Source organism: Electrophorus electricus, chromosome 10 (assembly GCF_041902795.1).
Source record: "Electrophorus electricus isolate QZ-2024a chromosome 10, ASM4190279v1, whole genome shotgun sequence".
Lineage (NCBI taxonomy): Eukaryota > Metazoa > Chordata > Actinopteri > Gymnotiformes > Gymnotidae > Electrophorus > Electrophorus electricus.
This window is the reverse complement of record NC_137506.1, coordinates 14,589,468-14,833,260: the sequence shown is the minus strand read 5'-3', so window position 1 is coordinate 14,833,260 and position 243,793 is coordinate 14,589,468. Positions and strand designations below refer to the sequence as shown.

At 39.8% G+C, this 243,793-nt stretch overlaps 1 protein-coding gene, 1 non-coding gene and 4 pseudogenes across 3 annotated transcripts; 1 reads left to right on the top strand and 5 right to left on the bottom strand.

Moving 5' to 3' along the window:
• Positions 1-12,554: 12,554 nt before the first annotated feature.
• LOC145659413 (eukaryotic translation initiation factor 4 gamma 3-like) lies at positions 12,555-137,015 on the bottom strand (annotated as a pseudogene).
• Positions 137,016-137,730: 715 nt separating this feature from the next.
• LOC118242345 (eukaryotic translation initiation factor 4 gamma 3-like) lies at positions 137,731-156,621 on the bottom strand (annotated as a pseudogene).
• An 11,195-nt stretch (positions 156,622-167,816) lies between these two features.
• Positions 167,817-170,441, bottom strand: LOC145659411 (eukaryotic translation initiation factor 4 gamma 3-like; annotated as a pseudogene).
• Positions 170,442-187,270: 16,829 nt separating this feature from the next.
• On the top strand, positions 187,271-187,343 carry trnaf-gaa (transfer RNA phenylalanine (anticodon GAA)). Its single transcript has one exon. It is a non-coding gene; the product is annotated as a tRNA-Phe (tRNA).
• Positions 187,344-200,514: 13,171 nt separating this feature from the next.
• On the bottom strand, positions 200,515-203,748 carry LOC145659494 (eukaryotic translation initiation factor 4 gamma 3-like). Of its 2 annotated transcripts, XM_081722278.1 has the most exons (5): positions 203,635-203,748; positions 202,490-202,594; positions 202,162-202,397; positions 202,007-202,053; positions 200,515-200,557 (listed from the first exon to the last, which is right to left on the bottom strand). In XM_081722278.1, exons 1-4 carry the CDS (start codon positions 203,743-203,745, stop codon positions 202,044-202,046), a joined length of 462 nt encoding a protein of 153 aa, XP_081578404.1. In that variant the 5' UTR covers positions 203,746-203,748; the 3' UTR covers positions 200,515-200,557; positions 202,007-202,043. The 2 variants fall into 2 exon arrangements, with proteins under 2 accessions (XP_081578404.1, XP_081578403.1); XM_081722277.1 differs by lacking the exons at positions 200,515-200,557; positions 202,007-202,053 and having other exon boundaries at positions 202,125-202,397.
• Positions 203,746-204,741, bottom strand: LOC145659410 (eukaryotic translation initiation factor 4 gamma 3-like; annotated as a pseudogene).
• Positions 204,742-243,793: the final 39,052 nt, after the last annotated feature.

The following is a 243,793-nucleotide window of genomic DNA, read 5'->3' as shown; positions in this document are numbered from 1 at the left end:
CCATTTTATGCATCATCTCTACTTTTCTGTTTATTTGTCTGGAATTGGTATTTTCATAGCGTCCCATTCTTAATGTCATGGTAACCAGAATGAAGTCATTTTAATAACATTCTATGTACCATGTAAGCATAATCTTTTCTCTGCAATATGAAACATTAATTTTTGTTAGGTGTACAGGTAGCAGTCTAAGCAGTCACAATGACAGCAAGCTTTTAGAGTGTGTGGCAGCAGTTGTCTGGGCTGTTATGAATAGGAGAACTTAATTGTTGGTTAAGAGCTTAATTAATTGGTATCTGTTCCCTCAGAGAGGCTGGATTTCCCAGTTTAAGTTGGGAGTGGAGAAATTGCAGGCTGTTCTTATGGAGGAAGAACAGGATGGAATCCAGCAGACAAGTGAAGCGGCCCTGAAAAAGAAGATGGATAAAAACCTGTCGAACATTCTGAAAAGGATCGAAAAAGCAGAGGAAAAAGTCAGAGAAAAGGAGAGAAAGGCAATAGAAAAAGAGAAGCGAATGGAAATTAAAGAACGTAAGAAACTGGAAAAGGAATGGAAGGAAAGACGGGAGCACCGGGAGAGGGTGATGAGACTGTTCGCAATGTTGGAGGAGATAAATCAGAAACAGTTGCTGAAGCAGCAAGCCAAAGAGCAAAGAAAATCAGCCAAGGAGGCTGAAAAACGCCAGAAGGAGCTGAAAAAAGCCCAAGAACGTAAGGAGAAGGAAGAGATGAGAAAGGAAAAGAATGGGAGGAAAGGAAGAGGATGTTTGCAGCAATTGTGGTTCACTATGAATAGAAGATGAGGATAATAGACTGAACAACACACAATCATGATAAAAAAATATTACAAACGTAAAGATAAAACACTGGATAATAAAATCATACAACATAAAAACCGATAAAACAGTGTAAAATATTAACAGTGAAATAAAAGTTGTAAGAGGGATAAAACAAGACTTACATTTGTTATTAAAAAAAGGTTTATGGTCCTGCCTGACCGGTCTATGGATTTCACAGTGGTAAAGTCATTTTCTGAATACACACCATATTATTGTAAATTAGCTGAAATAGCTCAATTGGGAGAGCATTAGACTGAAGATCTAAAGGTCCTGGGTTCAACCCTCTGTTTTGGCATCTGTACTTAAAAGAATTCATCATTGAATAGTTTTACTTTTTTAAGTATAATTCATAAACCTTTACATTGCGTTCCTGAAAAATGAATGAGATATTCCCCTTTTTTACGTTAGGGTTAGATGTCATTGAGTAATTGCGCGCTGTACTTTGAATTCCGTGAACGTAAACTTTTGTGGAAGTCGCGCTGCCTTACGAAATGTTTCCTCACTGCACAGAGAGGCACTTGAACAGTGGCTTCTGCACAAATGCTTTTGAAATGTAGTTCATTACTTATCTGCTCGCCAAACAACTGGACAAGAAAAGGGTAGGTGTATATGTCCACAGTCCTTCCCAAATCCTCTGTGTGAACACTGATATACAGTATATATTTCTCACTTTGGGAGCACTGAACATCTTCCAGACATGTTTGTTCTTTTCCAAAATCTATTTCCTGTTGAGGTAATAACATTTATAAAAGGCTTTGAAGCTCTTTGTAACAGGTGCAGAGTGGTGCAAGACTGTGTTTGAAAGCAAAAAATGAATAATGTTTCTGGGATATCTTAAGGTCAGAGACCTTTTTGATTCTGAACGTGCAGAACAGAGGTTCTGATGGAGGGGGTTTCAAGGCTTCTGTACAAGTCTAAGGAAGAGTACGCTGAACTGTTCCTGTGAGAAATAACTTCAATAGTGTTGCAAAAGATCTAAGTTTTTAATAGACTTGAAAGCCTCTTTGAGAGTTCTGTGGCTAAACAAGGTTTATTATCTTACCACGGGGTGATACTGACCAGCAACATCATCTTGCAGGTGTTTGGTGGTGTGAGTTGAGATCATCTTTGTTTAAAAAAAAGGAAAATCTTCCAAAGGGATATAATGGTGTCAAGCTTCAATTTGCATATATTGAATAATGTATGTTTGAACATTGTGGTGGAGATTTCAAACACTAGTATGTAAAGAAGGTGGGGCAATTACATAATCAGTTCTGAAAACTGTATAAAAAATGTGTGTTCTTTGTGATATGTTGAAACTAACTCTACCAATGTCTAAATTTGGGCCCCCCTTACTAAGGTTACATCTTAAAGACCAGCAGTATGGCCTTAGACAAAGACAGAAATAGATGCTTGGTGAGTCATAATAAATCATTTTAATGATCAAATATACTGCAGATGGGATGAAAATCTTAATTCAATTAAATTTCATTGATCTGTCAAATATATTACAGATGGGATGAAAATCCCAATTCAATTAGATTTTATTGGTTTGTCAAATATACTGTCAAATATAATGCATTTGGGATGGTAAATATGCCATATGTGGGATGGTGTCAAATTCAAGTATATTTGAATTATGACAAATATAATGCACGTGGGATTGAAAATATACCAATCGTGGGATGGTGTCAAGAAAAGTTGTGAGGAGAGCCCTATTTAAAGAAGTTATATTTGTTGTAAAATACTTTATGTACGTATGTTGTTACCTGTAAACTTGTGTGTTGTGTGTTTAAACTTGTTCACTTGTGTTTGTATACATTTTCTACATTTTACATGTGTATTTGAATGTGTTTGATAAATGGTTTCCAAAGTTTATTAATATATTATGTCCTTTTTCCAGTCATGTACACAAAGTCCGGTATGCATCCAAATGTAATCAAGAGATATCTGTTGGGAGCTGAATATCTCCAGCTCGTACAATGCAATGTTTCTTCTTTGTGTCAAATGAACTTAACAATTCAAACATCCATATCTGGCCTTGTTTCTTGCCAACATACTGGTGTTTGGACCTATGGGATTACATGTCTGTTGCCTTCAATAGCTCAGTTGGTAGAGTGGAGGACTGTAGAAGTTAAACTGTTATCCTTAGTCTGTCAGTTAAAATCTGACTCAAAGGAAGTTTGTTTTTTCACATACAAGCTTCTGTTTTAATTGAGCAAAAACAAAGACCTTTCCCTGACCAGGAATTGAGCACAAGTCGCAGTGGTAAGAGTGTTGAATCCTAGCCACTCACCCACCAGCAATAAAGCTCTGATGCTTCTGACAAACAATTTTCAAACTCTGTATTCCTAGTATACTGACGATGTTTGTATGCATACTGGACTTGGGATGCATGAGCATTAGAAGGTCATAAAGCAAGGTATTCATATTTCTTTTTGTTCCACATAAAAATTAAGTTTGAAAGAGAATCCTAGCCACTAGCTCACCAGGGATAAAGGTGACAGTTTCCTCTGACATGAACATGAGCTACATTCATTGGTAACATTTCGATCAAAACCAGGCAAAAGTACTTAGTCACTAGCTGAAATAGCTCAGCTGGGTGAGTGTTAGATTGAATATCAAAAGACTCCTGGTTCAGTCCTGGGTTTTGGTAGCTGTGCAAGACCAAGCTCCTCATCAAATTGTCCTCTTTTTAAGAATATTTCATAAACTTTTACATTCCTTTACAAAAAAAGGAATACGACTTTACTGTTTTTACGCTATCATTAGAAGTCATAGTGTAATAGTGCTCTAGACTTTGAATTCAGTGATCCTACTTAAACTTTAGTGGAATTTGCACTTCCTTATGATATGTTTCCTCACTGCACAGAGAGCCATTTGAACAGTGGCTTCTGTATAAACGCTTTTGAAATGTTTTTCATTAGTTGTCTACTGGCCAAACAGCTGGACAAGGGAAGGGTAGGCGTCAGCTTGCATGTATGCTTGTGTTGGTATCCTGGTTCACACACTCCCTGTGTTTTCATGGAATGGGGCCTACCTCAGCTTCCTTTGGCTCATGGATGGGCTTTGTCCTACCAAAACAGATGATACAAAGGCCACAACAGGAACAACAGACTTAAGAAGGGACACATGAAATGACCTCAAAACACGCAAGGGAGCAGGTAAGTTGAGTTGATATGTGACTTCATTAATGTGCTTGGTAATTTCATATGGACCGATATACTTGGGACCTAACCTGCGACATGACCCCTGCTTGCGGAAGTCCTGTGTAGAGAGCTACACTCTGTCACCAGGTTGGTATATCGGGTTCTCCCCTCTGTGCCTGTTTGCAATTTCCTTATACATTTAGAGAGCTCATACAATACACTGATGTGTTTCCTCCCATAGCCTTTCGCTCCGCTGCATCCACTCATCCACAGCGGGATAACCAGCTGATATGGAAGTCCATGGGACATTTGAGGCTGATAACCTAAAATACATTAAAAAGGATTCAAGCCACTGGATGAACTAGTAAGGTCATTTCTGCCAATAAGAGGAACTTGGACCGGTCTGATGGATTGTTCATATAAAAACAATGTAGGAATTGGCCATTTGACTGTGGATGTAAAACTAATAGGTACCCCGATTTGTTCAATACAGGGAGCCCAAACTCGAGATGTGAATTGATGTCCCCAATATGATCATATGTCCTCTGGGATTCCAAATATATGGAACACCTGGTTAAACAAGGCTTCCACAGTTTGGAAGGCTGTAGGCATACTCGGAAACACAATGAACCACACACCCCTGGAGAATCCATCAACTACAGTGAGGACAGTAGTGTTCCCTTCGGAACAAGGGAGGTCAGTAACGCAATCTAAGGTGATGTGAGACCAAGGACTTTCTGGTACAGGAAGAGGCATGAGCTTTCCTGTGGGTAGGGTCTTAGGCATCTTGCTTTGACTGCAAATTGAACATACTTATGAATATCGCTCATCATAGCCCTGAACCAGCGAGGAATGAGCCCACTTCAACAGATGGTCACAGCACAAGGTAGGTACATAATGTTTTCCTGACGGACATTCCGTTGGGATGACTGTGTCTTGTATGGCTTGTTTATTTCATCATCTATTTTATATACACTTGTCTATTTAATCAACTATTTCCCATCGTATAGATGACAGGTGTATCCAGCTAGGAAGCATAGCTTCCTTTTTGCTAGATTCCTCTTCTGTCTCCTCCAGGAAAATGCGGGATAAGGCATCAGCTTTTCTATTGCGGGTCCCGGGACAATATAATCTTAAAATTAAACCTTGAAAAGAACAAAGACCAATGGGCTTGATTGATGTGGGTTCATTTGTTTAGCTGCATGCATGTTTTCCAAATTTCTATGGTCGGTGATAACTAAAAAGGGATGATTAGCCCCCTCTAGCCAATGCCTCCACTCTTCTAAGACCAGTTTATTGGCAAAAAGTTCACGTTCTCCTATTCCATAGTTATGCTCTGCCATTGATCATTTACGGGAGAAATAAGCCACTGGGTGTAACTTGGACTTGTCGTATCGTTGTGAAAGTACAGCTCCTACCCCGATGTTAGCAGCATCAGCTTCCACGACAAATGGAATGGAAGGATCAGGATGTCGAAGTATTCTAGCTGTGGTTAAAGCTTCTTTCAGTTTCCTGAATGCTTGATCAGCCTCCTGATTCCAAAGTAGCTTGGTTATTGCTCCTTTCAGGAGGGCTGTGAGAGGAGCTGCAATGCTGCAATGCTGCTAAAATTCCATAAAATTCAAATTCCATATGAAGCGTCGGTAAAAGTTTGCAAATCCCAAGAATCTCCGGAGTTTTTTAACTATAACAGGAATGGGCCACTGGAAGATGGCTTTGATCTTCTTATCATCCATAGTGATTTCACCATGGCTGATCACGTATCCTAGAAAAGTTATAGTTGGAAGGTGGAACTCACATTTCTCTCCCTTTACATATAATCCTTTATCCAGAAGAGCCTTCAGTACTGCTCATACATGTTATACATGGATTTCAATGTCAGGGGGATAGATGAGGATGTCATCAATATAACCAATAACGGATTTTCCAATGTATTCACAAAGGATATAATCGACGAAGGCCTGAAAGACAAATGGAGCCACACCGAGACCGTACAACATGACTTTGTACTCATAGTGACTTCTGGTGGTAATAAAGGTGGTTTTCCATTCATCACCTTTCTTTATCCTTATAAAATTATAAGAGCTACGGAGGTCTAATTTAGTGAAGATCTTGACCTCTCGTAATTATTCTAGAGTGACGGGAATAAGAGGTAGTGGGTATGCATCTTTCTTCGATATTTGATTGAGATTTCAGTAATCAATACAGGGGTGAAGACCTCCATCTTTCTTCTTCACAAAGAAGAAGCCAGATGCCAGGGGGGAAGTGGATGGCTGAATAAAGCCTTGGCTCAGTGCTTCATCTATATATTCTTCCATGTTCTCATCTTCTTCTTGGGAGAGAGGGTAAATATGAGCCTTGGGGAATACGGCTCCCTCCAGGAGCTCAATAAAAGAGTCATAAGGACAGTTATAAGGACTCTTACTAAAGACCATAGAGAGATCTTGGTATTCTGGAGGGAGGGAAAAGGTTTGGTCATCAGCAGGACTATCTATAGTGCTGAAACATAACTGAACAACAGGTAATGTCAAACAATTCCTCATACATTGAGATGACATACATTTCCTTTTGGGGCCATGATATGCATGGGTTATGTTGTTCTAGCCAAGGTAGACCTAAAATGACTGGAAATGATGAGGCTTCTATGACCTGAAATGAGATGAGTTCTGAATGGAGTGCCCTTGTGGTGATTCATCCAGAGCAGCCAGGTGAAGTGTCTTATGTAATGGTTCTACTGGAATGCCGATTCCTGTACAAGATGGGTGTGTATGAAGGTACCCTCGGCTCCTGAATCAGCTAAGGCTGTAAACATAGAGAATGCTGTATGCAGCCCAACACAGACAGCTAACCAAAACAAGCCATTGAGGTAATAAAATGATATTGTAAGCACAAAAGTATGGATGGTCCAGAATAATCTGGTTTCATGCAGGAAAGGCCTCTGTAGGCTTCAGTGTAAATCTTCAGGCCTCTTTGACAGGCTTCTAGTGGCCGCAGTCAAAGGGAGAGCCTGGATTCAAGGCTGGGACATCCTGATCAAGCACTGAAAGAGATAATATCGACATCACCGGAAGAACATATATGGGCATCTGGTGATATAGAATAGAGCAGAAAGAAATAGAAGTAGTTCAGGGTGAACATAATGGTACCAAGATCCATTTGGTGTAAGTATTGAATAATGTTTGGTTTGGAGAGCAATAGAGGAACCTGGAGAAGTATTATGAAAAAATAAAAATGGTTAAGGGTCCTTGAAGAAAATGTATAAAATGTGTGCCCACTTGAGACTGTTAGACATTCTCTGGACAATGTCTCGTTTGTAACATTGAGCTCAGAATAAAGACGGGACCAGCTATTCTCTTCAATTAATTCCAGAGTCTGCATCTTTATTTCTATTTAGTGTGTACTGAGTAAACGGTCATGAATTTAGGAAGATCTAGGAATGACACTATCATCTTTCTTGGGGGCAAGATCACTAGCTTGTTTTGTAATGTGGGTTGCATGCTTCTTGTATGGTTCAGTGATGAGGCTCGGTGAGTGTGACCTCCCATCCCCCCACCAACTCTATAGGCTTCAAAAATTTGGTTGTGTAGCACGAAATCTTATTATCGAGGTACATGTCTTTGGAGGCGTTGCACGGTAGAGTCACGTAGAATCCGTTCTCTTCCATGGTGACCGGATTATAATTTCAATTTGGTTTTAGCACCCCCTTTTAATCTTTTACAACGTTAAGGACATCCTCCACCGGAATCCAGAAATAAAAATCAAGCAAATCTTTTTTCTGTTCCTAGTTTTTTCAGATAAAATCTTTTCTATTTTAAAGGCTTTGTCTTTTCCCACTATAATCTTTTGCAGCTCCTGCTCATAAAAGGTCCCATGTATATTTTCCCCGTCGAAATCCCGTAATTTGTATATGGGAGGGTGGCCGGAAGGAGCCTCGGCCTGGCACCAACCCTTACAGGTATATTTTACAGAGGATATTATTATTCACAAATAATCTTTCTGGTGCAATTTGTTCAGGAGTGACCCAGGCCAAAACAATAAACAAAACCCACACTAATGAAAAAGAATACACCCTAAATAAACCTAACAAACAAAAGAAACATACAACAGACCTTCCTAACTTACTGACACACAAACAGAGGCAAATCCCACACCCAACAAAAATGGCAGTCACTCCCTTTCACCAGTATCCAACACCAAAGTACCAAACAAACAATATTTACGCTCTTTATACACATCTAACACTAATTATTGCATTGAGTTCTGTTTAGATGACTTTTGATTTTATATTAACACATCTACTGTTATCTATTTACCTTTTCCTTTTGTCATTATATGTCTTTTTTTTTAGCCTTTGGGCAATTCGTCTCTTCTCAATGTGTTTTATTTTCTGTGTGCAGAGAGAAGGGGTAAGAAGATACATACAGAGGTCTGGACTAGCTGTGCTGTCAAAGGTAAGGGGAAATGAAATAAATACATGTTCCAAAATGTTTTTTCAATTGTTTAGTAACCAACATTGTAAATTTTAACATTTATGATCAGCCACAGCAGTGATCAGTGGTAGCTCAGTGATTGAGGTACTTGACTTATAGTCAGAAGCTTACCAGTTCCAGCCCTACTGCTGCCAAGTTGCCACTGTTGGTTCCCTGCGCAAGGCCCTTAACCCTCAATTGCTCAAGATATACTCACTCGTAAGTCACTTTGGATATAAGTATCAGGTAAATGTATGATTGTGTTTTTTATAATCTTGTCGACATAAATGTCATATTCAACCAGAATATGTAAAACACACTGTCAAAATGTGTTTATAAAAATACGTTTCAGTTTTAATTAATTTCTATAACTTCATGTCACTGATGTTGATATGGTTGTTTGCTAAGACAACAATGGCCACAAGATGGAGACAAAGAGCTTCCCTAGTAATCAATGAAAACAGGCATACCCTGTAACTGTATGCTATACTATTCTTTTATTTTATATTTTTCCATGATGTCCACTTACAATGTTTGCATGGCTTATATTCCAAAAATAATCATAATCTATTTTACAGAAATATTTTCCAACCTGTTTATCTTGTAGAATTAAATAGGACATGTATTACATTACGAATAAAGAATTCTGCGCTGCATACACTTAGTCATCGATAATATAACTTGCAGTTATATAACTTCTAGTGAAAATCCTTGAAGCAGTCAACACCATCATCTGAGCGAGCTCCATTTAACCCTCTGAGGTTAAACAAAGAATTGCAGCTAAATGTGTGAACGTTATCACACGTGTCAGTTCATAACAAGTTAAGCTTCATAATAGGTCACGAAGTGAAGAAAATTCATACCTAAGCATTATTTTTGTTTGATGTGTTTATTGATGTATTTGGGTATAACCAGGTCATTTGCCTGTTTTTATGTATTGATCTTTATTGCTCCAAAAAACTACTCACGTCTTCCAATGTTCTTGATCCCCACTTCTAAGAAATAGTAAATGGACTAATACTAGTTGTGGAGAAGTATAAGACTAAACAGCCATGAACTAATTCCACACGAGGGGAGTCATCACTGGAAAGGTGTCCTGCTGCGAGACGTGCAGTGGTCCCTGTCCTGCGAACACAGAGAGACACAGAGGCAAGATACCAGTTAAAAAGGTTTTGAGAAAGTACATCCTTCACTGACAAGATTCTGTTGTTTAAATGTAAATGGATCTGTGACTTGAACAGGTCTGCTCCTTCTGTCAGCCAATATAGAAACAGCTCACTGCACTAAAATAAGTACACAAGGTGTAATGAACTTGCTATGAGAATAATCTCAGTAAGTAATTCAAAAATGTTTTCTTTGTTCTCTTATTGTTAGTGTTTGTGTTTGCTCTTTCAAAACACTACTGCACTCATTCCTCACACTAAAACATGAACCTGGTGTTGTTTACACAGTGACTTGGTGTAAGGCATCTGATCCATGATTTCCCCCTGGGGTCACAGGTCTCGTTTGTCGCCTTTTTTTCAGGTTAAAATAAGGTTTATGAAACATATTGAATTTATTTGTGGAATAGTCACAAAGTATTGCACCACATTTCTCATGCACAATTTGAACACAATGGGATTGACTCATTTTTCTGTTTTTAAATACCTTTTCATATGTCAGAGGGGCTCTATTGGCAAAAATGTCCTATAATTGCCATGCTAGCTCACAGTCCATAAATCGGTACTCATGTCAAGTTTCATAAGAATTACTCAAAGAAGTTTAAATTTTTTTCAGCTGTTTTCAATGAATCAGTACACCTTGGAAGGATTGATAGGTATGTAGGGGCAATACTCCGTACAAATATCAACTTGTTTCAGTCTCAACATTTTGATACCAAATTTGTGAAGATTGGAGAAAGGTCCTACGACTAGTGTGTTACAGTTAATCAGCAACATAAAAAGCAGTAGGATATTTAAATTCAAAGTAATTTCTACAAGAATCAACATTATAGCAGTCCACTGAAGCCAGTTCTATGATTAGCCAATTACCTGAAAAACATTAGCCAATGTTTGAGTCATCCTTAAGAATCCTCCAGCTTGCTTACAGAAGCAGTATGCAAAATTTCATCTTGATCAGAAGAGCAATTGTTGAGAAACAGTTATCTGCATATTATAATGCCCCATATTGACAAAACTGCTACATTTGGTAAGCTACCTCAAAGTCAATACTGGTATAAGTCTTTTAAATTTCATGAAATCTGATCATGTCCTTCAGGAGTTACAGCTAGTTAAAGTTAAAGTTAAAGCCTGACCTTTGTACTACTACATTGTACTACTAATATTAGCCTGGAATAGGGCAGCTGTATTTTTTATGTCAGGTTTTTGCTTAAATAATTATTGAGATTCAGACTCTTGCAAATATTTTGACACCAATTTCACTCAGATTGTGTGAAAATCCTAGGACTGGTTTGAAATTAGCAAAAAATAAACAAACAAACAAAAAAACTGAAATCTAATGGGCAGCGCCTATCTGAATTCAGGAGAAACCAAGGAAGAATAAAATAAAAATAAATAATAATATTTCTATATTCACCTCTGCCTCTTGTTTTGAACATCTGCAAATGTTACATTTAGTTTTGTCTGCAGTTCATAAAGGAAAAAGCAAAAATAAATTAGTGTCTGAATGTTTGTTACTTTGTCACACAGTTTTATTATTGTTTTGAATTACTGTATTGTCTTTTAGCACACATTGGCAAATGTGTCCATCCTCCTGTCAATTGTCCTTGGACTTGTCCTCGGCCTCGCACAGCCAGGTGAAAAAGGCTGTCATGGATTTGAGGGCCACACCTTCGCCTCTTGTTGTCCTTGAACAGCAGCTGCTGGTGCACCTTCCTCTGCTCCTCCTGCTCCTCAAATTTGGCCTCCTTGTGGATCTGCTCAATGGTCTTGGGCCCCTGGTCAGCTCGCCATGACACCCAGTTATGCTAGAAAAACAAAATCAGCAGATGCATACTTTTGCATCACCATGTGCTGGAATGGCAAACACAAACACACAAACACAGGCAGAGTCTCTAACCAGTCGCAGGTCGATGACGTCCTGGAGCAGGAACCGAATGTGTGAGGAAGCCCTCCTCTCCTTCACTGTCCTTTCTATATAACTAAAGTAGTGATTCATTTGTGGCTGAGAGAGAAAGAAAGAGAGAGAGAGAGAGAGAGAGAGAGAGAGAGAGAGAGAGAGAAAGAAAGAAAGAAAGAAAGAAAGAAAGAGAGAGAGAGAGGAGTGTGTAAGAGAAATGTTGACAAATTTCAGGTATTCTTCACCTTTCGATTCGATCAGGTCTGCTCTCAGCTAAACTCATGTCGCAAGACGTTTATGACTCTTATGTAAACCCTGCTGCCTTGCACGTTGGTCAGTGCTGTAAAGCAGTTCACTGCCACTGTGGCTGTAGCTGTGCTGTAATCAGCTGCACTTGGCTTTGGGGAATCCAGTGTGCAGCAGCAGGACGCAGAAAACGTGGAGGAGGCTGTGAGAGCACGCTCCCATGGGCCTGGACAAAACCTTCTAACAGCTGACCAGTTCTGAATAAAAGCCTTTCATTTTGTCAGCTGCAGTAGGAGCAGAGCTAACAACCACACTAACAAATTCACTAAACAACATGAACTTTGACACTTTTAAAATCATTGCCAAGGCCTAATAATACACTGATATCAGCACAGCATGCTAGTCGCACTATAGATGATGATCTTAATTTGTTGGCTACCCTGTAGTCAGAGTGCAGGCAACAGGCAAGCAACAGAAAACACTGATGGCAAAACTTTTATAGACAACATTTAAACATGCTTGTTTTTTGGTTAAAAGCATGCATGGAAATGTAAAAACATTTTTTTAAAATACAATAAAAAAGACCAGGACAATAACTGTCACACTAGATGGTGACTGAACTGTCAACATTACAACTGCTGTTCCTACCAGAGACAAAATGGACAGTCAAGATACAATATTCAAAACATCTTCATTCAGTTTTGTTGTGTAAAGTACTTGCTGTGAAAAACGCATCATGGACAAAATCCGGAAAAACGTGCACACTCGCGGCACTGCACACTAGCACTCATCTACGCATGCACCGTAAACCTTTACATGACATATTAAAGATAAACCGATGCAAGTGCTGAGCATGTGCTGAGAATATTAAATCAACCCAGACCAGGACCGCGGCCTGCTTACCCTGGCCTTCTCCAAGTCCAGGTCTTTGCCGATGGCTGTGAGGAGGTGGCACAGACGCTCCAGGCTCTCCTCGTTGTGGTTCATGAATAACTTGACCACGCAGTCGTGCATGATGGCTTCTGACAGCATGCGCAGCTTGAACAGCTCCCCGATCAACTTGATGTTGCCGATGGACCTCCTGTGGGCCTTGTCCTTCGCCTCCTCCAGATCCTGCTTCAGCCTCTCCCGCTCACTGGCCTTGCAAGGAGTAACCAGAACAAAGACAAAAGCAAGAAACAACACGCTTGGACCCGATAACGACCTGGCCGCCTCCTAGCACTGCTGCTGATTTCAGTCCCCTTTCTCGTGATCTGTGGGTTGGTGAGTCGGGTAAACTAGACAGGAGCGGTGCTTACTGAAGTGGTCGCTTCCAGCTGGTGTCGCAGCTTCTCCAAAACATCATTGTTGGCCATTGTCCTTCTCAAACTCCTTCTGACAGCGGTTCAGCAGCAGCTTTTGGAAACTCACAGTGCTGGTGGGCTTGTCTGCAATGGGTACTTTTAACTACACAGGAAAGACATGTAGGAGAAACACTTGGGTATAAGACAGTGTTGAGAGTTCTGTTACTACACAGAAGCTGATTAAAGCTCCATGTCAATTTAGAGTGGTTCGAACAGAATTCACTTCTGTGTGGCATTTGTTTTTGTATGGAACTTCAGCAGCAATGTATGGGAACATGTTACTCACCTTAGCCAGACAGCTGCACATATTGCCATAGGCCATAGAGAAGCTGGGCTCATCGATGGCTTTTTCAAAAACCAGGTCAACGACACCTTTGAGGCGCTCCTCCGTGTCGATGGTGAGGTCCATCACCTGCTTCATCAGCTGGTTAAACATCTGCGGTGTCAGTTTGTTCAGGATACTGCGCACCTTCTGGAAAAGCTCCTGGAGAGGAAAACAGACTACTGACTAAGCTTTCCATTACAAAGATCCCAATCTTTTGTTAAATTCAGCAGTTCTTCCACATAATGACTAACTCCTCACTTTCACCAAATTTTTACTCTGCCATTTGGAACTTCGTCATGAACAAAAATCACTCAGCTTTACTATGTAGACTGAAAAAGGCATCATACATCAATCACAATTTCCGAGAAGTGTAGCACTGGCAGCAAACAGTTTATCAAATCTTATCAACTAAAACCCCTCATGTGCTCCAAATTCAAATTAAAAGAAAACCCATTAGAACTACCTATAAGAATTTCAGATTTAATCAACATATAACTCCTACAAAAAAACAATAAATACATAATAACCAAATCTGATCCAATAATAATCCTACCGACCAGACAATGCAATGAAGATCTGTCAATCTCTCCCAATGCTGAATTGCACACAAATTTGCAAGAATATTTTTAACACAACCACTGGCCACTAACCTAAAATATATACAAGATCATCCACAGAATACGCTACTGTTCACACAAAACACAGTAGATAACTATATGCATGCCATAATGCACAGTACACCCATAAAACATTTTTGGCAGGAAGCTGCCAACCTTTTATCACACTCTCTAAATATCCCTCGGCCCTCATCTCCAGCAGTGTCTGCTAGGAGACATGTCAGCAATCACTGGGACAGAAAAGGTCTCCACAGCATACAACATTAATCCAAGAAAACTATACTTGCGAACTGACAAACAAAAAAGTACCATTACTCACTAGAGAAACTTACTACTGAATTGCAATGGAAAAAGTTTTATGCATGCATCAAAAACAAAACTACTCTTTTTTAACTCAGTCTGAACACCTCACTTCAATAATCTACAATACTCTTTCACCAAAATCAACATCACAATCAACACAAGGAACAACAAGCACACAAGATCTGGCCCTCAGTATCATCACACCCCCTGTTTACACTAGAAACCAATGTCCCCCTGCATAGCTACATTCGTGCACACTCCCCACACACCCACCCAATTAAACAATGACCCCAATTCTTGAAGAGCATATTTCGAAAAAAAAATTAAGTAGCTTTCAAGCCCACCATAACAGGATGTGACTCTGAAATCTGAAAACAGGGTACGGCGGAGTGAGGTGCTGAGCTGAGTTTTCTGGGTCTCGGGGTTCTGTGTGTTCTCCCTTTTCATGCCAGGCTTCCAAGCATTATTGGCCTTCTTCAGCTGCACCTCGTTGTTCATGGAAACGTTGCTGATGATCTTGCGGGGAGGTGTTTGATCTAGAAAAGAACAGAGTCAAGTCAAAGTCCATCAGCCCCTCTCCATGGAATGGTTTTAAAGGTCCCCTAAGGCCAATGTTTTAGCAGGCTTACCTTGTCCAGTACCACATCAGAGATGTAAGGAAGCCCCTCTGGCTTCTGCATGCAGGCAGGCATGAACTCGAAGGCCAACAGGAAGTCTCTATCATACTGCCTCTTCCCATCCTTCAGCTCTGGCTCTGCATGCAGAGAGGGGTACAGTGAGCACCTGGAGAGAGGAATCACCTCTCTGTCAGGACACTGGGCCTGCCCCACAGGAGTGTCCTCTTTTGGCTTCTTCCAGGTGTTGGGTAAACTAATAGCTGTAAAACATAACAAATCAGTCTGGTGTCTTTTTAGTGTCCTAACATAGCATGTCTTGCATGTGGTTATTTACCTTGACTCAAGCTTTGCCTAAGATTGGGCTGTAAGATGGGCTCCACTTTATCCTCCAGCAAGACCTCTGGCTCCTTCCCAGTCTCTTTCAGCTCTGCCCCAGTGAAGGCTCCACAGGCCAGGCCTGCCTCTATAACAGCCTGGCCTGGGAGAGTGAGGCCTGAAGGAGCAGCAGTGCTGGAAGGCAATGAGGGCGTCAGCATGCCTGTGGCAACTGCCTCTCCGGCTGCTGGAATTGCAGCCTTCGCCGGACAGTAGGCCTCCAGGGCCAGGCCGGCGGGGCTGGGCTCTGAGATGGGAGCATGTGGCCGAGGAGGGCTGGGGGCAGGCTGTAGCTGGGAGGTGTGGCTGGGCTGGAAGCCCGGATCACTGCAGGGAGGAGTGGGATTTCTTTCGGCCAGCCCGTTGACAGCCTTGAGCACCTGAATTGGAGAGATAGGCAGTGCTGAGGGGCATGCTGGGCCTCCAGTTTCTCTGGCTCTGGAGAGATGGCTGGCTCAGGCTTTGGTGAAGCGCTGCGGGGGTCTGTCCCCTCTGCTGCTAACAAATGCTTGGAGGGGCCAGGAGCTGGAGCTGAGGCTACATTGGGGGCTGGTTCTAGGCCAGAGGGAGGAAGCTCTGATTTCTCAGGGGGATAAGAGTCTGGGGTGGGGGCAGGAGTGGGAGCTGGAGCTGGGACAGGTCCATGTGCAGAGACAGGGGCAGGAGCAAAAGCAGGACTGCCGGGCTATCGTCTCTGCACAGGAGGCTCGACTGGCTGTAGCGCTGGTGATGAAGACTTCAGCATTGCACACTCAAGCTTTGGCTTGTCATCTACAGCCAATCACAGATGAGGGTTGGGAAAGTTGAACCACCAAAAAGGGGGAAAAAAATTTAAATAAAATAAAAAAATCAGTGGAGTCAAAAGCAAACCATCCACAAAAACTAGTACTAGTTTCATAAGCAAGTTCATGCATGTGCTAGCTAGCCCTAAACCAGCTGTGTGTGTGTGTGATGTGTAGTTAGAGGGTTGAAAGGGACAGTGAGGCCTGACCTGGTTTCAAGTCCACGGGAGCAGGAAGGACCTGAGCACTGTCCACGTTATACATCACATTACCTTGCTCTGCTACCTGGCTGTTCAGCTGCTAGGATTTGAGGTAGAAAATGTGAGGATAATGAGGGTGTGGACATAAAAACTAGCAAAAGGCAGAAAAGATGGAGAGAGAGAGAGAGAGAGAGAGAGAAATACTGCACACACATGCAGAAGAAGGAGAATGGCAACGAGCGTGGGGGGGTGAGAACAGCACAGCACAGCACAGCATAATTAGAGAACTGAGTAGAAAAAGAGGCAAAGAGAGAGAGAGAGGAAATGAGAAAGCACAAGAGGGCAAAAGATCCAGCCGCAAAGGCACAAAATGTGACAAGCATGGGGTGGTTAAATAAATGGGCAGGGGAAATAGAGAAAGAGAGGAATGAGGAACACTTAACTTTTAGGGAAAGAGGACACAAAGTAAGTGCAACAACGCAGTAGTGAGTGTTCCCTTTAAAGAGAGGCCTTTCCTCAGAGAAGCTGAGGTGCTCAGGTTTTGGCTGAATCGTTCTTACAGGGCCTTTACGTGGGCTGTCTGTGTAGAGGGAACACGAGGGAAGAGCAGGAGGATTCGAGTGGCTGTGAGGGAGAACTAAGATGGAGGCAGATGAAAGAATAGGCACGGCAAGTCGGAACATCAAAACACATCTGAGAAGCCTTCTTAAATCAGAACAGCCACAATCACACAAGCTACTGGAACAAGTCAAATATGACGGAGGAGGGTCAACGGTGCGAGCGAATCAATGAAGGAGGAAGAGAGAAAGGCTGGAAATCAAACTACACCATCAGCTTTTGTTGCTGATTGTATGATGCTTTTAATAGGACAAGACAATGAAAGCCAGCCAAACAACCAAACAACCAGCTCAGAGCTTATTATGAGGGAGGACTACATGAGAGAGTACTTTGACCTGTGGAGTGGATCATGCGAGGCAGCGGCCTGCAGCCGATCAGGGGCTCGGGCTGCGGGACTGAATGGCTTACCTGTGGAGCAGTAGGGGTAGTGCAGGGACGTCCCACTGGTGGGCTTGTGTTCTGGCTAACGCCTACTCCTGACATGATCTCCTCTGTGATATCCTTGCCATCCTGGTTAGGGTCTCGGATACGGATCTTAGCGAACAGCAAGTTATTTGCATCTATTAAGTCAATCCACGATTAAATTAATTTCACCTCTGAAGCAGGGGGAATACTCACTGTTTTCTTTTCCCTCTTAGTGGGTGGAGGCTGCTGAGCTGTATGCACTATTATGGATGGAGATTGGGTGTATATGGTCTGGCCAGGATAGTATGAAGGCCCTGCCACTAGTGGTGACCAAAAAAAAGCACTGGTTTCAGTTAGAGAGCAAACGACAAACCAGTTTTAGCCAGCAGGAATACCTAGAAGAAAGGTCTCTTTATCGGTGAGAGCAAGCATGTGTGTTTCCGAGGTGGGGGTAAGGAAAGGGAAGTCCAAACTCACTATATGCTAGTGGGCAGTCTGCAGGAAAGAGCCCAGGGTAGAATGTAGTGGGTCCTGTGGGCTGGATGGAGTACTGCTGGGGATGTCCCACGTAGGGAAGGCCACTGTGGCGATACTGAGAATGAAACAGAACAGCAGAGGTAAAGGGCCTAGCACCAGACATGGCCATTCATATAGGACACTCCTAAAGGAAATATTCAAAGCAGCAAACAAACAAAAAATACAAAAAAATCTACTTTTTACACTGGAAAAAAAAACTAAACTAGAACTTCTCATTTCTGCTTCCAAGATAAAACATATTTTTATCTACACATTTTAGGAGCAGTTTATTTATTGCTGGCCAACCTGTTTATAGACAGATTTTCAACCCATTTGCTACACTGTGTACATATTTGCACAGGCGCTTTTCTCTGCTCTGGGTACCTGGGGCACGTACTACTGGAGTACGTAGTACTGGGCGGTCTGGGATGAGGTGAAGGGCATGGGCGTCATGAACATCATGATGGGCTGGCCGGACACAGGTCGAATGGAAGGGCTGTTACCTGGAATGGCAGGCTGGGCTGTCTGCATCTGAGGGCTCTAGAAAAGCTGAGAGAGGAGAGGAGTGCAGAGTGAGGGTCACAGAGCAGCGTGGCGTATGCCGCAGCAGCCGGCTCAGACGCTCGGCTCGAAGTGAAGACTTTAGTTAAGAGTTGAGTCGTGGACTCTACAGCAGTTGTACTGGGAATGTTGAGGAGATATATACATTAAAAAAAAAAAAGTTTAAAATTTTCAAGGGATTTTGAATGTCCTATTAGGCTAGGCATGCAAGATACGAGAAGAAAACCTTTCAAGAGTCTGTTTCACATGCATGGCACTAATACAAGAGTGACTGAACTAGCATGAAAAATTAAATAATTAAAAGAAATGACGGATGCAGCTAATTAGCCATGATTACAGGAGAGGGGATATATATGTAATAGACAACTAATCTTGAATGTAAATTTGAACTGATAACCTGAGTCTATCAATGCCAATGCTGACAAAATATCATGACATGAGCTAGAATTCAGAATGTGACAAACCCCCATCCCAGTTGGCTTTGATGCTCAGAATGGGAACACAGTGAGGGAATTCCTTCTACATGAGAAACAGTAAAATCAGCCTAAGAGGTGATTCTCACATACTGTCTCCCACCGAGCTGTTGCCATCTTAACATTTTCGGGAGATAAAATCCTCCCTCCAGCAATTATGCAGGCAGGCAGAAATGAACCTTTGTATGGGCTCCTGGGTAATGTCCAAAACAGATTATTAAAAAGCACTGGTGTCCAAAGGAAATAAAGAGAAACAGACTAAAAAAGACTAAACATAAAAGACTAAACATAGGTGCTGGCGTCCTCCGAACTGGGGAGCAGAGTGGAGTGCAGGTGCACCACTGAGCTACTGGAATGTCTTTCAATGCATTTTTTGAAGACTGCAAAATTACCTGAATGGATCTGAATCCTCCCTTGAATCCTCCCTTGAGAGAGAAGCGAGTGGAAGAACGCACTAATGGGTGTGGAGGGTCAGAGAGACTGCAACACACTCACATACACTGGCAGACACGATTTAAACAAATCTAGATTTCGGAACAGTTGTTTTTTTTTTTTTTTAATGACGGAATTGAACAATGTTGTCACAGTGGAATTGTGAGTTCAGAGGCAGAGCAAATGTGTTCCACTAACCTTCCTGGCCCTTTAAGTGCACTACTGCAGATAGACTGAAAACAAATTTCACATAAATAAAAATACACTGTAACACTTGAAAACATAAACACAGACAAGCACTGAATGAGTGGTAAAGGGCATTAAAGTCTAAGTATTACATGGAGATCACCATTCACATTTTCAATTCTTTCCTTTGACCAAACAACTCACATCAACAGCCAAGGCACTGCACTGGCTTTCTAAAAGGAGATGGCAGATGGCACTATAAATTAGCTTCACTCAAAAATGGGAGAAAACAAGGAATGCAGCATGTTATGCGCTCGTGTACATAGTTCGGTCACACATCTCTGCTATGGTCTTCCAACGTACACTGCCCTTGATATGAGGCAATATGGCCACCTACTGTAAGCTCAACCTTGGGTCACGATATCATGCAGAGCCTTCATAATACCCTATGCTTCTGTGCATGTGCTAGTCAGATTCAAGCTTAAATATCGTCTCTCTCAGCTAGCACAGCCCGGCCTCGCCTGTCTACAAAACGTCCAAGAGGTCTCCGTTACACTAGACAAATGTTGCTGTTTTGTATTCACAGAGAACATTTATCCAAGTATGGGAGACAGGAATCCATCTGCCTCTGAGATTGATGTGTGAGTTGGGGAGCGGAGTACAGTGGCTAGAAGGCTAAACTTGGCGATGTTTTACCATAGGCACACAGTGGAGCATGCAGCATACAGTGGGAGGTGCTGCGCTGCGGCGGCGGACATTAGCTGCTGGTGGGCAGGACGAGAGAGCAAACTGGGGGTGGAGGAGGGTGGGGGGAGCCAGGCAGAGACTGTGGGGGCAGGATGCGTGCAGATGCATGTCACATGCTGCAGGAAGCTGGACCATGTTGCTGACAAGTTCATTTAATCTTTTGAAGCCAACTTACAGCACATGCATGTCTGTGTTGTATCTGGGCTTGGTGTGGTAGGGTCAAGGAAGATTTATTTTTAGCTGAAGATGTCTATCAATAGCAACACACTTCCCTCTAGCTGCAGATAACCATATTTACTGCTAAACTTTGGCTGACATCTCAAGTGAGGCGCACTTCATACAGAATGAATACAAGTGTTAATTTACTGTCTTGTGCAGTTTAATACAACAAGCTCATGGTTCATTGCAGGTGGAGCCACCGTCCTTGTTGATTGAAAACCTTAAGAAGCAGAAGCAACAGTCCTATTCCAAGCTAGAGAAAAAAGGCACAGGACTCTCACACAGCAGACTCTGAAATGGAGGATCTCTCACATTAAGGTATGGCTATGCAGCCTTGACATTTTACCTCCAGACATTCTTGTGTGGTTCCTAGAGTTTTCCCACATTCCAGTAATTTTCTCAAGTACACTTTAAATAGAAAATAAAGATATAGACGCAGTAATTAATTGAAGAGAATAGCCGGTGTCATCTTTATTCTGAGCTCAGTGTTGCATACAGACGAGGCATTGTCCAGAGAATGTCTAACAGTCTCAGGTGGGTTCAATCTTTATACATTTTCATCAAATTACAAAACCATTTTTTATTAAAATTGTATCTTTAGGCGGTATCCTGGCCTCAATCCCGGACTTAACACAGAGGCCATATTTGGTCATTCTCACTTCCTGCTTACTTCCGAAGCCTAATTGGGTCTTTTACAATTCCTGCCATCATATTATTACATTAATAATTTCATTTTATTACCTCACTTGAGTACACCTCTGGCTGGACATTGAACCACTTGGTTGTAATCCTAAATGAATCATGAATGATGCAATCAAAGGATCACTGCTTGAAGCCAAGCAAAAAAGTTTGATTTTGCACATTCACAGACATGACGAACCAGCAGGAGGAGCCAAGACTCATGTGAACTGTGTGGGAAAGTAGACTTTGCACATACTGTAGAACAAAACCGCTTTGATGAAGTTGTAAGCAAAGAGGTATTAAGAACTTAAGTCTGTGTAAATCCTGATAAGCAATTGTAGTTCAGAAGTGTTTGAATATCTGTATTGTTTGTTTGTATTTTCACAGGCCAAAAACAAGTACTGATTAGCAAGATTTACTACCTCCCAGTACACCATTTCTTTTTACTGCCTGAGTAGATGTTGATGGAAGTCAAAAGGCCAACAGAAGCAACAGCCATCTGGTGGTTGCTTCCAGACTACCAGATCAGCTTGATATTCTCTATTGCCTCTCTCTGGCAGAAGACCCACCAGGTCATTCCACATTTGCATAGTTTTGGTGATGCTGTTTGCTTTGGCTTCAGTGTCACTTTGGTGGGCTTCTTTGGGTGGGATGACTCCCCCGCTGAGAGTGTGCGGGCTGTTGTGGAGAGAGGATGTGTCTCCAGAGTCACATCCAGACCCACATATGGCCACCGCAACCAGAAAAGCACAGGTGAGGAAGGCAAGGCTTCTGAGAGCTACCAGCCAAGCAGGTGTGGACAGAAAAGAGGTGCTCTGTAGCAAAGGAAAGGAAGCTGATTGCTTGGTATGTAAAAGGATAGAAACCTGGAAGCTGGTGTGGATAGTATGAAACCCACCAAAAACGAAAACAACAGCTTCATTTGGAAAAAAAAACAAACAAACAAAAAAACCCGCAAAATGCAGCAAGAGAAAACAGGTCTTTGCTTATCTTAGATAAATCAATGTTTGAGATAATCAATGCTTAAAAAAGCATGGTAGCCAGGAACAAAAAAGTAACCAAAAGTATTCAAGGTGAAATGTGCAGTGTATTGGCTCAGTCATTTCAACTGTTCCCCAATTTTTTATATCAATTTTCATCTCTGACAAGGAAGATGTGGAGGGGAACCTAGGAGCCTGTTGGACAGGGTAATGAACTGGATTGCAGGCTCAAACACTGTGGGTTATATGCACTTGAAGGACAGTGTTCACTACCAGTTCCGTGTACGTCCTTTTTTTCTAGCGTCACTTTGTATCAACCGGGAAGGAGCAACTGTCATTCACACCCAACAGGAATGCAGCGAGTTGTGACCGTGAGAATTCTTGGCTATGGAATCGCCTAAAAGTATCTTAAGCACTTCAGCACCATTCTAAGACAACCACTGACAATAATTACTCACCTTAATGAATGCTTTGTCCGCATCTTGGCTGCATCTGAGCTGGTGGTTGAAAAGCAGGGCCGGCAGCTGTCGGTTCTGGTGATTGATGTCATACTGCTCAGCGGTCTGACAGGCCCACACAACTCGTAGGTCTGTTCAAGGTGGCGCTTGTACACCTCGATTTCCATTGTAATTGTCCTGTACAACCATTAAAAATTTGACAGAAGTTAAAAAACAGCAGAACGGTTTGTTACAACTGGAAAAATAAATAAATAAGAAAATATTGTTTGTTGTTGTACATGAAAGTCAGTGAGCCATGAGGAAAAACCCTCCTGTCCAAAGTTCTGATCAGCAGTTATGACCTACTAACACTGCAATCAAAATGCATGGGCAAAAGATGCATTACTGAAAAAACACTCTGCAGATCTGGAATTCATGTCACCACAGTCAAAGTTGAAGGTATTGTTCGGTGAAAAGAAAACAAATGCATCAAAGTTTGCGTTATACTCAGTAAGAACTCAGTAGAGGAAGAAAATGCAAAATAGTAAGAGACCTCTGTGCATGAGTCAGTGGCTCAGTAGTTTATTTTTCATAAATATTCCTGCTTTTGATTTTAAAAAGCCATTTCGTCGTTACAAACATCACGGTTATATTTTGGAAGTTATTTGCAGTTCCATGCTAAACTAAAGCCAGTACAGGGCTTAGCATGGCAGGCCTAGTGAGTCTAAGTGGATATCCTAACTATGAAGCTTCTTCAGTGTTTTTTAATAAATGCCATGAAATGTAGCCTAAAATTAATTTGTATCCTAAAATTCATGAAATAATTTTTTAAATAAAATATGTCCGTGAAATTAACTGACGTTCTTGTGAAATTAGTAGAGTCCTATTATAAGCGCCTTCTATTGCACACGGTATTATGACGTCACAATGTTGCCATGTGTCCTCACTATTCGGCTACAAATAGGTAGAAATAGATACGGTCATTTAACTAGACGACATACAAAGCTTTGAAACAATTTGTAACGTGTCCAAGTTGAGACAGGAACGTTCATTGACGGTGAGTATACATAAATTAATATTAGCTAATTATGCTCGTAAATTTCTTATATTATTCAATACCTGGGGGTATATTTACTGTCACATCTTAGGAAATACAAGGTAAACACAATTTCAAGATGTCATTTTTGCTCTCACAATAAGGGCCAGTTTGTGAAAGAGACTAGCACTATACAAGAGGGAAAGGCCTGCGGCTAGATAACTTGGTCATAGTCTAATTTTAATTCTCTAGCTATCCAGCTAGCTAACATTAGCCAGACTGTCATTGCAAAGATAGGCAAGTTGACCATATATAAATAAGTGTGGTTTGTGTGAATATAATTCGATTGATTTGTGTATTTCACTGTCGGCGGGTTTTGTTTTCCTCTATAGTCTGTAATCTGGTAGGAAATAGCGGACTATCTTGCCAAAGTGAGTATCGGTAACAATTTTGCTTAGTAACAGCGCAAGTTACTTAGCAACGGTCATTACACGTTTTAAATAGGCGCGTGCGTCGCTACTGGTCTTGGTGCAACAGGCGTAAACTTGTCTATGAAAATGATCTTTTAGCTTCTACCAGTTTAGCAATTAATCCCAATTGGTGCAACTGATCCATGGAGACAAGAATTCAGAGCGGGTGTCCAATCAGTTCTGGCGCCCCTCAAGTTCACGTCCCTTTAAGACATCAAAACCTCGGGCAAGCGCGTTTACTGAAAAGAAAACAACTCCGACTGAAACAAGTTTATGAAAGGTGTTATGGACACACTGCTTAAGTCTGTCATCGGCGTTGAACAACACAAGGAGTATCGGCACCGTGTCGCTCCCAATCCCCGGACATCTAACGACACATGCCCTTTATTACCTTGATTCATGTTCGTATATAAAGCCTCTTGTTTGGTATTCCATTTGCGAAGTTTCGTTTGGTACAGCGAGCGCGTTTGATCCCTGTTCGTACGGTTCCTGCCTTTTGGCCTATCGTGTTTTGGATTGTTTTATCTAGTCTTTATTCTGCCCAATAAAGCACTAAATGTGTAGTTGCGTGCGACTCCCGTCTTGCCCACTTCTCCAAACTAAAACTATGGTTTTATTTATATATATATATATATATATTTGTAGTAAAATTATTTTCTATTTATTTTGATTGAACCATAATTCAAGAAACGTCAGTTGTACTGCGTTTATTAGCGTGACAACATATCAGCACGAACGTGTTCTGATTGTCATTAAAAGCATAATAGGATTATAGACCAAAACAACACATTAATCGAATTATTTTTAATAAATGAAGCAAAAACAAACTTGTGAAAGAAATACAAATATTTTGTTAATACACTTTCAAGAAGTTGTGGGGACAAAATCATGTATTTCACAAAGTGGTGAGGACAGTGTAAATTGCATCTATGGTTTAGGGCAAATGTAGGGCAATTATTGGCAATTGTCTCGGGTATTTCCAATGCTGTGTCTCATGAGCTGAAAACTAACATTGTTGTTTACCATGTTCCACAGGTTTTAAACTGACGGGATTTTTGTCAAAACAGAATGCATGCTTTTAAGGTTAGTAGCAGAAAGTTCACACCTTTTTAGATACAATTTACATGCTGGACACCCTCCTATAGAGCTTGGTATCAGAGGTCAAAGCACATTACTGTTTTGCAGGAGGATACTGAAACCAACAATATAGATGTTGGCACCATTCCCCCTCATCGCAGTTTGAGTTGCCCCTTGTTCCACATGGGACACCACAAGGCTGCGGATGAGGCAAAGCCAGGAGAGTGGCTGAGTAAGATGAGGGAGGAGCAGCAGACTCTGAAGAAGGAGAGAGATGTGGCAACATCTCCTGCAGATGTGAGTAAATGTATGATAAGATATTTTCATACAGAAGCCATTTTATGCATCATCTCTACTTTTCTGTTTATTTGTCTGGAATTGGTATTTTCATAGCGTCCCATTCTTAATGTCATGGTAACCAGAATGAAGTCATTTTAATAACATTCTATGTACCATGTAAGCATAATCTTTTCTCTGCAATATGAAACATTAATTTTTGTTAGGTGTACAGGTAGCAGTCTAAGCAGTCACAATGACAGCAAGCTTTTAGAGTGTGTGGCAGCAGTTGTCTGGGCTGTTATGAATAGGAGAACTTAATTGTTGGTTAAGAGCTTAATTAATTGGTATCTGTTCCCTCAGAGAGGCTGGATTTCCCAGTTTAAGTTGGGAGTGGAGAAATTGCAGGCTGTTCTTATGGAGGAAGAACAGGATGGAATCCAGCAGACAAGTGAAGCGGCCCTGAAAAAGAAGATGGATAAAAACCTGTCGAACATTCTGAAAAAGATCGAAAAAGCAGAGGAAAAAGTCAGAGAAAAGGAGAGAAAGGCAATAGAAAAAGAGAAGCGAATGGAAATTAAAGAACGTAAGAAACTGGAAAAGGAATGGAAGGAAAGACGGGAGCACCGGGAGAGGGTGATGAGACTGTTCGCAATGTTGGAGGAGATGAATCAGAAACAGTTGCTGAAGCAGCAAGCCAAAGAGCAAAGAAAATCAGCCAAGGAGGCAGAAAAACGCCAGAAGGAGCTGAAAAAAGCCCAAGAACGTAAGGAGAAGGAAGAGATGAGAAAGGAAAAGAATGGGAGGAAAGGAAGAGGATGTTTGCAGCAATTGTGGTTCACTATGAATAGAAGATGAGGATAATAGACTGAACAACACACAATCATGATAAAAAAATATTACAAACGTAAAGATAAAACACTGGATAATAAAATCATACAACATAAAAACCGATAAAACAGTGTAAAATATAAACAGTGAAATAAAAGTTGTAAGAGGGATAAAACAAGACTTACATTTGTTATTAAAAAAAGGTTTATGGTCCTGCCTGACCGGTCTATGGATTTCACAGTGGTAAAGTCATTTTCTAAATACACACCATATTATTGTAAATTAGCTGAAATAGCTCAATTGGGAGAGCATTACACTGAAGATCTAAAGGTCCTGGGTTCAACCCTCTGTTTTGGCATCTGTACTTAAAAGAATTCATCATTGAATAGTTTTACTTTTTTAAGTATAATTCATAAACCTTTACATTGCGTTCCTGAAAAATGAATGAGATATTCCCCTTTTTTACGTTATGGTTAGATGTCATTGTGTAATTGCGCGCTGTACTTTGAATTCCGTGAACTTAAACTTTTGTGGAAGTGGTGCTGCCTTACGAAATGTTTCCTCACTGCACAGAGAGGCACTTGAACAGTGGCTTCTGCACAAATGCTTTTGAAATGTAGTTCATTACTTATCTGCTCGCCAAACAACTGGACAAGAAAAGGGTAGGTGTATATGTCCACAGTCCTTCCCAAATCCTCTGTGTGAACACTGATATACAGTATATATTTCTCACTTTGGGAGCACTGAACATCTTCCAGACATGTTTGTTCTTTTCCAAAATCTATTTCCTGTTGAGGTAATAACATTTATAAAAGGCTTTGAAGCTCTTTGTAACAGGTGCAGAGTGGTGCAAGACTGTGTTTGAAAGCAAAAAATGAATAATGTTTCTGGGATATCTTAAGGTCAGAGACCTTTTTGATTCTGAACGTGCAGAACAGAGGCTCTGATGGAGGGGGTTTCAAGGCTTCTGTACAAGTCTAAGGAAGAGTACGCTGAACTGTTCCTGTGAGAAATAACTTCAATAGTGTTGCAAAATATCCAAGTTTTTAATAGACTTGAAAGCCTCTTTGAGAGTTCTGTGGCTAAACAAGGTTTATTATCTTACCACGGGGTGATACTGACCAGCAACATCATCTTGCAGGTGTTTGGTGGTGTGAGTTGAGATCATCTTTGTTTAAAAAAAAGGAAAATCTTCCAAAGGGATATAATGGTGTCAAGCTTCAATTTGCATATATTGAATAATGTATGTTTGAACATTGTGGTGGAGATTTCAAACACTAGTATGTAAAGAAGGTGGGGCAATTATATAATCAGTTCTGAAAACTGTATAAAAAATGTGTGTTCTTTGTGTGATTGTTCGACATATTCCAGACTATGCTTCGTTTGTAACATTGAGCTCAGAATAAACATGGGACTGACTATTCTCTTCAATTAATTCTGAGTCTGCGTGTTTATTTTCTAATTAAAGTGTACTTAATAAAATTACTGGAATGTGGGGAAAATCTATGAACCACACGGTATAATTCCCCACCGAGTACATTATTTATTTTATATATGACATGCCTTATGTGAACGGGGCAGAGTTTAATGCCAAACCTCATAGCAGTTTTTCTGTTGCTATGGAGAAAGGTCAAATGAGAACAACCTGCTGGGGATTTCCTAAAAGTAACGTGCATTTTTGACCTGCAATAATGTGGATTTATTTTTCATAAATATTGCTGCTTTTGATTTTAACAAGCCATTTCGTCGTTACAAACATCACGGTTATATGTCGGAAGTTATTTGCAGTTCCATGCTAAACTAAAGCCAGTACAGGGATTAGCATGGCAGGCCTAGTGAGTCTAAGTGGCTATCCTAACTATGAAGCTTCTTCAGTGTTATTTAATAAATGCCATGAAATGTAGCCTAAAATTAATTTGTATCCTAAAATTCATGAAATAATTTTTTTATAAAACAGGTCCGTGAAATTAACTGACGTTCTTGTGAAATTAGTAGAGTCCTATTATAAGCGCCTTCCATTGCACACGGTATTATGACGTCACAATGTTGCCATGTGTCCTCACTATTCGGCTACAAATAGGTAGAAATAGATACGGTCATTTAACTAGACGACATACAAAGCTTTGAAACAATTTGTAACGTGTCCAAGTTGAGACAGGAACGTTCATTGACGGTGAGTATACATAAATTAATATTAGCTAATTATGCTCGTAAATTTCTTATATTATTCAATACCTGGGGGTATATTTACTGTCACATCTTAGGAAATACAAGGTAAACACAATTTCAAGATGTCATTTTTGCTCTCACAATAAGGGCCAGTTTGTGAAAGAGACTAGCACTATACAAGAGGGAAAGGCCTGCGGCTAGATAACTTGGTCATAGTCTAATTTTAATTCTCTAGCTATCCAGCTAGCTAACATTAGCCAGACTGTCATTGCAAAGATAGGCAAGTTGACCATATATAAATAAGTGTGGTTTGTGTGAATATAATTCGATTGATTTATGTATTTCACTGTCGGCGGGTTTTGTTTTCCTCTATAGTCTGTAATCTGGTAGGAAATAGCGGACTATCTTGCCAAAGTGAGTATCGGTAACAATTTTGCTTAGTAACAGCGCAAGTTACTTAGCAACGGTCATTACACGTTTTAAATAGGCGCGTGCGTCGCTACTGGTCTTGGTGCAACAGGCGTAAACTTGTCTATGAAAATGATCTTTTAGCTTCTACCAGTTTAGCAATTAATCCCAATTGGTGCAACTGATCCATGGAGACAAGAATTCAGAGCGGGTGTCCAATCAGTTCTGGCGCCCCTCAAGTTCACGTCCCTTTAAGACATCAAAACCTCGGGCAAGCGCGTTTACTGAAAAGAAAACAACTCCGACTGAAACAAGTTTATGAAAGGTGTTACGGACACACTGCTTAAGTCTGTCATCGGCGTTGAACAACACAAGGAGTATCGGCACCGTGTCGCTCCCAATCCCCGGACATCTAATGACACCTGCCCTTTATTACCTTGATTCATGTTCGTATATAAAGCCTCTTGTTTGGTATTCCATTTGCGAAGTTTCGTTTGGTACAGCGAGCGCGTTTGATCCCTGTTCGTACGGTTCCTGCCTTTTGGCCTATCGTGTTTTGGATTGTTTTATCTAGTCTTTATTCTGCCCAATAAAGCACTAAATGTGTAGTTGCGTGCGACTTTCGTCTTGCCCACTTCTCCAAAGTAAAACTATGTTTTTATATATATATATATATATTTGTAGTAAAATTATTTTCTATTTATTTTGATTGAACCATAATTCAAGAAACATCAGTTGTACCGCGTTTATTAACGTGACAACATATCAGCACGAACGTGTTCTGATTGTCATTAAAAGCATAATAGGATTATAGACCAAAACAACACATTAATCGAATTATTTTTAATAAATGAAGCAAAAACAAACTTGTGAAAGAAATACAAATATTTTGTTAATACACTTTCAAGAAGTTGTGGGGACAAAATCATGTATTTCACAAAGTGGTGAGGACAGTGTAAATTGCATCTATGGTTTAGGGCAAATGTAGGGCAATTATTGGCAATTGTCTCGGGTATTTCCAATGCTGTGTCTCATGAGCTGAAAACTAACATTGTTGTTTACCATGTTCCACAGGTTTTAAACTGACGGGATTTTTGTCAAAACAGAATGCATGCTTTTAAGGTTAGTAGCAGAAAGTTCACACCTTTTTAGATACAATTTACATGCTGGACACCCTCCTATAGAGCTTGGTATCAGAGGTCAAAGCACATTACTGTTTTGCAGGAGGATACTGAAACCAAAAATATAGATGTTGGCACCATTCCCCCTCATCGCAGTTTGAGTTGCCCCTTGTTCCACATGGGACACCACAAGGCTGCGGATGAGGCAAAGCCAGGAGAGTGGCTGAGTAAGATGAGGGAAGAGCAGCAGACTCTGAAGAAGGAGAGAGATGTGGCAACATCTCCTGCAGATGTGAGTAAATGTATGATAAGATATTTTCATACAGAAGCCATTTTATGCATCATCTCTACTTTTCTGTTTATTTGTCTGGAATTGGTATTTTCATAGCGTCCCATTCTTAATGTCATGGTAACCAGAATGAAGTCATTTTAATAACATTCTATGTACCATGTAAGCATAATCTTTTCTCTGCAATATGAAACATTAATTTTTGTTAGGTGTACAGGTAGCAGTCTAAGCAGTCACAATGACAGCAAGCTTTTAGAGTGTGTGGCAGCAGTTGTCTGGGCTGTTATGAATAGGAGAACTTAATTGTTGGTTAAGAGCTTAATTAATTGGTATCTGTTCCCTCAGAGAGGCTGGATTTCCCAGTTTAAGTTGGGAGTGGAGAAATTGCAGGCTGTTCTTATGGAGGAAGAACAGGATGGAATCCAGCAGACAAGTGAAGCGGCCCTGAAAAAGAAGATGGATAAAAACCTGTCGAACATTCTGAAAAAGATCGAAAAAGCAGAGGAAAAAGTCAGAGAAAAGGAGAGAAAGGCAATAGAAAAAGAGAAGCGAATGGAAATTAAAGAACGTAAGAAACTGGAAAAGGAATGGAAGGAAAGACGGGAGCACCGGGAGAGGGTGATGAGACTGTTCGCAATGTTGGAGGAGATGAATCAGAAACAGTTGCTGAAGCAGCAAGCCAAAGAGCAAAGAAAATCAGCCAAGGAGGCAGAAAAACGCCAGAAGGAGCTGAAAAAAGCCCAAGAACGTAAGGAGAAGGAAGAGATGAGAAAGGAAAAGAATGGGAGGAAAGGAAGAGGATGTTTGCAGCAATTGTGGTTCACTATGAATAGAAGATGAGGATAATAGACTGAACAACACACAATCATGATAAAAAAATATTACAAACGTAAAGATAAAACACTGGATAATAAAATCATACAACATAAAAACCGATAAAACAGTGTAAAATATAAACAGTGAAATAAAAGTTGTAAGAGGGATAAAACAAGACTTACATTTGTTATTAAAAAAAGGTTTATGGTCCTGCCTGACCGGTCTATGGATTTCACAGTGGTAAAGTCATTTTCTGAATACACACCATATTATTGTAAATTAGCTGAAATAGCTCAATTGGGAGAGCATTAGACTGAAGATCTACAGGTCCTGGGTTCAACCCTCTGTTTTGGCATCTGTACTTAAAAGAATTCATCATTGAATTCTGCATCAGATGGCGCCGGTGAGGTCGGCTGCCGTCACGACTGCTCCGTCCACACCTGGCACTTTTTTCGCTCTTTTCGCTATCTTTTTCGTTCTTTTCGCTCTTCCCGCTACCCCTGACTTCTCCGCAGCCCTTCTCTACACACCACGGCACGTATCTCGTACAGCAGAGATGCCCTTATTTCTCTTAATCTACATAGCACTCACCTCAAGCCGTCTGTAACCCCGGACCCAAGATGGCCGACGGAGATCCTGAGGGAAAACAGAAGACGCGGCGCGAGGAAAAGGCCGCGAGGGAAGCGAGCCGGCGTCAGGAACAGGCTGAGGGCTCGGGCACACCGAGCTCCCTTACCCAGCATCCTGCTAGCCAACGTCCAGTCTCTGGATAACAAGCTCGACGACCTCCGGGCCAGGATAAAGTTCCAGAGGGACATTCGGGATTGCAATCTCCTCTGCTTCACCGAGTCGTGGCTGAACCCAGCGGTACCAAACCACGCTATCCAGCCGGCCGAGTTCTTCTCGGTTCACCGCATGGACAGGACGGCAGATTCGGGGAAGTCGAGAGGCGGCGGAGTGTGTGTGATGGTAAACAACAGCTGGTGCAACAATGCCAATGTTGTTACTCTCGCCTGCTCCTGCTCACCCAACCTGGAGCTGCTCGCCCTCAAACTTCGTCCTTTCTACCTTCCTCGGGAGTTCACTTCGGTCATCATCAACACCGTGTACATCCCACCTCAGGCTAACATGGACACTGCACTGTGGGAACTTCATGAGGCTCTCACACAGTTTCAGGCACAGCACCGGGACGCTGCACTTATTGTGGTTGGGGATTTCAACAGCGCTAACCTCAAGCGTGCGGTGCCCAACCTTTACCAGCACGTAACCTTCCCCACCAGGGGAAATAGGACACTAGATCACTGCTACACCCCATACAAGGACAGCTACAAGGCACTAGCTCATCCACCGTTTGGTAAATCGGACCACGCCGCCATCTTCCTCCTACCAAAATATAAACAACGGCTGAAACGGGAAGCTCCGGTTCAGAGGGAGGTTGCGCGCTGGACAGACCAATCGGTGGCCGCTCTGCAGGACGCTCTGGATGACGCGGACTGGGACATGTTCCGGCGCAGCACTGATGATGTCAGCGAGTTTACGGAGGCAGTAGTAGGATTTATTGGGAAACTGGTGGACGACACGATCCCAAGAATCACCATCAAGAAGTTTTCCAACCAGAAGCCCTGGGTGGACAGAACCATCCGCGAGGCTCTGAACTCTCGAACTGCTGCCTACAATGCGGGGATCATCAGCGGGAACATGGACGAGTACAAGTCTGCAGCATACGGAGTGCGCAGGGCGGTGAGGGAGGCGAAGCGGCGCTACGGGAAGAAACTAGAGACACAGTTCCAGCAGAGTGGCTCTAGATCCCTGTGGCAGGGACTACGGATGATCACGGACTACAGGAGCCCACCCTCTGGGCTGATGAGTGCGGATGAGTCTCTGGCGAACGAGCTGAATACATTCTTTGCTCGCTTCGAGGCTACATCTAGCAGCGCTAATGCTAGCAGCACAAATGCTAACGGCGCTAGTGCTAACAGCGCCAATGCTAACGGTGCTGGTGCAAGTGGCACTATCGGCGCAGCCGGTGGCACATGCGCGGGGCCCACCATAGAGCAGCGCCCTCTCATCATCACGGAGAGTGACGTGAGGAGAGTGTTTAAAAGGATGAATACCAGGAAGGCGATGGGACCAGACGGTATCTGCGGGAGGGTCCTCAAAGCCTGCGCAGATCAGCTAGCCCCGGTATTCACCGACATCTTCAATCTCTCCCTGACGCTCGGTATTGTCCCGTCCAGCTTCAAGCGGTCCACCATCGTCCCCGTCCCGAAGAAACCTCGACCCTCCGACCTCAATGACTACCGCCCTGTCGCCCTCACATCAGTCGTGATGAAGTGCTTTGAAAAGCTAGTTAGAGACTTCATCACATCTTCACTGCCAGCCTCCACGGACCCACTGCAGTTTGCATACCGCCACAACCGCTCCACTGACGATGCGATTGCACATCTGCTCCACACTACACTGACTCACCTGGACGAAGGGAGGGGAAATTATGTTAAAATGCTATTTGTCGACTACAGTTCAGCATTTAACACTATCATTCCCTCCCTACTCACTACTAAGTTGGGAGATCTAGGACTGCATACATCCCTGTGCGACTGGATCTCCAACTTCCTAACAGACAGACCACAATCAGTACGGGTGGGCAACTGCGCCTCATCCACCCTCACCCTCAGCACTGGAGCTCCTCAGGGTTGTGTCCTAAGCCCCCTGCTCTACTCACTGTACACCTACGACTGCACAGCCACTTCCAGCTCTAACACCATTGTCAAGTTTGCTGATGACACCGTTGTCGTGGGTCTGATCTCGGACAATGACGAGAGGGCCTACCTGGAGGAGATTAAACACCTGGAAAACTGGTGCCAGGAAAATAATCTCCTCCTAAACGTCAGTAAGACAAAGGAGCTGATCGTGGATTGCAGCAAGAAGCAGGAGCGGCACTACCAACCTGTGAGGATCAGTGGAACCACGGTGGAGAGAGTAGATAGTTTCAGGTACCTTGGTGTTCACATCTCGCAGGACCTGTCCTGGTCCCGCCATACCAGCTCCCTGGCAAAGAAGGCTCGTCAGCGTCTTTACCACCTCAGACGCCTAAGGGACTTCAGACTGCCCTCCAAGGTACTGCGGAACTTCTACACCTGCACTATCGAGAGCATCCTCACGGGGAACATCACAGTCTGGTTTGGGAATAGCACCAAGCAGGACAGACAAGCACTCCAAAGGGTAGTGCGTTCAGCAGAGCGCATCACTCACTCGGAACTTCCTGACCTGCAGACCACCTACTACAAGCGGTGCCAAACCAAGGCCAGGAAAATTGTGAAGGACCCCACCCATCCCAACAATAGACTGTTCTCTCTGTTGAGGTCAGGGAGGCGCTTCCGCTCCCTGAAGGCCAAGACAGAGAGGCTGAAGAGGAGCTTCTTCCCACAGGCCATTCGGGCCCTGAATCAGGGAAACTGATAAACTGTGGGGACCACCACCACCACCACGTAACATGACTGTTACGTAACATGACTGTATATCTGTATATCTGTATATCTGTACCACCACGTAACATGACTGTATATCTGTACATCTGTATATATAGATTTAGATTTATACTCAATTAACCTGTTACAACAACTGTAGATATGGTACTATACAATGGATCTGTACATTCTGTAGGTTGTGTAGATAAATACTCAACCATATAGATTGTACATTGTGTATATAATCATAATATACATATATTGTACATACATTGTTAATATATTTTTGTACATACATAGAATATATATTTATCTGTATATATATATTTTTTTCTCTATGCACCCCTGGTTCTCTTCCTCAGTTTGGACAGAGCACTCTCCACCATTTCACTGCGTGTTGTACTGTGTATGACTATGTATGTGACAAATAAACCAAACTTGAAACTTGAAACTTGAAACTTGAATAGTTTTACTTTTTTAAGTATAATTCATAAACCTTTACATTGCGTTCCTGAAAAATGAATGAGATATTCCCTTTTTTATGTTATGGTTAGATGTCATTGTGTAATTGCGCGCTGTACTTTGAATTCCGTGAACTTAAACTTTTGTGGAAGTGGCGCTGCCTTACGAAATGTTTCCTCACTGCACAGAGAGGCACTTGAACAGTGGCTTCTGCACAAATGCTTTTGAAATGTAGTTCATTACTTATCTGCTCGCCAAACAACTGGACAAGAAAAGGGTAGGTGTATATGTCCACAGTCCTTCCCAAATCCTCTGTGTGAACACTGATATACAGTATATATTTCTCACTTTGGGAGCACTGAACATCTTCCAGACATGTTTGTTCTTTTCCAAAATCTATTTCCTGTTGAGGTAATAACATTTATAAAAGGCTTTGAAGCTCTTTGTAACAGGTGCAGAGTGGTGCAAGACTGTGTTTGAAAGCAAAAAATGAATAATGTTTCTGGGATATCTTAAGGTCAGAGACCTTTTTGATTCTGAACGTGCAGAACAGAGGCTCTGATGGAGGGGGTTTCAAGGCTTCTGTACAAGTCTAAGGAAGAGTACGCTGAACTGTTCCTGTGAGAAATAACTTCAATAGTGTTGCAAAAGATCTAAGTTTTTAATAGACTTGAAAGCCTCTTTGAGAGTTCTGTGGCTAAACAAGGTTTATTATCTTACCACGGGGTGATACTGACCAGCAACATCATCTTGCAGGTGTTTGGTGGTGTGAGTTGAGATCATCTTTGTTTAAAAAAAAGGAAAATCTTCCAAAGGGATATAATGGTGTCAAGCTTCAATTTGCATATATTGAATAATGTATGTTTGAACATTGTGGTGGAGATTTCAAACACTAGTATGTAAAGAAGGTGGGGCAATTACATAATCAGTTCTGAAAACTGTATAAAAAATGTGTGTTCTTTGTGTGATTGTTCGACATATTCCAGACTATGCTTCGTTTGTAACATTGAGCTCAGAATAAACATGGGACTGACTATTCTCTTCAATTAATTCTGAGACTGCGTCTTTATTTTCTAATTAAAGTGTACTTAATAAAATTACTGGAATGTGGGGAAAATCTATGAACCACACGGTATAATTCCCCACCGAGTACATTATTTATTTTATATATGACATGCCTTATGTGAACGGGGCAGAGTTTAATGCCAAACCTCATAGCAGTTTTTCTGTTGCTATGGAGAAAGGTCAAATGAGAACAACCTGCTGGGGATTTCCTAAAAGTAACGTGCATTTTTGACCTGCAATAATGTGGATTTATTTTTCATAAATATTGCTGCTTTTGATTTTAAAAAGCCATTTCGTCGTTACAAACATCACGGTTATATGTCGGAAGTTATTTGCAGTTCCATGCTAAACTAAAGCCAGTACAGGGATTAGCATGGCAGGCCTAGTGAGTCTAAGTGGCTATCCTAACTATGAAGCTTCTTCAGTGTTATTTAATAAATGCCATGAAATGTAGCCTAAAATTAATTTGTATCCTAAAATTCATGAAATAATTTTTTTATAAAACAGGTCCGTGAAATTAACTGATGTTCTTGTGAAATTAGTAGAGTCCTATTATAAGCGCCTTCCATTGCACACGGTATTATGACGTCACAATGCTGCCATGTGTCCTCACTATTCGGCTACAAATAGGTAGAAATAGATACGGTCATTTAACTAGACGACATACAAAGCTTTGAAACAATTTGTAACGTGTCCAAGTTGAGACAGGAACGTTCATTGACGGTGAGTATACATAAATTAATATTAGCTAATTATGCTCGTAAATTTCTTATATTATTCAATACCTGGGGGTATATTTACTGTCACATCTTAGGAAATACAAGGTAAACACAATTTCAAGATGTCATTTTTGCTCTCACAATAAGGGCCAGTTTGTGAAAGAGACTAGCACTATACAAGAGGGAAAGGCCTGCGGCTAGATAACTTGGTCATAGTCTAATTTTAATTCTCTAGCTATCCAGCTAGCTAACATTAGCCAGACTGTCATTGCAAAGATAGGCAAGTTGACCATATATAAATAAGTGTGGTTTGTGTGAATATAATTCGATTGATTTATGTATTTCACTGTCGGCGGGTTTTGTTTTCCTCTATAGTCTGTAATCTGGTAGGAAATAGCGGACTATCTTGCCAAAGTGAGTATCGGTAACAATTTTGCTTAGTAACAGCGCAAGTTACTTAGCAACGGTCATTACACGTTTTAAATAGGCGCGTGCGTCGCTACTGGTCTTGGTGCAACAGGCGTAAACTTGTCTATGAAAATGATCTTTTAGCTTCTACCAGTTTAGCAATTAATCCCAATTGGTGCAACTGATCCATGGAGACAAGAATTCAGAGCGGGTGTCCAATCAGTTCTGGCGCCCCTCAAGTTCACGTCCCTTTAAGACATCAAAACCTCGGGCAAGCGCGTTTACTGAAAAGAAAAGAACTCCGACTGAAACAAGTTTATGAAAGGTGTTATGGACACACTGCTTAAGTCTGTCATCGGCGTTGAACAACACAAAGGAGTATCGGCACCGTGTCGCTCCCAATCCCCGGACATCTAACGACACCTGCCCTTTATTACCTTGATTCATGTTCGTATATAAAGCCTCTTGTTTGGTATTCCATTTGCGAAGTTTCGTTTGGTACAGCGAGCGCGTTTGATCCCTGTTCGTACGGTTCCTGCCTTTTGGCCTATCGTGTTTTGGATTGTTTTATCTAGTCTTTATTCTGCCCAATAAAGCACTAAATGTGTAGTTGCGTGCGACTCCCGTCTTGCCCACTTCTCCAAACTAAAACTATGGTTTTATATATATATATATATATATATATATATATATATATATATATATATATATATATATATATATATATATATATTTGTAGTAAAATTATTTTCCATTTATTTTGATTGAACCATAATTCAAGAAACGTCAGTTGTACTGCGTTTATTAGCGTGACAACATATCAGCACGAACGTGTTCTGATTGTCATTAAAAGCATAATAGGATTATAGACCAAAACAACACATTAATCGAATTATTTTTAATAAATGAAGCAAAAACAAACTTGTGAAAGAAATACAAATATTTTGTTAATACACTTTCAAGAAGTTGTGGGGACAAAATCATGTATTTCACAAAGTGGTGAGGACAGTGTAAATTGCATCTATGGTTTAGGGCAAATGTAGGGCAATTATTGGCAATTGTCTCGGGTATTTCCAATGCTGTGTCTCATGAGCTGAAAACTAACATTGTTGTTTACCATGTTCCACAGGTTTTAAACTGACGGGATTTTTGTCAAAACAGAATGCATGCTTTTAAGGTTAGTAGCAGAAAGTTCACACCTTTTTAGATACAATTTACATGCTGGACACCCTCCTATAGAGCTTGGTATCAGAGGTCAAAGCACATTACTGTTTTGCAGGAGGATACTGAAACCAACAATATAGATGTTGGCACCATTCCCCCTCATCGCAGTTTGAGTTGCCCCTTGTTCCACATGGGACACCACAAGGCTGCGGATGAGGCAAAGCCAGGAGAGTGGCTGAGTAAGATGAGGGAGGAGCAGCAGACTCTGAAGAAGGAGAGAGATGTGGCAACATCTCCTGCAGATGTGAGTAAATGTATGATAAGATATTTTCATACAGAAGCCATTTTATGCATCATCTCTACTTTTCTGTTTATTTGTCTGGAATTGGTATTTTCATAGCGTCCCATTCTTAATGTCATGGTAACCAGAATGAAGTCATTTTAATAACATTCTATGTACCATGTAAGCATAATCTTTTCTCTGCAATATGAAACATTAATTTTTGTTAGGTGTACAGGTAGCAGTCTAAGCAGTCACAATGACAGCAAGCTTTTAGAGTGTGTGGCAGCAGTTGTCTGGGCTGTTATGAATAGGAGAACTTAATTGTTGGTTAAGAGCTTAATTAATTGGTATCTGTTCCCTCAGAGAGGCTGGATTTCCCAGTTTAAGTTGGGAGTGGAGAAATTGCAGGCTGTTCTTATGGAGGAAGAACAGGATGGAATCCAGCAGACAAGTGAAGCGGCCCTGAAAAAGAAGATGGATAAAAACCTGTCGAACATTCTGAAAAAGATCGAAAAAGCAGAGGAAAAAGTCAGAGAAAAGGAGAGAAAGGCAATAGAAAAAGAGAAGCGAATGGAAATTAAAGAACGTAAGAAACTGGAAAAGGAATGGAAGGAAAGACGGGAGCACCAGGAGAGGGTGATGAGACTGTTCGCAATGTTGGAGGAGATGAATCAGAAACAGTTGAGAAGCAGCAAGCCAAAGAGCAAAGAAAATCAGCCAAGAAGGCAGAAAAACGCCAGAAGGAGCTGAAAAAAGCCCAAGAACGTAAGGAGAAGGAAGAGATGAGAAAGGAAAAGAATGGGAGGAAAGGAAGAGGATGTTTGCAGCAATTGTGGTTCACTATGAATAGAAGATGAGGATAATAGACTGAACAACACACAATCATGATAAAAAAATATTACAAACGTAAAGATAAAACACTGGATAATAAAATCATACAACATAAAAACCGATAAAACAGTGTAAAATATAAACAGTGAAATAAAAGTTGTAAGAGGGATAAAACAAGACTTACATTTGTTATTAAAAAAAGGTTTATGGTCCTGCCTGACCGGTCTATGGATTTCACAGTGGTAAAGTCATTTTCTGAATACACACCATATTATTGTAAATTAGCTGAAATAGCTCAATTGGGAGAGCATTAGACTGAAGATCTAAAGGTCCTGGGTTCAACCCTCTGTTTTGGCATCTGTACTTAAAAGAATTCATCATTGAATAGTTTTACTTTTTTAAGTATAATTCATAAACCTTTACATTGCGTTCCTGAAAAATGAATGAGATATTCCCCTTTTTTACGTTATGGTTAGATGTCATTGAGTAATTGCGCGCTGTACTTTGAATTCCGTGAACTTAAACTTTTGTGGAAGTCGCGCTGCCTTACGAAATGTTTCCTCACTGCACAGAGAGGCACTTGAACAGTGGCTTCTGCACAAATGCTTTTGAAATGTAGTTCATTACTTATCTGCTCGCCAAACAACTGGACAAGAAAAGGGTAGGTGTATATGTCCACAGTCCTTCCCAAATCCTCTGTGTGAACACTGATATACAGTATATATTTCTCACTTTGGGAGCACTGAACATCTTCCAGACATGTTTGTTCTTTTCCAAAATCTATTTCCTGTTGAGGTAATAACATTTATAAAAGGCTTTGAAGCTCTTTGTAACAGGTGCAGAGTGGTGCAAGACTGTGTTTGAAAGCAAAAAATGAATAATGTTTCTGGGATATCTTAAGGTCAGAGACCTTTTTGATTCTGAACGTGCAGAACAGAGGCTCTGATGGAGGGGGTTTCAAGGCTTCTGTACAAGTCTAAGGAAGAGTACGCTGAACTGTTCCTGTGAGAAATAACTTCAATAGTGTTGCAAAAGATCTAAGTTTTTAATAGACTTGAAAGCCTCTTTGAGAGTTCTGTGGCTAAACAAGGTTTATTATCTTACCACGGGGTGATACTGACCAGCAACATCATCTTGCAGGTGTTTGGTGGTGTGAGTTGAGATCATCTTTGTTTAAAAAAAAGGAAAATCTTCCAAAGGGATATAATGGTGTCAAGCTTCAATTTGCATATATTGAATAATGTATGTTTGAACATTGTGGTGGAGATTTCAAACACTAGTATGTAAAGAAGGTGGGGCAATTACATAATCAGTTCTGAAAACTGTATAAAAAATGTGTGTTCTTTGTGTGATTGTTCGACATATTCCAGACTATGCTTCGTTTGTAACATTGAGCTCAGAATAAACATGGGACTGACTATTCTCTTCAATTAATTCTGAGTCTGCGTCTTTATTTTCTAATTAAAGTGTACTTAATAAAATTACTGGAATGTGGGGAAAATCTATGAACCACACGGTATAATTCCCCACTGAGTACATTATTTATTTTATATATGACATGCCTTATGTGAACGGGGCAGAGTTTAATGCCAAACCTCATAGCAGTTTTTCTGTTGCTATGGAGAAAGGTCAAATGAGAACAACCTGCTGGGGATTTCCTAAAAGTAACGTGCATTTTTGACCTGCAATAATGTGGATTTATTTTTCATAAATATTGCTGCTTTTGATTTTAAAAAGCCATTTCGTCGTTACAAACATCACGGTTATATGTCGGAAGTTATTTGCAGTTCCATGCTAAACTAAAGCCAGTACAGGGATTAGCATGGCAGGCCTAGTGAGTCTAAGTGGCTATCCTAACTATGAAGCTTCTTCAGTGTTATTTAATAAATGCCATGAAATGTAGCCTAAAATTAATTTGTATCCTAAAATTCATGAAATAATTTTTTTATAAAACAGGTCCGTGAAATTAACTGACGTTCTTGTGAAATTAGTAGAGTCCTATTATAAGCGCCTTCCATTGCACACGGTATTATGACGTCACAATGTTGCCATGTGTCCTCACTATTCGGCTACAAATAGGTAGAAATAGATACGGTCATTTAACTAGACGACATACGAAGCTTTGAAACAATTTGTAACGTGTCCAAGTTGAGACAGGAACGTTCATTGACGGTGAGTATACATAAATTAATATTAGCTAATTATGCTCGTAAATTTCTTATATTATTCAATACCTGGGGGTATATTTACTGTCACATCTTAGGAAATACAAGGTAAACACAATTTCAAGATGTCATTTTTGCTCTCACAATAAGGGCCAGTTTGTGAAAGAGACTAGCACTATACAAGAGGGAGAGGCCTGCGGCTAGATAATTTGGTCATAGTCTAATTTTAATTCTCTAGCTATCCAGCTAGCTAACATTAGCCAGACTGTCATTGCAAAGATAGGCAAGTTGACCATATATAAATAAGTGTGGTTTGTGTGAATATAATTCGATTGATTTATGTATTTCACTGTCGGCGGGTTTTGTTTTCCTCTATAGTCTGTAATCTGGTAGGAAATAGCGGACTATCTTGCCAAAGTGAGTATCGGTAACAATTTTGCTTAGTAACAGCACAAGTTACTTAGCAACGGTCATTACACGTTTTAAATAGGCGCGTGCGTCGCTACTGGTCTTGGTGCAACAGGCGTAAACTTGTCTATGAAAATGATCTTTTAGCTTCTACCAGTTTAGCAATTAATCCCAATTGGTGCAACTGATCCATGGAGACAAGAATTCAGAGCGGGTGTCCAATCAGTTCTGGCGCCCCTCAAGTTCACGTCCCTTTAAGACATCAAAACCTCGGGCAAGCGCGTTTACTGAAAAGAAAAGAACTCCGACTGAAACAAGTTTATGAAAGGTGTTATGGACACACTGCTTAAGTCTGTCATCGGCGTTGAACAACACAAGGAGTATCGGCACCGTGTCGCTCCCAATCCCCGGACATCTAACGACACCTGCCCTTTATTACCTTGATTCATGTTCGTATATAAAGCCTCTTGTTTGGTATTCCATTTGCGAAGTTTCGTTTGGTACAGCGAGCGCGTTTGATCCCTGTTCGTACGGTTCCTGCCTTTTGGCCTATCGTGTTTTGGATTGTTTTATCTAGTCTTTATTCTGCCCAATAAAGCACTAAATGTGTAGTTGCGTGCGACTTTCGTCTTGCCCACTTCTCCAAAGTAAAACTATGTTTATATATATATATATATATATATATATATATATATATATATATATATATATATATATATATATATATATATATATTTGTAGTAAAATTATTTTCTATTTATTTTGATTGAACCATAATTCAAGAAACATCAGTTGTACCGCGTTTATTAACGTGACAACATATCAGCACGAACGTGTTCTGATTGTCATTAAAAGCATAATAGGATTATAGACCAAAACAACACATTAATCGAATTATTTTTAATAAATGAAGCAAAAACAAACTTGTGAAAGAAATACAAATATTTTGTTAATACACTTTCAAGAAGTTGTGGGGACAAAATCATGTATTTCACAAAGTGGTGAGGACAGTGTAAATTGCATCTATGGTTTAGGGCAAATGTAGGGCAATTATTGGCAATTGTCTCAGGTATTTCCAATGCTGTGTCTCATGAGCTGAAAACTAACATTGTTGTTTACCATGTTCCACAGGTTTTAAACTGACGGGATTTTTGTCAAAACAGAATGCATGCTTTTAAGGTTAGTAGCAGAAAGTTCACACCTTTTTAGATACAATTTACATGCTGGACACCCTCCTATAGAGCTTGGTATCAGAGGTCAAAGCACATTACTGTTTTGCAGGAGGATACTGAAACCAACAATATAGATGTTGGCACCATTCCCCCTCATCGCAGTTTGAGTTGCCCCTTGTTCCACATGGGACACCACAAGGCTGCGGATGAGGCAAAGCCAGGAGAGTGGCTGAGTAAGATGAGGGAGGAGCAGCAGACTCTGAAGAAGGAGAGAGATGTGGCAACATCTCCTGCAGATGTGAGTAAATGTATGATAAGATATTTTCATACAGAAGCCATTTTATGCATCATCTCTACTTTTCTGTTTATTTGTCTGGAATTGGTATTTTCATAGCGTCCCATTCTTAATGTCATGGTAACCAGAATGAAGTCATTTTAATAACATTCTATGTACCATGTAAGCATAATCTTTTCTCTGCAATATGAAACATTAATTTTTGTTAGGTGTACAGGTAGCAGTCTAAGCAGTCACAATGACAGCAAGCTTTTAGAGTGTGTGGCAGCAGTTGTCTGGGCTGTTATGAATAGGAGAACTTAATTGTTGGTTAAGAGCTTAATTAATTGGTATCTGTTCCCTCAGAGAGGCTGGATTTCCCAGTTTAAGTTGGGAGTGGAGAAATTGCAGGCTGTTCTTATGGAGGAAGAACAGGATGGAATCCAGCAGACAAGTGAAGCGGCCCTGAAAAAGAAGATGGATAAAAACCTGTCGAACATTCTGAAAAAGATCGAAAAAGCAGAGGAAAAAGTCAGAGAAAAGGAGAGAAAGGCAATAGAAAAAGAGAAGCGAATGGAAATTAAAGAACGTAAGAAACTGGAAAAGGAATGGAAGGAAAGACGGGAGCACCGGGAGAGGGTGATGAGACTGTTCGCAATGTTGGAGGAGATGAATCAGAAACAGTTGCTGAAGCAGCAAGCCAAAGAGCAAAGAAAATCAGCCAAGGAGGCAGAAAAACGCCAGAAGGAGCTGAAAAAAGCCCAAGAACGTAAGGAGAAGGAAGAGATGAGAAAGGAAAAGAATGGGAGGAAAGGAAGAGGATGTTTGCAGCAATTGTGGTTCACTATGAATAGAAGATGAGGATAATAGACTGAACAACACACAATCATGATAAAAAAATATTACAAACGTAAAGATAAAACACTGGATAATAAAATCATACAACATAAAAACCGATAAAACAGTGTAAAATATAAACAGTGAAATAAAAGTTGTAAGAGGGATAAAACAAGACTTACATTTGTTATTAAAAAAAGGTTTATGGTCCTGCCTGACCGGTCTATGGATTTCACAGTGGTAAAGTCATTTTCTGAATACACACCATATTATTGTAAATTAGCTGAAATAGCTCAATTGGGAGAGCATTAGACTGAAGATCTACAGGTCCTGGGTTCAACCCTCTGTTTTGGCATCTGTACTTAAAAGAATTCATCATTGAATAGTTTTACTTTTTTAAGTATAATTCATAAACCTTTACATCGCGTTCCTGAAAAATGAATGAGATATTCCCCTTTTTTACGTTATGGTTAGATGTCATTGAGTAATTGCGCGCTGTACTTTGAATTCCGTGAACTTAAACTTTTGTGGAAGTCGCGCTGCCTTACGAAATGTTTCCTCACTGCACAGAGAGGCACTTGAACAGTGGCTTCTGCACAAATGCTTTTGAAATGTAGTTCATTACTTATCTGCTCGCCAAACAACTGGACAAGAAAAGGGTAGGTGTATATGTCCACAGTCCTTCCCAAATCCTCTGTGTGAACACTGATATACAGTATATATTTCTCACTTTGGGAGCACTGAACATCTTCCAGACATGTTTGTTCTTTTCCAAAATCTATTTCCTGTTGAGGTAATAACATTTATAAAAGGCTTTGAAGCTCTTTGTAACAGGTGCAGAGTGGTGCAAGACTGTGTTTGAAAGCAAAAAATGAATAATGTTTCTGGGATATCTTAAGGTCAGAGACCTTTTTGATTCTGAACGTGCAGAACAGAGGCTCTGATGGAGGGGGTTTCAAGGCTTCTGTACAAGTCTAAGGAAGAGTACGCTGAACTGTTCCTGTGAGAAATAACTTCAATAGTGTTGCAAAAGATCTAAGTTTTTAATAGACTTGAAAGCCTCTTTGAGAGTTCTGTGGCTAAACAAGGTTTATTATCTTACCACGGGGTGATACTGACCAGCAACATCATCTTGCAGGTGTTTGGTGGTGTGAGTTGAGATCATCTTTGTTTAAAAAAAAGGAAAATCTTCCAAAGGGATATAATGGTGTCAAGCTTCAATTTGCATATATTGAATAATGTATGTTTGAACATTGTGGTGGAGATTTCAAACACTAGTATGTAAAGAAGGTGGGGCAATTACATAATCAGTTCTGAAAACTGTATAAAAAATGTGTGTTCTTTGTGTGATTGTTCGACATATTCCAGACTATGCTTCGTTTGTAACATTGAGCTCAGAATAAACATGGGACTGACTATTCTCTTCAATTAATTCTGAGTCTGCGTCTTTATTTTCTAATTAAAGTGTACTTAATAAAATTACTGGAATGTGGGGAAAATCTATGAACCACACGGTATAATTCCCCACCGAGTACATTATTTATTTTATATATGACATGCCTTATGTGAACGGGGCAGAGTTTAATGCCAAACCTCATAGCAGTTTTTCTGTTGCTATGGAGAAAGGTCAAATGAGAACAACCTGCTGGGGATTTCCTAAAAGTAACGTGCATTTTTGACCTGCAATAATGTGGATTTATTTTTCATAAATATTGCTGCTTTTGATTTTAAAAAGCCATTTCGTCGTTACAAACATCACGGTTATATGTCGGAAGTTATTTGCAGTTCCATGCTAAACTAAAGCCAGTACAGGGATTAGCATGGCAGGCCTAGTGAGTCTAAGTGGCTATCCTAACTATGAAGCTTCTTCAGTGTTATTTAATAAATGCCATGAAATGTAGCCTAAAATTAATTTGTATCCTAAAATTCATGAAATAATTTTTTTATAAAACAGGTCCGTGAAATTAACTGACGTTCTTGTGAAATTAGTAGAGTCCTATTATAAGCGCCTTCCATTGCACACGGTATTATGACGTCACAATGTTGCCATGTGTCCTCACTATTCGGCTACAAATAGGTAGAAATAGATACGGTCATTTAACTAGACGACATACAAAGCTTTGAAACAATTTGTAACGTGTCCAAGTTGAGACAGGAACGTTCATTGACGGTGAGTATACATAAATTAATATTAGCTAATTATGCTCGTAAATTTCTTATATTATTCAATACCTGGGGGTATATTTACTGTCACATCTTAGGAAATACAAGGTAAACACAATTTCAAGATGTCATTTTTGCTCTCACAATAAGGGCCAGTTTGTGAAAGAGACTAGCACTATACAAGAGGGAAAGGCCTGCGGCTAGATAACTTGGTCATAGTCTAATTTTAATTCTCTAGCTATCCAGCTAGCTAACATTAGCCAGACTGTCATTGCAAAGATAGGCAAGTTGACCATATATAAATAAGTGTGGTTTGTGTGAATATAATTCGATTGATTTATGTATTTCACTGTCGGCGGGTTTTGTTTTCCTCTATAGTCTGTAATCTGGTAGGAAATAGCGGACTATCTTGCCAAAGTGAGTATCGGTAACAATTTTGCTTAGTAACAGCGCAAGTTACTTAGCAACGGTCATTACACGTTTTAAATAGGCGCGTGCGTCGCTACTGGTCTTGGTGCAACAGGCGTAAACTTGTCTATGAAAATGATCTTTTAGCTTCTACCAGTTTAGCAATTAATCCCAATTGGTGCAACTGATCCATGGAGACAAGAATTCAGAGCGGGTGTCCAATCAGTTCTGGCGCCACGTCCCTTTAAGACATCAAAACCTCGGGCAAGCGCGTTTACTGAAAAGAAAACAACTCCGACTGAAACAAGTTTATGAAAGGTGTTATGGACACACTGCTTAAGTCTGTCATCGGCGTTGAACAACACAAGGAGTATCGGCACCGTGTCGCTCCCAATCCCCTGACATCTAACGACACCTGCCCTTTATTACCTTGATTCATGTTCGTATATAAAGCCTCTTGTTTGGTATTCCATTTGCGAAGTTTCGTTTGGTACAGCGAGCGCGTTTGATCCCTGTTCGTACGGTTCCTGCCTTTTGGCCTATCGTGTTTTGGATTGTTTTATCTAGTCTTTATTCTGCCCAATAAAGCACTAAATGTGTAGTTGCGTGCGACTCCCGTCTTGCCCACTTCTCCAAACTAAAACTATGGTTTTATTTATATATATATATATATATATATATATATATATATTTGTAGTAAAATTATTTTCTATTTATTTTGATTGAACCATAATTCAAGAAACGTCAGTTGTACTGCGTTTATTAGCGTGACAACATATCAGCACGAACGTGTTCTGATTGTCATTAAAAGCATAATAGGATTATAGACCAAAACAACACATTAATCGAATTATTTTTAATAAATGAAGCAAAAACAAACTTGTGAAAGAAATACAAATATTTTTAAATACACTTTCAAGAAGTTGTGGGGACAAAATCATGTATTTCACAAAGTGGTGAGGACAGTGTAAATTGCATCTATGGTTTAGGGCAAATGTAGGGCAATTATTGGCAATTGTCTCGGGTATTTCCAATGCTGTGTCTCATGAGCTGAAAACTAACATTGTTGTTTACCATGTTCCACAGGTTTTAAACTGACGGGATTTTTGTCAAAACAGAATGCATGCTTTTAAGGTTAGTAGCAGAAAGTTCACACCTTTTTAGATACAATTTACATGCTGGACACCCTCCTATAGAGCTTGGTATCAGAGGTCAAAGCACATTACTGTTTTGCAGGAGGATACTGAAACCAACAATATAGATGTTGGCACCATTCCCCCTCATCGCAGTTTGAGTTGCCCCTTGTTCCACATGGGACACCACAAGGCTGCGGATGAGGCAAAGCCAGGAGAGTGGCTGAGTAAGATGAGGGAGGAGCAGCAGACTCTGAAGAAGGAGAGAGATGTGGCAACATCTCCTGCAGATGTGAGTAAATGTATGATAAGATATTTTCATACAGAAGCCATTTTATGCATCATCTCTACTTTTCTGTTTATTTGTCTGGAATTGGTATTTTCATAGCGTCCCATTCTTAATGTCATGGTAACCAGAATGAAGTCATTTTAATAACATTCTATGTACCATGTAAGCATAATCTTTTCTCTGCAATATGAAACATTAATTTTTGTTAGGTGTACAGGTAGCAGTCTAAGCAGTCACAATGACAGCAAGCTTTTAGAGTGTGTGGCAGCAGTTGTCTGGGCTGTTATGAATAGGAGAACTTAATTGTTGGTTAAGAGCTTAATTATTTGGTATCTGTTCCCTCAGAGAGGCTGGATTTCCCAGTTTAAGTTGGGAGTGGAGAAATTGCAGGCAGTTCTTATGGAGGAAGAACAGGATGGAATCCAGCAGACAAGTGAAGCGGCCCTGAAAAAGAAGATGGATAAAAACCTGTCGAACATTCTGAAAAAGATCGAAAAAGCAGAGGAAAAAGTCAGAGAAAAGGAGAGAAAGGCAATAGAAAAAGAGAAGCGAATGGAAATTAAAGAACGTAAGAAACTGGAAAAGGAATGGAAGGAAAGACGGGAGCACCGGGAGAGGGTGATGAGACTGTTCGCAATGTTGGAGGAGATGAATCAGAAACAGTTGCTGAAGCAGCAAGCCAAAGAGCAAAGAAAATCAGCCAAGGAGGCAGAAAAACGCCAGAAGGAGCTGAAAAAAGCCCAAGAACGTAAGGAGAAGGAAGAGATGAGAAAGGAAAAGAATGGGAGGAAAGGAAGAGGATGTTTGCAGCAATTGTGGTTCACTATGAATAGAAGATGAGGATAATAGACTGAACAACACACAATCATGATAAAAAAATATTACAAACGTAAAGATAAAACACTGGATAATAAAATCATACAACATAAAAACCGATAAAACAGTGTAAAATATAAACAGTGAAATAAAAGTTGTAAGAGGGATAAAACAAGACTTACATTTGTTATTAAAAAAAGGTTTATGGTCCTGCCTGACCGGTCTATGGATTTCACAGTGGTAAAGTCATTTTCTGAATACACACCATATTATTGTAAATTAGCTGAAATAGCTCAATTGGGAGAGCATTAGACTGAAGATCTAAAGGTCCTGGGTTCAACCCTCTGTTTTGGCATCTGTACTTAAAAGAATTCATCATTGAATAGTTTTACTTTTTTAAGTATAATTCATAAACCTTTACATCGCGTTCCTGAAAAATGAATGAGATATTCCCCTTTTTTACGTTATGGTTAGATGTCATTGTGTAATTGCGCGCTGTACTTTGAATTCCGTGAACTTAAACTTTTGTGGAAGTCGCGCTGCCTTACGAAATGTTTCCTCACTGCACAGAGAGGCACTTGAACAGTGGCTTCTGCACAAATGCTTTTGAAATGTAGTTCATTACTTATCTGCTCGCCAAACAACTGGACAAGAAAAGGGTAGGTGTATATGTCCACAGTCCTTCCCAAATCCTCTGTGTGAACACTGATATACAGTATATATTTCTCACTTTGGGAGCACTGAACATCTTCCAGACATGTTTGTTCTTTTCCAAAATCTATTTCCTGTTGAGGTAATAACATTTATAAAAGGCTTTGAAGCTCTTTGTAACAGGTGCAGAGTGGTGCAAGACTGTGTTTGAAAGCAAAAAATGAATAATGTTTCTGGGATATCTTAAGGTCAGAGACCTTTTTGATTCTGAACGTGCAGAACAGAGGCTCTGATGGAGGGGGTTTCAAGGCTTCTGTACAAGTCTAAGGAAGAGTACGCTGAACTGTTCCTGTGAGAAATAACTTCAATAGTGTTGCAAAAGATCTAAGTTTTTAATAGACTTGAAAGCCTCTTTGAGAGTTCTGTGGCTAAACAAGGTTTATTATCTTACCACGGGGTGATACTGACCAGCAACATCATCTTGCAGGTGTTTGGTGGTGTGAGTTGAGATCATCTTTGTTTAAAAAAAAGGAAAATCTTCCAAAGGGATATAATGGTGTCAAGCTTCAATTTGCATATATTGAATAATGTATGTTTGAACATTGTGGTGGAGATTTCAAACACTAGTATGTAAAGAAGGTGGGGCAATTACATAATCAGTTCTGAAAACTGTATAAAAAATGTGTGTTCTTTGTGTGATTGTTCGACATATTCCAGACTATGCTTCGTTTGTAACATTGAGCTCAGAATAAACATGGGACTGACTATTCTCTTCAATTAATTCTGAGTCTGCGTCTTTATTTTCTAATTAAAGTGTACTTAATAAAATTACTGGAATGTGGGGAAAATCTATGAACCACACGGTATAATTCCCCACCGAGTACATTATTTATTTTATATATGACATGCCTTATGTGAACGGGGCAGAGTTTAATGCCAAACCTCATAGCAGTTTTTCTGTTGCTATGGAGGAAGGTCAAATGAGAACAACCTGCTGGGGATTTCCTAAAAGTAACGTGCATTTTTGACCTGCAATAATGTGGATTTATTTTTCATAAATATTGCTGCTTTTGATTTTAAAAAGCCATTTCGTCGTTACAAACATCACGGTTATATGTCGGAAGTTATTTGCAGTTCCATGCTAAACTAAAGCCAGTACAGGGATTAGCATGGCAGGCCTAGTGAGTCTAAGTGGCTATCCTAACTATGAAGCTTCTTCAGTGTTATTTAATAAATGCCATGAAATGTAGCCTAAAATTAATTTGTATCCTAAAATTCATGAAATAATTTTTTTTATAAAACAGGTCCGTGAAATTAACTGACGTTCTTGTGAAATTAGTAGAGTACTATTATAAGCGCCTTCCATTGCACACGGTATTATGACGTCACAATGTTGCCATGTGTCCTCACTATTCGGCTACAAATAGGTAGAAATAGATACGGTCATTTAACTAGACGACATACAAAGCTTTGAAACAATTTGTAACGTGTCCAAGTTGAGACAGGAACGTTCATTGACGGTGAGTATACATAAATTAATATTAGCTAATTATGCTCGTAAATTTCTTATATTATTCAATACCTGGGGGTATATTTACTGTCACATCTTAGGAAATACAAGGTAAACACAATTTCAAGATGTCATTTTTGCTCTCACAATAAGGGCCAGTTTGTGAAAGAGACTAGCACTATACAAGAGGGAAAGGCCTGCGGCTAGATAACTTGGTCATAGTCTAATTTTAATTCTCTAGCTATCCAGCTAGCTAACATTAGCCAGACTGTCATTGCAAAGATAGGCAAGTTGACCATATATAAATAAGTGTGGTTTGTGTGAATATAATTCGATTGATTTATGTATTTCACTGTCGGCGGGTTTTGTTTTCCTCTATAGTCTGTAATCTGGTAGGAAATAGCGGACTATCTTGCCAAAGAGAGTATCGGTAACAATTTTGCTTAGTAACAGCGCAAGTTACTTAGCAACGGTCATTACACGTTTTAAATAGGCGCGTGCGTCGCTACTGGTCTTGGTGCAACAGGCGTAAACTTGTCTATGAAAATGATCTTTTAGCTTCTACCAGTTTAGCAATTAATCCCAATTGGTGCAACTGATCCATGGAGACAAGAATTCAGAGCGGGTGTCCAATCAGTTCTGGCGCCCCTCAAGTTCACGTCCCTTTAAGACATCAAAACCTCGGGCAAGCGCGTTTACTGAAAAGAAAAGAACTCCGACTGAAACAAGTTTATGAAAGGTGTTATGGACACACTGCTTAAGTCTGTCATCGGCGTTGAACAACACAAGGAGTATCGGCACCGTGTCGCTCCCAATCCCCGGACATCTAACGACACCTGCCCTTTATTACCTTGATTCATGTTCGTATATAAAGCCTCTTGTTTGGTATTCCATTTGCGAAGTTTCGTTTGGTACAGCGAGCGCGTTTGATCCCTGTTCGTACGGTTCCTGCCTTTTGGCCTATCGTGTTTTGGATTGTTTTATCTAGTCTTTATTCTGCCCAATAAAGCACTAAATGTGTAGTTGCGTGCGACTTTCGTCTTGCCCACTTCTCCAAAGTAAAACTATGTTTTTATATATATATATATATATATATATATATATATATATATATATATATATTTGTAGTAAAATTATTTTCTATTTATTTTGATTGAACCATAATTCAAGAAACGTCAGTTGTACCGCGTTTATTAACGTGACAACATATCAGCACGAACGTGTTCTGATTGTCATTAAAAGCATAATAGGATTATAGACCAAAACAACACATTAATCGAATTATTTTTAATAAATGAAGCAAAAACAAACTTGTGAAAGAAATACAAATATTTTGTTAATACACTTTCAAGAAGTTGTGGGGACAAAATCATGTATTTCACAAAGTGGTGAGGACAGTGTAAATTGCATCTATGGTTTAGGGCAAATGTAGGGCAATTATTGGCAATTGTCTCGGGTATTTCCAATGCTGTGTCTCATGAGCTGAAAACTAACATTGTTGTTTACCATGTTCCACAGGTTTTAAACTGACGGGATTTTTGTCAAAACAGAATGCATGCTTTTAAGGTTAGTAGCAGAAAGTTCACACCTTTTTAGATACAATTTACATGCTGGACACCCTCCTATAGAGCTTGATATCAGAGGTCAAAGCACATTACTGTTTTGCAGGAGGATACTGAAACCAACAATATAGATGTTGGCACCATTCCCCCTCATCGCAGTTTGAGTTGCCCCTTGTTCCACATGGGACACCACAAGGCTGCGGATGAGGCAAAGCCAGGAGAGTGGCTGAGTAAGATGAGGGAGGAGCAGCAGACTCTGAAGAAGGAGAGAGATGTGGCAACATCTCCTGCAGATGTGAGTAAATGTATGATAAGATATTTTCATACAGAAGCCATTTTATGCATCATCTCTACTTTTCTGTTTATTTGTCTGGAATTGGTATTTTCATAGCGTCCCATTCTTAATGTCATGGTAACCAGAATGAAGTCATTTTAATAACATTCTATGTACCATGTAAGCATAATCTTTTCTCTGCAATATGAAACATTAATTTTTGTTAGGTGTACAGGTAGCAGTCTAAGCAGTCACAATGACAGCAAGCTTTTAGAGTGTGTGGCAGCAGTTGTCTGGGCTGTTATGAATAGGAGAACTTAATTGTTGGTTAAGAGCTTAATTAATTGGTATCTGTTCCCTCAGAGAGGCTGGATTTCCCAGTTTAAGTTGGGAGTGGAGAAATTGCAGGCTGTTCTTATGGAGGAAGAACAGGATGGAATCCAGCAGACAAGTGAAGCGGCCCTGAAAAAGAAGATGGATAAAAACCTGTCGAACATTCTGAAAAAGATCGAAAAAGCAGAGGAAAAAGTCAGAGAAAAGGAGAGAAAGGCAATAGAAAAAGAGAAGCGAATGGAAATTAAAGAACGTAAGAAACTGGAAAAGGAATGGAAGGAAAGACGGGAGCACCGGGAGAGGGTGATGAGACTGTTCGCAATGTTGGAGGAGATGAATCAGAAACAGTTGCTGAAGCAGCAAGCCAAAGAGCAAAGAAAATCAGCCAAGGAGGCAGAAAAACGCCAGAAGGAGCTGAAAAAAGCCCAAGAACGTAAGGAGAAGGAAGAGATGAGAAAGGAAAAGAATGGGAGGAAAGGAAGAGGATGTTTGCAGCAATTGTGGTTCACTATGAATAGAAGATGAGGATAATAGACTGAACAACACACAATCATGATAAAAAAATATTACAAACGTAAAGATAAAACACTGGATAATAAAATCATACAACATAAAAACCGATAAAACAGTGTAAAATATAAACAGTGAAATAAAAGTTGTAAGAGGGATAAAACAAGACTTACATTTGTTATTAAAAAAAGGTTTATGGTCCTGCCTGACCGGTCTATGGATTTCACAGTGGTAAAGTCATTTTCTGAATACACACCATATTATTGTAAATTAGCTGAAATAGCTCAATTGGGAGAGCATTAGACTGAAGATCTACAGGTCCTGGGTTCAACCCTCTGTTTTGGCATCTGTACTTAAAAGAATTCATCATTGAATAGTTTTACTTTTTTAAGTATAATTCATAAACCTTTACATTGCGTTCCTGAAAAATGAATGAGATATTCCCCTTTTTTACGTTATGGTTAGATGTCATTGTGTAATTGCGCGCTGTACTTTGAATTCCGTGAACTTAAACTTTTGTGGAAGTCGCGCTGCCTTACGAAATGTTTCCTCACTGCACAGAGAGGCACTTGAACAGTGGCTTCTGCACAAATGCTTTTGAAATGTAGTTCATTACTTATCTGCTCGCCAAACAACTGGACAAGAAAAGGGTAGGTGTATATGTCCACAGTCCTTCCCAAATCCTCTGTGTGAACACTGATATACAGTATATATTTCTCACTTTGGGAGCACTGAACATCTTCCAGACATGTTTGTTCTTTTCCAAAATCTATTTCCTGTTGAGGTAATAACATTTATAAAAGGCTTTGAAGCTCTTTGTAACAGGTGCAGAGTGGTGCAAGACTGTGTTTGAAAGCAAAAAATGAATAATGTTTCTGGGATATCTTAAGGTCAGAGACCTTTTTGATTCTGAACGTGCAGAACAGAGGCTCTGATGGAGGGGGTTTCAAGGCTTCTGTACAAGTCTAAGGAAGAGTACGCTGAACTGTTCCTGTGAGAAATAACTTCAATAGTGTTGCAAAAGATCTAAGTTTTTAATAGACTTGAAAGCCTCTTTGAGAGTTCTGTGGCTAAACAAGGTTTATTATCTTACCACGGGGTGATACTGACCAGCAACATCATCTTGCAGGTGTTTGGTGGTGTGAGTTGAGATCATCTTTGTTTAAAAAAAAGGAAAATCTTCCAAAGGGATATAATGGTGTCAAGCTTCAATTTGCATATATTGAATAATGTATGTTTGAACATTGTGGTGGAGATTTCAAACACTAGTATGTAAAGAAGGTGGGGCAATTACATAATCAGTTCTGAAAACTGTATAAAAAATGTGTGTTCTTTGTGTGATTGTTCGACATATTCCAGACTATGCTTCGTTTGTAACATTGAGCTCAGAATAAACATGGGACTGACTATTCTCTTCAATTAATTCTGAGTCTGCGTCTTTATTTTCTAATTAAAGTGTACTTAATAAAATTACTGGAATGTGGGGAAAATCTATGAACCACACGGTATAATTCCCCACCGAGTACATTATTTATTTTATATATGACATGCCTTATGTGAACGGGGCAGAGTTTAATGCCAAACCTCATAGCAGTTTTTCTGTTGCTATGGAGAAAGGTCAAATGAGAACAACCTGCTGGGGATTTCCTAAAAGTAACGTGCATTTTTGACCTGCAATAATGTGGATTTATTTTTCATAAATATTCCTGCTTTTGATTTTAAAAAGCCATTTCGTCGTTACAAACATCACGGTTATATTTCGGAAGTTATTTGCAGTTCCATGCTAAACTAAAGCCAGTACAGGGATTAGCATGGCAGGCCTAGTGAGTCTAAGTGGCTATCCTAACTATGAAGCTTCTTCAGTGTTATTTAATAAATGCCATGAAATGTAGCCTAAAATTAATTTGTATCCTAAAATTCATGAAATAATTTTTTTATAAAACAGGTCCGTGAAATTAACTGACGTTCTTGTGAAATTAGTAGAGTCCTATTATAAGCGCCTTCCATTGCACACGGTATTATGACGTCACAATGTTGCCATGTGTCCTCACTATTCGGCTACAAATAGGTAGAAATAGATACGGTCATTTAACTAGACGACATACAAAGCTTTGAAACAATTTGTAACGTGTCCAAGTTGAGACAGGAACGTTCATTGACGGTGAGTATACATAAATTAATATTAGCTAATTATGCTCGTAAATTTCTTATATTATTCAATACCTGGGGGTATATTTACTGTCACATCTTAGGAAATACAAGGTAAACACAATTTCAAGATGTCATTTTTGCTCTCACAATAAGGGCCAGTTTGTGAAAGAGACTAGCACTATACAAGAGGGAAAGGCCTGCGGCTAGATAACTTGGTCATAGTCTAATTTTAATTCTCTAGCTATCCAGCTAGCTAACATTAGCCAGACTGTCATTGCAAAGATAGGCAAGTTGACCATATATAAATAAGTGTGGTTTGTGTGAATATAATTCGATTGATTTATGTATTTCACTGTCGGCGGGTTTTGTTTTCCTCTATAGTCTGTAATCTGGTAGGAAATAGCGGACTATCTTGCCAAAGTGAGTATCGGTAACAATTTTGCTTAGTAACAGCGCAAGTTACTTAGCAACGGTCATTACACGTTTTAAATAGGCGCGTGCGTCGCTACTGGTCTTGGTGCAACAGGCGTAAACTTGTCTATGAAAATGATCTTTTAGCTTCTACCAGTTTAGCAATTAATCCCAATTGGTGCAACTGATCCATGGAGACAAGAATTCAGAGCGGGTGTCCAATCAGTTCTGGCGCCCCTCAAGTTCACGTCCCTTTAAGACATCAAAACCTCGGGCAAGCGCGTTTACTGAAAAGAAAACAACTCCGACTGAAACAAGTTTATGAAAGGTGTTACGGACACACTGCTTAAGTCTGTCATCGGCGTTGAACAACACAAGGAGTATCGGCACCGTGTCGCTCCCAATCCCCGGACATCTAATGACACCTGCCCTTTATTACCTTGATTCATGTTCGTATATAAAGCCTCTTGTTTGGTATTCCATTTGCGAAGTTTCGTTTGGTACAGCGAGCGCGTTTGATCCCTGTTCGTACGGTTCCTGCCTTTTGGCCTATCGTGTTTTGGATTGTTTTATCTAGTCTTTATTCTGCCCAATAAAGCACTAAATGTGTAGTTGCGTGCGACTTTCGTCTTGCCCACTTCTCCAAAGTAAAACTATGTTTTTATATATATATATATATATTTGTAGTAAAATTATTTTCTATTTATTTTGATTGAACCATAATTCAAGAAACATCAGTTGTACCGCGTTTATTAACGTGACAACATATCAGCACGAACGTGTTCTGATTGTCATTAAAAGCATAATAGGATTATAGACCAAAACAACACATTAATCGAATTATTTTTAATAAATGAAGCAAAAACAAACTTGTGAAAGAAATACAAATATTTTGTTAATACACTTTCAAGAAGTTGTGGGGACAAAATCATGTATTTCACAAAGTGGTGAGGACAGTGTAAATTGCATCTATGGTTTAGGGCAAATGTAGGGCAATTATTGGCAATTGTCTCGGGTATTTCCAATGCTGTGTCTCATGAGCTGAAAACTAACATTGTTGTTTACCATGTTCCACAGGTTTTAAACTGACGGGATTTTTGTCAAAACAGAATGCATGCTTTTAAGGTTAGTAGCAGAAAGTTCACACCTTTTTAGATACAATTTACATGCTGGACACCCTCCTATAGAGCTTGGTATCAGAGGTCAAAGCACATTACTGTTTTGCAGGAGGATACTGAAACCAAAAATATAGATGTTGGCACCATTCCCCCTCATCGCAGTTTGAGTTGCCCCTTGTTCCACATGGGACACCACAAGGCTGCGGATGAGGCAAAGCCAGGAGAGTGGCTGAGTAAGATGAGGGAAGAGCAGCAGACTCTGAAGAAGGAGAGAGATGTGGCAACATCTCCTGCAGATGTGAGTAAATGTATGATAAGATATTTTCATACAGAAGCCATTTTATGCATCATCTCTACTTTTCTGTTTATTTGTCTGGAATTGGTATTTTCATAGCGTCCCATTCTTAATGTCATGGTAACCAGAATGAAGTCATTTTAATAACATTCTATGTACCATGTAAGCATAATCTTTTCTCTGCAATATGAAACATTAATTTTTGTTAGGTGTACAGGTAGCAGTCTAAGCAGTCACAATGACAGCAAGCTTTTAGAGTGTGTGGCAGCAGTTGTCTGGGCTGTTATGAATAGGAGAACTTAATTGTTGGTTAAGAGCTTAATTAATTGGTATCTGTTCCCTCAGAGAGGCTGGATTTCCCAGTTTAAGTTGGGAGTGGAGAAATTGCAGGCTGTTCTTATGGAGGAAGAACAGGATGGAATCCAGCAGACAAGTGAAGCGGCCCTGAAAAAGAAGATGGATAAAAACCTGTCGAACATTCTGAAAAAGATCGAAAAAGCAGAGGAAAAAGTCAGAGAAAAGGAGAGAAAGGCAATAGAAAAAGAGAAGCGAATGGAAATTAAAGAACGTAAGAAAGTGGAAAAGGAATGGAAGGAAAGACGGGAGCACCGGGAGAGGGTGATGAGACTGTTCGCAATGTTGGAGGAGATGAATCAGAAACAGTTGCTGAAGCAGCAAGCCAAAGAGCAAAGAAAATCAGCCAAGGAGGCAGAAAAACGCCAGAAGGAGCTGAAAAAAGCCCAAGAACGTAAGGAGAAGGAAGAGATGAGAAAGGAAAAGAATGGGAGGAAAGGAAGAGGATGTTTGCAGCAATTGTGGTTCACTATGAATAGAAGATGAGGATAATAGACTGAACAACACACAATCATGATAAAAAAATATTACAAACGTAAAGATAAAACACTGGATAATAAAATCATACAACATAAAAACCGATAAAACAGTGTAAAATATAAACAGTGAAATAAAAGTTGTAAGAGGGATAAAACAAGACTTACATTTGTTATTAAAAAAAGGTTTATGGTCCTGCCTGACCGGTCTATGGATTTCACAGTGGTAAAGTCATTTTCTGAATACACACCATATTATTGTAAATTAGCTGAAATAGCTCAATTGGGAGAGCATTAGACTGAAGATCTACAGGTCCTGGGTTCAACCCTCTGTTTTGGCATCTGTACTTAAAAGAATTCATCATTGAATTCTGCATCAGATGGCGCCGGTGAGGTCGGCTGCCGTCACGACTGCTCCGTCCACACCTGGCACTTTTTTCGCTCTTTTCGCTATCTTTTTCGTTCTTTTCGCTCTTCCCGCTACCCCTGACTTCTCCGCAGCCCTTCTCTACACACTACGGCACGTATCTCGTACAGCAGAGATGCCCTTATTTCTCTTAATCTACATAGCACTCACCTCAAGCCGTCTGTAACCCCGGACCCAAGATGGCCGACGGAGATCCTGAGGGAAAACAGAAGACGCGGCGCGAGGAAAAGGCCGCGAGGGAAGCGAGCCGGCGTCAGGAACAGGCTGAGGGCTCGGGCACACCGAGCTCCCTTACCCAGCATCCTGCTAGCCAACGTCCAGTCTCTGGATAACAAGCTCGACGACCTCCGGGCCAGGATAAAGTTCCAGAGGGACATTCGGGATTGCAATCTCCTCTGCTTCACCGAGTCGTGGCTGAACCCAGCGGTACCAAACCACGCTATCCAGCCGGCCGAGTTCTTCTCGGTTCACCGCATGGACAGGACGGCAGATTCGGGGAAGTCGAGAGGCGGCGGAGTGTGTGTGATGGTAAACAACAGCTGGTGCAACAATGCCAATGTTGTTACTCTCGCCTGCTCCTGCTCACCCAACCTGGAGCTGCTCGCCCTCAAACTTCGTCCTTTCTACCTTCCTCGGGAGTTCACTTCGGTCATCATCAACACCGTGTACATCCCACCTCAGGCTAACATGGACACTGCACTGTGGGAACTTCATGAGGCTCTCACACAGTTTCAGGCACAGCACCGGGACGCTGCACTTATTGTGGTTGGGGATTTCAACAGCGCTAACCTCAAGCGTGCGGTGCCCAACCTTTACCAGCACGTAACCTTCCCCACCAGGGGAAATAGGACACTAGATCACTGCTACACCCCATACAAGGACAGCTACAAGGCACTAGCTCATCCACCGTTTGGTAAATCGGACCACGCCGCCATCTTCCTCCTACCAAAATATAAACAACGGCTGAAACGGGAAGCTCCGGTTCAGAGGGAGGTTGCGCGCTGGACAGACCAATCGGTGGCCGCTCTGCAGGACGCTCTGGATGACGCGGACTGGGACATGTTCCGGCGCAGCACTGATGATGTCAGCGAGTTTACGGAGGCAGTAGTAGGATTTATTGGGAAACTGGTGGACGACACGATCCCAAGAATCACCATCAAGAAGTTTTCCAACCAGAAGCCCTGGGTGGACAGAACCATCCGCGAGGCTCTGAACTCTCGAACTGCTGCCTACAATGCGGGGATCATCAGCGGGAACATGGACGAGTACAAGTCTGCAGCATACGGAGTGCGCAGGGCGGTGAGGGAGGCGAAGCGGCGCTACGGGAAGAAACTAGAGACACAGTTCCAGCAGAGTGGCTCTAGATCCCTGTGGCAGGGACTACGGATGATCACGGACTACAGGAGCCCACCCTCTGGGCTGATGAGTGCGGATGAGTCTCTGGCGAACGAGCTGAATACATTCTTTGCTCGCTTCGAGGCTACATCTAGCAGCGCTAATGCTAGCAGCACAAATGCTAACGGCGCTAGTGCTAACAGCGCCAATGCTAACGGTGCTGGTGCAAGTGGCACTATCGGCGCAGCCGGTGGCACATGCGCGGGGCCCACCATAGAGCAGCGCCCTCTCATCATCACGGAGAGTGACGTGAGGAGAGTGTTTAAAAGGATGAATACCAGGAAGGCGATGGGACCAGACGGTATCTGCGGGAGGGTCCTCAAAGCCTGCGCAGATCAGCTAGCCCCGGTATTCACCGACATCTTCAATCTCTCCCTGACGCTCGGTATTGTCCCGTCCAGCTTCAAGCGGTCCACCATCGTCCCCGTCCCGAAGAAACCTCGACCCTCCGACCTCAATGACTACCGCCCTGTCGCCCTCACATCAGTCGTGATGAAGTGCTTTGAAAAGCTAGTTAGAGACTTCATCACATCTTCACTGCCAGCCTCCACGGACCCACTGCAGTTTGCATACCGCCACAACCGCTCCACTGACGATGCGATTGCACATCTGCTCCACACTACACTGACTCACCTGGACGAAGGGAGGGGAAATTATGTTAAAATGCTATTTGTCGACTACAGTTCAGCATTTAACACTATCATTCCCTCCCTACTCACTACTAAGTTGGGAGATCTAGGACTGCATACATCCCTGTGCGACTGGATCTCCAACTTCCTAACAGACAGACCACAATCAGTACGGGTGGGCAACTGCGCCTCATCCACCCTCACCCTCAGCACTGGAGCTCCTCAGGGTTGTGTCCTAAGCCCCCTGCTCTACTCACTGTACACCTACGACTGCACAGCCACTTCCAGCTCTAACACCATTGTCAAGTTTGCTGATGACACCGTTGTCGTGGGTCTGATCTCGGACAATGACGAGAGGGCCTACCTGGAGGAGATTAAACACCTGGAAAACTGGTGCCAGGAAAATAATCTCCTCCTAAACGTCAGTAAGACAAAGGAGCTGATCGTGGATTGCAGCAAGAAGCAGGAGCGGCACTACCAACCTGTGAGGATCAGTGGAACCACGGTGGAGAGAGTAGATAGTTTCAGGTACCTTGGTGTTCACATCTCGCAGGACCTGTCCTGGTCCCGCCATACCAGCTCCCTGGCAAAGAAGGCTCGTCAGCGTCTTTACCACCTCAGACGCCTAAGGGACTTCAGACTGCCCTCCAAGGTACTGCGGAACTTCTACACCTGCACTATCGAGAGCATCCTCACGGGGAACATCACAGTCTGGTTTGGGAATAGCACCAAGCAGGACAGACAAGCACTCCAAAGGGTAGTGCGTTCAGCAGAGCGCATCACTCACTCGGAACTTCCTGACCTGCAGACCACCTACTACAAGCGGTGCCAAACCAAGGCCAGGAAAATTGTGAAGGACCCCACCCATCCCAACAATAGACTGTTCTCTCTGTTGAGGTCAGGGAGGCGCTTCCGCTCCCTGAAGGCCAAGACAGAGAGGCTGAAGAGGAGCTTCTTCCCACAGGCCATTCGGGCCCTGAATCAGGGAAACTGATAAACTGTGGGGACCACCACCACCACCACGTAACATGACTGTTACGTAACATGACTGTATATCTGTATATCTGTACCACCACGTAACATGACTGTATATCTGTACATCTGTATATATAGATTTAGATTTATACTCAATTAACCTGTTACAACAACTGTAGATATGGTACTATACAATGGATCTGTACATTCTGTAGGTTGTGTAGATAAATACTCAACCATATAGATTGTACATTGTGTATATAATCATAATATACATATATTGTACATACATTGTTAATATATTTTTGTACATACATAGAATATATATTTATCTGTATATATATATTTTTTTCTCTATGCACCCCTGGTTCTCTTCCTCAGTTTGGACAGAGCACTCTCCACCATTTCACTGCGTGTTGTACTGTGTATGACTATGTATGTGACAAATAAACCAAACTTGAAACTTGAAACTTGAAACTTGAATAGTTTTACTTTTTTAAGTATAATTCATAAACCTTTACATTGCGTTCCTGAAAAATGAATGAGATATTCCCCTTTTTTATGTTATGGTTAGATGTCATTGTGTAATTGCGCGCTGTACTTTGAATTCCGTGAACTTAAACTTTTGTGGAAGTGGCGCTGCCTTACGAAATGTTTCCTCACTGCACAGAGAGGCACTTGAACAGTGGCTTCTGCACAAATGCTTTTGAAATGTAGTTCATTACTTATCTGCTCGCCAAACAACTGGACAAGAAAAGGGTAGGTGTATATGTCCACAGTCCTTCCCAAATCCTCTGTGTGAACACTGATATACAGTATATATTTCTCACTTTGGGAGCACTGAACATCTTCCAGACATGTTTGTTCTTTTCCAAAATCTATTTCCTGTTGAGGTAATAACATTTATAAAAGGCTTTGAAGCTCTTTGTAACAGGTGCAGAGTGGTGCAAGACTGTGTTTGAAAGCAAAAAATGAATAATGTTTCTGGGATATCTTAAGGTCAGAGACCTTTTTGATTCTGAACGTGCAGAACAGAGGCTCTGATGGAGGGGGTTTCAAGGCTTCTGTACAAGTCTAAGGAAGAGTACGCTGAACTGTTCCTGTGAGAAATAACTTCAATAGTGTTGCAAAAGATCTAAGTTTTTAATAGACTTGAAAGCCTCTTTGAGAGTTCTGTGGCTAAACAAGGTTTATTATCTTACCACGGGGTGATACTGACCAGCAACATCATCTTGCAGGTGTTTGGTGGTGTGAGTTGAGATCATCTTTGTTTAAAAAAAAGGAAAATCTTCCAAAGGGATATAATGGTGTCAAGCTTCAATTTGCATATATTGAATAATGTATGTTTGAACATTGTGGTGGAGATTTCAAACACTAGTATGTAAAGAAGGTGGGGCAATTACATAATCAGTTCTGAAAACTGTATAAAAAATGTGTGTTCTTTGTGTGATTGTTCGACATATTCCAGACTATGCTTCGTTTGTAACATTGAGCTCAGAATAAACATGGGACTGACTATTCTCTTCAATTAATTCTGAGACTGCGTCTTTATTTTCTAATTAAAGTGTACTTAATAAAATTACTGGAATGTGGGGAAAATCTATGAACCACACGGTATAATTCCCCACCGAGTACATTATTTATTTTATATATGACATGCCTTATGTGAACGGGGCAGAGTTTAATGCCAAACCTCATAGCAGTTTTTCTGTTGCTATGGAGAAAGGTCAAATGAGAACAACCTGCTGGGGATTTCCTAAAAGTAACGTGCATTTTTGACCTGCAATAATGTGGATTTATTTTTCATAAATATTGCTGCTTTTGATTTTAAAAAGCCATTTCGTCGTTACAAACATCACGGTTATATGTCGGAAGTTATTTGCAGTTCCATGCTAAACTAAAGCCAGTACAGGGATTAGCATGGCAGGCCTAGTGAGTCTAAGTGGCTATCCTAACTATGAAGCTTCTTCAGTGTTATTTAATAAATGCCATGAAATGTAGCCTAAAATTAATTTGTATCCTAAAATTCATGAAATAATTTTTTTATAAAACAGGTCCGTGAAATTAACTGATGTTCTTGTGAAATTAGTAGAGTCCTATTATAAGCGCCTTCCATTGCACACGGTATTATGACGTCACAATGCTGCCATGTGTCCTCACTATTCGGCTACAAATAGGTAGAAATAGATACGGTCATTTAACTAGACGACATACAAAGCTTTGAAACAATTTGTAACGTGTCCAAGTTGAGACAGGAACGTTCATTGACGGTGAGTATACATAAATTAATATTAGCTAATTATGCTCGTAAATTTCTTATATTATTCAATACCTGGGGGTATATTTACTGTCACATCTTAGGAAATACAAGGTAAACACAATTTCAAGATGTCATTTTTGCTCTCACAATAAGGGCCAGTTTGTGAAAGAGACTAGCACTATACAAGAGGGAAAGGCCTGCGGCTAGATAACTTGGTCATAGTCTAATTTTAATTCTCTAGCTATCCAGCTAGCTAACATTAGCCAGACTGTCATTGCAAAGATAGGCAAGTTGACCATATATAAATAAGTGTGGTTTGTGTGAATATAATTCGATTGATTTATGTATTTCACTGTCGGCGGGTTTTGTTTTCCTCTATAGTCTGTAATCTGGTAGGAAATAGCGGACTATCTTGCCAAAGTGAGTATCGGTAACAATTTTGCTTAGTAACAGCGCAAGTTACTTAGCAACGGTCATTACACGTTTTAAATAGGCGCGTGCGTCGCTACTGGTCTTGGTGCAACAGGCGTAAACTTGTCTATGAAAATGATCTTTTAGCTTCTACCAGTTTAGCAATTAATCCCAATTGGTGCAACTGATCCATGGAGACAAGAATTCAGAGCGGGTGTCCAATCAGTTCTGGCGCCCCTCAAGTTCACGTCCCTTTAAGACATCAAAACCTCGGGCAAGCGCGTTTACTGAAAAGAAAAGAACTCCGACTGAAACAAGTTTATGAAAGGTGTTATGGACACACTGCTTAAGTCTGTCATCGGCGTTGAACAACACAAAGGAGTATCGGCACCGTGTCGCTCCCAATCCCCGGACATCTAACGACACCTGCCCTTTATTACCTTGATTCATGTTCGTATATAAAGCCTCTTGTTTGGTATTCCATTTGCGAAGTTTCGTTTGGTACAGCGAGCGCGTTTGATCCCTGTTCGTACGGTTCCTGCCTTTTGGCCTATCGTGTTTTGGATTGTTTTATCTAGTCTTTATTCTGCCCAATAAAGCACTAAATGTGTAGTTGCGTGCGACTTTCGTCTTGCCCACTTCTCCAAAGTAAAACTATGTTTTTATATATATATATATATATTTGTAGTAAAATTATTTTCCATTTATTTTGATTGAACCATAATTCAAGAAACGTCAGTTGTACTGCGTTTATTAGCGTGACAACATATCAGCACGAACGTGTTCTGATTGTCATTAAAAGCATAATAGGATTATAGACCAAAACAACACATTAATCGAATTATTTTTAATAAATGAAGCAAAAACAAACTTGTGAAAGAAATACAAATATTTTGTTAATACACTTTCAAGAAGTTGTGGGGACAAAATCATGTATTTCACAAAGTGGTGAGGACAGTGTAAATTGCATCTATGGTTTAGGGCAAATGTAGGGCAATTATTGGCAATTGTCTCGGGTATTTCCAATGCTGTGTCTCATGAGCTGAAAACTAACATTGTTGTTTACCATGTTCCACAGGTTTTAAACTGACGGGATTTTTGTCAAAACAGAATGCATGCTTTTAAGGTTAGTAGCAGAAAGTTCACACCTTTTTAGATACAATTTACATGCTGGACACCCTCCTATAGAGCTTGGTATCAGAGGTCAAAGCACATTACTGTTTTGCAGGAGGATACTGAAACCAACAATATAGATGTTGGCACCATTCCCCCTCATCGCAGTTTGAGTTGCCCCTTGTTCCACATGGGACACCACAAGGCTGCGGATGAGGCAAAGCCAGGAGAGTGGCTGAGTAAGATGAGGGAGGAGCAGCAGACTCTGAAGAAGGAGAGAGATGTGGCAACATCTCCTGCAGATGTGAGTAAATGTATGATAAGATATTTTCATACAGAAGCCATTTTATGCATCATCTCTACTTTTCTGTTTATTTGTCTGGAATTGGTATTTTCATAGCGTCCCATTCTTAATGTCATGGTAACCAGAATGAAGTCATTTTAATAACATTCTATGTACCATGTAAGCATAATCTTTTCTCTGCAATATGAAACATTAATTTTTGTTAGGTGTACAGGTAGCAGTCTAAGCAGTCACAATGACAGCAAGCTTTTAGAGTGTGTGGCAGCAGTTGTCTGGGCTGTTATGAATAGGAGAACTTAATTGTTGGTTAAGAGCTTAATTAATTGGTATCTGTTCCCTCAGAGAGGCTGGATTTCCCAGTTTAAGTTGGGAGTGGAGAAATTGCAGGCTGTTCTTATGGAGGAAGAACAGGATGGAATCCAGCAGACAAGTGAAGCGGCCCTGAAAAAGAAGATGGATAAAAACCTGTCGAACATTCTGAAAAAGATCGAAAAAGCAGAGGAAAAAGTCAGAGAAAAGGAGAGAAAGGCAATAGAAAAAGAGAAGCGAATGGAAATTAAAGAACGTAAGAAACTGGAAAAGGAATGGAAGGAAAGACGGGAGCACCAGGAGAGGGTGATGAGACTGTTCGCAATGTTGGAGGAGATGAATCAGAAACAGTTGAGAAGCAGCAAGCCAAAGAGCAAAGAAAATCAGCCAAGAAGGCAGAAAAACGCCAGAAGGAGCTGAAAAAAGCCCAAGAACGTAAGGAGAAGGAAGAGATGAGAAAGGAAAAGAATGGGAGGAAAGGAAGAGGATGTTTGCAGCAATTGTGGTTCACTATGAATAGAAGATGAGGATAATAGACTGAACAACACACAATCATGATAAAAAAATATTACAAACGTAAAGATAAAACACTGGATAATAAAATCATACAACATAAAAACCGATAAAACAGTGTAAAATATAAACAGTGAAATAAAAGTTGTAAGAGGGATAAAACAAGACTTACATTTGTTATTAAAAAAAGGTTTATGGTCCTGCCTGACCGGTCTATGGATTTCACAGTGGTAAAGTCATTTTCTGAATACACACCATATTATTGTAAATTAGCTGAAATAGCTCAATTGGGAGAGCATTAGACTGAAGATCTAAAGGTCCTGGGTTCAACCCTCTGTTTTGGCATCTGTACTTAAAAGAATTCATCATTGAATAGTTTTACTTTTTTAAGTATAATTCATAAACCTTTACATTGCGTTCCTGAAAAATGAATGAGATATTCCCCTTTTTTACGTTATGGTTAGATGTCATTGAGTAATTGCGCGCTGTACTTTGAATTCCGTGAACTTAAACTTTTGTGGAAGTCGCGCTGCCTTACGAAATGTTTCCTCACTGCACAGAGAGGCACTTGAACAGTGGCTTCTGCACAAATGCTTTTGAAATGTAGTTCATTACTTATCTGCTCGCCAAACAACTGGACAAGAAAAGGGTAGGTGTATATGTCCACAGTCCTTCCCAAATCCTCTGTGTGAACACTGATATACAGTATATATTTCTCACTTTGGGAGCACTGAACATCTTCCAGACATGTTTGTTCTTTTCCAAAATCTATTTCCTGTTGAGGTAATAACATTTATAAAAGGCTTTGAAGCTCTTTGTAACAGGTGCAGAGTGGTGCAAGACTGTGTTTGAAAGCAAAAAATGAATAATGTTTCTGGGATATCTTAAGGTCAGAGACCTTTTTGATTCTGAACGTGCAGAACAGAGGCTCTGATGGAGGGGGTTTCAAGGCTTCTGTACAAGTCTAAGGAAGAGTACGCTGAACTGTTCCTGTGAGAAATAACTTCAATAGTGTTGCAAAAGATCTAAGTTTTTAATAGACTTGAAAGCCTCTTTGAGAGTTCTGTGGCTAAACAAGGTTTATTATCTTACCACGGGGTGATACTGACCAGCAACATCATCTTGCAGGTGTTTGGTGGTGTGAGTTGAGATCATCTTTGTTTAAAAAAAAGGAAAATCTTCCAAAGGGATATAATGGTGTCAAGCTTCAATTTGCATATATTGAATAATGTATGTTTGAACATTGTGGTGGAGATTTCAAACACTAGTATGTAAAGAAGGTGGGGCAATTACATAATCAGTTCTGAAAACTGTATAAAAAATGTGTGTTCTTTGTGTGATTGTTCGACATATTCCAGACTATGCTTCGTTTGTAACATTGAGCTCAGAATAAACATGGGACTGACTATTCTCTTCAATTAATTCTGAGTCTGCGTCTTTATTTTCTAATTAAAGTGTACTTAATAAAATTACTGGAATGTGGGGAAAATCTATGAACCACACGGTATAATTCCCCACTGAGTACATTATTTATTTTATATATGACATGCCTTATGTGAACGGGGCAGAGTTTAATGCCAAACCTCATAGCAGTTTTTCTGTTGCTATGGAGAAAGGTCAAATGAGAACAACCTGCTGGGGATTTCCTAAAAGTAACGTGCATTTTTGACCTGCAATAATGTGGATTTATTTTTCATAAATATTGCTGCTTTTGATTTTAAAAAGCCATTTCGTCGTTACAAACATCACGGTTATATGTCGGAAGTTATTTGCAGTTCCATGCTAAACTAAAGCCAGTACAGGGATTAGCATGGCAGGCCTAGTGAGTCTAAGTGGCTATCCTAACTATGAAGCTTCTTCAGTGTTATTTAATAAATGCCATGAAATGTAGCCTAAAATTAATTTGTATCCTAAAATTCATGAAATAATTTTTTTATAAAACAGGTCCGTGAAATTAACTGACGTTCTTGTGAAATTAGTAGAGTCCTATTATAAGCGCCTTCCATTGCACACGGTATTATGACGTCACAATGTTGCCATGTGTCCTCACTATTCGGCTACAAATAGGTAGAAATAGATACGGTCATTTAACTAGACGACATACGAAGCTTTGAAACAATTTGTAACGTGTCCAAGTTGAGACAGGAACGTTCATTGACGGTGAGTATACATAAATTAATATTAGCTAATTATGCTCGTAAATTTCTTATATTATTCAATACCTGGGGGTATATTTACTGTCACATCTTAGGAAATACAAGGTAAACACAATTTCAAGATGTCATTTTTGCTCTCACAATAAGGGCCAGTTTGTGAAAGAGACTAGCACTATACAAGAGGGAGAGGCCTGCGGCTAGATAATTTGGTCATAGTCTAATTTTAATTCTCTAGCTATCCAGCTAGCTAACATTAGCCAGACTGTCATTGCAAAGATAGGCAAGTTGACCATATATAAATAAGTGTGGTTTGTGTGAATATAATTCGATTGATTTATGTATTTCACTGTCGGCGGGTTTTGTTTTCCTCTATAGTCTGTAATCTGGTAGGAAATAGCGGACTATCTTGCCAAAGTGAGTATCGGTAACAATTTTGCTTAGTAACAGCACAAGTTACTTAGCAACGGTCATTACACGTTTTAAATAGGCGCGTGCGTCGCTACTGGTCTTGGTGCAACAGGCGTAAACTTGTCTATGAAAATGATCTTTTAGCTTCTACCAGTTTAGCAATTAATCCCAATTGGTGCAACTGATCCATGGAGACAAGAATTCAGAGCGGGTGTCCAATCAGTTCTGGCGCCCCTCAAGTTCACGTCCCTTTAAGACATCAAAACCTCGGGGAAGCGCGTTTACTGAAAAGAAAAGAACTCCGACTGAAACAAGTTTATGAAAGGTGTTATGGACACACTGCTTAAGTCTGTCATCGGCGTTGAACAACACAAGGAGTATCGGCACCGTGTCGCTCCCAATCCCCGGACATCTAACGACACCTGCCCTTTATTACCTTGATTCATGTTCGTATATAAAGCCTCTTGTTTGGTATTCCATTTGCGAAGTTTCGTTTGGTACAGCGAGCGCGTTTGATCCCTGTTCGTACGGTTCCTGCCTTTTGGCCTATCGTGTTTTGGATTGTTTTATCTAGTCTTTATTCTGCCCAATAAAGCACTAAATGTGTAGTTGCGTGCGACTTTCGTCTTGCCCACTTCTCCAAAGTAAAACTATGTTTATATATATATATATATATATATATATATATATATATATATATATATATATATATATATATATATATTTGTAGTAAAGTTATTTTCTATTTATTTTGATTGAACCATAATTCAAGAAACATCAGTTGTACCGCATTTATTAACGTGACAACATATCAGCACGAACGTGTTCTGATTGTCATTAAAAGCATAATAGGATTATAGACCAAAACAACACATTAATCGAATTATTTTTAATAAATGAAGCAAAAACAAACTTGTGAAAGAAATACAAATATTTTGTTAATACACTTTCAAGAAGTTGTGGGGACAAAATCATGTATTTCACAAAGTGGTGAGGACAGTGTAAATTGCATCTATGGTTTAGGGCAAATGTAGGGCAATTATTGGCAATTGTCTCGGGTATTTCCAATGCTGTGTCTCATGAGCTGAAAACTAACATTGTTGTTTACCATGTTCCACAGGTTTTAAACTGACGGGATTTTTGTCAAAACAGAATGCATGCTTTTAAGGTTAGTAGCAGAAAGTTCACACCTTTTTAGATACAATTTACATGCTGGACACCCTCCTATAGAGCTTGGTATCAGAGGTCAAAGCACATTACTGTTTTGCAGGAGGATACTGAAACCAACAATATAGATGTTGGCACCATTCCCCCTCATCGCAGTTTGAGTTGCCCCTTGTTCCACATGGGACACCACAAGGCTGCGGATGAGGCAAAGCCAGGAGAGTGGCTGAGTAAGATGAGGGAGGAGCAGCAGACTCTGAAGAAGGAGAGAGATGTGGCAACATCTCCTGCAGATGTGAGTAAATGTATGATAAGATATTTTCATACAGAAGCCATTTTATGCATCATCTCTACTTTTCTGTTTATTTGTCTGGAATTGGTATTTTCATAGCGTCCCATTCTTAATGTCATGGTAACCAGAATGAAGTCATTTTAATAACATTCTATGTACCATGTAAGCATAATCTTTTCTCTGCAATATGAAACATTAATTTTTGTTAGGTGTACAGGTAGCAGTCTAAGCAGTCACAATGACAGCAAGCTTTTAGAGTGTGTGGCAGCAGTTGTCTGGGCTGTTATGAATAGGAGAACTTAATTGTTGGTTAAGAGCTTAATTATTTGGTATCTGTTCCCTCAGAGAGGCTGGATTTCCCAGTTTAAGTTGGGAGTGGAGAAATTGCAGGCAGTTCTTATGGAGGAAGAACAGGATGGAATCCAGCAGACAAGTGAAGCGGCCCTGAAAAAGAAGATGGATAAAAACCTGTCGAACATTCTGAAAAAGATCGAAAAAGCAGAGGAAAAAGTCAGAGAAAAGGAGAGAAAGGCAATAGAAAAAGAGAAGCGAATGGAAATTAAAGAACGTAAGAAACTGGAAAAGGAATGGAAGGAAAGACGGGAGCACCGGGAGAGGGTGATGAGACTGTTCGCAATGTTGGAGGAGATGAATCAGAAACAGTTGCTGAAGCAGCAAGCCAAAGAGCAAAGAAAATCAGCCAAGGAGGCAGAAAAACGCCAGAAGGAGCTGAAAAAAGCCCAAGAACGTAAGGAGAAGGAAGAGATGAGAAAGGAAAAGAATGGGAGGAAAGGAAGAGGATGTTTGCAGCAATTGTGGTTCACTATGAATAGAAGATGAGGATAATAGACTGAACAACACACAATCATGATAAAAAAATATTACAAACGTAAAGATAAAACACTGGATAATAAAATCATACAACATAAAAACCGATAAAACAGTGTAAAATATAAACAGTGAAATAAAAGTTGTAAGAGGGATAAAACAAGACTTACATTTGTTATTAAAAAAAGGTTTATGGTCCTGCCTGACCGGTCTATGGATTTCACAGTGGTAAAGTCATTTTCTGAATACACACCATATTATTGTAAATTAGCTGAAATAGCTCAATTGGGAGAGCATTAGACTGAAGATCTACAGGTCCTGGGTTCAACCCTCTGTTTTGGCATCTGTACTTAAAAGAATTCATCATTGAATAGTTTTACTTTTTTAAGTATAATTCATAAACCTTTACATCGCGTTCCTGAAAAATGAATGAGATATTCCCCTTTTTTACGTTATGGTTAGATGTCATTGAGTAATTGCGCGCTGTACTTTGAATTCCGTGAACTTAAACTTTTGTGGAAGTCGCGCTGCCTTACGAAATGTTTCCTCACTGCACAGAGAGGCACTTGAACAGTGGCTTCTGCACAAATGCTTTTGAAATGTAGTTCATTACTTATCTGCTCGCCAAACAACTGGACAAGAAAAGGGTAGGTGTATATGTCCACAGTCCTTCCCAAATCCTCTGTGTGAACACTGATATACAGTATATATTTCTCACTTTGGGAGCACTGAACATCTTCCAGACATGTTTGTTCTTTTCCAAAATCTATTTCCTGTTGAGGTAATAACATTTATAAAAGGCTTTGAAGCTCTTTGTAACAGGTGCAGAGTGGTGCAAGACTGTGTTTGAAAGCAAAAAATGAATAATGTTTCTGGGATATCTTAAGGTCAGAGACCTTTTTGATTCTGAACGTGCAGAACAGAGGCTCTGATGGAGGGGGTTTCAAGGCTTCTGTACAAGTCTAAGGAAGAGTACGCTGAACTGTTCCTGTGAGAAATAACTTCAATAGTGTTGCAAAAGATCTAAGTTTTTAATAGACTTGAAAGCCTCTTTGAGAGTTCTGTGGCTAAACAAGGTTTATTATCTTACCACGGGGTGATACTGACCAGCAACATCATCTTGCAGGTGTTTGGTGGTGTGAGTTGAGATCATCTTTGTTTAAAAAAAAGGAAAATCTTCCAAAGGGATATAATGGTGTCAAGCTTCAATTTGCATATATTGAATAATGTATGTTTGAACATTGTGGTGGAGATTTCAAACACTAGTATGTAAAGAAGGTGGGGCAATTACATAATCAGTTCTGAAAACTGTATAAAAAATGTGTGTTCTTTGTGTGATTGTTCGACATATTCCAGACTATGCTTCGTTTGTAACATTGAGCTCAGAATAAACATGGGACTGACTATTCTCTTCAATTAATTCTGAGTCTGCGTCTTTATTTTCTAATTAAAGTGTACTTAATAAAATTACTGGAATGTGGGGAAAATCTATGAACCACACGGTATAATTCCCCACCGAGTACATTATTTATTTTATATATGACATGCCTTATGTGAACGGGGCAGAGTTTAATGCCAAACCTCATAGCAGTTTTTCTGTTGCTATGGAGAAAGGTCAAATGAGAACAACCTGCTGGGGATTTCCTAAAAGTAACGTGCATTTTTGACCTGCAATAATGTGGATTTATTTTTCATAAATATTGCTGCTTTTGATTTTAAAAAGCCATTTCGTCGTTACAAACATCACGGTTATATGTCGGAAGTTATTTGCAGTTCCATGCTAAACTAAAGCCAGTACAGGGATTAGCATGGCAGGCCTAGTGAGTCTAAGTGGCTATCCTAACTATGAAGCTTCTTCAGTGTTATTTAATAAATGCCATGAAATGTAGCCTAAAATTAATTTGTATCCTAAAATTCATGAAATAATTTTTTTATAAAACAGGTCCGTGAAATTAACTGACGTTCTTGTGAAATTAGTAGAGTCCTATTATAAGCGCCTTCCATTGCACACGGTATTATGACGTCACAATGTTGCCATGTGTCCTCACTATTCGGCTACAAATAGGTAGAAATAGATACGGTCATTTAACTAGACGACATACAAAGCTTTGAAACAATTTGTAACGTGTCCAAGTTGAGACAGGAACGTTCATTGACGGTGAGTATACATAAATTAATATTAGCTAATTATGCTCGTAAATTTCTTATATTATTCAATACCTGGGGGTATATTTACTGTCACATCTTAGGAAATACAAGGTAAACACAATTTCAAGATGTCATTTTTGCTCTCACAATAAGGGCCAGTTTGTGAAAGAGACTAGCACTATACAAGAGGGAAAGGCCTGCGGCTAGATAACTTGGTCATAGTCTAATTTTAATTCTCTAGCTATCCAGCTAGCTAACATTAGCCAGACTGTCATTGCAAAGATAGGCAAGTTGACCATATATAAATAAGTGTGGTTTGTGTGAATATAATTCGATTGATTTATGTATTTCACTGTCGGCGGGTTTTGTTTTCCTCTATAGTCTGTAATCTGGTAGGAAATAGCGGACTATCTTGCCAAAGTGAGTATCGGTAACAATTTTGCTTAGTAACAGCACAAGTTACTTAGCAACGGTCATTACACGTTTTAAATAGGCGCGTGCGTCGCTACTGGTCTTGGTGCAACAGGCGTAAACTTGTCTATGAAAATGATCTTTTAGCTTCTACCAGTTTAGCAATTAATCCCAATTGGTGCAACTGATCCATGGAGACAAGAATTCAGAGCGGGTGTCCAATCAGTTCTGGCGCCCCTCAAGTTCACGTCCCTTTAAGACATCAAAACCTCGGGCAAGCGCGTTTACTGAAAAGAAAAGAACTCCGACTGAAACAAGTTTATGAAAGGTGTTATGGACACACTGCTTAAGTCTGTCATCGGCGTTGAACAACACAAGGAGTATCGGCACCGTGTCGCTCCCAATCCCCGGACATCTAACGACACCTGCCCTTTATTACCTTGATTCATGTTCGTATATAAAGCCTCTTGTTTGGTATTCCATTTGCGAAGTTTCGTTTGGTACAGCGAGCGCGTTTGATCCCTGTTCGTACGGTTCCTGCCTTTTGGCCTATCGTGTTTTGGATTGTTTTATCTAGTCTTTATTCTGCCCAATAAAGCACTAAATGTGTAGTTGCGTGCGACTCCCGTCTTGCCCACTTCTCCAAACTAAAACTATGGTTTTATATATATATATATATATATATTTGTAGTAAAATTATTTTCTATTTATTTTGATTGAACCATAATTCAAGAAACGTCAGTTGTACCGCGTTTATTAGCGTGACAACATATCAGCACGAACGTGTTCTGATTGTCATTAAAAGCATAATAGGATTATAGACCAAAACAACACATTAATCGAATTATTTTTAATAAATGAAGCAAAAACAAACTTGTGAAAGAAATACAAATATTTTGTTAATACACTTTCAAGAAGTTGTGGGGACAAAATCATGTATTTCACAAAGTGGTGAGGACAGTGTAAATTGCATCTATGGTTTAGGGCAAATGTAGGGCAATTATTGGCAATTGTCTCGGGTATTTCCAATGCTGTGTCTCATGAGCTGAAAACTAACATTGTTGTTTACCATGTTCCACAGGTTTTAAACTGACGGGATTTTTGTCAAAACAGAATGCATGCTTTTAAGGTTAGTAGCAGAAAGTTCACACCTTTTTAGATACAATTTACATGCTGGACACCCTCCTATAGAGCTTGGTATCAGAGGTCAAAGCACATTACTGTTTTGCAGGAGGATACTGAAACCAACAATATAGATGTTGGCACCATTCCCCCTCATCGCAGTTTGAGTTGCCCCTTGTTCCACATGGGACACCACAAGGCTGCGGATGAGGCAAAGCCAGGAGAGTGGCTGAGTAAGATGAGGGAGGAGCAGCAGACTCTGAAGAAGGAGAGAGATGTGGCAACATCTCCTGCAGATGTGAGTAAATGTATGATAAGATATTTTCATACAGAAGCCATTTTATGCATCATCTCTACTTTTCTGTTTATTTGTCTGGAATTGGTATTTTCATAGCGTCCCATTCTTAATGTCATGGTAACCAGAATGAAGTCATTTTAATAACATTCTATGTACCATGTAAGCATAATCTTTTCTCTGCAATATGAAACATTAATTTTTGTTAGGTGTACAGGTAGCAGTCTAAGCAGTCACAATGACAGCAAGCTTTTAGAGTGTGTGGCAGCAGTTGTCTGGGCTGTTATGAATAGGAGAACTTAATTGTTGGTTAAGAGCTTAATTAATTGGTATCTGTTCCCTCAGAGAGGCTGGATTTCCCAGTTTAAGTTGGGAGTGGAGAAATTGCAGGCTGTTCTTATGGAGGAAGAACAGGATGGAATCCAGCAGACAAGTGAAGCGGCCCTGAAAAAGAAGATGGATAAAAACCTGTCGAACATTCTGAAAAAGATCGAAAAAGCAGAGGAAAAAGTCAGAGAAAAGGAGAGAAAGGCAATAGAAAAAGAGAAGCGAATGGAAATTAAAGAACGTAAGAAACTGGAAAAGGAATGGAAGGAAAGACGGGAGCACCGGGAGAGGGTGATGAGACTGTTCGCAATGTTGGAGGAGATGAATCAGAAACAGTTGCTGAAGCAGCAAGCCAAAGAGCAAAGAAAATCAGCCAAGGAGGCAGAAAAACGCCAGAAGGAGCTGAAAAAAGCCCAAGAACGTAAGGAGAAGGAAGAGATGAGAAAGGAAAAGAATGGGAGGAAAGGAAGAGGATGTTTGCAGCAATTGTGGTTCACTATGAATAGAAGATGAGGATAATAGACTGAACAACACACAATCATGATAAAAAAATATTACAAACGTAAAGATAAAACACTGGATAATAAAATCATACAACATAAAAACCGATAAAACAGTGTAAAATATAAACAGTGAAATAAAAGTTGTAAGAGGGATAAAACAAGACTTACATTTGTTATTAAAAAAAGGTTTATGGTCCTGCCTGACCGGTCTATGGATTTCACAGTGGTAAAGTCATTTTCTGAATACACACCATATTATTGTAAATTAGCTGAAATAGCTCAATTGGGAGAGCATTAGACTGAAGATCTACAGGTCCTGGGTTCAACCCTCTGTTTTGGCATCTGTACTTAAAAGAATTCATCATTGAATAGTTTTACTTTTTTAAGTATAATTCATAAACCTTTACATTGCGTTCCTGAAAAATGAATGAGATATTCCCCTTTTTTACGTTATGGTTAGATGTCATTGTGTAATTGCGCGCTGTACTTTGAATTCCGTGAACTTAAACTTTTGTGGAAGTCGCGCTGCCTTACGAAATGTTTCCTCACTGCACAGAGAGGCACTTGAACAGTGGCTTCTGCACAAATGCTTTTGAAATGTAGTTCATTACTTATCTGCTCGCCAAACAACTGGACAAGAAAAGGGTAGGTGTATATGTCCACAGTCCTTCCCAAATCCTCTGTGTGAACACTGATATACAGTATATATTTCTCACTTTGGGAGCACTGAACATCTTCCAGACATGTTTGTTCTTTTCCAAAATCTATTTCCTGTTGAGGTAATAACATTTATAAAAGGCTTTGAAGCTCTTTGTAACAGGTGCAGAGTGGTGCAAGACTGTGTTTGAAAGCAAAAAATGAATAATGTTTCTGGGATATCTTAAGGTCAGAGACCTTTTTGATTCTGAACGTGCAGAACAGAGGCTCTGATGGAGGGGGTTTCAAGGCTTCTGTACAAGTCTAAGGAAGAGTACGCTGAACTGTTCCTGTGAGAAATAACTTCAATAGTGTTGCAAAAGATCTAAGTTTTTAATAGACTTGAAAGCCTCTTTGAGAGTTCTGTGGCTAAACAAGGTTTATTATCTTACCACGGGGTGATACTGACCAGCAACATCATCTTGCAGGTGTTTGGTGGTGTGAGTTGAGATCATCTTTGTTTAAAAAAAAGGAAAATCTTCCAAAGGGATATAATGGTGTCAAGCTTCAATTTGCATATATTGAATAATGTATGTTTGAACATTGTGGTGGAGATTTCAAACACTAGTATGTAAAGAAGGTGGGGCAATTACATAATCAGTTCTGAAAACTGTATAAAAAATGTGTGTTCTTTGTGTGATTGTTCGACATATTCCAGACTATGCTTCGTTTGTAACATTGAGCTCAGAATAAACATGGGACTGACTATTCTCTTCAATTAATTCTGAGTCTGCGTCTTTATTTTCTAATTAAAGTGTACTTAATAAAATTACTGGAATGTGGGGAAAATCTATGAACCACACGGTATAATTCCCCACCGAGTACATTATTTATTTTATATATGACATGCCTTATGTGAACGGGGCAGAGTTTAATGCCAAACCTCATAGCAGTTTTTCTGTTGCTATGGAGAAAGGTCAAATGAGAACAACCTGCTGGGGATTTCCTAAAAGTAACGTGCATTTTTGACCTGCAATAATGTGGATTTATTTTTCATAAATATTCCTGCTTTTGATTTTAAAAAGCCATTTCGTCGTTACAAACATCACGGTTATATTTCGGAAGTTATTTGCAGTTCCATGCTAAACTAAAGCCAGTACAGGGATTAGCATGGCAGGCCTAGTGAGTCTAAGTGGCTATCCTAACTATGAAGCTTCTTCAGTGTTATTTAATAAATGCCATGAAATGTAGCCTAAAATTAATTTGTATCCTAAAATTCATGAAATAATTTTTTTATAAAACAGGTCCGTGAAATTAACTGACGTTCTTGTGAAATTAGTAGAGTCCTATTATAAGCGCCTTCCATTGCACACGGTATTATGACGTCACAATGTTGCCATGTGTCCTCACTATTCGGCTACAAATAGGTAGAAATAGATACGGTCATTTAACTAGACGACATACAAAGCTTTGAAACAATTTGTAACGTGTCCAAGTTGAGACAGGAACGTTCATTGACGGTGAGTATACATAAATTAATATTAGCTAATTATGCTCGTAAATTTCTTATATTATTCAATACCTGGGGGTATATTTACTGTCATATCTTAGGAAATACAAGGTAAACACAATTTCAAGATGTCATTTTTGCTCTCACAATAAGGGCCAGTTTGTGAAAGAGACTAGCACTATACAAGAGGGAAAGGCCTGCGGCTAGATAACTTGGTCATAGTCTAATTTTAATTCTCTAGCTATCCAGCTAGCTAACATTAGCCAGACTGTCATTGCAAAGATAGGCAAGTTGACCATATATAAATAAGTGTGGTTTGTGTGAATATAATTCGATTGATTTATGTATTTCACTGTCGGCGGGTTTTGTTTTCCTCTATAGTCTGTAATCTGGTAGGAAATAGCGGACTATCTTGCCAAAGTGAGTATCGGTAACAATTTTGCTTAGTAACAGCGCAAGTTACTTAGCAACGGTCATTACACGTTTTAAATAGGCGCGTGCGTCGCTACTGGTCTTGGTGCAACAGGCGTAAACTTGTCTATGAAAATTATCTTTTAGCTTCTACCAGTTTAGCAATTAATCCCAATTGGTGCAACTGATCCATGGAGACAAGAATTCAGAGCGGGTGTCCAATCAGTTCTGGCGCCCCTCAAGTTCACGTCCCTTTAAGACATCAAAACCTCGGGCAAGCGCGTTTACTGAAAAGAAAAGAACTCCGACTGAAACAAGTTTATGAAAGGTGTTATGGACACACTGCTTAAGTCTGTCATCGGCGTTGAACAACACAAGGAGTATCGGCACCGTGTCGCTCCCAATCCCCGGACATCTAACGACACCTGCCCTTTATTACCTTGATTCATGTTCGTATATAAAGCCTCTTGTTTGGTATTCCATTTGCGAAGTTTCGTTTGGTACAGCGAGCGCGTTTGATCCCTGTTCGTACGGTTCCTGCCTTTTGGCCTATCGTGTTTTGGATTGTTTTATCTAGTCTTTATTCTGCCCAATAAAGCACTAAATGTGTAGTTGCGTGCGACTCCCGTCTTGCCCACTTCTCCAAACTAAAACTATGGTTTTATTTATATATATATATATATTTGTAGTAAAATTATTTTCTATTTATTTTGATTGAACCATAATTCAAGAAACGTCAGTTGTACTGCGTTTATTAGCGTGACAACATATCAGCACGAACGTGTTCTGATTGTCATTAAAAGCATAATAGGATTATAGACCAAAACAACACATTAATCGAATTATTTTTAATAAATGAAGCAAAAACAAACTTGTGAAAGAAATACAAATATTTTGTTAATACACTTTCAAGAAGTTGTGGGGACAAAATCATGTATTTCACAAAGTGGTGAGGACAGTGTAAATTGCATCTATGGTTTAGGGCAAATGTAGGGCAATTATTGGCAATTGTCTCGGGTATTTCCAATGCTGTGTCTCATGAGCTGAAAACTAACATTGTTGTTTACCATGTTCCACAGGTTTTAAACTGACGGGATTTTTGTCAAAACAGAATGCATGCTTTTAAGGTTAGTAGCAGAAAGTTCACACCTTTTTAGATACAATTTACATGCTGGACACCCTCCTATAGAGCTTGGTATCAGAGGTCAAAGCACATTACTGTTTTGCAGGAGGATACTGAAACCAACAATATAGATGTTGGCACCATTCCCCCTCATCGCAGTTTGAGTTGCCCCTTGTTCCACATGGGACACCACAAGGCTGCGGATGAGGCAAAGCCAGGAGAGTGGCTGAGTAAGATGAGGGAGGAGCAGCAGACTCTGAAGAAGGAGAGAGATGTGGCAACATCTCCTGCAGATGTGAGTAAATGTATGATAAGATATTTTCATACAGAAGCCATTTTATGCATCATCTCTACTTTTCTGTTTATTTGTCTGGAATTGGTATTTTCATAGCGTCCCATTCTTAATGTCATGGTAACCAGAATGAAGTCATTTTAATAACATTCTATGTACCATGTAAGCATAATCTTTTCTCTGCAATATGAAACATTAATTTTTGTTAGGTGTACAGGTAGCAGTCTAAGCAGTCACAATGACAGCAAGCTTTTAGAGTGTGTGGCAGCAGTTGTCTGGGCTGTTATGAATAGGAGAACTTAATTGTTGGTTAAGAGCTTAATTAATTGGTATCTGTTCCCTCAGAGAGGCTGGATTTCCCAGTTTAAGTTTGGAGTGGAGAAATTGCAGGCTGTTCTTATGGAGGAAGAACAGGATGGAATCCAGCAGACAAGTGAAGCGGCCCTGAAAAAGAAGATGGATAAAAACCTGTCGAACATTCTGAAAAAGATCGAAAAAGCAGAGGAAAAAGTCAGAGAAAAGGAGAGAAAGGCAATAGAAAAAGAGAAGCGAATGGAAATTAAAGAACGTAAGAAACTGGAAAAGGAATGGAAGGAAAGACGGGAGCACCGGGAGAGGGTGATGAGACTGTTCGCAATGTTGGAGGAGAAGAATCAGAAACAGTTGCTGAAGCAGCAAGCCAAAGAGCAAAGAAAATCAGCCAAGGAGGCAGAAAAACGCCAGAAGGAGCTGAAAAAAGCCCAAGAACGTAAGGAGAAGGAAGAGATGAGAAAGGAAAAGAATGGGAGGAAAGGAAGAGGATGTTTGCAGCAATTGTGGTTCACTATGAATAGAAGATGAGGATAATAGACTGAACAACACACAATCATGATAAAAAAATATTACAAACGTAAAGATAAAACACTGGATAATAAAATCATACAACATAAAAACCGATAAAACAGTGTAAAATATAAACAGTGAAATAAAAGTTGTAAGAGGGATAAAACAAGACTTACATTTGTTATTAAAAAAAGGTTTATGGTCCTGCCTGACCGGTCTATGGATTTCACAGTGGTAAAGTCATTTTCTGAATACACACCATATTATTGTAAATTAGCTGAAATAGCTCAATTGGGAGAGCATTAGACTGAAGATCTAAAGGTCCTGGGTTCAACCCTCTGTTTTGGCATCTGTACTTAAAAGAATTCATCATTGAATAGTTTTACTTTTTTAAGTATAATTCATAAACCTTTACATTGCGTTCCTGAAAAATGAATGAGATATTCCCCTTTTTTACGTTATGGTTAGATGTCATTGAGTAATTGCGCGCTGTACTTTGAATTCCGTGAACTTAAACTTTTGTGGAAGTCGCGCTGCCTTACGAAATGTTTCCTCACTGCACAGAGAGGCACTTGAACAGTGGCTTCTGCACAAATGCTTTTGAAATGTAGTTCATTACTTATCTGCTCGCCAAACAACTGGACAAGAAAAGGGTAGGTGTATATGTTCACAGTCCTTCCCAAATCCTCTGTGTGAACACTGATATACAGTATATATTTCTCACTTTGGGAGCACTGAACATCTTCCAGACATGTTTGTTCTTTTCCAAAATCTATTTCCTGTTGAGGTAATAACATTTATAAAAGGCTTTGAAGCTCTTTGTAACAGGTGCAGAGTGGTGCAAGACTGTGTTTGAAAGCAAAAAATGAATAATGTTTCTGGGATATCTTAAGGTCAGAGACCTTTTTGATTCTGAACGTGCAGAACAGAGGCTCTGATGGAGGGGGTTTCAAGGCTTCTGTACAAGTCTAAGGAAGAGTACGCTGAACTGTTCCTGTGAGAAATAACTTCAATAGTGTTGCAAAAGATCTAAGTTTTTAATAGACTTGAAAGCCTCTTTGAGAGTTCTGTGGCTAAACAAGGTTTATTATCTTACCACGGGGTGATACTGACCAGCAACATCATCTTGCAGGTGTTTGGTGGTGTGAGTTGAGATCATCTTTGTTTAAAAAAAAGGAAAATCTTCCATAGGGATATAATGGTGTCAAGCTTCAATTTGCATATATTGAATAATGTATGTTTGAACATTGTGGTGGAGATTTCAAACACTAGTATGTAAAGAAGGTGGGGCAATTACATAATCAGTTCTGAAAACTGTATAAAAAATGTGTGTTCTTTGTGTGATTGTTCGACATATTCCAGACTATGCTTCGTTTGTAACATTGAGCTCAGAATAAACATGGGACTGACTATTCTCTTCAATTAATTCTGAGTCTGCGTCTTTATTTTCTAATTAAAGTGTACTTAATAAAATTACTAGAATGTGGGGAAAATCTATGAACCACACGGTATAATTCCCCACCGAGTACATTATTTATTTTATATATGACATGCCTTATGTGAACGGGGCAGAGTTTAATGCCAAACCTCATAGCAGTTTTTCTGTTGCTATGGAGAAAGGTCAAATGAGAACAACCTGCTGGGGATTTCCTAAAAGTAACGTGCATTTTTGACCTGCAATAATGTGGATTTATTTTTCATAAATATTGCTGCTTTTGATTTTAAAAAGCCATTTCGTCGTTACAAACATCACGGTTATATTTCGGAAGTTATTTGCAGTTCCATGCTAAACTAAAGCCAGTACAGGGATTAGCATGGCAGGCCTAGTGAGTCTAAGTGGCTATCCTAACTATGAAGCTTCTTCAGTGTTATTTAATAAATGCCATGAAATGTAGCCTAAAATTAATTTGTATCCTAAAATTCATGAAATAATTTTTTTATAAAACAGGTCCGTGAAATTAACTGACGTTCTTGTGAAATTAGTAGAGTCCTATTATAAGCGCCTTCCATTGCACACGGTATTATGACGTCACAATGTTGCCATGTGTCCTCACTATTCGGCTACAAATAGGTAGAAATAGATACGGTCATTTAACTAGACGACATACAAAGCTTTGAAACAATTTGTAACGTGTCCAAGTTGAGACAGGAACGTTCATTGACGGTGAGTATACATAAATTAATATTAGCTAATTATGCTCGTAAATTTCTTATATTATTCAATACCTGGGGGTATATTTACTGTCATATCTTAGGAAATACAAGGTAAACACAATTTCAAGATGTCATTTTTGCTCTCACAATAAGGGCCAGTTTGTGAAAGAGACTAGCACTATACAAGAGGGAAAGGCCTGCGGCTAGATAACTTGGTCATAGTCTAATTTTAATTCTCTAGCTATCCAGCTAGCTAACATTAGCCAGACTGTCATTGCAAAGATAGGCAAGTTGACCATATATAAATAAGTGTGGTTTGTGTGAATATAATTCGATTGATTTATGTATTTCACTGTCGGCGGGTTTTGTTTTCCTCTATAGTCTGTAATCTGGTAGGAAATAGCGGACTATCTTGCCAAAGTGAGTATCGGTAACAATTTTGCTTAGTAACAGCGCAAGTTACTTAGCAACGGTCATTACACGTTTTAAATAGGCGCGTGCGTCGCTACTGGTCTTGGTGCAACAGGCGTAAACTTGTCTATGAAAATGATCTTTTAGCTTCTACCAGTTTAGCAATTAATCCCAATTGGTGCAACTGATCCATGGAGACAAGAATTCAGAGCGGGTGTCCAATCAGTTCTGGCGCCCCTCAAATTCACGTCCCTTTAAGACATCAAATCCTCGGGCACGCGCGTTTACTGAAAAGAAATGAACTCCGACTGAAACAAGTTTATGAAAGGTGTTATGGACACACTGCTTAAGTCTGTCATCGGCGTTGAACAACACAAGGAGTATCGGCACCGTGTCGCTCCCAATCCCCGGACATCTAACGACACCTGCCCTTTATTACCTTGATTCATGTTCGTATATAAAGCCTCTTGTTTGGTATTCCATTTGCGAAGTTTCGTTTGGTACAGCGAGCGCGTTTGATCCCTGTTCGTACGGTTCCTGCCTTTTGGCCTATCGTGTTTTGGATTGTTTTATCTAGTCTTTATTCTGCCCAATAAAGCACTAAATGTGTAGTTGCGTGCGACTCCCGTCTTGCCCACTTCTCCAAACTAAAACTATGGTTTTATTTATATATATATATATATATATTTGTAGTAAAATTATTTTCTATTTATTTTGATTGAACCATAATTCAAGAAACATCAGTTGTACTGCGTTTATTAGCGTGACAACATATCAGCACGAACGTGTTCTGATTGTCATTAAAAGCATAATAGGATTATAGACCAAAACAACACATTAATCGAATTATTTTTAATAAATGAAGCAAAAACAAACTTGTGAAAGAAATACAAATATTTTGTTAATACACTTTCAAGAAGTTGTGGGGACAAAATCATGTATTTCACAAAGTGGTGAGGACAGTGTAAATTGCATCTATGGTTTAGGGCAAATGTAGGGCAATTATTGGCAATTGTCTCGGGTATTTCCAATGCTGTGTCTCATGAGCTGAAAACTAACATTGTTGTTTACCATGTTCCACAGGTTTTAAACTGACGGGATTTTTGTCAAAACAGAATGCATGCTTTTAAGGTTAGTAGCAGAAAGTTCACACCTTTTTAGATACAATTTACATGCTGGACACCCTCCTATAGAGCTTGGTATCAGAGGTCAAAGCACATTACTGTTTTGCAGGAGGATACTGAAACCAACAATATAGATGTTGGCACCATTCCCCCTCATCGCAGTTTGAGTTGCCCCTTGTTCCACATGGGACACCACAAGGCTGCGGATGAGGCAAAGCCAGGAGAGTGGCTGAGTAAGATGAGGGAGGAGCAGCAGACTCTGAAGAAGGAGAGAGATGTGGCAACATCTCCTGCAGATGTGAGTAAATGTATGATAAGATATTTTCATACAGAAGCCATTTTATGCATCATCTCTACTTTTCTGTTTATTTGTCTGGAATTGGTATTTTCATAGCGTCCCATTCTTAATGTCATGGTAACCAGAATGAAGTCATTTTAATAACATTCTATGTACCATGTAAGCATAATCTTTTCTCTGCAATATGAAACATTAATTTTTGTTAGGTGTACAGGTAGCAGTCTAAGCAGTCACAATGACAGCAAGCTTTTAGAGTGTGTGGCAGCAGTTGTCTGGGCTGTTATGAATAGGAGAACTTAATTGTTGGTTAAGAGCTTAATTAATTGGTATCTGTTCCCTCAGAGAGGCTGGATTTCCCAGTTTAAGTTGGGAGTGGAGAAATTGCAGGCTGTTCTTATGGAGGAAGAACAGGATGGAATCCAGCAGACAAGTGAAGCGGCCCTGAAAAAGAAGATGGATAAAAACCTGTCGAACATTCTGAAAAAGATCGAAAAAGCAGAGGAAAAAGTCAGAGAAAAGGAGAGAAAGGCAATAGAAAAAGAGAAGCGAATGGAAATTAAAGAACGTAAGAAACTGGAAAAGGAATGGAAGGAAAGACGGGAGCACCGGGAGAGGGTGATGAGACTGTTCGCAATGTTGGAGGAGATGAATCAGAAACAGTTGCTGAAGCAGCAAGCCAAAGAGCAAAGAAAATCAGCCAAGGAGGCAGAAAAACTTTTCTCTGCAATATGAAACATTAATTTTTGTTAGGTGTACAGGTAGCAGTCTAAGCAGTCACAATGACAGCAAGCTTTTAGAGTGTGTGGCAGCAGTTGTCTGGGCTGTTATGAATAGGAGAACTTAATTGTTGGTTAAGAGCTTAATTAATTGGTATCTGTTCCCTCAGAGAGGCTGGATTTCCCAGTTTAAGTTGGGAGTGGAGAAATTGCAGGCTATTCTTATGGAGGAAGAACAGGATGGAATCCAGCAGACAAGTGAAGCGGCCCTGAAAAAGAAGATGGATAAAAACCTGTCGAACATTCTGAAAAAGATCGAAAAAGCAGAGGAAAAAGTCAGAGAAAAGGAGAGAAAGGCAATAGAAAAAGAGAAGCGAATGGAAATTAAAGAACGTAAGAAACTGGAAAAGGAATGGAAGGAAAGACGGGAGCACCGGGAGAGGGTGATGAGACTGTTCGCAATGTTGGAGGAGATGAATCAGAAACAGTTGCTGAAGCAGCAAGCCAAAGAGCAAAGAAAATCAGCCAAGGAGGCAGAAAAACGCCAGAAGGAGCTGAAAAAAGCCCAAGAACGTAAGGAGAAGGAAGAGATGAGAAAGGAAAAGAATGGGAGGAAAGGAAGAGGATGTTTGCAGCAATTGTGGTTCACTATGAATAGAAGATGAGGATAATAGACTGAACAACACACAATCATGATAAAAAAATATTACAAACGTAAAGATAAAACACTGGATAATAAAATCATACAACATAAAAACCGATAAAACAGTGTAAAATATAAACAGTGAAATAAAAGTTGTAAGAGGGATAAAACAAGACTTACATTTGTTATTAAAAAAAGGTTTATGGTCCTGCCTGACCGGTCTATGGATTTCACAGTGGTAAAGTCATTTTCTGAATACACACCATATTATTGTAAATTAGCTGAAATAGCTCAATTGGGAGAGCATTAGACTGAAGATCTAAAGGTCCTGGGTTCAACCCTCTGTTTTGGCATCTGTACTTAAAAGAATTCATCATTGAATAGTTTTACTTTTTTAAGTATAATTCATAAACCTTTACATTGCGTTTCTGAAAAATGAATGAGATATTCCCCTTTTTTACGTTATGGTTAGATGTCATTGAGTAATTGCGCGCTGTACTTTGAATTCCGTGAACTTAAACTTTTGTGGAAGTCGCGCTGCCTTACGAAATGTTTCCTCACTGCACAGAGAGGCACTTGAACAGTGGCTTCTGCACAAATGCTTTTGAAATGTAGTTCATTACTTATCTGCTCGCCAAACAACTGGACAAGAAAAGGGTAGGTGTATATGTTCACAGTCCTTCCCAAATCCTCTGTGTGAACACTGATATACAGTATATATTTCTCACTTTGGGAGCACTGAACATCTTCCAGACATGTTTGTTCTTTTCCAAAATCTATTTCCTGTTGAGGTAATAACATTTATAAAAGGCTTTGAAGCTCTTTGTAACAGGTGCAGAGTGGTGCAAGACTGTGTTTGAAAGCAAAAAATGAATAATGTTTCTGGGATATCTTAAGGTCAGAGACCTTTTTGATTCTGAACGTGCAGAACAGAGGCTCTGATGGAGGGGGTTTCAAGGCTTCTGTACAAGTCTAAGGAAGAGTACGCTGAACTGTTCCTGTGAGAAATAACTTCAATAGTGTTGCAAAAGATCTAAGTTTTTAATAGACTTGAAAGCCTCTTTGAGAGTTCTGTGGCTAAACAAGGTTTATTATCTTACCACGGGGTGATACTGACCAGCAACATCATCTTGCAGGTGTTTGGTGGTGTGAGTTGAGATCATCTTTGTTTAAAAAAAAGGAAAATCTTCCAAAGGGATATAATGGTGTCAAGCTTCAATTTGCATATATTGAATAATGTATGTTTGAACATTGTGGTGGAGATTTCAAACACTAGTATGTAAAGAAGGTGGGGCAATTACATAATCAGTTCTGAAAACTGTATAAAAAATGTGTGTTCTTTGTGTGATTGTTCGACATATTCCAGACTATGCTTCGTTTGTAACATTGAGCTCAGAATAAACATGGGACTGACTATTCTCTTCAATTAATTCTGAGTCTGCGTCTTTATTTTCTAATTAAAGTGTACTTAATAAAATTACTGGAATGTGGGGAAAATCTATGAACCACACGGTATAATTCCCCACCGAGTACATTATTTATTTTATATATGACATGCCTTATGTGAACGGGGCAGAGTTTAATGCCAAACCTCATAGCAGTTTTTCTGTTGCTATGGAGAAAGGTCAAATGAGAACAACCTGCTGGGGATTTCCTAAAAGTAACGTGCATTTTTGACCTGCAATAATGTGGATTTATTTTTCATAAATATTCCTGCTTTTGATTTTAAAAAGCCATTTCGTCGTTACAAACATCACGGTTATATTTCGGAAGTTATTTGCAGTTCCATGCTAAACTAAAGCCAGTACAGGGATTAGCATGGCAGGCCTAGTGAGTCTAAGTGGCTATCCTAACTATGAAGCTTCTTCAGTGTTATTTAATAAATGCCATGAAATGTAGCCTAAAATTAATTTGTATCCTAAAATTCATGAAATAATTTTTTTATAAAACAGGTCCGTGAAATTAACTGACGTTCTTGTGAAATTAGTAGAGTCCTATTATAAGCGCCTTCCATTGCACACGGTATTATGACGTCACAATGTTGCCATGTGTCCTCACTATTCGGCTACAAATAGGTAGAAATAGATACGGTCATTTAACTAGACGACATACAAAGCTTTGAAACAATTTGTAACGTGTCCAAGTTGAGACAGGAACGTTCATTGACGGTGAGTATACATAAATTAATATTAGCTAATTATGCTCGTAAATTTCTTATATTATTCAATACCTGGGGGTATATTTACTGTCACATCTTAGGAAATACAAGGTAAACACAATTTCAAGATGTCATTTTTGCTCTCACAATAAGGGCCAGTTTGTGAAAGAGACTAGCACTATACAAGAGGGAAAGGCCTGCGGCTAGATAACTTGGTCATAGTCTAATTTTAATTCTCTAGCTATCCAGCTAGCTAACATTAGCCAGACTGTCATTGCAAAGATAGGCAAGTTGACCATATATAAATAAGTGTGGTTTGTGTGAATATAATTCGATTGATTTATGTATTTCACTGTCGGCGGGTTTTGTTTTCCTCTATAGTCTGTAATCTGGTAGGAAATAGCGGACTATCTTGCCAAAGTGAGTATCGGTAACAATTTTGCTTAGTAACAGCGCAAGTTACTTAGCAACGGTCATTACACGTTTTAAATAGGCGCGTGCGTCGCTACTGGTCTTGGTGCAACAGGCGTAAACTTGTCTATGAAAATGATCTTTTAGCTTCTACCAGTTTAGCAATTAATCCCAATTGGTGCAACTGATCCATGGAGACAAGAATTCAGAGCGGGTGTCCAATCAGTTCTGGCGCCCCTCAAGTTCACGTCCCTTTAAGACATCAAATCCTCGGGCACGCGCGTTTACTGAAAAGAAATGAACTCCGACTGAAACAAGTTTATGAAAGGTGTTATGGACACACTGCTTAAGTCTGTCATCGGCGTTGAACAACACAAGGAGTATCGGCACCGTGTCGCTCCCAATCCCCGGACATCTAACGACACCTGCCCTTTATTACCTTGATTCATGTTCGTATATAAAGCCTCTTGTTTGGTATTCCATTTGCGAAGTTTCGTTTGGTACAGCGAGCGCGTTTGATCCCTGTTCGTACGGTTCCTGCCTTTTGGCCTATCGTGTTTTGGATTGTTTTATCTAGTCTTTATTCTGCCCAATAAAGCACTAAGTGTGTAGTTGCGTGCGACTCCCGTCTTGCCCACTTCTCCAAACTAAAACTATGGTTTTATTTATATATATATATATTTGTAGTAAAATTATTTTCTATTTATTTTGATTGAACCATAATTCAAGAAACGTCAGTTGTACTGCGTTTATTAGCGTGACAACATATCAGCACGAACGTGTTCTGATTGTCATTAAAAGCATAATAGGATTATAGACCAAAACAACACATTAATCGAATTATTTTTAATAAATGAAGCAAAAACAAACTTGTGAAAGAAATACAAATATTTTGTTAATACACTTTCAAGAAGTTGTGGGGACAAAATCATGTATTTCACAAAGTGGTGAGGACAGTGTAAATTGCATCTATGGTTTAGGGCAAATGTAGGGCAATTATTGGCAATTGTCTCGGGTATTTCCAATGCTGTGTCTCATGAGCTGAAAACTAACATTGTTGTTTACCATGTTCCACAGGTTTTAAACTGACGGGATTTTTGTCAAAACAGAATGCATGCTTTTAAGGTTAGTAGCAGAAAGTTCACACCTTTTTAGATACAATTTACATGCTGGACACCCTCCTATAGAGCTTGGTATCAGAGGTCAAAGCACATTACTGTTTTGCAGGAGGATACTGAAACCAACAATATAGATGTTGGCACCATTCCCCCTCATCGCAGTTTGAGTTGCCCCTTGTTCCACATGGGACACCACAAGGCTGCGGATGAGGCAAAGCCAGGAGAGTGGCTGAGTAAGATGAGGGAGGAGCAGCAGACTCTGAAGAAGGAGAGAGATGTGGCAACATCTCCTGCAGATGTGAGTAAATGTATGATAAGATATTTTCATACAGAAGCCATTTTATGCATCATCTCTACTTTTCTGTTTATTTGTCTGGAATTGGTATTTTCATAGCGTCCCATTCTTAATGTCATGGTAACCAGAATGAAGTCATTTTAATAACATTCTATGTACCATGTAAGCATAATCTTTTCTCTGCAATATGAAACATTAATTTTTGTTAGGTGTACAGGTAGCAGTCTAAGCAGTCACAATGACAGCAAGCTTTTAGAGTGTGTGGCAGCAGTTGTCTGGGCTGTTATGAATAGGAGAACTTAATTGTTGGTTAAGAGCTTAATTAATTGGTATCTGTTCCCTCAGAGAGGCTGGATTTCCCAGTTTAAGTTGGGAGTGGAGAAATTGCAGGCTGTTCTTATGGAGGAAGAACAGGATGGAATCCAGCAGACAAGTGAAGCGGCCCTGAAAAAGAAGATGGATAAAAACCTGTCGAACATTCTGAAAAAGATCGAAAAAGCAGAGGAAAAAGTCAGAGAAAAGGAGAGAAAGGCAATAGAAAAAGAGAAGCGAATGGAAATTAAAGAACGTAAGAAACTGGAAAAGGAATGGAAGGAAAGACGGGAGCACCGGGAGAGGGTGATGAGACTGTTCGCAATGTTGGAGGAGATGAATCAGAAACAGTTGCTGAAGCAGCAAGCCAAAGAGCAAAGAAAATCAGCCAAGGAGGCAGAAAAACGCCAGAAGGAGCTGAAAAAAGCCCAAGAACGTAAGGAGAAGGAAGAGATGAGAAAGGAAAAGAATGGGAGGAAAGGAAGAGGATGTTTGCAGCAATTGTGGTTCACTATGAATAGAAGATGAGGATAATAGACTGAACAACACACAATCATGATAAAAAAATATTACAAACGTAAAGATAAAACACTGGATAATAAAATCATACAACATAAAAACCGATAAAACAGTGTAAAATATAAACAGTGAAATAAAAGTTGTAAGAGGGATAAAACAAGACTTACATTTGTTATTAAAAAAAGGTTTATGGTCCTGCCTGACCGGTCTATGGATTTCACAGTGGTAAAGTCATTTTCTGAATACACACCATATTATTGTAAATTAGCTGAAATAGCTCAATTGGGAGAGCATTAGACTGAAGATCTACAGGTCCTGGGTTCAACCCTCTGTTTTGGCATCTGTACTTAAAAGAATTCATCATTGAATAGTTTTACTTTTTTAAGTATAATTCATAAACCTTTACATTGCGTTCCTGAAAAATGAATGAGATATTCCCCTTTTTTACGTTATGGTTAGATGTCATTGTGTAATTGCGCGCTGTACTTTGAATTCCGTGAACTTAAACTTTTGTGGAAGTCGCGCTGCCTTACGAAATGTTTCCTCACTGCACAGAGAGGCACTTGAACAGTGGCTTCTGCACAAATGCTTTTGAAATGTAGTTCATTACTTATCTGCTCGCCAAACAACTGGACAAGAAAAGGGTAGGTGTATATGTCCACAGTCCTTCCCAAATCCTCTGTGTGAACACTGATATACAGTATATATTTCTCACTTTGGGAGCACTGAACATCTTCCAGACATGTTTGTTCTTTTCCAAAATCTATTTCCTGTTGAGGTAATAACATTTATAAAAGGCTTTGAAGCTCTTTGTAACAGGTGCAGAGTGGTGCAAGACTGTGTTTGAAAGCAAAAAATGAATAATGTTTCTGGGATATCTTAAGGTCAGAGACCTTTTTGATTCTGAACGTGCAGAACAGAGGCTCTGATGGAGGGGGTTTCAAGGCTTCTGTACAAGTCTAAGGAAGAGTACGCTGAACTGTTCCTGTGAGAAATAACTTCAATAGTGTTGCAAAAGATCTAAGTTTTTAATAGACTTGAAAGCCTCTTTGAGAGTTCTGTGGCTAAACAAGGTTTATTATCTTACCACGGGGTGATACTGACCAGCAACATCATCTTGCAGGTGTTTGGTGGTGTGAGTTGAGATCATCTTTGTTTAAAAAAAAGGAAAATCTTCCAAAGGGATATAATGGTGTCAAGCTTCAATTTGCATATATTGAATAATGTATGTTTGAACATTGTGGTGGAGATTTCAAACACTAGTATGTAAAGAAGGTGGGGCAATTACATAATCAGTTCTGAAAACTGTATAAAAAATGTGTGTTCTTTGTGTGATTGTTCGACATATTCCAGACTATGCTTCGTTTGTAACATTGAGCTCAGAATAAACATGGGACTGACTATTCTCTTCAATTAATTCTGAGTCTGCGTCTTTATTTTCTAATTAAAGTGTACTTAATAAAATTACTGGAATGTGGGGAAAATCTATGAACCACACGGTATAATTCCCCACCGAGTACATTATTTATTTTATATATGACATGCCTTATGTGAACGGGGCAGAGTTTAATGCCAAACCTCATAGCAGTTTTTCTGTTGCTATGGAGAAAGGTCAAATGAGAACAACCTGCTGGGGATTTCCTAAAAGTAACGTGCATTTTTGACCTGCAATAATGTGGATTTATTTTTCATAAATATTCCTGCTTTTGATTTTAAAAAGCCATTTCGTCGTTACAAACATCACGGTTATATTTCGGAAGTTATTTGCAGTTCCATGCTAAACTAAAGCCAGTACAGGGATTAGCATGGCAGGCCTAGTGAGTCTAAGTGGCTATCCTAACTATGAAGCTTCTTCAGTGTTATTTAATAAATGCCATGAAATGTAGCCTAAAATTAATTTGTATCCTAAAATTCATGAAATAATTTTTTTATAAAACAGGTCCGTGAAATTAACTGACGTTCTTGTGAAATTAGTAGAGTCCTATTATAAGCGCCTTCCATTGCACACGGTATTATGACGTCACAATGTTGCCATGTGTCCTCACTATTCGGCTACAAATAGGTAGAAATAGATACGGTCATTTAACTAGACGACATACAAAGCTTTGAAACAATTTGTAACGTGTCCAAGTTGAGACAGGAACGTTCATTGACGGTGAGTATACATAAATTAATATTAGCTAATTATGCTCGTAAATTTCTTATATTATTCAATACCTGGGGGTATATTTACTGTCATATCTTAGGAAATACAAGGTAAACACAATTTCAAGATGTCATTTTTGCTCTCACAATAAGGGCCAGTTTGTGAAAGAGACTAGCACTATACAAGAGGGAAAGGCCTGCGGCTAGATAACTTGGTCATAGTCTAATTTTAATTCTCTAGCTATCCAGCTAGCTAACATTAGCCAGACTGTCATTGCAAAGATAGGCAAGTTGACCATATATAAATAAGTGTGGTTTGTGTGAATATAATTCGATTGATTTATGTATTTCACTGTCGGCGGGTTTTGTTTTCCTCTATAGTCTGTAATCTGGTAGGAAATAGCGGACTATCTTGCCAAAGTGAGTATCGGTAACAATTTTGCTTAGTAACAGCGCAAGTTACTTAGCAACGGTCATTACACGTTTTAAATAGGCGCGTGCGTCGCTACTGGTCTTGGTGCAACAGGCGTAAACTTGTCTATGAAAATTATCTTTTAGCTTCTACCAGTTTAGCAATTAATCCCAATTGGTGCAACTGATCCATGGAGACAAGAATTCAGAGCGGGTGTCCAATCAGTTCTGGCGCCCCTCAAGTTCACGTCCCTTTAAGACATCAAAACCTCGGGCAAGCGCGTTTACTGAAAAGAAAAGAACTCCGACTGAAACAAGTTTATGAAAGGTGTTATGGACACACTGCTTAAGTCTGTCATCGGCGTTGAACAACACAAGGAGTATCGGCACCGTGTCGCTCCCAATCCCCGGACATCTAACGACACCTGCCCTTTATTACCTTGATTCATGTTCGTATATAAAGCCTCTTGTTTGGTATTCCATTTGCGAAGTTTCGTTTGGTACAGCGAGCGCGTTTGATCCCTGTTCGTACGGTTCCTGCCTTTTGGCCTATCGTGTTTTGGATTGTTTTATCTAGTCTTTATTCTGCCCAATAAAGCACTAAATGTGTAGTTGCGTGCGACTCCCGTCTTGCCCACTTCTCCAAACTAAAACTATGGTTTTATTTATATATATATATATATTTGTAGTAAAATTATTTTCTATTTATTTTGATTGAACCATAATTCAAGAAACGTCAGTTGTACTGCGTTTATTAGCGTGACAACATATCAGCACGAACGTGTTCTGATTGTCATTAAAAGCATAATAGGATTATAGACCAAAACAACACATTAATCGAATTATTTTTAATAAATGAAGCAAAAACAAACTTGTGAAAGAAATACAAATATTTTGTTAATACACTTTCAAGAAGTTGTGGGGACAAAATCATGTATTTCACAAAGTGGTGAGGACAGTGTAAATTGCATCTATGGTTTAGGGCAAATGTAGGGCAATTATTGGCAATTGTCTCGGGTATTTCCAATGCTGTGTCTCATGAGCTGAAAACTAACATTGTTGTTTACCATGTTCCACAGGTTTTAAACTGACGGGATTTTTGTCAAAACAGAATGCATGCTTTTAAGGTTAGTAGCAGAAAGTTCACACCTTTTTAGATACAATTTACATGCTGGACACCCTCCTATAGAGCTTGGTATCAGAGGTCAAAGCACATTACTGTTTTGCAGGAGGATACTGAAACCAACAATATAGATGTTGGCACCATTCCCCCTCATCGCAGTTTGAGTTGCCCCTTGTTCCACATGGGACACCACAAGGCTGCGGATGAGGCAAAGCCAGGAGAGTGGCTGAGTAAGATGAGGGAGGAGCAGCAGACTCTGAAGAAGGAGAGAGATGTGGCAACATCTCCTGCAGATGTGAGTAAATGTATGATAAGATATTTTCATACAGAAGCCATTTTATGCATCATCTCTACTTTTCTGTTTATTTGTCTGGAATTGGTATTTTCATAGCGTCCCATTCTTAATGTCATGGTAACCAGAATGAAGTCATTTTAATAACATTCTATGTACCATGTAAGCATAATCTTTTCTCTGCAATATGAAACATTAATTTTTGTTAGGTGTACAGGTAGCAGTCTAAGCAGTCACAATGACAGCAAGCTTTTAGAGTGTGTGGCAGCAGTTGTCTGGGCTGTTATGAATAGGAGAACTTAATTGTTGGTTAAGAGCTTAATTAATTGGTATCTGTTCCCTCAGAGAGGCTGGATTTCCCAGTTTAAGTTTGGAGTGGAGAAATTGCAGGCTGTTCTTATGGAGGAAGAACAGGATGGAATCCAGCAGACAAGTGAAGCGGCCCTGAAAAAGAAGATGGATAAAAACCTGTCGAACATTCTGAAAAAGATCGAAAAAGCAGAGGAAAAAGTCAGAGAAAAGGAGAGAAAGGCAATAGAAAAAGAGAAGCGAATGGAAATTAAAGAACGTAAGAAACTGGAAAAGGAATGGAAGGAAAGACGGGAGCACCGGGAGAGGGTGATGAGACTGTTCGCAATGTTGGAGGAGAAGAATCAGAAACAGTTGCTGAAGCAGCAAGCCAAAGAGCAAAGAAAATCAGCCAAGGAGGCAGAAAAACGCCAGAAGGAGCTGAAAAAAGCCCAAGAACGTAAGGAGAAGGAAGAGATGAGAAAGGAAAAGAATGGGAGGAAAGGAAGAGGATGTTTGCAGCAATTGTGGTTCACTATGAATAGAAGATGAGGATAATAGACTGAACAACACACAATCATGATAAAAAAATATTACAAACGTAAAGATAAAACACTGGATAATAAAATCATACAACATAAAAACCGATAAAACAGTGTAAAATATAAACAGTGAAATAAAAGTTGTAAGAGGGATAAAACAAGACTTACATTTGTTATTAAAAAAAGGTTTATGGTCCTGCCTGACCGGTCTATGGATTTCACAGTGGTAAAGTCATTTTCTGAATACACACCATATTATTGTAAATTAGCTGAAATAGCTCAATTGGGAGAGCATTAGACTGAAGATCTAAAGGTCCTGGGTTCAACCCTCTGTTTTGGCATCTGTACTTAAAAGAATTCATCATTGAATAGTTTTACTTTTTTAAGTATAATTCATAAACCTTTACATTGCGTTCCTGAAAAATGAATGAGATATTCCCCTTTTTTACGTTATGGTTAGATGTCATTGAGTAATTGCGCGCTGTACTTTGAATTCCGTGAACTTAAACTTTTGTGGAAGTCGCGCTGCCTTACGAAATGTTTCCTCACTGCACAGAGAGGCACTTGAACAGTGGCTTCTGCACAAATGCTTTTGAAATGTAGTTCATTACTTATCTGCTCGCCAAACAACTGGACAAGAAAAGGGTAGGTGTATATGTTCACAGTCCTTCCCAAATCCTCTGTGTGAACACTGATATACAGTATATATTTCTCACTTTGGGAGCACTGAACATCTTCCAGACATGTTTGTTCTTTTCCAAAATCTATTTCCTGTTGAGGTAATAACATTTATAAAAGGCTTTGAAGCTCTTTGTAACAGGTGCAGAGTGGTGCAAGACTGTGTTTGAAAGCAAAAAATGAATAATGTTTCTGGGATATCTTAAGGTCAGAGACCTTTTTGATTCTGAACGTGCAGAACAGAGGCTCTGATGGAGGGGGTTTCAAGGCTTCTGTACAAGTCTAAGGAAGAGTACGCTGAACTGTTCCTGTGAGAAATAACTTCAATAGTGTTGCAAAAGATCTAAGTTTTTAATAGACTTGAAAGCCTCTTTGAGAGTTCTGTGGCTAAACAAGGTTTATTATCTTACCACGGGGTGATACTGACCAGCAACATCATCTTGCAGGTGTTTGGTGGTGTGAGTTGAGATCATCTTTGTTTAAAAAAAAGGAAAATCTTCCATAGGGATATAATGGTGTCAAGCTTCAATTTGCATATATTGAATAATGTATGTTTGAACATTGTGGTGGAGATTTCAAACACTAGTATGTAAAGAAGGTGGGGCAATTACATAATCAGTTCTGAAAACTGTATAAAAAATGTGTGTTCTTTGTGTGATTGTTCGACATATTCCAGACTATGCTTCGTTTGTAACATTGAGCTCAGAATAAACATGGGACTGACTATTCTCTTCAATTAATTCTGAGTCTGCGTCTTTATTTTCTAATTAAAGTGTACTTAATAAAATTACTGGAATGTGGGGAAAATCTATGAACCACACGGTATAATTCCCCACCGAGTACATTATTTATTTTATATATGACATGCCTTATGTGAACGGGGCAGAGTTTAATGCCAAACCTCATAGCAGTTTTTCTGTTGCTATGGAGAAAGGTCAAATGAGAACAACCTGCTGGGGATTTCCTAAAAGTAACGTGCATTTTTGACCTGCAATAATGTGGATTTATTTTTCATAAATATTGCTGCTTTTGATTTTAAAAAGCCATTTCGTCGTTACAAACATCACGGTTATATTTCGGAAGTTATTTGCAGTTCCATGCTAAACTAAAGCCAGTACAGGGATTAGCATGGCAGGCCTAGTGAGTCTAAGTGGCTATCCTAACTATGAAGCTTCTTCAGTGTTATTTAATAAATGCCATGAAATGTAGCCTAAAATTAATTTGTATCCTAAAATTCATGAAATAATTTTTTTATAAAACAGGTCCGTGAAATTAACTGACGTTCTTGTGAAATTAGTAGAGTCCTATTATAAGCGCCTTCCATTGCACACGGTATTATGACGTCACAATGTTGCCATGTGTCCTCACTATTCGGCTACAAATAGGTAGAAATAGATACGGTCATTTAACTAGACGACATACAAAGCTTTGAAACAATTTGTAACGTGTCCAAGTTGAGACAGGAACGTTCATTGACGGTGAGTATACATAAATTAATATTAGCTAATTATGCTCGTAAATTTCTTATATTATTCAATACCTGGGGGTATATTTACTGTCATATCTTAGGAAATACAAGGTAAACACAATTTCAAGATGTCATTTTTGCTCTCACAATAAGGGCCAGTTTGTGAAAGAGACTAGCACTATACAAGAGGGAAAGGCCTGCGGCTAGATAACTTGGTCATAGTCTAATTTTAATTCTCTAGCTATCCAGCTAGCTAACATTAGCCAGACTGTCATTGCAAAGATAGGCAAGTTGACCATATATAAATAAGTGTGGTTTGTGTGAATATAATTCGATTGATTTATGTATTTCACTGTCGGCGGGTTTTGTTTTCCTCTATAGTCTGTAATCTGGTAGGAAATAGCGGACTATCTTGCCAAAGTGAGTATCGGTAACAATTTTGCTTAGTAACAGCGCAAGTTACTTAGCAACGGTCATTACACGTTTTAAATAGGCGCGTGCGTCGCTACTGGTCTTGGTGCAACAGGCGTAAACTTGTCTATGAAAATGATCTTTTAGCTTCTACCAGTTTAGCAATTAATCCCAATTGGTGCAACTGATCCATGGAGACAAGAATTCAGAGCGGGTGTCCAATCAGTTCTGGCGCCCCTCAAATTCACGTCCCTTTAAGACATCAAATCCTCGGGCACGCGCGTTTACTGAAAAGAAATGAACTCCGACTGAAACAAGTTTATGAAAGGTGTTATGGACACACTGCTTAAGTCTGTCATCGGCGTTGAACAACACAAGGAGTATCGGCACCGTGTCGCTCCCAATCCCCGGACATCTAACGACACCTGCCCTTTATTACCTTGATTCATGTTCGTATATAAAGCCTCTTGTTTGGTATTCCATTTGCGAAGTTTCGTTTGGTACAGCGAGCGCGTTTGATCCCTGTTCGTACGGTTCCTGCCTTTTGGCCTATCGTGTTTTGGATTGTTTTATCTAGTCTTTATTCTGCCCAATAAAGCACTAAATGTGTAGTTGCGTGCGACTCCCGTCTTGCCCACTTCTCCAAACTAAAACTATGGTTTTATTTATATATATATATATATATATATTTGTAGTAAAATTATTTTCTATTTATTTTGATTGAACCATAATTCAAGAAACATCAGTTGTACTGCGTTTATTAGCGTGACAACATATCAGCACGAACGTGTTCTGATTGTCATTAAAAGCATAATAGGACTATAGACCAAAACAACACATTAATCGAATTATTTTTAATAAATGAAGCAAAAACAAACTTGTGAAAGAAATACAAATATTTTGTTAATACACTTTCAAGAAGTTGTGGGGACAAAATCATGTATTTCACAAAGTGGTGAGGACAGTGTAAATTGCATCTATGGTTTAGGGCAAATGTAGGGCAATTATTGGCAATTGTCTCGGGTATTTCCAATGCTGTGTCTCATGAGCTGAAAACTAACATTGTTGTTTACCATGTTCCACAGGTTTTAAACTGACGGGATTTTTGTCAAAACAGAATGCATGCTTTTAAGGTTAGTAGCAGAAAGTTCACACCTTTTTAGATACAATTTACATGCTGGACACCCTCCTATAGAGCTTGGTATCAGAGGTCAAAGCACATTACTGTTTTGCAGGAGGATACTGAAACCAACAATATAGATGTTGGCACCATTCCCCCTCATCGCAGTTTGAGTTGCCCCTTGTTCCACATGGGACACCACAAGGCTGCGGATGAGGCAAAGCCAGGAGAGTGGCTGAGTAAGATGAGGGAGGAGCAGCAGACTCTGAAGAAGGAGAGAGATGTGGCAACATCTCCTGCAGATGTGAGTAAATGTATGATAAGATATTTTCATACAGAAGCCATTTTATGCATCATCTCTACTTTTCTGTTTATTTGTCTGGAATTGGTATTTTCATAGCGTCCCATTCTTAATGTCATGGTAACCAGAATGAAGTCATTTTAATAACATTCTATGTACCATGTAAGCATAATCTTTTCTCTGCAATATGAAACATTAATTTTTGTTAGGTGTACAGGTAGCAGTCTAAGCAGTCACAATGACAGCAAGCTTTTAGAGTGTGTGGCAGCAGTTGTCTGGGCTGTTATGAATAGGAGAACTTAATTGTTGGTTAAGAGCTTAATTAATTGGTATCTGTTCCCTCAGAGAGGCTGGATTTCCCAGTTTAAGTTGGGAGTGGAGAAATTGCAGGCTATTCTTATGGAGGAAGAACAGGATGGAATCCAGCAGACAAGTGAAGCGGCCCTGAAAAAGAAGATGGATAAAAACCTGTCGAACATTCTGAAAAAGATCGAAAAAGCAGAGGAAAAAGTCAGAGAAAAGGAGAGAAAGGCAATAGAAAAAGAGAAGCGAATGGAAATTAAAGAACGTAAGAAACTGGAAAAGGAATGGAAGGAAAGACGGGAGCACCGGGAGAGGGTGATGAGACTGTTCGCAATGTTGGAGGAGATGAATCAGAAACAGTTGCTGAAGCAGCAAGCCAAAGAGCAAAGAAAATCAGCCAAGGAGGCAGAAAAACGCCAGAAGGAGCTGAAAAAAGCCCAAGAACGTAAGGAGAAGGAAGAGATGAGAAAGGAAAAGAATGGGAGGAAAGGAAGAGGATGTTTGCAGCAATTGTGGTTCACTATGAATAGAAGATGAGGATAATAGACTGAACAACACACAATCATGATAAAAAAATATTACAAACGTAAAGATAAAACACTGGATAATAAAATCATACAACATAAAAACCGATAAAACAGTGTAAAATATAAACAGTGAAATAAAAGTTGTAAGAGGGATAAAACAAGACTTACATTTGTTATTAAAAAAAGGTTTATGGTCCTGCCTGACCGGTCTATGGATTTCACAGTGGTAAAGTCATTTTCTGAATACACACCATATTATTGTAAATTAGCTGAAATAGCTCAATTGGGAGAGCATTAGACTGAAGATCTAAAGGTCCTGGGTTCAACCCTCTGTTTTGGCATCTGTACTTAAAAGAATTCATCATTGAATAGTTTTACTTTTTTAAGTATAATTCATAAACCTTTACATTGCGTTTCTGAAAAATGAATGAGATATTCCCCTTTTTTACGTTATGGTTAGATGTCATTGAGTAATTGCGCGCTGTACTTTGAATTCCGTGAACTTAAACTTTTGTGGAAGTCGCGCTGCCTTACGAAATGTTTCCTCACTGCACAGAGAGGCACTTGAACAGTGGCTTCTGCACAAATGCTTTTGAAATGTAGTTCATTACTTATCTGCTCGCCAAACAACTGGACAAGAAAAGGGTAGGTGTATATGTTCACAGTCCTTCCCAAATCCTCTGTGTGAACACTGATATACAGTATATATTTCTCACTTTGGGAGCACTGAACATCTTCCAGACATGTTTGTTCTTTTCCAAAATCTATTTCCTGTTGAGGTAATAACATTTATAAAAGGCTTTGAAGCTCTTTGTAACAGGTGCAGAGTGGTGCAAGACTGTGTTTGAAAGCAAAAAATGAATAATGTTTCTGGGATATCTTAAGGTCAGAGACCTTTTTGATTCTGAACGTGCAGAACAGAGGCTCTGATGGAGGGGGTTTCAAGGCTTCTGTACAAGTCTAAGGAAGAGTACGCTGAACTGTTCCTGTGAGAAATAACTTCAATAGTGTTGCAAAAGATCTAAGTTTTTAATAGACTTGAAAGCCTCTTTGAGAGTTCTGTGGCTAAACAAGGTTTATTATCTTACCACGGGGTGATACTGACCAGCAACATCATCTTGCAGGTGTTTGGTGGTGTGAGTTGAGATCATCTTTGTTTAAAAAAAAGGAAAATCTTCCAAAGGGATATAATGGTGTCAAGCTTCAATTTGCATATATTGAATAATGTATGTTTGAACATTGTGGTGGAGATTTCAAACACTAGTATGTAAAGAAGGTGGGGCAATTACATAATCAGTTCTGAAAACTGTATAAAAAATGTGTGTTCTTTGTGTGATTGTTCGACATATTCCAGACTATGCTTCGTTTGTAACATTGAGCTCAGAATAAACATGGGACTGACTATTCTCTTCAATTAATTCTGAGTCTGCGTCTTTATTTTCTAATTAAAGTGTACTTAATAAAATTACTGGAATGTGGGGAAAATCTATGAACCACACGGTATAATTCCCCACCGAGTACATTATTTATTTTATATATGACATGCCTTATGTGAACGGGGCAGAGTTTAATGCCAAACCTCATAGCAGTTTTTCTGTTGCTATGGAGAAAGGTCAAATGAGAACAACCTGCTGGGGATTTCCTAAAAGTAACGTGCATTTTTGACCTGCAATAATGTGGATTTATTTTTCATAAATATTCCTGCTTTTGATTTTAAAAAGCCATTTCGTCGTTACAAACATCACGGTTATATTTCGGAAGTTATTTGCAGTTCCATGCTAAACTAAAGCCAGTACAGGGATTAGCATGGCAGGCCTAGTGAGTCTAAGTGGCTATCCTAACTATGAAGCTTCTTCAGTGTTATTTAATAAATGCCATGAAATGTAGCCTAAAATTAATTTGTATCCTAAAATTCATGAAATAATTTTTTTATAAAACAGGTCCGTGAAATTAACTGACGTTCTTGTGAAATTAGTAGAGTCCTATTATAAGCGCCTTCCATTGCACACGGTATTATGACGTCACAATGTTGCCATGTGTCCTCACTATTCGGCTACAAATAGGTAGAAATAGATACGGTCATTTAACTAGACGACATACAAAGCTTTGAAACAATTTGTAACGTGTCCAAGTTGAGACAGGAACGTTCATTGACGGTGAGTATACATAAATTAATATTAGCTAATTATGCTCGTAAATTTCTTATATTATTCAATACCTGGGGGTATATTTACTGTCACATCTTAGGAAATACAAGGTAAACACAATTTCAAGATGTCATTTTTGCTCTCACAATAAGGGCCAGTTTGTGAAAGAGACTAGCACTATACAAGAGGGAAAGGCCTGCGGCTAGATAACTTGGTCATAGTCTAATTTTAATTCTCTAGCTATCCAGCTAGCTAACATTAGCCAGACTGTCATTGCAAAGATAGGCAAGTTGACCATATATAAATAAGTGTGGTTTGTGTGAATATAATTCGATTGATTTATGTATTTCACTGTCGGCGGGTTTTGTTTTCCTCTATAGTCTGTAATCTGGTAGGAAATAGCGGACTATCTTGCCAAAGTGAGTATCGGTAACAATTTTGCTTAGTAACAGCGCAAGTTACTTAGCAACGGTCATTACACGTTTTAAATAGGCGCGTGCGTCGCTACTGGTCTTGGTGCAACAGGCGTAAACTTGTCTATGAAAATGATCTTTTAGCTTCTACCAGTTTAGCAATTAATCCCAATTGGTGCAACTGATCCATGGAGACAAGAATTCAGAGCGGGTGTCCAATCAGTTCTGGCGCCCCTCAAGTTCACGTCCCTTTAAGACATCAAATCCTCGGGCACGCGCGTTTACTGAAAAGAAATGAACTCCGACTGAAACAAGTTTATGAAAGGTGTTATGGACACACTGCTTAAGTCTGTCATCGGCGTTGAACAACACAAGGAGTATCGGCACCGTGTCGCTCCCAATCCCCGGACATCTAACGACACCTGCCCTTTATTACCTTGATTCATGTTCGTATATAAAGCCTCTTGTTTGGTATTCCATTTGCGAAGTTTCGTTTGGTACAGCGAGCGCGTTTGATCCCTGTTCGTACGGTTCCTGCCTTTTGGCCTATCGTGTTTTGGATTGTTTTATCTAGTCTTTATTCTGCCCAATAAAGCACTAAGTGTGTAGTTGCGTGCGACTCCCGTCTTGCCCACTTCTCCAAACTAAAACTATGGTTTTATTTATATATATATATATATATATTTGTAGTAAAATTATTTTCTATTTATTTTGATTGAACCATAATTCAAGAAACGTCAGTTGTACTGCGTTTATTAGCGTGACAACATATCAGCACGAACGTGTTCTGATTGTCATTAAAAGCATAATAGGATTATAGACCAAAACAACACATTAATCGAATTATTTTTAATAAATGAAGCAAAAACAAACTTGTGAAAGAAATACAAATATTTTGTTAATACACTTTCAAGAAGTTGTGGGGACAAAATCATGTATTTCACAAAGTGGTGAGGACAGTGTAAATTGCATCTATGGTTTAGGGCAAATGTAGGGCAATTATTGGCAATTGTCTCGGGTATTTCCAATGCTGTGTCTCATGAGCTGAAAACTAACATTGTTGTTTACCATGTTCCACAGGTTTTAAACTGACGGGATTTTTGTCAAAACAGAATGCATGCTTTTAAGGTTAGTAGCAGAAAGTTCACACCTTTTTAGATACAATTTACATGCTGGACACCCTCCTATAGAGCTTGGTATCAGAGGTCAAAGCACATTACTGTTTTGCAGGAGGATACTGAAACCAACAATATAGATGTTGGCACCATTCCCCCTCATCGCAGTTTGAGTTGCCCCTTGTTCCACATGGGACACCACAAGGCTGCGGATGAGGCAAAGCCAGGAGAGTGGCTGAGTAAGATGAGGGAGGAGCAGCAGACTCTGAAGAAGGAGAGAGATGTGGCAACATCTCCTGCAGATGTGAGTAAATGTATGATAAGATATTTTCATACAGAAGCCATTTTATGCATCATCTCTACTTTTCTGTTTATTTGTCTGGAATTGGTATTTTCATAGCGTCCCATTCTTAATGTCATGGTAACCAGAATGAAGTCATTTTAATAACATTCTATGTACCATGTAAGCATAATCTTTTCTCTGCAATATGAAACATTAATTTTTGTTAGGTGTACAGGTAGCAGTCTAAGCAGTCACAATGACAGCAAGCTTTTAGAGTGTGTGGCAGCAGTTGTCTGGGCTGTTATGAATAGGAGAACTTAATTGTTGGTTAAGAGCTTAATTAATTGGTATCTGTTCCCTCAGAGAGGCTGGATTTCCCAGTTTAAGTTGGGAGTGGAGAAATTGCAGGCTGTTCTTATGGAGGAAGAACAGGATGGAATCCAGCAGACAAGTGAAGCGGCCCTGAAAAAGAAGATGGATAAAAACCTGTCGAACATTCTGAAAAAGATCGAAAAAGCAGAGGAAAAAGTCAGAGAAAAGGAGAGAAAGGCAATAGAAAAAGAGAAGCGAATGGAAATTAAAGAACGTAAGAAACTGGAAAAGGAATGGAAGGAAAGACGGGAGCACCGGGAGAGGGTGATGAGACTGTTCGCAATGTTGGAGGAGATGAATCAGAAACAGTTGCTGAAGCAGCAAGCCAAAGAGCAAAGAAAATCAGCCAAGGAGGCAGAAAAACGCCAGAAGGAGCTGAAAAAAGCCCAAGAACGTAAGGAGAAGGAAGAGATGAGAAAGGAAAAGAATGGGAGGAAAGGAAGAGGATGTTTGCAGCAATTGTGGTTCACTATGAATAGAAGATGAGGATAATAGACTGAACAACACACAATCATGATAAAAAAATATTACAAACGTAAAGATAAAACACTGGATAATAAAATCATACAACATAAAAACCGATAAAACAGTGTAAAATATAAACAGTGAAATAAAAGTTGTAAGAGGGATAAAACAAGACTTACATTTGTTATTAAAAAAAGGTTTATGGTCCTGCCTGACCGGTCTATGGATTTCACAGTGGTAAAGTCATTTTCTGAATACACACCATATTATTGTAAATTAGCTGAAATAGCTCAATTGGGAGAGCATTAGACTGAAGATCTACAGGTCCTGGGTTCAACCCTCTGTTTTGGCATCTGTACTTAAAAGAATTCATCATTGAATAGTTTTACTTTTTTAAGTATAATTCATAAACCTTTACATCGCGTTCCTGAAAAATGAATGAGATATTCCCCTTTTTTACGTTATGGTTAGATGTCATTGAGTAATTGCGCGCTGTACTTTGAATTCCGTGAACTTAAACTTTTGTGGAAGTCGCGCTGCCTTACGAAATGTTTCCTCACTGCACAGAGAGGCACTTGAACAGTGGCTTCTGCACAAATGCTTTTGAAATGTAGTTCATTACTTATCTGCTCGCCAAACAACTGGACAAGAAAAGGGTAGGTGTATATGTCCACAGTCCTTCCCAAATCCTCTGTGTGAACACTGATATACAGTATATATTTCTCACTTTGGGAGCACTGAACATCTTCCAGACATGTTTGTTCTTTTCCAAAATCTATTTCCTGTTGAGGTAATAACATTTATAAAAGGCTTTGAAGCTCTTTGTAACAGGTGCAGAGTGGTGCAAGACTGTGTTTGAAAGCAAAAAATGAATAATGTTTCTGGGATATCTTAAGGTCAGAGACCTTTTTGATTCTGAACGTGCAGAACAGAGGCTCTGATGGAGGGGGTTTCAAGGCTTCTGTACAAGTCTAAGGAAGAGTACGCTGAACTGTTCCTGTGAGAAATAACTTCAATAGTGTTGCAAAAGATCTAAGTTTTTAATAGACTTGAAAGCCTCTTTGAGAGTTCTGTGGCTAAACAAGGTTTATTATCTTACCACGGGGTGATACTGACCAGCAACATCATCTTGCAGGTGTTTGGTGGTGTGAGTTGAGATCATCTTTGTTTAAAAAAAAGGAAAATCTTCCAAAGGGATATAATGGTGTCAAGCTTCAATTTGCATATATTGAATAATGTATGTTTGAACATTGTGGTGGAGATTTCAAACACTAGTATGTAAAGAAGGTGGGGCAATTACATAATCAGTTCTGAAAACTGTATAAAAAATGTGTGTTCTTTGTGTGATTGTTCGACATATTCCAGACTATGCTTCGTTTGTAACATTGAGCTCAGAATAAACATGGGACTGACTATTCTCTTCAATTAATTCTGAGTCTGCGTCTTTATTTTCTAATTAAAGTGTACTTAATAAAATTACTGGAATGTGGGGAAAATCTATGAACCACACGGTATAATTCCCCACCGAGTACATTATTTATTTTATATATGACATGCCTTATGTGAACGGGGCAGAGTTTAATGCCAAACCTCATAGCAGTTTTTCTGTTGCTATGGAGAAAGGTCAAATGAGAACAACCTGCTGGGGATTTCCTAAAAGTAACGTGCATTTTTGACCTGCAATAATGTGGATTTATTTTTCATAAATATTGCTGCTTTTGATTTTAAAAAGCCATTTCGTCGTTACAAACATCACGGTTATATGTCGGAAGTTATTTGCAGTTCCATGCTAAACTAAAGCCAGTACAGGGATTAGCATGGCAGGCCTAGTGAGTCTAAGTGGCTATCCTAACTATGAAGCTTCTTCAGTGTTATTTAATAAATGCCATGAAATGTAGCCTAAAATTAATTTGTATCCTAAAATTCATGAAATAATTTTTTTATAAAACAGGTCCGTGAAATTAACTGACGTTCTTGTGAAATTAGTAGAGTCCTATTATAAGCGCCTTCCATTGCACACGGTATTATGACGTCACAATGTTGCCATGTGTCCTCACTATTCGGCTACAAATAGGTAGAAATAGATACGGTCATTTAACTAGACGACATACAAAGCTTTGAAACAATTTGTAACGTGTCCAAGTTGAGACAGGAACGTTCATTGACGGTGAGTATACATAAATTAATATTAGCTAATTATGCTCGTAAATTTCTTATATTATTCAATACCTGGGGGTATATTTACTGTCACATCTTAGGAAATACAAGGTAAACACAATTTCAAGATGTCATTTTTGCTCTCACAATAAGGGCCAGTTTGTGAAAGAGACTAGCACTATACAAGAGGGAAAGGCCTGCGGCTAGATAACTTGGTCATAGTCTAATTTTAATTCTCTAGCTATCCAGCTAGCTAACATTAGCCAGACTGTCATTGCAAAGATAGGCAAGTTGACTATATATAAATAAGTGTGGTTTGTGTGAATATAATTCGATTGATTTATGTATTTCACTGTCGGCGGGTTTTGTTTTCCTCTATAGTCTGTAATCTGGTAGGAAATAGTGGACTATCTTGCCAAAGTGAGTATCGGTAACAATTTTGCTTAGTAACAGCGCAAGTTACTTAGCAACGGTCATTACACGTTTTAAATAGGCGCGTGCGTCGCTACTGGTCTTGGTGCAACAGGCGTAAACTTGTCTATGAAAATGATCTTTTAGCTTCTACCAGTTTAGCAATTAATCCCAATTGGTGCAACTGATCCATGGAGACAAGAATTCAGAGCGGGTGTCCAATCAGTTCTGGCGCCCCTCAAGTTCACGTCCCTTTAAGACATCAAATCCTCGGGCACGCGCGTTTACTGAAAAGAAATGAACTCCGACTGAAACAAGTTTATGAAAGGTGTTATGGACACACTGCTTAAGTCTGTCATCGGCGTTGAACAACACAAGGAGTATCGGCACCGTGTCGCTCCCAATCCCCGGACATCTAACGACACCTGCCCTTTATTACCTTGATTCATGTTCGTATATAAAGCCTCTTGTTTGGTATTCCATTTGCGAAGTTTCGTTTGGTACAGCGAGCGCGTTTGATCCCTGTTCGTACGGTTCCTGCCTTTTGGCCTATCGTGTTTTGGATTGTTTTATCTAGTCTTTATTCTGCCCAATAAAGCACTAAATGTGTAGTTGCGTGCGACTCCCGTCTTGCCCACTTCTCCAAACTAAAACTATGGTTTTATTTATATATATATATATATTTGTAGTAAAATTATTTTCTATTTATTTTGATTGAACCATAATTCAAGAAACGTCAGTTGTACTGCGTTTATTAGCGTGACAACATATCAGCACGAACGTGTTCTGATTGTCATTAAAAGCATAATAGGATTATAGACCAAAACAACACATTAATCGAATTATTTTTAATAAATGAAGCAAAAACAAACTTGTGAAAGAAATACAAATATTTTGTTAATACACTTTCAAGAAGTTGTGGGGACAAAATCATGTATTTCACAAAGTGGTGAGGACAGTGTAAATTGCATCTATGGTTTAGGGCAAATGTAGGGCAATTATTGGCAATTGTCTCGGGTATTTCCAATGCTGTGTCTCATGAGCTGAAAACTAACATTGTTGTTTACCATGTTCCACAGGTTTTAAACTGACGGGATTTTTGTCAAAACAGAATGCATGCTTTTAAGGTTAGTAGCAGAAAGTTCACACCTTTTTAGATACAATTTACATGCTGGACACCCTCCTATAGAGCTTGGTATCAGAGGTCAAAGCACATTACTGTTTTGCAGGAGGATACTGAAACCAACAATATAGATGTTGGCACCATTCCCCCTCATCGCAGTTTGAGTTGCCCCTTGTTCCACATGGGACACCACAAGGCTGCGGATGAGGCAAAGCCAGGAGAGTGGCTGAGTAAGATGAGGGAGGAGCAGCAGACTCTGAAGAAGGAGAGAGATGTGGCAACATCTCCTGCAGATGTGAGTAAATGTATGATAAGATATTTTCATACAGAAGCCATTTTATGCATCATCTCTACTTTTCTGTTTATTTGTCTGGAATTGGTATTTTCATAGCGTCCCATTCTTAATGTCATGGTAACCAGAATGAAGTCATTTTAATAACATTCTATGTACCATGTAAGCATAATCTTTTCTCTGCAATATGAAACATTAATTTTTGTTAGGTGTACAGGTAGCAGTCTAAGCAGTCACAATGACAGCAAGCTTTTAGAGTGTGTGGCAGCAGTTGTCTGGGCTGTTATGAATAGGAGAACTTAATTGTTGGTTAAGAGCTTAATTAATTGGTATCTGTTCCCTCAGAGAGGCTGGATTTCCCAGTTTAAGTTGGGAGTGGAGAAATTGCAGGCTGTTCTTATGGAGGAAGAACAGGATGGAATCCAGCAGACAAGTGAAGCGGCCCTGAAAAAGAAGATGGATAAAAACCTGTCGAACATTCTGAAAAAGATCGAAAAAGCAGAGGAAAAAGTCAGAGAAAAGGAGAGAAAGGCAATAGAAAAAGAGAAGCGAATGGAAATTAAAGAACGTAAGAAACTGGAAAAGGAATGGAAGGAAAGACGGGAGCACCGGGAGAGGGTGATGAGACTGTTCGCAATGTTGGAGGAGATGAATCAGAAACAGTTGCTGAAGCAGCAAGCCAAAGAGCAAAGAAAATCAGCCAAGGAGGCAGAAAAACGCCAGAAGGAGCTGAAAAAAGCCCAAGAACGTAAGGAGAAGGAAGAGATGAGAAAGGAAAAGAATGGGAGGAAAGGAAGAGGATGTTTGCAGCAATTGTGGTTCACTATGAATAGAAGATGAGGATAATAGACTGAACAACACACAATCATGATAAAAAAATATTACAAACGTAAAGATAAAACACTGGATAATAAAATCATACAACATAAAAACCGATAAAACAGTGTAAAATATAAACAGTGAAATAAAAGTTGTAAGAGGGATAAAACAAGACTTACATTTGTTATTAAAAAAAGGTTTATGGTCCTGCCTGACCGGTCTATGGATTTCACAGTGGTAAAGTCATTTTCTGAATACACACCATATTATTGTAAATTAGCTGAAATAGCTCAATTGGGAGAGCATTAGACTGAAGATCTACAGGTCCTGGGTTCAACCCTCTGTTTTGGCATCTGTACTTAAAAGAATTCATCATTGAATAGTTTTACTTTTTTAAGTATAATTCATAAACCTTTACATTGCGTTCCTGAAAAATGAATGAGATATTCCCCTTTTTTACGTTATGGTTAGATGTCATTGTGTAATTGCGCGCTGTACTTTGAATTCCGTGAACTTAAACTTTTGTGGAAGTCGCGCTGCCTTACGAAATGTTTCCTCACTGCACAGAGAGGCACTTGAACAGTGGCTTCTGCACAAATGCTTTTGAAATGTAGTTCATTACTTATCTGCTCGCCAAACAACTGGACAAGAAAAGGGTAGGTGTATATGTCCACAGTCCTTCCCAAATCCTCTGTGTGAACACTGATATACAGTATATATTTCTCACTTTGGGAGCACTGAACATCTTCCAGACATGTTTGTTCTTTTCCAAAATCTATTTCCTGTTGAGGTAATAACATTTATAAAAGGCTTTGAAGCTCTTTGTAACAGGTGCAGAGTGGTGCAAGACTGTGTTTGAAAGCAAAAAATGAATAATGTTTCTGGGATATCTTAAGGTCAGAGACCTTTTTGATTCTGAACGTGCAGAACAGAGGCTCTGATGGAGGGGGTTTCAAGGCTTCTGTACAAGTCTAAGGAAGAGTACGCTGAACTGTTCCTGTGAGAAATAACTTCAATAGTGTTGCAAAAGATCTAAGTTTTTAATAGACTTGAAAGCCTCTTTGAGAGTTCTGTGGCTAAACAAGGTTTATTATCTTACCACGGGGTGATACTGACCAGCAACATCATCTTGCAGGTGTTTGGTGGTGTGAGTTGAGATCATCTTTGTTTAAAAAAAAGGAAAATCTTCAAAAGGGATATAATGGTGTCAAGCTTCAATTTGCATATATTGAATAATGTATGTTTGAACATTGTGGTGGAGATTTCAAACACTAGTATGTAAAGAAGGTGGGGCAATTACATAATCAGTTCTGAAAACTGTATAAAAAATGTGTGTTCTTTGTGTGATTGTTCGACATATTCCAGACTATGCTTCGTTTGTAACATTGAGCTCAGAATAAACATGGGACTGACTATTCTCTTCAATTAATTCTGAGTCTGCGTCTTTATTTTCTATTTAAAGTGTACTTAATAAAATTACTGGAATGTGGGGAAAATCTATGAACCACACGGTATAATTCCCCACCGAGTACATTATTTATTTTATATATGACATGCCTTATGTGAACGGGGCAGAGTTTAATGCCAAACCTCATAGCAGTTTTTCTGTTGCTATGGAGAAAGGTCAAATGAGAACAACCTGCTGGGGATTTCCTAAAAGTAACGTGCATTTTTGACCTGCAATAATGTGGATTTATTTTTCATAAATATTGCTGCTTTTGATTTTAAAAAGCCATTTCGTCGTTACAAACATCACGGTTATATGTCGGAAGTTATTTGCAGTTCCATGCTAAACTAAAGCCAGTACAGGGATTAGCATGGCAGGCCTAGTGAGTCTAAGTGGCTATCCTAACTATGAAGCTTCTTCAGTGTTATTTAATAAATGCCATGAAATGTAGCCTAAAATTAATTTGTATCCTAAAATTCATGAAATAATTTTTTTATAAAACAGGTCCGTGAAATTAACTGATGTTCTTGTGAAATTAGTAGAGTCCTATTATAAGCGCCTTCCATTGCACACGGTATTATGACGTCACAATGCTGCCATGTGTCCTCACTATTCGGCTACAAATAGGTAGAAATAGATACGGTCATTTAACTAGACGACATACAAAGCTTTGAAACAATTTGTAACGTGTCCAAGTTGAGACAGGAACGTTCATTGACGGTGAGTATACATAAATTAATATTAGCTAATTATGCTCGTAAATTTCTTATATTATTCAATACCTGGGGGTATATTTACTGTCACATCTTAGGAAATACAAGGTAAACACAATTTCAAGATGTCATTTTTGCTCTCACAATAAGGGCCAGTTTGTGAAAGAGACTAGCACTATACAAGAGGGAAAGGCCTGCGGCTAGATAACTTGGTCATAGTCTAATTTTAATTCTCTAGCTATCCAGCTAGCTAACATTAGCCAGACTGTCATTGCAAAGATAGGCAAGTTGACCATATATAAATAAGTGTGGTTTGTGTGAATATAATTCGATTGATTTATGTATTTCACTGTCGGCGGGTTTTGTTTTCCTCTATAGTCTGTAATCTGGTAGGAAATAGCGGACTATCTTGCCAAAGTGAGTATCGGTAACAATTTTGCTTAGTAACAGCGCAAGTTACTTAGCAACGGTCATTACACGTTTTAAATAGGCGCGTGCGTCGCTACTGGTCTTGGTGCAACAGGCGTAAACTTGTCTATGAAAATGATCTTTTAGCTTCTACCAGTTTAGCAATTAATCCCAATTGGTGCAACTGATCCATGGAGACAAGAATTCAGAGCGGGTGTCCAATCAGTTCTGGCGCCCCTCAAGTTCACGTCCCTTTAAGACATCAAAACCTCGGGCAAGCGCGTTTACTGAAAAGAAAAGAACTCCGACTGAAACAAGTTTATGAAAGGTGTTATGGACACACTGCTTAAGTCTGTCATCGGCGTTGAACAACACAAAGGAGTATCGGCACCGTGTCGCTCCCAATCCCCGGACATCTAACGACACCTGCCCTTTATTACCTTGATTCATGTTCGTATATAAAGCCTCTTGTTTGGTATTCCATTTGCGAAGTTTCGTTTGGTACAGCGAGCGCGTTTGATCCCTGTTCGTACGGTTCCTGCCTTTTGGCCTATCGTGTTTTGGATTGTTTTATCTAGTCTTTATTCTGCCCAATAAAGCACTAAATGTGTAGTTGCGTGCGACTCCCGTCTTGCCCACTTCTCCAAACTAAAACTATGGTTTTATATATATATATATATATATATTTGTAGTAAAATTATTTTCCATTTATTTTGATTGAACCATAATTCAAGAAACGTCAGTTGTACTGCGTTTATTAGCGTGACAACATATCAGCACGAACGTGTTCTGATTGTCATTAAAAGCATAATAGGATTATAGACCAAAACAACACATTAATCGAATTATTTTTAATAAATGAAGCAAAAACAAACTTGTGAAAGAGATACATGATTTTGTCCCCACAACTTCTTGAAAGTGTATTAACAAAATATTTGTATTTCACAAAGTGGTGAGGACAGTGTAAATTGCATCTATGGTTTAGGGCAAATGTAGGGCAATTATTGGCAATTGTCTCGGGTATTTCCAATGCTGTGTCTCATGAGCTGAAAACTAACATTGTTGTTTACCATGTTCCACAGGTTTTAAACTGACGGGATTTTTGTCAAAACAGAATGCATGCTTTTAAGGTTAGTAGCAGAAAGTTCACACCTTTTTAGATACAATTTACATGCTGGACACCCTCCTATAGAGCTTGGTATCAGAGGTCAAAGCACATTACTGTTTTGCAGGAGGATACTGAAACCAACAATATAGATGTTGGCACCATTCCCCCTCATCGCAGTTTGAGTTGCCCCTTGTTCCACATGGGACACCACAAGGCTGCGGATGAGGCAAAGCCAGGAGAGTGGCTGAGTAAGATGAGGGAGGAGCAGCAGACTCTGAAGAAGGAGAGAGATGTGGCAACATCTCCTGCAGATGTGAGTAAATGTATGATAAGATATTTTCATACAGAAGCCATTTTATGCATCATCTCTACTTTTCTGTTTATTTGTCTGGAATTGGTATTTTCATAGCGTCCCATTCTTAATGTCATGGTAACCAGAATGAAGTCATTTTAATAACATTCTATGTACCATGTAAGCATAATCTTTTCTCTGCAATATGAAACATTAATTTTTGTTAGGTGTACAGGTAGCAGTCTAAGCAGTCACAATGACAGCAAGCTTTTAGAGTGTGTGGCAGCAGTTGTCTGGGCTGTTATGAATAGGAGAACTTAATTGTTGGTTAAGAGCTTAATTAATTGGTATCTGTTCCCTCAGAGAGGCTGGATTTCCCAGTTTAAGTTGGGAGTGGAGAAATTGCAGGCTGTTCTTATGGAGGAAGAACAGGATGGAATCCAGCAGACAAGTGAAGCGGCCCTGAAAAAGAAGATGGATAAAAACCTGTCGAACATTCTGAAAAAGATCGAAAAAGCAGAGGAAAAAGTCAGAGAAAAGGAGAGAAAGGCAATAGAAAAAGAGAAGCGAATGGAAATTAAAGAACGTAAGAAACTGGAAAAGGAATGGAAGGAAAGACGGGAGCACCGGGAGAGGGTGATGAGACTGTTCGCAATGTTGGAGGAGAAGAATCAGAAACAGTTGCTGAAGCAGCAAGCCAAAGAGCAAAGAAAATCAGCCAAGGAGGCAGAAAAACGCCAGAAGGAGCTGAAAAAAGCCCAAGAACGTAAGGAGAAGGAAGAGATGAGAAAGGAAAAGAATGGGAGGAAAGGAAGAGGATGTTTGCAGCAATTGTGGTTCACTATGAATAGAAGATGAGGATAATAGACTGAACAACACACAATCATGATAAAAAAATATTACAAACGTAAAGATAAAACACTGGATAATAAAATCATACAACATAAAAACCGATAAAACAGTGTAAAATATAAACAGTGAAATAAAAGTTGTAAGAGGGATAAAACAAGACTTACATTTGTTATTAAAAAAAGGTTTATGGTCCTGCCTGACCGGTCTATGGATTTCACAGTGGTAAAGTCATTTTCTGAATACACACCATATTATTGTAAATTAGCTGAAATAGCTCAATTGGGAGAGCATTAGACTGAAGATCTACAGGTCCTGGGTTCAACCCTCTGTTTTGGCATCTGTACTTAAAAGAATTCATCATTGAATAGTTTTACTTTTTTAAGTATAATTCATAAACCTTTACATTGCGTTCCTGAAAAATGAATGAGATATTCCCCTTTTTTACGTTATGGTTAGATGTCATTGAGTAATTGCGCGCTGTACTTTGAATTCCGTGAACTTAAACTTTTGTGGAAGTCGCGCTGCCTTACGAAATGTTTCCTCACTGCACAGAGAGGCACTTGAACAGTGGCTTCTGCACAAATGCTTTTGAAATGTAGTTCATTACTTATCTGCTCGCCAAACAACTGGACAAGAAAAGGGTAGGTGTATATGTTCACAGTCCTTCCCAAATCCTCTGTGTGAACACTGATATACAGTATATATTTCTCACTTTGGGAGCACTGAACATCTTCCAGACATGTTTGTTCTTTTCCAAAATCTATTTCCTGTTGAGGTAATAACATTTATAAAAGGCTTTGAAGCTCTTTGTAACAGGTGCAGAGTGGTGCAAGACTGTGTTTGAAAGCAAAAAATGAATAATGTTTCTGGGATATCTTAAGGTCAGAGACCTTTTTGATTCTGAACGTGCAGAACAGAGGCTCTGATGGAGGGGGTTTCAAGGCTTCTGTACAAGTCTAAGGAAGAGTACGCTGAACTGTTCCTGTGAGAAATAACTTCAATAGTGTTGCAAAAGATCTAAGTTTTTAATAGACTTGAAAGCCTCTTTGAGAGTTCTGTGGCTAAACAAGGTTTATTATCTTACCACGGGGTGATACTGACCAGCAACATCATCTTGCAGGTGTTTGGTGGTGTGAGTTGAGATCATCTTTGTTTAAAAAAAAGGAAAATCTTCCAAAGGGATATAATGGTGTCAAGCTTCAATTTGCATATATTGAATAATGTATGTTTGAACATTGTGGTGGAGATTTCAAACACTAGTATGTAAAGAAGGTGGGGCAATTACATAATCAGTTCTGAAAACTGTATAAAAAATGTGTGTTCTTTGTGTGATTGTTCGACATATTCCAGACTATGCTTCGTTTGTAACATTGAGCTCAGAATAAACATGGGACTGACTATTCTCTTCAATTAATTCTGAGTCTGCGTCTTTATTTTCTAATTAAAGTGTACTTAATAAAATTACTGGAATGTGGGGAAAATCTATGAACCACACGGTATAATTCCCCACCGAGTACATTATTTATTTTATATATGACATGCCTTATGTGAACGGGGCAGAGTTTAATGCCAAACCTCATAGCAGTTTTTCTGTTGCTATGGAGAAAGGTCAAATGAGAACAACCTGCTGGGGATTTCCTAAAAGTAACGTGCATTTTTGACCTGCAATAATGTGGATTTATTTTTCATAAATATTGCTGCTTTTGATTTTAAAAAGCCATTTCGTCGTTACAAACATCACGGTTATATGTCGGAAGTTATTTGCAGTTCCATGCTAAACTAAAGCCAGTACAGGGATTAGCATGGCAGGCCTAGTGAGTCTAAGTGGCTATCCTAACTAAGTAGCTTCTTCAGTGTGATTTAATAAATGCCATGAAATGTAGCCTAAAATTAATTTGTATCCTAAAATTCATGAAATAATTTTTTTATAAAACAGGTCCGTGAAATTAACTGACGTTCTTGTGAAATTAGTAGAGTCCTATTATAAGCGCCTTCCATTGCACACGGTATTATGACGTCACAATGTTGCCATGTGTCCTCACTATTCGGCTACAAATAGGTAGAAATAGATACGGTCATTTAACTAGACGACATACAAAGCTTTGAAACAATTTGTAACGTGTCCAAGTTGAGACAGGAACGTTCATTGACGGTGAGTATACATAAATTAATATTAGCTAATTATGCTCGTAAATTTCTTATATTATTCAATACCTGGGGGTATATTTACTGTCACATCTTAGGAAATACAAGGTAAACACAATTTCAAGATGTCATTTTTGCTCTCACAATAAGGGCCAGTTTGTGAAAGAGACTAGCACTATACAAGAGGGAAAGGCCTGCGGCTAGATAACTTGGTCATAGTCTAATTTTAATTCTCTAGCTATCCAGCTAGCTAACATTAGCCAGACTGTCATTGCAAAGATAGGCAAGTTGACCATATATAAATAAGTGTGGTTTGTGTGAATATAATTCGATTGATTTATGTATTTCACTGTCGGCGGGTTTTGTTTTCCTCTATAGTCTGTAATCTGGTAGGAAATAGCGGACTATCTTGCCAAAGTGAGTATCGGTAACAATTTTGCTTAGTAACAGCGCAAGTTACTTAGCAACGGTCATTACACGTTTTAAATAGGCGCGTGCGTCGCTACTGGTCTTGGTGCAACAGGCGTAAACTTGTCTATGAAAATGATCTTTTAGCTTCTACCAGTTTAGCAATTAATCCCAATTGGTGCAACTGATCCATGGAGACAAGAATTCAGAGCGGGTGTCCAATCAGTTCTGGCGCCCCTCAAGTTCACGTCCCTTTAAGACATCAAATCCTCGGGCACGCGCGTTTACTGAAAAGAAATGAACTCCGACTGAAACAAGTTTATGAAAGGTGTTATGGACACACTGCTTAAGTCTGTCATCGGCGTTGAACAACACAAGGAGTATCGGCACCGTGTCGCTCCCAATCCCCGGACATCTAACGACACCTGCCCTTTATTACCTTGATTCATGTTCGTATATAAAGCCTCTTGTTTGGTATTCCATTTGCGAAGTTTCGTTTGGTACAGCGAGCGCGTTTGATCCCTGTTCGTACGGTTCCTGCCTTTTGGCCTATCGTGTTTTGGATTGTTTTATCTAGTCTTTATTCAGCCCAATAAAGCACTAAATGTGTAGTTGCGTGCGACTCCCGTCTTGCCCACTTCTCCAAACTAAAACTATGGTTTTATTTATATATATATATATATATATATTTGTAGTAAAATTATTTTCTATTTATTTTGATTGAACCATAATTCAAGAAACGTCAGTTGTACTGCGTTTATTAGCGTGACAACATATCAGCACGAACGTGTTCTGATTGTCATTAAAAGCATAATAGGATTATAGACCAAAACAACACATTAATCGAATTATTTTTAATAAATGAAGCAAAAACAAACTTGTGAAAGAAATACAAATATTTTGTTAATACACTTTCAAGAAGTTGTGGGGACAAAATCATGTATTTCACAAAGTGGTGAGGACAGTGTAAATTGCATCTATGGTTTAGGGCAAATGTAGGGCAATTATTGGCAATTGTCTCGGGTATTTCCAATGCTGTGTCTCATGAGCTGAAAACTAACATTGTTGTTTACCATGTTCCACAGGTTTTAAACTGACGGGATTTTTGTCAAAACAGAATGCATGCTTTTAAGGTTAGTAGCAGAAAGTTCACACCTTTTTAGATACAATTTACATGCTGGACACCCTCCTATAGAGCTTGGTATCAGAGGTCAAAGCACATTACTGTTTTGCAGGAGGATACTGAAACCAACAATATAGATGTTGGCACCATTCCCCCTCATCGCAGTTTGAGTTGCCCCTTGTTCCACATGGGACACCACAAGGCTGCGGATGAGGCAAAGCCAGGAGAGTGGCTGAGTAAGATGAGGGAGGAGCAGCAGACTCTGAAGAAGGAGAGAGATGTGGCAACATCTCCTGCAGATGTGAGTAAATGTATGATAAGATATTTTCATACAGAAGCCATTTTATGCATCATCTCTACTTTTCTGTTTATTTGTCTGGAATTGGTATTTTCATAGCGTCCCATTCTTAATGTCATGGTAACCAGAATGAAGTCATTTTAATAACATTCTATGTACCATGTAAGCATAATCTTTTCTCTGCAATATGAAACATTAATTTTTGTTAGGTGTACAGATAGCAGTCTAAGCAGTCACAATGACAGCAAGCTTTTAGAGTGTGTGGCAGCAGTTGTCTGGGCTGTTATGAATAGGAGAACTTAATTGTTGGTTAAGAGCTTAATTAATTGGTATCTGTTCCCTCAGAGAGGCTGGATTTCCCAGTTTAAGTTGGGAGTGGAGAAATTGCAGGCTGTTCTTATGGAGGAAGAACAGGATGGAATCCAGCAGACAAGTGAAGCGGCCCTGAAAAAGAAGATGGATAAAAACCTGTCGAACATTCTGAAAAAGATCGAAAAAGCAGAGGAAAAAGTCAGAGAAAAGGAGAGAAAGGCAATAGAAAAAGAGAAGCGAATGGAAATTAAAGAACGTAAGAAACTGGAAAAGGAATGGAAGGAAAGACGGGAGCACCGGGAGAGGGTGATGAGACTGTTCGCAATGTTGGAGGAGATGAATCAGAAACAGTTGCTGAAGCAGCAAGCCAAAGAGCAAAGAAAATCAGCCAAGGAGGCAGAAAAACGCCAGAAGGAGCTGAAAAAAGCCCAAGAACGTAAGGAGAAGGAAGAGATGAGAAAGGAAAAGAATGGGAGGAAAGGAAGAGGATGTTTGCAGCAATTGTGGTTCACTATGAATAGAAGATGAGGATAATAGACTGAACAACACACAATCATGATAAAAAAATATTACAAACGTAAAGATAAAACACTGGATAATAAAATCATACAACATAAAAACCGATAAAACAGTGTAAAATATAAACAGTGAAATAAAAGTTGTAAGAGGGATAAAACAAGACTTACATTTGTTATTAAAAAAAGGTTTATGGTCCTGCCTGACCGGTCTATGGATTTCACAGTGGTAAAGTCATTTTCTGAATACACACCATATTATTGTAAATTAGCTGAAATAGCTCAATTGGGAGAGCATTAGACTGAAGATCTAAAGGTCCTGGGTTCAACCCTCTGTTTTGGCATCTGTACTTAAAAGAATTCATCATTGAATAGTTTTACTTTTTTAAGTATAATTCATAAACCTTTACATTGCGTTCCTGAAAAATGAATGAGATATTCCCCTTTTTTACGTTATGGTTAGATGTCATTGAGTAATTGCGTGCTGTACTTTGAATTCCGTGAACTTAAACTTTTGTGGAAGTCGCGCTGCCTCACGAAATGTTTCCTCACTGCACAGAGAGGCACTTGAACAGTGGCTTCTGCACAAATGCTTTTGAAATGTAGTTCATTACTTATCTGCTCGCCAAACAACTGGACAAGAAAAGGGTAGGTGTATATGTCCACAGTCCTTCCCAAATCCTCTGTGTGAACACTGATATACAGTATATATTTCTCACTTTGGGAGCACTGAACATCTTCCAGACATGTTTGTTCTTTTCCAAAATCTATTTCCTGTTGAGGTAATAACATTTATAAAAGGCTTTGAAGCTCTTTGTAACAGGTGCAGAGTGGTGCAAGACTGTGTTTGAAAGCAAAAAATGAATAATGTTTCTGGGATATCTTAAGGTCAGAGACCTTTTTGATTCTGAACGTGCAGAACAGAGGCTCTGATGGAGGGGGTTTCAAGGCTTCTGTACAAGTCTAAGGAAGAGTACGCTGAACTGTTCCTGTGAGAAATAACTTCAATAGTGTTGCAAAAGATCTAAGTTTTTAATAGACTTGAAAGCCTCTTTGAGAGTTCTGTGGCTAAACAAGGTTTATTATCTTACCACGGGGTGATACTGACCAGCAACATCATCTTGCAGGTGTTTGGTGGTGTGAGTTGAGATCATCTTTGTTTAAAAAAAAGGAAAATCTTCCAAAGGGATATAATGGTGTCAAGCTTCAATTTGCATATATTGAATAATGTATGTTTGAACATTGTGGTGGAGATTTCAAACACTAGTATGTAAAGAAGGTGGGGCAATTACATAATCAGTTCTGAAAACTGTATAAAAAATGTGTGTTCTTTGTGTGATTGTTCGACATATTCCAGACTATGCTTCGTTTGTAACATTGAGCTCAGAATAAACATGGGACTGACTATTCTCTTCAATTAATTCTGAGTCTGCGTCTTTATTTTCTAATTAAAGTGTACTTAATAAAATTACTGGAATGTGGGGAAAATCTATGAACCACACGGTATAATTCCCCACCGAGTACATTATTTATTTTATATATGACATGCCTTATGTGAACGGGGCAGAGTTTAATGCCAAACCTCATAGCAGTTTTTCTGTTGCTATGGAGAAAGGTCAAATGAGAACAACCTGCTGGGGATTTCCTAAAAGTAACGTGCATTTTTGACCTGCAATAATGTGGATTTATTTTTCATAAATATTCCTGCTTTTGATTTTAAAAAGCCATTTCGTCGTTACAAACATCACGGTTATATTTCGGAAGTTATTTGCAGTTCCATGCTAAACTAAAGCCAGTACAGGGATTAGCATGGCAGGCCTAGTGAGTCTAAGTGGCTATCCTAACTATGAAGCTTCTTCAGTGTTATTTAATAAATGCCATGAAATGTAGCCTAAAATTAATTTGTATCCTAAAATTCATGAAATAATTTTTTTATAAAACAGGTCCGTGAAATTAACTGACGTTCTTGTGAAATTAGTAGAGTCCTATTATAAGCGCCTTCCATTGCACACGGTATTATGACGTCACAATGTTGCCATGTGTCCTCACTATTCGGCTACAAATAGGTAGAAATAGATACGGTCATTTAACTAGACGACATACAAAGCTTTGAAACAATTTGTAACGTGTCCAAGTTGAGACAGGAACGTTCATTGACGGTGAGTATACATAAATTAATATTAGCTAATTATGCTCGTAAATTTCTTATATTATTCAATACCTGGTGGTACATTTACTGTCACATCTTAGGAAATACAAGGTAAACACAATTTCAAGATGTCATTTTTGCTCTCACAATAAGGGCCAGTTTGTGAAAGAGACTAGCACTATACAAGAGGGAAAGGCCTGCGGCTAGATAACTTGGTCATAGTCTAATTTTAATTCTCTAGCTATCCAGCTAGCTAACATTAGCCAGACTGTCATTGCAAAGATAGGCAAGTTGACCATATATAAATAAGTGTGGTTTGTGTGAATATAATTCGATTGATTTATGTATTTCACTGTCGGCGGGTTTTGTTTTCCTCTATAGTCTGTAATCTGGTAGGAAATAGCGGACTATCTTGCCAAAGTGAGTATCGGTAACAATTTTGCTTAGTAACAGCGCAAGTTACTTAGCAACGGTCATTACACGTTTTAAATAGGCGCGTGCGTCGCTACTGGTCTTGGTGCAACAGGCGTAAACTTGTCTATGAAAATGATCTTTTAGCTTCTACCAGTTTAGCAATTAATCCCAATTGGTGCAACTGATCCATGGAGACAAGAATTCAGAGCGGGTGTCCAATCAGTTCTGGCGCCCCTCAAGTTCACGTCCCTTTAAGACATCAAATCCTCGGGCACGCGCGTTTACTGAAAAGAAATGAACTCCGACTGAAACAAGTTTATGAAAGGTGTTATGGACACACTGCTTAAGTCTGTCATCGGCGTTGAACAACACAAGGAGTATCGGCACCGTGTCGCTCCCAATCCCCGGACATCTAACGACACCTGCCCTTTATTACCTTGATTCATGTTCGTATATAAAGCCTCTTGTTTGGTATTCCATTTGCGAAGTTTCGTTTGGTACAGCGAGCGCGTTTGATCCCTGTTCGTACGGTTCCTGCCTTTTGGCCTATCGTGTTTTGGATTGTTTTATCTAGTCTTTATTCTGCCCAATAAAGCACTAAATGTGTAGTTGCGTGCGACTCCCGTCTTGCCCACTTCTCCAAACTAAAACTATGGTTTTATATATATATATATATATATATATATATATATATATATATATATATATATATATATGTAGTAAAATTATTTTCTATTTATTTTGATTGAACCATAATTCAAGAAACGTCAGTTGTACTGCGTTTATTAGCGTGACAACATATCAGCACGAACGTGTTCTGATTGTCATTAAAAGCATAATAGGATTATAGACCAAAACAACACATTAATCGAATTATTTTTAATAAATGAAGCAAAAACAAACTTGCGAAAGAAATACAAATATTTTGTTAATACACTTTCAAGAAGTTGTGGGGACAAAATCATGTATTTCACAAAGTGGTGAGGACAGTGTAAATTGCGTCTATGGTTTAGGGCAAATGTAGGGCAATTATTGGCAATTGTCTCGGGTATTTCCAATGCTGTGTCTCATGAGCTGAAAACTAACATTGTTGTTTACCATGTTCCACAGGTTTTAAACTGACGGGATTTTTGTCAAAACAGAATGCATGCTTTTAAGGTTAGTAGCAGAAAGTTCACACCTCTTTAGATACAATTTACATGCTGGACACCCTCCTATAGAGCTTGGTATCAGAGGTCAAAGCACATTACTGTTTTGCAGGAGGATACTGAAACCAACAATATAGATGTTGGCACCATTCCCCCTCATCGCAGTTTGAGTTGCCCCTTGTTCCACATGGGACACCACAAGGCTGCGGATGAGGCAAAGCCAGGAGAGTGGCTGAGTAAGATGAGGGAGGAGCAGCAGACTCTGAAGAAGGAGAGAGATGTGGCAACATCTCCTGCAGATGTGAGTAAATGTATGATAAGATATTTTCATACAGAAGCCATTTTATGCATCATCTCTACTTTTCTGTTTATTTGTCTGGAATTGGTATTTTCATAGCGTCCCATTCTTAATGTCATGGTAACCAGAATGAAGTCATTTTAATAACATTCTATGTACCATGTAAGCATAATCTTTTCTCTGCAATATGAAACATTAATTTTTGTTAGGTGTACAGGTAGCAGTCTAAGCAGTCACAATGACAGCAAGCTTTTAGAGTGTGTGGCAGCAGTTGTCTGGGCTGTTATGAATAGGAGAACTTAATTGTTGGTTAAGAGCTTAATTAATTGGTATCTGTTCCCTCAGAGAGGCTGGATTTCCCAGTTTAAGTTGGGAGTGGAGAAATTGCAGGCTGTTCTTATGGAGGAAGAACAGGATGGAATCCAGCAGACAAGTGAAGCGGCCCTGAAAAAGAAGATGGATAAAAACCTGTCGAACATTCTGAAAAAGATCGAAAAAGCAGAGGAAAAAGTCAGAGAAAAGGAGAGAAAGGCAATAGAAAAAGAGAAGCGAATGGAAATTAAAGAACGTAAGAAAGTGGAAAAGGAATGGAAGGAAAGACGGGAGCACCGGGAGAGGGTGATGAGACTGTTCGCAATGTTGGAGGAGATGAATCAGAAACAGTTGCTGAAGCAGCAAGCCAAAGAGCAAAGAAAATCAGCCAAGGAGGCAGAAAAACGCCAGAAGGAGCTGAAAAAAGCCCAAGAACGTAAGGAGAAGGAAGAGATGAGAAAGGAAAAGAATGGGAGGAAAGGAAGAGGATGTTTGCAGCAATTGTGGTTCACTATGAATAGAAGATGAGGATAATAGACTGAACAACACACAATCATGATAAAAAAATATTACAAACGTAAAGATAAAACACTGGATAATAAAATCATACAACATAAAAACCGATAAAACAGTGTAAAATATAAACAGTGAAATAAAAGTTGTAAGAGGGATAAAACAAGACTTACATTTGTTATTAAAAAAAGGTTTATGGTCCTGCCTGACCGGTCTATGGATTTCACAGTGGTAAAGTCATTTTCTGAATACACACCATATTATTGTAAATTAGCTGAAATAGCTCAATTGGGAGAGCATTAGACTGAAGATCTACAGGTCCTGGGTTCAACCCTCTGTTTTGGCATCTGTACTTAAAAGAATTCATCATTGAATAGTTTTACTTTTTTAAGTATAATTCATAAACCTTTACATTGCGTTCCTGAAAAATGAATGAGATATTCCCCTTTTTTACGTTATGGTTAGATGTCATTGAGTAATTGCGCGCTGTACTTTGAATTCCGTGAACTTAAACTTTTGTGGAAGTCGCGCTGCCTTACGAAATGTTTCCTCACTGCACAGAGAGGCACTTGAACAGTGGCTTCTGCACAAATGCTTTTGAAATGTAGTTCATTACTTATCTGCTCGCCAAACAACTGGACAAGAAAAGGGTAGGTGTATATGTTCACAGTCCTTCCCAAATCCTCTGTGTGAACACTGATATACAGTATATATTTCTCACTTTGGGAGCACTGAACATCTTCCAGACATGTTTGTTCTTTTCCAAAATCTATTTCCTGTTGAGGTAATAACATTTATAAAAGGCTTTGAAGCTCTTTGTAACAGGTGCAGAGTGGTGCAAGACTGTGTTTGAAAGCAAAAAATGAATAATGTTTCTGGGATATCTTAAGGTCAGAGACCTTTTTGATTCTGAACGTGCAGAACAGAGGCTCTGATGGAGGGGGTTTCAAGGCTTCTGTACAAGTCTAAGGAAGAGTACGCTGAACTGTTCCTGTGAGAAATAACTTCAATAGTGTTGCAAAAGATCTAAGTTTTTAATAGACTTGAAAGCCTCTTTGAGAGTTCTGTGGCTAAACAAGGTTTATTATCTTACCACGGGGTGATACTGACCAGCAACATCATCTTGCAGGTGTTTGGTGGTGTGAGTTGAGATCATCTTTGTTTAAAAAAAAGGAAAATCTTCCAAAGGGATATAATGGTGTCAAGCTTCAATTGGCATATATTGAATAATGTATGTTTGAACATTGTGGTGGAGATTTCAAACACTAGTATGTAAAGAAGGTGGGGCAATTACATAATCAGTTCTGAAAACTGTATAAAAAATGTGTGTTCTTTGTGTGATTGTTCGACATATTCCAGACTATGCTTCGTTTGTAACATTGAGCTCAGAATAAACATGGGACTGACTATTCTCTTCAATTAATTCTGAGTCTGCGTCTTTATTTTCTAATTAAAGTGTACTTAATAAAATTACTGGAATGTGGGGAAAATCTATGAACCACACGGTATAATTCCCCACCGAGTACATTATTTATTTTATATATGACATGCCTTATGTGAACGGGGCAGAGTTTAATGCCAAACCTCATAGCAGTTTTTCTGTTGCTATGGAGAAAGGTCAAATGAGAACAACCTGCTGGGGATTTCCTAAAAGTAACGTGCATTTTTGACCTGCAATAATGTGGATTTATTTTTCATAAATATTGCTGCTTTTGATTTTAAAAAGCCATTTCGTCGTTACAAACATCACGGTTATATTTCGGAAGTTATTTGCAGTTCCATGCTAAACTAAAGCCAGTACAGGGATTAGCATGGCAGGCCTAGTGAGTCTAAGTGGCTATCCTAACTATGAAGCTTCTTCAGTGTTATTTAATAAATGCCATGAAATGTAGCCTAAAATTAATTTGTATCCTAAAATTCATGAAATAATTTTTTTATAAAACAGGTCCGTGAAATTAACTGACGTTCTTGTGAAATTAGTAGAGTCCTATTATAAGCGCCTTCCATTGCACACGGTATTATGACGTCACAATGTTGCCATGTGTCCTCACTATTCGGCTACAAATAGGTAGAAATAGATACGGTCATTTAACTAGACGACATACAAAGCTTTGAAACAATTTGTAACGTGTCCAAGTTGAGTTCATTGACGGTGAGTATACATAAATTAATATTAGCTAATTATGCTCGTAAATTTCTTATATTATTCAATACCTGGGGGTATATTTACTGTCACATCTTAGGAAATACAAGGTAAACACAATTTCAAGATGTCATTTTTGCTCTCACAATAAGGGCCAGTTTGTGAAAGAGACTAGCACTATACAAGAGGGAAAGGCCTGCGGCTAGATAACTTGGTCATAGTCTAATTTTAATTCTCTAGCTATCCAGCTAGCTAACATTAGCCAGACTGTCATTGCAAAGATAGGCAAGTTGACCATATATAAATAAGTGTGGTTTGTGTGAATATAATTCGATTGATTTATGTATTTCACTGTCGGCGGGTTTTGTTTTCCTCTATAGTCTGTAATCTGGTAGGAAATAGCGGACTATCTTGCCAAAGTGAGTATCGGTAACAATTTTGCTTAGTAACAGCGCAAGTTACTTAGCAACGGTCATTACACGTTTTAAATAGGCGCGTGCGTCGCTACTGGTCTTGGTGCAACAGGCGTAAACTTGTCTATGAAAATGATCTTTTAGCTTCTACCAGTTTAGCAATTAATCCCAATTGGTGCAACTGATCCATGGAGACAAGAATTCAGAGCGGGTGTCCAATCAGTTCTGGCGCCCCTCAAGTTCACGTCCCTTTAAGACATCAAATCCTCGGGCACGCGCGTTTACTGAAAAGAAATGAACTCCGACTGAAACAAGTTTATGAAAGGTGTTATGGACACACTGCTTAAGTCTGTCATCGGCGTTGAACAACACAAGGAGTATCGGCACCGTGTCGCTCCCAATCCCCGGACATCTAACGACACCTGCCCTTTATTACCTTGATTCATGTTCGTATATAAAGCCTCTTGTTTGGTATTCCATTTGCGAAGTTTCGTTTGGTACAGCGAGCGCGTTTGATCCCTGTTCGTACGGTTCCTGCCTTTTGGCCTATCGTGTTTTGGATTGTTTTATCTAGTCTTTATTCTGCCCAATAAAGCACTAAATGTGTAGTTGCGTGCGACTCCCGTCTTGCCCACTTCTCCAAACTAAAACTATGGTTTTATTTATATATATATATATATATATATATATATATATATATATATATATATATATATATATATATATATGTAGTAAAATTATTTTCTATTTATTTTGATTGAACCATAATTCAAGAAACGTCAGTTGTACTGCGTTTATTAGCGTGACAACATATCAGCACGAACGTGTTCTGATTGTCATTAAAAGCATAATAGGATTATAGACCAAAACAACACATTAATCGAATTATTTTTAATAAATGAAGCAAAAACAAACTTGTGAAAGAAATACAAATATTTTGTTAATACACTTTCAAGAAGTTGTGGGGACAAAATCATGTATTTCACAAAGTGGTGAGGACAGTGTAAATTGCATCTATGGTTTAGGGCAAATGTAGGGCAATTATTGGCAATTGTCTCGGGTATTTCCAATGCTGTGTCTCATGAGCTGAAAACTAACATTGTTGTTTACCATGTTCCACAGGTTTTAAACTGACGGGATTTTTGTCAAAACAGAATGCATGCTTTTAAGGTTAGTAGCAGAAAGTTCACACCTTTTTAGATACAATTTACATGCTGGACACCCTCCTATAGAGCTTGGTATCAGAGGTCAAAGCACATTACTGTTTTGCAGGAGGATACTGAAACCAACAATATAGATGTTGGCACCATTCCCCCTCATCGCAGTTTGAGTTGCCCCTTGTTCCACATGGGACACCACAAGGCTGCGGATGAGGCAAAGCCAGGAGAGTGGCTGAGTAAGATGAGGGAGGAGCAGCAGACTCTGAAGAAGGAGAGAGATGTGGCAACATCTCCTGCAGATGTGAGTAAACGTATGATAAGATATTTTCATACAGAAGCCATTTTATGCATCATCTCTACTTTTCTGTTTATTTGTCTGGAATTGGTATTTTCATAGCGTCCCATTCTTAATGTCATGGTAACCAGAATGAAGTCATTTTAATAACATTCTATGTACCATGTAAGCATAATCTTTTCTCTGCAATATGAAACATTAATTTTTTTTAGGTGTACAGGTAGCAGTCTAAGCAGTCACAATGACAGCAAGCTTTTAGAGTGTGTGGCAGCAGTTGTCTGGGCTGTTATGAATAGGAGAACTTAATTGTTGGTTAAGAGCTTAATTAATTGGTATCTGTTCCCTCAGAGAGGCTGGATTTCCCAGTTTAAGTTGGGAGTGGAGAAATTGCAGGCTGTTCTTATGGAGGAAGAACAGGATGGAATCCAGCAGACAAGTGAAGCGGCCCTGAAAAAGAAGATGGATAAAAACCTGTCGAACATTCTGAAAAAGATCGAAAAAGCAGAGGAAAAAGTCAGAGAAAAGGGGAGAAAGGCAATAGAAAAAGAGAAGCGAATGGAAATTAAAGAACGTAAGAAACTGGAAAAGGAATGGAAGGAAAGACGGGAGCACCGGGAGAGGGTGATGAGACTGTTCGCAATGTTGGAGGAGATGAATCAGAAACAGTTGCTGAAGCAGCAAGCCAAAGAGCAAAGAAAATCAGCCAAGGAGGCAGAAAAACGCCAGAAGGAGCTGAAAAAAGCCCAAGAACGTAAGGAGAAGGAAGAGATGAGAAAGGAAAGAATGGGAGGAAAGGAAGAGGATGTTTGCAGCAATTGTGGTTCACTATGAATAGAAGATGAGGATAATAGACTGAACAACACACAATCATGATAAAAAAATATTACAAACGTAAAGATAAAACACTGGATAATAAAATCATACAACATAAAAACCGATAAAACAGTGTAAAATATAAACAGTGAAATAAAAGTTGTAAGAGGGATAAAACAAGACTTACATTTGTTATTAAAAAAAGGTTTATGGTCCTGCCTGACCGGTCTATGGATTTCACAGTGGTAAAGTCATTTTCTGAATACACACCATAATATTGTAAATTAGCTGAAATAGCTCAATTGGGAGAGCATTAGACTGAAGATCTAAAGGTCCTGGGTTCAACCCTCTGTTTTGGCATCTGTACTTAAAAGAATTCATCATTGAATAGTTTTACTTTTTTAAGTATAATTCATAAACCTTTACATCGCGTTCCTGAAAAATGAATGAGATATTCCCCTTTTTTACGTTATGGTTAGATGTCATTGAGTAATTGCGCGCTGTACTTTGAATTCCGTGAACTTAAACTTTTGTGGAAGTCGCGCTGCCTTACGAAATGTTTCCTCACTGCACAGAGAGGCACTTGAACAGTGGCTTCTGCACAAATGCTTTTGAAATGTAGTTCATTACTTATCTGCTCGCCAAACAACTGGACAAGAAAAGGGTAGGTGTATATGTCCACAGTCCTTCCCAAATCCTCTGTGTGAACACTGATATACAGTATATATTTCTCACTTTGGGAGCACTGAACATCTTCCAGACATGTTTGTTCTTTTCCAAAATCTATTTCCTGTTGAGGTAATAACATTTATAAAAGGCTTTGAAGCTCTTTGTAACAGGTGCAGAGTGGTGCAAGACTGTGTTTGAAAGCAAAAAATGAATAATGTTTCTGGGATATCTTAAGGTCAGAGACCTTTTTGATTCTGAACGTGCAGAACAGAGGCTCTGATGGAGGGGGTTTCAAGGCTTCTGTACAAGTCTAAGGAAGAGTACGCTGAACTGTTCCTGTGAGAAATAACTTCAATAGTGTTGCAAAAGATCTAAGTTTTTAATAGACTTGAAAGCCTCTTTGAGAGTTCTGTGGCTAAACAAGGTTTATTATCTTACCACGGGGTGATACTGACCAGCAACATCATCTTGCAGGTGTTTGGTGGTGTGAGTTGAGATCATCTTTGTTTAAAAAAAAGGAAAATCTTCCAAAGGGATATAATGGTGTCAAGCTTCAATTTGCATATATTGAATAATGTATGTTTGAACATTGTGGTGGAGATTTCAAACACTAGTATGTAAAGAAGGTGGGGCAATTACATAATCAGTTCTGAAAACTGTATAAAAAATGTGTGTTCTTTGTGATATGTTGAAACTAACACTACCAATGTCTAAATTTGGGCCCCCCTTACTAAGGTTACATCTTAAAGACCAGCAGTATGGCCTTAGACAAAGACAGAAGTAGATACTTGTTGAGTCATAATAAATCATTTTAATGATCAAATATACTGCAGATGGGATGAAAATCTTAATTCAATTAAATTTCATTGATCTGTCAAATATATTACAGATGGGATGAAAATCCCAATTCAATTAGATTTTATTGGTTTGTCAAATATACTGTCAAATATAATGCATTTGGGATGGTAAATATGCCATATGTGGGATGGTGTCAAATTCAAGTATATTTGAATTATGACAAATATAATGCACGTGGGATTGAAAATATACCAATCGTGGGATGCTGTCAAGAAAAGTTGTGAGGAGAGCCCTATTTAAAGAAGTTATATTTGTTGTAAAATACTTTATGTACGTATGTTGTTACCTGTAAACTTGTGTGTTGTGTGTTTAAACTTGTTCACTTGTGTTTGTATACATTTTCTACATTTTACATGTGTATTTGAATGTGTTTGATAAATGGTTTCCAAAGTTTATTAATATATTATGTCCTTTTTCCAGTCATGTACACAAAGTCCGGTATGCATCCAAATGTAATCAAGAGATATCTTTTGGGAGCTGAACATCTCCAGCTCGTACAATGCAATGTTTCTTCTTTGTGTCAAATGAACTTAACAATTCAAACATCCATATCTGGCCTTGTTTCTTGCCAACATACTGGTGTTTGGACCTATGGGATTACATGTCTGTTGCCTTCAATAGCTCAGTTGGTAGAGTGGAGGACTGTAGAAGTTAAACTGTTATCCTTAGTCTGTCAGTTAAAATCTGACTCAAAGGAAGTTTGTTTTTTCACATACAAGCTTCTGTTTTAATTGAGCAAAAACAAAGACCTTTCCCTGACCAGGAATTGAGCACAAGTCGCAGTGGTAAGAGTGTTGAATCCTAGCCACTCACCCACCAGCAATAAAGCTCTGATGCTTCTGACAAACAATTTTCAAACTCTGTATTCCTAGTATACTGACGATGTTTGTATGCATACTGGACTTGGGATGCATGAGCATTAGAAGGTCATAAAGCAAGGTATTCATATTTCTTTTTGTTCCACATAAAAATTAAGTTTGAAAGAGAATCCTAGCCACTAGCTCACCAGGGATAAAGGTGACAGTTTCCTCTGACATGAACATGAGCTACATTCATTGGTAACATTTCGATCAAAACCAGGCAAAAGTACTTAGTCACTAGCTGAAATAGCTCAGCTGGGTGAGTGTTAGATTGAATATCAAAAGACTCCTGGTTCAGTCCTGGGTTTTGGTAGCTGTGCAAGACCAAGCTCCTCATCAAATTGTCCTCTTTTTAAGAATATTTCATAAACTTTTACATTCCTTTACAAAAAAAGGAATACGACTTTACTGTTTTTACGCTATCATTAGAAGTCATAGTGTAATAGTGCTCTAGACTTTGAATTCAGTGATCCTACTTAAACTTTAGTGGAATTTGCACTTCCTTATGATATGTTTCCTCACTGCACAGAGAGCCATTTGAACAGTGGCTTCTGTATAAACGCTTTTGAAATGTTTTTCATTAGTTGTCTACTGGCCAAACAGCTGCACAAGGGAAGGGTAGGCGTCAGCTTGCATGTATGCTTGTGTTGGTATCCTGGTTCACACACTCCCTGTGTTTTCATGGAATGGGGCCTACCTCAGCTTCCTTTGGCTCATGGATGGGCTTTGTCCTACCAAAACAGATGATACAAAGGCCACAACAGGAACAACAGACTTAAGAAGGGACACATGAAATGACCTCAAAACACGCAAGGGAGCAGGTAAGTTGAGTTGATATGTGACTTCATTAATGTGCTTGGTAATTTCATATGGACCGATATACTTGGGACCTAACCTGCGACATGACCCCTGCTTGCGGAAGTCCTGTGTAGAGAGCTACACTCTGTCACCAGGTTGGTATATCGGGTTCTCCCCTCTGTGCCTGTTTGCAATTTCCTTATACATTCAGAGAGCTCATACAATACACTGATGTGTTTCCTCCCATAGCCTTTCGCTCCGCTGCATCCACTCATCCACAGCGGGATAACCAGCTGATATGGAAGTCCATGGGACATTTGAGGCTGATAAACTAAAATACATTAAAAAGGATTCAAGCCACTGGATGAACTAGTAAGGTCATTTCTGCCAATAAGAGGAACTTGGACCGGTCTGATGGATTGTTCATATAAAAACAATGTAGGAATTGGCCATTTGACTGTGGATGTAAAACTAATAGCTACCCCGATTTGTTCAATACAGGGAGCCCAAACTCGAGATGTGAATTGATGTCCCCAATATGATCATATGTCCTCTGGGATTCCAAATATATGGAACACCTGGTTAAACAAGGCTTCCACAGTTTGGAAGGCTGTAGGCATACTCGGAAACACAATGAACCACACACCCCTGGAGAATCCATCAACTACAGTGAGGACAGTAGTGTTCCCTTCGGAACAAGGGAGGTCAGTAACGCAATCTAAGGTGATGTGAGACCAAGGACTTTCTGGTACGGGAAGAGGCATGAGCTTTCCTGTGGGTAGGGTCTTAGGCATCTTGCTTTGACTGCAAATTGAACATACTTATGAATATCGCTCATCATAGCCCTGAACCAGCGAGGAATGAGCCCACTTCAACAGATGGTCACAGCACAAGGTAGGTACATAATGTTTTCCTGACGGACATTCCGTTGGGATGACTGTGTCTTGTATGGCTTGTTTATTTCATCATCTATTTTATATACACTTGTCTATTTAATCAACTATTTCCCATCGTATAGATGACAGGTTTATCCAGCTAGGAAGCATAGCTTCCTTTTTGCTAGATTCCTCTTCTGTCTCCTCCAGGAAAATGCGGGATAAGGCATCAGCTTTTCTATTGCGGGTCCCGGGACAATATAATCTTAAAATTAAACCTTGAAAAGAACAAAGACCAATGGGCTTGATTGATGTGGGTTCATTTGTTTAGCTGCATGCATGTTTTCCAAATTTCTATGGTCGGTGATAACTAAAAAGGGATGATTAGCCCCCTCTAGCCAATGCCTCCACTCTTCTAAGACCAGTTTATTGGCAAAAAGTTCACGTTCTCCTATTCCATAGTTATGCTCTGCCATTGATAATTTACGGGAGAAATAAGCCACTGGGTGTAACTTGGACTTGTCGTATCGTTGTGAAAGTACAGCTCCTACCCCGATGTTAGCAGCATCAGCTTCCACGACAAATGGAATGGAAGGATCAGGATGTCGAAGTATTCTAGCTGTGGTTAAAGCTTCTTTCAGTTTCCTGAATGCTTGATCAGCCTCCTGATTCCAAAGTAGCTTGGTTATTGCTCCTTTCAGGAGGGCTGTGAGAGGAGCTGCAATGCTGCTAAAATTCCATATGAAGCGTCGGTAAAAGTTTGCAAATCCCAAGAATCTCCGGAGTTTTTTAACTATAACAGGAATGGGCCACTGGAAGATGGCTTTGATCTTCTTATCATCCATAGTGATTTCACCATGGCTGATCACGTATCCTAGAAAAGTTATAGTTGGAAGGTGGAACTCACATTTCTCTCCCTTTACATATAATCCTTTATCCAGAAGAGCCTTCAGTACTGCTCATACATGTTATACATGGATTTCAATGTCAGGGGGATAGATGAGGATGTCATCAATATAACCAATAACGGATTTTCCAATGTATTCACAAAGGATATAATCGACGAAGGCCTGAAAGACAAATGGAGCCACACCGAGACCGTACAACATGACTTTGTACTCATAGTGACTTCTGGTGGTAATAAAGGTGGTTTTCCATTCATCACCTTTCTTTATCCTTATAAAACTATAAGAGCTACGGGGTCTAATTTAGTGAAGATCTTGACCTCTCGTAATTATTCTAGAGTGACGGGAATAAGAGGTAGTGGGTATGCATCTTTCTTCGATATTTGATTGAGATTTCAGTAATCAATACAGGGGTGAAGACATCCATCTTTCTTCTTCACAAAGAAGAAGCCAGATGCCAGGGGGGAAGTGGATGGCTGAATAAAGCCTTGGCTCAGTGCTTCATCTATATATTCTTCCATGTTCCCATCTTCTTCTTGGGAGAGAGGGTAAATATGAGCCTTGGGGAATACGGCTCCCTCCAGGAGCTCAATAAAAGAGTCATAAGGACAGTTATAAGGACTCTTACTAAAGACCATAGAGAGATCTTGGTATTCTGGAGGGAGGGAAAAGGTTTGGTCATCAGCAGGACTATCTATAGTGCTGAAACATAACTGAACAACAGGTAATGTCAAACAATTCCTCATACATTGAGATGACATACATTTCCTTTTGGGGCCATGATATGCATGGGTTATGTTGTTCTAGCCAAGGTAGACCTAAAATGACTTGAAATGATGAGGCTTCTATGACCTGAAATGAGATGAGTTCTGAATGGAGTGCCCTTGTGGTGATTCATCCAGAGCAGCCAGGTGAAGTGTCTTATGTAATGGTTCTACTGGAATGCCGATTCCTGTACAAGATGGGTGTGTATGAAGGTACCGTCGGCTCCTGAATCAGCTAAGGCTGTAAACATAGAGAATGCTGTATGCAGCCCAACACAGACAGCTAACCAAAACAAGCCATTGAGGTAATAAAATGATATTGTAAGCACAAAAGTATGGATGGTCCAGAATAATCTGGTTTCATGCAGGAAAGGCCTCTGTAGGCTTCAGTGTAAATCTTCAGGCCTCTTTGACAGACTTCTAGTGGCCGCAGTCAAAGGGAGAGCCTGGATTCAAGGCTGGGACATCCTGATCAAGCACTGAAAGAGATAATATGGACATCACCGGAAGAACATATATGGGCATCTGGTGATATAGAATAGAGCAGAAATAAATAGAAGTAGTTCAGGGTGAACATAATGGTACCAAGAACCATTTGGTGTAAGTATTGAATAATGTTTGGTTTGGAGAGCAATAGAGGAACCTGGAGAAGTATTATGAAAAAATAAAAATGGTTAAGGGTCCTTGAAGAAAATGTATAAAATGTGTGCCCACTTGAGACTGTTAGACATTCTCTGGACAATGTCTCGTTTGTAACATTGAGCTCAGAATAAAGACGGGACCAGCTATTCTCTTCAATTAATTCCAGAGTCTGCATCTTTATTTCTATTTAGTGTGTACTGAGTAAACGGTCATGAACTTAGGAAGATCTAGGAATGACACTATCATCTTTCTTGGGGGCAAGATCACTAGCTTGTTTTGTAATGTGGGTTGCATGCTTCTTGTATGGTTCAGTGATGAGGCTCGGTGAGTGTGACCTCCCATCCCCCCACCAACTCTATAGGCTTCAAAAATTTGGTTGTGTAGCACGAAATCTTATTATCGAGGTACATGTCTTTGGAGGCGTTGCACGGTAGAGTCACGTAGAATCCGTTCTCTTCCATGGTGACCGGATTATAATTTCAATTTGGTTTTAGCACCCCCTTTTAATCTTTTACAACGTTAAGGACATCCTCCGCCGGAATCCAGAAATAAAAATCAAGCAAATCTTTTTTCTGTTCCTAGTTTTTTCAGATAAAATCTTTTCTATTTTAAAGGCTTTGTCTTTTCCCACTATAATCTTTTGCAGCTCCTGTTCATAAAAGGTCCCATGTATATTTTCCCCGTCGAAATCCCGTAATTTGTATATGGGAGGGTGGCCGGAAGGAGCCTCGGCCTGGCACCAACCCTTACAGGTATATTTTACAGAGGATATTATTATTCACAAATAATCTTTCTGGTGCAATTTGTTCAGGAGTGACCCAGGCCAAAACAATAAACAAAACCCACACTAATGAAAAAGAATACACCCTAAATAAACCTAACAAACAAAAGAAACATACAACAGACCTTCCTAACTTACTGACACACAAACAGAGGCAAATCCCACACCCAACAAAAATGGCAGTCACTCCCTTTCACCAGTATCCAACACCAAAGTACCAAACAAACAATATTTACACTCTTTATACACATCTAACACTAATTATTGCATTGAGTTCTGTTTAGATGACTTTTGATTTTATATTAACACATCTACTGTTATCTATTTACCTTTTCCTTTTGTCATTATATGTCTTTTTTTTAGCCTTTGGGCAATTCGTCTCTTCTCAATGTGTTTTATTTTCTGTGTGCAGAGAGAAGGGGTAAGAAGATACATACAGAGGTCTGGACTAGCTGTGCTGTCAAAGGTAAGGGGAAATGAAATAAATACATGTTCCAAAATGTTTTTTCAATTGTTTAGTAACCAACATTGTAAATTTTAACATTTATGATCAGCCACAGCAGTGATCAGTGGTAGCTCAGTGATTGAGGTACTTGACTTATAGTCAGAAGCTTACCAGTTCCAGCCCTACTGCTGCCAAGTTGCCACTGTTGGTTCCCTGCGCAAGGCCCTTAACCCTCAATTGCTCAAGTTATACTCACTCGTAAGTCACTTTGGATATAAGTATCAGGTAAATGTATGATTGTGTTTTTTATAATCTTGTCGACATAAATGTCATATTCAACCAGAATATGTAAAACACACTGTCAAAATGTGTTTATAAAAATACGTTTCAGTTTTAATTAATTTCTATAACTTCATGTCACTGATGTTGATATGGTTGTTTGCTAAGACAACAATGGCCACAAGATGGAGACAAAGAGCTTCCCTAGTAATCAATGAAAACAGGCATACCCTGTAACTGTATGATATACTATTCTTTTATTTTATATTTTTCCATGATGTCCACTTACAATGTTTGCATGGCTTATATTCCAAAAATAATCATAATCTATTTTACAGAAATATTTTCCAACCTGTTTATCTTGTAGAATTAAATAGGACATGTATTACATTACGAATAAAAAATTCTGCGCTGCATACACTTAGTCATCGATAATATAACTTGCAGTTATATAACTTCTAGTGAAAATCCTTGAAGCAGTCAACACCATCATCTGAGCGAGCTCCATTTAACCCTCTGAGGTTAAACAAAGAATTGCAGCTAAATGTGTGAACGTTATCACACGTGTCAGTTCATAACAAGTTAAGCTTCATAATAGGTCACGAAGTGAAGAAAATTCATACCTAAGCATTATTTTTGTTTGATGTGTTTATTGATGTATTTGGGTATAACCAGGTCATTTGCCTGTTTTTATGTATTGATCTTTATTGCTCCAAAAAACTACTCACGTCTTCCAATGTTCTTGATCCCCACTTCTAAGAAATAGTAAATGGACTAATACTAGTTGTGGAGAAGTATAAGACTAAACAGCCATGAACTAATTCCACACGAGGGGAGTCATCACTGGAAAGGTGTCCTGCTGCGAGACGTGCAGTGGTCCCTGTCCTGCGAACACAGAGAGACACAGAGGCAATATACCAGTTAAAAAGGTTTTGAGAAAGTACATCCTTCACTGACAAGATTCTGTTGTTTAAATGTAAATGGATCTGTGACTTGAACAGGTCTGCTCCTTCTGTCAGCCAATATAGAAACAGCTCACTGCACTACAATAAGTACACAAGGTGTAATGAACTTGCTATGAGAATGATCTCAGTAAGTAATTCAAAAATGTTTTATTTGTTCTCTTATTGTTAGTGTTTGTGTTTGCTCTTTCAAAACACTACTGCACTCATTCCTCACACTAAAACATGAACCTGGTGTTGTTTATACAGTGACTTGGTGTAAGGCATCTGATCCATGATTTCCCCCTGGGGTCACAGGTCTCGTTTGTCGCCTTTTTTTCAGGTTAAAATAAGGTTTATGAAACATATTGAATTTATTTGTGGAATAGTCACAAAGTATTGCACCACATTTCTCATGCACAATTTGAACACAATGGGATTGACTCATTTTTCTGTTTTTAAATACCTTTTCATATGTCAGAGGGGCTCTATTGGCAAAAATGTCCTATAATTGCCATGCTAGCTCAAAGTCCATAAATCGGTACTCATGTCAAGTTTCATAAGAATTACTCAAAGAAGTTTTAATTTTTTTCAGCTGTTTTCAATGAATCAGTACACCTTGGAAGGATTGATAGGTATGTAGGGGCAATACTCCGTACAAATATCAACTTGTTTCAGTCTCAACATTTTGATACCAAATTTGTGAAGATTGGAGAAAGGTCCTACGACTAGTGTGTTACAGTTAATCAGCAACATAAAAAGCAGTAGGATATTTAAATTCAAAGTAATTTCTACAAGAATCAACATTATAGCAGTCCACTGAAGCCAGTTCTATGATTAGCCAATTACCTGAAAAACATTAGCCAATGTTTGAGTCATCCTTAAGAATCCTCCAGCTTGCTTACAGAAGCAGTATGCAAAATTTCATCTTGATCAGAAGAGCAATTGTTGAGAAACAGTTATCTGCATATTATAATGCCCCATATTGACAAAACTGCTACATTTGGTAAGCTACCGCAAAGTCAATACTGGTATAAGTCTTTTAAATTTCATGAAATCTGATCATGTCCTTCAGGAGTTACAGCTAGTTAAAGTTAAAGTTAAAGCCTGACCTTTGTACTACTACATTGTACTACTAATATTAGCCTGGAATAGGGCAGCTGTATTTTTTATGTCAGGTTTTTGCTTAAATAATTATTGAGATTCGGACTCTTGCAAATATTTTGACACCAATTTCACTCAGATTGTGTGAAAATCCTAGGACTGGTTTGAAATTAGCAAAAAATAAACAAACAAACAAAAAAACTGAAATCTAATGGGCAGCGCCTATCTGAATTCAGGAGAAACCAAGGAAGAATAAAATAAAAATAAATAATAATATTTCTATATTCACCTCTGCCTCTTGTTTTGAACATCTGCAAATGTTACATTTAGTTTTGTCTGCAGTTCATAAAGGAAAAAGCAAAAATAAATTAGTGTCTGAACGTTTGTTTCTTTGTCACACAGTTTTATTATTGTTTTGAATTACTGTATTGTCTTTTAGCACACATTGGCAAATGTGTCCATCCTCCTGTCAATTGTCCTTGGACTTGTCCTCGGCCTCGCACAGCCAGGTGAAAAAGGCTATCATGGATTTGAGGGCCACACCTTCGCCTCTTGTTGTCCTTGAACAGCAGCTGCTGGTGCACCTTCCTCTGCTCCTCCTGCTCCTCAAATTTGGCCTCCTTGTGGATCTGCTCAATGGTCTTGGGCCCCTGGTCAGCTCGCCATGACACCCAGTTATGCTAGAAAAACAAAATCAGCAGATGCATACTTTTGCATCACCATGTGCTGGAATGGCAAACACAAACACACAAACACAGGCAGAGTCTCTAACCAGTCGCAGGTCGATGACGTCCTGGAGCAGGAACCGAATGTGTGAGGAAGCCCTCCTCTCCTTCACTGTCCTTTCTATATAACTAAAGTAGTGATCCATTTGTGGCTGAGAGAGAAAGAGAGAAAGAGAGAGAGAGAGAGAGAGAGAGAAAGAAAGAAAGAGAGAGAGAGAGGAGTGTGTAAGAGAAATGTTGACAAATTTCAGGCATTCTTCACCTTTCGATTCGATCAGGTCTGCTCTCAGCTAAACTCATGTCGCAAGACGTTTATGACTCTTATGTAAACCCTGCTGCCTTGCACGTTGGTCAGTGCTGTAAAGCAGTTCACTGCCACTTTGGCTGTAGCTGTGCTGTAATCAGCTGCACTTGGCTTTGGGGAATCCAGTGTGCAGCAGCAGGACGCAGAAAACGTGGAGGAGGCTGTGAGAGCACGCTCCCATGGGCCTGGACAAAACCTTCTAACAGCTGACCAGTTCTGAATAAAAGCCTTTCATTTTGTCAGCTGCAGTAGGAGCAGAGCTAACAACCACACTAACAACTTCACTAAACAACATGAACTTGGACACTTTTAAAATCATTGCCAAGGCCTAATAATACACTGATATCAGCACAGCATGCTAGTCGCACTATAGATGATGATCTTAATTAGTTGGCTACCCTGTAGTCAGAGTGCAGGCAACAGGCAAGCAACAGAAAACAATGATGGCAAAACTTTTATAGACAACATTTAAACATGCTTGTTTTTTGGTTAAAAGCATGCATGGAAATGTAAAAACATTTTTTTAAAATACAATAAAAAAGACCAGGACAATAACTGTCACACTAGATGGTGACTGAACTGTCAACATTACAACTGCTGTTCCTACCAGAGACAAAATGGACAGTCAAGATACAATATTCAAAACATCTTCATTCAGTTTTGTTGTGTAAAGTACTTGCTGTGAAAAACGCATCATGGACAAAATCCGGAAAAATGTGCACAGTCGCGGCACTGCACACTAGCACTCATCTACGCATGCACCGTAAACCTTTACATGACATATTAAAGATAAACCGATGCAAGTGCTGAGCATGTGCTGAGAATATTAAATCAACCCAGACCAGGACCGCGGCCTGCTTACCCTGGCCTTCTCCAAGTCCAGGTCTTTGCCGATGGCTGTGAGGAGGTGGCACAGACGCTCCAGGCTCTCCTCGTTGTGGTTCATGAATAACTTGACCACGCAGTCGTGCATGATGGCTTCTGACAGCATGCGCAGCTTGAACAGCTCCCCGATCAACTTGATGTTGCCGATAGACCTCCTGTGGGCCTTGTCCTTTGCCTCCTCCAGATCCTGCTTCAGCCTCTCCCGCTCACTGGCCTTGCAAGGAGTAACCAGAACAAAGACAAAAGCAAGAAACAACACGCTTGGACCCGATAACGACCTGGCCGCCTCCTAGCACTGCTGCTGATTTCAGTCCCCTTTCTCGTGATCTGTGGGTTGGTGAGTCGGGTAAACGAGACAGGAGCGGTGCTTACTGAAGTGGCTGGTGTCGCAGCTTCTCCAAAACATCATTGTTGGCCATTGTCCTTCTCAAACTCCTTCTGACAGCGGTTCAGCAGCAGCTTTTGGAAACTCACAGTGCTGGTGGGCTTGTCTGCAATGGGTACTTTTAACTACACAGGAAAGACATGTAGGAGAAATACTTGGGTATAAGACAGTGTTGAGAGTTCTGTTACTACACGGAAGCTGATTAAAGCTCCATGTCAATTTAGAGTGGTTCGAACAGAATTCACTTCTGTGTGGCATTTGTTTTTGTATGGAACTTCAGCAGCAATGTATGGGAACATGTTACTCACCTTAGCCAGACAGCTGCACATATTGCCATAGGCCATAGAGAAGCTGGGCTCATCGATGGCTTTTTCAAAAACCAGGTCAACGACACCTTTGAGGCGCTCCTCCGTGTCGATGGTGAGGTCCATCACCTGCTTCATCAGCTGGTTAAACATCTGCGGTGTCAGTTTGTTCAGGATACTGCGCACCTTCTGGAAAAGCTCCTGGAGAGGAAAACAGACTACTGACTAAGCTTTCCATTACAAAGATCCCAATCTTTTGTTAAATTCAGCAGTTCTTCCACATAATGACTAACTCCTCACTTTCACCAAATTTTTACTCTGCCATTTGGAACTTCGTCATGAACAAAAATCACTCAGCTTTACTATGTAGACTGAAAAAGGCATCATACATCAATCACAATTTCCGAGAAGTGTAGCACTGGCAGCAAACAGTTTATCAAATCTTATCAACTAAAACCCCTCATGTGCTCCAAATTCAAATTAAAAGAAAACCCATTAGAACTACCTACAAGAATTTCAGATTTAATCAACATATAACTCCTACAAAAAAACAATAAATACATAATAACCAAATCTGATCCAATAATAATCCTACCGACCAGACAATGCAATGAAGATCTGTCAATCTCTCCCAATGCTGAATTGCACACAAATTTGCAAGAATATTTTTAACACAACCACTGGCCACTAACCTAAAATATATACAAGATCATCCACAGAATACGCTACTGTTCACACAAAACACAGTAGATAACTATATGCATGCCATAATGCACAGTACACCCATAAAACATTTTTGGCAGGAAGCTGCCAACCTTTTATCACACTCTCTAAATATCCCTCGGCCCTCATCTCCAGCAGTGTCTGCTAGGAGACACGTCAGCAATCACTGGGACAGAAAAGGTCTCCACAGCATACAACATTAATCCAAGAAAACTATACTTGCGAACTGACAAACAAAAAAGTACCATTACTCACTAGAGAAACTTACTACTGAATTGCAATGGAAAAAGTTTTATGCATGCATCAAAAACAAAACTACTCTTTTTTAACTCAGTCTGAACACCTCACTTCAATAATCTACAATACTCTTTCACCAAAATCAACATCACAATCAACACAAGGAACAACAAGCACACAAGATCTGGCCCTCAGTATCATCACACCCCCTGTTTACACTAGAAACCAATGTCCCCCTGCATAGCTACATTCGTGCACACTCCCCACACACCCACCCAATTAAACAATGACCCCAATTCTTGAAGAGCATATTTCGAAAAAAAAATTAAGTAGCTTTCAAGCCCACCATAACAGGATGTGACTCTGAAATCTGAAAACAGGGTACGGCGGAGTGAGGTGCTGAGCTGAGTTTTCTGGGTCTCGGGGTTCTGTGTGTTCTCCCTTTTCATGCCAGGCTTCCAAGCATTATTGGCCTTCTTCAGCTGCACCTCGTTGTTCATGGAAACGTTGCTGATGATCTTGCGGGGAGGTGTTTGATCTAGAAAAGAACAGAGTCAAGTCAAAGTCCATCAGCCCCTCTCCATGGAATGGTTTTAAAGGTCCCCTAAGGCCAATGTTTTAGCAGGCTTACCTTGTCCAGTACCACATCAGAGATGTAAGGAAGCCCCTCTGGCTTCTGCATGCAGGCAGGCATGAACTGGAAGGCCAACAGGAAGTCTCTATCATACTGCCTCTTCCCATCCTTCAGCTCTGGCTCTGCATGCAGAGAGGGGTACAGTGAGCACCTGGAGAGAGGAATCACCTCTCTGTCAGGACACTGGGCCTGCCCCACAGGAGTGTCCTCTTTTGGCTTCTTCCAGGTGTTGGGTAAACTAATAGCTGTAAAACATAACAAATCAGTCTGGTGTCTTTTTAGTGTCCTAACATAGCATGTCTTGCATGTGGTTATTTACCTTGACTCAAGCTTTGCCTAAGATTGGGCTGTAAGATGGGCTCCACTTTATCCTCCAGCAAGACCTCTAGCTCCTTCCCAGTCTCTTTCAGCTCTGCCCCAGTGGAGGCTCCACAGGCCAGGCCTGCCTCTATAACAGCCTGGCCTGGGAGAGTGAGGCCTGAAGGAGCAGCAGTGCTGGAAGGCAATGAGGGCGTCAGCATGCCTGTGGCAACTGCCTCTCCGGCTGCTGGAATTGCAGCCTTCGCCGGACAGTAGGCCTCCAGGGCCAGGCCGGCGGGGCTGGGCTCTGAGATGGGAGCATGTGGCCGAGGAGGGCTGGGGGCAGGCTGTAGCTGGGAGGTGTGGCTGGGCTGGAAGCCTGGATCACTGCAGGGAGGAGTGGGATTTCTTTCGGCCAGCCCGTTGACAGCCTTGAGCACCTGAATTGGAGAGATAGGCAGTGCTGAGGGGCATGCTGGGCCTCCAGTTTCTCTGGCTCTGGAGAGATGGCTGGCTCAGGCTTTGGTGAAGCGCTGCGGGGGTCTGTCCCCTCTGCTGCTAACAAACGCTTGGAGGGGCCAGGAGCTGGAGCTGAGGCTACATTGGGGGCTGGTTCTAGGCCAGAGGGAGGAAGCTCTGATTTCTCAGGGGGATAAGAGTCTGGGGTGGGGGCAGGAGTGGGAGCTGGAGCTGGGACAGGTCCATGTGCAGAGACAGGGGCAGGAGCAAAAGCAGGACTGCCGGGCTATCGTCTCTGCACAGGAGGCTCGACTGGCTGTAGCGCTGGTGATGAAGACTTCAGCATTGCACACTCAAGCTTTGGCTTGTCATCTACAGCCAATCACAGATGAGGGTTGGGAAAGTTGAACCACCAAAAAGGGGGAAAAAAATGTAAATAAAATAAAAAAATCAGTGGAGTCAAAAGCAAACCATCCACAAAAACTAGTACTAGTTTCATAAGGAAGTTCATGCATGTGCTAGCTAGCCCTAAACCAGCTGTGTGTGTGTGTGATGTGTAGTTAGAGGGTTGAAAGGGACAGTGAGGCCTGACCTGGTTTCAAGTCCACGGGAGCAGGAAGGACCTGAGCACTGTCCACGTTATACATCACATTACCTTGCTCTGCTACCTGGCTGTTCAGCTGCTAGGATTTGAGGTAGAAAATGTGAGGATAATGAGGGTGTGGACATAAAAACTAGCAAAAGACAGAAAAGATGGAGAGAGAGAGAGAGAGAGAGAGAGAGAGAGAGAAATACTGCACACACATGCAGAAGAAGGAGAATGGCAACGAGCGTGGGGGGGTGAGAACAGCACAGCACAGCACAGCATAATTAGAGAAGTGAGTAGAAAAAGAGGCAAAGAGAGAGAGAGAGGAAATGAGAAAGCACAAGAGGGCAAAAGATCCAGCCGCAAAGGCACAAAATGTGACAAGCATGGGGTGGTTAAATAAATGGGCAGGGGAAATAGAGAAAGAGAGGAATGAGGAACACTTAACTTTTAGGGAAAGAGGACACAAAGTAAGTGCAACAACGCAGTAGTGAGTGTTCCCTTTAAAGAGAGGCCTTTCCTCAGAGAAGCTGAGGTGCTCAGGTTTTGGCTGAATCGTTCTTACAGGGCCTTTACGTGGGCTGTCTGTGTAGAGGGAACACGAGGGAAGAGCAGGAGGATTCGAGTGGCTGTGAGGGAGAACTAAGATGGAGGCAGATGAAAGAATAGGCACGGCAAGTCGGAACATCAAAACACATCTGAGAAGCCTTCTTAAATCAGAACAGCCACAATCACACAAGCTACTGGAACAAGTCAAATATGACGGAGGAGGGTCAACGGTGCGAGCGAATCAATGAAGGAGGAAGAGAGAAAGGCTGGAAATCAAACTACACCATCAGCTTTTGTTGCTGATTGTATGATGCTTTTAATAGGACAAGACAATGAAAGCCAGCCAAACAACCAAACAACCAGCTCAGAGCTTATTATGAGGGAGGACTACATGAGAGAGTACTTTGACCTGTGGAGTGGATCATGCGAGGCAGCGGCCTGCAGCCGATCAGGGGCTCGGGCTGCGGGACTGAATGGCTTACCTGTGGAGCAGTAGGGGTAGTGCAGGGACGTCCCACTGGTGGGCTTGTGTTCTGGCTAACGCCTACTCCTGACATGATCTCCTCTGTGATATCCTTGCCATCCTGGTTAGGGTCTCGGATACGGATCTTAGCGAACAGCAAGTTATTTGCATCTATTAAGTCAATCCACGATTAAATTAATTTCACCTCTGAAGCAGGGGGAATACTCACTGTTTTCTTTTCCCTCTTAGTGGGTGGAGGCTGCTGAGCTGTATGCACTATTATGGATGGAGATTGGGTGTATATGGTCTGGCCAGGATAGTATGAAGGGCCTGCCACTAGTGGTGACCAAAAAAAAGCACTGGTTTCAGTTAGAGAGCAAACGACAAACCAGTTTTAGCCAGCAGGAATACCTAGAAGAAAGGTCTCTTTATCGGTGAGAGCAAGCATGTGTGTTTCCGAGGTGGGGGTAGGGAAAGGGAAGTCCAAACTCACTATATGCTAGTGGGCAGTCTGCAGGAAAGAGCCCAGGGTAGAATGTAGTGGGTCCTGTGGGCTGGATGGAGTACTGCTGGGGATGTCCCACGTAGGGAAGGCCACTGTGGCGATACTGAGAATGAAACAGAACAGCAGAGGTAAAGGGCCTAGCACCAGACATGGCCATTCATATAGGACACTCCTAAAGGAAATATTCAAAGCAGCAAACAAACAAAAAATACAAAAAAATCTACTTTTTACACTGAAAAAAAAAACTAAACTAGAACTTCTCATTTCTGCTTCCAAGATAAAACATATTTTTATCTACACATTTTAGGAGCAGTTTATTTATTGCTGGCCAACCTGTTTATAGACAGATTTTCAACCCATTTGCTACACTGTGTACATATTTGCACAGGCGCTTTTCTCTGCTCTGGGTACCTGGGGCACGTACTACTGGAGTACGTAGTACTGGGCGGTCTGGGATGAGGTGAAGGGCATGGGCGTCATGAACATCATGATGGGCTGGCCGGACACAGGTCGAATGGAAGGGCTGTTACCTGGAATGGCAGGCTGGGCTGTCTGCATCTGAGGGCTCTAGAAAAGCTGAGAGAGGAGAGGAGTGGAGAGTGAGGGTCACAGAGCAGCGTGGTGTATGCCGCAGCAGCCGGCTCAGACGCTCGGCTCGAAGTGAAGACTTTAGTCAAGAGTTGAGTCGTGGACTCTACAGCAGTTGTACTGGGAATGTTGAGGAGATATATACATTAAAAAAAAAAAAGTTTAAAATTTTCAAGGGATTTTGAATGTCCTATTAGGCTAGGCATGCAAGATACGAGAAGAAAACCTTTCAAGAGTCTGTTTCACATGCATGGCACTAATACAAGAGTGACTGAACTAGCATGAAAAATTAAATAATTAAAAGAAATGACGGATGCAGCTAATTAGCCATGATTGCAGGAGAGGAGATATATATGTAATAGACAACTAATCTTGAATGTAAATTTGTACTGATAACCTGAGTCTATCAATGCCAATGCTGACAAAATATCATGACATGAGCTAGAATTCAGAATGTGACAAACCCCCATCCCAGTTGGCTTTGATGCTCAGAATGGGAACACAGTGAGGGAATTCCTTCTACATGAGAAACAGTAAAATCAGCCTAAGAGGTGATTCTCACATACTGTCTCCCACCGAGCTGTTGCCATCTTAACATTTTCTGGACATAAAATCCTCCCTCCAGCAGTTATGCAGGCAGGCAGAAATGAACCTTTGTATGGGCTCCTGGGTAATGGAGCAGCCATACCATATCCAAAACAGATTATTAAAAAGCACTGGTGTCCAAAGGAAATAACGAGAAACAGACTAAAAAAGACTAAACATAAAAGACTAAACATAGGTGCTGGCGTCCTCCGAACTGGGGAGCAGAGTGGAGTGCAGGTGCACCACTGAGCTACTGAAATGTCTTTCAATGCATTTTTTGAAGACTGCAAAATTACCTGAATGGATCTGAATCCTCCCTTGAATCCTCCCTTGAGAGAGAAGCGAGTGGAAGAACGCACTAATGGGTGTGGAGGGTCAGAGAGACTGCAACACACTCACATACACTGGCAGACACGATTTAAACAAATCTAGATTTCGGAACAGTTTTTTTTTTTTTTTTATGACGGAATTGAACAATGTTGTCACAGTGGAATTATGAGTTCAGAGGCAGAGCAAATGTGTTCCACTAACCTTCCTGGCCCTTTAAGTGCACTACTGCAGATAGACTGAAAACAAATTTCACATAAATAAAAACACACTGTAACACTTGAAAACATAAACACAGACAAGCACTGAATGAGTGGTAAAGGGCATTAAAGTCTAAGTATTACATGGAGATCACCATTCACATTTTCAATTCTTTCCTTTGACCAAACAACTCACATCAACAGCCAAGGCACTGCACTGGCTTTCTAAAAGGAGATGGCAGATGGCACTATAAATTAGCTTCACTCAAAAATGGGAGAAAACAAGGAATGCAGCATGTTATGCGCTCGTGTACATAGTTCGGTCACACATCTCTGCTATGGTCTTCCAACGTACACTGCCCTTGATATGAGGCAATATGGCCACCTACTGTAAGCTCAACCTTGGGTCACGATATCATGCAGAGCCTTCATAATACCCTATGCTTCTGTGCATGTGCTAGTCAGATTCAAGCTTAAATATCGTCTCTCTCAGCTAGCACAGCCCGGCCTCGCCTGTCTACAAAACGTCCAAGAGGTCTCCGTTACACTAGACAAATGTTGCTGTTTTGTATTCACAGAGAACATTTATCCAAGTATGGGAGACAGGAATCCATCTGCCTCTGAGATTGATGTGTGAGTTGGGGAGCGGAGTACAGTGGCTAGAAGGCTAAACTTGGCGATGTTTTACCATAGGCACACAGTGGAGCATGCAGCATACAGTGGGAGGTGCTGCGCTGCGGCGGCGGACATTAGCTGCTGGTGGGCAGGACGAGAGAGCAAACTGGGGGTGGAGGAGGGTGGGGGGAGCCAGGCAGAGACTGTGGGGGCAGGATGCGTGCAGATGCATGTCACATGCTGCAGGAAGCTGGACCATGTTGCTGACAAGTTCATTTAATCTTTTGAAGCCAACTTACAGCACATGCATGTCTGTGTTGTATCTGGGCTTGGTGTAGTAGGGTCAAGGAAGATTTATTTTTAGCTGAAGATGTCTATCAATAGCAACACACTTCCCTCTAGCTGCAGATAACCATATTTACTGCTAAACTTTGGCTGACATCTCAAGTGAGGCGCACTTCATACAGAATGAATACAAGTGTTCATTTACTGTCTTGTGCAGTTTAATACAACAAGCTCATGGTTCATTGCAGGTGGAGCCACCGTCCTTGTTGATTGAAAACCTTAAGAAGCAGAAGCAACAGTCCTATTCCAAGCTAGAGAAAAAAGGCACAGGACTCTCACACAGCAGACTCTGAAATGGAGGATCTCTCACATTAAGGTATGGCTATGCAGCCTTGACATTTTACCTCCAGACATTCTTGTGTGGTTCCTAGAGTTTTCCCACATTCCAGTAATTTTCTCAAGTACACTTTAAATAGAAAATAAAGATATGGACGCAGTAATTAATTGAAGAGAATAGCCGGTGTCATCTTTATTCTGAGCTCAGTGTTGCATACAGACGAGGCATTGTCCAGAGAATGTCTAACAGTCTCAGGTGGGTTCAATCTTTATACATTTTCATCAAATTACAAAACCATTTTTTATTAAAATTGTATCTTTAGGCGGTATCCTGGCCTCAATCCCGGACTTAACACAGAGGCCATATTTGGTCATTCTCACTTCCTGCTTACTTCCGAAGCCTAATTGGGTCTTTTACAATTCCTGCCATCATATTATTACATTAATAATTTCATTTTATTACCTCACTTGAGTACACCTCTGGCTGGACATTGAACCACTTGGTTGTAATCCTAAATGAATCATGAATGATGCAATCAAAGGATCACTGCTTGAAGCCAAGCAAAAAAGTTTGATTTTGCACATTCACAGACATGACGAACCAGCAGGAGGAGCCAAGACTCATGTGAACTGTGTGGGAAAGTAGACTTTGCACATACTGTAGAACAAAACCGCTTTGATGAAGTTGTAAGCAAAGAGGTATTAAGAATTTAAGTCTGTGTAAATCCTGATAAGCAATTGTAGTTCAGAAGTGTTTGAATATCTGTATTGTTTGTTTGTATTTTCACAGGCCAAAAACAAGTACTGATTAGCAAGATTTACTACCTCCCAGTACACCATTTCTTTTTACTGCCTGAGTAGATGTTGATGGAAGTCAAAAGGCCAACAGAAGCAACAGCCATCTGGTGGTTGCTTCCAGACTACCAGATCAGCTTGATATTCTCTATTGCCTCTCTCTGGCAGAAGACCCACCAGGTCATTCCACATTTGCATAGTTTTGGTGATGCTGTTTGCTTTGGCTTCAGTGTCACTTTGGTGGGCTTCTTTGGGTGGGATGACTCCCCCGCTGAGAGTGTGCGGGCTGTTGTGGAGAGAGGATGTGTCTCCAGAGTCACATCCAGACCCACATATGGCCACCGCAACCAGAAAAGCACAGGTGAGGAAGGCAAGGGTTCTGAGAGCTACCAGCCAAGCAGGTGTGGACAGAAAAGAGGTGCTCTGTAGCAAAGAGAAAGGAAGCTGATTGCTTGGTATGTAAAAGGAGAGAAACCTGGAAGCTGGTGTGGATAGTATGAAACCCACCAAAAACGAAAACAACAGCTTCATTTGGAAAAAAAAACAAACAAACAAAAAAACCCGCAAAATGCAGCAAGAGAAAACAGGTCTTTGCTTATCTTAGATAAATCAATGTTTGAGATAATCAATGCTTAAAAAAGCATGGTAGCCAGGAACAAAAAAGTAACCAAAAGTATTCAAGGTGAAATGTGCAGTGTATTGGCTCAGTCATTTCAACTGTTCCCCAATTTTTTATATCAATTTTCATCTCTGACAAGGAAGATGTGGAGGGGAACCTAGGAGCCTGTTGGACAGGGTAATGAACTGGATTGCAGGCTCAAACACTGTGGGTTATATGCACTTGAAGGACAGTGTTCACTACCAGTTCCGTGTACGTCCTTTTTTTCTAGCGTCACTTTGTATCAACCGGGAAGGAGCAACTGTCATTCACACCCAACAGGAATGCAGCGAGTTGTGACCGTGAGAATTCTTGGCTATGGAATCGCCTAAAAGTATCTTAAGCACTTCAGCACCATTCTAAGACAACCACTGACAATAATTACTCACCTTAATGAATGCTTTGTCCGCATCTTGGCTGCATCTGAGCTGGTGGTTGAAAAGCAGGGCCGGCAGCTGTCGGTTCTGGTGCTTGATGTCATACTGCTCAGCGGTCTGACAGGCCCACACAACTCGTAGGTCTGTTCAAGGTGGCGCTTGTACACCTCGATTTCCATTGTAATTGTCCTGTACAACCATTAAAAATTTGACAGAAGTTAAAAAACAGCAGAACGGTTTGTTACAACTGCAAAAATAAATAAATAAGAAAATATTGTTTGTTGTTGTACATGAAAGTCAGTGAACCATGAGGAAAAACCCTCCTGTCCAAAGTTCTGATCAGCAGTTATGACCTACTAACACTGCAATCAAAATGCATGGGCAAAAGATGCATTACTGAAAAAACACTCTGCAGATCTGGAATTCATGTCACCACAGTCAAAGTTGAAGGTATTGTTCGGTGAAAAGAAAACAAATGCATCAAAGTTTGCATTATACTCAGTAAGAACTCAGTAGAGGAAGAAAATGCAAAATAGTAAGAGACCTCTGCGCATGAGTCAGTGGCTCAATAGTTTATTTTTCATAAATATTCCTGCTTTTGATTTTAAAAAGCCATTTCGTCGTTACAAACATCACGGTTATATTTTGGAAGTTATTTGCAGTTCCATGCTAAACTAAAGCCAGTACAGGGATTAGCATAGCAGGCCTAGTGAGTCTAAGTGGCTATCCTAACTATGAAGCTTCTTCAGTGTTATTTAATAAATGCCATGAAATGTAGCCTAAAATTAATTTGTATCCTAAAATTCATGAAATATTTTTTTTATAAAACAGGTCCGTGAAATTAACTGACGTTCTTGTGAAATTAGTAGAGTCCTATTATAAGCGCCTTCCATTGCACACGGTATTATGACGTCACAATGTTGCCATGTGTCCTCACTATTCGGCTACAAATAGGTAGAAATAGATACGGTCATTTAACTAGACGACATACAAAGCTTTGAAACAATTTGTAACGTGTCCAAGTTGAGACAGGAACGTTCATTGACGGTGAGTATACATAAATTAATATTAGCTAATTATGCTCGTAAATTTCTTATATTATTCAATACCTGGGGGTATATTTACTGTCACATCTTAGGAAATACAAGGTAAACACAATTTCAAGATGTCATTTTTGCTCTCACAATAAGGGCCAGTTTGTGAAAGAGACTAGCACTATACAAGAGGGAAAGGCCTGCGGCTAGATAACTTGGTCATAGTCTAATTTTAATTCTCTAGCTATCCAGCTAGCTAACATTAGCCAGACTGTCATTGCAAAGATAGGCAAGTTGACCATATATAAATAAGTGTGGTTTGTGTGAATATAATTCGATTGATTTATGTATTTCACTGTCGGCGGGTTTTGTTTTCCTCTATAGTCTGTAATCTGGTAGGAAATAGCGGACTATCTTGCCAAAGTGAGTATCGGTAACAATTTTGCTTAGTAACAGCGCAAGTTACTTAGCAACGGTCATTACACGTTTTAAATAGGCGCGTGCGTCGCTACTGGTCTTGGTGCAACAGGCGTAAACTTGTCTATGAAAATGATCTTTTAGCTTCTACCAGTTTAGCAATTAATCCCAATTGGTGCAACTGATCCATGGAGACAAGAATTCAGAGCGGGTGTCCAATCAGTTCTGGCGCCCCTCAAGTTCACGTCCCTTTAAGACATCAAATCCTCGGGCACGCGCGTTTACTGAAAAGAAATGAAGTCCGACTGAAACAAGTTTATGAAAGGTGTTATGGACACACTGCTTAAGTCTGTCATCGGCGTTGAACAACACAAGGAGTATCGGCACCGTGTCGCTCCCAATCCCCGGACATCTAACGACACCTGCCCTTTATTACCTTGATTCATGTTCGTATATAAAGCCTCTTGTTTGGTATTCCATTTGCGAAGTTTCGTTTGGTACAGCGAGCGCGTTTGATCCCTGTTCGTACGGTTCCTGCCTTTTGGCCTATCGTGTTTTGGATTGTTTTATCTAGTCTTTATTCTGCCCAATAAAGCACTAAATGTGTAGTTGCGTGCGACTCCCGTCTTGCCCACTTCTCCAAACTAAAACTATGGTTTTATTTATATATATATATATATATATATATATATATTTGTAGTAAAATTATTTTCTATTTATTTTGATTGAACCATAATTCAAGAAACGTCAGTTGTACTGCGTTTATTAGCGTGACAACATATCAGCACGAACGTGTTCTGATTGTCATTAAAAGCATAATAGGATTATAGACCAAAACAACACATTAATCGAATTATTTTTAATAAATGAAGCAAAAACAAACTTGCGAAAGAAATACAAATATTTTGTTAATACACTTTCAAGAAGTTGTGGGGACAAAATCATGTATTTCACAAAGTGGTGAGGACAGTGTAAATTGCGTCTATGGTTTAGGGCAAATGTAGGGCAATTATTGGCAATTGTCTCGGGTATTTCCAATGCTGTGTCTCATGAGCTGAAAACTAACATTGTTGTTTACCATGTTCCACAGGTTTTAAACTGACGGGATTTTTGTCAAAACAGAATGCATGCTTTTAAGGTTAGTAGCAGAAAGTTCACACCTTTTTAGATACAATTTACATGCTGGACACCCTCCTATAGAGCTTGGTATCAGAGGTCAAAGCACATTACTGTTTTGCAGGAGGATACTGAAACCAACAATATAGATGTTGGCACCATTCCCCCTCATCGCAGTTTGAGTTGCCCCTTGTTCCACATGGGACACCACAAGGCTGCGGATGAGGCAAAGCCAGGAGAGTGGCTGAGTAAGATGAGGGAGGAGCAGCAGACTCTGAAGAAGGAGAGAGATGTGGCAACATCTCCTGCAGATGTGAGTAAATGTATGATGAGATATTTTCATACAGAAGCCATTTTATGCATCATCTCTACTTTTCTGTTTATTTGTCTGGAATTGGTATTTTCATAGCGTCCCATTCTTAATGTCATGGTAACCAGAATGAAGTCATTTTAATAACATTCTATGTACCATGTAAGCATAATCTTTTCTCTGCAATATGAAACATTAATTTTTGTTAGGTGTACAGGTAGCAGTCTAAGCAGTCACAATGACAGCAAGCTTTTAGAGTGTGTGGCAGCAGTTGTCTGGGCTGTTATGAATAGGAGAACTTAATTGTTGGTTAAGAGCTTAATTAATTGGTATCTGTTCCCTCAGAGAGGCTGGATTTCCCAGTTTAAGTTGGGAGTGGAGAAATTGCAGGCTGTTCTTATGGAGGAAGAACAGGATGGAATCCAGCAGACAAGTGAAGCGGCCCTGAAAAAGAAGATGGATAAAAACCTGTCGAACATTCTGAAAAAGATCGAAAAAGCAGAGGAAAAAGTCAGAGAAAAGGAGAGAAAGGCAATAGAAAAAGAGAAGCGAATGGAAATTAAAGAACGTAAGAAACTGGAAAAGGAATGGAAGGAAAGACGGGAGCACCGGGAGAGGGTGATGAGACTGTTCGCAATGTTGGAGGAGATGAATCAGAAACAGTTGCTGAAGCAGCAAGCCAAAGAGCAAAGAAAATCAGCCAAGGAGGCAGAAAAACGCCAGAAGGAGCTGAAAAAAGCCCAAGAACGTAAGGAGAAGGAAGAGATGAGAAAGGAAAAGAATGGGAGGAAAGGAAGAGGATGTTTGCAGCAATTGTGGTTCACTATGAATAGAAGATGAGGATAATAGACTGAACAACACACAATCATGATAAAAAAAAATATTACAAACGTAAAGATAAAACACTGGATAATAAAATCATACAACATAAAAACCGATAAAACAGTGTAAAATATAAACAGTGAAATAAAAGTTGTAAGAGGGATAAAACTAGACTTACATTTGTTATTAAAAAAAGGTTTATGGTCGATGTGAGTTTCAGACTGTGATGGCCCAAGTGGCGCAGGGCATGGAGCAGGATGCACAGACTCCCTCGACTTTGACAAACATTCATTGACATACGACAATGGTGGCACTCACACCTAACATTAGAGGTGAACATAAATGCACGTCATGCTAACGACAATGACCAAAACATTAGAAGAGGCTACACAAACAATGACCATTGAGGAAGCACACAACAACAGGGGTTTAAAAACAGACAGACAACACTAAACCCTAAGCAGGTGTGTGCCATCAAGGAGGGCGTGATCACAAAAGACAAATGTGAATCCTTTTGCACGCGGAAGGCTAGACTATGTGCCTATGCTTACCAAGGGGCGCGGCTCCCGACGCCTCCATCCCAGGACTGCGATTCCCAGGCCGCCATGTATACATACACACAAATACAACTAACTAAGGTCTGGTGCCCATCCAACACAAGGTGAGCTAGAAACCACCAACACGGAAGACCTCGACGTAGCAGGCAGAAAGGCAAGAGTCTGTGCCCTTCTCAGGGCAGTCCGGTACACTCCACACATCGTGGCGATGCGCCTGTAAACACACAAAAGGTGCAGACACACACGTAAGGTGCAGTATGCAGCGCCTGCTAGTGGCACAGCCAGTGGAGGCGTGTCCTTGGCCCCACTGGAAACGCAGGGGTGCATGTCTGCCCCGGCTCTGAACGTGCTACTCTCCCTAACGGTCATTCTTTTGCCAGCCGCTCTAGGAGCGCACCAGATGCAGTTGAGCTCTGGGACTTTGGGCGGACCCATCCAGTATTCCTGGCGTGTTCATGGAAGAGGAAGAACTTGGGCTTTTCCTTCGCTAGCTAGAGATTTAGTTGGCTCCACCAAACCACCTTCACTGCGGTCCCCTTGGAGCCCCCCAGCTCTCTGCAGTCCTGGCTTGGTAGCTCTAGGCTCCCCCGAGGAGATTCCAGGGGGCATTCCACTCCTCATCCGGAGTGACCGCAAAGTCCGGTTGCAGTCCTCTGCCCAAGATCCAGGGATCCCGGTAGCAGCTTGCGATGTCCTTAGACACATCCCTGTAGAAAGTCCATTTCCCATCGAAGAAGTTGGTGTCCTGTGGTGGTTGGTCATTCTGTAACGGCCCGAGTGCCGCAGGGCACGGAGCAGGATGCACAGAATCCCTCGACTTTGACAGATGTTTATTAACACATGACGTAGATGACAACAGTGGCACTCACACATGACACTAAAGATGAATATGAATACACACTTAACAACTTAACATTAAGAAGGATTATATAAACATCGAAGGTGGCTACACAAATGAACGTTACCACTACAAAGACATTGACAGCAATATCTACATAGACAATGACCAACAAGGGAGCATACACTGACAAGGGTTTAAATACAGACAAACACTTAACATTAAACCCCATGCAGGTGTGTGCTATCCCAGGGAGATGTGGTTACAAATTAGACAATCGTGAATCCCCCTGCACGTGGTGGGCCGTACCACGTGACTTGCGGGGGGAGCATTCCATTGCACAGACGCTCCAACTGTGATGGGGTTTGCAGATCTGTGCCCTTCTAAACTATTAGAATGAAACAGCTTGAAAGCAATTATTAGAGGCCCACCCCACACTCCCCACCCCTCAGGCTCCATGTATGTGTCTGCTTAGTCATCTCTCCACATCACTAAATAAAATCAAGCAGTCCAAGTTGTTTATGGAAAAGTAATAACAGGCTACGGAAGAAGTGAGTGATGGGAAATGAATTATGTATAAATGTAACGTTGAGCGGTAAGGAGGTGGACGCATGTGCGGAGAAGAGCGAGATTTAATAGGGGCGAATCCAGAATCAGAGTCGTTAAGGCAGTCCAGGGTCAAAGAGCTGACATGGAGAGTGCACGTATACATGATTAACAAAACAAACACACGGAGGCAAACAGGATAAGCAGGCTATAACAAAGACTAGGGAAAACTCAGGGCTAAGAAACATGAAGGCTAGAATACCCGGAGTACAAACCAACACATTCACAATTACATAAATGCAACCATTCAAATGAACAGCAACACACTGGGATCCAGACAGGGTTTAAATACATGAACTTAATACTAGAAATGAGGGACAGGTGTTGAAAATCAAACAAGGGACGGAGTAAACGAAACTGTGCAATGGAAATAAAAAACACAAGATGGAGAACATGGAACCCAGGAGGGACTGATTGTGACAATAAACACAAAATAGGCTCACATAATTTTATGTTTATAAGTTGAAGTAGAGGAAACTGAAGAATACACATTTTGGCCATCAGAGTAAAAACAAAGGAACAGTTAGATAATGAAAGTAAAAAGGTGATTAGAAATGGTGTGTTAGCCCTACACATACTCAGCTGCAGTATATGTGAAACTCACATCACATAAAATATACCTAAATGGTTTTTTTTGTTTTGTTTTTTATAAATGATCCCTTTTATGTTTCATAAGTGCTGCAACAATTGCAACTTACTAATTCATTGTGTTGTTGTAGTTACAAGGGGTGTATGCGCATGTGTTTGTAATGTTTTGAGCTTGAGAGCAAACATGTGTGGAGTACAATTGTCTCATATGAAAGAGTATAGAAAGTCATAGTCTGATATATGACGTGAAGCCATGACTAATTAATGGCAAGGAATGAATAAAAAGGAGTGATCTTAATACCAATTTTCCTTGAACCACATCTCTCCTTGACCCCATATCTGTCTTAAGAGTTGTGAAATTCTACTGTCTAAAACCCCTATATATTCTTGATTGGAATATATTTGAAATGGGATCATCAGATCTCTGAATTTGTGGGAGATATGTTGAAACTAACACTACCAATGTCTAAATCTGGGCCGCCCTTACTAAGGTTACATCTTAAAGACCAGCAGTAACCAGCAGTATGGCCTTAGACAAAGACAGAAATAGATACTTGGTGAGTCATAATAAATCATTTTAATGATCAAATATACTGCAGATGGGATGAAAATCTTAATTCAATTAAATTTCATTGATCTCTCAAATATATTACAGATGGGATGAAAATCCCAATTCAATTAGATTTTATTGGTTTGTCAAATATACTGTCAAATATAATGCATTTGGGATGGTAAATATGCCATATGTGGGATGGTGTCAAATTCAAGTATATTTGAATTATGACAAATATAATGCACGTGGGATTGAAAATATACCAATCGTGGGATGGTGTCAAGAAAAGTTGTGAGGAGAGCCCCATTTAAAGAAGTTATATTTGTTGTAAAATACTTTATGTACGTATGTTGTTACCTGTAAACTTGTGTGTTGTGTGTTTAAACTTGTTCACTTGTGTTTTTATACATTTTCTACATTTTACATGTGTATTTGAATGTGTTTGATAAATGGTTTCCAAAGTTTATTAATATATTATGTCCTTTTTCCAGTCATGTACACAAAGTCCGGTATGCATCCAAATGTAATCAAGAGATATCTGTTGGGAGCTGAACATCTCCAGCTCGTACAATGCAATGTTTCTTCTTTGTGTCAAATGAACTTAACAATTCAAACATCCATATCTGGCCTTGTTTCTTGCCAACATACTGGTGTTTGGACCTATGGGATTACATGTCTGTTGCCTTCAATAGCTCAGTTGGTAGAGTGGAGGACTGTAGAAGTTAAACTGTTATCCTTAGTCTGTCAGTTAAAATCTGACTCAAAGGAAGTTTGTTTTTTCACATACAAGCTTCTGTTTTAATTGAGCAAAAACAAAGACCTTTCCCTGACCAGGAATTGAGCACAAGTCGCAGTGGTAAGAGTGTTGAATCCTGGCCACTCACCCACCAGCAATAAAGCTCTGATGCTTCTGACAAACAATTTTCAAACTCTGTATTCCTAGTATACTGACGATGTTTGTATGCATACTGGACTTGGTATGCATGAGCATTAGAAGGTCATAAAGCAAGGTATTCATATTTCTTTTTGTTCCACATAAAAATTAAGTTTGAAAGAGAATCCTAGCCACTAGCTCACCAGGGATAAAGGTGACAGTTTCCTCTGACATGAACATGAGCTACATTCATTGGTAACATTTCGATCAAAACCAGGCAAAAGTACTTAGTCACTAGCTGAAATAGCTCAGCTGGGTGAGTGTTAGATTGAATATCAAAAGACTCCTGGTTCAGTCCTGGGTTTTGGTAGCTGTGCAAGACCAAGCTCCTCATCAAATTGTCCTCTTTTTAAGAATATTTCATAAACTTTTACATTCCTTTACAAAAAAAGGAATACGACTTTACTGTTTTTACGCTATCATTAGAAGTCATAGTGTAATAGTGCTCTAGACTTTGAATTCAGTGATCCTACTTAAACTTTAGTGGAATTTGCACTTCCTTATGATATGTTTCCTCACTGCACAGAGAGCCATTTGAACAGTGGCTTCTGTATAAATGCTTTTGAAATGTTTTTCATTAGTTGTCTACTGGCCAAACAGCTGCACAAGGGAAGGGTAGGCGTCAGCTTGCATGTATGCTTGTGTTGGTATCCTGGTTCACACACTCCCTGTGTTTTCATGGAATGGGGCCTACCTCAGCTTCCTTTGGCTCATGGATGGGCTTTGTCCTACCAAAACAGATGATACAAATAAGTCATCTGCTTACTAAAGTTCTTGAAAATCACACTCTGCGAAGAGACAAAACACTTCTGAAACAATACACTCTAATGACAGCAACCAACATACTTAATACAGGAGTGACCTCAGGGGCGACCTCATCCAAAGGCCACAACAGGAACAACAGACTTAAGAAGGGACACATGAAATGACCTCAAAACACGCAAGTGAGCAGGTAAGTTGAGTTGATATGTGACTTCATTAGTGTGCTTGGTAATTTCATATGGACCGATATACTTGGGACCTAACCTGCGACATGACCCCGGCTTGCGGAAGTCCTGTGTAGAGAGCTACACTCTGTCACCAGGTTGGTATATCGGGTTCTCCCCTCTGTGCCTGTTTGCAATTTCCTTATACATTCAGAGAGCTCATACAATACACTGATGTGTTTCCTCCCATAGCCTTTCGCTCCGCTGCATCCAATCATCCACAGCGGGATAACCAGCTGATATGGAAGTCCATGGGACATTTGAGGCTGATAACCTAAAATACATTAAAAAGGATTCAAGCCACTGGATGAACTAGTAAGTGAACTTTGGGTCATTTCTGCCAATAAGAGGAACTTGGACCGGTCTGATGGATTGTTCATATAAAAACAATGTAGGAATTGGCCATTTGACTGTGGATGTAAAACTAATAGCTACCCCGATTTGTTCAATACAGGGAGCCCAAACTCGAGATGTGAATTGATGTCCCCAATATGATCATATGTCCTCTGGGATTCCAAATATATGGAACACCTGGTTAAACAAGGCTTCCACAGTTTGGCAGGCTGTAGGCATACTCGGAAACACAATGAACCACACACCCCTGGAGAATCCATCAACTACAGTGAGGACAGTAGTGTTCCCTTCGGAACAAGGGAGGTCAGTAACGCAATCTAAGGTGATGTGAGACCAAGGACTTTCTGATACGGGAAGAGGCATGAGCTTTCCTGTGGGTAGGGTCTTAGGCATCTTGCTTTGACTGCAAATTGAACATGAAGAAATATACTTATGAATATCGCTTATCATAGCCCTGAACCAGCGAGGAATGAGCCCACTTCAACAGATGGTCACAGCACAAGGTAGGTACATAATGTTTTCCTGACGGACATTCCGTTGGGATGACTGTGTCTTGTATGGCTTGTTTATTTCATCATCTATTTTATATACACTTGTCTATTTAATCAACTATTTCCCATCGTATAGATGACAGGTGTATCCAGCTAGGAAGCATAGCTTCCTTTTTGCTAGATTCCTCTTCTGTCTCCTCCAGGAAAATGCGGGATAAGGCATCAGCTTTTCTATTGCGGGTCCCGGGACAATATAATCTTAAAATTAAACCTTGAAAAGAACAAAGACCAATGGGCTTGATTGATGTGGGTTCATTTGTTTAGCTGCATGCATGTTTTCCAAATTTCTATGGTCGGTGATAACTAAAAAGGGATGATTAGCCCCCTCTAGCCAATGCCTCCACTCTTCTAAGACCAGTTTATTGGCAAAAAGTTCACGTTCTCCTATTCCATAGTTATGCTCTGCCATTGATCATTTACGGGAGAAATAAGCCACTGGGTGTAACTTGGACTTGTCATATCGTTGTGAAAGTACAGCTCCTACCCCGATGTTAGCAGCATCAGCTTCCACGACAAATGGAATGGAAGGATCAGGATGTCGAAGTATTCTAGCTGTGGTTAAAGCTTCTTTCAGTTTCCTGAATGCTTGATCAGCCTCCTGATTCCAAAGTAGCTTGGTTATTGCTCCTTTCAGGAGGGCTGTGAGAGGAGCTGCAATGCTGCAATGCTGCTAAAATTCCATAAAATTCAAATTCCATATGAAGCGTCGGTAAAAGTTTGCAAATCCCAAGAATCTCCGGAGTTTTTTAACTATAACAGGAATGGGCCACTGGAAGATGGCTTTGATCTTCTTATCATCCATAGTGATTTCACCATGGCTGATCACGTATCCTAGAAAAGTTATAGTTGGAAGGTGGAACTCACATTTCTCTCCCTTTACATATAATCCTTTATCCAGAAGAGCCTTCAGTACTGCTCATACATGTTATACATGGATTTCAATGTCAGGGGGATAGATGAGGATGTCATCAATATAACCAATAACGGATTTTCCAATGTATTCACAAAGGATATAATCGACGAAGGCCTGAAAGACAAATGGAGCCACACCGAGACCGTACAACATGACTTTGTACTCATAGTGACTTCTGGTGGTAATAAAGGTGGTTTTCCATTCATCACCTTTCTTTATCCTTATAAAATTATAAGAGCTACGGAGGTCTAATTTAGTGAAGATCTTGACCTCTCGTAATTATTCTAGAGTGACGGGAATAAGAGGTAGTGGGTATGCATCTTTCTTCGATATTTGATTGAGATTTCAGTAATCAATACAGGGGTGAAGACCTCCATCTTTCTTCTTCACAAAGAAGAAGCCAGATGCCAGGGGGGAAGTGGATGGCTGAATAAAGCCTTGGCTCAGTGCTTCATCTATATATTCTTCCATGTTCTCATCTTCTTCTTGGGAGAGAGGGTAAATATGAGCCTTGGGGAATACGGCTCCCTCCAGGAGCTCAATAAAAGAGTCATAAGGACAGTTATAAGGACTCTTACTAAAGACCATAGAGAGATCTTGGTATTCTGGAGGGAGGGAAAAGGTTTGGTCATCAGCAGGACTATCTATAGTGCTGAAACATAACTGAACAACAGGTAATGTCAAACAATTCCTCATACATTGAGATGACATACATTTCCTTTTGGGGCCATGATATGCATGGGTTATGTTGTTCTAGCCAAGGTAGACCTAAAATGACTGGAAATGATGAGGCTTCTATGACCTGAAATGAGATGAGTTCTGAATGGAGTGCCCTTGTGGTGATTCATCCAGAGCAGCCAGGTGAAGTGTAATGGTTCTACTGGAATGCCAATTCCTGTACAAGATGGGTGTGTATGAAGGTACCCTCGGCTCCTGAATCAGCTAAGGCTGTAAACATAGAGAATGCTGTATGCAGCCCAACACAGACAGCTAACCAAAACAAGCCATTGAGGTAATAAAATGATATTGTAAGCACAAAAGTATGGATGGTCCAGAATAATCTGGTTTCATGCAGGAAAGGCCTCTGTAGGCTTCAGTGTAAATCTTCAGGCCTCTTTGACAGGCTTCTAGTGGCCGCAGTCAAAGGGAGAGCCTGGATTCAAGGCTGGGACATCCTGATCAAGCACTGAAAGAGATAATATGGACATCACCGGAAGAACATATATGGGCATCTGGTGATATAGAATAGAGCAGAAAGAAATAGAAGTAGTTCAGGGTGAACATAATGGTACCAAGAACCATTTGGTGTAAGTATTGAATAATGTTTGGTTTGGAGAGCAATAGAGGAACCTGGAGAAGTATTATGAAAAAATAAAAATGGTTAAGGGTCCTTGAAGAAAATGTATAAAATGTGTGCCCACTTGAGACTGTTAGACATTCTCTGGACAATGTCTCGTTTGTAACATTGAGCTCAGAATAAAGACGGGACCAGCTATTCTCTTCAATTAATTCCAGAGTCTGCATCTTTATTTCTATTTAGTGTGTACTGAGTAAACGGTCATGAACTTAGGAAGATCTAGGAATGACACTATCATCTTTCTTGGGGGCAAGATCACTAGCTTGTTTTGTAATGTGGGTTGCATGCTTCTTGTATGGTTCAGTGATGAGGCTCGGTGAGTGTGACCTCCCATCCCCCCACCAACTCTATAGGCTTCAAAAATTTGGTTGTGTAGCACGAAATCTTATTATCGAGGTACATGTCTTTGGAGGCGTTGCACGGTAGAGTCACGTAGAATCCGTTCTCTTCCATGGTGACCGGATTATAATTTCAATTTGGTTTTAGCACCCCCTTTTAATCTTTTACAACGTTAAGGACATCCTCCGCCGGAATCCAGAAATAAAAATCAAGCAAATCTTTTTTCTGTTCCTAGTTTTTTCAGATAGAATCTTTTCTATTTTAAAGGCTTTGTCTTTTCCCACTATAATCTTTTGCAGCTCCTGTTCATAAAAGGTCCCATGTATATTTTCCCCGTCGAAATCCCGTAATTTGTATATGGGAGGGTGGCCGGAAGGAGCCTCGGCCTGGCACCAACCCTTACAGGTATATTTTACAGAGGATATTATTATTCACAAATAATCTTTCTGGTGCAATTTGTTCAGGAGTGACCCAGGCCAAAACAATAAACAAAACCCACACTAATGAAAAAGAATACACCCTAAATAAACCTAACAAACAAAAGAAACATACAACAGACCTTCCTAATTTACTGACACACAAACAGAGGCAAATCCCACACCCAACAAAAATGGCAGTCACTCCCTTTCACCAGTATCCAACACCAAAGTACCAAACAAACAATATTTACACTCTTTATACACATCTAACACTAATTATTGCATTGAGTTCTGTTTAGATGTCTTTTGATTTTATATTAACACATCTACTGTTATCTATTTACCTTTTCCTTTTGTCATTATATGTCTTTTTTTTTAGCCTTTGGGCAATTCGTCTCTTCTCAATGTGTTTTATTTTCTGTGTGCAGAGAGAAGGGGTAAGAAGATACATACAGAGGTCTGGACTAGCTGTGCTGTCAAAGGTAAGGGGAAATGAAATAAATACATGTTCCAAAATGTTTTTTCAATTGTTTAGTAACCAACATTGTAAATTTTAACATTTATGATCAGCCACAGCAGTGATCAGTGGTAGCTCAGTGATTGAGGTACTTGACTTATAGTCAGAAGCTTACCAGTTCCAGCCCTACTGCTGCCAAGTTGCCACTGTTGGTTCCCTGCGCAAGGCCCTTAACCCTCAATTGCTCAAGTTATACTCACTCGTAAGTCACTTTGGATATAAGTATCAGGTAAATGTATGATTGTGTTTTTTATAATCTTGTCGACATAAATGTCATATTCAACCAGAATATGTAAAACACACTGTCAAAATGTGTTTATAAAAATACGTTTCAGTTTTAATTAATTTCTATAACTTCATGTCACTGATGTTGATATGGTTGTTTGCTAAGACAACAATGGCCACAAGATGGAGACAAAGAGCTTCCCTAGTAATCAATGAAAACAGGCATACCCTGTAACTGTATGCTATACTATTCTTTTATTTTATATTTTTCCATGATGTCCACTTACAATGTTTGCATGGCTTATATTCCAAAAATAATCATAATCTATTTTACAGAAATATTTTCCAACCTGTTTATCTTGTAGAATTAAATAGGACATGTATTACATTACAAATAAAGAATTCTGCGCTGCATACACTTAGTCATCGATAATATAACTTGCAGTTATATAACTTCTAGTGAAAATCCTTGAAGCAGTCAACACCATCATCTGAGCGAGCTCCATTTAACCCTCTGAGTTTAAACAAAGAATTGCAGCTAAATGTGTGAACGTTATCACACGTGTCAGTTCATAACAAGTTAAGCTTCATAATAGGTCACGAAGTGAAGAAAATTCATACCTAAGCATTATTTTTGTTTGATGTGTTTATTGATGTATTTGGGTATAACCAGGTCATTTGCCTGTTTTTATGTATTGATCTTTATTGCTCCAAAAAACTACTCACGTCTTCCAATGTTCTTGATCCCCACTTCTAAGAAATAGTAAATGGACTAATACTAGTTGTGGATAAGTATAAGACTAAACAGCCATGAACTAATTCCACACGAGGGGAGTCATCACTGGAAAGGTGTCCTGCTGCGAGACGTGCAGTGGTCCCTGTCCTGCGAACACAGAGAGACACAGAGGCAAGATACCAGTTAAAAAGGTTTTGAGAAAGTACATCCTTCACTGACAAGATTCTGTTGTTTAAATGTAAATGGATCTGTGACTTGAACAGGTCTGCTCCTTCTGTCAGCCAATATAGAAACAGCTCACTGCACTAAAATAAGTACACAAGGTGTAATGAACTTGCTATGAGAATAATCTCAGTAAGTAATTCAAAAATGTTTTCTTTGTTCTCTTATTGTTAGTGTTTGTGTTTGCTCTTTCAAAACACTACTGCACTCATTCCTCACACTAAAACATGAACCTGGTGTTGTTTACACAGTGACTTGGTGTAAGGCATCTGATCCATGATTTCCCCCTGGGGTCACAGGTCTCGTTTGTCGCCTTTTTTTCAGGTTAAAATAAGGTTTATGAAACATATTGAATTTATTTGTGGAATAGTCACAAAGTATTGCACCACATTTCTCATGCACAATTTGAACACAATGGGATTGACTCATTTTTCTGTTTTTAAATACCTTTTCATATGTCAGAGGGGCTCTATTGGCAAAAATGTCCTATAATTGCCATGCTAGCTCAAAGTCCATAAATCGGTACTCATGTCAAGTTTCATAAGAATTACTCAAAGAAGTTTTAATTTTTTTCAGCTGTTTTCAATGAATCAGTACACCTTGGAAGGATTGATAGGTATGTAGGGGCAATACTCCGTACAAATATCAACTTGTTTCAGTCTCAACATTTTGATACCAAATTTGTGAAGATTGGAGAAAGGTCCTACGACTAGTGTGTTACAGTTAATCAGCAACATAAAAAGCAGTAGGATATTTAAATTCAAAGTAATTTCTACAAGAATCAACATTATAGCAGTCCACTGAAGCCAGTTCTATGATTAGCCAATTACCTGAAAAACATTAGCCAATGTTTGAGTCATCCTTAAGAATCCTCCAGCTTGCTTACAGAAGCAGTATGCAAAATTTCATCTTGATCAGAAGAGCAATTGTTGAGAAACAGTTATCTGCATATTATAATGCCCCATATTGACAAAACTGCTACATTTGGTAAGCTACCTCAAAGTCAATACTGGTATAAGTCTTTTAAATTTCATGAAATCTGATCATGTCCTTCAGGAGTTACAGCTAGTTAAAGTTAAAGTTAAAGCCTGACCTTTGTACTACTACATTGTACTACTAATATTAGCCTGGAATAGGGCAGCTGTATTTTTTATGTCAGGTTTTTGCTTAAATAATTATTGAGATTCAGACTCTTGCAAATATTTTGACACCAATTTCACTCAGATTGTGTGAAAATCCTAGGACTGGTTTGAAATTAGCAAAAAATAAACAAACAAACAAAAAAACTGAAATCTAATGGGCAGCGCCTATCTGAATTCAGGAGAAACCAAGGAAGAATAAAATAAAAATAAATAATAATATTTCTATATTCACCTCTGCCTCTTGTTTTGAACATCTGCAAATGTTACATTTAGTTTTGTCTGCAGTTCATAAAGGAAAAAGCAAAAATAAATTAGTGTCTGAACGTTTGTTTCTTTGTCACACAGTTTTATTATTGTTTTGAATTACTGTATTGTCTTTTAGCACACATTGGCAAATGTGTCCATCCTCCTGTCAATTGTCCTTGGACTTGTCCTCGGCCTCGCACAGCCAGGTGAAAAGGGCTGTCATGGATTTGAGGGCCACACCTTCGCCTCTTGTTGTCCTTGAACAGCAGCTGCTGGTGCACCTTCCTCTGCTCCTCCTGCTCCTCAAATTTGGCCTCCTTGTGGATCTGCTCAATGGTCTTGGGCCCCTGGTCAGCTCGCCATGACACCCAGTTATGCTAGAAAAACAAAATCAGCAGATGCATACTTTTGCATCACCATGTGCTGGAATGGCAAACACAAACACACAAACACAGGCAGAGTCTCTAACCAGTCGCAGGTCGATGACGTCCTGGAGCAGGAACCGAATGTGTGAGGAAGCCCTCCTCTCCTTCACTGTCCTTTCTATATAACTAAAGTAGTGATCCATTTGTGGCTGAGAGAGAAAGAGAGAAAGAGAGAGAGAGAGAGAGAGAGAGAGAGAGAGAGAAAGAAAGAAAGAAAGAAAGAAAGAAAGAAAGAAAGAGAGAGAGAGAGGAGTGTGTAAGAGAAATGTTGACAAATTTCAGGTATTCTTCACCTTTCGATTCGATCAGGTCTGCTCTCAGCTAAACTCATGTCGCAAGACGCTTATGACTCTTATGTAAACCCTGCTGCCTTGCACGTTGGTCAGTGCTGTAAAGCAGTTCACTGCCACTGTGGCTGTAGCTGTGCTGTAATCAGCTGCACTTGGCTTTGGGGAATCCAGTGTGCAGCAGCAGGACGCAGAAAACGTGGAGGAGGCTGTGAGAGCACGCTCCCATGGGCCTGGACAAAACCTTCTAACAGCTGACCAGTTCTGAATAAAAGCCTTTCATTTTGTCAGCTGCAGTAGGAGCAGAGCTAACAACCACACTAACAACTTCACTAAACAACATGAACTTGGACACTTTTAAAATCATTGCCAAGGCCTAATAATACACTGATATCAGCACAGCATGCTAGTCGCACTATAGATGATGATCCTAATTAGTTGGCTACCCTGTAGTCAGAGTGCAGGCAACAGGCAAGCAACAGAAAACACTGATGGCAAAACTTTTATAGACAACATTTAAACATGCTTGTTTTTTGGTTAAAAGCATGCATGGAAATGTAAAAACATTTTTTTAAAATACAATAAAAAAGACCAGGACAATAACTGTCACACTAGATGGTGACTGAACTGTCAACATTACAACTGCTGTTCCTACCAGAGACAAAATGGACAGTCAAGATACAATATTCAAAACATCTTCATTCAGTTTTGTTGTGTAAAGTACTTGCTGTGAAAAACGCATCATGGACAAAATCCGGAAAAACGTGCACAGTCGCGGCACTGCACACTAGCACTCATCTACGCATGCACCGTAAACCTTTACATGACATATTAAAGATAAACCGATGCAAGTGCTGAGCATGTGCTGAGAATATTAAATCAACCCAGACCAGGACCGCGGCCTGCTTACCCTGGCCTTCTCCAAGTCCAGGTCTTTGCCGATGGCTGTGAGGAGGTGGCACAGACGCTCCAGGCTCTCCTCGTTGTGGTTCATGAATAACTTGACCACGCAGTCGTGCATGATGGCTTCTGACAGCATGCGCAGCTTGAACAGCTCCCCGATCAACTTGATGTTGCCGATGGACCTCCTGTGGGCCTTGTCCTTTGCCTCCTCCAGATCCTGCTTCAGCCTCTCCCGCTCACTGGCCTTGCAAGGAGTAACCAGAACAAAGACAAAAGCAAGAAACAACACGCTTGGACCCGATAACGACCTGGCCGCCTCCTAGCACTGCTGCTGATTTCAGTCCCCTTTCTCGTGATCTGTGGGTTGGTGAGTCGGGTAAACGAGACAGGAGCGGTGCTTACTGAAGTGGTCGCTTCCAGCTGGTGTCGCAGCTTCTCCAAAACATCATTGTTGGCCATTGTCCTTCTCAAACTCCTTCTGACAGCGGTTCAGCAGCAGCTTTTGGAAACTCACAGTGCTGGTGGGCTTGTCTGCAATGGGTAATTTTAACTACACAGGAAAGACATGTAGGAGAAACACTTGGGTATAAGACAGTGTTGAGAGTTCTGTTACTACACCGAAGCTGATTAAAGCTCCATGTCAATTTAGAGTGGTTCGAACAGAATTCACTTCTGTGTGGCATTTGTTTTTGTATGGAACTTCAGCAGCAATGTATGGGAACATGTTACTCACCTTAGCCAGACAGCTGCACATATTGCCATAGGCCATAGAGAAGCTGGGCTCATCGATGGCTTTTTCAAAAACCAGGTCAACGACACCTTTGAGGCGCTCCTCCGTGTCGATGGTGAGGTCCATCACCTGCTTCATCAGCTGGTTAAACATCTGCGGTGTCAGTTTGTTCAGGATACTGCGCACCTTCTGGAAAAGCTCCTGGAGAGGAAAACAGACTACTGACTAAGCTTTCCATTACAAAGATCCCAATCTTTTGTTAAATTCAGCAGTTCTTCCACATAATGACTAACTCCTCACTTTCACCAAATTTTTACTCTGCCATTTGGAACTTCGTCATGAACAAAAATCACTCAGCTTTACTATGTAGACTGAAAAAGGCATCATACATCAATCACAATTTCCGAGAAGTGTAGCACTGGCAGCAAACAGTTTATCAAATCTTATCAACTAAAACCCCTCATGTGCTCCAAATTCAAATTAAAAGAAAACCCATTAGAACTACCTACAAGAATTTCAGATTTAATCAACATATAACTCCTACAAAAAAACAATAAATACATAATAACCAAATCTGATCCAATAATAATCCTACCGACCAGACAATGCAATGAAGATCTGTCAATCTCTCCCAATGCTGAATTGCACACAAATTTGCAAGAATATTTTTAACACAACCACTGGCCACTAACCTAAAATATATACAAGATCATCCACAGAATACGCTACTGTTCACACAAAACACAGTAGATAACTATATGCATGCCATAATGCACAGTACACCCATAAAACATTTTTGGCAGGAAGCTGCCAACCTTTTATCACACTCTCTAAATATCCCTCGGCCCTCATCTCCAGCAGTGTCTGCTAGGAGACATGTCAGCAATCACTGCGACAGAAAAGGTCTCCACAGCATACAACATTAATCCAAGAAAACTATACTTGCGAACTGACAAACAAAAAAGTACCATTACTCACTAGAGAAACTTACTACTGAATTGCAATGGAAAAAGTTTTATGCATGCATCAAAAACAAAACTACTCTTTTTTAACTCAGTCTGAACACCTCACTTCAATAATCTACAATACTCTTTCACCAAAATCAACATCACAATCAACACAAGGAACAACAAGCACACAAGATCTGGCCCTCAGTATCATCACACCCCCTGTTTACACTAGAAACCAATGTCCCCCTGCATAGCTACATTCGTGCACACTCCCCACACACCCACCCAATTAAACAATGACCCCAATTTTTGAAGAGCATATTTCGAAAAAAAAATTAAGTAGCTTTCAAGCCCACCATAACAGGATGTGACTCTGAAATCTGAAAACAGGGTACGGCGGAGTGAGGTGCTGAGCTGAGTTTTCTGGGTCTCGGGTGTTCTCCCTTTTCATGCCAGGCTTCCAAGCATTATTGGCCTTCTTCAGCTGCACCTCGTTGTTCATGGAAACGTTGCTGATGATCTTGCGGGGAGGTGTTTGATCTAGAAAAGAACAGAGTCAAGTCAAAGTCCATCAGCCCCTCTCCATGGAATGGTTTTAAAGGTCCCCTAAGGCCAATGTTTTAGCAGGCTTACCTTGTCCAGTACCACATCAGAGATGTAAGGAAGCCCCTCTGGCTTCTGCATGCAGGCAGGCATGAACTGGAAGGCCAACAGGAAGTCTCTATCATACTGCCTCTTCCCATCCTTCAGCTCTGGCTCTGCATGCAGAGAGGGGTACAGTGAGCACCTGGAGAGAGGAATCACCTCTCTGTCAGGACACTGGGCCTGCCCCACAGGAGTGTCCTCTTTTGGCTTCTTCCAGGTGTTGGGTAAACTAATAGCTGTAAAACATAACAAATCAGTCTGGTGTCTTTTTAGTGTCCTAACATAGCATGTCTTGCATGTGGTTATTTACCTTGACTCAAGCTTTGCCTAAGATTGGGCTGTAAGATGGGCTCCACTTTATCCTCCAGCAAGACCTCTGGCTCCTTCCCAGTCTCTTTCAGCTCTGCCCCAGTGGAGGCTCCACAGGCCAGGCCTGCCTCTATAACAGCCTGGCCTGGGAGAGTGAGGCCTGAAGGAGCAGCAGTGCTGGAAGGCAATGAGGGCGTCAGCATGCCTGTGGCAACTGCCTCTCCGGCTGCTGGAATTGCAGCCTTCGCCGGACAGTAGGCCTCCAGGGCCAGGCCGGCGGGGCTGGGCTCTGAGATGGGAGCATGTGGCCGAGGAGGGCTGGGGGCAGGCTGTAGCTGGGAGGTGTGGCTGGGCTGGAAGCCCGGATCACTGCAGGGAGGAGTGGGATTTCTTTCGGCCAGCCCGTTGACAGCCTTGAGCACCTGAATTGGAGAGATAGGCAGTGCTGAGGGGCATGCTGGGCCTCCAGTTTCTCTGGCTCTGGAGAGATGCCTGGCTCAGGCTTTGGTGAAGCGCTGCGGGGGTCTGTCCCCTCTGCTGCTAACAAACGCTTGGAGGGGCCAGGAGCTGGAGCTGAGGCTACATTGGGGGCTGGTTCTAGGCCAGAGGGAGGAAGCTCTGATTTCTCAGGGGGATAAGAGTCTGGGGTGGGGGCAGGAGTGGGAGCTGGAGCTGGGACAGGTCCATGTGCAGAGACAGGGGCAGGAGCAAAAGCAGGACTGCCGGGCTATCGTCTCTGCACAGGAGGCTCGACTGGCTGTAGCGCTGGTGATGAAGACTTCAGCATTGCACACTCAAGCTTTGGCTTGTCATCTACAGCCAATCACAGATGAGGGTTGGGAAAGTTGAACCACCAAAAAGGGGGAAAAAAATTTAAATAAAATAAAAAAATCAGTGAAGTCAAAAGCAAACCATCCACAAAAACTAGTACTAGTTTCATAAGGAAGTTCATGCATGTGCTAGCTAGCCCTAAACCAGCTGTGTGTGTGTGTGATGTGTAGTTAGAGGGTTGAAAGGGACAGTGAGGCCTGACCTGGTTTCAAGTCCACGGGAGCAGGAAGGACCTGAGCACTGTCCACGTTATACATCACATTACCTTGCTCTGCTACCTGGCTGTTCAGCTGCTAGGATTTGAGGTAGAAAATGTGAGGATAATGAGGGTGTGGACATAAAAACTAGCAAAAGGCAGAAAAGATGGAGAGAGAGAGAGAGAGAGAGAGAGAGAGAGAGAGAGAGAGAGAGAGAGAGAGAGAGAAATACTGCACACACATGCAGAAGAAGGAGAATGGCAACGAGCGTGGGGGGGTGAGAACAGCACAGCACAGCACAGCATAATTAGAGAAGTGAGTAGAAAAAGAGGCAAAGAGAGAGAGAGAGGAAATGAGAAAGCACAAGAGGGCAAAAGATCCAGCCGCAAAGGCACAAAATGTGACAAGCATGGGGTGGTTAAATAAATGGGCAGGGGAAATAGAGAAAGAGAGGAATGAGGAACACTTAACTTTTAGGGAAAGAGGACACAAAGTAAGTGCAACAACGCAGTAGTGAGTGTTCCCTTTAAAGAGAGGCCTTTCCTCAGAGAAGCTGAGGTGCTCAGGTTTTGGCTGAATCGTTCTTACAGGGCCTTTACGTGGGCTGTCTGTGTAGAGGGAACACGAGGGAAGAGCAGGAGGATTCGAGTGGCTGTGAGGGAGAACTAAGATGGAGGCAGATGAAAGAATAGGCACGGCAAGTCGGAACATCAAAACACATCTGAGAAGCCTTCTTAAATCAGAACAGCCACAATCACACAAGCTACTGGAACAAGTCAAATATGACGGAGCAGGGTCAACGGTGCGAGCGAATCAATGAAGGAGGAAGAGAGAAAGGCTGGAAATCAAACTACACCATCAGCTTTTGTTGCTGATTGTATGATGCTTTTAATAGGACAAGACAATGAAAGCCAGCCAAACAACCAAACAACCAGCTCAGAGCTTATTATGAGGGAGGACTACATGACAGAGTACTTTGACCTGTGGAGTGGATCATGCGAGGCAGCGGCCTGCAGCCGATCAGGGGCTCGGGCTGCGGGACTGAATGGCTTACCTGTGGAGCAGTAGGGGTAGTGCAGGGACGTCCCACTGGTGGGCTTGTGTTCTGGCTAACGCCTACTCCTGACATGATCTCCTCTGTGATATCCTTGCCATCCTGGTTAGGGTCTCGGATACGGATCTTAGCGAACAGCAAGTTATTTGCATCTATTAAGTCAATCCACGATTAAATTAATTTCACCTCTGAAGCAGGGGGAATACTCACTGTTTTCTTTTCCCTCTTAGTGGGTGGAGGCTGCTGAGCTGTATGCACTATTATGGATGGAGATTGGGTGTATATGGTCTGGCCAGGATAGTATGAAGGCCCTGCCACTAGTGGTGACCAAAAAAAAGCACTGGTTTCAGTTAGAGAGCAAACGACAAACCAGTTTTAGCCAGCAGGAATACCTAGAAGAAAGGTCTCTTTATCGGTGAGAGCAAGCATGTGTGTTTCCGAGGTGGGGGTAGGGAAAGGGAAGTCCAAACTCACTATATGCTAGTGGGCAGTCTGCAGGAAAGAGCCCAGAGTAGAATGTAGTGGGTCCTGTGGGCTGGATGGAGTACTGCTGGGGATGTCCCACGTAGGGAAGGCCACTGTGGCGATACTGAGAATGAAACAGAACAGCAGAGGTAAAGGGCCTAGCACCAGACATGGCCATTCATATAGGACACTCCTAAAGGAAATATTCAAAGCAGCAAACAAACAAAAAATACAAAAAAATCTACTTTTTACACTGAAAAAAAAAAAACTAAACTAGAACTTCTCATTTCTGCTTCCAAGATAAAACATATTTTTATCTACACATTTTAGGAGCAGTTTATTTATTGCTGGCCAACCTGTTTATAGACAGATTTTCAACCCATTTGCTACACTGTGTACATATTTGCACAGGCGCTTTTCTCTGCTCTGGGTACCTGGGGCACGTACTACTGGAGTACGTAGTACTGGGCAGTCTGGGATGAGGTGAAGGGCATGGGCGTCATGAACATCATGATGGGCTGGCCGGACACAGGTCGAATGGAAGGGCTGTTACCTGGAATGGCAGGCTGGGCTGTCTGCATCTGAGGGCTCTAGAAAAGCTGAGAGAGGAGAGGAGTGGAGAGTGAGGGTCACAGAGCAGCGTGGCGTACGCCGCAGCAGCCGGCTCAGACGCTCGGCTCGAAGTGAAGACTTTAGTCAAGAGTTGAGTCGTGGACTCTACAGCAGTTGTACTGGGAATGTTGAGGAGATATATACATTAAAAAAAAAAAAGTTTAAAATTTTCAAGGGATTTTGAATGTCCTATTAGGCTAGGCATGCAAGATACGAGAAGAAAACCTTTCAAGAGTCTGTTTCACATGCATGGCACTAATACAAGAGTGACTGAACTAGCATGAAAAATTAAATAATTAAAAGAAATGACGGATGCAGCTAATTAGCCATGATTGCAGGAGAGGAGATATATATGTAATAGACAACTAATCTTGAATGTAAATTTGTACTGATAACCTGAGTCTATCAATGCCAATGCTGACAAAATATCATGACATGAGCTAGAATTCAGAATGTGACAAACCCCCATCCCAGTTGGCTTTGATGCTCAGAATGGGAACACAGTGAGGGAATTCCTTCTACATGAGAAACAGTAAAATCAGCCTAAGAGGTGATTCTCACATACTGTCTCCCACCGAGCTGTTGCCATCTTAACATTTTCTGGACATAAAATCCTCCCTCCAGCAGTTATGCAGGCAGGCAGAAATGAACCTTTGTATGGGCTCCTGGGTAATGGAGCAGCCATACCATATCCAAAACAGATTATTAAAAAGCACTGGTGTCCAAAGGAAATAAAGAGAAACAGACTAAAAAAGACTAAACATAAAAGACTAAACATAGGTGCTGGCGTCCTCCGAACTGGGGAGCAGAGTGGAGTGCAGGTGCACCACTGAGCTACTGGAATGTCTTTCAATGCATTTTTTGAAGACTGCAAAATTACCTGAATGGATCTGAATCCTCCCTTGAATCCTCCCTTGAGAGAGAAGCGAGTGGAAGAACGCACTAATGGGTGTGGAGGGTCAGAGAGACTGCAACACACTCACATACACTGGCAGACACGATTTAAACAAATCTAGATTTCGGAACAGTTTTTTTTTTTTTTTTATGATGGAATTGAACAATGTTGTCACAGTGGAATTGTGAGTTCAGAGGCAGAGCAAATGTGTTCCACTAACCTTCCTGGCCCTTTAAGTGCACTACTGCAGATAGACTGAAAACAAATTTCACATAAATAAAAACACACTGTAACACTTGAAAACATAAACACAGACAAGCACTGAATGAGTGGTAAAGGGCATTAAAGTCTAAGTATTACATGGAGATCACCATTCACATTTTCAATTCTTTCCTTTGACCAAACAACTCACATCAACAGCCAAGGCACTGCACTGGCTTTCTAAAAGGAGATGGCAGATGGCACTATAAATTAGCTTCACTCAAAAATGGGAGAAAACAAGGAATGCAGCATGTTATGCGCTCGTGTACATAGTTCGGTCACACATCTCTGCTATGGTCTTCCAACGTACACTGCCCTTGATATGAGGCAATATGGCCACCTACTGTAAGCTCAACCTTGGGTCACGATATCATGCAGAGCCTTCATAATACCCTATGCTTCTGTGCATGTGCTAGTCAGATTCAAGCTTAAATATCGTCTCTCTCAGCTAGCACAGCCCGGCCTCGCCTGTCTACAAAACGTCCAAGAGGTCTCCGTTACACTAGACAAATGTTGCTGTTTTGTATTCACAGAGAACATTTATCCAAGTATGGGAGACAGGAATCCATCTGCCTCTGAGATTGACGTGTGAGTTGGGGAGCGGAGTACAGTGGCTAGAAGGCTAAACTTGGCGATGTTTTACCATAGGCACACAGTGGAGCATGCAGCATACAGTGGGAGGTGCTGCGCTGCGGCGGCGGACATTAGCTGCTGGTGGGCAGGACGAGAGAGCAAACTGGGGGTGGAGGAGGGTGGGGGGAGCCAGGCAGAGACTGTGGGGGCAGGATGCGTGCAGATGCATGTCACATGCTGCAGGAAGCTGGACCATGTTGCTGACAAGTTCATTTAATCTTTTGAAGCCAACTTACAGCACATGCATGTCTGTGTTGTATCTGGGCTTGGTGTAGTAGGGTCAAGGAAGATTTATTTTTAGCTGAAGATGTCTATCAATAGCAACACACTTCCCTCTAGCTGCAGATAACCATATTTACTGCTAAACTTTGGCTGACATCTCAAGTGAGGCGCACTTCATACAGAATGAATACAAGTGTTAATTTACTGTCTTGTGCAGTTTAATACAACAAGCTCATGGTTCATTGCAGGTGGAGCCACCGTCCTTGTTGATTGAAAACCTTAAGAAGCAGAAGCAGAAGCAACAGTCCTATTCCAAGCTAGAGAAAAAAGGCACAGGACTCTCACACAGCAGACTCTGAAATGGAGGATCTCTCACATTAAGGTATGGCTATGCAGCCTTGACATTTTACCTCCAGACATTCTTGTGTGGTTCCTAGAGTTTTCCCACATTCCAGTAATTTTCTCAAGTACACTTTAAATAGAAAATAAAGATATAGACGCAGTAATTAATTGAAGAGAATAGCCGGTGTCATCTTTATTCTGAGCTCAGTGTTGCATACAGACGAGGCATTGTCCAGAGAATGTCTAACAGTCTCAGGTGGGTTCAATCTTTATACATTTTCATCAAATTACAAAACCATTTTTTATTAAAATTGTATCTTTAGGCGGTATCCTGGCCTCAATCCCGGACTTAACACAGAGGCCATATTTGGTCATTCTCACTTCCTGCTTACTTCCGAAGCCTAATTGGGTCTTTTACAATTCCTGCCATCATATTATTACATTAATAATTTCATTTTATTACCTCACTTGAGTACACCTCTGGCTGGACATTGAACCACTTGGTTGTAATCCTAAATGAATCATGAATGATGCAATCAAAGGATCACTGCTTGAAGCCAAGCAAAAAAGTTTGATTTTGCACATTCACAGACATGACGAACCAGCAGGAGGAGCCAAGACTCATGTGAACTGTGTGGGAAAGTAGACTTTGCACATACTGTAGAACAAAACCGCTTTGATGAAGTTGTAAGCAAAGAGGTATTAAGAACTTAAGTCTGTGTAAATCCTGATAAGCAATTGTAGTTCAGAAGTGTTTGAATATCTGTATTGTTTGTTTGTATTTTCACAGGCCAAAAACAAGTACTGATTAGCAAGATTTACTACCTCCCAGTACACCATTTCTTTTTACTGCCTGAGTAGATGTTGATGGAAGTCAAAAGGCCAACAGAAGCAACAGCCATCTGGTGGTTGCTTCCAGACTACCAGATCAGCTTGATATTCTCTATTGCCTCTCTCTGGCAGAAGACCCACCAGGTCATTCCACATTTGCATAGTTTTGGTGATGCTGTTTGCTTTGGCTTCAGTGTCACTTTGGTGGGCTTCTTTGGGTGGGATGACTCCCCCGCTGAGAGTGTGCGGGCTGTTGTGGAGAGAGGATGTGTCTCCAGAGTCACATCCAGACCCACATATGGCCTCCGCAACCAGAAAAGCACAGGTGAGGAAGGCAAGGCTTCTGAGAGCTACCAGCCAAGCAGGTGTGGACAGAAAAGAGGTGCTCTGTAGCAAAGGAAAGGAAGCTGATTGCTTGGTATGTAAAAGGATAGAAACCTGGAAGCTGGTGTGGATAGTATGAAACCCACCAAAAACGAAAACAACAGCTTCATTTGGAAAAAAAAACAAACAAACAAAAAAACCCGCAAAATGCAGCAAGAGAAAACAGGTCTTTGCTTATCTTAGATAAATCAATGTTTGAGATAATCAATGCTTAAAAAAGCATGGTAGCCAGGAACAAAAAAGTAACCAAAAGTATTCAAGGTGAAATTTGCAGTGTATTGGCTCAGTCATTTCAACTGTTCCCCAATTTTTTATATCAATTTTCATCTCTGACAAGGAAGATGTGGAGGGGAACCTAGGAGCCTGTTGGACAGGGTAATGAACTGGATTGCAGGCTCAAACACTGTGGGTTATATGCACTTGAAGGACAGTGTTCACTACCAGTTCCGTGTACGTCCTTTTTTTCTAGCGTCACTTTGTATCAACCGGGAAGGAGCAACTGTCATTCACACCCAACAGGAATGCAGCGAGTTGTGACCGTGAGAATTCTTGGCTATGGAATCGCCTAAAAGTATCTTAAGCACTTCAGCACCATTCTAAGACAACCACTGACAATAATTACTCACCTTAATGAATGCTTTGTCCGCATCTTGGCTGCATCTGAGCTGGTGGTTGAAAAGCAGGGCCGGCAGCTGTCGGTTCTGGTGCTTGATGTCATACTGCTCAGCGGTCTGACAGGCCCACACAACTCGTAGGTCTGTTCAAGGTGGCGCTTGTACACCTCGATTTCCATTGTAATTGTCCTGTACAACCATTAAAAATTTGACAGAAGTTAAAAAACAGCAGAACGGTTTGTTACAACTGGAAAAAAATAAATAAATAAGAAAATATTGTTTGTTGTTGTACATGAAAGTCAGTGAGCCATGAGGAAAAATCCTCCTGTCCAAAGTTCTGATCAGCAGTTATGACCTACTAACACTGCAATCAAAATGCATGGGCAAAAGATGCATTACTGAAAAAACACTCTGCAGATCTGGAATTCATGTCACCACAGTCAAAGTTGAAGGTATTGTTCGATGAAAAGAAAACAAATGCATCAAAGTTTGCGTTATACTCAGTAAGAACTCAGTAGAGGAAGAAACTGCAAAATACGAAGAGACCTCTGTGCATGAGTCAGTGGCTCAATAGTTTATTTTTCATAAAAAATCCTGCTTTTGATTTTAAAAAGCCATTTCGTCGTTACAAACATCACGGTTATATTTTGGAAGTTATTTGCAGTTCCATGCTAAACTAAAGCCAGTACAGGGCTTAGCATGGCAGGCCTAGTGAGTCTAAGTGGCAATCCTAACTATGAAGCTTCTTCAGTGTTATTTAATAAATGCCATGAAATGTAGCCTAAAATTAATTTGTATCCTAAAATTCATGAAATATTTTTTTTTAATAAAATATGTCCGTGAAATTAACTGACGTTCTTGGGAAATTAGTAGAGTCCTATTATAAGCGCCTTCCATTGCACACGGTATTATGACGTCACAATGTTGCCATGTGTCCTCACTATTCGGCTACAAATAGGTAGAAATAGATACGGTCATTTAACTAGACGACATACAAAGCTTTGAAACAATCTGTAACGTGTCCAAGTTGAGACAGGAACGTTCATTGACGGTGAGTATACATAAATTAATATTAGCTAATTATGCTCGTAAATTTCTTATATTATTCAATATCTGGGGGTATATTTACTGTCACATCTTAGGAAATACAAGGTAAACACAATTTCAAGATGTCATTTTTGCTCTCACAATAAGGGCCAGTTTGTGAAAGAGACTCGCACTATACAAGAGGGAAAGGCCTGCGGCTAGATAACTTGGTCATAGTCTAATTTTAATATATATATATTTGTAGTAAAATTATTTTCTATTTATTTTGATTGAACCATAATTCAAGAAACATCAGTTGTACCGCGTTTATTAACGTGACAATATATCAGCACGAACGTGTTCTGATTGTAATTAAAAGCATAATAGGATTATAGACCAAAACAACACATTAATCGAATTATTTTTAATAAATGAAGCAAAAACAAACTTGTGAAAGAAATACAAATATTTTGTTAATACACTTTCAAGAAGTTGTGGGGACAAAATCATGTATTTCACAAAGTGGTGAGGACAGTGTAAATTGCATCTATGGTTTAGGGCAAATGTAGGGCAATTATTGGCAATTGTCTCGGGTATTTCCAATGCTGTGTCTCATGAGCTGAAAACTAACATTGTTGTTTACCATGTTCCACAGGTTTTAAACTGACGGGATTTTTGTCAAAACAGAATGCATGCTTTTAAGGTTAGTAGCAGAAAGTTCACACCTTTTTAGATACAATTTACATGCTGGACACCCTCCTATAGAGCTTGGTATCAGAGGTCAAAGCACATTACTGTTTTGCAGGAGGATACTGAAACCAACAATATAGATGTTGGCACCATTCCCCCTCATCGCAGTTTGAGTTGCCCCTTGTTCCACATGGGACACCACAAGGCTGCGGATGAGGCAAAGCCAGGAGAGTGGCTGAGTAAGATGAGGGAGGAGCAGCAGACTCTGAAGAAGGAGAGAGATGTGGCAACATCTCCTGCAGATGTGAGTAAATGTATGATAAGATATTTTCATACAGAAGCCATTTTATGCATCATCTCTACTTTTCTGTTTATTTGTCTGGAATTGGTATTTTCATAGCGTCCCATTCTTAATGTCATGGTAACCAGAATGAAGTCATTTTAATAACATTCTATGTACCATGTAAGCATAATCTTTTCTCTGCAATATGAAACATTAATTTTTGTTAGGTGTACAGGTAGCAGTCTAAGCAGTCACAATGACAGCAAGCTTTTAGAGTGTGTGGCAGCAGTTGTCTGGGCTGTTATGAATAGGAGAACTTAATTGTTGGTTAAGAGCTTAATTAATTGGTATCTGTTCCCTCAGAGAGGCTGGATTTCCCAGTTTAAGTTGGGAGTGGAGAAATTGCAGGCTGTTCTTATGGAGGAAGAACAGGATGGAATCCAGCAGACAAGTGAAGCGGCCCTGAAAAAGAAGATGGATAAAAACCTGTCGAACATTCTGAAAAAGATCGAAAAAGCAGAGGAAAAAGTCAGAGAAAAGGAGAGAAAGGCAATAGAAAAAGAGAAGCGAATGGAAATTAAAGAACGTAAGAAACTGGAAAAGGAATGGAAGGAAAGACGGGAGCACCGGGAGAGGGTGATGAGACTGTTCGCAATGTTGGAGGAGATGAATCAGAAACAGTTGCTGAAGCAGCAAGCCAAAGAGCAAAGAAAATCAGCCAAGGAGGCAGAAAAACGCCAGAAGGAGCTGAAAAAAGCCCAAGAACGTAAGGAGAAGGAAGAGATGAGAAAGGAAAAGAATGGGAGGAAAGGAAGAGGATGTTTGCAGCAATTGTGGTTCACTATGAATAGAAGATGAGGATAATAGACTGAACAACACACAATCATGATAAAAAAATATTACAAACGTAAAGATAAAACACTGGATAATAAAATCATACAACATAAAAACCGATAAAACAGTGTAAAATATAAACAGTGAAATAAAAGTTGTAAGAGGGATAAAACAAGACTTACATTTGTTATTAAAAAAAGGTTTATGGTCCTGCCTGACCGGTCTATGGATTTCACAGTGGTAAAGTCATTTTCTGAATACACACCATATTATTGTAAATTAGCTGAAATAGCTCAATTGGGAGAGCATTAGACTGAAGATCTAAAGGTCCTGGGTTCAACCCTCTGTTTTGGCATCTGTACTTAAAAGAATTCATCATTGAATAGTTTTACTTTTTTAAGTATAATTCATAAACCTTTACATCGCGTTCCTGAAAAATGAATGAGATATTCCCCTTTTTTACGTTATGGTTAGATGTCATTGAGTAATTGCGCGCTGTACTTTGAATTCCGTGAACTTAAACTTTTGTGGAAGTCGCGCTGCCTTACGAAATGTTTCCTCACTGCACAGAGAGGCACTTGAACAGTGGCTTCTGCACAAATGCTTTTGAAATGTAGTTCATTACTTATCTGCTCGCCAAACAACTGGACAAGAAAAGGGTAGGTGTATATGTCCACAGTCCTTCCCAAATCCTCTGTGTGAACACTGATATACAGTATATATTTCTCACTTTGGGAGCACTGAACATCTTCCAGACATGTTTGTTCTTTTCCAAAATCTATTTCCTGTTGAGGTAATAACATTTATAAAAGGCTTTGAAGCTCTTTGTAACAGGTGCAGAGTGGTGCAAGACTGTGTTTGAAAGCAAAAAATGAATAATGTTTCTGGGATATCTTAAGGTCAGAGACCTTTTTGATTCTGAACGTGCAGAACAGAGGCTCTGATGGAGGGGGTTTCAAGGCTTCTGTACAAGTCTAAGGAAGAGTACGCTGAACTGTTCCTGTGAGAAATAACTTCAATAGTGTTGCAAAAGATCTAAGTTTTTAATAGACTTGAAAGCCTCTTTGAGAGTTCTGTGGCTAAACAAGGTTTATTATCTTACCACGGGGTGATACTGACCAGCAACATCATCTTGCAGGTGTTTGGTGGTGTGAGTTGAGATCATCTTTGTTTAAAAAAAAGGAAAATCTTCCAAAGGGATATAATGGTGTCAAGCTTCAATTTACATATATTGAATAATGTATGTTTGAACATTGTGGTGGAGATTTCAAACACTAGTATGTAAAGAAGGTGGGGCAATTACATAATCAGTTCTGAAAACTGTATAAAAAATGTGTGTTCTTTGTGTGATTGTTCGACATATTCCAGACTATGCTTCGTTTGTAACATTGAGCTCAGAATAAACATGGGACTGACTATTCTCTTCAATTAATTCTGAGTCTGCGTCTTTATTTTCTATTTAAAGTGTACTTAATAAAATTACTGGAATGTGGGGAAAATCTATGAACCACACGGTATAATTCCCCACCGAGTACATTATTTATTTTATATATGACATGCCTTATGTGAACGGGGCAGAGTTTAATGCCAAACCTCATAGCAGTTTTTCTGTTGCTATGGAGAAAGGTCAAATGAGAACAACCTGCTGGGGATTTCCTAAAAGTAACGTGCATTTTTGACCTGCAATAATGTGGATTTATTTTTCATAAATATTGCTGCTTTTGATTTTAAAAAGCCATTTCGTCGTTACAAACATCACGGTTATATGTCGGAAGTTATTTGCAGTTCCATGCTAAACTAAAGCCAGTACAGGGATTAGCATGGCAGGCCTAGTGAGTCTAAGTGGCTATCCTAACTATGAAGCTTCTTCAGTGTTATTTAATAAATGCCATGAAATGTAGCCTAAAATTAATTTGTATCCTAAAATTCATGAAATAATTTTTTTTATAAAACAGGTCCGTGAAATTAACTGACGTTCTTGTGAAATTAGTAGAGTCCTATTATAAGCGCCTTCCATTGCACACGGTATTATGACGTCACAATGTTGCCATGTGTCCTCACTATTCGGCTACAAATAGGTAGAAATAGATACGGTCATTTAACTAGACGACATACAAAGCTTTGAAACAATTTGTAACGTGTCCAAGTTGAGACAGGAACGTTCATTGACGGTGAGTATACATAAATTAATATTAGCTAATTATGCTCGTAAATTTCTTATATTATTCAATACCTGGGGGTATATTTACTGTCACATCTTAGGAAATACAAGGTAAACACAATTTCAAGATGTCATTTTTGCTCTCACAATAAGGGCCAGTTTGTGAAAGAGACTAGCACTATACAAGAGGGAAAGGCCTGCGGCTAGATAACTTGGTCATAGTCTAATTTTAATTCTCTAGCTATCCAGCTAGCTAACATTAGCCAGACTGTCATTGCAAAGATGGGCAAGTTGACCATATATAAATAAGTGTGGTTTGTGTGAATCTAATTCGATTGATTTATGTATTTCACTGTCGGCGGGTTTTGTTTTCCTCTATAGTCTGTAATCTGGTAGGAAATAGCGGACTATCTTGCCAAAGTGAGTATCGGTAACAATTTTGCTTAGTAACAGCGCAAGTTACTTAGCAACGGTCATTACACGTTTTAAATAGGCGCGTGCGTCGCTACTGGTCTTGGTGCAACAGGCGTAAACTTGTCTATGAAAATGATCTTTTAGCTTCTACCAGTTTAGCAATTAATCCCAATTGGTGCAACTGATCCATGGAGACAAGAATTCAGAGCGGGTGTCCAATCAGTTCTGGCGCCCCTCAAGTTCACGTCCCTTTAAGACATCAAATCCTCGGGCACGCGCGTTTACTGAAAAGAAAAGAACTCCGACTGAAACAAGTTTATGAAAGGTGTTATGGACACACTGCTTAAGTCTGTCATCGGCGTTGAACAACACAAGGAGTATCGGCACCGTGTCGCTCCCAATCCCCGGACATCTAACGACACCTGCCCTTTATTACCTTGATTCATGTTCGTATATAAAGCCTCTTGTTTGGTATTCCATTTGCGAAGTTTCGTTTGGTACAGCGAGCGCGTTTGATCCCTGTTCGTACGGTTCCTGCCTTTTGGCCTATCGTGTTTTGGATTGTTTTATCTAGTCTTTATTCTGCCCAATAAAGCACTAAATGTGTAGTTGCGTGCGACTCCCGTCTTGCCCACTTCTCCAAACTAAAACTATGGTTTTATTTATATATATATATATATATATATATATATATATATATATATATATATATATATATATATATATATATTTGTAGTAAAATTATTTTCTATTTATTTTGATTGAACCATAATTCAAGAAACGTCAGTTGTACTGCGTTTATTAGCGTGACAACATATCAGCACGAACGTGTTCTGATTGTCATTAAAAGCATAATAGGATTATAGACCAAAACAACACATTAATCGAATTATTTTTAATAAATGAAGCAAAAACAAACTTGTGAAAGAAATACAAATATTTTGTTAATACACTTTCAAGAAGTTGTGGGGACAAAATCATGTATTTCACAAAGTGGTGAGGACAGTGTAAATTGCATCTATGGTTTAGGGCAAATGTAGGGCAATTATTGGCAATTGTCTCGGGTATTTCCAATGCTGTGTCTCATGAGCTGAAAACTAACATTGTTGTTTACCATGTTCCACAGGTTTTAAACTGACGGGATTTTTGTCAAAACAGAATGCATGCTTTTAAGGTTAGTAGCAGAAAGTTCACACCTTTTTAGATACAATTTACATGCTGGACACCCTCCTATAGAGCTTGGTATCAGAGGTCAAAGCACATTACTGTTTTGCAGGAGGATACTGAAACCAACAATATAGATGTTGGCACCATTCCCCCTCATCGCAGTTTGAGTTGCCCCTTGTTCCACATGGGACACCACAAGGCTGCGGATGAGGCAAAGCCAGGAGAGTGGCTGAGTAAGATGAGGGAGGAGCAGCAGACTCTGAAGAAGGAGAGAGATGTGGCAACATCTCCTGCAGATGTGAGTAAATGTATGATAAGATATTTTCATACAGAAGCCATTTTATGCATCATCTCTACTTTTCTGTTTATTTGTCTGGAATTGGTATTTTCATAGCGTCCCATTCTTAATGTCATGGTAACCAGAATGAAGTCATTTTAATAACATTCTATGTACCATGTAAGCATAATCTTTTCTCTGCAATATGAAACATTAATTTTTGTTAGGTGTACAGGTAGCAGTCTAAGCAGTCACAATGACAGCAAGCTTTTACAGTGTGTGGCAGCAGTTGTCTGGGCTGTTATGAATAGGAGAACTTAATTGTTGGTTAAGAGCTTAATTAATTGGTATCTGTTCCCTCAGAGAGGCTGGATTTCCCAGTTTAAGTTGGGAGTGGAGAAATTGCAGGCTGTTCTTATGGAGGAAGAACAGGATGGAATCCAGCAGACAAGTGAAGCGGCCCTGAAAAAGAAGATGGATAAAAACCTGTCGAACATTCTGAAAAAGATCGAAAAAGCAGAGGAAAAAGTCAGAGAAAAGGAGAGAAAGGCAATAGAAAAAGAGAAGCGAATGGAAATTAAAGAACGTAAGAAACTGGAAAAGGAATGGAAGGAAAGACGGGAGCACCGGGAGAGGGTGATGAGACTGTTCGCAATGTTGGAGGAGATGAATCAGAAACAGTTGCTGAAGCAGCAAGCCAAAGAGCAAAGAAAATCAGCCAAGGAGGCAGAAAAACGCCAGAAGGAGCTGAAAAAAGCCCAAGAACGTAAGGAGAAGGAAGAGATGAGAAAGGAAAAGAATGGGAGGAAAGGAAGAGGATGTTTGCAGCAATTGTGGTTCACTATGAATAGAAGATGAGGATAATAGACTGAACAACACACAATCATGATAAAAAAATATTACAAACGTAAAGATAAAACACTGGATAATAAAATCATACAACATAAAAACCGATAAAACAGTGTAAAATATAAACAGTGAAATAAAAGTTGTAAGAGGGATAAAACAAGACTTACATTTGTTATTAAAAAAAGGTTTATGGTCCTGCCTGACCGGTCTATGGATTTCACAGTGGTAAAGTCATTTTCTGAATACACACCATATTATTGTAAATTAGCTGAAATGGCTCAATTGGGAGAGCATTAGACTGAAGATCTAAAGGTCCTGGGTTCAACCCTCTGTTTTGGCATCTGTACTTAAAAGAATTCATCATTGAATAGTTTTACTTTTTTAAGTATAATTCATAAACCTTTACATCGCGTTCCTGAAAAATGAATGAGATATTCCCCTTTTTTACGTTATGGTTAGATGTCATTGAGTAATTGCGCGCTGTACTTTGAATTCCATGAACTTAAACTTTTGTGGAAGTCGCGCTGCCTTACGAAATGTTTCCTCACTGCACAGAGAGGCACTTGAACAGTGGCTTCTGCACAAATGCTTTTGAAATGTAGTTCATTACTTATCTGCTCGCCAAACAACTGGACAAGAAAAGGGTAGGTGTATATGTCCACAGTCCTTCCCAAATCCTCTGTGTGAACACTGATATACAGTATATATTTCTCACTTTGGGAGCACTGAACATCTTCCAGACATGTTTGTTCTTTTCCAAAATCTATTTCCTGTTGAGGTAATAACATTTATAAAAGGCTTTGAAGCTCTTTGTAACAGGTGCAGAGTGGTGCAAGACTGTGTTTGAAAGCAAAAAATGAATAATGTTTCTGGGATATCTTAAGGTCAGAGACCTTTTTGATTCTGAACGTGCAGAACAGAGGCTCTGATGGAGGGGGTTTCAAGGCTTCTGTACAAGTCTAAGGAAGAGTACGCTGAACTGTTCCTGTGAGAAATAACTTCAATAGTGTTGCAAAAGATCTAAGTTTTTAATAGACTTGAAAGCCTCTTTGAGAGTTCTGTGGCTAAACAAGGTTTATTATCTTACCACGGGGTGATACTGACCAGCAACATCATCTTGCAGGTGTTTGGTGGTGTGAGTTGAGATCATCTTTGTTTAAAAAAAAGGAAAATCTTCCAAAGGGATATAATGGTGTCAAGCTTCAATTTGCATATATTGAATAATGTATGTTTGAACATTGTGGTGGAGATTTCAAACACTAGTATGTAAAGAAGGTGGGGCAATTACATAATCAGTTCTGAAAACTGTATAAAAAATGTGTGTTCTTTGTGTGATTGTTTCGACATATTCCAGACTATGCTTCGTTTGTAACATTGAGCTCAGAATAAACATGGGACTGACTATTCTCTTCAATTAATTCTGAGTCTGCGTCTTTATTTTCTATTTAAAGTGTACTTAATAAAATTACTGGAATGTGGGGAAAATCTATGAACCACACGGTATAATTCCCCACCGAGTACATTATTTATTTTATATATGACATGCCTTATGTGAACGGGGCAGAGTTTAATGCCAAACCTCATAGCAGTTTTTCTGTTGCTATGGAGAAAGGTCAAATGAGAACAACCTGCTGGGGATTTCCTAAAAGTAACGTGCATTTTTGACCTGCAATAATGTGGATTTATTTTTCATAAATATTGCTGCTTTTGATTTTAAAAAGCCATTTCGTCGTTACAAACATCACGGTTATATGTCGGAAGTTATTTGCAGTTCCATGCTAAACTAAAGCCAGTACAGGGATTAGCATGGCAGGCCTAGTGAGTCTAAGTGGCTATCCTAACTATGAAGCTTCTTCAGTGTTATTTAATAAATGCCATGAAATGTAGCCTAAAATTAATTTGTATCCTAAAATTCATGAAATAATTTTTTTTATAAAACAGGTCCGTGAAATTAACTGACGTTCTTGTGAAATTAGTAGAGTCCTATTATAAGCGCCTTCCATTGCACACGGTATTATGACGTCACAATGTTGCCATGTGTCCTCACTATTCGGCTACAAATAGGTAGAAATAGATACGGTCATTTAACTAGACGACATACAAAGCTTTGAAACAATTTGTAACGTGTCCAAGTTGAGACAGGAACGTTCATTGACGGTGAGTATACATAAATTAATATTAGCTAATTATGCTCGTAAATTTCTTATATTATTCAATACCTGGGGGTATATTTACTGTCACATCTTAGGAAATACAAGGTAAACACAATTTCAAGATGTCATTTTTGCTCTCACAATAAGGGCCAGTTTGTGAAAGAGACTAGCACTATACAAGAGGGAAAGGCCTGCGGCTAGATAACTTGGTCATAGTCTAATTTTAATTCTCTAGCTATCCAGCTAGCTAACATTAGCCAGACTGTCATTGCAAAGATAGGCAAGTTGACCATATATAAATAAGTGTGGTTTGTGTGAATATAATTCGATTGATTTATGTATTTCACTGTCGGCGGGTTTTGTTTTCCTCTATAGTCTGTAATCTGGTAGGAAATAGCGGACTATCTTGCCAAAGTGAGTATCGGTAACAATTTTGCTTAGTAACAGCGCAAGTTACTTAGCAACGGTCATTACACGTTTTAAATAGGCGCGTGCGTCGCTACTGGTCTTGGTGCAACAGGCGTAAACTTGTCTATGAAAATGATCTTTTAGCTTCTACCAGTTTAGCAATTAATCCCAATTGGTGCAACTGATCCATGGAGACAAGAATTCAGAGCGGGTGTCCAATCAGTTCTGGCGCCCCTCAAGTTCACGTCCCTTTAAGACATCAAATCCTCGGGCACGCGCGTTTACTGAAAAGAAATGAACTCCGACTGAAACAAGTTTATGAAAGGTGTTATGGACACACTGCTTAAGTCTGTCATCGGCGTTGAACAACACAAGGAGTATCGGCACCGTGTCGCTCCCAATCCCCGGACATCTAACGACACCTGCCCTTTATTACCTTGATTCATGTTCGTATATAAAGCCTCTTGTTTGGTATTCCATTTGCGAAGTTTCGTTTGGTACAGCGAGCGCGTTTGATCCCTGTTCTTACGGTTCCTGCCTTTTGGCCTATCGTGTTTTGGATTGTTTTATCTAGTCTTTATTCTGCCCAATAAAGCACTAAATGTGTAGTTGCGTGCGACTCCCGTCTTGCCCACTTCTCCAAACTAAAACTATGGTTTTATATATATATATATATATATATATATATTTGTAGTAAAATTATTTTCTATTTATTTTGATTGAACCATAATTCAAGAAACGTCAGTTGTACTGCGTTTATTAGCGTGACAACATATCAGCACGAACGTGTTCTGATTGTCATTAAAAGCATAATAGGATTATAGACCAAAACAACACATTAATCGAATTATTTTTAATAAATGAAGCAAAAACAAACTTGTGAAAGAAATACAAATATTTTGTTAATACACTTTCAAGAAGTTGTGGGGACAAAATCATGTATTTCACAAAGTGGTGAGGACAGTGTAAATTGCATCTATGGTTTAGGGCAAATGTAGGGCAATTATTGGCAATTGTCTCGGGTATTTCCAATGCTGTGTCTCATGAGCTGAAAACTAACATTGTTGTTTACCATGTTCCACAGGTTTTAAACTGACGGGATTTTTGTCAAAACAGAATGCATGCTTTTAAGGTTAGTAGCAGAAAGTTCACACCTTTTTAGATACAATTTACATGCTGGACACCCTCCTATAGAGCTTGGTATCAGAGGTCAAAGCACATTACTGTTTTGCAGGAGGATACTGAAACCAACAATATAGATGTTGGCACCATTCCCCCTCATCGCAGTTTGAGTTGCCCCTTGTTCCACATGGGACACCACAAGGCTGCGGATGAGGCAAAGCCAGGAGAGTGGCTGAGTAAGATGAGGGAGGAGCAGCAGACTCTGAAGAAGGAGAGAGATGTGGCAACATCTCCTGCAGATGTGAGTAAATGTATGATAAGATATTTTCATACAGAAGCCATTTTATGCATCATCTCTACTTTTCTGTTTATTTGTCTGGAATTGGTATTTTCATAGCGTCCCATTCTTAATGTCATGGTAACCAGAATGAAGTCATTTTAATAACATTCTATGTACCATGTAAGCATAATCTTTTCTCTGCAATATGAAACATTAATTTTTGTTAGGTGTACAGGTAGCAGTCTAAGCAGTCACAATGACAGCAAGCTTTTAGAGTGTGTGGCAGCAGTTGTCTGGGCTGTTATGAATAGGAGAACTTAATTGTTGGTTAAGAGCTTAATTAATTGGTATCTGTTCCCTCAGAGAGGCTGGATTTCCCAGTTTAAGTTGGGAGTGGAGAAATTGCAGGCTGTTCTTATGGAGGAAGAACAGGATGGAATCCAGCAGACAAGTGAAGCGGCCCTGAAAAAGAAGATGGATAAAAACCTGTCGAACATTCTGAAAAAGATCGAAAAAGCAGAGGAAAAAGTCAGAGAAAAGGAGAGAAAGGCAATAGAAAAAGAGAAGCGAATGGAAATTAAAGAACGTAAGAAACTGGAAAAGGAATGGAAGGAAAGACGGGAGCACCGGGAGAGGGTGATGAGACTGTTCGCAATGTTGGAGGAGATGAATCAGAAACAGTTGCTGAAGCAGCAAGCCAAAGAGCAAAGAAAATCAGCCAAGGAGGCAGAAAAACGCCAGAAGGAGCTGAAAAAAGCCCAAGAACGTAAGGAGAAGGAAGAGATGAGAAAGGAAAAGAATGGGAGGAAAGGAAGAGGATGTTTGCAGCAATTGTGGTTCACTATGAATAGAAGATGAGGATAATAGACTGAACAACACACAATCATGATAAAAAAATATTACAAACGTAAAGATAAAACACTGGATAATAAAATCATACAACATAAAAACCGATAAAACAGTGTAAAATATAAACAGTGAAATAAAAGTTGTAAGAGGGATAAAACAAGACTTACATTTGTTATTAAAAAAAGGTTTATGGTCCTGCCTGACCGGTCTATGGATTTCACAGTGGTAAAGTCATTTTCTGAATACACACCATATTATTGTAAATTAGCTGAAATAGCTCAATTGGGAGAGCATTAGACTGAAGATCTAAAGGTCCTGGGTTCAACCCTCTGTTTTGGCATCTGTACTTAAAAGAATTCATCATTGAATAGTTTTACTTTTTTAAGTATAATTCATAAACCTTTACATTGCGTTCCTGAAAAATGAATGAGATATTCCCCTTTTTTACGTTATGGTTAGATGTCATTGTGTAATTGCGCGCTGTACTTTGAATTCCGTGAACTTAAACTTTTGTGGAAGTGGCGCTGCCTTACGAAATGTTTCCTCACTGCACAGAGAGGCACTTGAACAGTGGCTTCTGCACAAATGCTTTTGAAATGTAGTTCATTACTTATCTGCTCACCAAACAACTGGACAAGAAAAGGGTAGGTGTATATGTCCACAGTCCTTCCCAAATCCTCTGTGTGAACACTGATATACAGTATATATTTCTCACTTTGGGAGCACTGAACATCTTCCAGACATGTTTGTTCTTTTCCAAAATCTATTTCCTGTTGAGGTAATAACATTTATAAAAGGCTTTGAAGCTCTTTGTAACAGGTGCAGAGTGGTGCAAGACTGTGTTTGAAAGCAAAAAATGAATAATGTTTCTGGAATATCTTAAGGTCAGAGACCTTTTTGATTCTGTGCATGCAGAACAGAGGCTCTGATGGAGGGAGTTTCAAGGCTTCTGTCCAAGTCTAAGGAAGAGTACGCTGAACTGTTCCTGTGAGAAATAACTTCAATAGTGTTGCAAAAGATCTAAGTTTTTAATAGACTTGAAAGCCTCTTTGAGAGTTCTGTGGCTAAACAAGGTTTATTATCTTACCACGGGGTGATACTGACCAGCAACATCATCTTGCAGGTGTTTGGTGGTGTGAGTTGAGATCATCTTTGTTTAAAAAAAAGGAAAATCTTCCAAAGGAATATAATGGTGTCAAGCTTCAATTTGCATATATTGAATAATGTATGTTTGAACATTGTGGTGGAGATTTCAAACACTAGTATGTAGAGAAGGTGGGGCAATTACATAATCAGTTCTGAAAACTGTATAAAAAATGTGTGTTCTTTGTGATATGTTGAAACTAACACTACCAATGTCTAAATCTGGGCCCCCCTTACTAAGGTTACATCTTAAAGACCAGCAGTATGGCCTTAGACAAAGACAGAAATAGATACTTGGTGAGTCATAATAAATCATTTTAATGATCAAATATACTGCAGATGGGATGAAAATCTTAATTCAATTAAATTTCATTGATCTGTCAAATATATTATAGATGGGATGAAAATCCCAATTCAATTAGATTTTATTGGTTTGTCAAATATACTGTCAAATATAATGCATTTGGGATGGTAAATATGCCATATGTGGGATGGTGTCAAATTCAAGTATATTTGAATTATGACAAATATAATGCACGTGGGATTGAAAATATACCAATCGTGGGATGCTGTCAAGAAAAGTTGTGAGGAGAGCCCTATTTAAAGAAGTTATATTTGTTGTAAAATACTTTATGTACGTATGTTGTTACCTGTAAACTTGTGTGTTGTGTGTTTAAACTTGTTCACTTGTGTTTGTATACATTTTCTACATTTTACATGTGTATTTGAATGTGTTTGATAAATGGTTTCCAAAGTTTATTAATATATTATGTCCTTTTTCCAGTCATGTACACAAAGTCCGGTATGCATCCAAATGTAATCAAGAGATATCTGTTGGGAGCTGAACATCTCCAGCTCGTACAATGCAATGTTTCTTCTTTGTGTCAAATGAACTTAACAATTCAAACATCCATATCTGGCCTTGTTTCTTGCCAACATACTGGTGTTTGGACCTATGGGATTACATGTCTGTTGCCTTCAATAGCTCAGTTGGTAGAGTGGAGGACTGTAGAAGTTAAACTGTTATCCTTAGTCTGTCAGTTAAAATCTGACTCAAAGGAAGTTTGTTTTTTCACATATAAGCTTCTGTTTTAATTGAGCAAAAACAAAGACCTTTCCCTGACCAGGAATTGAGCACAAGTCGCAGTGGTAAGAGTGTTGAATCCTAGCCACTCACCCACCAGCAATAAAGCTCTGATGCTTCTGACAAACAATTTTCAAACTCTGTATTCCTAGTATACTGACGATGTTTGTATGCATACTGGACTTGGGATGCATGAGCATTAGAAGGTCATAAAGCAAGGTATTCATATTTCTTTTTGTTCCACATAAAAATTAAGTTTGAAAGAGAATCCTAGCCACTAGCTCACCAGGGATAAAGGTGACAGTTTCCTCTGACATGAACATGAGCTACATTCATTGGTAACATTTCGATCAAAACCAGGCAAAAGTACTTAGTCACTAGCTGAAATAGCTCAGCTGGGTGAGTGTTAGATTGAATATCAAAAGACTCCTGGTTCAGTCCTGGGTTTTGGTAGCTGTGCAAGACCAAGCTCCTCATCAAATTGTCCTCTTTTTAAGAATATTTCATAAACTTTTACATTCCTTTACAAAAAAAGGAATACGACTTTACTGTTTTTACGCTATCATTAGAAGTCATAGTGTAATAGTGCTCTAGACTTTGAATTCAGTGATCCTACTTAAACTTTAGTGGAATTTGCACTTCCTTATGATATGTTTCCTCACTGCACAGAGAGCCATTTGAACAGTGGCTTCTGTATAAACGCTTTTGAAATGTTTTTCATTAGTTGTCTACTGGCCAAACAGCTGCACAAGGGAAGGGTAGGCGTCAGCTTGCATGTATGCTTGTGTTGGTATCCTGGTTCACACACTCCCTGTGTTTTCATGGAATGGGGCCTACCTCAGCTTCCTTTGGCTCATGGATGGGCTTTGTCCTACCAAAACAGATGATACAAAGGCCACAACAGGAACAACAGACTTAAGAAGGGACACATGAAATGACCTCAAAACACGCAAGGGAGCAGGTAAGTTGAGTTGATATGTGACTTCATTAATGTGCTTGGTAATTTCATATGGACCGATATACTTGGGACCTAACCTGCGACATGACCCCTGCTTGCGGAAGTCCTGTGTAGAGAGCTACACTCTGTCACCAGGTTGGTATATCGGGTTCTCCCCTCTGTGCCTGTTTGCAATTTCCTTATACATTCAGAGAGCTCATACAATACACTGATGTGTTTCCTCCCATAGCCTTTCGCTCCGCTGCATCCACTCATCCACAGCGGGATAACCAGCTGATATGAAAGTCCATGGGACATTTGAGGCTGATAACCTAAAATACATTAAAAAGGATTCAAGCCACTGGATGAACTAGTAAGGTCATTTCTGCCAATAAGAGGAACTTGGACCGGTCTGATGGATTGTTCATATAAAAACAATGTAGGAATTGGCCATTTGACTGTGGATGTAAAACTAATAGCTACCCCGATTTGTTCAATACAGGGAGCCCAAACTCGAGATGTGAATTGATGTCCCCAATATGATCATATGTCCTCTGGGATTCCAAATATATGGAACACCTGGTTAAACAAGGCTTCCACAGTTTGGAAGGCTGTAGGCATACTCGGAAACACAATGAACCACATACCCCTGGAGAATCCATCAACTACAGTGAGGACAGTAGTGTTCCCTTCGGAACAAGGGAGGCCAGTAACGCAATCTAAGGTGATGTGAGACCAAGGACTTTCTGGTACGGGAAGAGGCATGAGCTTTCCTGTGGGTAGGGTCTTAGGCATCTTGCTTTGACTGCAAATTGAACATACTTATGAATATCGCTCATCATAGCCCTGAACCAGCGAGGAATGAGCCCACTTCAACAGATGGTCACAGCACAAGGTAGGTACATAATGTTTTCCTGACGGACATTCCGTTGGGATGACTGTGTCTTGTATGGCTTGTTTATTTCATCATCTATTTTATATACACTTGTCTATTTAATCAACTATTTCCCATCGTATAGATGACAGGTGTATCCAGCTAGGAAGCATAGCTTCCTTTTTGCTAGATTCCTCTTCTGTCTCCTCCAGGAAAATGCGGGATAAGGCATCAGCTTTTCTATTGCGGGTCCCGGGACAATATAATTTTAAAATGAAACCTTGAAAAGAACAAAGACCAATGGGCTTGATTGATGTGGGTTCATTTGTTTAGCTGCATGCATGTTTTCCAAATTTCTATGGTCGGTGATAACTAAAAAGGGATGATTAGCCCCCTCTAGCCAATGCCTCCACTCTTCTAAGACCAGTTTATTGGCAAAAAGTTCACGTTCTCCAATTCCATAGTTATGCTCTGCCATTGATAATTTACGGGAGAAATAAGCCACTGGGTGTAACTTGGACTTGTCGTATCGTTGTGAAAGTACAGCTCCTACCCCGATGTTAGCAGCATCAGCTTCCACGACAAATGGAATGGAAGGATCAGGATGTCGAAGTATTCTAGCTGTGGTTAAAGCTTCTTTCAGTTTCCTGAATGCTTGATCAGCCTCCTGATTCCAAAGTAGCTTGGTTATTGCTCCTTTCAGGAGGGCTGTGAGAGGAGCTGCAATGCTGCTAAAATTCCATATGAAGCGTCGGTAAAAGTTTGCAAATCCCAAGAATCTCCGGAGTTTTTTAACTATAACAGGAATGGGCCACTGGAATATGGCTTTGATCTTCTTATCATCCATAGTGATTTCACCATGGCTGATCACGTATCCTAGAAAAGTTATAGTTGGAAGGTGGAACTCACATTTCTCTCCCTTTACATATAATCCTTTATCCAGAAGAGCCTTCAGTACTGCTCATACATGTTATACATGGATTTCAATGTCAGGGGGATAGATGAGGATGTCATCAATATAACCAATAATGGATTTTCCAATGTATTCACAAAGGATATAATCGACGAAGGCCTGAAAGACAAATGGAGCCACACCGAGACCGTACAACATGACTTTGTACTCATAGTGACTTCTGGTGGTAATAAAGGTGGTTTTCCATTCATCACCTTTCTTTATCCTTATAAAATTATAAGAGCTACGGAGGTCTAATTTAGTGAAGATCTTGACCTCTCGTAATTATTCTAGAGTGACGGGAATAAGAGGTAGTGGGTATGCATCTTTCTTCGATATTTGATTGAGATTTCAGTAATCAATACAGGGGTGAAGACCTCCATCTTTCTTCTTCACAAAGAAGAAGCCAGATGCCAGGGGGGAAGTGGATGGCTGAATAAAGCCTTGGCTCAGTGCTTCATCTATATATTCTTCCATGTTCCCATCTTCTTCTTGGGAGAGAGGGTAAATATGAGCCTTGGGGAATACGGCTCCCTCCAGGAGCTCAATAAGAGTCATAAGGACAGTTATAAGGACTCTTACTAAAGACCATAGAGAGATCTTGGTATTCTGGAGGGAGGGAAAAGGTTTGGTCATCAGCAGGACTATCTATAGTGCTGAAACATAACTGAACAACAGGTAATGTCAAACAATTCCTCATACATTGAGATGACATACATTTCCTTTTGGGGCCATGATATGCATGGGTTATGTTGTTCTAGCCAAGGTAGACCTAAAATGACTTGAAATGATGAGGCTTCTATGACCTGAAATGAGATGAGTTCTGAATGGAGTGCCCTTGTGGTGATTCATCCAGAGCAGCCAGGTGAAGTGTCTTATGTAATGGTTCTACTGGAATGCCGATTCCTGTACAAGATGGGTGTGTATGAAGGTACCGTCGGCTCCTGAATCAGCTAAGGCTGTAAACATAGAGAATGCTGTATGCAGCCCAACACAGACAGCTAACCAAAACAAGCCATTGAGGTAATAAAATGATATTGTAAGCACAAAAGTATGGATGGTCCAGAATAATCTGGTTTCATGCAGAAAAGGCCTCTGTAGGCTTCAGTGTAAATCTTCAGGCCTCTTTGACAGGCTTCTAGTGGCCGCAGTCAAAGGGAGAGCCTGGATTCAAGGCTGGGACATCCTGATCAAGCACTGAAAGAGATAATATGGACATCACCGGAAGAACATATATGGGCATCTGGTGATATAGAATAGAGCAGAAAGAAATAGAAGTAGTTCAGGGTGAACATAATGGTACCAAGAACCATTTGGTGTAAGTATTGAATAATGTTTGGTTTGGAGAGCAATAGAGGAACCTGGAGAAGTATTATGAAAAAATAAAAATGGTTAAGGGTCCTTGAAGAAAATGTATAAAATGTGTGCCCACTTGAGACTGTTAGACATTCTCTGGACAATGTCTCGTTTGTAACATTGAGCTCAGAATAAAGACGGGACCAGCTATTCTCTTCAATTAATTCCAGAGTCTGCATCTTTATTTCTATTTAGTGTGTACTGAGTAAACGGTCATGAACTTAGGAAGATCTAGGAATGACACTATCATCTTTCTTGAGGGCAAGATCACTAGCTTGTTTTGTAATGTGGGTTGCATGCTTCTTGTATGGTTCAGTGATGAGGCTCGGTGAGTGTGACCTCCCATCCCCCCACCAACTCTATAGGCTTCAAAAATTTGGTTGTGTAGCACGAAATCTTATTATCGAGGTACATGTCTTTGGAGGCGTTGCACGGTAGAGTCACGTAGAATCCGTTCTCTTCCATGGTGACCGGATTATAATTTCAATTTGGTTTTAGCACCCCCTTTTAATCTTTTACAACGTTAAGGACATCCTCCGCCGGAATCCAGAAATAAAAATCAAGCAAATCTTTTTTCTGTTCCTAGTTTTTTCAGATAAAATCTTTTCTATTTTAAAGGCTTTGTCTTTTCCCACTATAATCTTTTGCAGCTCCTGTTCATAAAAGGTCCCATGTATATTTTCCCCGTCGAAATCCCGTAATTTGTATATGGGAGGGTGGCCGGAAGGAGCCTCGGCCTGGCACCAACCCTTACAGGTATATTTTACAGAGGATATTATTATTCACAAATAATCTTTCTGGTGCAATTTGTTCAGGAGTGACCCAGGCCAAAACAATAAACAAAACCCACACTAATGAAAAAGAATACACCCTAAATAAACCTAACAAACAAAAGAAACATACAACAGACCTTCCTAACTTACTGACACACAAACAGAGGCAAATCCCACACCCAACAAAAATGGCAGTCACTCCCTTTCACCAGTATCCAACACCAAAGTACCAAACAAACAATATTTACGCTCTTTATACACATCTAACACTAATTATTGCATTGAGTTCTGTTTAGATGACTTTTGATTTTATATTAACACATCTACTGTTATCTATTTACCTTTTCCTTTTGACATTATATGTCTTTTTTTTTTAGCCTTTGGGCAATTCGTCTCTTCTCAATGTGTTTTATTTTCTGTGTGCAGAGAGAAGGGGTAAGAAGATACATACAGAGGTCTGGACTAGCTGTGCTGTCAAAGGTAAGGGGAAATGAAATAAATACATGTTCCAAAATGTTTTTTCAATTGTTTAGTAACCAACATTGTAAATTTTAACATTTATGATCAAACACAGCAGTGATCAGTGGTAGCTCAGTGATTGAGGTACTTGACTTATAGTCAGAAGCTTACCAGTTCCAGCCCTACTGCTGCCAAGTTGCCACTGTTGGTTCCCTGCGCAAGGCCCTTAACCCTCAATTGCTCAAGTTATACTCACTCGTAAGTCACTTTGGATATAAGTATCAGGTAAATGTATGATTGTGTTTTTTATAATCTTGTCGACATAAATGTCATATTCAACCAGAATATGTAAAACACACTGTCAAAATGTGTTTATAAAAATACGTTTCAGTTTTAATTAATTTCTATAACTTCATGTCACTGATGTTGATATGGTTGTTTGCTAAGACAACAATGGCCACAAGATGGAGACAAAGAGCTTCCCTAGTAATCAATGAAAACAGGCATACCCTGTAAGTGTATGCTATACTATTCTTTTATTTTATATTTTTCCATGATGTCCACTTACAATGTTTGCATGGCTTATATTCCAAAAATAATCATAATCTATTTTACAGAAATATTTTCCAACCTGTTTATCTTGTAGAATTAAATAGGACATGTATTACATTACGAATAAAGAATTCTGCGCTGCATACACTTAGTCATCGATAATATAACTTGCAGTTATATAACTTCTAGTGAAAATCCTTGAAGCAGTCAACACCATCATCTGAGCGAGCTCCATTTAACCCTCTGAGGTTAAACAAAGAATTGCAGCTAAATGTGTGAACGTTATCACACGTGTCAGTTCATAACAAGTTAAGCTTCATAATAGGTCACGAAGTGAAGAAAATTCATACCTAAGCATTATTTTTGTTTGATGTGTTTATTGATGTATTTGGGTATAACCAGGTCATTTGCCTGTTTTTATGTATTGATCTTTATTGCTCCAAAAAACTACTCACGTCTTCCAATGTTCTTGATCCCCACTTCTAAGAAATAGTAAATGGACTAATACTAGTTGTGGAGAAGTATAAGACTAAACAGCCATGAACTAATTCCACACGAGGGGAGTCATCACTGGAAAGGTGTCCTGCTGCGAGACGTGCAGTGGTCCCTGTCCTGCGAACACAGAGAGACACAGAGGCAAGATACCAGTTAAAAAGGTTTTGAGAAAGTACATCCTTCACTGACAAGATTCTGTTGTTTAAATGTAAATGGATCTGTGACTTGAACAGGTCTGCTCCTTCTGTCAGCCAATATAGAAACAGCTCACTGCACTACAATAAGTACACAAGGTGTAATGAACTTGCTATGAGAATGATCTCAGTAAGTAATTAAAAAATGTTTTCTTTGTTCTCTTATTGTTAGTGTTTGTGTTTGCTCTTTCAAAACACTACTGCACTCATTCCTCACACTAAAACATGAACCTGGTGTTGTTTACACAGTGACTTGGTGTAAGGCATCTGATCCATGATTTCCCCCTGGGGTCACAGGTCTCGTTTGTCGCCTTTTTTTCTGGTTAAAATAAGGTTTATGAAACATATTGAATTTATTTGTGGAATAGTCACAAAGTATTGCACCACATTTCTCATGCACAATTTGAACACAATGGGATTGACTCATTTTTCTGTTTTTAAATACCTTTTCATATGTCAGAGGGGCTCTATTGGCAAAAATGTCCTATAATTGCCATGCTAGCTCAAAGTCCATAAATCGGTACTCATGTCAAGTTTCATAAGAATTACTCAAAGAAGTTTTAATTTTTTTCAGCTGTTTTCAATGAATCAGTACACCTTGGAAGGATTGATAGGTATGTAGGGGCAATACTCCGTACAAATATCAACTTGTTTCAGTCTCAACATTTTGATACCAAATTTGTGAAGACTGGAGAAAGGTCCTACGACTAGTGTGTTACAGTTAATCAGCAACATAAAAAGCAGTAGGATATTTAAATTCAAAGTAATTTCTACAAGAATCAACATTATAGCAGTCCACTGAAGCCAGTTCTATGATTAGCCAATTACCTGAAAAACATTAGCCAATGTTTGAGTCATCCTTAAGAATCCTCCAGCTTGCTTACAGAAGCAGTATGCAAAATTTCATCTTGATCAGAAGAGCAATTGTTGAGAAACAGTTATCTGCATATTATAATGCCCCATATTGACAAAACTGCTACATTTGGTAAGCTACCTCAAAGTCAATACTGGTATAAGTCTTTTAAATTTCATGAAATCTGATCATGTCCTTCAGGAGTTACAGCTAGTTAAAGTTAAAGTTAAAGCCTGACCTTTGTACTACTACATTGTACTACTAATATTAGCCTGGAATAGGGCAGCTGTATTTTTTATGTCAGGTTTTTGCTTAAATAATTATTGAGATTCGGACTCTTGCAAATATTTTGACACCAATTTCACTCAGATTGTGTGAAAATCCTAGGACTGGTTTGAAATTAGCAAAAAATAAACAAACAAACAAAAAAACTGAAATCTAATGGGCAGCGCCTATCTGAATTCAGGAGAAACCAAGGAAGAATAAAATAAAAATAAATAATAATATTTCTATATTCACCTCTGCCTCTTGTTTTGAACATCTGCAAATGTTACATTTAGTTTTGTCTGCAGTTCATAAAGGAAAAAGCAAAAATAAATTAGTGTCTGAACGTTTGTTTCTTTGTCACACAGTTTTATTATTGTTTTGAATTACTGTATTGTCTTTTAGCACACATTGGCAAATGTGTCCATCCTCCTGTCAATTGTCCTTGGACTTGTCCTCGGCCTCGCACAGCCAGGTGAAAAAGGCTGTCATGGATTTGAGGGCCACACCTTCGCCTCTTGTTGTCCTTGAACAGCAGCTGCTGGTGCACCTTCCTCTGCTCCTCCTGCTCCTCAAATTTGGCCTCCTTGTGGATCTGCTCAATGGTCTTGGGCCCCTGGTCAGCTCGCCATGACACCCAGTTATGCTAGAAAAACAAAATCAGCAGATGCATACTTTTGCATCACCATGTGCTGGAATGGCAAACACAAACACACAAACACAGGCAGAGTCTCTAACCAGTCGCAGGTCGATGACGTCCTGGAGCAGGAACCGAATGTGTGAGGAAGCCCTCCTCTCCTTCACTGTCCTTTCTATATAACTAAAGTAGTGATCCATTTGTGGCTGAGAGAGAAAGAGAGAGAGAGAGAGAGAGAGAGAGAGAAAGAAAGAAAGAAAGAAAGAAAGAAAGAAAGAAAGAAAGAGAGAGAGAGAGAGGAGTGTGTAAGAGAAATGTTGACAAATTTCAGGTATTCTTCACCTTTTGATTCGATCAGGTCTGCTCTCAGCTAAACTCATGTCGCAAGACGTTTATGACTCTTATGTAAACCCTGCTGCCTTGCACGTTGGTCAGTGCTGTAAAGCAGTTCACTGCCACTTTGGCTGTAGCTGTGCTGTAATCAGCTGCACTTGGCTTTGGGGAATCCAGTGTGCAGCAGCAGGACGCAGAAAACGTGGAGGAGGCTGTGAGAGCACGCTCCCGTGGGCCTGGACAAAACCTTCTAACAGCTGACCAGTTCTGAATAAAAGCCTTTCATTTTGTCAGCTGCAGTAGGAGCAGAGCTAACAACCACACTAACAACTTCACTAAACAACATGAACTTGGACACTTTTAAAATCATTGCCAAGGCCTAATAATACACTGATATCAGCACAGCATGCTAGTCGCACTATAGATGATGATCTTAATTAGTTGGCTACCCTGTAGTCAGAGTGCAGGCAACAGGCAAGCAACAGAAAACACTGATGGCAAAACTTTTATAGACAACATTTAAACATGCTTGTTTTTTGGTTAAAAGCATGCATGGAAATGTAAAAACATTTTTTTAAAATACAATAAAAAAGACCAGGACAATAACTGTCACACTAGATGGTGACTGAACTGTCAACATTACAACTGCTGTTCCTACCAGAGACAAAATGGACAGTCAAGATACAATATTCAAAACATCTTCATTCAGTTTTGTTGTGTAAAGTACTTGCTGTGAAAAACGCATCATGGACAAAATCCGGAAAAACGTGCACAGTCGCGGCACTGCACACTAGCACTCATCTACGCATGCACCGTAAACCTTTACATGACATATTAAAGATAAACCGATGCAAGTGCTGAGCATGTGCTGAGAATATTAAATCAACCCAGACCAGGACCGCGGCCTGCTTACCCTGGCCTTCTCCAAGTCCAGGTCTTTGCCGATGGCTGTGAGGAGGTGGCACAGACGCTCCAGGCTCTCCTCGTTGTGGTTCATGAATAACTTGACCACGCAGTCGTGCATGATGGCTTCTGACAGCATGCGCAGCTTGAACAGGTCCCCGATCAACTTGATGTTGCCGATGGACCTCCTGTGGGCCTTGTCCTTTGCCTCCTCCAGATCCTGCTTCAGCCTCTCCCGCTCACTGGCCTTGCAAGGAGTAACCAGAACAAAGACAAAAGCAAGAAACAACACGCTTGGACCCGATAACGACCTGGCCGCCTCCTAGCACTGCTGCTGATTTCAGTCCCCTTTCTCGTGATCTGTGGGTTGGTGAGTCGGGTAAACGAGACAGGAGCGGTGCTTACTGAAGTGGTCGCTTCCAGCTGGTGTCGCAGCTTCTCCAAAACATCATTGTTGGCCATTGTCCTTCTCAAACTCCTTCTGACAGCGGTTCAGCAGCAGCTTTTGGAAACTCACAGTGCTGGTGGGCTTGTCTGCAATGGGTACTTTTAACTACACAGGAAAGACATGTAGGAGAAACACTTGGGTATAAGACAGTGTTGAGAGTTCTGTTACTACACAGAAGCTGATTAAAGCTCCATGTCAATTTAGAGTGGTTCGAACAGAATTCACTTCTGTGTGGCATTTGTTTTTGTATGGAACTTCAGCAGCAATGTATGGGAACATGTTACTCACCTTAGCCAGACAGCTGCACATATTGCCATAGGCCATAGAGAAGCTGGGCTCATCGATGGCTTTTTCAAAAACCAGGTCAACGTCACCTTTGAGGCGCTCCTCCGTGTCGATGGTGAGGTCCATCACCTGCTTCATCAGCTGGTTAAACATCTGCGGTGTCAGTTTGTTCAGGATACTGCGCACCTTCTGGAAAAGCTCCTGGAGAGGAAAACAGACTACTGACTAAGCTTTCCATTACAAAGATCCCAATCTTTTGTTAAATTCAGCAGTTCTTCCACATAATGACTAACTCCTCACTTTCACCAAATTTTTACTCTGCCATTTGGAACTTCGTCATGAACAAAAATCACTCAGCTTTACTATGTAGACTGAAAAAGGCATCATACATCAATCCCAATTTCCGAGAAGTGTAGCACTGGCAGCAAACAGTTTATCAAATCTTATCAACTAAAACCCCTCATGTGCTCCAAATTCAAATTAAAAGAAAACCCATTAGAACTACCTACAAGAATTTCAGATTTAATCAACATATAACTCCTACAAAAAAACAATAAATACATAATAACCAAATCTGATCCAATAATAATCCTACCGACCAGACAATGCAATGAAGATCTGTCAATCTCTCCCAATGCTGAATTGCACACAAATTTGCAAGAATATTTTTAACACAACCACTGGCCACTAACCTAAAATATATACAAGATCATCCACAGAATACGCTACTGTTCACACAAAACACAGTAGATAACTATATGCATGCCATAATGCACAGTACACCCCTAAAACATTTTTGGCAGGAAGCTGCCAACCTTTTATCACACTCTCTAAATATCCCTCGGCCCTCATCTCCAGCAGTGTCTGCTAGGAGACACGTCAGCAATCACTGGGACAGAAAAGGTCTCCACAGCATACAACATTAATCCAAGAAAACTATACTTGCGAACTGACAAACAAAAAAGTACCATTACTCACTAGAGAAACTTACTACTGAATTGCAATGGAAAAAGTTTTATGCATGCATCAAAAACAAAACTACTCTTTTTTAACTCAGTCTGAACACCTCACTTCAATAATCTACAATACTCTTTCACCAAAATCAACATCACAATCAACACAAGGAACAACAAGCACACAAGATCTGGCCCTCAGTATCATCACACCCCCTGTTTACACTAGAAACCAATGTCCCCCTGCATAGCTACATTCATGCACACTCCCCACACACCCACCCAATTAAACAATGACCCCAATTCTTGAAGAGCATATTTCGAAAAAAAAATTAAGTAGCTTTCAAGCCCACCACAACAGGATGTGACTCTGAAATCTGAAAACAGGGTACGGCGGAGTGAGGTGCTGAGCTGAGTTTTCTGGGTCTTGGGGTTCTGTGTGTTCTCCCTTTTCATGCCAGGCTTCCAAGCATTATTGGCCTTCTTCAGCTGCACCTCGTTGTTCATGGAAACGTTGCTGATGATCTTGCGGGGAGGTGTTTGATCTAGAAAAGAACAGAGTCAAGTCAAAGTCCATCAGCCCCTCTCCATGGAATGGTTTTAAAGGTCCCCTAAGGCCAATGTTTTAGCAGGCTTACCTTGTCCAGTACCACATCAGAGATGTAAGGAAGCCCCTCTGGCTTCTGCATGCAGGCAGGCATGAACTGGAAGGCCAACAGGAAGTCTCTATCATACTGCCTCTTCCCATCCTTCAGCTCTGGCTCTGCATGCAGAGAGGGGTACAGTGAGCACCTGGAGAGAGGAATCACCTCTCTGTCAGGACACTGGGCCTGCCCCACAGGAGTGTCCTCTTTTGGCTTCTTCCAGGTGTTGGGTAAACTAATAGCTGTAAAACATAACAAATCAGTCTGGTGTCTTTTTAGTGTCCTAACATAGCATGTCTTGCATGTGGTTATTTACCTTGACTCAAGCTTTGCCTAAGATTGGGCTGTAAGATGGGCTCCACTTTATCCTCCAGCAAGACCTCTGGCTCCTTCCCAGTCTCTTTCAGCTCTGCCCCAGTGGAGGCTCCACAGGCCAGGCCTGCCTCTATAACAGCCTGGCCTGGGAGAGTGAGGCCTGAAGGAGCAGCAGTGCTGGAAGGCAATGAGGGCGTCAGCATGCCTGTGGCAACTGCCTCTCCGGCTGCTGGAATTGCAGCCTTCGCCGGACAGTAGGCCTCCAGGGCCAGGCCGGCGGGGCTGGGCTCTGAGATGGGAGCATGTGGCCGAGGAGGGCTGGGGGCAGGCTGTAGCTGGGAGGTGTGGCTGGGCTGGAAGCCCGGATCACTGCAGGGAGGAGTGGGATTTCTTTCGGCCAGCCCGTTGACAGCCTTGAGCACCTGAATTGGAGAGATAGGCAGTGCTGAGGGGCATGCTGGGCCTCCAGTTTCTCTGGCTCTGGAGAGATGGCTGGCTCAGGCTTTGGTGAAGCGCTGCGGGGGTCTGTCCCCTCTGCTGCTAACAAACGCTTGGAGGGGCCAGGAGCTGGAGCTGAGGCTACATTGGGGGCTGGTTCTAGGCCAGAGGGAGGAAGCTCTGATTTCTCAGGGGGATAAGAGTCTGGGGTGGGGGCAGGAGTGGGAGCTGGAGCTGGGACAGGTCCATGTGCAGAGACAGGGGCAGGAGCAAAAGCAGGACTGCCGGGCTATCGTCTCTGCACAGGAGGCTCGACTGGCTGTAGCGCTGGTGATGAAGACTTCAGCATTGCACACTCAAGCTTTGGCTTGTCATCTACAGCCAATCACAGATGAGGGTTGGGAAAGTTGAACCACCAAAAAGGGGGAAAAAAATTTAAATAAAATAAAAAAATCAGTGGAGTCAAAAGCAAACCATCCACAAAAACTAGTACTAGTTTCATAAGGAAGTTCATGCATGTGCTAGCTAGCCCTAAACCAGCTGTGTGTGTGTGTGATGTGTAGTTAGAGGGTTGAAAGGGACAGTGAGGCCTGACCTGGTTTCAAGTCCACGGGAGCAGGAAGGACCTGAGCACTGTCCACATTATACATCACATTACCTTGCTCTGCTACCTGGCTGTTCAGCTGCTAGGATTTGAGGTAGAAAATGTGAGGATAATGAGGGTGTGGACATAAAAACTAGCAAAAGACAGAAAAGATGGAGAGAGAGAGAGAGAGAGAGAGAGAAATACTGCACACACATGCAGAAGAAGGAGAATGGCAACGAGCGTGGGGGGGTGAGAACAGCACAGCACAGCACAGCATAATTAGAGAAGTGAGTAGAAAAAGAGGCAAAGAGAGAGAGAGAGGAAATGAGAAAGCACAAGAGGGCAAAAGATCCAGCCGCAAAGGCACAAAATGTGACAAGCATGGGGTGGTTAAATAAATGGGCAGGGGAAATAGAGAAAGAGAGGAATGAGGAACACTTAACTTTTAGGGAAAGAGGACACAAAGTAAGTGCAACAACGCAGTAGTGAGTGTTCCCTTTAAAGAGAGGCCTTTCCTCAGAGAAGCTGAGGTGCTCAGGTTTTGGCTGAATCGTTCTTACAGGGCCTTTACGTGGGCTGTCTGTGTAGAGGGAACATGAGGGAAGAGCAGGAGGATTCGAGTGGCTGTGAGGGAGAACTAAGATGGAGGCAGATGAAAGAATAGGCACGGCAAGTCGGAACATCAAAACACATCTGAGAAGCCTTCTTAAATCAGAACAGCCACAATCACACAAGCTACTGGAACAAGTCAAATATGACGGAGGAGGGTCAACGGTGCGAGCGAATCAATGAAGGAGGAAGAGAGAAAGGCTGGAAATCAAACTACACCATCAGCTTTTGTTGCTGATTGTATGATGCTTTTAATAGGACAAGACAATGAAAGCCAGCCAAACAACCAAACAACAAGCTCAGAGCTTATTATGAGGGAGGACTACATGAGAGAGTACTTTGACCTGTGGAGTGGATCATGCGAGGCAGCGGCCTGCAGCCGATCAGGGGCTCGGGCTGCGGGACTGAATGGCTTACCTGTGGAGCAGTAGGGGTAGTGCAGGGACGTCCCACTGGTGGGCTTGTGTTCTGGCTAACGCCTACTCCTGACATGATCTCCTCTGTGATATCCTTGCCATCCTGGTTAGGGTCTCGGATACGGATCTTAGCGAACAGCAAGTTATTTGCATCTATTAAGTCAATCCACGATTAAATTAATTTCACCTCTGAAGCAGGGGGAATACTCACTGTTTTCTTTTCCCTCTTAGTGGGTGGAGGCTGCTGAGCTGTATGCACTATTATGGATGGAGATTGGGTGTATATGGTCTGGCCAGGATAGTATGAAGGCCCTGCCACTAGTGGTGACCAAAAAAAAGCACTGGTTTCAGTTAGAGAGCAAACGACAAACCAGTTTTAGCCAGCAGGAATACCTAGAAGAAAGGTCTCTTTATCGGTGAGAGCAAGCATGTGTGTTTCCGAGGTGGGGGTAGGGAAAGGGAAGTCCAAACTCACTATATGCTAGTGGGCAGTCTGCAGGAAAGAGCCCAGGGTAGAATGTAATGGGTCCTGTGGGCTGGATGGAGTACTGCTGGGGATGTCCCACGTAGGGAAGGCCACTGTGGCGATACTGAGAATGAAACAGAACAGCAGAGGTAAAGGGCCTAGCACCAGACATGGCCATTCATATAGCACACTCCTAAAGGAAATATTCAAAGCAGCAAACAAACAAAAAATACAAAAAAATCTACTTTTTACACTGAAAAAAAAAACTAAACTAGAACTTCTCATTTCTGCTTCCAAGATAAAACATATTTTTATCTACACATTTTAGGAGCAGTTTATTTATTGCTGGCCAACCTGTTTATAGACAGATTTTCAACCCATTTGCTACACTGTGTACATATTTGCACAGGCGCTTTTCTCTGCTCTGGGTACCTGGGGCACGTACTACTGGAGTACGTAGTACTGGGCGGTCTGGGATGAGGTGAAGGGCATGGGCGTCATGAACATCATGATGGGCTGGCCGGACACAGGTCGAATGGAAGGGCTGTTACCTGGAATGGCAGGCTGGGCTGTCTGCATCTGAGGGCTCTAGAAAAGCTGAGAGAGGAGAGGAGTGGAGAGTGAGGGTCACAGAGCAGCGTGGCGTACGCCGCAGCAGCCGGCTCAGACGCTCGGCTCGAAGTGAAGACTTTAGTCAAGAGTTGAGTCGTGGACTCTACAGCAGTTGTACTGGGAATGTTGAGGAGATATATACATTAAAAAAAAAAAAGTTTAAAATTTTCAAGGGATTTTGAATGTCCTATTAGGCTAGGCATGCAAGATACGAGAAGAAAACCTTTCAAGAGTCTGTTTCACATGCATGGCACTAATACAAGAGTGACTGAACTAGCATGAAAAATTAAATAATTAAAAGAAATGACGGATGCAGCTAATTAGCCATGATTGCAGGAGAGGAGATATATATGTAATAGACAACTAATCTTGAATGTAAATTTGTACTGATAACCTGAGTCTATCAATGCCAATGCTGACAAAATATCATGACATGAGCTAGAATTCAGAATGTGACAAACCCCCATCCCAGTTGGCTTTGATGCTCAGAATGGGAACACAGTGAGGGAATTCCTTCTACATGAGAAACAGTAAAATCAGCCTAAGAGGTGATTTTCACATACTGTCTCCCACCGAGCTGTTGCCATCTTAACATTTTCTGGACATAAAATCCTCCCTCCAGCAGTTATGCAGGCAGGCAGAAATGAACCTTTGTATGGGCTCCTGGGTAATGGAGCAGCCATACCATATCCAAAACAGATTATTAAAAAGCACTGGTGTCCAAAGGAAATAAAGAGAAACAGACTAAAAAAGACTAAACATAAAAGACTAAACATAGGTGCTGGCGTCCTCCGAACTGGGGAGCAGAGTGGAGTGCAGGTGCACCACTGAGCTACTGGAATGTCTTTCAATGCATTTTTTGAAGACTGCAAAATTACCTGAATGGATCTGAATCCTCCCTTGAATCCTCCCTTGAGAGAGAAGCTAGTGGAAGAACGCACTAATGGGTGTGGAGGGTCAGAGAGACTGCAACACACTCACATACACTGGCAGACACGATTTAAACAAATCTAGATTTCGGAACAGTTTTTTTTTTTTTTTTAATGACGGAATTGAACAATGTTGTCACAGTGGAATTGTGAGTTCAGAGGCAGAGCAAATGTGTTCCACTAACCTTCCTGGCCCTTTAAGTGCACTACTGCAGATAGACTGAAAACAAATTTCACATAAATAAAAATACACTGTAACACTTGAAAACATAAACACAGACAAGCACTGAATGAGTGGTAAAGGGCATTAAAGTCTAAGTATTACATGGAGATCACCATTCACATTTTCAATTCTTTCCTTTGACCAAACAACTCACATCAACAGCCAAGGCACTGCACTGGCTTTCTAAAAGGAGATGGCAGATGGCACTATAAATTAGCTTCACTCAAAAATGGGAGAAAACAAGGAATGCAGCATGTTATGCGCTCGTGTACATAGTTCGGTCACACATCTCTGCTATGGTCTTCCAACGTACACTGCCCTTGATATGAGGCAATATGGCCACCTACTGTAAGCTCAACCTTGGGTCACGATATCATGCAGAGCCTTCATAATACCCTATGCTTCTGTGCATGTGCTAGTCAGATTCAAGCTTAAATATCGTCTCTCTCAGCTAGCACAGCCCGGCCTCGCCTGTCTACAAAACGTCCAAGAGGTCTCCGTTACACTAGACAAATGTTGCTGTTTTGTATTCACAGAGAACATTTATCCAAGTATGGGAGACAGGAATCCATCTGCCTCTGAGATTGATGTGTGAGTTGGGGAGCGGAGTACAGTGGCTAGAAGGCTAAACTTGGCGATGTTTTACCATAGGCACACAGTGGAGCATGCAGCATACAGTGGGAGGTGCTGCGCTGCGGCGGCGGACATTAGCTGCTGGTGGGCAGGACGAGAGAGCAAACTGGGGGTGGAGGAGGGTGGGGGGAGCCAGGCAGAGACTGTGGGGGCAGGATGCGTGCAGATGCATGTCAAATGCTGCAGGAAGCTGGACCATGTTGCTGACAAGTTCATTTAATCTTTTGAAGCCAACTTACAGCACATGCATGTCTGTGTTGTATCTGGGCTTGGTGTAGTAGGGTCAAGGAAGATTTATTTTTAGCTGAAGATGTCTATCAATAGCAACACACTTCCCTCTAGCTGCAGATAACCATATTTACTGCTAAACTTTGGCTGACATCTCAAGTGAGGCGCACTTCATACAGAATGAATACAAGTGTTAATTTACTGTCTTGTGCAGTTTAATACAACAAGCTCATGGTTCATTGCAGGTGGAGCCACCGTCCTTGTTGATTGAAAACCTTAAGAAGCAGAAGCAACAGTCCTATTCCAAGCTAGAGAAAAAAGGCACAGGACTCTCACACAGCAGACTCTGAAATGGAGGATCTCTCACATTAAGGTATGGCTATGCAGCCTTGACATTTTACCTCCAGACATTCTTGTGTGGTTCCTAGAGTTTTCCCACATTCCAGTAATTTTCTCAAGTACACTTTAAATAGAAAATAAAGATATAGACGCAGTAATTAATTGAAGAGAATAGCCGGTGTCATCTTTATTCTGAGCTCAGTGTTGCATACAGACGAGGCATTGTCCAGAGAATGTCTAACAGTCTCAGGTGGGTTCAATCTTTATACATTTTCATCAAATTACAAAACCATTTTTTATTAAAATTGTATCTTTAGGCGGTATCCTGGCCTCAATCCCGGACTTAACACAGAGGCCATATTTGGTCATTCTCACTTCCTGCTTACTTCCGAAGCCTAATTGGGTCTTTTACAATTCCTGCCATCATATTATTACATTAATAATTTCATTTTATTACCTCACTTGAGTACACCTCTGGCTGGACATTGAACCACTTGGTTGTAATCCTAAATGAATCATGAATGATGCAATCAAAGGATCACTGCTTGAAGCCAAGCAAAAAAGTTTGATTTTGCACATTCACAGACATGACGAACCAGCAGGAGGAGCCAAGACTCATGTGAACTGTGTGGGAAAGTAGACTTTGCACATACTGTAGAACAAAACCGCTTTGATGAAGTTGTAAGCAAAGAGGTATTAAGAACTTAAGTCTGTGTAAATCCTGATAAGCAATTGTAGTTCAGAAGTGTTTGAATATCTGTATTGTTTGTTTGTATTTTCACAGGCCAAAAACAAGTACTGATTAGCAAGATTTACTACCTCCCAGTACACCATTTCTTTTTACTGCCTGAGCAGATGTTGATGGAAGTCAAAAGGCCAACAGAAGCAACAGCCATCTGGTGGTTGCTTCCAGACTACCAGATCAGCTTGATATTCTCTATTGCCTCTCTCTGGCAGAAGACCCACCAGGTCATTCCACATTTGCATAGTTTTGGTGATGCTGTTTGCTTTGGCTTCAGTGTCACTTTGGTGGGCTTCTTTGGGTGGGATGACTCCCCCGCTGAGAGTGTGCGGGCTGTTGTGGAGAGAGGATGTGTCTCCAGAGTCACATCCAGACCCACATATGGCCAACGCAACCAGAAAAGCACAGGTGAGGAAGGCAAGGCTTCTGAGAGCTACCAGCCAAGCAGGTGTGGACAGAAAAGAGGTGCTCTGTAGCAAAGGAAAGGAAGCTGATTGCTTGGTATGTAAAAGGATAGAAACCTGGAAGCTGGTGTGGATAGTATGAAACCCACCAAAAACGAAAACAACAGCTTCATTTGGAAAAAAAAACAAACAAACAAAAAAACCCGCAAAATGCAGCAAGAGAAAACAGGTCTTTGCTTATCTTAGATAAATCAATGTTTGAGATAATCAATGCTTAAAAAAGCATGGTAGCCAGGAACAAAAAAGTAACCAAAAGTATTCAAGGTGAAATGTGCAGTGTATTGGCTCAGTCATTTCAACTGTTCCCCAATTTTTTATATCAATTTTCATCTCTGACAAGGAAGATGTGGAGGGGAACCTAGGAGCCTGTTGGACAGGGTAATGAACTGGATTGCAGGCTCAAACACTGTGGGTTATATGCACTTGAAGGACAGTGTTCACTACCAGTTCCGTGTACGTCCTTTTTTTCTAGCGTCACTTTGTATCAACCGGGAAGGAGCAACTGTCATTCACACCCAACAGGAATGCAGCGAGTTGTGACCGTGAGAATTCTTGGCTATGGAATCGCCTAAAAGTATCTTAAGCACTTCAGCACCATTCTAAGACAACCACTGACAATAATTACTCACCTTAATGAATGCTTTGTCCGCATCTTGGCTGCATCTGAGCTGGTGGTTGAAAAGCAGGGCCGGCAGCTGTCGGTTCTGGTGCTTGATGTCATACTGCTCAGCGGTCTGACAGGCCCACACAACTCGTAGGTCTGTTCAAGGTGGCGCTTGTACACCTCGATTTCCATTGTAATTGTCCTGTACAACCATTAAAAATTTGACAGAAGTTAAAAAACAGCAGAACGGTTTGTTACAACTGGAAAAATAAATAAATAAGAAAATATTGTTTGTTGTTGTACATGAAAGTCAGTGAGCCATGAGGAAAAACCCTCCTGTCCAAAGTTCTGATCAGCAGTTATGACCTACTAACACTGCAATCAAAATGCATGGGCAAAAGATGCATTACTGAAAAAACACTCTGCAGATCTGGAATTCATGTCACCACAGTCAAAGTTGAAGGTATTGTTCGGTGAAAAGAAAACAAATGCATCAAAGTTTGCGTTATACTCAGTAAGAACTCAGTAGAGGAAGAAAATGCAAAATAGTAAGAGACCTCTGTGCATGAGTCAGTGGCTCAATAGTTTATTTTTCATAAATATTCCTGCTTTTGATTTTAAAAAGCCATTTCGTCGTTACAAACATCACGGTTATATTTTGGAAGTTATTTGCAGTTCCATGCTAAACTAAAGCCAGTACAGGGCTTAGCATGGCAGGCCTAGTGAGTCTAAGTGGATATCCTAACTATGAAGCTTCTTCAGTGTTTTTTAATAAATGCCATGAAATGTAGCCTAAAATTAATTTGTATCCTAAAATTCATGAAATAATTTTTTTATAAAACAGGTCCGTGAAATTAACTGACGTTCTTGTGAAATTAGTAGAGTCCTATTATAAGCGCCTTCCATTGCACACGGTATTATGACGTCACAATGTTGCCATGTGTCCTCACTATTCGGCTACAAATAGGCAGAAATAGATACGGTCATTTAACTAGACGACATACAAAGCTTTGAAACAATTTGTAACGTGTCCAAGTTGAGACAGGAACGTTCATTGACGGTGAGTATACATAAATTAATATTAGCTAATTATGCTCGTAAATTTCTTATATTATTCAATACCTGGGGGTATATTTACTGTCACATCTTAGGAAATACAAGGTAAACACAATTTCAAGATGTCATTTTTGCTCTCACAATAAGGGCCAGTTTGTGAAAGAGACTAGCACTATACAAGAGGGAAAGGCCTGCGGCTAGATAACTTGGTCATAGTCTAATTTTAATTCTCTAGCTATCCAGCTAGCTAACATTAGCCAGACTGTCATTGCAAAGATAGGCAAGTTGACCATATATAAATAAGTGTGGTTTGTGTGAATATAATTCGATTGATTTATGTATTTCACTGTCGGCGGGTTTTGTTTTCCTCTATAGTCTGTAATCTGGTAGGAAATAGCGGACTATCTTGCCAAAGTGAGTATCGGTAACAATTTTGCTTAGTAACAGCGCAAGTTACTTAGCAACGGTCATTACACGTTTTAAATAGGCGCGTGCGTCGCTACTGGTCTTGATGCAACAGGCGTAAACTTGTCTATGAAAATGATCTTTTAGCTTCTACCAGTTTAGCAATTAATCCCAGTTGGTGCAACTGATCCATGGAGACAAGAATTCAGAGCGGGTGTCCAATCAGTTCTGGCGCCCCTCAAGTTCACGTCCCTTTAAGACATCAAATCCTCGGGCACGCGCGTTTACTGAAAAGAAATGAACTCCGACTGAAACAAGTTTATGAAAGGTGTTATGGACACACTGCTTAAGTCTGTCATCGGCGTTGAACAACACAAGGAGTATCGGCACCGTGTCGCTCCCAATCCCCGGACATCTAACGACACCTGCCCTTTATTACCTTGATTCATGTTCGTATATAAAGCCTCTTGTTTGGTATTCCATTTGCGAAGTTTCGTTTGGTACAGCGAGCGCGTTTGATCCCTGTTCGTACGGTTCCTGCCTTTTGGCCTATCGTGTTTTGGATTGTTTTATCTAGTCTTTATTCTGCGCAATAAAGCACTAAATGTGTAGTTGCGTGCGACTCCCGTCTTGCCCACTTCTCCAAACTAAAACTATGGTTTTATTTATATATATATATATTTGTAGTAAAATTTTCTATTTATTTTTGATTGAACCATAATTCAAGAAACGTCAGTTGTACTGCGTTTATTAGCGTGACAACATATCAGCACGAACGTGTTCTGATTGTCATTAAAAGCATAATAGGATTATAGACCAAAACAACACATTAATCGAATTATTTTTAATAAATGAAGCAAAAACAAACTTGTGAAAGAGATACAAATATTTTGTTAATACACTTTCAAGAAGTTGTGGGGACAAAATCATGTATTTCACAAAGTGGTGAGGACAGTGTAAATTGCATCTATGGTTTAGGGCAAATGTAGGGCAATTATTGGCAATTGTCTCGGGTATTTCCAATGCTGTGTCTCATGAGCTGAAAACTAACATTGTTGTTTACCATGTTCCACAGGTTTTAAACTGACGGGATTTTTGTCAAAACAGAATGCATGCTTTTAAGGTTAGTAAAAGCAAGTTCACACATTTTAGATACAATTTACATGCTGGACACCCTCCTATAGAGCTTGGTATCAGAGGTCAAAGCACATTGCTGTTTTGCAGGAGGATATTGAAACCAACAATATAGATGTTGGCACCATTCCCCCTCATCGCAGTTTGAGTTGCCCCTTGTTCCACATGGGACACCACAAGGCTGCGGATGAGGAAAAGCCAGGAGAGTGGCTGAGTAAGATGAGGGAGGAGCAGCAGACTCTGAAGAAGGAGAGAGATGTGGCAACATCTCCTGCAGATGTGAGTAAATGTATGATAAGATATTTTCATACAGAAGCCATTTTATGCATCATCTCTACTTTTCTGTTTATTTGTCTGGAATTGGTATTTTCAAAGCATCCCATTCTTAATGTCATGGTAACCAGAATGAAGTCATTTTAATAACATTCTATGTACCATGTAAGCAAAATCTTTTCTCTGCAATATGAAACATTAATTTTTGTTAGGTGTACAGGTAGCAGTCTAAGCAGTCACAATGACAGCAAGCTTTTAGAGTGTGTGGCAGCAGTTGTCTGGGCTGTTATGAATAGGAGAGCTTAATTGTTGGTTAAGAGCTTAATTAATTGGTATCTGTTCCCTCAGAGAGGCTGGATTTCCCAGTTTAAGTTGGCAGTGGAGAAATTGCAGGCAGTTCTTATGGAGGAAGAACAGGATGGAATCCAGCAGACAAGTGAAGCGGCCCTGAAAAAGAAGATGGATAAAAACCTGTCGAACATTCTGAAAAAGATCGAAAAAGCAGAGGAAAAAGTCAGAGAAAAGGAGAGAAAGGCAATAGAAAAAGAGAAGCGAATGGAAATTAAAGAACGTAAGAAACTGGAAAAGGAATGGAAGGAAAGACGGGAGCACCGGGAGAGGGTGATGAGACTGTTCGCAATGTTGGAGGAGATGAATCAGAAACAGTTGCTGAAGCAGCAAGCCAAAGAGCAAAGAAAATCAGCCAAGGAGGCAGAAAAACGCCAGAAGGAGCTGAAAAAAGCCCAAGAACGTAAGGAGAAGGAAGAGATGAGAAAGGAAAAGAATGGGAGGAAAGGAAGAGGATGTTTGCAGCAATTGTGGTTCACTATGAATAGAAGATGAGGATAATAGACTGAACAACACACAATCATGATAAAAAAATATTACAAACGTAAAGATAAAACACTGGATAATAAAATCATACAACATAAAAACCGATAAAACAGTGTAAAATATAAACAGTGAAATAAAAGTTGTAAGAGGGATAAAACAAGACTTACATTTGTTATTAAAAAAAGGTTTATGGTCCTGCCTGACCGGTCTATGGATTTCACAGTGGTAAAGTCATTTTCTGAATACACACCATATTATTGTAAATTAGCTGAAATAGCTCAATTGGGAGAGCATTAGACTGAAGATCTAAAGGTCCTGGGTTCAACCCTCTGTTTTGGCATCTGTACTTAAAAGAATTCATCATTGAATAGTTTTACTTTTTTAAGTATAATTCATAAACCTTTACATTGCGTTCCTGAAAAATGAATGAGATATTCCCCTTTTTTACGTTATGGTTAGATGTCATTGAGTAATTGCGCGCTGTACTTTGAATTCCGTGAACTTAAACTTTTGTGGAAGTCGCGCTGCCTTACGAAATGTTTCCTCACTGCACAGAGAGGCACTTGAACAGTGGCTTCTGCACAAATGCTTTTGAAATGTAGTTCATTACTTATCTGCTCGCCAAACAACTGGACAAGAAAAGGGTAGGTGTATATGTCCACAGTCCTTCCCAAATCCTCTGTGTGAACACTGATATACAGTATATATTTCTCACTTTGGGAGCACTGAACATCTTCCAGACATGTTTGTTCTTTTCCAAAATCTATTTCCTGTTGAGGTAATAACATTTATAAAAGGCTTTGAAGCTCTTTGTAACAGGTGCAGAGTGGTGCAAGACTGTGTTTGAAAGCAAAAAATGAATAATGTTTCTGGGATATCTTAAGGTCAGAGACCTTTTTGATTCTGAACGTGCAGAACAGAGGCTCTGATGGAGGGGGTTTCAAGGCTTCTGTACAAGTCTAAGGAAGAGTACGCTGAACTGTTCCTGTGAGAAATAACTTCAATAGTGTTGCAAAAGATCTAAGTTTTTAATAGACTTGAAAGCCTCTTTGAGAGTTCTGTGGCTAAACAAGGTTTATTATCTTACCACGGGGTGATACTGACCAGCAACATCATCTTGCAGGTGTTTGGTGGTGTGAGTTGAGATCATCTTTGTTTAAAAAAAAGGAAAATCTTCCAAAGGGTTATGATGGTGTCAAGCTTCAATTTGCATATATTGAATAATGTATGTTTGAACATTGTGGTGGAGATTTCAAACACTAGTATGTAAAGAAGGTGGGGCAATTACATAATCAGTTCTGAAAACTGTATAAAAAATGTGTGTTCTTTGTGTGATTGTTCGACATATTCCAGACTATGCTTCATTTGTAACATTGAGCTCAGAATAAACATGGGACTGACTATTCTCTTCAATTAATTCTGAGTCTGCGTCTTTATTTTCTATTTAAAGTGTACTTAATAAAATTACTGGAATGTGGGGAAAATCTATGAACCACACGGTATAATTCCCCACCGAGTACATTATTTATTTTATATATGACATGCCTTATGTGAACGGGGCAGAGTTTAATGCCAAACCTCATAGCAGTTTTTCTGTTGCTATGGAGAAAGGTCAAATGAGAACAACCTGCTGGGGATTTCCTAAAAGTAACGTGCATTTTTGACCTGCAATAATGTGGATTTATTTTTCATAAATATTCCTGCTTTTGATTTTAAAAAGCCATTTCGTCGTTACAAACATCACGGTTATATTTCGGAAGTTATTTGCAGTTCCATGCTAAACTAAAGCCAGTACAGGGATTAGCATGGCAGGCCTAGTGAGTCTAAGTGGCTATCCTAACTATGAAGCTTCTTCAGTGTTATTTAATAAATGCCATGAAATGTAGCCTAAAATTAATTTGTATCCTAAAATTCATGAAATAATTTTTTTATAAAACAGGTCCGTGAAATTAACTGACGTTCTTGTGAAATTAGTAGAGTCCTATTATAAGCGCCTTCCATTGCACACGGTATTATGACGTCACAATGTTGCCATGTGTCCTCACTATTCGGCTACAAATAGGTAGAAATAGATACGGTCATTTAACTAGACGACATACAAAGCTTTGAAACAATTTGTAACGTGTCCAAGTTGAGACAGGAACGTTCATTGACGGTGAGTATACATAAATTAATATTAGCTAATTATGCTCGTAAATTTCTTATATTATTCAATACCTGGGGGTATATTTACTGTCACATCTTAGGAAATACAAGGTAAACACAATTTCAAGATGTCATTTTTGCTCTCACAATAAGGGCCAGTTTGTGAAAGAGACTAGCACTATACAAGCGGGAAAGGCCTGCGGCTAGATAACTTGGTCATAGTCTAATTTTAATTCTCTAGCTATCCAGCTAGCTAACATTAGCCAGACTGTCATTGCAAAGATAGGCAAGTTGACCATATATAAATAAGTGTGGTTTGTGTGAATATAATTCGATTGATTTATGTATTTCACTGTCGGCGGGTTTTGTTTTCCTCTATAGTCTGTAATCTGGTAGGAAATAGCGGACTATCTTGCCAAAGTGAGTATCGGTAACAATTTTGCTTAGTAACAGCGCAAGTTACTTAGCAACGGTCATTACACGTTTTAAATAGGCGCGTGCGTCGCTACTGGTCTTGGTGCAACAGGCGTAAACTTGTCTATGAAAATGATCTTTTAGCTTCTACCAGTTTAGCAATTAATCCCAGTTGGTGCAACTGATCCATGGAGACAAGAATTCAGAGCGGGTGTCCAATCAGTTCTGGCGCCCCTCAAGTTCACGTCCCTTTAAGACATCAAATCCTCGGGCACGCGCGTTTACTGAAAAGAAATGAACTCCGACTGAAACAAGTTTATGAAAGGTGTTATGGACACACTGCTTAAGTCTGTCATCGGCGTTGAACAACACAAGGAGTATCGGCACCGTGTCGCTCCCAATCCCCGGACATCTAACGACACCTGCCCTTTATTACCTTGATTCATGTTCGTATATAAAGCCTCTTGTTTGGTATTCCATTTGCGAAGTTTCGTTTGGTACAGCGAGCGCGTTTGATCCCTGTTCGTACGGTTCCTGCCTTTTGGCCTATCGTGTTTTGGATTGTTTTATCTAGTCTTTATTCTGCCCAATAAAGCACTAAATGTGTAGTTGCGTGCGACTCCCGTCTTGCCCACTTCTCCAAACTAAAACTATGGTTTTATTTATATATATATATATATATATTTGTAGTAAAATAATTTTCTATTTATTTTGATTGAACCATAATTCAAGAAACGTCAGTTGTACTGCGTTTATTAGCGTGACAACATATCAGCACGAACGTGTTCTGATTGTCATTAAAAGCATAATAGGATTATAGACCAAAACAACACATTAATCGAATTATTTTTAATAAATGAAGCAAAAACAAACTTGTGAAAGAAATACAAATATTTTGTTAATACACTTTCAAGAAGTTGTGGGGACAAAATCATGTATTTCACAAAGTGGTGAGGACAGTGTAAATTGCATCTATGGTTTAGGGCAAATGTAGGGCAATTATTGGCAATTGTCTCGGGTATTTCCAATGCTGTGTCTCATGAGCTGAAAACTAACATTGTTGTTTACCATGTTCCACAGGTTTTAAACTGACGGGATTTTTGTCAAAACAGAATGCATGCTTTTAAGGTTAGTAGCAGAAAGTTCACACCTTTTTAGATACAATTTACATGCTGGACACCCTCCTATAGAGCTTGGTATCAGAGGTCAAAGCACATTACTGTTTTGCAGGAGGATACTGAAACCAACAATATAGATGTTGGCACCATTCCCCCTCATCGCAGTTTGAGTTGCCCCTTGTTCCACATGGGACACCACAAGGCTGCGGATGAGGCAAAGCCAGGAGAGTGGCTGAGTAAGATGAGGGAGGAGCAGCAGACTCTGAAGAAGGAGAGAGATGTGGCAACATCTCCTGCAGATGTGAGTAAATGTATGATAAGATATTTTCATACAGAAGCCATTTTATGCATCATCTCTACTTTTCTGTTTATTTGTCTGGAATTGGTATTTTCATAGCGTCCCATTCTTAATGTCATGGTAACCAGAATGAAGTCATTTTAATAACATTCTATGTACCATGTAAGCATAATCTTTTCTCTGCAATATGAAACATTAATTTTTGTTAGGTGTACAGGTAGCAGTCTAAGCAGTCACAATGACAGCAAGCTTTTACAGTGTGTGGCAGCAGTTGTCTGGGCTGTTATGAATAGGAGAACTTAATTGTTGGTTAAGAGCTTAATTAATTGGTATCTGTTCCCTCAGAGAGGCTGGATTTCCCAGTTTAAGTTGGGAGTGGAGAAATTGCAGGCTGTTCTTATGGAGGAAGAACAGGATGGAATCCAGCAGACAAGTGAAGCGGCCCTGAAAAAGAAGATGGATAAAAACCTGTCGAACATTCTGAAAAAGATCGAAAAAGCAGAGGAAAAAGTCAGAGAAAAGGAGAGAAAGGCAATAGAAAAAGAGAAGCGAATGGAAATTAAAGAACGTAAGAAACTGGAAAAGGAATGGAAGGAAAGACGGGAGCACCGGGAGAGGGTGATGAGACTGTTCGCAATGTTGGAGGAGATGAATCAGAAACAGTTGCTGAAGCAGCAAGCCAAAGAGCAAAGAAAATCAGCCAAGGAGGCAGAAAAACGCCAGAAGGAGCTGAAAAAAGCCCAAGAACGTAAGGAGAAGGAAGAGATGAGAAAGGAAAAGAATGGGAGGAAAGGAAGAGGATGTTTGCAGCAATTGTGGTTCACTATGAATAGAAGATGAGGATAATAGACTGAACAACACACAATCATGATAAAAAAATATTACAAACGTAAAGATAAAACACTGGATAATAAAATCATACAACATAAAAACCGATAAAACAGTGTAAAATATAAACAGTGAAATAAAAGTTGTAAGAGGGATAAAACAAGACTTACATTTGTTATTAAAAAAAGGTTTATGGTCCTGCCTGACCGGTCTATGGATTTCACAGTGGTAAAGTCATTTTCTGAATACACACCATATTATTGTAAATTAGCTGAAATAGCTCAATTGGGAGAGCATTAGACTGAAGATCTAAAGGTCCTGGGTTCAACCCTCTGTTTTGGCATCTGTACTTAAAAGAATTCATCATTGAATAGTTTTACTTTTTTAAGTATAATTCATAAACCTTTACATTGCGTTCCTGAAAAATGAATGAGATATTCCCCTTTTTTACGTTATGGTTAGATGTCATTGAGTAATTGCGCGCTGTACTTTGAATTCCGTGAACTTAAACTTTTGTGGAAGTCGCGCTGCCTTACGAAATGTTTCCTCACTGCACAGAGAGGCACTTGAACAGTGGCTTCTGCACAAATGCTTTTGAAATGTAGTTCATTACTTATCTGCTCGCCAAACAACTGGACAAGAAAAGGGTAGGTGTATATGTCCACAGTCCTTCCCAAATCCTCTGTGTGAACACTGATATACAGTATATATTTCTCACTTTGGGAGCACTGAACATCTTCCAGACATGTTTGTTCTTTTCCAAAATCTATTTCCTGTTGAGGTAATAACATTTATAAAAGGCTTTGAAGCTCTTTGTAACAGGTGCAGAGTGGTGCAAGACTGTGTTTGAAAGCAAAAAATGAATAATGTTTCTGGGATATCTTAAGGTCAGAGACCTTTTTGATTCTGAACGTGCAGAACAGAGGCTCTGATGGAGGGGGTTTCAAGGCTTCTGTACAAGTCTAAGGAAGAGTACGCTGAACTGTTCCTGTGAGAAATAACTTCAATAGTGTTGCAAAAGATCTAAGTTTTTAATAGACTTGAAAGCCTCTTTGAGAGTTCTGTGGCTAAACAAGGTTTATTATCTTACCACGGGGTGATACTGACCAGCAACATCATCTTGCAGGTGTTTGGTGGTGTGAGTTGAGATCATCTTTGTTTAAAAAAAAAGGAAAATCTTCCAAAGGGATATAATGGTGTCAAGCTTCAATTTGCATATATTGAATAATGTATGTTTGAACATTGTGGTGGAGATTTCAAACACTAGTATGTAAAGAAGGTGGGGCAATTACATAATCAGTTCTGAAAACTGTATAAAAAATGTGTGTTCTTTGTGTGATTGTTCGACATATTCCAGACTATGCTTCGTTTGTAACATTGAGCTCAGAATAAACATGGGACTGACTATTCTCTTCAATTAATTCTGAGTCTGCGTCTTTATTTTCTAATTAAAGTGTACTTAATAAAATTACTGGAATGTGGGGAAAATCTATGAACCACACGGTATAATTCCCCACCGAGTACATTATTTATTTTATATATGACATGCCTTATGTGAACGGGGCAGAGTTTAATGCCAAACCTCATAGCAGTTTTTCTGTTGCTATGGAGAAAGGTCAAATGAGAACAACCTGCTGGGGATTTCCTAAAAGTAACGTGCATTTTTGACCTGCAATAATGTGGATTTATTTTTCATAAATATTGCTGCTTTTGATTTTAAAAAGCCATTTCGTCGTTACAAACATCACGGTTATATGTCGGAAGTTATTTGCAGTTCCATGCTAAACTAAAGCCAGTACAGGGATTAGCATGGCAGGCCTAGTGAGTCTAAGTGGCTATCCTAACTATGAAGCTTCTTCAGTGTTATTTAATAAATGCCATGAAATGTAGCCTAAAATTAATTTGTATCCTAAAATTCATGAAATATTTTTTTTATAAAACAGGTCCGTGAAATTAACTGACGTTCTTGTGAAATTAGTAGAGTCCTATTATAAGCGCCTTCCATTGCACACGGTATTATGACGTCACAATGTTGCCATGTGTCCTCACTATTCGGCTACAAATAGGTAGAAATAGATACGGTCATTTAACTAGACGACATACAAAGCTTTGAAACAATTTGTAACGTGTCCAAGTTGAGACAGGAACGTTCATTGACGGTGAGTATACATAAATTAATATTAGCTAATTATGCTCGTAAATTTCTTATATTATTCAATACCTGGGGGTATATTTACTGTCACATCTTAGGAAATACAAGGTAAACACAATTTCAAGATGTCATTTTTGCTCTCACAATAAGGGCCAGTTTGTGAAAGAGACTAGCACTATACAAGAGGGAAAGGCCTGCGGCTAGATAACTTGGTCATAGTCTAATTTTAATTCTCTAGCTATCCAGCTAGCTAACATTAGCCAGACTGTCATTGCAAAGATAGGCAAGTTGACCATATATAAATAAGTGTGGTTTGTGTGAATATAATTCGATTGATTTATGTATTTCACTGTCGGCGGGTTTTGTTTTCCTCTATAGTCTGTAATCTGGTAGGAAATAGCGGACTATCTTGCCAAAGTGAGTATCGGTAACAATTTTGCTTAGTAACAGCGCAAGTTACTTAGCAACGGTCATTACACGTTTTAAATAGGCGCGTGTGTCGCTACTGGTCTTGGTGCAACAGGCGTAAACTTGTCTATGAAAATGATCTTTTAGCTTCTACCAGTTTAGCAATTAATCCCAATTGGTGCAACTGATCCATGGAGACAAGAATTCAGAGCGGGTGTCCAATCAGTTCTGGCGCCCCTCAAGTTCACGTCCCTTTAAGACATCAAATCCTCGGGCACGCGCGTTTACTGAAAAGAAATGAACTCCGACTGAAACAAGTTTATGAAAGGTGTTATGGACACACTGCTTAAGTCTGTCATCGGCGTTGAACAACACAAGGAGTATCGGCACCGTGTCGCTCCCAATCCCCGGACATCTAACGACACCTGCCCTTTATTACCTTGATTCATGTTCGTATATAAAGCCTCTTGTTTGGTATTCCATTTGCGAAGTTTCGTTTGGTACAGCGAGCGCGTTTGATCCCTGTTCGTACGGTTCCTGCCTTTTGGCCTATCGTGTTTTGGATTGTTTTATCTAGTCTTTATTCTGCGCAATAAAGCACTAAATGTGTAGTTGCGTGCGACTCCCGTCTTGCCCACTTCTCCAAACTAAAACTATGGTTTTATTTATATATATATATATTTGTAGTAAAATTTTCTATTTATTTTTGATTGAACCATAATTCAAGAAACGTCAGTTGTACTGCGTTTATTAGCGTGACAACATATCAGCACGAACGTGTTCTGATTGTCATTAAAAGCATAATAGGATTATAGACCAAAACAACACATTAATCGAATTATTTTTAATAAATGAAGCAAAAACAAACTTGTGAAAGAGATACAAATATTTTGTTAATACACTTTCAAGAAGTTGTGGGGACAAAATCATGTATTTCACAAAGTGGTGAGGACAGTGTAAATTGCATCTATGGTTTAGGGCAAATGTAGGGCAATTATTGGCAATTGTCTCGGGTATTTCCAATGCTGTGTCTCATGAGCTGAAAACTAACATTGTTGTTTACCATGTTCCACAGGTTTTAAACTGACGGGATTTTTGTCAAAACAGAATGCATGCTTTTAAGGTTAGTAAAAGCAAGTTCACACATTTTAGATACAATTTACATGCTGGACACCCTCCTATAGAGCTTGGTATCAGAGGTCAAAGCACATTGCTGTTTTGCAGGAGGATATTGAAACCAACAATATAGATGTTGGCACCATTCCCCCTCATCGCAGTTTGAGTTGCCCCTTGTTCCACATGGGACACCACAAGGCTGCGGATGAGGAAAAGCCAGGAGAGTGGCTGAGTAAGATGAGGGAGGAGCAGCAGACTCTGAAGAAGGAGAGAGATGTGGCAACATCTCCTGCAGATGTGAGTAAATGTATGATAAGATATTTTCATACAGAAGCCATTTTATGCATCATCTCTACTTTTCTGTTTATTTGTCTGGAATTGGTATTTTCAAAGCATCCCATTCTTAATGTCATGGTAACCAGAATGAAGTCATTTTAATAACATTCTATGTACCATGTAAGCAAAATCTTTTCTCTGCAATATGAAACATTAATTTTTGTTAGGTGTACAGGTAGCAGTCTAAGCAGTCACAATGACAGCAAGCTTTTAGAGTGTGTGGCAGCAGTTGTCTGGGCTGTTATGAATAGGAGAGCTTAATTGTTGGTTAAGAGCTTAATTAATTGGTATCTGTTCCCTCAGAGAGGCTGGATTTCCCAGTTTAAGTTGGCAGTGGAGAAATTGCAGGCAGTTCTTATGGAGGAAGAACAGGATGGAATCCAGCAGACAAGTGAAGCGGCCCTGAAAAAGAAGATGGATAAAAACCTGTCGAACATTCTGAAAAAGATCGAAAAAGCAGAGGAAAAAGTCAGAGAAAAGGAGAGAAAGGCAATAGAAAAAGAGAAGCGAATGGAAATTAAAGAACGTAAGAAACTGGAAAAGGAATGGAAGGAAAGACGGGAGCACCGGGAGAGGGTGATGAGACTGTTCGCAATGTTGGAGGAGATGAATCAGAAACAGTTGCTGAAGCAGCAAGCCAAAGAGCAAAGAAAATCAGCCAAGGAGGCAGAAAAACGCCAGAAGGAGCTGAAAAAAGCCCAAGAACGTAAGGAGAAGGAAGAGATGAGAAAGGAAAAGAATGGGAGGAAAGGAAGAGGATGTTTGCAGCAATTGTGGTTCACTATGAATAGAAGATGAGGATAATAAACTGAACAACACACAATCATGATAAAAAAATATTACAAACGTAAAGATAAAACACTGGATAATAAAATCATACAACATAAAAACCGATAAAACAGTGTAAAATATAAACAGTGAAATAAAAGTTGTAAGAGGGATAAAACAAGACTTACATTTGTTATTAAAAAAAGGTTTATGGTCCTGCCTGACCGGTCTATGGATTTCACAGTGGTAAAGTCATTTTCTGAATACACACCATATTATTGTAAATTAGCTGAAATAGCTCAATTGGGAGAGCATTAGACTGAAGATCTAAAGGTCCTGGGTTCAACCCTCTGTTTTGGCATCTGTACTTAAAAGAATTCATCATTGAATAGTTTTACTTTTTTAAGTATAATTCATAAACCTTTACATTGCTTTCCTGAAAAATGAATGAGATATTCCCCTTTTTTACGTTATGGTTAGATGTCATTGAGTAATTGCGCGCTGTACTTTGAATTCCGTGAACTTAAACTTTTGTGGAAGTCGCGCTGCCTTACGAAATGTTTCCTCACTGCACAGAGAGGCACTTGAACAGTGGCTTCTGCACAAATGCTTTTGAAATGTAGTTCATTACTTATCTGCTCGCCAAACAACTGGACAAGAAAAGGGTAGGTGTATATGTCCACAGTCCTTCCCAAATCCTATGTGTGAACACTGATATACAGTATATATTTCTCACTTTGGGAGCACTGAACATCTTCCAGACATGTTTGTTCTTTTCCAAAATCTATTTCCTGTTGAGGTAATAACATTTATAAAAGGCTTTGAAGCTCTTTGTAACAGGTGCAGAGTGGTGCAAGACTGTGTTTGAAAGCAAAAAATGAATAATGTTTCTGGGATATCTTAAGGTCAGAGACCTTTTTGATTCTGAACGTGCAGAACAGAGGCTCTGATGGAGGGGGTTTCAAGGCTTCTGTACAAGTCTAAGGAAGAGTACGCTGAACTGTTCCTGTGAGAAATAACTTCAATAGTGTTGCAAAAGATCTAAGTTTTTAATAGACTTGAAAGCCTCTTTGAGAGTTCTGTGGCTAAACAAGGTTTATTATCTTACCACGGGGTGATACTGACCAGCAACATCATCTTGCAGGTGTTTGGTGGTGTGAGTTGAGATCATCTTTGTTTAAAAAAAAAGGAAAATCTTCCAAAGGGATATAATGGTGTCAAGCTTCAATTTGCATATATTGAATAATGTATGTTTGAACATTGTGGTGGAGATTTCAAACACTAGTATGTAAAGAAGGTGGGGCAATTACATAATCAGTTCTGAAAACTGTATAAAAAATGTGTGTTCTTTGTGTGATTGTTCGACATATTCCAGACTATGCTTCGTTTGTAACATTGAGCTCAGAATAAACATGGGACTGACTATTCTCTTCAATTAATTCTGAGTCTGCGTCTTTATTTTCTAATTAAAGTGTACTTAATAAAATTACTGGAATGTGGGGAAAATCTATGAACCACACGGTATAATTCCCCACCGAGTACATTATTTATTTTATATATGACATGCCTTATGTGAACGGGGCAGAGTTTAATGCCAAACCTCATAGCAGTTTTTCTGTTGCTATGGAGAAAGGTCAAATGAGAACAACCTGCTGGGGATTTCCTAAAAGTAACGTGCATTTTTGACCTGCAATAATGTGGATTTATTTTTCATAAATATTGCTGCTTTTGATTTTAAAAAGCCATTTCGTCGTTACAAACATCACGGTTATATGTCGGAAGTTATTTGCAGTTCCATGCTAAACTAAAGCCAGTACAGGGATTAGCATGGCAGGCCTAGTGAGTCTAAGTGGCTATCCTAACTATGAAGCTTCTTCAGTGTTATTTAATAAATGCCATGAAATGTAGCCTAAAATTAATTTGTATCCTAAAATTCATGAAATAATTTTTTTATAAAACAGGTCCGTGAAATTAACTGACGTTCTTGTGAAATTAGTAGAGTCCTATTATAAGCGCCTTCCATTGCACACGGTATTATGACGTCACAATGTTGCCATGTGTCCTCACTATTCGGCTACAAATAGGTAGAAATAGATACGGTCATTTAACTAGACGACATACAAAGCTTTGAAACAATTTGTAACGTGTCCAAGTTGAGACAGGAACGTTCATTGACGGTGAGTATACATAAATTAATATTAGCTAATTATGCTCGTAAATTTCTTATATTATTCAATACCTGGGGGTATATTTACTGTCACATCTTAGGAAATACAAGGTAAACACAATTTCAAGATGTCATTTTTGCTCTCACAATAAGGGCCAGTTTGTGAAAGAGACTAGCACTATACAAGAGGGAAAGGCCTGCGGCTAGATAACTTGGTCATAGTCTAATTTTAATTCTCTAGCTATCCAGCTAGCTAACATTAGCCAGACTGTCATTGCAAAGATAGGCAAGTTGACCATATATAAATAAGTGTGGTTTGTGTGAATATAATTCGATTGATTTATGTATTTCACTGTCGGCGGGTTTTGTTTTCCTCTATAGTCTGTAATCTGGTAGGAAATAGCGGACTATCTTGCCAAAGTGAGTATCGGTAACAATTTTGCTTAGTAACAGCGCAAGTTACTTAGCAACGGTCATTACACGTTTTAAATAGGCGCGTGTGTCGCTACTGGTCTTGGTGCAACAGGCGTAAACTTGTCTATGAAAATGATCTTTTAGCTTCTACCAGTTTAGCAATTAATCCCAATTGGTGCAACTGATCCATGGAGACAAGAATTCAGAGCGGGTGTCCAATCAGTTCTGGCGCCCCTCAAGTTCACGTCCCTTTAAGACATCAAATCCTCGGGCACGCGCGTTTACTGAAAAGAAATGAACTCCGACTGAAACAAGTTTATGAAAGGTGTTATGGACACACTGCTTAAGTCTGTCATCGGCGTTGAACAACACAAGGAGTATCGGCACCGTGTCGCTCCCAATCCCCGGACATCTAACGACACCTGCCCTTTATTACCTTGATTCATGTTCGTATATAAAGCCTCTTGTTTGGTATTCCATTTGCGAAGTTTCGTTTGGTACAGCGAGCGCGTTTGATCCCTGTTCGTACGGTTCCTGCCTTTTGGCCTATCGTGTTTTGGATTGTTTTATCTAGTCTTTATTCTGCGCAATAAAGCACTAAATGTGTAGTTGCGTGCGACTCCCGTCTTGCCCACTTCTCCAAACTAAAACTATGGTTTTATTTATATATATATATATTTGTAGTAAAATTTTCTATTTATTTTTGATTGAACCATAATTCAAGAAACGTCAGTTGTACTGCGTTTATTAGCGTGACAACATATCAGCACGAACGTGTTCTGATTGTCATTAAAAGCATAATAGGATTATAGACCAAAACAACACATTAATCGAATTATTTTTAATAAATGAAGCAAAAACAAACTTGTGAAAGAGATACAAATATTTTGTTAATACACTTTCAAGAAGTTGTGGGGACAAAATCATGTATTTCACAAAGTGGTGAGGACAGTGTAAATTGCATCTATGGTTTAGGGCAAATGTAGGGCAATTATTGGCAATTGTCTCGGGTATTTCCAATGCTGTGTCTCATGAGCTGAAAACTAACATTGTTGTTTACCATGTTCCACAGGTTTTAAACTGACGGGATTTTTGTCAAAACAGAATGCATGCTTTTAAGGTTAGTAAAAGCAAGTTCACACATTTTAGATACAATTTACATGCTGGACACCCTCCTATAGAGCTTGGTATCAGAGGTCAAAGCACATTGCTGTTTTGCAGGAGGATATTGAAACCAACAATATAGATGTTGGCACCATTCCCCCTCATCGCAGTTTGAGTTGCCCCTTGTTCCACATGGGACACCACAAGGCTGCGGATGAGGAAAAGCCAGGAGAGTGGCTGAGTAAGATGAGGGAGGAGCAGCAGACTCTGAAGAAGGAGAGAGATGTGGCAACATCTCCTGCAGATGTGAGTAAATGTATGATAAGATATTTTCATACAGAAGCCATTTTATGCATCATCTCTACTTTTCTGTTTATTTGTCTGGAATTGGTATTTTCAAAGCATCCCATTCTTAATGTCATGGTAACCAGAATGAAGTCATTTTAATAACATTCTATGTACCATGTAAGCAAAATCTTTTCTCTGCAATATGAAACATTAATTTTTGTTAGGTGTACAGGTAGCAGTCTAAGCAGTCACAATGACAGCAAGCTTTTAGAGTGTGTGGCAGCAGTTGTCTGGGCTGTTATGAATAGGAGAGCTTAATTGTTGGTTAAGAGCTTAATTAATTGGTATCTGTTCCCTCAGAGAGGCTGGATTTCCCAGTTTAAGTTGGCAGTGGAGAAATTGCAGGCAGTTCTTATGGAGGAAGAACAGGATGGAATCCAGCAGACAAGTGAAGCGGCCCTGAAAAAGAAGATGGATAAAAACCTGTCGAACATTCTGAAAAAGATCGAAAAAGCAGAGGAAAAAGTCAGAGAAAAGGAGAGAAAGGCAATAGAAAAAGAGAAGCGAATGGAAATTAAAGAACGTAAGAAACTGGAAAAGGAATGGAAGGAAAGACGGGAGCACCGGGAGAGGGTGATGAGACTGTTCGCAATGTTGGAGGAGATGAATCAGAAACAGTTGCTGAAGCAGCAAGCCAAAGAGCAAAGAAAATCAGCCAAGGAGGCAGAAAAACGCCAGAAGGAGCTGAAAAAAGCCCAAGAACGTAAGGAGAAGGAAGAGATGAGAAAGGAAAAGAATGGGAGGAAAGGAAGAGGATGTTTGCAGCAATTGTGGTTCACTATGAATAGAAGATGAGGATAATAAACTGAACAACACACAATCATGATAAAAAAATATTACAAACGTAAAGATAAAACACTGGATAATAAAATCATACAACATAAAAACCGATAAAACAGTGTAAAATATAAACAGTGAAATAAAAGTTGTAAGAGGGATAAAACAAGACTTACATTTGTTATTAAAAAAAGGTTTATGGTCCTGCCTGACCGGTCTATGGATTTCACAGTGGTAAAGTCATTTTCTGAATACACACCATATTATTGTAAATTAGCTGAAATAGCTCAATTGGGAGAGCATTAGACTGAAGATCTAAAGGTCCTGGGTTCAACCCTCTGTTTTGGCATCTGTACTTAAAAGAATTCATCATTGAATAGTTTTACTTTTTTAAGTATAATTCATAAACCTTTACATTGCGTTCCTGAAAAATGAATGAGATATTCCCCTTTTTTACGTTATGGTTAGATGTCATTGAGTAATTGCGCGCTGTACTTTGAATTCCGTGAACTTAAACTTTTGTGGAAGTCGCGCTGCCTTACGAAATGTTTCCTCACTGCACAGAGAGGCACTTGAACAGTGGCTTCTGCACAAATGCTTTTGAAATGTAGTTCATTACTTATCTGCTCGCCAAACAACTGGACAAGAAAAGGGTAGGTGTATATGTCCACAGTCCTTCCCAAATCCTATGTGTGAACACTGATATACAGTATATATTTCTCACTTTGGGAGCACTGAACATCTTCCAGACATGTTTGTTCTTTTCCAAAATCTATTTCCTGTTGAGGTAATAACATTTATAAAAGGCTTTGAAGCTCTTTGTAACAGGTGCAGAGTGGTGCAAGACTGTGTTTGAAAGCAAAAAATGAATAATGTTTCTGGGATATCTTAAGGTCAGAGACCTTTTTGATTCTGAACGTGCAGAACAGAGGCTCTGATGGAGGGGGTTTCAAGGCTTCTGTACAAGTCTAAGGAAGAGTACGCTGAACTGTTCCTGTGAGAAATAACTTCAATAGTGTTGCAAAAGATCTAAGTTTTTAATAGACTTGAAAGCCTCTTTGAGAGTTCTGTGGCTAAACAAGGTTTATTATCTTACCACGGGGTGATACTGACCAGCAACATCATCTTGCAGGTGTTTGGTGGTGTGAGTTGAGATCATCTTTGTTTAAAAAAAAAGGAAAATCTTCCAAAGGGATATAATGGTGTCAAGCTTCAATTTGCATATATTGAATAATGTATGTTTGAACATTGTGGTGGAGATTTCAAACACTAGTATGTAAAGAAGGTGGGGCAATTACATAATCAGTTCTGAAAACTGTATAAAAAATGTGTGTTCTTTGTGTGATTGTTCGACATATTCCAGACTATGCTTCGTTTGTAACATTGAGCTCAGAATAAACATGGGACTGACTATTCTCTTCAATTAATTCTGAGTCTGCGTCTTTATTTTCTAATTAAAGTGTACTTAATAAAATTACTGGAATGTGGGGAAAATCTATGAACCACACGGTATAATTCCCCACCGAGTACATTATTTATTTTATATATGACATGCCTTATGTGAACGGGGCAGAGTTTAATGCCAAACCTCATAGCAGTTTTTCTGTTGCTATGGAGAAAGGTCAAATGAGAACAACCTGCTGGGGATTTCCTAAAAGTAACGTGCATTTTTGACCTGCAATAATGTGGATTTATTTTTCATAAATATTGCTGCTTTTGATTTTAAAAAGCCATTTCGTCGTTACAAACATCACGGTTATATGTCGGAAGTTATTTGCAGTTCCATGCTAAACTAAAGCCAGTACAGGGATTAGCATGGCAGGCCTAGTGAGTCTAAGTGGCTATCCTAACTATGAAGCTTCTTCAGTGTTATTTAATAAATGCCATGAAATGTAGCCTAAAATTAATTTGTATCCTAAAATTCATGAAATAATTTTTTTATAAAACAGGTCCGTGAAATTAACTGACGTTCTTGTGAAATTAGTAGAGTCCTATTATAAGCGCCTTCCATTGCACACGGTATTATGACGTCACAATGTTGCCATGTGTCCTCACTATTCGGCTACAAATAGGTAGAAATAGATACGGTCATTTAACTAGACGACATACAAAGCTTTGAAACAATTTGTAACGTGTCCAAGTTGAGACAGGAACGTTCATTGACGGTGAGTATACATAAATTAATATTAGCTAATTATGCTCGTAAATTTCTTATATTATTCAATACCTGGGGGTATATTTACTGTCACATCTTAGGAAATACAAGGTAAACACAATTTCAAGATGTCATTTTTGCTCTCACAATAAGGGCCAGTTTGTGAAAGAGACTAGCACTATACAAGAGGGAAAGGCCTGCGGCTAGATAACTTGGTCATAGTCTAATTTTAATTCTCTAGCTATCCAGCTAGCTAACATTAGCCAGACTGTCATTGCAAAGATAGGCAAGTTGACCATATATAAATAAGTGTGGTTTGTGTGAATATAATTCGATTGATTTATGTATTTCACTGTCGGCGGGTTTTGTTTTCCTCTATAGTCTGTAATCTGGTAGGAAATAGCGGACTATCTTGCCAAAGTGAGTATCGGTAACAATTTTGCTTAGTAACAGCGCAAGTTACTTAGCAACGGTCATTACACGTTTTAAATAGGCGCGTGCGTCGCTACTGGTCTTGGTGCAACAGGCGTAAACTTGTCTATGAAAATGATCTTTTAGCTTCTACCAGTTTAGCAATTAATCCCAATTGGTGCAACTGATCCATGGAGACAAGAATTCAGAGCGGGTGTCCAATCAGTTCTGGCGCCCCTCAAGTTCACGTCCCTTTAAGACATCAAAACCTCGGGCAAGCGCGTTTACTGAAAAGAAAAGAACTCCGACTGAAACAAGTTTATGAAAGGTGTTATGGACACACTGCTTAAGTCTGTCATCGGCGTTGAACAACACAAGGAGTATCGGCACCGTGTCGCTCCCAATCCCCGGACATCTAACGACACCTGCCCTTTATTACCTTGATTCATGTTCGTATATAAAGCCTCTTGTTTGGTATTCCATTTGCGAAGTTTCGTTTGGTACAGCGAGCGCGTTTGATCCCTGTTCGTACGGTTCCTGCCTTTTGGCCTATCGTGTTTTGGATTGTTTTATCTAGTCTTTATTCTGCCCAATAAAGCACTAAATGTGTAGTTGCGTGCGACTCCCGTCTTGCCCACTTCTCCAAACTAAAACTATGGTTTTATTTATATATATATATATATATATATATATATATATATATATATATATATATATATATATATATTTGTAGTAAAATTATTTTCTATTTATTTTGATTGAACCATAATTCAAGAAACGTCAGTTGTACTGCGTTTATTAGCGTGACAACATATCAGCACGAACGTGTTCTGATTGTCATTAAAAGCATAATAGGATTATAGACCAAAACAACACATTAATCGAATTATTTTTAATAAATGAAGCAAAAACAAACTTGTGAAAGAAATACAAATATTTTGTTAATACACTTTCAAGAAGTTGTGGGGACAAAATCATGTATTTCACAAAGTGGTGAGGACAGTGTAAATTGCATCTATGGTTTAGGGCAAATGTAGGGCAATTATTGGCAATTGTCTCGGGTATTTCCAATGCTGTGTCTCATGAGCTGAAAACTAACATTGTTGTTTACCATGTTCCACAGGTTTTAAACTGACGGGATTTTTGTCAAAACAGAATGCATGCTTTTAAGGTTAGTAGCAGAAAGTTCACACCTTTTTAGATACAATTTACATGCTGGACACCCTCCTATAGAGCTTGGTATCAGAGGTCAAAGCACATTACTGTTTTGCAGGAGGATACTGAAACCAACAATATAGATGTTGGCACCATTCCCCCTCATCGCAGTTTGAGTTGCCCCTTGTTCCACATGGGACACCACAAGGCTGCGGATGAGGCAAAGCCAGGAGAGTGGCTGAGTAAGATGAGGGAGGAGCAGCAGACTCTGAAGAAGGAGAGAGATGTGGCAACATCTCCTGCAGATGTGAGTAAATGTATGATAAGATATTTTCATACAGAAGCCATTTTATGCATCATCTCTACTTTTCTGTTTATTTGTCTGGAATTGGTATTTTCATAGCGTCCCATTCTTAATGTCATGGTAACCAGAATGAAGTCATTTTAATAACATTCTATGTACCATGTAAGCATAATCTTTTCTCTGCAATATGAAACATTAATTTTTGTTAGGTGTACAGGTAGCAGTCTAAGCAGTCACAATGACAGCAAGCTTTTAGAGTGTGTGGCAGCAGTTGTCTGGGCTGTTATGAATAGGATAACTTAATTGTTGGTTAAGAGCTTAATTAATTGGTATCTGTTCCCTCAGAGAGGCTGGATTTCCCAGTTTAAGTTGGGAGTGGAGAAATTGCAGGCTGTTCTTATGGAGGAAGAACAGGATGGAATCCAGCAGACAAGTGAAGCGGCCCTGAAAAAGAAGATGGATAAAAACCTGTCGAACATTCTGAAAAAGATCGAAAAAGCAGAGGAAAAAGTCAGAGAAAAGGAGAGAAAGGCAATAGAAAAAGAGAAGCGAATGGAAATTAAAGAACGTAAGAAACTGGAAAAGGAATGGAAGGAAAGACGGGAGCACCGGGAGAGGGTGATGAGACTGTTCGCAATGTTGGAGGAGATGAATCAGAAACAGTTGCTGAAGCAGCAAGCCAAAGAGCAAAGAAAATCAGCCAAGGAGGCAGAAAAACGCCAGAAGGAGCTGAAAAAAGCCCAAGAACGTAAGGAGAAGGAAGAGATGAGAAAGGAAAAGAATGGGAGGAAAGGAAGAGGATGTTTGCAGCAATTGTGGTTCACTATGAATAGAAGATGAGGATAATAGACTGAACAACACACAATCATGATAAAAAAATATTACAAACGTAAAGATAAAACACTGGATAATAAAATCATACAACATAAAAACGGATAAAACAGTGTAAAATATAAACAGTGAAATAAAAGTTGTAAGAGGGATAAAACAAGACTTACATTTGTTATTAAAAAAAGGTTTATGGTCCTGCCTGACCGGTCTATGGATTTCACAGTGGTAAAGTCATTTTCTGAATACACACCATATTATTGTAAATTAGCTGAAATAGCTCAATTGGGAGAGCATTAGACTGAAGATCTAAAGGTCCTGGGTTCAACCCTCTGTTTTGGCATCTGTACTTAAAAGAATTCATCATTGAATAGTTTTACTTTTTTAAGTATAATTCATAAACCTTTACATTGCGTTCCTGAAAAATGAATGAGATATTCCCCTTTTTTACGTTATGGTTAGATGTCATTGAGTAATTGCGCGCTGTACTTTGAATTCCGTGAACTTAAACTTTTGTGGAAGTCGCGCTGCCTTACGAAATGTTTCCTCACTGCACAGAGAGGCACTTGAACAGTGGCTTCTGCACAAATGCTTTTGAAATGTAGTTCATTACTTATCTGCTCGCCAAACAACTGGACAAGAAAAGGGTAGGTGTATATGTCCACAGTCCTTCCCAAATCCTCTGTGTGAACACTGATATACAGTATATATTTCTCACTTTGGGAGCACTGAACATCTTCCAGACATGTTTGTTCTTTTCCAAAATCTATTTCCTGTTGAGGTAATAACATTTATAAAAGGCTTTGAAGCTCTTTGTAACAGGTGCAGAGTGGTGCAAGACTGTGTTTGAAAGCAAAAAATGAATAATGTTTCTGGGATATCTTAAGGTCAGAGACCTTTTTGATTCTGAACGTGCAGAACAGAGGCTCTGATGGAGGGGGTTTCAAGGCTTCTGTACAAGTCTAAGGAAGAGTACGCTGAACTGTTCCTGTGAGAAATAACTTCAATAGTGTTGCAAAAGATCTAAGTTTTTAATAGACTTGAAAGCCTCTTTGAGAGTTCTGTGGCTAAACAAGGTTTATTATCTTACCACGGGGTGATACTGACCAGCAACATCATCTTGCAGGTGTTTGGTGGTGTGAGTTGAGATCATCTTTGTTTAAAAAAAAAGGAAAATCTTCCAAAGGGATATAATGGTGTCAAGCTTCAATTTGCATATATTGAATAATGTATGTTTGAACATTGTGGTGGAGATTTCAAACACTAGTATGTAAAGAAGGTGGGGCAATTACATAATCAGTTCTGAAAACTGTATAAAAAATGTGTGTTCTTTGTGTGATTGTTCGACATATTCCAGACTATGCTTCGTTTGTAACATTGAGCTCAGAATAAACATGGGACTGACTATTCTCTTCAATTAATTCTGAGTCTGCGTCTTTATTTTCTAATTAAAGTGTACTTAATAAAATTACTGGAATGTGGGGAAAATCTATGAACCACACGGTATAATTCCCCACCGAGTACATTATTTATTTTATATATGACATGCCTTATGTGAACGGGGCAGAGTTTAATGCCAAACCTCATAGCAGTTTTTCTGTTGCTATGGAGAAAGGTCAAATGAGAACAACCTGCTGGGGATTTCCTAAAAGTAACGTGCATTTTTGACCTGCAATAATGTGGATTTATTTTTCATAAATATTGCTGCTTTTGATTTTAAAAAGCCATTTCGTCGTTACAAACATCACGGTTATATGTCGGAAGTTATTTGCAGTTCCATGCTAAACTAAAGCCAGTACAGGGATTAGCATGGCAGGCCTAGTGAGTCTAAGTGGCTATCCTAACTATGAAGCTTCTTCAGTGTTATTTAATAAATGCCATGAAATGTAGCCTAAAATTAATTTGTATCCTAAAATTCATGAAATAATTTTTTTATAAAACAGGTCCGTGAAATTAACTGACGTTCTTGTGAAATTAGTAGAGTCCTATTATAAGCGCCTTCCATTGCACACGGTATTATGACGTCACAATGTTGCCATGTGTCCTCACTATTCGGCTACAAATAGGTAGAAATAGATACGGTCATTTAACTAGACGACATACAAAGCTTTGAAACAATTTGTAACGTGTCCAAGTTGAGACAGGAACGTTCATTGACGGTGAGTATACATAAATTAATATTAGCTAATTATGCTCGTAAATTTCTTATATTATTCAATACCTGGGGGTATATTTACTGTCACATCTTAGGAAATACAAGGTAAACACAATTTCAAGATGTCATTTTTGCTCTCACAATAAGGGCCAGTTTGTGAAAGAGACTAGCACTATACAAGAGGGAAAGGCCTGCGGCTAGATAACTTGGTCATAGTCTAATTTTAATTCTCTAGCTATCCAGCTAGCTAACATTAGCCAGACTGTCATTGCAAAGATAGGCAAGTTGACCATATATAAATAAGTGTGGTTTGTGTGAATATAATTCGATTGATTTATGTATTTCACTGTCGGCGGGTTTTGTTTTCCTCTATAGTCTGTAATCTGGTAGGAAATAGCGGACTATCTTGCCAAAGTGAGTATCGGTAACAATTTTGCTTAGTAACAGCGCAAGTTACTTAGCAACGGTCATTACACGTTTTAAATAGGCGCGTGCGTCGCTACTGGTCTTGGTGCAACAGGCGTAAACTTGTCTATGAAAATGATCTTTTAGCTTCTACCAGTTTAGCAATTAATCCCAGTTGGTGCAACTGATCCATGGAGACAAGAATTCAGAGCGGGTGTCCAATCAGTTCTGGCGCCCCTCAAGTTCACGTCCCTTTAAGACATCAAATCCTCGGGCACGCGCGTTTACTGAAAAGAAATGAACTCCGACTGAAACAAGTTTATGAAAGGTGTTATGGACACACTGCTTAAGTCTGTCATCGGCGTTGAACAACACAAGGAGTATCGGCACCGTGTCGCTCCCAATCCCCGGACATCTAACGACACCTGCCCTTTATTACCTTGATTCATGTTCGTATATAAAGCCTCTTGTTTGGTATTCCATTTGCGAAGTTTCGTTTGGTACAGCGAGCGCGTTTGATCCCTGTTCGTACGGTTCCTGCCTTTTGGCCTATCGTGTTTTGGATTGTTTTATCTAGTCTTTATTCTGCCCAATAAAGCACTAAATGTGTAGTTGCGTGCGACTCCCGTCTTGCCCACTTCTCCAAACTAAAACTATGGTTTTATTTATATATATATATATATATATATATATATATATATATATATATATATATATATATATATATATATATTTGTAGTAAAATAATTTTCTATTTATTTTGATTGAACCATAATTCAAGAAACGTCAGTTGTACTGCGTTTATTAGCGTGACAGCATATCAGCACGAACGTGTTCTGATTGTCATTAAAAGCATAATAGGATTATAGACCAAAACAACACATTAATCGAATTATTTTTAATAAATGAAGCAAAAACAAACTTGTGAAAGAAATACAAATATTTTGTTAATACACTTTCAAGAAGTTGTGGGGACAAAATCATGTATTTCACAAAGTGGTGAGGACAGTGTAAATTGCATCTATGGTTTAGGGCAAATGTAGGGCAATTATTGGCAATTGTCTCGGGTATTTCCAATGCTGTGTCTCATGAGCTGAAAACTAACATTGTTGTTTACCATGTTCCACAGGTTTTAAACTGACGGGATTTTTGTCAAAACAGAATGCATGCTTTTAAGGTTAGTAGCAGAAAGTTCACACCTTTTTAGATACAATTTACATGCTGGACACCCTCCTATAGAGCTTGGTATCAGAGGTCAAAGCACATTACTGTTTTGCAGGAGGATACTGAAACCAACAATATAGATGTTGGCACCATTCCCCCTCATCGCAGTTTGAGTTGCCCCTTGTTCCACATGGGACACCACAAGGCTGCGGATGAGGCAAAGCCAGGAGAGTGGCTGAGTAAGATGAGGGAGGAGCAGCAGACTCTGAAGAAGGAGAGAGATGTGGCAACATCTCCTGCAGATGTGAGTAAATGTATGATAAGATATTTTCATACAGAAGCCATTTTATGCATCATCTCTACTTTTCTGTTTATTTGTCTGGAATTGGTATTTTCATAGCGTCCCATTCTTAATGTCATGGTAACCAGAATGAAGTCATTTTAATAACATTCTATGTACCATGTAAGCATAATCTTTTCTCTGCAATATGAAACATTAATTTTTGTTAGGTGTACAGGTAGCAGTCTAAGCAGTCACAATGACAGCAAGCTTTTAGAGTGTGTGGCAGCAGTTGTCTGGGCTGTTATGAATAGGAGAACTTAATTGTTGGTTAAGAGCTTAATTAATTGGTATCTGTTCCCTCAGAGAGGCTGGATTTCCCAGTTTAAGTTGGGAGTGGAGAAATTGCAGGCTGTTCTTATGGAGGAAGAACAGGATGGAATCCAGCAGACAAGTGAAGCGGCCCTGAAAAAGAAGATGGATAAAAACCTGTCGAACATTCTGAAAAAGATCGAAAAAGCAGAGGAAAAAGTCAGAGAAAAGGAGAGAAAGGCAATAGAAAAAGAGAAGCGAATGGAAATTAAAGAACGTAAGAAACTGGAAAAGGAATGGAAGGAAAGACGGGAGCACTGGGAGAGGGTGATGAGACTGTTCGCAATGTTGGAGGAGATGAATCAGAAACAGTTGCTGAAGCAGCAAGCCAAAGAGCAAAGAAAATCAGCCAAGGAGGCAGAAAAACGCCAGAAGGAGCTGAAAAAAGCCCAAGAACGTAAGGAGAAGGAAGAGATGAGAAAGGAAAAGAATGGGAGGAAAGGAAGAGGATGTTTGCAGCAATTGTGGTTCACTATGAATAGAAGATGAGGATAATAGACTGAACAACACACAATCATGATAAAAAAATATTACAAACGTAAAGATAAAACACTGGATAATAAAATCATACAACATAAAAACCGATAAAACAGTGTAAAATATAAACAGTGAAATAAAAGTTGTAAGAGGGATAAAACAAGACTTACATTTGTTATTAAAAAAAGGTTTATGGTCCTGCCTGACCGGTCTATGGATTTCACAGTGGTAAAGTCATTTTCTGAATACACACCATATTATTGTAAATTAGCTGAAATAGCTCAATTGGGAGAGCATTAGACTGAAGATCTAAAGGTCCTGGGTTCAACCCTCTGTTTTGGCATCTGTACTTAAAAGAATTCATCATTGAATAGTTTTACTTTTTTAAGTATAATTCATAAACCTTTACATTGCGTTCCTGAAAAATGAATGAGATATTCCCCTTTTTTACGTTATGGTTAGATGTCATTGAGTAATTGCGCGCTGTACTTTGAATTCCGTGAACTTAAACTTTTGTGGAAGTCGCGCTGCCTTACGAAATGTTTCCTCACTGCACAGAGAGGCACTTGAACAGTGGCTTCTGCACAAATGCTTTTGAAATGTAGTTCATTACTTATCTGCTCGCCAAACAACTGGACAAGAAAAGGGTAGGTGTATATGTCCACAGTCCTTCCCAAATCCTATGTGTGAACACTGATATACAGTATATATTTCTCACTTTGGGAGCACTGAACATCTTCCAGACATGTTTGTTCTTTTCCAAAATCTATTTCCTGTTGAGGTAATAACATTTATAAAAGGCTTTGAAGCTCTTTGTAACAGGTGCAGAGTGGTGCAAGACTGTGTTTGAAAGCAAAAAATGAATAATGTTTCTGGGATATCTTAAGGTCAGAGACCTTTTTGATTCTGAACGTGCAGAACAGAGGCTCTGATGGAGGGGGTTTCAAGGCTTCTGTACAAGTCTAAGGAAGAGTACGCTGAACTGTTCCTGTGAGAAATAACTTCAATAGTGTTGCAAAAGATCTAAGTTTTTAATAGACTTGAAAGCCTCTTTGAGAGTTCTGTGGCTAAACAAGGTTTATTATCTTACCACGGGGTGATACTGACCAGCAACATCATCTTGCAGGTGTTTGGTGGTGTGAGTTGAGATCATCTTTGTTTAAAAAAAAAGGAAAATCTTCCAAAGGGATATAATGGTGTCAAGCTTCAATTTGCATATATTGAATAATGTATGTTTGAACATTGTGGTGGAGATTTCAAACACTAGTATGTAAAGAAGGTGGGGCAATTACGTAATCAGTTCTGAAAACTGTATAAAAAATGTGTGTTCTTTGTGTGATTGTTCGACATATTCCAGACTATGCTTCGTTTGTAACATTGAGCTCAGAATAAACATGGGACTGACTATTCTCTTCAATTAATTCTGAGTCTGCGTCTTTATTTTCTAATTAAAGTGTACTTAATAAAATTACTGGAATGTGGGGAAAATCTATGAACCACACGGTATAATTCCCCACCGAGTACATTATTTATTTTATATATGACATGCCTTATGTGAACGGGGCAGAGTTTAATGCCAAACCTCATAGCAGTTTTTCTGTTGCTATGGAGAAAGGTCAAATGAGAACAACCTGCTGGGGATTTCCTAAAAGTAACGTGCATTTTTGACCTGCAATAATGTGGATTTATTTTTCATAAATATTGCTGCTTTTGATTTTAAAAAGCCATTTCGTCGTTACAAACATCACGGTTATATGTCGGAAGTTATTTGCAGTTCCATGCTAAACTAAAGCCAGTACAGGGATTAGCATGGCAGGCCTAGTGAGTCTAAGTGGCTATCCTAACTATGAAGCTTCTTCAGTGTTATTTAATAAATGCCATGAAATGTAGCCTAAAATTAATTTGTATCCTAAAATTCATGAAATAATTTTTTTATAAAACAGGTCCGTGAAATTAACTGACGTTCTTGTGAAATTAGTAGAGTCCTATTATAAGCGCCTTCCATTGCACACGGTATTATGACGTCACAATGTTGCCATGTGTCCTCACTATTCGGCTACAAATAGGTAGAAATAGATACGGTCATTTAACTAGACGACATAGAAAGCTTTGAAACAATTTGTAACGTGTCCAAGTTGAGACAGGAACGTTCATTGACGGTGAGTATACATAAATTAATATTAGCTAATTATGCTCGTAAATTTCTTATATTATTCAATACCTGGGGGTATATTTACTGTCACATCTTAGGAAATACAAGGTAAACACAATTTCAAGATGTCATTTTTGCTCTCACAATAAGGGCCAGTTTGTGAAAGAGACTAGCACTATACAAGAGGGAAAGGCCTGCGGCTAGATAACTTGGTCATAGTCTAATTTTAATTCTCTAGCTATCCAGCTAGCTAACATTAGCCAGACTGTCATTGCAAAGATA

Coding starts and splice junctions, on each gene's coding strand:
- LOC145659494 (XM_081722277.1), bottom strand. CDS start 203,745: ATGCACGACTGCGTGGTCAAGTTATTCATGAACCACAACGAGGAGAGC. Junction 202,595..203,634: donor TGGACTTGGAGAAGGCCAGG/GTAAGCAGGCCG, acceptor TTTCTCTCTCAG/CCACAAATGGATCACTACTT. Junction 202,398..202,489: donor ACGTCATCGACCTGCGACTG/GTTAGAGACTCT, acceptor TTGTTTTTCTAG/CATAACTGGGTGTCATGGCG.